Here is a 288,358-nt window from a genome sequence, read left to right on the forward strand (position 1 = left end):
AACTGGGAGCTAATGAGTGCGAGTGTACTAGTGAAAGTATTAGTCATACATGTGTTATACAATTATTTAATGAGTATACACCAAATTCAGTATTATTATGTGAAGCATGTTCTAAACATAATGAGAATGAAAAAGATCACAACTGTTTGCTGCAGTATGATTACGAATTATTACAAAAGGTGTGGACAATCTTGATTAAACGTAAAATGAGAGAGAAAATCTATAAACTTTATATAAAGAAGCATTTTAAAGGTTGTAATATTAAGAATACTTATACTTTGGAGAAAAAATTTAATCTGGTATATGAATACATTACAGAGTGTGATTATTATATCAACAAAATAGTAGAAATGTTTTTAGAGAAAGATAAACAATTATTTAATTCTGTAAATGAACACTGAGCCCACTGTAGCATATGCATTTGATTGTGTAAGAATAGAAGAACATATTAGAGCTAAAATTAACTATATTATTTTATAAATGGATCAATTTGTAGTATTGTAATATTACAAACATTGGACTCTGGCAACTGAATTGTCAGTAAAAGTAGTGTATTGTTTTTTTTCAAAGAAATTAATAAACTGATCTGGATGACACAAACATATACAAAATGTAGCACCACAAGGATAAAAATACCGAGCTTGTTATAATGGACCTTCGTGGTTGGTATAAAACTAAAAGGGGCTTTTTCTGCTTGCTATAAAAGTGAATAGGTCACACAAATTTGTTTTTTCTCTGGTTTGTTCAGAAAGTAGACCTTCCCCGCTTTTTTAATTACAAACAAAATTTATTCATTCTTCAATAGGTCACTCAAATTTAATAGCACAAAAAGGCTAGTTACCATTGACCTTCTTTGCTTAAGCCACTCAAATTTATTCTTTCCTTTTTCTGCTTGTAACAAAAGTGAATAGGTCACACAAATTTATTCCTTCGTTTTTTTTAATAGTACAACATGGCCAAGAAATTGGGTAGACCAAAAACACAAAAAGCTATAACATGCTGAGCTATTTAAAATGGTATTTCCTTGCTTTTTTCGATTTGATACAAATTTTCAAAAAGGTATAAAATTCTAAGTCAGTTAAAAATGGTTCTCGTTGGTAAAAAAGAAATAGGACACCCCAATAAATGGCACAAAAAGTATAGAATGCTGATCCTTCTTCTCATTTTCTGGTTAGTACAAAGTGTTAATTCTTTCCTTTTTTCTGCTTGGCTAGTTAAAATGACCCTTCTTTGATTTTCTTCTGATTAATACAAAAATAAAATTTCGTTTATTTGGGTAGTATAAAATTGTACAGAAATATTGAACTAGTTAAAATGGACCTTCTTCACTTTTTTCTGGTTCATAAAAAGCTAAATACTCCATCCAAATTTGAGTAAAATGGTTCATGTTTGCTTTCTCAAATTTAGCCCTTCGTTTTGTTTAAATAATACAACATGCACTAGAAATTCTAAGTTAATAGCATTTCTCCTTGGTACAAAATGGAATAGATCACTTAAATTTATCCCCTCGTTTTTTTAAATATTTAATATGACATATCTTTGCTTTCTTTCTTGTTACTCCATCCAAATTAATTTTTTGCGTTACAGAAATTCTGCGCTAGTTAAAAAGGTCTTTTTTCGCTTTTTCTTTCGTTTATTTGAGTAGTACAAAATGGTATAAAATACTCAGCAAGTTAAAATGGTTCTTCCTTGTTTGGTATAAAAAAGTAGAACACCTAAATTTGTTCTTTCGTTCATTGAGCTAGTATAAAGGTATATAAATTCTGAGTTAGCTAAATTGGACCTTCTTCGATTTTTCTGGTTAGTACAAAAAACAGGTCACTCAAATTTATCCCATCGTTTGTTTAAATAGTACAAAAAGCTACAGAAATTTTCAGTTAGTTAAAATGGGTCTTCTTCGCTTTTTCTGATTAGTACAATTTTGTTCTTTCGTAAAAACACTCAGCTACAAAATTAAATAGCTCACTCATATTTACGCCTTTAAAATGATATAAAATGATCCTTTTTTTGCTTATTCCTTTGTTGAAATAATACAAAATGGTATAAAATACTCAACTTCAGTTTTTCAAATGCATTACTTCGTTTAATTGATTTTGTGTTGACATAAATTATAAGTCCTTTGTTTATTTGAATACTCCAAAATGGGCAAAACTAAATACGCCATTGTTTATTTGAGTAGTAAAATTATAAAATAGTCCTTCTTCGCCTTTTGCTGAGCCATTTCTCATTGGTACAAAATTGAATAGGTCACTTAAATTTATTCTTTTGTATATTTAAATATTCAGCTAGTTCATTTTTTCTCGCTGGTATAAAAAGTAGAACATCGAAATTATTCTTTCGTTACAGAAATTATGAACTTGTTAAATAGTCAATTTTCGTTTCTTTAAACAGTACATAATGAGCTAGTTAAAGTAGCTCTTCTTCTCTTTTCCAGTTGGTACAAAAGAAAATAGTCCACCTAAATTTTATTCATACTTCACTTCTTTTTTTCTAGTTGGTATTCCTTCGTTTATTTGAATAATGACCCTTCACTTTTTCCAGTTGGTACATAAGGAAATAATCCAATCAAATGTTTCTGGTTCATACAAAGCTAAATACTTCATCCAAATTTGAGTATTACAAAAATGAAATGAAATTCTGAGTTAGTTTTTTAAAAAATGATCCTTCTTGCTACAAAATTGGAAAGCTCACTCAAGAGTACAAAATAGTATTGAACTTCTGAGCCGGTTAAATTTATCCGATTGTTTATTTAAAATACGCAATTATTTCTCGTTGGTGCAAAATTGAATAGGTCACTCAAATTCACCCCTTCGTTTGTTTAAATATTAGAACATGGACTAGAAAAAATGACATTTCTCATTGGTACAATATTCCTTCGTTTATTTAATTAGTACAAGAAGACATATAATTCTCAGCTAGTTAAAATGGCATTTCTCGTTGGTACAAAATTCAATAGACCACTGAAATTTATTCCTCCTTCACTTTTTCTGCTTTGTACAAAATTTATCCGTTGCTCCGTTTACAAGCTCTCGATGGTCATTATTTTGGAACTTGCAGTGATTGATGAACTATTACTAAATGTGGAAACACCACCTCAATATTTGGCTCCGTTTTCGAGTTTGACCTTTGACCTCGATGACCACTAATTTTGGAACTTGTAGTAGTTGGTGGCCGATTACTAAATGTGGAAACAGCACCTCAATATGTGGAATCCATTTTCGAGTTATTAGGTTTTAAGTATTTTAACCTTTGACCTCGATGGTCAGTATTTTGGAACTTGTAGTACCTGATGACCAATTACTAAAAGTGGAAACAGCACCTCAATATTTGTCTCCATTTTTGAATTAGTATTTGGTTTTAAGTATTTTGACCTTTGACCTCGATGACCACTATTTTTGGAACTTGTAGTAGTTGATGACCAATTACTAGATTTGGAAACAGCACCTCAATATATGGCTCAGTTTTCGTGTTATTAGGTTTTAAGTATGTTGACCTTTGACCTCGATAGCCACTATCTTGGAGCTTGTAGTACCTGATGACCAATTACTAAATGTGGAAACAGCATCTCAATATGTGGATCCATTTTCAAGTTATTAGGTTTTAAGTATTTTGACCTTTGACCTCGATGGTCAGTATTTTGGAACTTGTAGTACCTGATGACCAATTACTAAATGTGGAAACACCATCTCAATATGTGGATCCGTTTTCGAGTTATTAGGTTTTAAGTATGTTGACCTTTGACCTCGATGGCCACTATTTTGGAACTTGTAGTAGTTGATGACCAATTACTAGATTTGGAAACACCATCTCAATATGTGGATCCATTTTCGAGTTATTAGGTTTTAAGTATGTTGACCTTTGACCTCGATGATCAGTATTTTGGAACTTGTAGTACCTGATGACCAATTACTAAATCTGGAAACACCATCTCAATATGTGGATCCGTTTTCGAGTTATTGGGTTTTTAAGTGTCACACAAAGGGCGTATCCCACATAAACTATCAGACCTAGATATTTGTAATCAGCATGTCCGAAAACCCTCATATACCGAGTTTCATCCAAATCGGTTAAAATTGTCATACAAAGGGCGTATCCCACATAAACTATAAGACCCAGATAAAAATAAGTATGATATTTGTAATCAGCATGTCCGAAAACCCTCATATACCGAGTTTCATCCAAATCGGTTAAAATTGTCATAAAAAGGGCGTATACCACATAAACTATAGGACCCAGGTAAAAATAGGTATGATATTCGTACTCAGCATGGTCGAAAACCCCCATATGTCGAGTTCCATCCAAATCGGTTCAAAGAGCGTATCCAATCGCTATGTTACATAGGTATTCATTGTCTTAAAATAGGGGTTGAAAAAAATTTTTATGTAATTTCTGCTATGGTAAAATAGGGGTTGGAAAAGTAATTGTAAAAGAGAACGAGTCCACCCCTAAAATGGAGGTTTTTGTGTGTTACGTACTCTCAGTGTAATTTCTGCTATGTTCAATTAGGGGTGGAGAAAATGAATACACCCCCTGTGCTATGTCCGCCATGTTTCGTAGTCTCTGTCATGTTGAAATAGGGGTTGGAAAATATGCTCATAAAAGAGAATGAATACACCCTTGTGTGTTACGTACTCTTATGCTCTGCTGTGTGTTCATAGTCTCAGTGTAATTTCTGCTATGTTAAAATAGGGGTTGGAAAATATGCCATGTTCTTTTATTAGCTGTGCTATGTATTATCTGTTCTGCTGTGTGTTCATAGTCTCAGTGTAATTTCTGCTATGTTAAAATAGGGGTTGGAAAATATGCTCATAAAAGGGAATGAATACACCCCTAAAATGGAGGTGGTTGTGTTTGTTATGTGCTCTGTTGTATGTTCATAGTCTCCATGTATTCTATGCTATGTTCAAATAGGGGTTGGAAAACGAATACACCCTTGTTATGTTACGTACTCTTATGCTCTGCTGTGTGTTCATAGTCTCAGTGTAATTTCTGCTATGTTAAAATAAGGGTTGAAAAATATGCTCATAAAAGGGAACGAGTTCACCCTTGTTATGTTACGTACTCTTATGTGTTATCTGTTCTGCTGTGTGTTACGTAGTGTCAGTGTAATTTCTGCTATGTTAAAATATGCTCATAAAAGAGAACGAGTACACCCTTGTTATGTTATGTACTCTTATGTGTTATCTGTTCTGCTGTGTGTTACGTACTCTTATGTGTTATCTGCTCTTCTATGTGTTCGTAATTAACATAAGGGTTGGAAAAGTGCTCATAAAAGGGAACGAGATCACCCCCTAAAATGTGCTCATAAAAGAGAACGAGTACACCCCCTAAAAAGTGGTCATAAAAGGGAATAAATTCACCCCTAAAATGGAGGTCGTAAAAGACCGTGGGCTCACGGTGCACGGTGGATATTTTCCCAGTGGCTCCTGAGTTGTTCTATTATGAGCCAGGTCTGTTCCAGATCGATCAGGGAACGAGTTCACCCTTGAAATGTTACGTAGTCTTATGTTCTGCTATGTTAAAATAGGGGTTGAAAAAGGGAACGAGTTCACTCACCCCTTAAAATATGCTCATAAAAGGGAACGAGTTCATAAATGGGAACGAATCTGTTCTGTTATATGTTCATATTCTGCTATGTTCGAATAGGGGTTGGAAAATATGCTCATAAAAGGGAACGAGTTCACCCCTAAAAATGTGCTCGTAAAAGAGAACGAATACACCCCCTAAAAAGTGGTCATAAAAGGGAATAAATTCACCCTAAAATGGAGGTCGTAAAAGACCGTGGGCTCACGGTGCACGGTGGTCATTTTCCCAGGGGCTTGTGAGTTGTTCTCTTATGTTCTATGTTGTTCCAGATCGATCCATTTTCTACTACTGACGTTTCAAAGTGTTCAATTTCCCATGGGCTCCTGAGTTGGTCTAGTATGAGCCAGATCGATCATTTTTCTACTACTCAGTTAAGTTATACCATGAACTTGCGTAAGGACAGTGAACATGGGACATCCACAGAGCGTTATAAGGGCGTGTATGCTATACGAGTTCAAACTTGGTTCAAATGCCGCTGCAGCGGGTGGGGGATGAATATGCCAGACCTTTGGTAAGGGTGTCGTGACTATGCGGACAGTGCAGCGATGGTTTAACAAGTTTAAGGACGGTGACGAAACATTCGAAAACGCATCACGTGCAGGAAGAGCAACACATGTACAAAATATTGATCTTCAGGCAGCAATAGAGGCGAACAGTGGCCAGACATGTGATCAACTATGACTACAATTTAATGTGACTGGAGAAACCATTCGGCAACATCTCCAAAAACTTGGGAAGCACTACAAGTTGGATTGATAGATCCCACATGATTTGACTCCGGGCCAGAAGGCAACGCGAGCAGACAACTGTGTTTCTTTGTTGTCTCGCCTGAGGAAGAAGCAATTTCTGGACAGGGTGTTGACATGTGGTGAGAATTGGGTCCTGTGCGAAGCTCCACGGCGCCGTCATCATTGGTTAGCATCTCATGAACCGGTTCCAAAACAGCCGAAACCACCACTGCAACAGGTTCTTCTGTGTGTTTGGTGGACTGCTCGAGGCATCGTGCATCGGGAACTGATACCAGCAGGTCAGAGCATCAATGCAACTGTGTAACGTCAGCAGTTCAGCCGTGTTCAAGAAAAACTCAAAATTCTGGAGCCAGCACTTCTGGACCAAAACGGCGTCCTACTGTTACAGAACAACGCTAAGCTCCACGTGGCTAGGATGACCCGAGACACCGTCCTACGCCTTGGATGCGAAACACTATTGCATCCGCCATACTCCCCAGACATTGCACCGTCCGTTTATCACCTGTTTCATTTCGAGACAATCACCTCAGATGACGCCAGTTCAAATCCCTAGTAAAGGTGAAAAATGTAATTGATATCTTCTTCGCTTCATAGCCCACCAAGTTCTACCATGATGATATCCTTGACCTTCCAGAACGTTGGGAGAAGGACGTCGATGCTGATGGCAACTATTTTTGAAGGAAGGTACGTTTTAGGTGACATATCGATGTTCGAAGGGGGTGGGTGAAAAAGCGATAGAAGTTTTTTAGTTACCTTTATATTTTTACCATATACATAAATGTTTTGTAGAACAACAAAATTAAAAGAGAGAAAAAACAATTTGCTTTCTTAAAAATAAAACAAGGTTACATGATTAAAATACTCTTATAATAATAATAATAATAATAATAATAATAATAATAAGAAGAAGAAGAAGAAGAAGAAGAAGAAGAAGAATTAGCTAACTCTATGTTGTATGAAACCAGATAGTTCAATGCCGCGTTCACAAAAGCTCTTCACTCACTTCTATCCTTAGCCAACTGGATCCACTTTTTACTTTGTATTCCTATTTCTGCGAGATCCATCTTAATATTGTCCTCCAATCTGCGCCTAAGTCTTCCTAATGGTGGTTTTCCGATTGATCTTCCAGTTAGGACTTTCAAAGCGTTCCTACTTTCCTCCATCCTTGCTACATGATTTGCCCACCTGAGCCTCCTAGATTTGATTATTCTAACAATGTTCGGTAAACGGTATAAATTATGTAGTTCCTCGTTATGAAGTTTTCGCGATTCCACATTCCCGTTGCTCTTGGGTCCGAATATTCGTTTAAAAGAACATCGGTTAAAAGAACATCGAAAATGAGCTTTCGTAGTGATAGAAAATATGCATAATTTGTGAAACATAAACAAAACTGACATTTGTGCTTCCACTAGGAGTATTATTTCAAATGCTTTAGATGCGAGGTAGCCCTCTGGTGGAAAAAGAAATGCTGAACCCAGTTTCCAATGGATAAAAATGAAAAGCTGTGCCGAAATAAGTATAACTGTGTAGATTTTATTTTATTAGTGCGCGGTGGATTCTCATAATTTTGAAAAATATATTACAATAAATTGGCGGCCATTTGCAATCTCATAGCTGCAAACTCTATGCAAGTCACCGTTGCCAACTTACCAAGTTATAACTTTACGGTTTGCGCTTAAATTATGGTTTCAGAAAAATCGTATTGGTATTAAAAATTATAATATCTTTGTGTTAGAATTTTATTTATGTTATATAATTTATGTTCATTTTATGTTATTTGTGAGAAACTGCAAAGAGAATTGAATGCAAGACTAGAAGAAATTATATGGAAACAGTTGATAATAGACATATTATCTAATGACATTCTGCAAAATAATAGACAAATCTCTCAAAACGAAAATACAAGTGCATCATGGAGTGAAATTGTAAAATGCAATATTAATGCACACCCCAATTCGCAAGAAAGCAACACCCTTCAACAGGTGAAAAGAAACAATGTCCCTCGTTCAGTACCTAACCGTGTCAACCAACCAATAGGTAAAAACACAGCAAAATTTGTTGAAAATGTTCGGCAGAAGAACAACAATGCAAATGTAAAATACAACAGTAAGTACGAAACGCAGTTATTCGAGGACAAAAAAAAGGTCGAAACAAATAAAAGTAAACGGTGATATAATCTGAAGTCGCAAATTTGTATGCGTAATGTAAATAACACACAATATCAACAGGTAGGTTCACCAGAAAACATTAGAACTCAGAATAGATCTGTAGTGCTTGAAGATGAAATGGTCAAAGAACATTATAAAAGTAGTAGGCTACGTCGCAGGACAGGGAAAGTATTCAAAAATTCTTTCAAGGTGGTAAAACTCATAATAAGGTGAGAACAAAATTAGACGTAAATATGACTTGACAAAACAACAGAAGAAATAGGAGTGCTGAACAGAAAACTAAGAACAATAGACAGGAAACTGACCTGAAGAAGCTAGTTTTATTATCAGATAGCCAAGGTCGTGGGTTAGGTACAACAACAAACTAAAGAAGGTAAGAACAGTTAACTTTGTTAAGCCAGGAGCTCGATCTGAGAAAGTGTTGAAGGACTGCGTACAAGAAACAGAAAAACTCACAAAAGAGGATTATGTGTTAATAATCACTGGAACTAATGATGTATCTAAAAAACGAGGCAAATAGTATAATAGCTGCTTATGAAAGTGTGTTAGGTAAATTAAGTAATACTAATGTTCTGGTTTGTATAGTCTCTCACCGGCACGACTTAATTGATAAATCTTGTGTCAATTTAGAAGTGAGAAAAAACGAATCAGGAAAATATGTAACAAGTATACTAATGTACACTTATGTCCAAAATTATTGTCGCACGTCTATAAATATGTTGTTCTGGGAATATAATTTGATAACGAATTCGCCCGGTATTTCTTATAATGTTAGTATGTGTATAATCGGCAAAGACATATATGTGGCAAATTTCATGTCAAAAGAGCAGTAAATAAGAACAATAAAACTTTCTTGTCCATTTAGCAACATTTTGTTTTACTCATTCTAATTTTCGTATTTATAATTCTTCTCCTATGAAATCTACCACAAATATACATTTCTCGATTCTACACATAGTCAAGGGCGTCCATGTTGTGGTTTCCAAGGGGGGCAAATATAAACGAGGTTTCAAATATAGTTTCAAATATTGCTATAACTAATGTAGAAATTCTATTGGGCTTTCGATATTTCCAAGTAGATTTTCTCTTAGGGGGGCGAGCGCCCCACTTTACCCCCCTGATGGGGGCCCTTGCTCATAGTATCAGTATTAAAAGTACCCTGGAAAATAATTATTAAATTATATTCTTACAAGAAGACAGTTATAGATATGCGACAATAATTTTAGACATAAGTGTACATATTGTTGATCTTGAGTCTCTCGACCGAAGCACCATGCTCAGCATGGTCTACATTTAAACCGCAGAGGTAAGCTTTTCATTGTAAACAAGGTAAATCAATTAATAAGTAATCAATCCAGTGCAAAATCAGATAGTATAGTACAGTACACAAATGGGCAAACAAAATCTTCAGCCTTCAAACAGGTTACTAATGATACAAATGTAACGTCGAAATGCATAGTTGTAAAAGATGCTGCTAGAGGTTTGGACACATTTCAGTTCTCCAACGTAAGTTTTAGTTTAGCTATGGGAAATAGATTGCTTGAAATGCACAGTGAGAATAGCCAAATGTTATTAGTAGCAAAACAGATGCTAGACAATTTGGGGCGTACATCAGTAACACTAGCAAATCTTAATAGTGGAAAGACAGTACCCAACCAAACACGTTACTTTAAAGAAAGTGGTACAGATACATCTACTGTGAGCTCGCAATCCATGGCTGCTTTCTTTAATGGTAACGCAGAAGGCAGTCAAAACGTTTTGGAACACAACAAAAGAAACGCAGATGTTATCCTCCCAATTTTTCAATGCATGACACCACAAAAGAAACATACACATTCAACAGTAGGCACTCCGAGTAGTAGTATGCGTGTGACCAATCGACAAAGGCGATTACCCGAAAAACTCAGGAATAATGATTATCTTTTTATGCGACGAGACTGTAATATCACTTCCAAAGTAGTTAATGGGGATCATGTATCTAAGTTAGATGAAAATCTAAGCATCAAGAAGATAACATCGATATAGATACCTCTTCTAGGTCAGTATGCTATCAATTAAACCAATGTAATACATTTGAACTAAAGGTAGTACATCAGAATATACAGTCCATTAGAAATAAAATACAAACTACATACTACTAATACTAATTAGAAACGACAGTGAGCTGATGAACCCAGATGTAATTTGTATTACCGAACACTGGTTGAGGGAAGGTGAAATAGAGTATACAGTCCTACCAAAATATATATGTGTTGGTGGATTTTGCCGGACTTTCAGTAGGTGCAGTGGTGCTTTCATGTTTTCTGAGGGAAATATTAAAGTATAAAGTAAAAAACAACAGCATGTATCTAAATGAGGACAGACATTTGAGCATGCAGTAATAGAAATCGAAAAATGAGGACATGTGTTCATTATTATAGTATTGTATAGAACACCTGAGCTCCAGTCCCCGATTCATTGAAAAATTAGAACAACTCTTAACTCTAGTTAAGAAAGAAAGTAAACCAATCGTATCATGTGGCGACTTAAACATTGATTTCCTGACACCATCAAATCACCTAACAATATTATCAAACACTTTGCAATCCTTCAGCCTACAACACACTATAAAAACTCCAACCCGCATTACAGAAAAGTCAGAATCTTGTATTGATCAAGTTATATAGATAATGAAATTACTTCCTTTAAAACAAATAATCTTAACACATCACTCTCCGACCATAATGCAGTTCAAATAAACATAACACTTTAACCCCAAAATCGGAAATTGATAGAAAAGAATGTAAGTGGGCAAGAAACTTTCATGAAACGAACGTTAAGTACTTTCAATATCTTCTTAGCAAAGAAGACTGGACGGACAAATTATTAGAAAATAATGTAAACAACAAATACAGGCAGTTCATTAATACCGTTAGGCACTATTTCGAAACAGCCTTTCCACTTAAAAAGATAAAGTCATATTCTATCAAAATAGATGTAATTGGATAACACGAGGCATAATTAATTCCTGCATGAGAAAGAAACAACTACATACAATTGTGAAAAAGACGAACAATGGGAAACTAAAAGAATATTTTAATAAATATCGAGGTATTCTTAAAGGAGTAATAAAAGAAGCAAAGAAAATGCATACATCAAATAGGATATCTAAGTCTGATAACAAGAACAAACCCCTATGGCAAGTAGTAAACGAACAATCAATCGCATCAAAACTGCAGAAAATAGAAATTAAAAAAATAATAAACCATGGCCAAGAAATAACAAATAAACACCATATTGCAAAGCTACTTAATGATTTTTTGCCAACGTTGCGAAAACATACTCCAGTAATTCTGGGTTTGAAAAGACTAACAACATAAAATTATCTAGCAACTCTATATCTATATAGGCCTACTTAATACCTACCACAGAGTTAGAAATAAGGTCGATTATTTAAAAAATGAAGACAAAAAGATCTTCTGGGCTTGATGATATTCCTTATTATCTGATTAAAATGTGTCTCGAATATTTTCTTATATCGTTGATTGATATATGCAATTCCTCTCTTGAAACGGGAACATTTCCAGAAGATCTTAAACTTGGAAAAGTAAGACGTATACACATAAAAAAGGATCTATTACTGACCCAGAAAATTATCGTCCTATCTCTATTCTATCTGTTTTCCCCAAAATTTTAGAAAAAGTTATGTATAACAGATTGGTGCTCTTTTTGGAAAAGAATATAATCTTCACGAAGAGCCAATTCAGTTTTAGGAAATCCAAATCAATTAACAATGCTGTAGTTGCTTTTCTAAGTGATATATATAAAGCGAGAGAGAGCAGAAATAAAATATATGGAATTTTTCTGGATCTTACTAAAGCCTTTGACCTTGTTAATCACAAAATTTTATTGAATAAATTGCGTAGTTATGGTATTAGAGGTCATGCTAATTTATGGTTCCAATTCTATTTAACTAACCGCATGCAATATGTGGAAACAGGTCCAACCAAGTCAGATGTAAGGCACATTAGGCACTAAGTTCACAAGGATCAATATTAGGTCCTATACTTTTCCTTATATACATTAACGATCTTCCCAATTATATAGTTCCAAACAAAAGCTTACTTTTTGCGGATGATACAAACATTTTAGTTGAAATTCCAAATAACATTTCCCCGAGGAATACATATTTAAGAACACGACAGATAAAATTACAAAATGGATAAAAGCAAACCAACTCAACTTAAATACAGCGAAAACAACTATAATGAGTTTGAGTGGAGGGAAACTGAACTCTCTAAATATTCATCAAATACGTATAGACCGGGATCTCATGCAGGTATCTGACACTTGTAATTTTTTAGGGTTAAAAATAGACTCTAAGTTAACATGGGATGAACGTGTGAATGATTTGTTGAGGAAACTAAGCGCAAGAATCTACCTTATACGTAAACTTAGTAAGATTCTAACTACGGAAACATTGAAAACAATTTATTTCGGCTTGATCCAATCAATTCTATCGTATGGAATCATTTTCTGGTATAATACCTGTCATGCGATGAAAGTATTTACAATGCAGAAGAAAGTGTTACGAATAATGTTATCAGTTCCGTTTCGTACACCAAGTAGACCACTGTTTCAGAAACTTAAAATATTACCATTGCCGTGTATATACATTCTCGAAACATCATCATTCATACATATGAATAAAAGAAACTTCCAACTCAATTCGGACCTACACCAATACAACACAAGAACAACCATTCATATTCATATACAAAATTTCCGCCTAACAAGAACTCAAAATTCGTTACACCACCTAGGAATAAAACTTTATAATAAATTGCCAGACTGTCAAACGAATGCCAAACTTGCAGTTTAAAAGACACCACAAGTTGCTGTTACTTAAACATCTTTTCTATGGTTTAGATGAATATCTTCACTGTGATCTTTCTTTGTAATGTAAATATTAAGATTTATTTGAATTGTGAAATATGTAAGACAAGGTACAATTTATATTTTTTTCTAAAAATACACTTTTAGTTTAAGTTTTATTGTTAAGTATATATTTTGTATTATTATAACATATATTGTATTATTATATATTATTTTTCTAATAATTGTATTATTAATTGTAAGAATGTATCTCTTGACGAAGCCATGAACGCAAAGTTCTTACGGTGGAAAATGAAATAAATAAATAAGGTACAGAATATGTGCTCAGTAATAGATCATAATGATTTTTCTCTAACCATATGAGCACAGCAGCATTTACTCAGAGAACATGCAAATGTTCTCTAATCAGTGGTTGCGCTACAAGGGGGCGAGGAGGAAAGACCGCCACTCCAATATTTTTTCTCGCCCTCTTCGCCCCCATTTTTCTATGTACAACCAATAATAATAATATTCAAAGCATACAAGAGTGGTTGCCTTCCCTTTTGCCCCCTACTATTATGAGCCTAGCGCCGCTACTGTCTCTAATATATATGGCTGGGGTAGTCTTTCCCTCCCTACCTACTTATATTCTTATGTTTTATCTGAATTTTATTTATTCACAATATACCCTTCAAACGTACTCTCATCGAAATAAAATGGAATGTTGGCCTTCTATGTATATGAATAAAACCCTTTAAACTTTTTAGGGTTTTCAAAGGAAATTGTAGACTTTCAGTAAAGTAGTTACTTCTTCAATACTATTTGTTGAATTATTAGTTTGCACGTCATTTTCTTCAGAATAAAACAGCTTTCAGATGGTATAATGCCCATAGCCCTGTAACGTACGAGGAAAGGGAAATTAGGTGAAATTTGGGGGAAAACCCTCCACAAAACCCTTTTTGAGGGAATTTTGGGTTCCTTAGAATGGCCACGGGTGAATGTACGTACTTATACCATAAAAATGAACAGGGATATTCTAAATCCATACCATACCATAAAAATGAACAGGGACAGTCCGATGTAGTTTCTAGTTACGAGGGGAAAATATTTCCTAATCCTGTTGAAATATACAAAATCGTAGGAAAAAAGATAGGGGTCTGCAATAAAAGCTTTTGGAAAGTGGAATATTGATTCGATTTTCGGTTAATGTATGATTTGGTTCAGAATGTAACCAAATTTCTGATGGTATAATGCCCATGGCCCCCAAACGTACGTGGAAAGGAAAATTAGAGAAAATCGGGAAAATCCCTCAAAAATCCTTTTTTGGGAAGTTTGGGCCCCCTAAAACTTCAACGATGAATATAGGCCTACGTGCTTATAATATACAGTAGGAAGAATGTACTTGGGTCGGGCGTGGGAAAATTTTCAAACTTTTTCCATGGGAACGTTCCTGGACGCTGTTGCTAAGCTGGTATACGTATGGTCATAGTCTTGGATGCCTACCAGATGTAGAAAAATGATGAAACATGACTTTTTTGTCACCTCATCTTATATTGTTTAGTTATTTGTATCCCCGCCAACCCCTGCTCCTCCTGGAAAGCCAAAGAGCATAAGCGATTTAGCCCCTTGGTCCTATTCCCACGAAATGCCTGTAGGTTATGAACTGAAGGCGTGATATTCAAATGATCGAAGCTTCTCAGCAGATTGTATGAAATTGACCTTAGTTGCTAAGGTAAATATTATATTTCATGATTTTTTTTAAAACGTGGGATTAGAAACAATATATGAGTCTCATAACGAAACACATACCCATACAAAATCGTGTTGCTTAGCCCCTTGGTCCTATTCCCATGAAGTACCTGTAGGTTATAAACTGAAGACGTGACATTCAAATGATCAAAGCTTCTCAGCAGATTGTACGAAATTGGCCTTAGTTGCTAAGGTAAATATTGTATTTCACGATTTTTTAAACGTGGGATAAGAAACAATATATGAGTCTCATAACGAAACACATACCCATACACTCCTCCCCCAGACCTCCTGCTGCAAAAAGCGTGGGGATTTAGCCCTGGTTTTATTCTCGCGAAATGTCTGTAGCTTATGACCCTTGTGAGTGGCCTCAGGAAAATGAGTTGATAAGACGAATAGTACAGTTCATGATTCTTTCAAACGTGTTGAATTCCATTGATTGAGCATGTTCTAAATAGCGGAAGCTTCTCATAGCATATCGTTTTAAAAACGTAGGATTTTGTATTGCATGTGAAAAGTGTTATATGGATATTCACATGATGATGTCTGTTATGACAAGTAATTAAAATCACTTATGTAGAGAAATTAAAGATCAGATTATGCCAAATGAATTTGCTGCTTATGTTAAAGCCGTGCTGAGATATTGCAATATAACATATTCCCATAGCACAAAAAACTACATCATCGAAATTTAGAATTGAAATACAGTCCCATAGAGATACCGGTATAAACAAAATCAAACATGACTTTCCCAATTCTTGATGTGAAAGATATCTTATGTATTGAAATCGTAACGAGATATGTTTTTGATTGTGGTAGGCATGATCGAACTTGTTGTGGCATGTTTCTCTAAGGCAAACACCTGTGTGTGTGTGTGTGTGTGTGTGTGTGTGTGTGTGTGTGTGTGTGTGTGTGTGTGTGTGTGTGTGTGTGTGTGTGTGTGTGTTTGTGTTTGTATACAGAGAACATTTGTGATTCAAAGTTAGAAGAGTAAACGTGTGTGTGGATCCTCTTCCGCGTAAAAACATTGGTGTTCAACGCTAAAACTTGAGTGTAAAGACGTGAACAAAGAGAGAAGTTGTAATTAGTCCGTTGTTTTTCACTTCATATTTATAATAGTAAGTGTGTGTCTTTGTGCGTGCTTGATCCATTGGATGTCTAGAGCTGTGAATAAGTGTTATCATCAGACGATTTTATTGAAATAGGTAAGTAAAAAAAATACATTATTAAAAATATTACGGTCTATGATTATTCCTGAAAGAATAAAACAATATGTTAGGTCTTAATTTAACTATAAATGTACTCCAGACAGTGTATTTACTTTGCGTTTCCGTGTTTGATAATGAGATGAAATTCTAACGTTAAAAACACATACATATAAGCGAGTCTGCATTATGTATGATGATTCTGCTCCTTCCACGTTGAATTCTGAGAAAATGATAAGATGGAATTCTTGAATGTTTTCTGACTCGCATTGCAATTAGGTTACAGCTGACGTACGAAATGTCTGGAAAGCAGATAGTAAATGTACTTGTAAAGCCGTATCACTTATAATTTAACGTTAAAATATAATAAAGAGAAGAGGTATATTATGTGTTTTAATTTTGATAATATCATGCATACCTGTCTGTCTTTCTGTCTGTAAATGAAATCTTTGAACAATAAAATGAAATCTTTGAGTTTTACGTCCTACGGTTATGCCAACAAGGTTAATGGGAAATCTCTGAGTTTTACGTTCCACGATTGGAAATTTTTGAGTTTTACGTCCCACACTTATGTCGGCTATGCTAATAGAGACGGTGATGATGAGAAATGAATGAAATGTTGGAACGGAGAAAGTGGAAGAAAATTCACGTACACGGTGTTTGTCCAACACAAAGTTCATTTGATTGGAACAGGATTTTGAACCTGTGACCTTCCATGTATACGGCATTTGTCCACAATAAAGTTCACTTGGCTGAAACAGGATTTTGAACCTGGGACCCCCATGCACCATAGGTGAACGCATTACCACTGAGCCAGCGAGGCCCACTGCCGAAAAGGTATCAAAATTTGGCCATGGTCTCAGGACAAGACGAAACGAAGATATGTGTGTATTAACCATTGAAAATATCACATGATAGTTTTAAATAAATTGTATATCTGTCTGTGATCTGGGGAGTCAGACAAGGGAGCCAAAAAAAAGTTATACAAATTTGGCCATGGTATTAGACAAAGACGTGGCGTTTTGGGGAGTTCAACCCGGGACCCATGCATCATAGGTGAACGCTCTATCACTGAGCCACCGACACCCCCTGATGAAAAGGTATCAAATTGAGATCCGAAACACCACAACCCCACCCCCACAACAATGAAATAAAATCTGAGTTTTACGTCCCACGTTTATGACGATTAGGCTAATGGGAAATCTTTTAAGTTTTACGTATAACAGTTGTGTCGGCTAGGCTAATGGAGACGGTGATGATGACAAATGAATGAAATGTTGGAACGGAGATGTGTTCAATGATGATACTCTGAACTCGTTAGTACACCATCTAAGGGGGTTGAAGTTGGGGGTCTCCAGGGTTGGTATCAAGACACGTAAAAATAATTTAAAATCATTGATATTAGTATCAAATACATAGTTTTTCGGGGCCTCTGTGTTCAATGATGATACTCTGAACTCGTTAGTACACCATCTAAGGGGTTGAAGTTGGGGGTCTCCAGAGTTGGTATCAAGACACGTAAAAATAATTTAAAATCATTGATATTAGTGTCAAATACATAGTTTTTGGGGCCTCTGTGTTCAATGATGATACTCTGAACTCGTTAGTACACCATCTAAGGGGGTTGAAGTTGGGGGTCTCCAGGGTTGGTATCAAGACACGTAAAAATAATTTAAAATCATTGATATTAGTGTCAAATACATAGTTTTTCGGGGCCTCTGTGTTCAATGATGATACTCTGAACTCGTTAGTACACCATCTAAGGGGTTGAAGTTGGGGGTCTCCAGGGTTGGTATCAAGACACGTAAAAATAATTTAAAATCATTGATATTAGTGTCAAATACATAGTTTTTCGGGGCCTCTGTGTTCAATGATGATACTCTGAACTCGTTAGTACACCATCTAAGGGGTTGAAGTTGGGGGTCTCCAGGGTTGGTATCAAGACACGTAAAAATAATTTAAAATCATTGATAGTGTCAAATACATAGTTTTTGGGGCCTCTGTGTTCAATGATGATACTCTGAACTCATTAGTACACCATCTAAGGGAGTTGAAGTTGGGGGTCTCCAGGGTTGGTATCAAGACACGTAAAAATAATTTAAAATCATTGATATTAGTGTCAAATACATAGTTTTCGAGGCCTCTGTGTTCAATGATGATACTCTGAACTCGTTAGTACACCATCTAAGGGGTTGAAGTTGGGGGTCTCCAGGGTTGGTATCAAGACACGTAAAAATAATTTAAAATCATTGATATTAGTGTCAAATACATAGTTTTCGAGGCCTCTGTGTTCAATGATGATACTCTGAACTCGTTAGTACACCATCTAAGGGGGTTGAACTTGGGGGTCTCCAGGGTTGGTATCAAGACACGTAATAATAATTTAAAATCATTGATATTAGTGTCAAATTCATAGTTTTCGGGGCCTCTGTGTTCAATGATGACACTCTGAACTCAATAACACATCATATAAGGGGGTTGGACGGCCCTTTAAATTGAGTTTCCGTATTTGCTACGGAATAAAAATATCATACTGAGTTAAGTGATAGCTTTCGTAATCATTCAAATCATACCATCGTAAGAGACAGAGAGAGAGAGAGAGAGAGAGAGAAATATTTCAGTTTAACGTCCCACAAAAGTAGTTAGGGGTGGTTACTTCTGGCGCATTTCCCCCCTCTTAATATTTTTGATCAGCGCAGAAGGAACCAACTAATTATACAAAGTTACACGGCGCAAAGTATTCCTATAACTACAATGTTAAAGTGAGATTGAATATGCTTTTATGACATTTAAAATCATAAAAACTTACATCTAAAAACTTATAATCTAAAATCTTACATCTAAAACTACAACTCTTCTAACTTATAATGACCCCATGGTAGGGTATTGATTCCATCCTTTAAAATACATCTCTTATCATCTACACAACTTAAAGCTAACTTATTTACTTCTATACTGTACAAATCGTGCTTATAACTTCTAATCAAATTCATCTTCTTATAATATTCTTTTTGGCTAATCAAACAGTCCTTATATTCGTTAAATGAAAGTTCTTTATACACAACACACTTCTTAACACCTTTAGCTTTCTTACAACACTTTTCTTTATCGAACTTACCTTTAAAGTCTTTATCTGTTAAATCTATTTGAGGTGCTTTTATACTGTACATCTTACTTCTTAAACCCACAAACTCTTCTATGATTGTACCTTTAATTTCATCCTTCATCTTACCAAGTATTTTCTTATTGATTTGTGGTATCCTATATTTGTTATCTTTAGGGTAATCACTCGTATCGAAGTAATCAATGTAATTTTTCATGTCTTTGTACACATCTTCTGTTTGAATATGGTATATATAACTATCGGTATCTGTATAACATACTTCTATTTTGTCTTGATATTTTGGTTTCATCACATTATAATGGAAATCGTACATTAAATATTTTGACAAATCTAGAATTGACATACCAACATAAATCGGTTTGTTAAATTGCACTTTGACCTTGTTCATATGAACTGTTACTAAATTTTCCGTAAAAACTGTAGTACTCTTATAATTCGGTTTTGCTACAAGTTTCTCGTATTTTTTCTCATCACTTACAAGTTTGATATTAACTCTCTTTCTAATATTCTCCATAGTCTTTCCAAAAACTGAATTGTTCATGAGCTTGTAGAAGTCTTTTTCAAAGTCATTTGTTGCTCTAGTTCTCATCTGCGTGTTTAAATCTATATAGTTCTTTAACCAATCTGATTGCTCGAACTCTATTACTCGATGTATCTTCTTAAGTTTTAATCCAAGTGATAGACACTGTTTTAAATTTCGATAGTGAATTACATATTTTTCTTTGTCATATAGGGTTGTTAATAGCTTTGATTGTTTTGAACCAGGCGGGCATATATTTTGAGGAGCTAATGGGTAGTCTTTGTGATAGTCATGCAATTCTTTAGGATATTCAAGATCAACTTCTAATATGTAACCAGTATCAGAATCATCAGGTATATTTGTGAAATCTATTTCTTCAATCTCATCTTCACTTAACCATCTAAATCCCTTATACGGTAAATATTGACTCATTGCCCATCCATACAAGTTATTGGCATCTAGATACATTAAGTAAGAATGTTCTTTGTTCTTATCATAATCTTCCATATACTTATTGTTTGCTTTTACATACCTTTTTGAGCATTGACTAATTCCACCTCTTATACCTTTCTCTACCATTAATACCATATCATAATCCCACAACAATTCTAACTTTATATTCGTCATCTTTAACATTGCATCCCAAGCTAAACCTGGTGCTGTCATATACCAAGCTGGATCAAGATCATAAGCTTTAAGACATGTTTCTCTAAAGTTCTCAAACACATCTGCTAACAATAATACATCTGTTTTCAAATATAAATCATGGTATTGTCCGAGATTCTTAATGTCAAATGTTTTCCATACTTTCTTTGCGTGTTCATAATCTTCATCACTTATATGTGTGTTCATAAGCTTGTTGAAGAATGCTTCCTTTAGTGGTAATTTTCTTTCTCTAAACCTATCCCAATTGTTAACATAATCATATGGGTAAACACCTTTTCTTATTACAAGTTGAAACTGTTCTTGATTAGGATAAAAGTGTTGCGTATGTATCATTTGCTCAGGTTTCAAGTTCGATGACAATTTGTCTAGACTAGAAGCCATAAATCTAAATGAATCTACAAATTTCAATTTAATAGTTCCAACCTTTTTACTGAATGATATGTATCTTTCCTCCTTATTGGGTATTAGATCTATTTCTTCTTTATTACATCCAAGCTCTTTTATAAACAAGTGAGAGTCATATCCTGTCAAGTTATATATGATCACTGGTACAAACTTTGGTACTTTAACTTTTAAATTGCAGTTATTACATAGAGGTGCTACAAACTCTCCTGTTATATGATCGTGATGTTTAACTTTGTGGTTTTCTGGTGTATATTTTACTTTACAGTAAGAACAGGATTCGGATTGGTTGAACTCTTTTATCTGTTTACGTGTTAATGGTAGTTCATTATTTTGACTATATATGTTTGATATTTGTTTGGCTTCTTTCTTTAACATTCTTATGAACTTCTTAGCTGCATCTTTACCTCTATACACAACAGGATTGGTTTTACTTCCATCGCTCTTTACTACATAATAACAAAATCCAGATGGCTTATGTTGTTGATATTTTTTCGTATATGGCTTGTTATCTGGATAACATTCTTTACAACCCATAACTTTATGTAACAAGCATTCAAAATCAGCATAAATCACAAATGGCATTTTCATTATGTATTGGTAGTTTTTAAATTCAACGCATTTACCTTCTTCGGGCATTATTATTTTTACTGGCTCATTTAACGAACAATCTTGCTCATGTTTATTTAAAGCGTTTTGAGAGTAAAAGTATAACAAACATCTGTCACATAAATATTTTCGAGCTCTCTTTTTTGTTATTTGAGTACTAACTAATCTACTTAGGTCTTTAATCCAACAATAGTGCGTTTTAACTTGATCTTCATTTTGTTCTTTTATATATAATAAATTGACATGATTTTCTTGCTTGTTTTTTGTGTGATGTAGTATATAGATTGAATAGTCTTTATCATATGCATAAACATTTATAGAAATATTAAGTAATTTTTCAGCTCTTGGAATATCGCATAGTTTTACAGGAAAATGAATATTTTTTAATTTTTCTTCTAAGTATTTGACAGCTTGCTTGTACTTGGAAGGTCGTTGTGGATCTTTATTAACTGGGTATAGCGCAGAACAAATTGAATATAAGAAACATTTTTCATCTTCATTCTTTACATTAATTACTGCCTTTTTGTTTTGAATTTGTTTAGGTAATTCTATGTATGTTGATCCTCTATATGGTGTATATTTGGCGATTGCTAGTTGTAAAAAGTTAATGTTTATAAGAGCCCAACCAGAACCTCTAGCTTGGAACTCATCCATTCTTGTTCTTAATCTTTGTTTCATCTTAGTTATTTCTTCCTTTAGATTACTTGATCGGTATATTTCTTGGTTTTCAGTGTTAAAATAGAAGTTTTGAGTTTCTTCACCTTTTTTATATGTACAACTTATATAAAGATTAGCTTTCAATGAACTATGTTTACTTAAGCTAATTTGTAATCTATTTGATATAGCTTTAGATGTTGCAGTAATATATTGTTCAAGTGGATCTTGTGGTTTGTAATCTGTTGTAAATCTCCATGTTTCTAATCTTGATTTTAATGCAATGTTCTGGCGTTTTACATCGATTGGTTGGGATTCAACTTTGATTCTTGGTTCTTCAATTACTTCTTGTTTAAAGGGGAATATATCTCTAATCTGCCTTCTGCTTTGTTCATCGTCATATTGTTTAAGAAGGTCTATCAGTTCTGCTTTTCTTAATCGGGAATATCTTCTGATTCCCCTCTCTTTACATTGTCGTCTTAACTCTACTACAGTAAATTTATTATAATTATTCATCCTATTTATTATATAGAAAATCTTCAATTTTTATCTTCACCGGGTTATTTCAGTTCATTTTCATTTGTCCTAGTACAACGCTTAACATTGTATACCCCCTGCCATTGTCTACATATTACGCGTTGTATTAGAACACGGCTTTTATGGGATTAACCCATCAAAGTCACATATACACATTTAAAACTGAATCATTTTTGTAAACTTACTCATCATCATCATCATCATAATCATCACTACCATCACTACTCAAATCAGATGTTTTTTGTTGCATTACTAATAACTCTTTTTCCTTTAACAGTATTTGCTTCTCTAGTGGTGTTGCTAAGAGTTTAAGATCATGATGAATTAGTTCAAGTCTATCATGTAATAAATCAAAATCTTTCTCCATATTTGTTATATAGAAAACCAACAAAAATGAAATAAATTTAAAAATCTAAGAATAAAAACAAACATGACTAGTGCTAAGGAAATATTATCTTACAAACCTATATTTGATTGTGTATGTAAATATTTAGATATTGGTGGTTACAATGATAAAGACAAAATAAATTTTAGCGTGTCCATAGGTATGTTAGATCATTTGTTCAAGAAAGCCACTAAAGAAAAGAACTCATTTCTCATACAAAACATTCTCTATGCAAACGTTATGGACTTATCCGATGAGATATTAGATTCACTAACTAATGAGCAATGGTTATCTATAGGCTATGATGATTATGAGGAGGAATATAACTATGATCACATTACAGAAGACTTCATACGCAAATATCAGGAGAAAGTTAATTTGATTGAAATATGTTTATGGAAAAATTTATCGGAAGAGTTTATAAGAGAATTTGCAGATAAAGTTGATTGGGAGATTATTTCAGGAAGCCAAGACTTATCAGAAGACTTTATAAGAGAATTTGCAGATAGAGTTGATTGGAAAGAAGTATCGTATCACCAAAAGCTATCTGAAGAATTTATTAATGAGTTTATAGATAAAGTTGATTTTGATGCTATATCTTACGAAAACGAACTCTCTGAAGCCTTTATACGAGAACATGCAGATAGAGTTAATTGGTGGTACATATCTGGAACTCGTCAATTATCAGAAAACTTTATAAGAGATTACGCTGACAAAGTAGATTGGGAAATGATTTCAATGTCTCAAAATTTAACAGAAGAATTTATTGCAGAGTTCGAAGGTAGAGTTCATTGGCGTAACATTTCAACTTATCAAGACCTATCTATAGACTTTATATATTCGTTTAGACATTACGTAGATTGGAGAGCTATAATAAGAAAATATCATAATAATCCCAATTTAGGTGATATGTTGAATGTAGCATTCGCTGTTGCAGCAGAGGGTTAATGCATAACTAATTATCTTTTATGGCTATTATACCATAAAAGTTGTATGTTTGAAAGGGAGCCAGTGCTGGTGGCCCCCAGTTGTAACCAAAACTTATTACCTTTACCTCTACAAATCTCTTATACTTAAAAACAAATCAATAACAAACTCATCATCTTCTCCATCTGCATTCTTTAGATCTGCATGACAACGATGCGAAATAACACAATCATACTTTTCTTTTACTTTGTTTAGGAGGTTAATCGAGTTTGGGTCTTTGGTTTTAAACAATATAGTCATGTCTGGATATTTTTCTTGTAAGCATTGTAATCTTGTCTTTACGTTACACTCTTGAATTCTTCCAACCCAATACCTGTAACTCTCATAGCTCTTTACTTGTTCTCTTTTGTCTGTTTCATACTTTTCTAATATCTTTTGTAGTTGAATAGGGGAGAGATTCTTTTTAACAATAACTAGTTTGTGTACTTTCCCTGGATCCTCTGTATGTTCTGCAGCTATCTCTCTAAGTCTTGTGTTTTCTATTCTTAAATCGTTCATTTGTTGTTCTATCTCTTCTACTCTTGATTGTAACTCTTCTTGGTCTTCTTGAATCTGTTTAAAATTAGAAACGAAATAGTCTTCGATGGTTACAGAACATTTTTCGTAAAAGTCATGTGATGTCCAAAAAGCAATAGCTAGGAAAATTCTTTTGTATACATATGTGCCGGAGATTAATAAATCTTTCTCGTTTGTACCTTTTGGTTCTATATAATACGTTAAATTTAGCCTCCTACAATTATAGGAAGCTAATTTTTCATTGTAGTATTCCAATAACTCTTTAGAATCTTTATTTTTCAGCCAGTTGTCAAACCTCTTACCACCACTCTGACACAGCTTAGTAGCATTGAAGTATCCTGTACTCTTATCTATAATCAACTTGAAATCACCGAAGATACCATACCAATAGTTATCTTTGATCTGTTCATAGCAAATATCATTTAAACTAAGAGGACTATCCATAGTACCCATATTTATTATATAGAAAATCTTTATTTTTAACTTCATTTTCGTTACTAGCTAGTTTTACTGTGTAAGATAAGTTTCTGAAGTTCCTAGGATCCGAGGGACTTCGAAGTTTGTTGTAGTAATCTAATAACTCTTTTGATTGTTTATTATCCCCAGTTACTTCGTAGCCGGCACCAGATATCCCGCACCGGCTTTGATTTATGTAAGAGACCAACCCTATGCTATGTTTGCTGCATTTCCAATCTCTAAACCTTTTACCAGCACTCTGACACAACTTAGTAGCGTTGAAGAGCGACCGCCAGAATTCCGGCAGTCGGTTATTTTTTGATAATTTCCACAGCTCGAATACAAGTGCTGGAAATATATGCTATGAGGGGTAGCGTTTCGATACCCTTATCTCATTTAAACATTCATATTTACACTACACTAAGGAATACAGACCAGACTCGTTGATGAAGATTGTATGAGGATGTACACTTGACAATGTCCTGGAAAACGGGACCTTGATTTGTTTGTATGTAACTTTGTCTTGGAGCGACCCCTCGTATATGAGGAGTCGGTTATTTTTTGATAATTTCCACAGCTAGAATTAGATACGTAAAGCAATCACTCATATATGGGGAGTTGCTTATTTTTTGTGTTGTTAATTTTTGATAATTTCATCTCCTATAATACGAGTGCTGGAAATATATGCTGTGAGTTCTTTTGATTCTTTATTTCTTAACCAGTTATCAAGCCTTTCTCCACCTTTGACTGTGTACATGGAGCGGTTGGTAGAATCGTCCCCATCGCTTTTTTTTCTGATAATCTCCACAGTCGAAATACCGACCCCGGAAATATGTTATGGGGGTATCGTTTCGTTACCCTCTTATCTCATTCGAACTATCCTTTTATGGCATAATAACCATAAAAGACAAACATTTATATTTACACTACAACATTACTCTTATTTATCCAACTATTATGTGAATCATCAAACCCTAGCCATTTGACATATACTTTATCACCTTTCTTTCTCAACACTTTCTCCACCAAGTATTCATCTTTGTGTTTCGTCTTTAATAGTTCTGGTTCGTAAAATCTACCTTGCACATCCTCTTCTTCTAAATCTTTAATTCTATATGTAGGCGGATTAGATGGAATAACTTCGCTGATAACAAATACTTCTGTTGACCAATTAGGTGTATATCCTTTCTCAAATAACCCTTTCGACTTACTTATACGAACATGATCACCTAACTTGTATTTGGGCTTAACACGCTTATATTCTTTTTGATACACTTTCTCCAATATTGTTCGCTCATTCTTCTTATTAACTTCTATAGGCTTTAAACCAATTGTTCTATGAATTTGATGATTATACTCTTTAACTAGTGTTGGTAATATCTCTATCCATTTGTAATTCCCTTGTGTCGTGAACCTTTTCCACATGTTCTGCTTAAGTGTTCGATTAAATCTCTCAACAACAGAAGCTTTCTTACCACTATAGGTTGAGTAGTGATTAATCTTATTTTCATCCATTAACTTCTTAAACTCTTTATTGTAAAACTCTTTACCTTGATCTGTTTGTAAGTTGCTAGGTTTTCTCGTTCTTAATATGGATTCGAATGCTTCTGTAACATTCTTCCCACTCTTATCTTTAACAGGAACAGCAAACGCATATTTCGAGAACACATCTATAATCGTTAGCAAATACTTATAACCTTTATTGATTTTGGAAACACCTTTTAATACTCCGCTATCCATTTCTACAAGATCAGCCTGCCAAAGATCATCGATACCTTTTATAACTACGCTTAATCTGTCAAAGTTTTTTCTAGATGGTTTGTGAATTTCTTCTACAATGTCTTCTCTAACACCTTTACCTTCTTCTAGTCAATCAGGCTTTTTAACGAATTGAGTTTTAGTAACACCGCATACAGAACAAATACTTTTCTTTAGATATCTTCCATTCTTTGTTTGTTCAATTCTAATAGTATCTTTCTTCGTATCTGTCACTTTCTTACACTTAACACAATACATCCTGTTTATTATATAGAAAATCAATAACTATCGCTGTTTAATATTATGCTATCAACATTCTCTCCATCATCATCACTATCTTCGTCTTCTCTTTCTACGTGCATAAGAAGCAATAGTAATTTACCATGTTTCAGATCAGAATCTTTAGATGGTCTAATTGCCAAATTATCATTTGTATTAAAGTGCAATGGAAAAGTTTCAACTAGAGAATCATTTAAATATATATCTATATAATACTTACTGTAAGATGACTCTATATGCATTATCCTACCTTTATAAAGAAATTTGTATGTGATAGAGAGATTATGTATTAAAAAGAACGGAGTTTCAACATTTTCTGATATCAATCGACTATGAAGCTCTATAACATAACTCCGTTTGATGAAGTTAAGCTCTTCTTTCAACATAGCAATATCTTTTCTCACAACTGCATTATCTAACTCTGATGTCATTTTAACATTACCAAAGATATCCATATTTATTATATAGCAAACGTCTTTAGGAAAGCTCTCTTTCTATGTACATTACAACAAACAATAATTGTCCTTCTTCCATAGCAGAATTTTTATTTGGTTTAATCGTAATTATATCGTTCTTCTTAAAGTCAAAAGGTATCTCTTTAATCAAAGTATCACCCAAATATATATCTAGAAAGTATTTATCCAAACTTAAGTCCATGTGCATTATTTTCCCATTATAGAGAAATTTGTAACCGTTAGAGAGATTAAATATTCTAAAGATTGGCTCCTTAACGTTTTTAGCTCTTAATCGATATAGTAGAGGCATGGTTTCTTTCTGCATAACCAATTTAGTAGTATCCATCCTAATCTTTTGAAAATCTTCTTTCTTTATGTATGTGTCTTGTAACGTTTCTAATGCATCTTCAAATCGTTTTCTATCGTTCTCTAATTGAGTTTCTATTGACCTAAGTTGACTTACGCTAACAACATCATTTAAATTCTCCAACAATTTTAATTTTTCTTCACTAATATCAACATCACCTTTTCTATCTTTAACATTACCAAATATATCTATACTCATTTATTATACAGAAAATGCCCATCCTAATTTTTCAAAACATTTCTTTAACATCTCTATTTGTTTAGGTGAGTGTTTAAAATCAATATCAACATGAACATCGTGCTTTTTCAACAGATGGTACAATACACATTTCAAGTTAATAAACAATACTCTTTTCGGATACAGCTCCCTAAAGACCTCGTGTAAGTTTTCGAAGTCGTCTATAAGTGTCTCCTCCATATGTTGTAATTTTAATGGTTTTTGATCGGTAAGGTGATAGTGTATTAAATAGACATCATCATACTATTTTGTGTATTTGTTTTTCTTTAGTACTTCTAGAACATCTTTTGTTGATATTAAATGTTTTGGCATATCTCCATTTAACACCTTGAACACCTCTTCGGGAATAATTCTATCCTGTAAAGCTTGCAAACGAGATAGCTGTAACTTAAATCTTTTTATAGTATCGTACCATGGTTTTCTTACGTAAGCAGCTTTCGTTTCTTCACAAGTACTGTAAACCCAACCACTCTCTACAGAACAATCATCGCAAATGTAACTACTCATACCTTTTGTTAATGACTTACTACCACAATTACTGCACTCTAATGGTCTAGAGCTATAATTTGACAACAAGTCCTTTAAGGTAATTATTGGGCGTAACTTTTCCAACTCTTCTTCCGTGTACAAAAATTTAGGCATTAGCATTTTCCATAAATCAATAACTGTATATACGTTGTTTCTATCTTTTAAGTCTATCTTGCTAACATACTCAAAGTACTGATAAAAATTATAACTATTTAGTGCATCTAGTTCATCCTCATGCTTCTCAAAATAATCTAAAAATCTATTGTGTATAGCTTCCATATTTATCTTAAAGAGAAACTTTTATGGATACAAACCATAAAAGCACTTAAACCTACCGAGGGCTACGCTAAAGCCCAAACTCATTGATGAAGATTGTATATGGATGTGTTTTTGGTAAGGGCGGTGAATTGCCGCCCTTAACTTCTGAAATTTTTTTCTTATCTTCTTTTGATGTTTTGTGTCATGATGGTGTATTTTGCAATCGGAAAATCTTCCGTTCGGGAGTTTGTTTGTGTTTGTATAGCTGTATAAATATTGCATTGTCGTAAAGTCGACCGAGGAAAAATTTACCAAACACCTTAATCATTCTCTTCGTTTAATTTCTTACCAATGTTTTAGTTCCTTTCCGCCATCTTTACAAAGTTTAGTTGCGTTCATGAACTCGTTGCGGTAGTCGTCGCTCTTAATCATGATAACGACAAAACTTTTATGGATACAAACCATAAAAGCACTTAATCATTTTTAATCATATACATAACATCGCTAAAAGAATACCTTTGATTTAGAAGATTTAAAACCTTAACACAAAGATGACCACATATAACTGAGTTAAAGTCTTGTATTCGTTCGTCATTGTAAAGTAAGTTTTCGGCACCAAGATATTGTACCAGTTGTTTAGGAGGAACACCACCATAAGAATCGAACACGTACTTTATGTTGTTATCTTTCCAATAGCATATCCAATGAGTACCAATGTTTTCTGATTTATCAAGGTTAACTACGCCACACTCACGTACATAAGGTTTTTGTGGAAGTTCATCACTCATAAATACACCTCTAAATCGTTTTATCTTTAATTCTTTAGCCAACCTCTCTATATCGAAGTTGGTCAATGGTTTTAGTTTTTTGACTTCTTGGGTTTACCTGCCCCCTGCTTTTCTTCCATAGCCATATTGTGTCTTTTTTTGTTCTTCAAGTTCTTGTTTATTCTTCTTAGCATCCAGTACAGTTTTAGTAATCGCTGCTGCACCACCTGCTAATGAGCCAACTGCTCCTAAAGCTGCTAGAATGGCTGGAACTGTAAAGATAAAACCGCCAATATGCTCTTTCTTAATCTTTTTCATTTGTGCAGTAGTTAAAGTTAAATCCATTCCTTTACCTTCTTTAATTTTCTTGGCTTTATCGTTAAGTTGTTTCTTTGTTAATACATGATCAATATTTAAATCCTTTAGTTCGTTATAAGGAACACTAAACATACAGCCTTTAATAGAACACATCTTCCTATTTATCTAAGAGAAAATCTTGGTTTGCAAAAGTACAGTTGTTGTTGCTCCACCAAAATCAATTAAGGAATCATTCTCATCTGTTATCCTTATCTCAAAATTATCAACCTTGTCTTTGGATATAGGGAAAAATAATGGATAAGTAGGTTCGTAAATAATACTATGTTTGAACTCAGTATCCGTTTTGAATGATGCTATAATTCCTGTTTCTCTATGTGTGTATTCTGTATCTTTAACAAACATGCCATCTGCTATATTACAGTGAACATTTATAGTATCAAACGGATGAAACTTTGGCAACTTACTTCCAATATGTGTTTTGTTCTTTTCTAAAACTTCAAAAACATTAAACCCAAGGACAGTGCCTATACTCCCAATTGTAACATCATTACTATCAGTTTCAATTTTAACTCTATTTCTTAAATGATCTTCTGATAATGTTATGTTGATGAATTGAGATTTTAAATATTCATTAAGACTGTTTAAGCTGTATTGCCCTTCTGGTATAAAAACTTGTCTATCACCATATGAGAAACTGTTTTTTTGTGTTGTTATGTTTGGTGTCAGATATGTACTGTAAAACCCAACTAGTCCTATACTTAAATAGTTGCTCTTGTTGTCTAATTCGTAATGGAGTTTCTTCTTTAAAACAGAAGTATCACTCGTTAGCTTAAATACCTTAGCCATTTATTATATAATAAATGAATGAGTTTGATTTACCTAGAGATATTCCAAGAGAGAAAGTAATCAAGCTAATAGAAGATGTCATTCGAAAGTTAGAATGCAGTTTAAAGAAGACAAAGAGAAAACTACGAATTGTTAAATATGCGTACTACACTTTGATCACGTTATCGGTTATACTTTCTGCGACAACTGGGTTTATTAATATTTTTATACCTGTAACAATTTACTCGATATTAACAACGTCTCTTGCAACTGGAAGTGCTATAATAACAGGTTTGTCTTCGAAGTTAAACATAAGCAAAAGAAAAGACGAATATAAAACCATTGTCACTTGTATTAACTCATTTAAAGAACAGTTAGAGATGATTATAACACTGAATGGTGAAATGGATAGCGAATATATAAAAGATACGTTGCTTAAGATCAGAGAACAACTTAAAGATATAAGATAGGCTATGTAAATACAAGTCAAGTCTAATCCTTGGCCCTTCACATGTGAAGGGCCTGAAAGTCTTGGAAACGTTTCAACTGTTTCCTTCGCATTACGTAAGACAGGCGCGAGTTTAAGTCTTTTACAGACGTCGGGAAAATCGACGGCCGTTGTGATGGTAAAGCAATCTTCATCAACGAGTCTGACCTGTACTCTCTAATCATAAAAGAACGATTTTCTCTATAATAAATGAGTAAGAAAACTATTAATTGGGATGTAAAAGAGATTATAAAAGAAACAACAGCTAAGAAAAGAAATGGAGAGCTTATACCTGATGATGTTCGATGCCTTATCGTAGGTTCGTCGGGGTCTGGTAAACGTTTTTGCTATTTAACTTCTTATTACAGCCAGGTTGGTTAAACAATAATTACTTCTACATATATTCTAAAAGCATGAATCAGCCAAAGTATGAGCAGTTAAAAGATCGATTTGAAAAAGCAGAACTAAAGTTTAAGAAGCAAATACCAACGTTCTTAAGCGGTAATGATTCTATTGTACCTATTGATGAATGTGAAGAATACTCTGTTGTTGAGTTTGACGATTACATTTTGGAGAATCAAGATACTGTTAGAAATTACTTTACAAGAGGTAGGCATAGACATTTAGACTGTTTCTATCTTGCACAAACATATTCAAAAGTACCTAAACAGCTTATAAGAGATAACGTCAACTTCCTATGTATATTCAGACAAGATGATACTAATCTTAAACATGTGTATAATGAGTTTGTTGGAGGAGATATGTCTTATGATAAATTTAAAGAGTTGTGTTCAAAATGTTGGCAAGAAGATTATGGTTTCATAGTAATTGATATGACAAGGAAGGTAAACAATGGTAAGTATAGGAACAAGATAAAACACTTCTTGAACGTTTGATGTTTATTGACGTTTGACGTTTTAACGTTTGACGTTCTTTGACGTTTATTGACGTTCTTTGACGTTCATTGACGTTCGTTTGCTATACAATAAATGGATGAGAAAGAAATTGATAAGAATATTAAGCTGAAGGAGTTCTTGATAAAGGGCTTCAAATCTTGGAAGAAAGAAAGAGCAGGTATATACGATAAATTTAAGACACAAGAGCAACCTGTAATTGATGCTATTCAAAACTTGGGAAGTCAGATCAAAGAAGTAGCAGAACAAAATAAAAATCTAATAACTGAACTTGTTCCAGTTGCACATAAGACGGCTTCAATAGATCCCAGTCTACTAGAAACACCTAAAAAGATAACTTATGATAGTTCTCCAAGTAGTAGTGATACGCCTATAACGGGAGAAATAAAACAAATGAGAAAACAAATTAAAGACAAAGTGGAAGGAGTAGAACCTTTAACAACAGCACAGTCATTTGGTAAGATAGCAACGAAATATTATAGTAAAAGAAATGATACTGTGTTTGGAATAAGAACTGTAGAAGAAGATGGAAAAATAATAAACAATATAGGAAATTTGGAAGTTAAAGTGAATGGCGATGATTTGATAATTAATGGTAAAACTTATAAAGGAACAGAAGGTCTATGGGAATTGTTAACGACGAATACTAATAAAACCATTGAAGATTATGATGATGATGATTTTGAACAGTACAAGGAAATAATAATAGACTCAGATGCTGCCTTCCAAAAATATAATCGAGATAAAAAGGTAGCATCTAGTAGAGGTTCAAAGTACATTAATATTATCAAGCCTATTTGGGATAATTATATTAAACCAACTTTACCCCCAACTCCTAAAAAGACCACGACACCTAAAAGGACTGGTGAAGGAATTAAACAATATACAGAGATACCTAAAGAATATGTATGGATGGATGACGTGAGAAAGCTTATAGATAGGCTAATTGTCATAGATGGAGAAGAAAAGGCTGGCAATAATAACTTTTACAATGAGAAAGTAGGTATAGTGAGTATGATTAATAATAAGGTTTCACAGTTTATTCCTAATGATCCAAAAGGTATAGGTTATTTGATTAAGATCTTAAATATATTACCACCACGATTCTGGAATGATGAGAAGCTTGGGAAAGGGTTAGTAAATGATTTGATTAATAAACTCTCATTTGAATTACATATTCCAGGTTTCAGATTTTGCGGGCCTGGGACTAAGCTTCAAGAAAGGTTAGAGAGAGGTGATGAAGGCATTAACCCATTAGACGAGGCTTGTAAAGAACACGATATATACTACAGAGACAATAAAGATACAGAGTCGAGACATATTGCAGATAAGGAACTGGAAACTAAAGCATGGAAAAGAGCATTTAGTAGTGATGCGCCAATTGGTGAACGATTAGCTGCTTTTGGGGTTGATACTGCTATGAATGCTAAGGTTAAGTTGGGATGGGGATTATAAGAGCGGTGAATTGGCGCTCTTAACTTCTGAAAAATTTTTAGCCCCTCTGTATTCGGAGGTCCAAAATGTCAAGTATTTTCATGAGTCTTTTATGGGATATACTCATAAAAGCGCTGTTTCAAGATTTTCTTTATAATAAATGGATAAAGTTGAGAGTTACGAGTTACAGAGTTTTAAAGCTAACACAAGAACATTTAATAATTTGAATGAAGCTAACAAAGATATTGAGTTCGATTTCGACGTGGGTGATGGGTTCGTACATCCACACAAAGCAGATTGTCATATGACTTTTGAAGTTGTTGGTGCATCAGCTGGAGGAACATTTGGTGCAAATGATACTATAAAACTTGCAGATAACTTCTTCCCATTCTTCTTTTCTCAAATTGAGGTTAGAAAGCATGGTGTTGTTATAGACAAAATTGAGCTACCAGGGATAACATCTACAGCTGTCAGAACATTAAAGATTTCCAAACCAGAAGTTGAATATCTAAAACAAGCAGGATTTGAAACAGATGATAAACTTGGTCTAAGAAAGGACTTTAGCGTTTTGTATCCATTAAGATTAATTCCAGGCTTCTTAAGTGATTATAAAGAGGTTATGTGGAAAGGTGGATTGAGAATAACATTTACAAAAGCTAACAACAATAACGATGTTTTGTACAAATGGGTTGGATCAGGAGCAGCTCCTCATGATGGAAAAATAACAATAAAAAGTATGGAGATAAGAATGCCTATTGTTGAATACGAGTCTAATTACGAAAACAAGTTAAAGTTGAATATTCTTAAAGAACCAAAAATCATGTTTTCCTTCCATACTTATCAATGTGTTCAGAAGACTGTTGCAGGTTCTTTCTTAGAGTTTGATGTTACTACTCAATTTAATTCTAGACAATTTGATATGCCTGATTTCGTAGTTGTAATGTTCCAAACTGATAGAAGTGGCAAACAAACAGCAGATGCAAGTAAGTTTGATCATTGTAAGGTAAAGAATATCTATCTTAAGAATGGGAGGAATGAGGTATTTCCAAAAGAATCAAGAAACTTAGATATTGCTAACAAGGATTATTTCAAGATGTATGAAGATTATACTGCATTTAAGAGAATAACATGTGGCAACACCGAAATGTACTATGACCCTAAAGAGTTTATAGACAACAGACCAATGTATGTGATTAATTGTAGTAAGAGAAAGAATGTATCAGTAAACGAGAGAACAAACATAAAGATTGTTGTAGACTTTGCAGAAGCTGTAGCTGCTGATACTATATGCTATGCGATTTTAATTGGACGAAAGAACTTTACATATGATCCCAAGAATGAGAAAGTAGTAGAAGAGTTTTAGATAGTTAACTAAATATCAACGGACATATAGAGATTTTAAGGGTGAGCGTTTTGCTCACCCCTTACGGTTCAAGAATCTAAGAGCCAGTATCACTGGCCCTTTATCAGTTAGCCATAAGCGACTTTAAAGGGTATCGAAAAGATACCCTTGCATCCTCAAACTGTTTTCATTAACGATTGTTTTATGGAAGTTTTTCCATCAAACGAAATTAATAAAAATGATTAAATATTTTTTGGTGAAGATAAAAATTGAAGATTGATTTTCTATATAATAAATACGATGGCAAAACACGTTGATTTTTTAAACAAGCTTGGAAGTCTTGAACAGAAACAAGTTGTTGGATTAAGAGAATTGGAATTAAATACAGAATATAAGATTGTGAAAATGGAAAAGATTAAAACTAAGTTTGGAAAGAGCATTTTGGTCGAGTGTGAGGAGTTCAAGGTTTTTCTTCCACCTAGATTTACAAAACACTTAACAGATAAAATGATTGATGAGATCGTTAAAGATGGGATAAAAATCAAATACACTGGTCTAAAAGAAAACTATCCAACTGTTGAGTTCTGTATGTAAATCCAAAAATGAACGAAAATGAACAAAAATATGTTGTCAGAAGTAAAAAATGGAGTGTTTAGAAATGGATCCCCAAAAGAAGTTCATTCTTACTAATAACTTCAATGTAATTGTGAAAAATGTGCAAACCGAAGTTCAAGTAGTTTTTGATATTAACGGTTGTCTATTCAGCTTGAATTACGATCAGTGGACAGAGTTTAAGAAGTCATTGTTTCCTATAGAGAACGAAGTTAACAGAAGATTCCATTATCAGTATCCGAACTTGTAATTTTAAGTATGTTCTAAGTGTATAAGTGTTTTTATAGTATCAACACTATAAAAGCTAAGGCCTTTGGGCATACAGAATACAATGCCGTTCGAATTTTAAAGATACATGTATAAATAAGAAAGTTATTTGAATTTTTGTAATTATATCCTTAGAGTTATGCAATTTATAAGACATTCGATAGATAGGAAATTTATTTGTCTATTGATTGTCGTTTGAATTTTGAAAATTGGTTAATATTTGACGAAGTTATAGCCAATTCAAAATTTCGGGAAATTTCAGGAATTTTTTACGGGTTTATTTTCGAGTTTTCGGGAAAATGTTATTCTTTAAAAAAGTCTTAGAATTTTGTGTAGATTATGCTAGTAATTTTTATTTTTCAAATATCTGAATTTTTATTTTTGCAGTGTTGCAAACTTAGGACCAAATTTGTTACTAGACTTAGTGATTTTTAATTTTATAGGTTGGCAACACTTATGGGTCGGCCAAACACTAATTGCCAAAAATTAAATATCAGCCCTCTATCTCTTATAGGAACCAAGATATCCACAATTTTCTTATTTTTCGTTTTAAATTTGCCGGGCAGGTGAACATATTCAAGCAGTTACTCTCCTACTCAATAGATGGCGTTACATATCACTTAGTTTATCACTTTGCTAATAGATGGCGTTACTTGTAGAAGTATTTGTTCATATATAAGGACCGATTTTCTCTCCTATATACAGCGTTAACCCGTAGCTCAGTTGGTTAGCGCGCAGTTCCATAAAGCTTGTGGTTCGTAAACTGGTAACGTAGGTTCGAATCCTCGCCATGGAATTGCAAATTTATATCTACGGCCGGGGTATAAATTTGTAATTTCTCAAGGAACTGTAAAGTGAACTGAACTATACGGCTGTCTTTCATCACAAATGGCTACAGTGTCCTCACCTCTGACTCATGTGTGGGATAAGGCTGGGCGTCTCTGTTACTTGGGACAGCACAAAGGGAAGGGGAAGGGAGGGGAACCTGGCGCCAGGAATGGGACGGGATGGATGCAATAAGATTGTGAGCTGTGTGGGTGAATGTTGTGACTCGTATTCAGATAGGTAGCTATACTGAGGCTGGGTGGAAAGCCACAAGTTCGCTTACAGACCTCAAAGGAAGGAAGGAAAGAAAGAAAGAAGAAAGGCACATAGAAATTCAACAAAAAATCCTAGGATCTATCTGGAGGGAAAACAACAACAACAACATCAGCGCTGACCTCTCAGATGGATCCTAGGATTTCTGCGACGGCAGTTTTGCTGAAATAAACTCTGATTTTTTTAAACATAATTCTTATGATCTCGTGTGGTGGTGTTCCAATGTTAGTACTGGAATCGTTCAAAATGAATCAGTGACAGATCACCTGTTCCTAAGCTATATGTATTCCTTCTTATTGAGTTTTAAAAGCTAATTATTAACGGATTTTCATGATTCAAGTGTCAAATGAAAGCTTATAAACTGGGGATTAAGATGCGATAAATACATTTTGTGTAGGATTGTAAGTTTTTATGATTTTAAATGTCATAAAAGCATATTCAATCTCACTTTAACATTGTAGTTATAGGAATACTTTGCGCCGTGTAACTTTGTACAATTAGTTGGTTCCTTCTGCGCTGATCAAAAATATTAAGAGGGGGGAAATGCGCCAGAAGTAACCACCCTAACTACTCACAAATATGCTCCTTACGTTGTAAAACGGACGATATTAATGTCAAATACATATTATTCGTGGTCACTGAAACTCTGAAAGAATAAGTATAAAATTCACGTAGAGAACGTTTATACATTAGACAACACACTTGAAGCAAACTGTGAACATACATTTGTTTCACTCCCAAGGAATACGAAAAAAGTTACAATTCATTTTAACTACTTAAAAGGTATGCTATTTTTTTCCTTGAAACTTCTGCTTTTTCCATATAACGAATTGAAATCTATGTATATATACTGTTTATATTTATTTGGAATATGGTTATAAGTAACCAGATGCATTGCTTTTTTTATTTTAGGTTGAATAGAAATAAAGATACGTGTATTAGACTTTCCTTATCATTCCTGATATTATTATTCCTTTGTTAATTACTTATATATAGCCCTTTTTTATTTATTCATATATTGTTTTAAAGCACTTTTATTTATTTATATTCCATTTCAAATAATACTTATATTCTCTATTCATTATTTACATATACATATTGGAAATTTTTTTGCATTATGTATATACATCTGAGGAGTAAAAATGAAAAACAAGTGAACGCAAGAGTTATTAAAAGAGATTACTTCATTTATTAATGACATAGAAGAAGAAGAGGAGATCGCAATAAATAAAGAGACGCAAGTTCTTCTAGAAGAAATAGATGCCGTGATCGGAATAGAAGAAGAAGAAGATCATCATGAAAGGAAGGAAGAAGATGAAATGAAGAAAGGTACACAAAAGGAGGAAGAACTCATAGAAGAAGAAGAAGAAGCAGAAGAAGAAGAAAAGAAGAAGAGATGATCATCAATACCGAAGAAGAAGAAAGAGATGCAGCTAGTGAAATTCAAATTGCAGAACAAAAAAAGAATATGAAGAAGAACTATTAGAAATATTGGAAAGTGCAGGTAATAGAATGATAACAGAAGAAGAAGAGGAAGCATCTGACCGTATTGCCCAAATTAAAAAATGGTTACAAGAAGGAGCAAAAGAAGAAGAAGACGTCAAAGAAAGAACAAAAGAAGAAGAAGAAGAAGAATTGCTAAATCTAACAATCTCCCAAATAATAGGAGAGACTTACAATGATGAAGAGAAGAAGAAGACAGAAGAAGATGAGTTCTACGAAACTGAGCTAGAAAATGGATTACCAATTTATTTCCTAATCCTAAAAAAGAAGATGATCAGCAAGAAGTAATATATCCATCAATTATGGAAATATTAGCAGAGGCTAATACAGAACATACAGAAATAGAAATCGATTTAGACGAAATAGAAAAAAGAATGGACGAGTTGTTATCCGTATTTGAAGCAGAACGAAACTCAAATGTACAAGTAGGATTTGGAAATAACAGTCGTAATGATGGAAACAATAGATTTCATATAATAGAAGAACGTAGAAGACAATACAGAAGATACAATATGGAGGGTACAATGTTAAGATTCCACCTAGCCCCCGTGCGTGCATTTGAAAACCCTTTTACTGCAATTGAAACAAGTCTACAGGCTTTAATAGATTATTTGCTACGTAATGTGGACCAGCACGATTACGTAGGAATAACAATCACAAATGAAAGAGAAGGACATCGCCCTTTTTGCTTATCGTTCAGAGAAGCAAGAAATCTCTCAGCAGAAGTTCTATGGACAAGTTATGAAAAAGTACTGCAGAGTAATGCGGCTTTTCTTATAAATGAAGATTGCATCGTGAATTTTCATCATGTACGTATGCCGAGAGGACAAGGTCGTTTGAAACAACATATTATGAATACCGAGGAACACGTAAAGGCAAAACGTGGTATTATCACAGTTAAGAATACAGGTACAAAATGTTTAGCACATGCAATCGTCGTTGCCATAGGACTGAAAAAATACAAGGGAAGAAATCAAACTCAATATAATAGATATGTTAAACATCAAAATAAATATTCAGCAAGAAGCAGAAGATCTGTGTGTAGCTGCCGGTGTAGATCTCAGTCATGGTGGTGGAATTCCTGAAATTCGTAAATTTCAGGAATATTTAAAGGATTATAAAATTACAGTGTATAGGGGATTTTAAGGAAGTGATGTTATGTTTAAAGCACCACCAAGTGGTAATGAAAGAACACCTTTAAATTTACTTTACATAGATAACCATTACAATGTCATAGAAAGCTTGACAGCATGTTTTAGCTGTGGATATTATTGCGAAAGCTGTCATAAGATATATATACAACAAAACATGAACATTTGAAACATTGTATAGCTGTATGTCATCGTTGTCATCAGAAGCCACCATGTGACTTTAAAGAAACCCATATTACTTGCAATGATTGTAATCGAGAATTTTATGGCGTCATGCTATGACTATCACAAGTCAGCGCCGTATCAAAATGGAAAGCCTTTATGTTCCATTGTGAAATGTTGTGTCCAGTGTTTGAAAATTTATATAGTAAAAGAAAAAGGTTCTCACGTATGTGGAGAAACTTATTGCAACATTTGCTATGATATACTACCACCCAATCATGATTGTTACATGAAAGTGAATGAAAGAAAAAAATTTTAAAAACCAATGAAAAAATTATCATGGAGAAGAAAGCTATGATTGTATTTTATGATATTGAATGTACACAAGACACGAAAATAGATGAGGACGCAAACATATATGAACATATACCTAATGTCTTGGTTAGTCAACATACATGTTACCGTTGTTATGAAGATAACGACATCAGAAATAATTGTATCGTTTGTGGAAAACGAGAAAATATATTTGAAGGAGAAAATGTAATAGAAGACTTTCTAAAACACCTTCAACAGCGACGTCCAAACACTAAATCAGTAACATGTGTAGCCCATAATTCTAAGGGCTATGATGCACATTTCATAATTAAGACCATAGTTGAGAAGATGAATTGGACTCCAGAAGTAATCATGAATGGGGCAAAAATTCTATCTCTTAAAATAGGGAACGTAACATTCATTGATTTACTAAGCTTTCTTCCTATGCCCTTAAATAAATTAAGTGGTGCATTTGGTCTTCAATCGTGCAAAGGATATTTCCCACACTTTTTCAATCGACGTGAGAACCAAACATATGAAGGTACACTTCCAGACATTAGATATTATGGAGCAGATACCATGAAAGTAGACGAAAGACGCAAGTTTATCCAATGGTATACTGAACATCGAAACGATACCTTTAAAATGAAAGAACTCATCAAATATTGCGTACAGGATGTTGAAGTATTACGCCAAGCATGTATTTCCTTTATGAATACATTTGAATCTGAAACAAATGTAAATCCCTTACTTGAATGCACTACAATCGCCAGTGCATGTAATTTGGTGTATCGTAGAAATTTCTTAAAGGAAAATAAGATCGGTATCATACCAAAGAACGGGTATCGATGGAGAGATGTCCAATCAGTTGAAGCAGTACAATGGATAGCTTGGGAAGAAAAAACAAGAAACATACAAATTATCAATGCTGCACGTAGTAAGGAAAAACGAATTGCATCAATGAAAGTGGATGGTGTATGGACAGATCCCAACACAGGAAGAATACACCTGTGGGAATATGAAGACGATTAGGTCCATGGATGTATCTACTGTTACCCTAATGACAGAGATAAACCCATTTATAACAATGCTACAGATATCATGGAATTTCGATATGAAGCAACAAAGAAGAAAATTCAAAAATTAAAAGATTTTGGCTGTGAAGTGCATGAAATATGGGGCTGTGAATTTAAAAAACAATTGGCAGGAAATGAAGAGATGAAAAAGTATGTTAGTAAGCATCCGTATACAAAGAAATCACCATTAAATCCTCGTGACGCTTTTTATGGAGGACGTGTGAATGCCATACGTTTGTATCATTAAGCACAAGAATCTGAAGGAAAAACAATTCAATACAAAGATGTTATTTCGTTGTACCCATATATCTCTAAGACTAAGAAATTTCCAATTCGTCTTCCTACTATCTATCTGCCTGGAGATTCAAATATTCCCACCATTGAAGAAGTAGAAGGATTAGTTAAACTAAGTATTCTATCTCCAAAAAATCTCTTGCACGCAGTACAGCCTTACAAATCAAATGATAGATTGATGTTTCACTTTGTCGTACATGTTGTGATGAACTAAACCAGTCATCTTGTAATCACAGCGATGAAGACCGAGTTCTACATGGTACATGGGTAGTGGATGAAGTAAGAAAAGCAATAGAAAAAGGATACAAAAGAATAGATATTCATTAAATTTGGGCATATGATGTTGTTCAATATGATGAAGAAACAAAAAGTGGCGGCTTATTTGCAGAGTACATAAACGCCTTCCTGAAAGCAAAAACGGAAACTAGTGGATGGCCAACATGGTGTGAAACAGATGAGCTAAAGGAGAAATACATTCAGCAATTTTATGAAAAGGAAGGAATACGTCTCGATGAAAATAAAATTCAACATAATCCAGCACTTAGGAGATTAGCTAAATTAATGCTAAATTCATTTTGGGGAAAATTTTGACAACGTGAGAACATGGGTCATGTAAGCATTATTAATGATCCAAAGGAATTATATGAGAAATTAACATCTCATGTTATAGACGTTCATCAAATATTTCCAGTAAATGATGATATATGTATATTGGCAATACACAGATGAAGTTCCTGTTTCACTACCAACAGTAAACGTCGTCATAGCCGCGTACACAACAGCTCAAGCAAGATTAGAATTGTACAAGTATTTAGATCAACTGCAAGAAAGAGTACTGTATTTTGATACAGATTCAGTCATTTGTACGCAAAAACCTGATGAAACTACAATTCCAACTGGTGACTTTTTAGGCGATTTAACAAATGAAGTACTCGAGTATGTTACAGAGGCCTATATTTCAGAATACGTCTCGGCTGGACCCAAGAACTATGGATTACGTATTTTTGATCCCAGTACGAAGGAGTTTCAAGTATGCAAGATACGGGGCTTTTCATTAAACTATGAATCTTCAAAACACCTAAATTTTGATGTAATGAAGAAAATGATAGTAGATAGTGAAAAGGATGCGGAAGAAGAAGAAGAATCTCGTTCCACTGAAGTCAAAATTACCAATGAGAAAAAATTAGCCGCAGGAAAGATCATACTATCGTCAGCATACCCGAAACAAAAATTTATAATTTAAATTATATAAAACGACGTAGAATACCAAATTCATATGATACTCTTCCATATGGCTACACTACTCCCAACAAAAGAAGAAGAGAAATGTAATAAGAGAAATGTAATAATTACTACTACATAGAATGAAACATGATGATAATATCACGTGGGATAATAAAGGAACTGTTTACATCAGAGGTGATAAACTAGAAGGATCTCACATTGTAGATTTAATTTCTGATGTGTCGCGACCCCGGAAACACATAAATCCACCGGGATGGGAGAAATTTTGTAATTATTTATCTTCTAATAACACACCTCAAGAACTTATTGGAAATCCAAAACGTTTGTCATATATTTTACGACGAACTGAAGCATCACCACCGGCATCATCGTCAAGGGAAAAAATACCTCTGAAATCGTTTCCAGAAGACGACGACGAAGAAGAAGAAGAAGAAAAGGAAAAGTAGTATCTACTATAAGGAAAAGGAAACGTGCCTGTAAACATCCAGTATGGTCAAGGTGGAAACCGAAAACAAACAGTTAGGCAAGATTTACTACAACCCTTCACATCCTGCCTCGTTTTCAACTGTTAAAAAATTGTGGATAGCTACAAAGAAGAAAATTCCTATACATTGTATAAGAAGATGGTTACTGCAACAAACAACATATACGTTACACAAACCTGTACGTCGTCGTTTTAAAAGAGATTTCTATGTAGTGAATAACATTGACGATGAGTGGGAAAGCTATATTAATGATCTTCAATCTCTTCATAAATTTAATGATGGATATCGTTATATTCTTACAGTGATAGATGTGTTCAGTCGATATGCATGGGCTGTGCCATTAAAATCTAAAAGTACAAATGATGTCTTAAAAGCATTGGAAATTGTGTTCAAAGTCAGAAAACCAATTACATTCCGAACAGATAAAGGAAGTGAGTTTACTAATAAAACAATACAGAAGTACTTAGACGGCAACAAAATAAAACATATTACAACTAAAAATCCTGATATAAAAGCTAGTATTGTAGAACGTTTTAACAGAATTCTAAAAGAAAATATTTGGAAGTATTTTACAAAGTATCAAACGTATAATTATTTAAATGTATTACCTCTTCTTGTGAAATCCTACAATGAAGGTTATCATTCAAGCATAAAGATGTCACCTGCAAATGTTTCTCGAAATAACCTATTACAAGTATGGCATAATCAGTATGGTAATAAAATAAAGAAGAAAAAGAAAAACAATCCAAATTTCTCAAAACATCTTAAGATTGGTGATACAGTACGAATTAGTAAAACTAAACGTACATTTGATAAAGGATATATGCAAAATTGAACTTGGGAAATATTTAAAGTGAAGAAGATAATACCAAGAGATCCACCTGTTTATGAAATTGAAGATTTAAACAAGGAACTACTGGATGGATTATTTTACAAAGAGGAATTACAACCTGTGACGTTATCAAAGACGTTTTTCATAGATAAAATCATACGTACAAGAAGAAAAGGCAGCAGAAAAGAATATCTGGTTCATTGGAAAGGATATCCTTCTTCTTTCGATTCCTGGATACCTGCATCAGCCGTAAAGAAGATCAAGAAGTACAATGGAACCTGATGGAGATTTTTACGTTACGCTTCCCAGTAATAGTTCTATGGAATATTTTCCTGACAACACCTTAACATCATATACCACGAAACTTCATCAAAAAATGGAATTCCGTAAAAAGTGGGAAGTGGCTATTGTTGAAATTCATTATCCTCATTCAATATTAAATATTAATGAAGAAAATAATAGTTTTTTACAAACCTGCAAAAAGTGATGAATGGATATTTATAACTATTCCTGTACATTATTACACTGACATATCAGAACTGATAAAGATAATTAATACGTACAACAGATTCACAAATTTACATATTTCTTATACTCATGAGAGTAATACCTGTTTTATACGACGTCTTCATAAAGACATAGATGTAGACGTTGCATTATCACCAAGTGTTAGTGCGATGTTGGGGTTTGATCCAAACGTTGATTTAAAGGATATGCAACAAGGCCAAAGCATTCCAAATTTACGTTTAGGACTTCCATCTACAATGTATGTGTATTGTGATATAATTCAATCTGTATTTATTGGAGATACAGTAGCACCATTATTACGTATCATAAATATGAATCCTGTGAATCATACATTTGGAAGTAGTGTTATAGAAATTTTTAATCCTCCGCATTATGTGCCTATAGAGAATATGCATTTTGAACACATCAAAATAGATATAAGAGATAGTACAGGCTCTCCACTGGCATTCATTTTCGGAACTGTATGCGTTAAACTACATTTTCGACCAGTGCGTCAACATCAACAAATATGAATAATCCATATTTACAATATTATCAAAAAAAAGCTCTTTCTGGAACTGGAAACGTTTATGTTGGATCCCCTTATCAAGTTGGACATGGTATTGGAAGTTTCCTTGGAGGATTATTTCGTTCTGTCATGCCATTAGTAAAACAAGGAGCTAAAACTGTAGGAAAGGAATTATTAAAATCTGGAGCAAACGTTATTACTGATGTCATCGTCGATAAACAACCTATTAACGAATCCTTTCATCAACGAATGGGTGAAGCGAGATCCGTCTTGCAAGACAAAGCAAAAAATAAACTGAAATCTATGCTAGGATCTGGATATCAACGAAGGAAAAGAAGAATTACACATCATTCCATCTTTAACCCTTCATCATTACACATCATCAAGCGCAAGAAGAAGGGAAAGAGGAAACGTACACAGAAAAAAAGAAAAATCAGTCTTATAAGAAGAGGAAGTTATCACACGATATCTTTGATTAAATCATCACCATCATGGCTTTCTTACATTATCAATCCTCCGAGTGTGTAAAACGTGAACTAGATATTTTTTGTACAAAACCAACGCAAACCAGTATATTGGATAATCATGTTGTTACATACAAACCAATCAGTTCACTAGCTGATAATGCTCCTATAGAACTTGTCATCCCAGGATCAAGTGATGAATACATAGATCTACCACATACTCTTCTTTACATCGTAGCTCAAATCGTTAAGCCTGATGGATCAGCATTTGTTGAAAGTGATAAAGCTGTGGTTCCTATTAATGACTTTTTAAATTCTATGTTTAGTGAAGTGGAAGTGTATTTAAATAACAAACTGATTTCATTTCCATCTCATAATCATCCATATCGATCATACATTGAAAAACTGTTAAATTATGATGATTCTGCTAAAAATACTCATCTTCAATGTGCATTCTGGTTTCAAGATACTGCTGGACATATGGATGCAACATCTAGTGGTAATAGAGAATTTCAACAACGTTATGAATTAACAAAAAAAGTGCAAAATTCGACATGCTTGGACATCTTCATTGTGATATTTTAATCAAGATAAAGTTTTAATCCAAGGAGTAGAATTACGTCTCAAGTTAATTCCTGCAAAGCCAAACTTTTGTCTCATCGCTAGCGATTCGTCTGTTGAGGCTAAAGTGAATATTTTAGACGCTGCTTTACATATTAAAAAGATTAATGTTAGTCCTACAATAAAACTAGCACATAACAAGCTTCTACAATCAACAACAGCCAAATATCCTCTCACAAGAGTGCAAATGAAATCATTCGTCATTACAAAGGGTCTTCAATCAAAAACAATTGATAATTTATTTATGGGAGTATTACCAACTCGAGTGATTGTGGCCTTTACACAAAATGATGCCTATACAGGAACAATAACTTCAAATCCATTTCATTTCAAACATTTTGACATCAATTTCTTCTCTCTATACATTGATGGAAAACCTGTACCTTCAAAACCATTACAACCAAATTTCGAAAACAACCTCTATGTTTCCTCATATCAGACCTTATTCTGTGGATCAGGTATTCACTTTTCCAATCATGGCAACAATATTCCTCGCCTTGCCTTTCCTCAAGGATACACTATCTTTGTTTTCGACAATACTCAAGATGGAGAAGCCAGCGCTGTGCAGCATTGGAACCTTATACGTCACGGATGTGTTCGTCTGGAAGTTCATTTTAAGAATCCTCTACCAGCACCTATCTCATGCATCACGTATGGCGAGTTCCAATCTCTCTTAGAAGTGGATCATCAGAGGAACACCATGGATTTTTAAAGGTACGTTATTTAAATATCATACCATATATGTACATGTATGCATTTTTATACATGATGTCCTCTACACTAGATTTATTGAATGCTTTGCAAACAAATTCTTTATTTCACAATCATTTCGTTGGCGTATATACAGCCCATCAATTACCAACGCATGTTCCACTACCTGCAGCTATCATCATAAATACAGATCCCTCGAACAAACTTGGCACACACTGGATTTCCGTATATATTCATACTGATGGACGTGCCCACTACTTCGATACATTTGGATTTCCTCCATATGTAATGCAACATATTCAATTTCTACGTAGAAATTCCATTTCTTATACATTTAATAATAAACAAATTCAAAGTGTGAAATCGTCCCTATGTGGGCATTATCCATATCTTTTCCTATGCTTCAAAGCTAAAGGAAAGTTCTTAAATGAATTTCATTACACTTTCTCATCAACTCCAGAAAAAAATGATCGTCGATTGCTGTATTTACTTTTACAGGTAATCATTGCTCCTGTATATATATCATCATGTCTTCATTCTTCTTCTTTTGTTTTGATTACTTTTCTTCATTATAGATAAAATTCTAGCCATTATTATTGCAGGTAATCATTTCTTCTTCTTCTTTATTATTATAATGTCTTTGTATATATTATCATTTGTTGTTTTATTTGTTCATGATTATAGATAAAATAAATTTTAAGTTGTGTTTTTCAATTTTTTTCATTTCAGAGAGTAAAAGATCGTCATCGTGTGTATGGACATCATTATTGTACAGTATGACTTCTATCTACGTTTCATCACCATCATCAACAGCAGTAGTATCATCTGTGAAGTTATCATTAATTGAACTGTGTAAAAAAAAGACATAACTACGTACATGTGTATAGACAGCATCAGTGAACAGTATATGGCAACTGTGAAGTTATCATCACCTGAACAATGAAAAAAAATCTAGTGTTCTTTTAAAAATGTACTACACTTACCGTCGTTTTAATTGTGTAAATAGTTTCATCATCAATAAATACTTCGTAATCTTTTTTCTCTTTGAAAACAAATGTTTTATTTCTTATTTTCTCCGTTTCCTAATAAATAAATGTTTCATGATCAATTATGTAATTAAATACACATATCATAAAACATATTTTTAAGTCATTGAATTAAAGAATTTCAAAGTGTTTTTTAAAAAAGATTCTAAAACTGATATTTTTTAATTCAATGATGTAATCACATAACTACATAATATGAATAATAATAATAATAATAGTAATAATAATAATAATAATAATAATAATAATAATAATAATGAATTCAAATAATCAGTTATTCTTTCGTAAATTAAGCCAAGTATGTGAATTCAATAGTATTATGATAGGACTTTTGTTTTTAAAATTTTAATATTAATTTTTAGTTCCTTTTTTTTAAAAAATAAAAAGTCCTATCATACTTAAGACAAAGTTTTTAATAATAATAATAATTTCAAATACTAATTTTTATTTTAACATTCATTTCAAGAATTTGAATTAATTATGATTATTATTATTATTATACATATCACTTATAGTATACGAGGAAAAGTATGTTAGAATTTTTTTCTTATCATAAAAAATTAAAAATCCTATCATATTGAGGTGTATGAAACGAACACAAAACACACACACAAATAAAACATTTCACTTTTACTATATATTTTATTACATTTGATATTACGTTGTTTAGTATACATGAAAAAAACAAATCAATTTTCTTCTTTATGAAGAGACGTTCACTTCATTGATACCCTCCGAAGGTTAAGTATCGGTTTCCCCCCACCATGGCTGTGTCGGTACTATCAAATAAATCAGCCATAATTGAATCTATGAGTTTTTGTTTGCAAAATACTTTCATTTCCAATTTTAATCGTTCACCATCAATGTTCACATCACTGTTCTTATCAAGAGAGACACTTGGAAAACTGATGTTCATACCATTAATAATACTCTGTTCATCTACACAGGTATAGATTCCGGCAAGTCCTCTGCATGTAAGACACTGCGATTGTACATGATTACGAATAGTATCTGTACACAAGTCAAAATATTCACGTAGCACAACATGCAAACTTTACTGTTTTTCACAGCATGTTCAATACACGGTAATATTTCCAAGAAATAAAGCCAATCACTTGAAGTTAAGTACATAGTGTTTCGAGGAGCATGAAGTGTTCCTTTCTTCTCTAACATCACTAATTTTTCACCCATTAGTTTTCGCACCACCAGTTCGTTTTTTCGACCAAGAGATTTTATAAATGTAATTTCCACTTGAGAATTTAAATAGTCCGTAACAACTGGGGTCAAATGTACAAGTTTCTCCCACTCTGCCAAATTTAACTCCACTCCAAACACAAGTCCTTTGCCAACACGAACCACTGGTTCAAATGTATCACTATCCAGTCCAATACAAATTAATTTGGTTTTCATTGAATTAAGTCCATATTCAACATTTAACAAGTACTCTTTCTTGGTATCCATAGTTGATGCACAAGCACTCAAAGACATGTTACTCCAGTCGCTGGCCAACACAGAATAACGACACTATGCATACAGATGACTGCGCATGCATGAAGAGGAAGGGGGGGCGAAGAGGAAAATTCATGTTTCATCTTGTTTGTACATGTTACCATACACTTAGGATGAGTATACCAGTTCAGTAAATTCAAGATCGTGCATGTTACGCCCAGATACATTAATCTTCATTCCTTTATATATTAAACAGACATTCCCACTTTGTAAATACGTTAATAATGCACTATTATCTGCTTTCAATTTTTCAGTACAACGTCCTGGTAAAATCACGTTTTCGCCTCCTTCAAATGTCACACTGCCTTCCTACCATATACCGTTGTAATTATCTCACAGTTTACAATACGAAATGGTACTCCAATCTCCAAATCTCGCATTTTTGTAAAGGGTACTATTGATGGCTTATTAAGCTTATCTAATAAACTCATTGACGATGACATCTTTAAATTTTGACGTTTCTTCCTTTGCAACAGCTGCTAACAGAATGATCTACACAAGCACATACGTTCCGCTTACGCTCTTCGTAGGAGGGATGGGGGTTTGGGGATTCAAATTATTAGCCAATACACGACAAGAACACGAAAAAGGCATGTTTCATCTTGTTTCTACATCTGGTAGGCGTCCAAGAGTATACTTCCTTATACTAGCATAGCAACAGCGTCCAGGGAGCGTTCCCATGGGAAAATTTTGAAAATTTTCCCACGCCCGACCCAAGTACATTCTTCCTACTTATACCATTAAAAATGCAAGGGGGCATTCTAAATATTTTTACTAAGCAGCAGTCTGATATTGTTTCTGGCTACGAGGGAAAATTATTTCCCAATTCTGTTCAAATGTACAAAATTTTAGAGAGAAAAAGGAAATAACTTGTTTCGTGCTGCAGAAGTCCACAAACAAGACACGAAAACTAAAGAATTCTTTGTCACTAGTCCACACAAGCAAACAAGCAACATTCTTTCTACTAGCACACACACACGCACACAAATATTCAGAACAATGAAATATTTCTTATCAGAAGTGCGAAATATGTTCTCTCTCCATGCAAGGTTCGTATAGCCTATTGAAAGGAGGATGTGGGGGAGGAAAAAGGGGGATAAAAAGCAAGGGACTATGCGTCTGTGAACTCAGGCCACGACGAACTGCTACTATCAGCAACAACAAACACCTATTTTTCCCTTTGTCTGCGAAGAAAGTTTTATCCACAAAGCTCTTTTTGAGTAAATAACTTAGTTATTTAGCATCTGGCTTTTAAGTATAACGTTATAGACTCAGAGAGATGAACACGTGTCAAAACTACGTTTATTTTTATTATCTTTTGCACGGTACAATATTTCTTTAGACAGTATAGTAGAAAAAAGTTTGGGTGAAATAGATAGGTAGGACTAATAAAGACTGATAATAGACTCTAGGATCTATTACTTCATTACACAATGGTTACGTTTAAGTAGAGCAACCCACATTATGCTTTATTTTTTGCTTAATTATGCTTTGCTTTTTTTTTTTCAAATTATGCTTTATTATTAGTTTCAATCATTGTTTTACATTAATCGTGTGTAATGTATAATATTTACTATACATTAAATATTCTAAAAATCTTGATCTATTTATTAATATTTTATGCAACCTGGTTCTTTCATATTTAATGAACTTTCTACTTAATGCACTGTAAAGAGATTTCTTACTCGAGTCATTTTTTTTTTTTATATTTATTTTTATCTCTTGTGTGCGCCTTAGAGGTGCATATATACAGAACGGGAAAGTAAAAGATGCCACCAAAAAATACAGAAAGTCTTAAGTTCAAGAGGTACACATAACAATGTAGTGTGGAGTTTTTGTGCACGTTTTGTACATTTCGAATCATCATATAACTGCTCAGTTTCACTTAGAAAAAAAACTATTGTTTATTCATTGTAGGCGGAAAGTTTTCTTTTTTTTTTTCTTTCTTTCTTCTGCTTCAAAGGGTTACACCGAAAAGTTTACAGAAATAAAAATAAGGATTGCATTGTTGCCTTGTCCAGATGTCACGACATAGGAAATTTTTCCATCTTTTTATTTATGATCAAAACGAATCGTTGGTTGCATAAACAGGCAGACAGCAGCACTTGCGTCATTAAACGTGTACACTGAAACTGTTAGTGCTGGTCAAACTGCTCGTACGTATCCTCCGTAATCAAACGTGTGCGTGTCGGAGCAGCAGCAAACATAGTGTTCGACATGGCGTTAAGAGGTTTTTAAACGTCTGCAGGTTCCCTTTGTTACATTTGTGGTGAGTTCATGTTGGCAAGGCAAAAAAAAAAAAAAAAAAGACATAACGTTCGTGCGGCAAGTGTACCTCATATTTCGGTGTACAAGTAGGACATCAAGACAAGACCTGGGCACCCCACTATGTTTGCTATAATAGTACTAAGACGGTGGTCAACAGGGGAACAACAGGCTTTCAGATTTGGCGTTCCGATGGTCTGGCGCGAGCCACAAAATCACAGTGCTGATTGTTTCTATTGTTCAACCAGTGTTTACCGTTTCACAAGACTAAAAAGAACATCGTCTATCCAAATGTGCCATCGGCATCACGTCTTGTCCCTTATGTCCAGACGTGTCCGTGCATACGCAACCAAAATTTATCTTACGTAGATGGTTCCCAAAGCGAAGAACGTGAAGACGGAGAACGACGAGGCTTAAGAACCTGGCACGTCTGTACTACAACCATTTACACACTCGGAACTGAACGATGTGATTCGCGACTTACATCTCAGAAAACAGGTGGCAGAATTGCTTGGTTCCAGGCTGAAAGAAAAGAATTGACTAGCAACTGTCACTTCGTTGTCCTAGTTCAGGTACAGAGAACAACAATTTCTTTCCGACTTGTCGAAGAAGGAGACTTAGTATTCTGCAATGATGTGATGGACTGTATCAGACTTTAACATTCCGTACGAAAGCACTGATTGGAGACTATTCATCGATTCGTCGAAATGAAGCCTGACAGTCAGCCTGCTTCACAATGGAAACAGGTATGCGTCTATAACCATGGGACATTCTGTACACTTGAAAGAACGTTGCGAAAATTTACTATTTGAGTTCCAGAAAATTAAGTATGATGATCATCAGTGGGTCATGTGTGGTGATCTTCAGGTAAAATTGATGATCAGACTATGTCATTAAGTCGCATATTTGTGATACCTTTCGACATATAGTATATTTGGTACATTGCCATTTGCAAACAAGTCTGACATGATAGAAACAAACTAAGATCATTTATGGATTAAGAGCACCAAGATACATAGGAATCCATCAACCAATGTTGAAAAACAGAACCAGCACAGGCTAGTATAATTAGCTCTTCCTTTTATCGAAAATTTGTGCTCTAAAATATGGTATTAGATTGAAATTTACACAAAATCATTATCAAAATATTTATTCTAACAGCACGAAAAGATACATCATATTTTTAAAATATATATTTTAAATAAAATTTCAAATGAAATAATACAAATTAGTGTACAACTACAACAGGCACTGCCTGCAAATACATTTGCTGTGAAGCTTACAATATTTTTTTTCTTAAATACAATTGCATTTAAACATGCTTTCATTCATTTACAAACCAATTGTGGTTTCTTCACATCTTACATTTGCTATAAATTTCATATCTCCTAACTTTTCTTAATATATTCTAAGAAAATAGTGAGTCATATTCAACAATGTACAAAAATAATATCCTTGTATTAGCTTTAATAAAGAAGCTTATAATACCCCTTTCGACATTCCCGTATTTTCTTGTGATGAAATGCAACGAACTTCAACTATATACATACGATTTCAAAGTTCGTTCTTTACAAGTCTTAATGTCATATCACACAGTACAGCACCATTCTTTGGAAAAATATTTACCAATATTGTTAAGTAACAATTACCTTCCCTTTTTTAGTATTTAAAAGATTATAAATTTTATTTACATGAAGAAATACACACTTCTAACGGAAAGAAGGATAATTGCAAACATTCTGTTATTGCCCAAGCATATCAAACTTTACTATAAATTTAACAGTTGTAAAAAACTTTTATCCATTCCAAGAACGGCACAGATCAAGGTATATAAAATAACAGGTAGCTCCAGTTTGTGTTTATCGTTCTTATTTGCTCCCTGACCGTGATGTCATGTGGAGGGACTTTTACCCATCTTGAAACAATATACCAACCAAGGATGATATAAAATAGAGGATCTGCCCTTACAGCAAAATCTTGAAGCCATACGTCACAGTTTCGTCAGCCCCACTTTGCTCACTCTGCCCAATAGCATCGCACTGTTTTAAGCCAGCAATCGTGGCGGAAACAAAAGTACCCAATCAGACGAAGGTGAAAACGAGAGTAGTCAATCCGACATGCCGATGCTCGGTTGCTTTTGGCTTCATCGAGTTAATAGGATGAAGATACATATGGGCAGATCCTCTATTTTATAACATCCTTGATACCAACTAGCGTAATTGTGTATGCAGTATTTCAACTGTTTTCTTGAACGATACCTCGCGATATCAATGGATGTTATAAAATAGAGAATCTGCCCATACTCATCTTCATCCTATTAACTGAATGAAGCCAAAAAAAAACTAGCATTGACATGTCTGATTGGCTACTATCGTTTCCGCCATATATGTTAGCTCGAAGCAATGCGATCTTCAAATGTAGACATATATTGTGTCTATCGTTTATTTTATTTAAGTTGTTCTTTCAGAGTTAAATATACGATGGTTACATGCTGCTTGTGTGGGTGTACAAATAGCATTGAGAAGAAATTACGCGGAATAACCTTTCACAGATAAGAAAATCACCAACCATAGGATAGGATACACATGGCTGTGACGTATGGCTTCACGATTTAGTTATATATGGGCAGATCCTGTATTTTATAACATCCTTAGCGATACCTCCACGTGATGTCAGCGACTGCAAAGTATCCTGGGAAAAATGAGAGCAGAAAGGCTGAATCTAGAGTCCCCTGGACACAGATAAATATGGAAGCTATTTATTATAGGTCTCAGATTGACTCAAATATAAAAACCACACTTTTCTTTCAAAACATTCTCTTGAAAATTGTGTCCATCTTGTATAAGTAGTTTAATCAAATTAGTAATGTAATGTAAAGTTATTTAAAATTCCGTAATTATAAAAATTTATCATCTATCCTATTCCCATCATAATAGAAGAAAACATTTATTTTATATGACTCAGTTGTTTGGCCGACTGCAATCCGTGAAAAGTAACGTTGAGTTAACTTTTATTATCACTCTGGTTCAATACTTTCAACACATTAAGGTCATAAATTATCTGAGAATTTTATGTAAAACTTTTCTTTATAAAGCACCCCAAAAATTTAAGGTACCTTGAATATGAAAGTTTTCTGTTCGGGATAGTACGGTATTTCATCCTCGATTACACACGTATATCTGAATTCAATTTTTATGTAGAAATAATAAAATGTTACCTATATTAAATTTATTATACTTTCTTTTGATTTTCCACGAACTATAGGAACAATTCGGTTACCTTCTCTACAAACTTTTACATAAAAGTGAAGTCCGTGTATTTCCTATTTTAATGTAAATAGTAACTATAGTTGAGGGCTACACACCGCACAACTATAATAGACAAATAATGCCTTATATGATAATATTGGAAAACGTATTATAAGTTTATCCAATACTACGAGGGATAAATCAAAAAGTAAAGGAACCAGCAAATTCTCAGGTTTTGGTAACACTGATAGTATCCAGCGCTGTTTCTGCAACACTTCTATGCAACGTGTCACTCTTATTTCGCCGTTAGTCGTTGATGTGTAGCAGACTGTTAAACATGGCAGCTCCATTGTCGTTCTGCACCAAGGAGGAAATGAAGGCAGTGATTCGCTTTTTGGTTGCGGAAGGTGTTGAACCTGCGGAAATTATTGGTCAAATGCAAGTGCAGTATGGTGACAGCTGTTTATTGCGAAGCAAGATCTACGAATGGATAGAGCGTTTCAAACAGAGAACAACTTCTTTATGTGACGAGGAAAGATCGGGCAGGCCATCGACGTCAACGATTGAGGGCAATTTGAAAGTTGTTGATGGTATGGTGATAGAAAACAGACTAATCACAGTGGACGAAATCATTACCAGAAGTTAAGAAATTTCACTGATGCGGTGCAAAATTGGTTACAGGTGCAACCTAAAAACTTCTTTTCCGAAGGAATAAAAAAAAAAAACATGTGAAACGTTGGAAAAAGTGCGTTGAAGTGCAGGAAGATTGTGTAGGAAAATAATGTATGTTTCAGTTTTCTATCATTAGAATAAATGTACCTTTTCTCAAGTCCCTATACTTTTTGACTTCTTCTCGCATTCAAACACATGCAGTTTTTTTTTTTTTTTTTTTTTTTTTTTTTTTGTATACTATCATTTCTTATTACAACAAACATTTCCAATTCAAAATATGCAATCCGCATAAGCAAAATCTCGTAATAATTAAGAAATATACGAACCAGACAAGGGCGCCGATCCTGGGGGGCGAGGGGGCCCAGGACCCCAAAGCCCCTGTAGGCCCCTATATATTTTATATGTGTTTTTATTGTTATATGTATTCTTATATATATATATATATATATATTTATGAATGCCCCCCCCCCAAAAAAAATCACAGAGAAATCGGCGCCCTTGGAACCAGACATAAGAAAAATATGTATGTTATCCTTCGCGAAATTAATACCAGTAGAAAACAAAATATAGTGAAACCTCTACTAACGGACACCTCTGTAAAGCGGACATCTCCCTTAACGGACATATTTTGTAATCCCCAAACGCTGTAATAGGAAAAAAAAACATATTGGCAAACCTCTCTAAAGCGGACACTCTCTAGTATGGACACGGACATCTTTTCTGTCTTTTATAGGTATTATTTACCTCCGTATTACGGACACTTTCTCTAGAAACAAGCTGAAATGTACAGTGAAAATACATTTTTAGTAATTCATACATGTGTGACCAAGGAAGCATTATTACAGCATTTTGCCTTCTCAAGTGTCTGCTTGCAATCCAGACGAAGCGCCTCTGTTTAACAGCACTCTCATGTCTTTTGCTTGCATCCCACTCCCACCCAAGCTGTTTTAGACACAAAAGTGATTGATAATTGTCCGCCGTTTGGAATGACATGTTATTCTACTGTCCCGCTGGAATCTCTAACCAAGCAAAAGACAAGTTTGGTATTTTTGTCCCGGGCAAGCATATTTTCCTTAAAAAACACTACTGGACTGTAATTAACCACAAATTAAAGCGACATACTGAAAACGTAGTAAAGTGATAAGTGTAAAGTCCAGATAACATCTTATTTCCATGTTATCCCTCGAACATAGAGTATTGGATGGTGGAGGATAATGCGGGTACAGTAGTATTTTGGCAACATTCGTAAATATATGATTCATGCAAAAAATATTTGTTTCGAATTGCATATTATCTTGTTTACTCATTTACGTAAGAAGATATTGATACCTCCCTAAGGCGGACACCTCTCTGTAGCGGACAATTTTTTATTCTCCACAGCTGTCCGCTTTAAAGAAGTTTGACTGTATAAATTAATATGAAAAGTAAATTTGAGAAATACTCGTCATCCAAGAGCCAGTGCAAACACATATTTGATGTTAACAAACATTTTCCCTTAACATGTTGTTAATCGCTGTATATTTCTGTAAAACAATTTAATATTAACAAGTGCCTCCAAACAAAGCAGAATTATTTTCTACTTAAAAATTATTAGAATAACAGAGTTATATTATGCATGTATTTGATTTGGTGGTGGTCAAATGAAGCTGTACAAAAAATAAGGGGAAGCTCAATATATTAGACATTCCATTCGAAAATATCTTAAAACTATCTTGTGCAATAGCCCTCGTTATTTACCAAAACATATAATACATAATTATATTCATAATAAAAAGTAAGCTGAGTAACCATTAGACTAAAGTCAGAAATTATTACATTCAAAATTAAAAATTTGTTGTTTTGATTGCTCATTTTAGCTCAGAATATTCCCAAGTAAATGTTTGTAATAAATTTCACAGATCAGCAAACCGAGAAACGTCATAAAAGTTTCAAGAAATAGAAAATTTATCTTTAGCATCTTTTTCTCTGTTGCTTCTCGTAAGGCACAACTAACTTATAAGAATCAAATTATGGGTCTAAATTGTAACGGATTACATCTATATTGTATGATGCATGGTTTTAATCATCCATACTCATAATGATCATTCTAAGCTATATATGTACATTTTATTTTCATGAAATTTACTTTTTATATATCGCATGCATCGTAGTACAAACTGAAAATAAAATAGGATATACAATACTAATGAATTTGAGTGGTTTTACAGAGTAAGCAGCTATATATCACTAAGATTAGTAAACATTCATATCTAATCGTATTTGATATAATCTAACTCATATTTCATAAAAATCAATAAAGGAAGATTAGTTACCGCCTTGTCCTGAATATAGTATAATAGTTTTAATATAAAAGCAGTTTCATACAAACTATATTCGTATTATAATAACAACGTAGGCCTTCCACTTGTAAAACGAAGTTTATTTCATACCATGCAGAACGCACTTGTATCACACTTCCGCGACTGTGCCATGTCATTGCCTGACCCGTAAGGGTCAGTCACGCTGATCAAGAAAATGATGTGAAGGAATAACGTAGTAATGTGTCATGTCATGGTTTTGACTCAGACCTAAAATTTGTTACTAACTAAACCTAAAATTTGATTGACTGATTGGTGCATTGAATTTGATCGTGGGATCCGAACCACATGAGCTCCCACCAGGAATTGAACTCTGGTGTACCACACCGAAGGCGCATACGCTAACCATATAGTCATAAGGGAGCTCTTACTACTGAAGTATTATTACTACTCTTCCACGGGTTATTCAAATCGATTTGCCTATACTTTCCATATACCAAAAATCGTTGCAAAAACGATTGGCATTTAAATTTTAAAAACAGATTTAAATTGATAAGATTTCCATTCTATAATATTTGGAAAGGTGTCATTTCAATTTTCTATTAAAATCACCTAAAAAATTTGAGATTGTATTATATTTCAGGTCATACTATATTCGAACTAATGCGATACTATAACGTCACTCTTTCAAGATTAAATTACCACCTAAAATGTGATCCGTATTATAAGATAGCAATTTTGCTGTGTACTACCTTATATACAACAGTTATAAAAGTGCAAAAATAACGTCCAGGAAGCTATACTTAAATAGAAAAATCTCACGCTTTACATGTAAAAAGCTATTTAGTTTGGTATTTTGTCAATTGCTTTAAATTTTAATTGGCATTATTTTTACTCTCAACTCTAAAAGTATTTTAGAAAAAAACTATAAATAATAGTATCATTTATCAAACATATCTGTGGGTAATAATAATTTAATCTGAATCTCCTACTTGTATGACTTTTAAGTTCTTCCTTTACAAATACTGATTTCTGTTGAAATATCTACTAGAGAAATCGATTGTAACTAAATAAATCTGAAGCAACATCTTTGATTAGAAGTTACATTCTCATTATTATATGCGTTAAAGTTTATGTTAAAGAGCTCAAGATTATTTACTTTGTAGTTCAGCAAAAATAATTCCCACTTTGAAGAAAGAATTCAACATAGCAATGTTATGAAATTTAAGTCTTTTGCACATTAATTTTCAACACATTTCAAGGATATTTCGGAAATTAAAATCACGGTCTACTGTGTTGCGAGCGGTGATAATATTTAGAAAAATGCAAGCAAAAGGCTAATACTCACCGCAGAAAACAAGCCACTCCTCTAGGAAGTACTTTCAGAGAACGTTATCTCCATCTTCAGTCTAGACACAATTCGAAAAGGATTTAAAACATGTGGTAACTCACATGTACGACAAGAAAAATTACGCTTCGCATATTTAAATCCTTTATCCATCCACATTTCTCTTCATATTTTTTAATCCCTTTCGAATTGAGACTAGGCTGATGATAATGTTCTCCGAAAGTACTTCTTACAGGAGTGGTTTGTTTTCTGTGGTGATTATTAGCCTTTTGCTTACATTTTTCTTCACTCTCTATATTTCAATTTTAGAATACATTTAAGTCACTGGAAGTAAGAAATAGCACAAGTAGTAGTATAAACCTTGTGTAGAAAATATTTTAGCTCCCAACTAATTTGTTTGCAATAAATTATTACTGTTGATCTGCGAAACAGAAATTTCGTCCTTAAATTTGGCTTCATTTCTCTGGGCATTCTTAAATATTCATTTAGTGCTATCATACATTACAGCAGTTTTCTTAATGGGATTATTTTATTTCATACACAATTCTACTTCTCTGAAATGGGTTTAATTTTTTGGTGTAATACAAAAATGTAAAGTTACAAAAAATGCTTTTTGCAGGTGTATCTAAAAAATGTTATTAAATAAATTTAATTGAAGAAAACTACAAATAGGCCTTCCTGGAAAAATCTTTTTGTATCAAGTTTATACATTGAAAAGTAAGTATACAAGAAAAAGTATTACAATTTAAAACAATGTAAAACCAGTAGAGAAGTTCCATCAATCTACTTTCAGATTTATGTAATTCCTGAATATCATTTGCACTTCCAAGTTTTCGACTTTCCTCTGGAGTCTTGGTCACGGAGGATAAAAGCAGGAAGTAAGAATTTTGGGAATGATCCATCAAAATGGATCAAAACATTGTGATCTTCGTCAAGAATTTTAGAAATTATAAAAACAATGCATCAAAAAGTTGTGATCTTCACCAATAATTAGTTTTGAATCAGGGGCCAAAAATTTTTTGAACAGCTCCTAAAACGAGTTTTCATGTTTTCTGCGGAATAAGCACATCATACTGAGTTCAGTGATAGTTTGGGTTTGGCTACACTATATGTAGTCCTCAATATACAAGGCGAACAAGAATATTTTTGATTAAAATATAATGGATCTTTTGATCCAAAAGCATCAAGAAAATAAAATGGAACGGATTTACCAAGGTAAAAGCTGTGCTGGAAAACACGTTGTCAAGTACACCGGTTAAACATCAAATGATGATGTAAGTTGCTGTATCGCGGAGTCGATTTGTGCGCTCTTTCGGTTTTAGGTAAAAGATGGTCAGCTCGTGCTGCTATTCTCGTTGATATGCCAATGCTGTGAGAAATTTGTGATTCCCGCTTCCCATTCATCGCTAAACCATCCCTTGTCCAAATTTATTTAATTATTTTTTAATAAATGAATAAACACATTTTCGAATACAGGTCTTTCTACTTCATTTCTGGCCCCCAATAAAATTTCTGAATCTTCTACCTTGTGTTGTGTTTCTTTTAGATGTTTTGACACACCTGACACTGAGATTTCCGCTTTTGAATCCTTTATATGTTCCTTAACACGAAGCTTTAGATCTCTTTTGGTTTTGCCTAAGTAACTGTCATGGCAACTGAATTTTATTTCATAAATACCCGATTTTTCATTGGGATTCGTGTAATAACTCTCAAATTGGGTAATGCTTTTCTAAGTTTGTGGAGTGTTTCCTTACAGAATTAAAAACCTCCCAAAACCTTAGAAAAAAAAAAAAACATTACCCAATTTAAGAGTTGTTACACGAATCACAGTGAAAAATAGGGTATTTATGAAATAAAATGCAGTTGCCATGACAGTTACTTAGGCAAAACCAAAAAAGATCTAAAACTTCCGTGTTACAGAACATCAATAGATTCAAAAGCGGAAATCCTGGTGTCAGGTGTGTTGAAACATCTAAGAGAAACACAACACAAGGCAGAAGATTCAAAAATTTTATTGGGGGCCAGAAATGAAGTAGAGAGACTCGTTTTGAAAATTTATTTATTCATTAAAAAATATAAATAAATAAATTTTGACAAGGGATATTTAAGAGATGAATGGGAAGCGGTAATTACAAAATTCTCACAACATTGTCATGAACACGAAACTAATAGTGCTAGCTGGCAACCTTTCACCAAAGAACAAAAAGAGCGCACAGGTTGCTATATTGAAGCTTCCATCAACACCGTTTGATGTTTAACCTGTGTACTTGACAATGTGTTTTCCAGCACAGCTGTTCCGTTGGTAAATTAGTTTCATTTTATGTCTCTGACATTTTAATTTTTCTCCGCGTTTTTATCCTACGCGACCAAGACTCCAGCGGAGAGTCGAAAGCTTGGAAGTACAAACAATATTCAGGACTTACAGAAATCTGTAAGTAGAATAATATTAAAACTTGCTGAACACACACACTTCTGTTTAGTATATAAAAAAGACTAATTAAACTTATTTCTTTACATCCTAAATATTGTTACTGCTCAATGTAGTAGGAGTAGTAATATTTATTCATCTAAGCAGACCACTGGTTTCGTGATTTCTGATAAATAATTTACATTCAAAATGTATTAGTTATACTGAACTTATACACCGAAGAAATCGAAACACACACATTTGTGAAACAAAACAAATAATTTATAGTTTACTTATTTAAAACAAAAATAAATGTTGAATATGTATATTATAAGTACTATTTCTTCCCAACACTTAAAGAAGATTTAATTACAACACACGAAATCAAACACATGATTACGAAAAAGAGAAAAATTTTCTACTGCAATCAATAAGTTAATAAGCAGATGATTAGTAACCAGAGGTGATTTCATGTTGAGATAGTATGCAAGTTATTTGATTACACAGAAACACACACACACAAGAAATAAAAGTTCTGTGCACCAGATCCCATGATCCGGATTCGATGTATTTTGTTACACAGAATCCAAATTTCGAAACCCCAGGACGATCGATTTTCTTTTTTAATTTTTTTTATGGGTGAGAAACTTTAGCGATTTTAGATAGGGAGGATACACTTAACACAGCCAATATATTATATATATATATATATATATATATATATATATATATATGTGTGTGTGTGTGTGTGTGTGTGTGTGTGTGTGTGTGTGTGTGTGTGTGTACAGCGTATCTCAGGGTATGGAGTCGATGTATTTTGGTGCACAGAATCAAAATTTCGAAACCTCAGGACAATTTAATGTATCAATTTTGTTTCATGGTGAAAAATACATTCAATCCATTGTGCATCCTGGGATTCGGTGCACAAAACTTGTGTGAGTGTGTGTTATTTTAAAATCTGCAAAGTAGTAAGTTAAAATTTTAAGTTTCATACAGGATATTAGAATAAACTCTTTTAAAAATATTGTATTGTTTCTAGTATTTTTTTTTCTTTTCTTTATTAAAAATATTAATAAAATCAAACTTAATCTAATTCTCACTAATTCAACTCATGTATCACTTTTCCATTAATTTCGATTAAAGAAGGAATACACCTTCCCAGATTAAATTTAACATGTGATACATTTCTTTATCCTTTATGTTCAACTTCGTTAACAAACCAATCTAATAAATATGAAAGTATTTTATGTTAGGAACAATATGTCGTCTCAAATCTTCTTTACTTTATTGTTAAGAGTCCATGTTAGTCTTCAAATACGTAATTTGTATCTCCGTTATTTCTCTCACAATTTTAACACTATAATTTCAAAATCACGCACTCATAGACCAAATTTCTCCCTTTAAAATCCATAACTTAAGTACAACATTTATAATTGATAAAAATATCAAATAAAAAATTTCGATTTTTATTGAAGTCAACTGTTCTCAATTTTGAAAACATTACAAGTATATCTACATATATTTTAGCATTAGACCTCTGTAAGGTACTTTCTTCAAATGTTCAAGTCCTCTCAATTATGTATTAGTTAATGCTAACATAACCCAGAATTATGCCAAAATATTTAACATTATACATATACGAAATTAAAATGACGTATAACGGTCCCATGTACACACACATACAAAATAAAATTCGTATTTTATAATTTTAAGTAGGGATGGGCAAAACCGGTTTTTATAAGAACCGGAAACCGGTTTCCATAAAAACCGAAATCCGAGAAAACCGATTTTCTCCCAAACTGGTTACGGTTTTCTTTAAAACCGGTTCGGTTTCCACCGAAACTGCTTTCGGTAAAACCTTTTGGAAAACACACAAAACTATTTCTGTGGAAACGGATTCGGTTTCCAAAGAGCAACGAAACACTATTCTGGTCAGAAATAGAACAAATTTTGGGGAAAAAACCAGAACCGGTTTTAAAGAAAACCGAAACCGGATTTGGTGAAAAACCGAACCGATTTTGGAGAAAACGGATAGCAGGTTTCGGTGAAAACCGAACCGGTTTTGAAGAAAACCGAAACCGTTTTGAAAATTTTCGAAAACCGGTTTCGGCTTTTCTAAAAACCGAAAAACCTGTTTTTGTGCCCACCACGAATTTTAACCCTCAATGTTTAAGTTACAAAAATAACATTTCGTACACTAAACACGTTCTGAAAACAAATTGGAAATAACTATAATTATATTTCATATAAACACCTAAAAGAATACTAACTTGCTGCCTCTTGAGCTATCAAGCATTTTTATATAAGTATCTACAAAACTATTTTACATATATACAAATTTCTTTCTACATAGTATGTATATAATATTTATATTTTATAATATATAACGAACAGATGATAACAGTTCCCTGAATGAAACAATTGATACATACGCTCTTCCACAAGAAAGTTTGTGCACCTCTAGGATTTTCTTTCTGCTTATCTGGCCAGACTCAGTGCATAGCACTAAAAAGCACCATTTTGTACTCTACAAAAATAGTCATTCTACTTCAGAAATTTTTTATTCGAAAATTCTAAATAGTAAGACCGGTTTAATTTCGCAGAGCTTGTGCCAAAGCTCTCTCTCTAGTCCCTATCTTTATAAGTTACTCGGCCTAACTAAAGCTTAGCTTATCTACCCGAAGAAGTTTTGAAAATAGCTAATCTAACCCTCGCTTATCAGAGTTCCCTTTTTCAAAATGTTTCTGACGACCTACCCACAAAAAAAAAAAAAAAAAAAAAAAAGAAAGAAAGAAAAAAAAGTAACTTAAGTTTCGTGACAATATAACTTAATTTTAGTGGATAGAGTAGAAATTATCGATAACCCAACACAACCTAGTTACCTATTCCCCTAAATTCAAGACTTTGATTCAGAAACTCTACGGAATTAAAACCACAGGTACACTGTAACCACTTCTCTCTTTCCTTACATTAGTATAGTCTTTCTTGTAAATACACAGCGTCTTGCATAAAAACATTTTTTTTAAATGTTTTAATAAATCAACAATTGTAGATTCACATAAAATTATTTTCTTAGCTATTTTCACGAACACTATTACTATAAAATTAAGTAGAATGAATTTACAATCCTCTTTGCCTCTCGCTTCCATGTACGCCTTCAAGCTGAACAAACAGAATAAAACAACCTCACCAATTACGCATTTTACATACCACACAATGTTGTGACGAACCGCTTACACACTTCGCCAAATAAACCGATGAAATACGCACCTAACTATGCGAATAACAGTTTTATTTTCGTCGTTGGTTAAATAAAAGCTGAAGGGATTGTATCAATAGTTTAACCTGACAAAGAACCCAGACATGTAAAACAAAGGGTAACATTCTCCAATATATACACAACAAATATATTTGAGCAGTCTTTATATTACCATATCATCACAGAGAAATTCTGTATGTTTCTCACTTCATATGTAATACGTCACAAATAATTTTGTGATGTTTTTATATGTTTACGCAGTAACGTATGGTCCATTAAAAAAAATAATTACATCTGAGTCCTTTCATATCGATCTTTATCACCATCTTCGTTATCCTCCTCCTCTTGTTTACCTCTAGTCTTGTCCTCGAGTCTCATTTGAATCACCGTGTCATCGGTTTGTTTCCTGCTCCCTGCAGGGGAAGATTCAGGTGTAGGCTCTTCAGGAATTGGACCCACGGAAGCACTAAGCTCAAGCATAGAGCCTCGGCGACCAGTGGAAGTACGCCTCGACACGATGGAGTCTTTAAGACCTTCCTCTATGACCAACACTGCACCTGGCGAGTCTAAGCCACGGAGAGATGATTCTGAATTGGTACGTGGGCGGAATCCTTGCATTGAGCCTGCACTCTCACGTCGGAATAAACCAATAACAGAGGCAGTCTTAGGCTTATCTAAGCCACCTAATTGAAAAAAGAAAAATATATCAGTTTACTTTGTGTAAATGTTACGTAAGACCAGTTGAAATAAGAGTATTCCAAATTTCAAATCTCGTGGATCAATTTTCTTAAAATTACACAATTTTGAGATCTTGCTACTAAAATGCAAATTTACACATTTCAGGGAGTATTTTTTTTTAAACTTAAGTATCTGAAACCCCTTTTTATAAACATTAAAAATTAAGTCTCGATTATAATTTAACGATTTCTTATTCTTATGACGCAATTTAAAAATTTAAATTATTTTCTAAATAAAACTAAGAATAACATTTTTAAAAGCCTAAGCGCTCTTTATCTCGGAAATTTTATATTTAAAAAACAAAACTTAACATTTATTATTAAATATTCAAATTCTTAGGCGTTTTCCTGATAATTTAAATTTTGAATTTTGTTATTAATATTTCACAAAATTTAAAAAATCAAGGTTTTCAGACTAACTTTCCAATATTTCAGACTAACCTTTGTTATAGCTTTGGAAATATTTAACATGGATTAATGAAATAACATTGAACAAAGCACACTATATAGATTCATAATACTCGTTTAAGAGTTCTACCAAATGTAACATCGCCGGAACTGTTACACAAGTGTTATTAATTTACACAGTGTTTCAAAAAGAATGACCTGAATTTGAACGGTAATAATTACGGAACATGAGACGTGCCGGCAAGGAAATTACTATTGTTTGAATGGGCGTGGCCTAGGGCTTTAGAAAACCGCCGTTAGATGTCAGTCAATGCATATTGTCAGTTTGCAGTCAATCAGAAATAAAATGGCATCCGCTCAACAGAAGGCGTTTTGTGTGCTGCAGTTTTCAAACACTGAGTAAGTCATTTCAGTCCAGCGTGCTTTTCGTCGGTGTTTTGGCATTGATCCGCCTGCACCCAAAACCATTTGTCATTGGTATCGCCAATTTGAACAGGCAGGATGCTCGTACAAAGAGAAGAGTCCAGATGGGCCTTGCTGACCTAAGTTTATGACAAATTTTGCTATTGTGTAGATGTTTTTCGTGCTGTTGCTGCTGAACGCGTAAAGCATTTGTAAGAACATAGCTAAAACTTGAAGATTTTATGAGTATTTTGCAATTTATCGCATTTTTGTAGTATTGTAACGTAATTTCAAATCTTCAATGTATATTAAAAACTTCTAAAATTAAAGATAAAAGAAACAAACAGGCTGACGTTCCGTAAACTCACTTTCAAGGAAGTGAAATTTAAAAATTGAAAGTGAAATTGTCAATAAATGAAAACAAAATAAGGGACTGCATACAGGTGAAAAGCCAAAAACAGATTATATAAACGTAAGAAATTGTAAACAATGGGTCAGTTATTGGTCATTCATTGGCAGTCAGTCAGAACAGCACAGAGTCGACCATTAGAACCTTGGCAGTAATGGACCTCAATCTGTTTCATCCAACCTTCTTGTAAGTACCTCGTTAATATGCTAAGAAGCACAACATAAGAAGTTCGTACATGGAGGTTTTCCTCCATGACAGGCATAATATTGTAAAATTTATAATGTCTATATTTATTTTGTAACCTTCTTCACTTACTCAATAATAAAAAATGCATCTGAAATAGTATTGTCCTTCTACCGAGGATAACAATAAGAAATATCCCGTAATCATTATTCAATTGGTAACTAATCACTCTATTTTAAAGTTACGAAACAGTATGTTTTTATCAAAATACATGGACTTTTAAAATAATGTCATTCTTTTTGAAAACACCCTGTATATTTAGTGCTTTGGTCAATTTTGTTTCATTAATTTATAATAATAGGTTTTTTCCTCTTTTTTTCTTTTATGAACTTCAAAACTTGCAATTTATTCATAAATTTCAGACCATACCGCTTATTTAAAAATCTGAAACCTTCGGGCATCGCCACACTAGGTTTATAATTGAAATAACTTTGAAGTTTCTATTTCAAACTATCAGTTGGCTGATAAGTTAGTTGCATTTAAATTTAACATTTTAGTAAGCCACTACAGATAAGTTTGCACAATTAAAAAAAAAATACTGTTTTATGACATAAATTAATAAATATTGTACCAAGGAATGTTGAAGAGGGTGAACTGTATGCAATGTATTCCTTGTTGGAGCACCAAGCTGGGAATTCTTGTTGCTTCACTGGGAATGCAAACATTTCTTCCTCGTCGTCTCGCTTCCACGGAAGAACAGTTTCTGTTGCAGTCGGTGTCACATGGATAGCTTCTGAAACAAAATGTAAACATAATAAAAGCCTTGAAACAAAGTTTCAATTCGCGGATAATACTCACTGTCTGTAGTTTTACTAATAGATATACATGTTATATGGATTGTAGCGCATAAAAATGTCAATGTTTTTATATATAAAAGCGTAACTATGTATGTTCTCAACGAAGGCGCATACTCATCCTATGTATTGTATTTCTTTTCAGTAACTTCGTAACAAGTGGACTAACTTCAGTACATTTGTTTCATTATTATTATTATTATTATTATTAATAATAATAATAATAATTAAAGAAACCGTATTACCTTTTAAAGGTACCATGAACTAAATTCAACTCATTCGTAATGGCCCATAGGATCAGATGACATTGGTGCGTGATTTATGGGTTATAGTGTCATCTGATGCCATAGCCATTATTTCTAACTTTGCAGATCCGATTTCGATACTTTTTCCATACAAGTAGTTCCCCAATTACCTCACAACGTTGGATCAACACCAAAACTGTGTCCACAGATATTGAATTGTAATCGACTTGTAAGGGAATGAGAAGGCTGGGATTTCTCTTCTCCTTCTAAAACTCTTTCGCTTAACTCTTAATTTTGAAGTATAACCATATCCAAGATTTGTTTGCTAAAAATGGTAAAACTTCCCTCTCTTTTTTTGTGTACTTTAGCAATAAAACACAGCTTATATTAATTAATTTGTCTTGAGGTTACTGACAAAGAATATACACATACATGTTGTTTAGAAGCAATTCTTAGGAACTCTTTGATGTGAATCATCCCACTAAAACATTACAAAAGAACTATTCGGCAACATGGAGTACAAATGCGTTATTTCGAAGTTTTAGCCCGCCGAAAGTTGGGAGGAACGATAAAGCTCATAACGGCTTGTAACTGAATAATACAATATCGGGCCACGGTCGACTAAAATAACATAGCAATTACTTTGACCTTAGGATCCCATTAATGCATCAGTGGATATTGAATAGGATTAACCTTGAAGCATATAAGAAAATAAATGAAATCTTCTACGAACGTAATATGATACATCAAACTGTAAAATGACACACATTCCATATCCATTAATGAAACCTAGGCTCAAAACTATTCTTTCATCCCTGTTCTTTCACCAGATCTTGACTTGACAATTCGTTCTAGAGGTATGTCCCTTTTCTATTCGTACCGATCAACTATCGGCAGGCTGTTAACGCATTTGTGAATCCATGCTGCAGTATTTTCATGTTTTCTTGTAAGGACTCATTTCCCAAAGATTTTTGTAGTAGTTTCCGAACATCTTGACTATTGGGTCGGTGCACATTTTTACTGGTAGTTGTAAAAATTGATATTGCTGCACTTCAAAAGTTATTTTTTTTTTAAAAAAAAAAAATGCAGAACTCCTCTGTTATTAATAACGATAAACCAAAAAGGAGAGTTAAACTTAGTAGAACATATCGTTCTAGAACTTAGAGAAAGCACTATTAAACACACAAATAATAATTTTAAAACGCACAAGTCTTGAAAGAAACAAAAATAATTCTCTTACCACATTTCGTGATATTTTGTACATTCGACTTTATATTCACAAAATTTTATGATCCTTTATTTTACAGGTATTTTCAAAAATTAAAAATACATCTTTCGCTTCGAACACCATTGTTAAGTAGAACCCTCCTGTATTCAATACTATTTCATTTGAAATGTATCTGAATCGTGAATGAAATATGATGATAAATCCAATAAGAAAATTTGTTTTTTTCAATTCATTACATAATTCAAATTAAAATTTATTTATATAATAATCGCTCAAGATTGCTGAGCAGCTGATTGTATTTGCACATAAAGAACATAATAATTATTAACAGCCTACACACGAATATATTTTGATTTTGCTTTCTATTACACACTGTTATTTTACAAATATAAATGACTGCTTTTCTATACAGGGTGTTACAAAAAAATGTTTCACAATATTTTGGGTACAGATTCCTCACAGCAAAATAAGAAAAAGTTCATACGGACCTGTGCTCAAAAGTAGATAGTTTGGGTGCCGAAAAAGTGAAATAAGTGAACTTTAAAAGTTTATAGCTCCACTACTATGGAACCTATCGTAGGCGATCAAGACATCACTCATCACTGAGGAACTGATATGTGAAGTATCCAAATATCAAAACCTACGGTACTTGCACAATCATTTTCGGAGAGACTGTTTGGGAGTAATTCATCACTCTCCACCTATCTCTCTAAAAATTGGTGTACAAGTACTGTAGCATTCTTAACCCCTTTCTGCATGATTTGTTTCTTTTATTGAAAAAAAAAAAATAATCAGTATTGGAAATCCTCATATGGGAACTTGAAAAATGAATTAAAATTTGAATTTTAGATTATTCACTTAATTCCGACGAGAAATAAGTAAGTGCCATATATGACACACTTACAACTCACAAAGAACATGACACCAAAATCTCTTATTCATACACGTTAATATCTCACACAGCAGACAAAACAGTCATTTGATGCCTTTGATAAATCACAAAAAAGCTAAAATGAAAAAAGGGTATGTGCCATATATGGCACGGCATGCGGTAAGGGGTTAACCATGGATATTTGGATAATTGACATACCAGTTCCTCAGTGACGTTTTGTTCCAACTATGATATGTCCCATAGTAGTAGAGCTATGCACTTTTAAAGTTCACTTATTTCACGTTTTCGGCAACCTATACTCCAAAACTATCCACTTTCGAACACAGGTCCATATAAACTTTTTTTTTTTTTTTTTTTTACTTTTTTGTTACAAGGAATCTGTTTCCAAAATATTGTAACACAGTAATGTAACAACCTGTCCAAATACTAGATTCTTCTAAGCAAATAACCAGAGATCATTATTTTCTGAAGAACATATTTTTATAATTTAATTCTTACAGTTAGGCTTGCCAATTTTGTGCGTGGCGGTTTATATGTCTAGAAATAAAGGAAACTCTTACGACCTAAAGGTTACTGTCACTGAATAAAAAGTGCTTTCGATTTAAAACATCTTATCACATAAAATAACTATAAAAAGATTGTAGAGTACAGAGGTTCTTATTTAAATCTCGATTTATTTACATCTCTGGCAGCAGCCTGAACTTTGAATTTTTTTCTTATGTAATCTACAATGATTTTAATGCGTTATTGATATTGTACTCGCATTGGAATCAGTAGTGTGGGAACACTAAAATGGACATCTAAGTATGCAAGAATTACGCAAACAATTTCTTCTAAAAATAAGCGGTAGATATAAATAACATTTTGTTATCACTATTTTTAAACATGGGAGAAGTAAACTCCAGAATTAAATCAAATCGGGATAAAGTATAAAATTTTTCCCAAGTACCAAAGCTCCTGTATAATAAGGGGCAGTTGACAACTCTACTTACACAGAGTCCGCCAGAAAAATGTATACACTGTTGAAGAAAATAAACTGATATATCATATTTCTTAATTACATTTCATTATTGTTCAAACATGTGTTACAAACCTTCAAGTAAGCATATGTTTATCTATATATATAAAAGAGAACGTACAAAATTTTGTCCGCTCATCACGCTAATACGGCTGAACCAATTTCTTTCATTTTGGGGGGGTTATTAGGATTTGGACCCTAGATGGTTTTTATCATATCACTTTAATTTTTAATTACCAGTGTCTTGAGATAATTGACCATTCAAGTGTCCATAACGTACAAATCCTTTGTTATTAGTTCATCATAGGTAAAAATAAACGTATTTATATGCAACCCGCATGACCGTGTCACTCGGCGGGTTAACATAAATGACAGGCGATATACAGCGGAAAATAGCTTGAATCTTCTGTTTAAAATTTTTTAATTGATTTGCTTATTTTTACAGACACTTTTACAATATGCCAGCACCGGGATGACCGCAGCGAAGCGGGGCGGGTTAACATAAATGACAGGCGATATAATGTTAAGATTTACTGCAATCTTCTATGGTTTTTATCATATCACTTGAAAGCGAAAAAGTAAAAATTATCTAAGTAACAAAGTTTATTGCGTTCCGGGGTGACCGCAGCGAAGCGGGGTGAACGCTGCTAGTATTAGATGTTCAAAATGTTGGTCGTTGGTGGTCAAATTCTAACAACGATGAGCGGTCGCTCCAGCTACAGCGGTCAATGTATCAATGAAAACCGATGCACATGCCTCTAATCTTCTGGCGAAAGTTCTCGAGCGTGCGTTTGATTGTTAGGCAGGTTGAGTGGAGTTGAGTTGATTTTGGGTTTAACGTCCCGTTCAGCAGCGAGGCTATATGAGACATGGACCTACTGATTAACGTGGAATCCGAACCACATGAGCTCCCGCCGGGAAACAAACCCGGGTCTCCCACGCCAAAGGAGCGTACGCTAACCGCTTAGCCACGGAGGAGCTCATGTTAGGCAGGTTGGTGGTTCAGTACCAAACTCCCCTCTCCAGTGACGCTGCACTTCGATGGCATTCCCAAACCTGATAAAACATTTCAAAACGTACTTACGCTACTCGAACGTCAAGCGTGCTCCTCCCATTTTCTTATCTCACTAACCATGATGACAGTACTGACATCTGTTGAGCGAAAAACCGTACTACAACATAATTTTAATTGAAAATAATTGACAATGCCGACATCTGTTGGACGAAAAACCATTCAACTGTCAATGCCAGTATCCTGATACAAGATAACAAAGAGTGTATACATTTTTCTGGCGAACTCTGTACATGGTTTTCAATGTGCATATATACTAGTTGTACGTAATGTGTCTCAAACTATTATTCCGAAACTAATAATTACTTAAAAGTTGTCATTTCAGTTAGTTGTGCATATAAGGAAGAGCAAAATTGCAAAGCGTAAGACATAGAAACAATAAGTAAAGAGACAATAGAAGCAAACTAAATCTAGTTCTATTGAGTCAATACCAACAATATAGGGTTAGCATAAATCATTTATTCGTCTTGAAAAGGTTAAATTTTCAAAAGTATGACACGGACACATGAAAAGTATATGCAAAGGATCACAAAGTCATCAAGTTTATATTGTGTATTCCAGGTGGCAGCACGAAGGGGAAAGCACAAGACGGCGCACTCCCTCATTGGCACATTTCGCATTGCTGGATTGGGCATATTGATGAGAATGACTTAGTTTTGTTCTCCTGGCCTCCTAGATCTCCTGATTTAACGCTCTATGACTTCTTCCTATGGGGTACGTTAAGGACTTTATTTAGGTACTGCAATTCTTAGTGAGCTCAAAGAATGTATCAGTGCTGCAGTGCAGATAATTGACAACTATGCTACAAAATATATAAAATGAGTTGGAGTATCGTCTGGACGTGTGTCTTGTCACCAAAGAGGCATATACTGAACATTTGTAGAGTATGTCTAAACTTGGTGAGCTTGTGGTTCTTTTCATATATCTTTCATACTACTTCTGTAATACTTCTGAAAATGTAGCCTTTTCAAAACGAATGATACATTTATGCAAACTCTGTATTAACTATGAAAGACAGGGAAAACCTTCAAACATAGCCTATTTTGTAATTTAAGAGGTGCTATTTAGAAAGAAGAAAGCTATAAAAATTGACACAAAAATATTCGACTTTGGAATTAAAAATAGGTTGTGTCATACTACTGACGAAACTAATAGATAATTCAGCGAAACGATGGTCAGCTGATATTTATTAAAGTACACTGTAATGTAAAAACCTGAAAATGTGTTTTATTTTAATGAATGTCCATCGTAAAACCTTAAATGAACGAGCTCAAATAATCTGTTATAAACTCTTTAAATTGTTTCCTTTCTTTCGTACATACACTTAGGAGTTAAAATATTGGTAATATTTTCGAACGAAACTGTACAAGAAAGAAGTGCAGGAGAAAAATCGAAAAGCGTGTAGAATTAAGACATAGCCCATTTGAAACATAAAACATGTTTGGACAAATATATTGTAATGTACCACGTGCTAGTGTTTGTAAACCGTCACGCGTGCTCCTGTTTGTATTTACAGCAACCCACATGTATTTACGTTGGAGTACTACACTTCACATTGGATTACTACAAGAAGCAGACGACAAACCACCAGCACCACATACAAGTCACATGACGACATGGGAGCAGCAGCGCCTATATAATGAAGAGGATTCAATGGACAGTCACCAGTCTTCGATTGGTCTATCCTCCTCTAGCTTGCCTGGAGTTCTAGGAGTAATCCAACCTCATAGCCTGTAATTTGCTGCTGCAGGACTAGACTTCCATTCCACCTGGCTTAGCTTGCTCGGAGCTCTGTTAGGATCCCAACCTCAGTTGCTTAGCCTGTTTCGGGGCTCTGATTTAAGACCCTCGCTGCTAGCTGCGGAGCATTGGAGTTTCATATGCCACTCCACGTAGCTTGCCTGGAGCTCTAGGAGTAATCCAACCTCACAGCCTCTAATCTGCTGCTGCAGGACTAGGCTTCCATTCCACCTGGCTTAGCTTGCTCGGAGCTCTGTTGGGACCCCAACCTCTGTTGCTTAGCCTGCTTCGGGGCTCTGTGATTTAACCCCTTCACTGCTAGCTGCGGAGCATTGGGATTTCCTATGCCACTCCACGTTGCTTGCCCTGAGCTCTGTAGAGATCCTGCCTTAAGGCTGCAAGGTCTTGGGCTACCCTTTGCAACCTCGCATAAGTGAAAATTGTATTGTAGTATTTCTGTGAATACTGTTCTATTATTAGAGGAGTTTTTAAAATAATAAAAACCGGTAGTGGGAGTCGATTCCGGACTCATGATTTACTCAATCTAGTTCTACCTATCCCTTCAAAAGGAAGAACTTTTACAATATCCATTTGTTGTATTGTTATGAAACAAAAATCTAAATGAGATTCAAATTGCCATTGAATTAGGTCTTCATCAACTAAAGTTATCTCATATATCACGGCAGAGGGTATAGAAGATGCTGCGCAGGGTATAGAAGACTGAATTGAAATCGGCGTAGTACACATAACAGGTCTACCATTATATTGTTTTGAAAATTCTAATTGTAAAAACGGATTTTTTTTTTTTTTTTTAAATATTATTTCACTTTATTTGTTTTTGAATTGATAATGAGGAATTAAATTATAGAAAATGTGCAACTTTCAGGCAGTAAACTACTCCTGGATAAATTCCCATCATTAACTTAAGTTGACATGAGTGGATGTCTTCTCAAAAATTTACTTCAATCATTGAAATAGACTAAAAGAGTGCATGATTGAACCGACAATCGAGCTCATGTCTGACTTATTGAGCCAATGCGTTAACCATAATGTTACTCAGTCTCTCCCTGATAATGAATTGTTCAATAACAACAAAACTTGTAGTATAGTCCATGTGATCTGAGTTGTTCAGTACTTATTTCAAAAGCGGTATAATGTATGGGTGTTCAATAAGTGGAGTAGATACTGTATCGGTTTACACATCGGCACAGTAAGCCAGATACTTTTCTTGATCCAGTCGTCAGTTTTTTACTCCATATGAATTTGCACCTATAGGAGAATTGGTGTGGTACGGAATCGGTTATTTCTTTTTGGATTTACCACATAACCCTGAAAGAGAAATTACCAAACACAATGTTATTTATTGTTATTTACAAGCATTAAGGTACCTTTCATTATCAACTGGTTACTGATGTACTTTCTGTGGGAATATTTGCGTCCACAATCCTAGAAAGAGCACTTGCGTTGGACACAAACCAAGTAATGTCTCAAACTTTATTTAAAGAAATAGATCCCGTCTCTTATAGTGTCAGCGGTGACAGCAAGATTAAATTCTAGTTAATCACAAATATAATATTTGGACCTATACCATAAAGAGTTTTTCTTTAGAAAAAAAAACTGCACTATCAATGTAGCAATATTGCAGCACCACTCTACTTGAAGTTTACTCAACAGGGCAAGCAATTTCCCATTGTAGATGCGAAGTTTGAGCCTAAATTCTTTTACTGAGTAATCAGATTAAATGTATAATTAAAGTAGTTCGTTTCAGAGGACTCGAGGAACATTTCTGCGCGGAAGGAGCAGAGCACTTGCCAACGTCCATGTATTGTCATACTTGCACACCGTTTCTAACACCACCAGTTCCAAAAATTACATTTCCGTTCTCTCACTTGATTCAAAGAAATTACTTAAGATTGGTTCAGTACAACACTGACTTGTACTTCCTATTCGTGTAAAGTATGTGACCCAACTTCTTGGAACTCAGTCACAATTGAGTAGGAAGGCAGAACGTCACGACTTGCACTCGTGATTGAGATTCGAACTCTAATCTCTGGCTTACCGTGCCGCATGCCGATGTTAGCCTCAATAATACACAGTACTCTCCCTGAACAACCATACTTTTATCACTGTTGAAATCGGTGCTCAACCACCCAGACCACATGGACTGTACCACATCCCCTTTTGTGTCTGAATAACCCACAATGTACTTACAGAACATCTCTGACTGTTGAGTTTATATTATATTCAAGGAACCGCAATCGCTATATAGATAAGAATTTAATAATTTATTTATTTATTTAACAATCACCAGATACAGCTCAGAGGCCATTTTACACTGGATATCTAACAACAACAACAACAACAACAACAACAACAACAATGGAAAGGATTTGGGAAGGTATCGGCCAGGCCTGTTTAGTAGGTACCATCCCGGTATTTGCCTGGTAGGACTGAGGGAAACCCTGGAAAACCTCAGTCAGGATGGTCGGCAGCGGGATTCGAACCCACGACCTCCCGAATGCGAAGCCAACGCTCTACCACTTGAGCTACTTCGCTCGGTAAGCTACTGCACTATCAATGTAGCAATATTGCAGAGAGTGAGAAAGTTATAGACTGCTTCCTGAACAGCCATACATTGTATCACTATTGAAGTCAGTGCTAAACCGTTCAGACAACATGAACTTTACTACAACTCCTGTTGAGTACAAACAACTCATTACAAAATGGAAGACTGAGTAGTGTGGTGGTTAACGCATCGAGTTCGTATTTCAGTCCAATCGTGTAGCTTTCAATTTATATCATTGGATGCGCATCTATATAGGAATGTATGTGAAATGAAATAGATTATTTCGTGCAATTATATTATGGAACCTTAAAATTCAGGTAACTTTAATATTCAGGTATTCCTTAATATTCAGATTAATATGCAGGAATTGGTGTGTATATCGGCTAAATAAAATGAAGGCAAAAAGAGTGATAATAATATAGATAGTGCTCAGATAATTGGAAGAAACTTACAAGCGTGAATTATTGAAAAAGCAGATGTAAAAGACGAATATTGCTTTTTTTTTTTCATATTAGGTGCAAGGTTAGATTTTCCTTATCAGAAATTAAATAACTCTTACCTTCATCTGATTCTTCTGCACATGTAATTTTAGATATAAAAAAAATATTTGTCAATACCATATTAGTACATTAAAACTCAATAAATAAATAAATAAATAAATAAATAAATAAATAAGCTTCTCCTTGTAAGTGAAATCTGCTATTTAATTATATTACCTTGCCAATCACTGAAACTGATGAGCGTTAAGCTCTTTCATCAGGACATAGAGCAAATTTTAATATACAGTACATTAAATCATTAGAATTATAACTATCGAAGAACGTAATTTACATTTTAATATATTCACATAAAAGTGGTACTGATGAATGACACTTTCATAATCGTTCCTCGACACAAAAAAAAAAAAAAAAAAAAATGTATAAGACACATTAATTGGTGAGTAACTTGAAATATTAAAATATTATAATGTGTTCCATATGCTCGACAAGTAAATATTCCTTCATTAATTTTCTTGTGGTTTCTTTTCACTATATATATATATATATAGTGTGGTATATATATATATATATATATATATATATATATATATGTGTGTGTGTGTGTGTATATATATAGATATATATATATGTATGTATGTGTGTTAGTTTTTTCATGACCTCGGTTTTATTTTTCTTACAGATTTGAAAGGTTTCCTTTGTTAATTCTGATTTTTAGAATCCCTTTCTGAACAGCAGCTAAACCCCAATCAAAATTGATTCAGATGGAATACTTTCACTACGCGTAAAAAATGAAAAGAAATCTTCCAGTTTTACTTCCGATGTTTGTCCTCTAGGCTAATAGAGACGGGTGATCAATTAAAGTGAATGGTAGAATAACAATAACGGAGGAAACAAGAACTGCGAGAAAACATACGGACACAACGTTGTCCAGAATAAATTTACATAATTTGGGACTTCTCGCCCCAGAAATAAGCGATTTGCCACTGCCGTGCCCCCTTGTAAGCGATAGAAGTAACTTTCTGAAGCAAGTATGTTTCGTAAGTCGATGTTCTTATTGTACTTTGTAGAAGAAAAAATCAGCTCACGAAAATGCAAGATTTTACCGGAATATTTCTATTGAAAAGTCATAAAATTTAGATACACTTCTTTCTAATTAATAAAATTAAGCAGAAAATTTTTGGTAATACCTTATTTCCTGCATCCAGATAGTGGTTTATATATTTTTTACATTACTTATCCCTAAATTACAAAATCATCTTTAAGAAACATTATTGTTATTATTAAATAGTAACTCACCATCATGATCAAAAGATCCTTTCTTACTACTGGTACCTCCTCCTTTAGCTCCAGCAGGAATTTCATCTGCAAAAAGGAAAATAGAAAATGAGATATGAAGATTTTACTGCGATTCAACTTGACTTAAATCCTAAACTTAATACAAAACGTTAGGTAAAGTATATTACGATCTTCAAGAACTACTAAAAGTCATAGTCATTGTATTCTCAACTCTCTAAACGCCGGATATGATACACACATCATTACAAAATTAAGAAAACATTAACATCCATGCATAGATCAAAGTAAAGAATAGTTACGTCATATCTTCGAACAAAAACACACTAAAGACAGTGAACATAAATATTTAGCTTTCAAACCCCAAACAACTTGCAAACACACAATGTAAAGAGAAAACAATATTAAGGATAGAGAAAGAGAGGAGATCTGTGTAACTGTCAACAATTAGAATATTTGTGTTCACAGGAATAATGTAAGAACCTTTTACTAAAAATAGAGAAAGAGAAGAGATCTATGTTACTTATTTGTGATCTGCTGTCAACAATTAGAATATTTGTGTTCAAAGGAATGATGTGAGAACCTTTCACCAGAGATACAGAGGAGATTTGTATTACTGCCAACAATTAAAATATCTGTGTTGGAAGGAATGATGTAAGAATCTTTTTCCAGAGATAGAGAGAAAGAGATCTGTGTTACTGCCAACCATCAGAATATTTGTATTCAAAGGAATAATGAAACAGCTTTTCACTTTCATTCGTCACACGCTATACTAAGTTTCTTATTTGTCCCAGTTCTATTTCTTCACTTTCCTTTCTATGATCTGATGAAAACCTTTGTCAACTAAACGTCTTGTTATGCTTTCACTTTTATGAGAAAGTAAGATCCGTGTTTATAAGTCCCCCTAACGTTAGGGTAGACACCTAAAGAACTTTTACGAAAAACTAGGTATTTAATAAACCTCATCTTCAACCTGGCAATACCCTAAGTGCAGTAAAAACCTGGGACATATTAGAGCTCACCCAACATGATAGGGAGAGCATATTGTGCAATCTTTTGCTAATAATTTGTAATAAGAGAAGGAACTTTAAAATATGGAAGACGAAGAATGATTTGAGTGCATAGGTTTTTGTCCAATATGATACGAACAAAGATGAAAAAGGTATAGGTCAATCCCCCGTAAGTCTCGTTCTCTCCGGGGACAACAAGATGGTATACACTCTACCGGACCATGCATACACTCGATAGAAAGAACTGCCGTTCATAATCTACAAAAACGGCTTACGGACTTTAATTGTTTACTGCTATCACTTGGAATTTCGACATAAATTTGCGAATATAAGTAAGTGTTTTTATATGAAGGAAGTCATACAATAATTGATTGTCATAGCTTATGATAGTTCACTCAACTAAACCAAAAATCTTACAACATTTCAAAACTGTTTATGAATTATGTAATATTGAGAAGAAAATATTGTTACATTGTCCAGCTTTCAAACCACAACTGATACGTAGGGATTAATTATGCATTCGGGGAGCCAACACTAGGTAAAAGACAGAATGTTTACAGGAGAAACGAGCTGTTGTTACGGAAGGATAATAAATGTGTGAGTAATCTGTGAGATGACAGAATAGAAATGCAGTGTGTGTAATAGAGGAACATGAAACATTGCAAAAAAAAAAAAAAAAAAAAAAAAACCATTGCCAATCTATACAAACCATGAAGGTAACTATAAACTTAAAATTCCCCTGAAACACCTAACCTAATTTAATCTAACCTAACCAAAGTCAAGCTATATTTAGCAAAAAAATAGCAATTTTTACAAAAGAAAGTCTGCCCCCTTCCTCTTCCAAAAAATCAGAATTCATCCGATATGCAGAAACAACGTTGTCATGTGTCACTTCAATAATCTCCTAGGTGCTTGCCAGGTAGAGGAGTAATATGCATTGTTTATTAATATTGATTTTGAGGAACTACTAGGCATTTCCTGGCTGGGTAGTACTTAAGGGAGGAACTTAAATGCCATTCATAAATATGAGCCTAAAGATAGCACGTGTAAGCACGGATGAAATTGTATCCGTTAAAATGTTTGAGGATAACATTATTATCGAAATTTTAATTCCCGTGAATCATATGTCTAGCAAACTTTCAAATCAAATATGCAACCTGACATTTTAAAACCAGAAATTTGTCACTGTTGTACTCTTTAAGGTAATGGTTACTTAGTAGCTAGGTCTACTGCAAATAGTTACTCCTTAATTGTTCTTCTATTATCTTTATTTCTGTTATCAACTTATTAACACGTATTTTAATTCACCAATTATATTACTACACAATTTTCTACATTTTACTATTAAATTGTATATAGCCAAGAATGGTTAGTCTTATTTTTAACAACATATTCATATACCTGCGTACTGCTGTACAAATGTAATATACACACACACTCCGTCAAGTCGCCAAAATTCAGAACAAAATAGAAGTTGTTCGTTTCTTCTAAGCTTTCAAAAATACTACTGAAGGGTATCATTCAAACAAGCGCGTCTACGCCGTATAACGACGACTTAACCTAGTGTTGCTATTAGTGAAAAATGGTTATATGCTATCCTTTAAAACTAGAATGCATATTATATTATATTATATTATATTATATATATCGCCATATGATTCCATTTCGTCCGTGAACGTATCTGCAAATTTATTTTGTTTCTTTCTACATATGTAATACAAACTTTTATTATTATGAATATAAAAACTTCAATATAGCTGTATATTAACAGAATTAGTTCTGATAGAAAATTAGTGAACACAATTCATAATATATAATAGATAGTAACATAGCCTTAGTTGTGATTAAAACTTACCTTTGGAAAATAAAGTTACCTTTGGTAAAACTAAACATACGAAATATTTCCATTATATTACGTAACATTATCCCAATAGATTGTATGAGATCGCTTGTTATCATAATAACATGTTCTTTATACGTTACCTGCAGCGCATTAGACAAACTTCAAATTTGTAAAGCATTGAACATAAACTTACTGTATATTACGACAAAATATAATAAAAACAGAAAGCGCTGCTTGTTCTCTTCGTATTTATAGTTACTTTTAATAATATAGATACATACTCATGCAAAAGAATATTGGTGAGCACTGATTAAGAATTTATATCAATGTAAAGAAAAATAATGCATATCTATCTACAAGGATATATCCAAATGTTTTCGGCTGACACTGAAATATTGCGCCACAAGTAGTAAGGAGTTCGTGAAATAGTGCCATCTATGGAAGAAATAACGCATCAGTTTTAACTGTTTAGCTTATAACTGATCTGATTTTCACATCAATTTCTTTCGTCCATTAAAGTGGAAATTTTGTGAACCAAACTGATTTTCTATAAAGTTTCTGTATGAGTAACCGTATGATAGTGTTCTGTTTTGTCTATCATACTGTCACCTGGTGACGAAAGTTAACAGGGAGAAGAATAGGAAAAAGAAAGATGAAGTTATACTCCTGGGAACTAGGTGTGTGTGATAGAGAGAGAGTGTGTGTTAACAGAGACGTATATTCAAAAAGTTGCAAATCATTCCCAAAAACATGTCTTGGCGCTGTAAGTTAGCTTAGATTCCAAAAATGAAAGAAATATCTAAATTCATTAAACACAAAGTGATTAAAGTCATATTAGGTGTGTTAAACAAGTCAAGTAAGAGTGATCAAACAGTCGTTTTCATGTAAATAACAAAGACTTGTTTTTGCTTGGTGGCGTAATCTACAAAAACAAACTCGGTAAAAAAAATCTATAGACAGCAAGTGTGCGTCAAGTCACTAAATTTTGTCGCTTCATTCTGTGATAAGCCATGATAGAAACACAGACACATTTGTGAGAGTCTCCTGTGAAACCAAGAACAGCGCTTTCTATTAAGATGAACATTAATGGAGATTTGTTAGGAATTCCACAAACAAGTGATGGACACTTTGAAATATAAAGTTGATCAACGTGTACGTTAATTCGTATCTTCTTCCATGTTAGAAAAATGAGACGTCAACAGTTTTGACGCGAGTAGTGTTAATAGAAATCTTTTAAATAATAAAGTTGTGTGTGAAACAAGTATGTGGCTTGAGAATATCATTAAGTACGTTTTGTAATAATATCTAATAAAGAAGTGAAGAAAGATAGTACTTTTTAAATTTGAATTACATTTAGTAAACAGTCTATTCTGATAATAAAATAAAATGAAATATTTCAGTTTTACGTCCCAGGCTTATGCTGGCTAGGCTAAAGGAAAGGGTGATCATGAGAAATGAATGAAATGGTGGAATGAATAAAGTGAGAGAAAACTGGAGGACCCTGAGAAAACCCACGTACATGGCGTTTCTCCACCAGAAAGTTCATTTGGCGCGAGCTGGAATCGAACCTATTCTGATAATGTATGGTAGTATTAAGTGTTGCAATTACGGCTAAGAATGGGTAATTTTGTTACCTATTCTTTTCTTACCAACCACTAGATCATCTCTCGAGTGTTAAGTCTCATACCTTGACATTATAGTATTGGGTTTATTTTCCCCAGTAGATCACTACTTTGTGAGGACCCGCTTAGACTGACAAGTCTCACAACGCTTTCTTATTAGTCCGGTTCAAGACAAACTACTTGAAACATAAGGTGAAGGGTGAAACTCTGTTGGTGTTCCCTAAGTTGTGACGAATGCTTTATAAAAACTGGGCTGAAGTGTAAGCAATACAGTAATATTTTGAATCAGTTGCAGGCAGTCATTTGAATCACAACTGGATCTACAAAGGCTGCAGTGAAAGATTCAGCACCCACCCTACAACCCAGATTAAGCACTGCAGTGTTGGCAAGAACAGTCATATTGACTTAAGCATTGTCATGCAGGATGTGAACTCCAACGCAAACCAACTGATTCAAATCACTGTCAACAACAAACTGACGCAGCTAGATTGAAAAATTGACACATTTCTTTCATAGATGGCACTATATTCCACATGAACGGCTTGTTACCACTGGCACAATATTTCAGGACCAGCCCGAACACTTTTGGAAATACTTTCGTATCATGTTAACAGAATTACGGTATATAAGGAGCAGTCAAAATTTTTTGGAATGTTGTTTTACTTTTGATATTTATGAGGCAATCACCATTAATCTTATATAGTACAGTCCTTAGGTTGCCTAATTACGAAATTGACAAGTGTGAACAGGTCATAACAGCTAATGTATGAAAAATGTAGCTGAACGGAGAAGTGTGTGATCAGTTGATGCAATGTCGCAATTCGAGCAACGTCCAAACCATTAAGTTCATGTGCGAATTGAAGGAAAGTCTCTTCAGAGACTTTCATAGCCTTAGAAACAGTCAGCACCATCGGATGTTTTGCTCTTCCCAAAGCTGAAAATGAGCCTCAAAGATGGGCTAAAAATGGGATCACAACGGCGGCTGAGATTCGGAAGACACCAAAAAAGGACTTTCGTCGGCGTTTCCATTAATAGCAGGAATGGTGGAGCATGCGTGTGCATGTTCATAAGGTGCCTACTTTGAAGATGATTAATTAAGTTACCGTGTGCTTATAGTTTGGTAATTAAGAGCTTCAACAAAATACCGGGAATATTTTGACTGCTCCTCGTACTTGCAACTTTTCTTTTAATTGTACGAGAATATTCATTTAGTTTGACGTATGACCAGACAAAGACATTAGAGCTGTATGGGATGAAAGCTTGTTAATTAAGGGCAGGATATATCGTTATCATGATTATTATTTTCATCATATCGACCTTACTAATTCTATCAAATATATGCACACATTCAGAAACACCTTATACAGAACCCTCTTCAATCTGACACACAATCATAGTCATACGTCTTGCAAATAAAATCAGAAAAATAAACACACTGCTGAACAAGACTGCACTTATTTAATATAAAAACACATTTACACGTGACGTTTCGATCTTCTAGCCAAGAGCGTACGTCTGATGAGAATCTTGGCTAGAAGATCGAAACGTCACGTGTAAATGTGTTTTTATATTAAATAAGTGCAGTCTTGTTCAGCAGTGTGTTTATTTTTCAGAACCCTCTTATTTATAAATACTTAAGCACTAACAAGATTACTGTAAGACGTAACATACAGAGACACCCACACGTAATATATACAAGCCACTACTGCTAACCGTGAGCTTTAAATGTCTTAAAATTAAAATAGCAGACAAAGCTTCTACATTTTGTATTTTACTACATTTTGCTGTATATCTACTATTAATGGCTAACTATTGCATTAAGATTTCGTTTTACATAAACATTTGGAGCACTAATTTTCAATGTATTTATTTATTCAAGTTTCTAGCAATGCTACTGGGTAAACACAATAAAATTAAGAGCAACTGTTGCAAAAGAAATTAAAACGTTTTTAATTTTTGTTTCAATAAACAAGTAAGTGGTTTGTTGCTAGTGAATTTTGATGTTGTTGGGTGTAAATTGAAATGAAGTAACTTAATATACACTATTCACTACTTCTCTGTTGGTAATGGCTATATAAAATACTAACGTGGAAGACTATTAACCCAGATACCCAGGAGAAGATTCGCAACAGACGACTTGGTAATGGATCAAAAGCAAGTAAGATGGTTCTTTTTAAGTGTATTAGGTCATCATCTTTAGCAAGGATGTATCGCAACAGATTGTTAAGGGCTTTTCTTAAGTGTTTATGTTTGAGGCGGTATCTGTTAAACTTCATAAGAAAAAGTAAGTAATTTTATGCTTTTATGACATTTCCTTATTACAATACCGACATTAAGACCATTCTGCTTTGTAATATTGTGTGAGATTCCCTTTCCAGCAATGGATATTATTAAAACCATTCTTAAATCATTTTAACCGTAAATTACAGAACATTTGATCATGTAGACTTCTCATTCTATTAGCTTAGAACATCCTTCTCTATTAACGATGCACAAAATTAATAAAAATTTTGATAGCACTATCTTAGGAAGAACTTTCTTCATTTTCACTTGTCATATTTCAATTCGTTTATTCCAAATCGCTTAGCTTGGAATAGCTTTCGAAACAAACAAAGTCAAATTCAAAGGGTTAATACAGACTTTTAAAATACGTTGATCCTTCTGCCCTCAAATTCACCCTTTTATTTTGAAAATCTATAATAATAATAATAATAATAATAATAATAATAATAATAATAATAATAATAATAATAATAATAATAATAATAATAATAATAATAATAATAATAAATGACTCACTATAAAGATCTTTCTTATTCTTGGACCCAGCCGTGGGTTTTTATTTAATATCAGTGAGCCTTGGGCTATGATCTCTAATACACTTTATTTGTTATAAGTTATTGTATATATTGAATATTCTTGATCGATTATCTATTTGGATTATTAATTCTGTTTTGTTATGTTCCGTAGAATCTTTGGAATAATTTGGTTAAATAGCTCCTGCATTATTTGATGCCACAAAATGATATTCGTAGAAATAAAATTGTCGAAGTATAGCTGCTTTTGTGTATATCATATTTAGATTAACGGACTGGCCTGAACAAATTATTTTAATGTGAAATTATAGATGGTAAAATTATATAAAATGCTTGTTACTATGAGTCCTTCGCTAGATACTTCATTAAGTTATTCCTAAGAGAAGAAAATGTTTGGCAGTTATACAGAAATTTTGTAACAGATAAATAAAAGTAACTTTATTTAGAATATAATATGTACTTAAAATAAGCGATGATAAAATAAATTTTAATTATTCTAAAAGTATATATTGAATTTCGTTGTGTTGTAAGAATCCTATAATTATGTGAATTAGATTCCAGTTATTTGTCGCCAAAATGTTTTCAAGAGAGTAAGGTCCAAATCCCAAATATCTATAAATTTGGCTAACATATGTCTCGTTTCTTTTTCGGTTTTTTCACAAGCAAACATTATATGATCTACTAGGCCAATATTATATGATCTATTTTGCAACAACATAGGTTAGTTTCAGTTTTATTTATTTGGTATAATGTGCATGGTGTTGGTGTGGTATTGAAGAGTAACCAATAAAGCAAAATTATTTTACGTTTTGTCCATTTGTGTATGGTGTTCCATGCTTTAGGTTTAGTTATATCCACGATATTCCAGTAATATATTCCTAGATCTTATCTATTTCTGTAAACATAATTTTAATCATTTTAGAGCCTATCAATTACTTGTTACTGTTGTCAATTTACTAAAAAGACTGGCGGAATATATTAAAAACTCGAAACAATGAGACCATGGGCGCCCGCAGGGGAGGGCAGGGTGGGGCCCGAGCCCGCTCTGGCTTACGAAAATGTATACGTAATATAGCAAACCACGTATATTAAATACCAGAAATATCAGATGTAATATAGCAACCATAGAGATGGGTTCCGCTCTAGAAAATTTTCTTCGGGCGCCCCTGAATGAGACGTTATACAACAAGTCTGTCTAAAAGAAACCATTTATAAAATAGAGAAGTTAAGAATCATTAGAAATGTAAATAGAAAGGTAGAATAAAAATATACGTATTTTTATTACTACGAAAAAAATTAAAGTTAATTTAAAAATGACCATTCTTGACCAAAATTGGTTCAATATTCTCGATACTTTAACCGTTGTTTTAGAAGAAAAAGAAATAAAATCTTTGCAATAAGTCTACGGATGAAAAATAGTAAAAGGGATTCAAGATAATTGTCTATTTACAGTGAGAAGGATTCCTTGTATTTAACATGCTTTCCTTGTTACCTTTTAAAAATTAAAATGAAATATTTTAATTTAACGTCCCACGATTACGCTATTTAGTCTAAGGGATATGGTGATTAACGCAAATGAATGATGATGGAAGAATTGGTGGAATGAGAAAGTGAGAGAAAATAGGAATATTCCGAGAAAACCCATGAACATGATTATTATCTTTTAAATTTCATTGTCTTCATATTGAATTGCAATTAAAAGTGATATAAGGAAAGCCAACCGATTTTAAAGTTTAGTATTTACTTGTGATTTGTGATTTAGCGTTTATCATTATCTTTTCAAGAGACCCTACTTGGAAATATATCGACCATGCAAGAGTGGTTCAAGAAACTTTTCACACGTTAATGCAAGCTCTATCTATAAATTTATTAATCAAACTCTCACTTTTACACGAACAAGTATGTTGTATGTGAATGTATAGAAGCCGAAAATAATTTTCACTAGTACAAAAATGGAAGGTAATGCTGATATTTAAAGAAGATTGAAACGATTTAGAAAAGTTCATTGTAATATGAAGTTACTATATTTGAAACTGCATTCTCATAAAAACAAACTTTGCTAGGAGATAACAGTTCTGTTTGAAAACGACAATTGACACGTGATAATGACTGCGATAATTAAGCGTCATTGTATTATACCAAATTTCAAATCGAAAATGGTGGACAATATTATTTCCTCTCATTCTATATATTAAAATGCTAGATTTATATGTTTTTGGTCAAGAAAAGTTTATATGTTTGTGGCTGATCCTTTCGACAGTAAGTTCTCGGGAACCATAGGCTCTAGAAAGATGCCTTTTTCACTGATCGATTACAAATTTTGTGTAGAGTGTTTAGTTTTAATTGAACCTTTAAAAAATGGCCGTTATTTCTTTGTTACATTCTTAGGGGTACACTCCAAGTGTTAAAATTTTAAAAAAGTAAAGTATCATATCCTACCAGTTATGCTACATTCTAACCCCACACATTTGTATAAAAGGTTAGTATATCTCTCAGGCGTTTGTTTCATGGCCAAATGATGAAAAACAAAGAATAACCATTTCTCCAATCTAAGATCAATCTTTATTGTTTGGAGTATTTTGTCCAATGAACATATATCACTGACATTATAATTAATTCTGTGTATAATGTATTTGCTTATTACATACTATGCAAGAAGAAAGAAAACACTGATCATACATGAATTAGAAACTCCAACCGGCAGTAGGCTCAAATTTTGCAAACGGCGCGAGATATTCAAAAAATAATCGAAAAAATCTCCCATTTATGGTGCCCCTTGCCGATTTTTATTAAGACTTCTTTCACTTGTGTCTCTAAAGGAACATATACAAATGTTGTGAGGACTGACAAGGAGATTCATGCGGAGATTCATGTGAATGATGCTCTGTGTAGAGAGCGCAGGGTCAGCTAGTTATATTTTTTTTAAAAAAATGTGTAGAGTATACTGTTTTGAGTCGTTCGTGGTTTATGATTCATGCACACGAGTTATAAAGCGAAATCAAGCTATTCACGAGCACGCGGGGGTACTTCACTTACCAAGCAGTAATTGCCGCTCTTCAGCAGTAGAAGCTCCACCACCTAAGGGGGGTCAGGGGTCAGGAATTTCATTAAATACTTCATATTAAAGAGTACTGTACCAGACAAAATTTTAACTCTTCTCTGAACATGAAACACTTAACACTGATAGAATCTGTTACCTCACTATTCTCCTAAGTGAGAATCACATTTAGCAGCATTAATACAGAGTATTTCAAAAAGAATGACCTGAATTTGGATGGTAATAATTACGGAACATGGGACGTGCCACGAAGAAAATGAGTGCTGTGTGATTGGGTGTGGCCTAGGGTTTCAGAAAATCGCCGTTAGATGTCAGTCAATGCGTTTTTTCAGTTTGCAGTCAGACAGAAGTAAGATGGCATCCGCTCAAGAGAAGGAGTTTTGTGTGCTACAGTTTGTGAAGATTTCGGTCCAGTGTGCCTTTTGTCAGCGTTTTGGCATTGATCCGCCTGCACCCAAAACCATTCGTCCTTGGTATCGCCAATTTGAAGAGACAGGACGCTTGTACAAAGATAAGAGTCCAGTTTGAGCTCGCACTTCCAATGAAATTGTGGAATTTAGATGTTTTTCGTGCTGCTGCTAGTAAACACATAGAATATTTGTAATAGCATAGCTAGAACTTGAAGATTTAGTAAGTAGTTTGCAGTTTATCCCATTTTTGTAGTATATTTTTATCAATTCATATGGAGTTTTAAAATCAGGTCATTCTTTTTGAAACACCATGTAGTTTTCAACTAAGAACCAGAAAAAGCAAGGAAACCATTGTAACAAAAATACGGCGCTTACGTATGGTTCTAAAAGTTTTTCATTATTGATAACAAAAAGATCACCAGCAGCTCTTGAGACTAGTCTCACTGGGTTAAAAAAAAAATACTTTTGAGCTAAGGAAAGAAAGGGGATCTAATATACTAATTCTTGCATACACCTTTCTGAAACTGTATGAAATTTTCCTCCATTAGCTTGCTGCGATAAATTGTAAATTTTTATTGATGTGACATTCTCCAAGAATTGCTGCTAAGAAACTTTTCTATAAAATGCTATATTGGCGACATAGAGATTCAAATATCTATCAGATTGTGGCAATTAATGTTCTTAAGATGTTTCGAAACGAGAAAAGAGAATCGAACCGAGACATTTTTTTCACATGGGTAACGGTAATTAAAATATATGCTAATTTAAAGTTTAATATTGTCAATTATACTTTACAATCTTATTCTTAAACAAAAAAAAATATTCTTATTGCTAATAAAATACATTTTTAAAAAGTATACCATAAACATCTGTTATTCTTCACAAAGTCATTCAAAACTACAGCAGATATATATTCTATTTAAGACTGTGCAACTATACTACATAATTACACTAAAGTGCAAATAGATGTAGAAAACTAAGAAAGATCCAACATACCATTACCTCTTCTCCAAGGCAGAGAGAGCTCTGCAACAGTTGGTGTGTTGTCATAGTCAACGGTGGGCTTAGACATGCGTCTGACTAGCCTTACTTGTCTGGGGTTATACACAGGCAGGCAAGGAATTTGACTTATTACAATAGGGCCCTTCTGCACACCACCAACTAACACAGACATAAATGCAAACAAAAACAGGTTTACAAGTTGCAAAATAAATTAAGCAAACGGAACGAAAATAAAGAAAAGAATAAAAGAAAAACAATTATACAAGAGATTGGCTCTAGCTACACCAAACAAACTGAAATCTACTTTACACAAAGAAAACAATGTACTATACAAGTTGATGGAAACAAAGCAAAAAAGAAAAACGAAAATATATTCTGGACTCTTATATATTAATGAACAAATTAACGAATACGGTTTTATTTTTATTTTTTTTTAATAAGTTCCTCCCATTAACTTCTTTGTTAAACTGTGTGACTGGTCTTTGAATTCAACTCAATCCTTAAAAGTAACCCTCTAGGATGGCGCAGATAAAAGAATCCCGTGTAAGAATAAAGGAAATGAAGTAAAATTACAGAAACGAAAAGCGGAAATGGACTTACCATTTATTTACAATGAAAAAAGAGAGAAAAATATAGTGAAATATACATTTATAGAAGATGTTGAAAGTGATCCCCCTGCGATATCAATGCACAACTCTGCACGTGTAAGCACATTCAGATACACTCGGCGTAAAATTCGGATATCGATGGCGGCAACTTCAAGGCTAATGTTATCATTCAGTTCCTGTATTGTATGTGGATTAGTTTCATAGACCCCACAGGAAGAAATCACATGCTGGTAGATCCGGCGAACGTGGTGGCCACAAACCTTTGCTGGCAGTTCGTTTCTCAGAGAAGACACCATAGACTCGTTGCAGGGATATCTTACAATCGATGTCCATTGTTGTAGCTGTTTACTCAATTTCAGAAGTCGAAATATTGCATTCGCATTCGAAAGGGAAAGGGCTACTTTTAACTGCGCCACTCTGTATTATAATTCTAGAAAACCTACCCTTTCCGGTTTTTCTTTAAAGTAATTAATGCTGTGGAGCATAGTTCCCAATCCATTCTACCGTTTATTTGCTTTCTAAACCCCGGAATGAATTTGTGTGGATTTACTTTGTTGGTCTCACAATATAAAATACATACTATTGAAAATATCCTTATTAAACCTCTCAGAACTCAAGCAACAATTGCACTTGCTGAAGGTTTCATTTTTTAGTAGCCTCGGTCCCTTGTCAAACTTTTCACATCCACGACTTAAAACAATTGTTTTCCATGTTAATTCTGAAATTATTACCTAAATAATTAATATTTTTCTGATCAGAGTATGTACTTCTTTATTAAAATTAAAATGGAAATCTTTCCATCACGTAACGCTATCTTCCTCAGATGTTAATAAACATGTGTGTGTTCATATTAATCTGAACATGCATATACAAATTAACGTCTGAGGAAGATGACGTTATGTTGTGAAAAGTGTTATGAATTATTTTAATTTTAACAAAGAAGTACATACTCTAGTCAGAAAAGTAAAAATGGTTTTCTTAGGTAATACGACACAGAATGAATGACGTGTTTTGAAACAGGTTTTTCACGATAAAACTGGGGAAGAAATTTGAGACAAATAGAATTATGGCGCTAGAATTCCATTGAAAAATCTCTCGGCGATTGTCAACCCATTTTGGGACGAAAAACAGATATATTGTTAATAAAACATAATTTCCCAGTGGTTAAACCCAACATTAAAAAAAAAAAAAAATGGAAGGTTCACCCGAACAAGAACAGGTTCAACCCGCGCCGAACAAAATTTATCTACTTATTATTAACGAAAGTAACCACTCTTACTATTAAATATTGTTAATAAATAAATAAATAACCTCATTATGAAAACTAAGTAAATTTGAGTATATTGACATATTTATTCTTGCCTTGTTTCCATTCAGTTGTAAAGTACTCCAGAGTACAGCAAGTGAAGAAATGTGCAAATGGAAAAAAACAGGTGTGAATTATAAAACATACTAAAGTGCACAGATCTACAATATATAAATTAAAAGTAAAACAAGTAAAAAAAAAAAAAAAAAAAAAGTGATGTCTTCTAGCTATTATACATAATGCACATTCACACACAAATTATTATGCTACTATTTACTATAAAGGGTTCTACTATCAAAGTTGCTATTACCAAAATAAGAAAACACAATGACAAAATACTAAGACTAGGCTGCTTTTATGTCAGATTAAAGCAACACTGCAGGTTTGTCCATACACTAAATTCATGCCACAATTTAAGGAAACTACCTTAAGAGTATCATGTAACTTACTGATGATATATCCATCTCGTAATTGAGGAAGTGTGATGACCTAAACATAATTCTTTTATGTGCTGTTAGTATTATTATCTACTATAGTGATAGTACCTTTTAAAAATAATAAAATTTCTATAGATAATACGAAACGTTTGCACATAAATGAATTAATACCAGTTTTTCCTAAAGTAATATTTTAAAAATCAAAATTCTTTCACTTTGAAGTTTACAATAACTATCGGGTTAGTTTACTAATGAATAACTCTATTTTGGTACTACTGTATAAATTACAATGTTAGATTAGAGAACTTTTTAAGAGTAAATGAGGGGCTGATTAGTTGAAGAGTTTTGTTGATCATTCGATTCTCGCTTATTACTTCCGTTTGCTTCTATTACTACGGCAAAATATCTAACAGTAATTAATATTTCCAGTCTAACTATGTACAACAGGATAATGTATCAATATTAACTCATAAAATTTTGTACACATTTTTGGCAAGAACCTAAAGAAACGCTGATGCAATCAAAGCATAGCTTAACAGTGATTGAAGCAAAAAACAAGTGAAATAGCAAACTTCTTGTTTAATCTTTTGATAAAACTTTTTGGATAGAAGAATGTTTCCATGTATTTAAAGATTTATGAATACAAAGATTTAATGATGAAACTTTTTGGATAGAAGGATGTTTCCATGTATTTAAAGATTTATGAATACAAAGATTTAATGATGAAACTTTTTGGATAGAAGAATGTTTCCATGTATTTAAAGATTTATGAATACAAAGATTTAATGATGAAACTTTTTGGATAGAAGAATGTTTCCATGTATTTAAAGATTTATGAATACAAAGATTTAATGATGAAACTTTTTGGATAGAAGAATGTTTCCATGTATTTAAAGATTTATGAATACAAAGATTTAATGATGAAACTTTTTGGATAGAAGAATGTTTCCATGTATTTAAAGATTTATGAATACAAAGATTTAATGATGAAACTTTTTGGATAGAAGAATGTTTCCATGTATTTAAAGATTTATGAATACAAAGATTTAATGATGAAACTTTTTAGATAGAAGAATGTTTCCTTGTATTTAAAGATTTATGAATAGATAGTAGTTGTTTATAATATGGGCGAAAATATGGTTAATCTCTTCAACTCTGTTTCTTTCTCAAAACATATTTTCTTAAAATATAATAGTTTCATCTAGCTGCTTCTGCAAATTTACGAGTTTATATCACTGCGGAATATTTCACATAATTTCCCAACCATTAATTGTAATAAGAATAAACGCAATATTTTTGTTGTGATTATGCTGATTGAAAACATAATTTTAGTAGCTTACTCGCTATCATAATGAAGAATTCTCAACTATGATAGTCTGAAATAACGAGCAGGAAACAATCTACACCGTATGATTAAATAAATAAATAATACTAGTGGTTTCGTTTTCAAGTATAACAGTAATTTTCAGATTTTTAAACTGATAAATAATATTCTTTGCGTAATAGTCTACTGAAAATGAACTTCACGTATTTTAGATTTAGATATTAAACAAATATCTTTTAAAAAGAATTACCGAATGAGTTGTTCTACTGGAACAAGATATCATGCGAAAGATACATATGAGATACAGAAATAATTCTATACAAAGCTAGTAATGGATTTATAATTCTGGCATTATAGGTACCAAGAAAATACTCATGGTCTTTTTCTGTCTTTTTTATTTATTTATTTATTTATTGTTTTATTGTACTTAAACAACGGAGTAAAACATCATTTAAATACGATAATTAGGAAAGATGTCATTCAAACTTTCCACAATTTCGAAAATTTTGGACAATTTTTGTAAGCAATAATTAAAGAGAAAAAAAAACTAATCAAAAACTGTATTTCTGCTAAAATTTGTTGCTCTGGAGCTTGAACTACGCGGTCTCCATTATTATGCATAGCAGCAAACACATTAAACAGTTGGTCTAGAAGGACTGAACTTGAATCAATCAAAAATCTTTCAATCAACATGGACATTAGAGCATGCAATAAGTACCTTGCATACTGAAAGTCAACATTCATATATAAAAAGCTAATTTTTTTTCTGCCAGCAAAAAACAAAAGCATAAGCACAGAAAATCACGAAGTTACTGTTGAATATGGAAGATGCCAATAAAAAAAAATGTTTCTTACAAATTGATACAAGTTAAATATTAGAGTACGAAGAGAAGCTGAAAAAGCAAGTCTACCTGTAGGCTTCACAGAAAACGTTATTCCTCCATCAACGTCTTCTTTGCTTCCAGATTTTACTAAATCCGATTCTTCTTCTAACACTTCATTTATATAATCTGAAATATACATGTGCAAAATATGTCGTATTTTTGCTTAAAGTTACGTGGTAACACATTAATAATGAGAAATTTTATATTGTTTTGATAATGATTTATTTGTTTTTGTTAGTATAAATTGTACATGCTAATATAATTAAAGAACTACTGTCTAAACTGTTCGTATGTTTAATACGTTATTATTTCACTATTAATTAATATTGCAGAACTCTTTAATATCTTTGAGAAATCTTTTTATTGGCCAATATAAAATAATGTGTTTATGTCTACTGTATTGTACGTGTTTATTTAAATAAATTATATTATATCGATTGTGTATTGTATTATACCGTAGATCCAAGATTATCCGAGTTAAACATGAATCTGACTAACCTCGAACAACACAAACTTTCTCCAAAATGAACAGCAGTGCTACATTTACAGTAATACAGGCGTAAGCTATAGTTTAATTACTAAATAGGTCTACATTAATTGCTATACAGCATGTTTAATCGTTCAGGCCCGGCTAATCGGTGCTCTACTTTATTAAATTTATCGTTCTTTGTATATGTCTAGCATAATTTGTTTGTATCGCCGCGTTATACCATATTTACATGACGATACACATTGCAAAACAGGAGGCTGCGATGGCTCAGTGGTAAAACGTTCACCTCTGGTGAGTGAGGTCCCTGGTTCGATCCCAGTTCTTGTCAAGTGGTTTTCGTGGTAGGCGCACCGTGTGCGTGGGTTTTCTCACGGTTTTCTTGTATTGTTCCACTATTTTACGAGAGAGCATCAGAAACTACGGTTACAAGACCGATATTTCGGGAGTTTTGTCTGTCATAGAGGAATGAGGAGTGTGCGGTAATTTTAATGAATGGAGTTGACAACGTTCAAAGTTTCAGGTTGTTGTATATAAACACAAAACTCGTTTGGAAAACTGGTCTCGCGAAGGAGTCTGCTCAGTTATTAAATTTCTGCGGGTGAAACATGTAACCGCAGCTTAAATTCACCGGCAGCTGATAGAGGTTTACGGAGAGACGTTAATGTCTCGTCAGCATGTCGCAGAATGGTGTTGAAAGTTTGAGGTTGGTAAAGAAAGCGCCACTGACGGGCAGCGCAGTGGTCGACCCTGCACAGCATCAACAGATTTAGAACACAGCTTGGGTGGAGGACTTCATTCAGAGCAACAAGAGTATCACAATACAGCATCTGATAGCAGAATTGGGAATGTCGTTCGCAAGCATTCGTCACATTGTGCACGCTATACTGGGAAGTTTGTTCCCGATGTGTTCCACTCAAATACAGGATTTTTACCAGGAGGGAATCTTCAAACTTATTCCACGATGCAATAAGTGCCTCTGCCGATATGGAGACTACGTCGAAAAATAACCTAATGTATGCACTATATGTTTGTTCTACTGTATGTTGGCTCTATTGGTTACGTAAAATAATTTATACACGTTTCACTGTAGGCTTTGTAACCTTACTTTCTGATCACCCCTAGTAATTTTATCATCCATCTCAAGATTACAGTTTTTCTTAGCCTCGGAGCACAATCGTAGGACGTTAAAACTAAAAATAAAATAATACAAAACTACTGTATTATTATAATAAAAAGCATTATAGTTATCTAAAGAATACGAATGTCACGACCTGTAAGAGCAATGGAATCTTTTGAGTTTTACGTCCCACGATTATGCCGGTTAGGCTAAAGGAGACGGTGATTATGAGAAATGAATGAAATGGTGGAATGAAAAAAGTGGGAGGAAACGGGAGAACACCGAGAAAACCCACGCAAATGGTATTTGTCCACCATAAAGTTCACTTGGCGGGAGCAGGGTTTGAACCCGTGACCCCATGCATCAGAGGTGAACGCTCTACCACTGAGCCACCGCGGCCCCAGACTATAAGAGCAATTGAAGCAAGTATTTATAACATGATTTTTGTATATCTTTGCGTTTCATTGCTTTCAAGAGAAGAAATTTGTTATAATGTAGCATATTCGTGTATACGGATCTTTCTCGTGAATACAAAATGTTTATGCAATACATTGTATAATTTGTGAATATTTCTTATTCATATTTCATGTTGTTGTAATGTACGATATAATCTAAGAGTCAGGGCCTGCTCCAGGGTTTCCTGACGGGAAGGGGGGGGGTGCACCAACAATTACAGTACATTTGAATTAAATTTGAATTTTCTAAATGTCTTTAGGAACCTGTGGTGTGATTGAAGAATTGTCCTGAAAATGCTCAGTGTCTGATGTTGGGAAGCGAACTTTCCGAATGGAAGGCCAACGCTTTACCAACTGATCCACAGTCGCTGTGTATTGGTATAATTTTCAGTATATAAGTAGCTTGATGTTCTGGATCAGAAATTTCTTTAATCATGAATACTTGAAATTTGATGGACATTTATATCGTACAGAAATCTTATGAAATTGCTGAAAACTTAAAAACAGAATGAAAATATAGAAGTTTTGTAAACGAATGAAATCACTAAACTTAGGGGGTCACAGTGTGTAAAATGTACAGGAAAAGTTTTTTTAAACATCTTAAGATTTTAGTATAGTGCAGTAAAGTGTTACAACTGGATTTCGATTTTTGTATCTTACATAAATAATATAAAGAGTTTGTTTGTGTGTCCATCTGTGTGCGGTCTGGGGACGAGACGAGTGGACCGAGAGTTATCAAATTTTGGTCACGGGTACCTTGGTCCAGGCCCCAGACCAAAACGGAGCGTTTTTATTATTATTATTATTATTATTATTATTATTATTATTATTATTATTATTATTAATTCGAACCAAGGGGGTCAGGGAGGTGTGTTTACCAGGACATGTAAAAGTAGTAGAAAATGACCGATATTAGTGTCGAATTCATAGTTTTCGCGGTCGCTGGTCAATGGTGAAACTCCGATTCCATTAACTTCCAAATTCACCCCATTCGGATGCGGGCCAGGTATAACCGGTGGGGGGGATACCGAGACATGTAAAAATATTCCAAAATTGCCGATATTAGGGTAAAGGTATGCTTTCGCCGTCGCTGAGATCAATGTAACACTTCCATTAGCGATGACTTTCAAATTCAGATACCATTGTATGCAGGCCGGGAGTTACTTGCTGGGAGGGGGGTTACCGAGACATGTAAAAATAATCCAAAATGGCCGGTATTAGTATCCAATCCAGTTTTCGCGATCGCCGAGATGAATAGTGATACTCCTACAGGCGTTCATTTCCAAATACAGCCCCCATCGGCTGAGCCCAGAGGCTTTTTTTTTTTTAAATTCAAACCAGGGAGTCTCAGGGGGCATTACCAGGATATGTAAAAGTAGTAGAAAATGACCGATATTTTTTTCTTTCGTTGTTCAGTTTGTTTACATAGATATTTTATCTGACCCATGCAAAGAATGGGTATTTCAGCTAGTAATATATATCGTTAACAACAATTGTTGTTCATAAGAAATAAATCTTGACAGTGGTAGCACAGTATATAAACTGCAGAAATTTTCAAAAGTGTTACTATTTTCACTGCTAGCTTCTACTTTTAGATAGTGTATATTTACAACGAATGAAGGGGGGTTTGCATGTGCACCCCCCTTAATCCGTCCTTGTTTAGGATGACAAAATATTATGATTTACAAATTCAAAATACAAATAAACAATCCTTATGTATCTTTTTAATTTTTTTCTGTATTTTGTACTACACTGTTTTTATACTCGATTCCCAATACGATAATTTTGTATTATAAGAAAATTATGGTTTAACTCTTATCCGATCTATGGTGCGTTCTCGTGTCAAAATGCAGTGTTGTCTTTAACCGCTTATTTAGGTCCTATTATAGGCATTTAAGGTGGGTTTTTTTGTTGGTCAAGTAAGGCATAAACCAAAGAACACCCCAGATGCGTTTTAGAACCAGATGGTCAACTTGGTGGTGCCAAATTGGGGCGTGGGGTGTGATATCACATCAGTGGCATAGCACACTTTTGCCCCCCCCCCCCCGCAAAGCATAGAGAAGGGGCCCTAGTTGTAAAGCCGATAGAAGTAAGGTTGAGGTTCTACTTCTTTAAATCTTTATTCATCGCAAGACTTCGGGGCCCCCTATACCTCGGGGACTCCCCACACTGCGGGGGTTGCGGGCGCAGCTGCTACGCCACTGTATCACAGTTTTTCTCGAGACAATTTTCAAAACCTTTTCCCGCCCCTTAGCTTTCAAAATATCAGATTGGAATTTTGTACTTGTATTGTGTACAAAACTATGTATTTTTCTAATGATTTTCAAATCCCTCCGTCAACCCAGGCCCGGGCTAGAGGGATCAATTTTTTAAAAAAGTTATCTCCGAAAAAACTCCTGGTTTTCCCCAATTTTCCCGTTTCAGGTGTATGATAAAGACAAGCAAATGGTACCATTCGAAAAATTGCTCTATTGTGAAAAAAAACGAGGTATGAACCATGATCCTATAAATAGCAATGAATGCTTGACTGAAAGTCTAAAATTTACCTCAAAAAGCCAGGATCGGATAAGGATTAAGATAAAATATCTTATTTTTAATGCTAATTAAACTAGTTTTATTTTCATGGTTTTCAGACAAAAGAAAACACTTATGTTTGCTTCATGTGTGCCCCACCAATCCATACATCTAAAAACTAATGTAAATGTATGGACGAAGTAGTCTTTTTGTTTCCAAATGTGATGTCAGTATATTTATGTATTCATCCCATGATCGGGAAAGTTACTATTAACTTCATCTTGTTCTTTACACTATAAAACACATGAAAATATTTTTAAAATCTGCTTTTGGCTATCAAAAGCAGAAAAATTTTAACGTGAAAATTTCAGAAATTAAAAATATTGACCTTGCAATATATAGCTGTACAAATTAGTTTGGATCATGCAAATGGAACTAGAAAAGTGTACAACTGAACTATTTACAACAAAATACCATAACACACATATCTTGTAGTACTGTGTATGTGCAAAAGCTAATATTTTAACCAGTTAGCAGAAACAAAAGCTATAATAATGTATTTTACACTATATACAGTGGAATAAAATGCAAGCTTAATTACATGAGTAATACATTGCCCCATTATATGAGTATTACAGTACCCAGTCAGTGAATTACCTAGGTACCGTACTTCTCGTATTGACGGTAAAAACTATATTATTATTATTATTATTATTATTATTATTATTATTATTATTAAGTAATATCACAAAACAGATACGCTTAGAATACTATTTCTTCGATTCTCGACACATTTGATATATATACACTACCGCTCAAAAGTTTTCGAATACCCGGGATTTTTGTAAGCATTTACTGTGATCCTTTTTTTTTTTTTTTTTTTTTTTTTTTTTTTTTTTTTGCATGAACGAGGCATACATGCATGAACGAGGCCATACACGATCAACTTGCCTGTGGTTTCTTCATGCATGTAAATGCGATTATGGGCCCTTTAATACTCGTCGTTACTATTACAACGAGCAACAATGGAACATATGAAACCATCGGAAGCACTTTTCAAAGTATGATATTTTTGGTGTTTTAAACGTTAACAGGTTGACTGCCATGAGCATCATATGTGGGGCTCACCTTATTTTTCTGTGGGGTCATGAGCACCATATATGATGCTCATGCACGATATCACAAATTACTAACCTATTCAGGTTCGTGAGCATCGTATATGATGCTCATTATCACAAATTACTGTGAGAACCATGAGCATGACATATGGTGCTCGACTCCCATTGGTACATTTTCGGGAGAAGCAAAATAGCGCGACAAAAATTTGACATGACTATCCATAATTGAGCCAAAGGTAAGAAGAAATCTATGGCCTCCTGGGAGCAGTACCCTGAAATAATCTTGGTAGTCAACCTGTTAGCATATCAACATGCTATAAAGAACTGCAAAATTTGGAAAACTACTTTCTTTTTCAAATTTTTGTCACTACATTGACTCGCTACGTCTACATTTTCCAAATAAAAGTAATATCTTGCCTCTCCTTCCACATTTTTGTTTATGCTATGCAATATGTATATCAAATTGTATTTTGTTGGTTTCAATTTTAAGAATTATAATTTGACATATCATCTGCAGTACGCAGTACCTCTCAGACCTCAATTCAACTGTCGTCAAATTTGATACTATAGGCAGGAGTACCTCTCATGCAAGGCGGTGAAGTTCTCGTGTCAAAATAATAGGATATCAGTAGATGGTTACAAAAATCCGGGGTGTTCGAAAACTTTTGAGAAGTACTGGATAGTGCTAACGGACTACAGAGCACTATTTTACAAGTCAAAATAAAGCGATATATATATATAATTGTATACCTTTCAGGTTCTCATCTGGAGAAGCCAATTGCGCTATGTAACAACATTGCATATAAAGGATTATAAAATAGGTCTGCCAATCCATCGAACAGTTACATCGATTCTTTCCAGACGGCAGTTAAAAAGGATAGAAGTTGACACTAGTACCACCTACTAGTATAACAATCGATGTAACTATTGGATGGATTCGTAGACAATGCTAATTGTTCCAAATTAATCTAAGTTGCCACATAATGAAATTTTTGATTCCCCATAACGACTAAGGGAGGACCCGGAGGGTATACCGTTATATAGCATTTTCGTTTTATTTTTACCTGCAGAATAACGCTCTGTCGTCCATGGGAGCCATTTTTAAAACATCTGTTTGAAATAAACCGAAAATTCTTGTTGTGAGAGTTTACGTATACACGACATTTTGTAATTAACTAAAATATTTTTATGTAATTTGTAGAATAATTAGTAGTTTATTTCGATGTTTAATTCTGTCAAAGATGAAAAGATATTTCCCTTGTCGTTTAGATATCTTTCTAAATTAATAATATTATTTCCTGTTCTTCAAAACTGGTACAGATATCGTTAGTTTGGATTTTTACTCCAAATTGTGTTTAACACATGACGGTTACTATATAGCATATGCAGTACAATCTGTTAGTTGGTCACCAACTGTTCCACAAAAAATGTCTATTTATAAAGTGCCTAACTTATGAAGCAATAGTAGCACACATTCATTCTAATCATTTCACAGATAGGTCATATTCAGTGACAAAATTCTGCCACTGGTTTAACTGTATTAGGAAATCATAAACGAAGCCAAGTTTAGCTACAGGCTTTACATATTAGAAAAGTATTATCGTAGCCAAGTTTGGCAACAGGCTTTACTATATTAGAAAAGCATTAACGTAGCCAAGTTTGAAAACAGGCCTTACTATATTAGAAAAGCATTACCGTATCCAAGTTTGGTAACAGGCTTTACATATTAGAAAAGCATTAACGTGGTCTAGTCCAAGTTCGACAGCAGATTTTACTATATTAGATAAACCATTAGCGTTGATTAATAACCGAACCATAATAAGACCTTGTATCTGTGGAAACATGCAGATACAGATTTGCTACTATGGCTTGGAAGTTGGCTATTTCCATAGGCTAAGCGTTCTATGAAACCAAGGTGGCGTCTGTGAAATCAAGGTGGTCTAACGTAGGCAGATATTAATAAACTACCACGACCTATTAAGTTGAGTTTTTAAACTTCTATGTTTACTGAAAATGTAGATTTAGTTGAATTATTTAAAAATCAAGACGGTGTTCAGTATTTAAGAAATAGTAATATACAAAAGAGGAAACCAATTAATCGTAGTTACTTAAAATCAACTAGAATCGTAAAGTAAGATGTTCCATCTCCAATAATATAAATATATTCTAAAAGCTACTTACCGTGAGAGAATTGTTTAACAGACCCATTTTGAGTGATCCCAGGAAAACTAACGTGATTTACTTTTCCATCCTGTGAAAGATTAAATAACGTTTTGTACCAAATGGAAAAGAAAACTAGATAAAAATAAGATTAAAATACAAAAACGTAATTTCAAATGTTACGTTGCAGTAAAGGAGAATAGTGATTTTTAGTACGAAATTTGAAGTAAAAGCCGACCGAAAATTTTTCGAAAAACGAAAAATTGAAAAAATGAATTTTCCGAATTTGAAAAACAGATTTTTCGAAAAAGGTCATTCCTAATTCAGTGGAACCTTGCTTAGCATTAGAAAATTTAAACCTTTTGCCCCTCCTTCTCGTAAAGCAATTAAATTATGTTATCTTACTGAAAATGTCTGACTTGTTTGGTTTGAAGTTAGATTATTTATATAGTACTTGAGTTCGTCGGTCCAATGCCAAAACCGCGAATGTGCAAATTTTGCTATTTTCACCTAAGTACTGTTTCATGTTATTTGGGGCACAGAGATTCAGGCCCGGACTGGCCCAGGTGGCTAGGCGGCGATTGCCGCCCAGACAGGGGCCAAATCAAAATTTTAATAAATAGAGGAAGTCAGGAGAAAGATTTTAAAAAATGTGGAAAACGTGTGCGACAATTAATATTCTTGTGAACAGTCTTGGCGGTAATCTGCATACATCAAGCTCTTACAGAGTTTCATTAAACTTTTGTTGCGACCCACGTTCCATTGAAGTAAGAATGAGCCATGCCAGCCTCAGAGTGACATGGGGGCAAGCAAAGACAATAGTAAAATCTAACACGCTTTCTATTGCGGAATATAAAAGGGAGCCGAAAGTATAGTGACTCGACAACACAATTCTTGAAAGTTTAGTTTTTTTTACCTAGAAAAAATAACAATTTGAAACCCAACAGAAAGAGATCTGAGATCACTTTTATGATTTATGATATTACGGTGTCGCGCTGTCGCCTCTCTAACACGGTCCCTTGGTTTTGGCATTGTTGAGTCACTCATGATTGTTTGCTTTCATCTTTCAGTAGTTGTCAATTTTATCAGCGGTCAAAAGTCGAGTACCAATTTTATCAGAAGTCAAGCCGCGGTTACTTATTCAGTAACGCTCTGAGGTAGCGTATGTCCTTACCCTGTCGTTTCGAAAATTACCATGAGAACTGAGATTAGTGTTATTGTAACGAGTGGGTTATAAATTCAGATTTCTTGAATCTACAGCATTGATAAGTGAAAAGTTAGTAAATTCTTTGTACGTAGGTGTTTCTTTTAAATAAAACTGTGGGTGCTGTTGAATCCAGCTTCATGGTTGTCGTTGTGTATTCATATATTCCAATTGCCATTACAGAAAGAACTGGATATACACATAAATTTGGCATAAAATTACGTAAACCGAAATGAAAATTCATTACATCACTTTCTAGTAGCAAATTTAAGATTTAGTGTTGATAATCTCTTTCCTGATTTTTTATCAAGTCGCAATCATGGTATGTAATTCCATTACGACCACCCTGTAGTTCTATGTGTGCACACGATTTGCATAAATACACCTAATCTGGGTACTTTACATATTTCGAGGACCACAAGTACTTAGTGACATTCATGTCATTACGTGAAGGTTTTACCGTGCTTGTTCCGGAGGGTATATTCCTCTGAAAAATATTTCGGCTACGTGGGGAGGGGGAGGGGGCTGTTTTGCAACTTATCGTATCTTTTGTTCACAAATACTGAAAACGCCAGTTATGACTTGAAATTAATTTGTCTGTAGTTCTTTACTACCGTCAAATGGGGTGAATAGAAACATGGGGGTGAATAGAAACAAAACTTCAAAATTAGTTTTGGATTTATCTGGACGATAAATTAATCAAGAAAACTGAAATTTCTTAACATAGTCTTATACGGCTAAAGTGTCCAGGGCAGAGACAAAATGTTTTACTGAGTTGGGAACACTGAGGTAGACGGCAGTAGCATTAATGTGTTACTGAAATCTTACACGGTATTTTAGCGCTCCTTAAACTTTCTTGGTAAGTATGACATTTTCATATTTGTTGCATTTGAGCATATGCCTATTTTGTAGTTTGTTGTTTCATTTACTGACGTTCATAGTAAAAGTTTTCCTTTTGTAAATTATTTTTAATCAAAATTTAACTTTACTGGGTTATTGTTATGATTTTTAATTAGTGGGGTGAATAGAAACACTTCTTGGGAAATTCTTGAAATTCCTCAAGGAGTGGAAAATTCTTGAGGAGCAGAAAAAAGGACCTGATAGGAATGTATCAACCATCTCTAAGAACAAATTTCCATGTCTTCTGAAAAAAAAAGTGTGAAACTGAAGGAGGAAAATATCAGGGCTGGATTTGAAAAGTGTGGAATTTTTCCCCTTTGTCGAGACCAAAAACTGAGGATGTTGCCAAAAAAAGACAATGAACGAGAAGAAACAGAACAGCAAAAGTCATCTCAGACTGTAAACCGTTCCCTTATGGATCTTCTCAGGAGCATGAGAGAAGATGAAAAGAATTAAATAAGGGAAGAAGAGAGTACGAATAGATGTTTCTGGTAAGAGTTTTGGTTTGTTTTCTGAAAATGATACATTTTCATCAAATCACAACGAAACTCAACCTACCTTTGTATTGTCGGAAGAGGAGAAAGACAACACTCCAGAAGACAACATTCCAGACGATCACGAACTAGATGATGGTTTTCTAAAGCTGGTGATTTTGCTGTGGTAAAATGAGAAGCTAAAACTCGATGAGACTATTCAGCACCCAAGTGCAAAAATGGGAACATGATGCATATGTGGGAGTGTTTTATAAGAGAGCACATAAACAATGAAATTTTCAGAACGAAACTGTTGGGTTTTATTAGGAGTTCGTCAGCACACTTTAAGTATATGATAACTTTCGGGCCCCTTCGTGGCTAAGCGGTTAGCGTACGCGCCTTTGGCGTGGGAGACCCGGGTTCGATTCCCGGCGGGAGCTCATGTAGTTCTGATTCTACGTTAATCAGTAGGTCCACGTCTCATATAGCCTCGCTGCTGAACGGGACGTAAACCTCAAAATCAACTCAACTCATGATAAGTTTCCCTGATGATTTCAGTGGTTTAAATCTTATTCAAATATCATCAAAACTATATAGTCGTTATACCTATATTGTGCATTGTATTGTTTTATAAGTTTGTAACTTATGTAATACTGGTCTTATTGAACTAATATCTTGCAGGTATCAAATAAATCGTTCGTTTCAACAAATACGCTGTTTCTTTTTTACCTTTCCAATAGTATAAAAGAAACAACAATGAAAATAAAGTAATTGTTTCTATTCACCCCATGGGTAGGGGTGAATAGAAACATTAAGAAAAATCAAGGTGAAGAAAAGTGGAGTTGATAAATTAATATGACGTTTACTGAAATTTATTAGCATATTAAGACCTTTCTTTTGGAATAATCTGATACGCGAAATCTTTAACATTACCAGACTTATATTCGCATATAGCCAAAAATGTGTTTCTATTCACCCCATTTGACGGTAACAAATTACAAATCAGCCATCCCAAGGCGAGATAAAAAAAAAATGCTTATGATTACTGATTGTGTTGTTCCCATAAATATTGTTACATAACATATACTCTGATTCTATATTATGATCTTCATGGTATAATGTATGGTGTGGTTCTAAAGAAATGTGTGCTTTTTTCTAAAATAACAGTGTGCTTTAATCGTGGGAAAACAGTGGGCAATTGGAGTAGTGGTGGTTGGAGGAGATTGAGAATTTGGGGCCAACACAATATATCAGCCGCTGGGGCCAACTAGTAGCCAGTCCGGCCCTGCACAGATTCCAATACCAAATTCCCGTTTGTGAAATATGAGTATATTAGAAGTTATCGTCAATTCCTAAAACGTGTACTATACTGATAAGTCTATATACTGATTTTCGGGGTAACTTGAATATTAAAATGCTTATAACTCAAAGTCAAATTTAGCACATTCGCGGTTTTGGCATTGTATCAACGTAATGTGTTACGAGTTCAGTGGATTTAACTGAAATTTATTAAATGCTTGATATTAGTTCAGTTGCTTATAGTTTGTCATCAAACTGAAAGAAAAAAGTTCTTTTTTGTTTAAAGTTCTTAAGATGAGAGTCTTGTAATGTACCACGTGCACCTGTGTACACTGTCATATGCTCCTGTTTGTAAACATCATCACATGAATTTATGTCGGAGTGCTAAACACCACGTGGAATTACTTCAAGTAACAGACAACGGACCTCGAGGACCTCCTAGAAAATCACATGACGACAGGACAGCAGCAGTGCCACCGCCGCTCTGGGACAGCAACCAGCGGACCGGTACCAATTTTGTGGCCTCCCTCCTCTTGCTTGCCTGGAGCACTAGGAGTAACTACCCTCAAAAGCGTCTAGTCTGCTTCGGGACTTTTGGCTATTCTTTTCCTCTTGGCTTAGCCTCTTTTGTGGTTCTGAGACTTTTATTCCTCTCACTGCTTGCTTCGGAGCATTGGGGTTTCCCGCGCCACTTTGCTTAGCCCGCTTCGAGGCTTTGTAGAGATCCTGTCCGCGACGGCACGGCCAAGGACTACCTGATTTCCACCTTACAAATTAGAGAAAGTATGTAAATATTTTTCTGTAAATACTGTTGTTATAGAGGATTTTATAAATAAACAGCTAGTCGGAGTCGATTCCGGACTCTGATTTTATTAAGCTAGCTCTACCTAAAAAGAAGTTTTACAATATAAGCATAACTTTTTTTTTCAGTTTGAAGGCAAACTATAGACAACAGAAAACTCATAACAGGTTATTTTGTAAGGACATATTAATTTAGAAACTAAACTGGTATTAAATTACTAATGTTGACCCATTCGAGTTTAAATGAAATACATTGAAAGCCAACTTACCTTTCCAGACTTTTTAATTTTCTTTTGTTGGTGCTTTCTTACATTTTCGCTAACCATACGTCGAATATTCATATGCATCTTGTAATTCACTTGGGTAGATAAGTCTCTATCATCCACTGCATGTCTGCTGTAACTTAAGCGACGATGCTGAAATTAAGTCAAATTAATTACAAAACATGTAAATATTCAACTGAATGAAAGACGTCATGTTTTCTAAGGTGTTGCCGCAAAGCATACAAGCTTCCAGTGTTCTCACGAAAAAGAGTATACAATACTTGGAAAGCAAATTATCAAAAACTAGGCTATAACTACACTACTACAGCAAGGTTTTTACCCAGAGCTTTTTAACACTAAAATGATTCAGCAACACTTCTCTAAATATGTTCGAGAACTCTAAGCAAAGGCGTCCATCCTTTAAGTGGTAAGGAAACCCACAAATATTTGACAATCAGCAGTGAGAAAATTGAATAATATCCTCAATACAGACTGCTATATAAATAACAAGAGAAGTTAGGAAGTAGAACTTCATGCTGCTTTTCTTCATATGTGGGTACCACAGGATTGCGATATGCAAAAATCCATAAAATTTTTACTCTGTTTTAGTTGGTAATGCTTCACGATTCCAGGAATCAATCTAGAGGGAAAAAACTCTAGTAAAAGAGTAAATAATTTAAAATAGACGGGAACAGTAGTGAAAGCTGAAATTTGTAGGATTTAGTGTTACATAGGCTGGATCTAAATGACGAGAATAAACTTTTGTCAATGACAGTTCGTTAGATTAAATGGAACAGAAAAGTTCTAATAAACATGACTGAAAAATGTGTTCTTTAAAAAAATATGAAGGTGAAGCAAAATTACTGTTTGAAAACTGACTTCAACTATTGGAACTGGAAAAGCGATTTGATATTTTACGTAAACACTAGACTCTCACACACAATCATAGTCATACGTCTTGCAAAGAAAATCAGAAAAATAAACACACTGCTGAACAAGACTGCACTTATTTAATATAAAAATACATTTACACGTAAGAAATGTGTTTTTATATTAAATAAGTGCACTCTTGTTCAGCAGTGTGTTTATTTTTCTACTAGACTCTGAATTAAAATATTAATGTTCCAGTGTTTCAGAATGATGCGTAATAAATTTCGTAAGAACTAAGGTGAGTACAAGAAATCTTCTCGATAACCAAACTTACCTTGTAAAATTCGATGTGCAGACACCGAATATTTCCCAAAAGTGCGTATTTAGATAACAGTAGTTTTTATGTAATATTCGAACTGCATTTAGTTTCATATTACTTGTTGTAGAAGGAAGTGTGAAGATTCAGAAGACTTGAAAAGGGTAGGACAATACGAAAAATGTGAGAAAAAGTCAAATCTATGGAAATACTAGTAGAAGAAAAACATAAATATGCCAATAGAACAAAAATTTTGGGAAAACTAAAAGTGGATCAAAAGATTGCGATCTTGGCCAATAATTAGTTTTTGGATCAGGAGCCACAAATATTTGAACGGATCCTAAATAGAGCTTCCGTATTTTCTACGGAACAAGCACATCATACTGAGTTAAGTGGTAGTTCGAGTTTGGCTACACTATATGTAGCTCTCCAGATATAAAGCCTATAAGAAAATTTTTGTTGAAATATATTGGATCTTTTGAGTCAATTGGATCAGGAGCCGCAACATTTTTGAACAGCCCTTAAATCGAGTTTTCGTATTTTCTACGGAATAAGCACATTATACTGAGTTAACTGATAGTTTGGGTTTGGTTTTCTCCAGATATAAGGCCTACAGGAAAATTTTTGAATGAAATATATTGGATCTTTTTATCCAAAAAATATGATAGAAAGATGTTGTGGAAACTGAACATCAGAAATATTATATTCAAAAATTAACCGATCTCATAGCTTACTTGTTGGGGATGGAGAAATAAGAGAACAGCTAAGAAGACTATATACCTACTGAGTTAACTAAAACCTTTAGTAAAGGAAAGAAGTGCTATGAAACATACGAAACTGTCAAATAAATAGTAAAAATTAAGATTGGAGGGAAGGAACTTTTAGGCTACTGTAGAAGTAGAAGAAATAAATCAACTGAGCAGTTTTCAGAAACGTAAACGGGAAATAAAAGAAAAGATAGCAATGGCGCGAAAAGTATTCGGAAAGAAAAAAAAAAAGTATCTTACGTATCGTTGTAGACTGGTGTACTGTACAGAGAAGAAACATGCGTGTTACGAAAAAGCGATGATTAACTGAAAACGTTCCATGTGATGCTACAGAGAAGACTGAAGAAAATGAACACACAGAATGAAAAATAACGAGGCAATTACACCGGAGGTTGAATGATAGTTAAAAAAAGAAACAACCGATTACGATATTATTTGAGATGGTTCCGGTCGTAATGTATTATTAGAATATAAGATAGGAGTAAAAAGGAAGAAAGTATATGTAGTTGATAGAGAATAAACTGTAAAAATGTATGCTTGGCTACAAATACTTGTGATTAATGCAAGTAAAGATTTGAAGAAAACATATAGAAGAAAACACGAATTTTAGGAATGATTCAAAAAATGGATCAAAAGATTGCGATCTTAGCCAAGAATATTAGCAACGATGAAAAGATGCATCAAAAGATTGCGATCTTGGTCAATAGGTAGTTTTTGAATTAGGGGCCACAAAATTTTTGAACGACCCCTAAATCGACTTTTCGTATTTTCTACGGATTAAGGACACCATACTGAGCTAAGTGACAGTTTGGGTTTGGCTACACTATATGTAGTTCTCCAGATATAATACCTACAAGAAAAAAAAAAAAGTTTTTCCTGATATATATTGGATCTTTTGATCCAAAAATAGAATTTGTAAATTATAAATTTAATTTAATACTTGATTATTAATATTTATTGTGCATAACAATAGCTGATTTCAATTTTAGGAACTATCAGAAGACCTTATTATGATTATTTAAAATGAAGAAAATGGACAAGTATTCTTGTACTCGAAATCTTTCAAATGTGTGACAAGCCACTTGCTTGTGATTTTTCAAGTCATATTGTCTATTTAAAAAGATACTTTTCATCATATCACAATATTGCGAGCGGTGATGGTATTTAATGAGAAAGAAGCAAAAAGGCTAATACTCAACGCAAAAAATAGCAGAGTTTTCTTCTACGTGTAACAAGTAGCAGTTTCGGAAGAACCTTATTCCTTCTTCAGCTTGCTTAAAATTGAAAAAGGATTTAAACATGAAGGAGAATATGAAAAGGTAAAAGAAAAAAAAAAAAAGAAAAAAAAGTAAAACAAAAATCTCTCAAAAATTAAACACATGGGAATAGGCCCTTACTCTCATTGTACACTGCTGTTTACTGTTTTCTTTTCTTGCTTGCCAGATGGCGAAAGTATGTAGTGAAAAGATTGCTCCAAACCATATTTATTTCCCTCCTATCCAAATTAAGTATGGGTTTCTGTTTATGGATATAATATGATTCTTTGAATTTTCATTCTATTGCTGTTTTCTGATTTTTCAATTAAACATGACCCTGCGATGTTATGGTTCTAGTCTCTAACAGCAACGGAACGAAAAATCAAAGAATCCATATTACTTCCATAAAGAGAAACCCCTACTTATTTGGATAGAAGGAAAACAAGTATGATTTGGAGCAATCTTTTCACTACATGCTTTCGCCATCTGGAAAGCAAGAAAAGAAAATAGAAAACAGCAGTGTACAATGACAGTGAGTGCCTATTCCCATGTGTTTTAATTTTTGAGAGAAGATTTTCTTTCTTAATCCTTTTAATTTTCTTCCTTTTTATATTCTCCTTCATGTTTAAATCCTTTTTGAATTTTAAGCAAGCTGAAGAAGGAAGAAGATTCTTCCGAAACCGCTACTTGTTACATGCAGAAGAATTTTTTTTAAGTATTAGCCTTTTTGCTTGTTACTCATTACTTGTGAACAGTTTATAGACCTGAATGAATGAAATTTTCAGCCAATGTTTATTAGAAATTCTTGTTCTATTATATAACTTATCTTCAAACATTTTTGTCCTAATCATTTGGACCCAAACTGTATACATGAACAAGCCATTAATTTTTTAACCAATACATAGAAGGAAAACAAAGCAAAGAGAAACAAAAAAAAAAAAAAAAAAAAATCATGCAAACGATAACGAAGATGAAAATGAGAGATTTAGTTTCTTGCTAAAAATCAAAAGTAGACTTAGACTCTCGAAAACATAACTACTACGGTCAAACCTTAAGGAACATCGAAGTACGAAAACAAATTATTAAAATCAAAACAGAAGGCAGCAGTAATTAAAATAGGAGGGGGGAGTCCGAAAATAAGTTTCCCCAGGCGACTGTGGACAGAGGTAGGGATGCATGACCAAAAATAGCATGGGACATAAAAATCAGACGTACGTTTATTTTTCCACGTAAGTGCCACGTACATTAAGACATTTGTCATACCGGTCTATAAGGTTCAAAAACCCTTCCAGGAAAATTCAGGGCTCTGCATACGGAAGAAGCGTCGAACAGCTTCTGTGACTTCAGCATTGCTTCCAAAGCGCCTGCTGCCGAGAGTCTTCTTCAAAGCCGGAAACAGATGGAAGTCATTAGGTGCGAAATCAGGGATGAATAGCGGATGGGCAAGGCGTTCCCATCCAAGAGTTGTAATATGCCCCTCATTTAATTGGCGACACCCTCTCCGCACCGTATGTTTTGATATCACATCAGGCCCATAGATTCCACGCGACAGTTATGGATTTCTGTTTCCGATACGCCACGTGCCCATTCACAGCGGGCAACCGCTCGCACTTCCTCCTTTGATCACGACGTCTAAACGCGCCTTCTCCCCATACCTACCAGGCTCAGACGAGAGACTCATCTCCGCTTTGCGCAGGCGCTGCGACGGCGCGATCTGCAGGATTGCTGGCGAACGATACTCACTTGTGTCTGAGTGTGTTCGCGTGTAACCGCTGTCTAGTTTCTCCCATTGTTGTTCGCTTTCCTGGCTAAAACAACAAAGGAAACTTATTTTCGGACTCCTCCTCGTATTAACTATTGCTACTTCTTGTTATCTTCATTAACAACAATTCCTGAACGTACAAACATAGTCTTTCTTTCTTCATATTCAGCAATATATATATGCTCTCATTTTTATCTTTATTATGCAAAGAATATGAAAGTACCGGGTGAAGGAAAGTACAAAAAAACGGAAACTACACACTTAGAAAACTGTAAATTTGAAATGCCTATTTAAAATATTTCCTCAACTAATTCTACAGTTTATACAACAAACAATATAACTTTCTATCAATTTGATGGGAAGATTCAATTTTCTGTTGTAACTCGAGTCGAAACTATTTATGCTGCATTGACTTTTTTTAAAAGTATTCTGTATTTCGGACATGACTATAATGAATACATTGATTTTATTGTGAGTACACCCTACGAATAAGAGTTATAACGTGATTAATCTATATAAATCGAGTTCCTTACATTAACATTTTATTATTCCCTACAAATCGAGGCTTCTCATGTTTATACTTTACTAATTCCCACGAAACAAAGTTATTGATATTTAAGTTCTTTAATTCTACGAATCTCATATTCTTTATATTACAATATTATTTATTCTTGTGAATTCAAATTTTTGGTGTTTATGTTTTATTAATTTTTGTCAATTGAACTTCCTGGCATTAGAATTTTACTCGTAAGCCAAAGCACTCGCAAAAATACGTAATGAATCTCTAATGAATAGAAGTACTTTGTATTTCTTTAATCCCTAACAACTAAAGTTCCTGGTTTTAAACTTTATTAATCACTAGCAAACTAAGTTTGTACTATTTAAAAATTTTATTAAGATTTGAACTGATGTTCTTAGAATTTAAAAATTTTATTAAGCTCTGAACTGACGTATCAAATTAAATATCCTGTGAATTGATCGGAATGAGACGAGACATCCAATACATTATTTTTCTATTTTGCAAGTTTGTTTCAAACCCTTCAGCATCAAAATTTCTGATCAGAATATACCCATATTCCTCATATGCCAAATAGTGAATATGTGTTATACACGAAACAGGTCGATTGTTCTACCGTTTCCAACACCCAGTATGAAGAAGAGAAAAGTGCTGAAGTGCTTTGCGAGTTGCATATTAGTGATTGCCTTAAATTAAGTACCGTAGGATTCGTAGTATGCCATTCTCTAGGCTCGCATGAAAGATATGCAGCTTCCTAAGAACAGCAAAGACAAAAAACGCATTATTACAGTTTACTCAATTATCATACTTACGTCAAGCTGCTTTAATTTAAGAGCCTGACATGCAAAGAAAAAAAAAAAACATAAAATTTACCATTTTTCTCTTGCTTGTTTATTTATAAGCGAAAGGAGATAACGAAATGCAACTTACCACAATCATAGGTAATGTTCTTGAACAACAGAAAATATGAATCTGAAGAATTTTTTGTGTTGCCAGAATAACATTTCCCCCTAAATCTAAGTTAAGGCAGCGACTAGAGGAACGCACTCAACTTCATTTGACTACGTATCATTTTGTTTTGGTATCCTGTGAACTAATTTTTAAATAACATTATTATTTAATTTTAATAACTATATGTTAAAACCATTTTGTATATTACAAACTAAATACAACTATTATTTAAAAAGAAATTCACAGGGTACCAAAATAACATGTTACGTAATCAAATGAAGTTGACTTCGTTTCTCTAATCGCTGCTTTAACTTAGATTTTAGGGGAATTGTTGCTCTGGCAACACTGTAATTTCTATGTATGGCAACACTGAAAATTCTTCAGGTTTATATTTTCTGTTGTAGAATAACGTTATCTATGATTGTGGTAAGTTGCATTTCATTATCTCCTTTCATTTATGAATAAACAAGCAAAAGAAAAATGGTAAATTTTGTACAACGTCAGGCTCTTAACAAATCTCATTGCAACTTAAAGATTTCAGTGCGATGCAACGAATCTATTAAAATCTATGTTTTGTCAATAACATTACGGAAGTACAAGTAACTATGGTTGGCTAGGAATTACATTTAGGCTGAGTGAAACAGGAGTTGTACAAAAAAGGTGTTAAATTAATTTCAAAACGCACAATAATTCAGTTTGTTGAATCTAAATTTTGACCTCAATTCTTAGTTTGAGTGTAAACTTTTGTTGATGCGTAACCCTCAATACAGGTACAGTTATGAAAACTTAACAGTAACATATTGTAATTTTTCAACTTACAAAGATCTCTACAAAAATATTTACGTAACAATGCGTATGTATACAATATACATATATAAAGAATATTTTGTGCAGGGTGCAGGTAAAGTTACGAAGCTTATTTGTACCAGTAACATAATATATTAAACATAAGGTGTCACACTTTGTTAAACGAAGTGAAATCACTGAATTGAGGCATGTGGAAAAAAAAAAAGACAATACCTTAAAGTAGTAATTCACTGGATAACTTGATAATTTCTATATAACAAATTTCGTGGAATCTACAACTTCACAGAATAGCACATGAAATGTATTGTCATATTATTTTTACTTCAATAAGTCCTATATATTTTCGTTCACGGATAGGGCATAGTGCATCAGTGACATAGCGCTAATTTCTGGTGCGAACAGATTCTAGTTCGACCCCAGCTTACATAAGTGTTGTTCATGGACAAAATCGTATCCATGGGTTTTGCTCGGTATTTTCTCGTTTCCTCTCACTTTACTTGTTCTATCACTTCAATCACTATTATCATCATCTTGCCTCGGAGCATAATCGTGGGTTAAGCTACAAAAAAAGAAAAGAAAACAAAAGGTTCTCCCAAATTATCATTCCACCTATCCTTTCGCTATTGCACTTTCACTAATCATCCGTCTCCTCCAGCCTAAAAAGCATAAACGCGGATTTTCTTTCTTTTTTTTTTTTTTTTTTTTATCATTTTACAGCATCTAAATCCAGTGAATTACCAACCGAGAAAACTATAACTGTATAAGAGAATACATATTCTCGATTTGAAGATTTACATCACCATCAGAATTGTAGGTTCTACTACTTTCATTAAAAGCAAATATTTTTCGGTTTCTTCCAGATTGTAACAATGCACACAGGACTGAATGCTTCATGGGACAATAAATCATTTTGGCACGCTAATTATTTCCATAAAGGTTTATTTCTACCTTACTAAATAGTACCTTTTAACACTTAAATTCTTGTGCATTCCACGTGGCTTTTTACGCCGTCTTGCTGTAAGGCACAGTTTCTTGCTTGCTCCATGTGAAATCAGACTAATGCAAATGCATTTAAGTCTGTTTCTCACTCTATATGAGCTAACATTAATATCAAATGTGTACTACTACTATTATGTAGAAACTGTGACAATGAACGTAAGATTACCATATGACATACTTAAAAAAAAAAAAAAAAAAAAAAAACCTCTTAAAGAGCTTATCCGTTTGCCATAAACACCAGACTGTGTCATGTGATCAGGTCAAAAGACACGTTGGGTGCTGAATCGAGTCTGGATAGTCCAAATCAAGGTGTAAGATATTTCAAGCATGTAACCTTCCGGTGGGGCGCCCTGGGTAATTAGAAGATACATACACTTCATTGTTATTATTGACTTTACTCAAACAATTTGACTTTTAAAAATGTTCTAATGCCTTTGCAATTAGTCATCTCCTTATTATAGTTTTTGAGGTATGTGAACAACTTCATCTGATTTTCCATTGACATTAATGTTAATTTCATGCTCTTTTTGATTATGTTCCATCCATTTTAGGACAATTTACTTTTGTAATATAGAATCTACGTAGTCTGTTCTACATTTAAGTTGAATTTCAGCCATGTCCTTGTTATGGTTTTTGAAATGGAAAAATTATTTGTTTTCATTCATTTTCCATTGACAGTGTTAATGTTTCGTGCTTTTTAACTAGGTTTTATCCATTTTAGGACAATTTGTTTTTGGAATATAGAATCTGCATAGTCTCTTCTACATTTAAGCTGAATTTCAACCATCTGCTTCTTTTGGTTTTTGAGATAAATGGAGGAATTATTTGTTTTTCATTGATTTTCCATTAACAGTAATGCTATTTAAAAAAAAAAAAAATACCATGTTTCATTCATCTATTTTAGGACAATTTGCGTTTCGAATATAGAAACTACATAGTCTCTTCTACATTTGAGCTGAATTTCAGCCATCTCCCCCAGTCAGTTCACATCATTGCAACTCTATAGGCTCTTTCACAAAACATTTATATTGTTCGACAAATCTCTCAATAGTATAACAAGAAAATATTATATATATATATATATATATATATATATATATATATATATATATATATATATATATATACAACTACACTTTTACATTATCGATTACGGAAATATTTTGTTTCTTTCCGTTTTCTATTCTATTCAACCTTTGCGAGTTTTACCATTAGAGTCGCGGTCTTGAAGACCTGTCGACTTTATCACTGGAATTGTTCTTCTATTATAATGTACTCAATAGTTATAGTACGAGCTGTAATCAAAATGGTTCGGCTATTAAGCCGAATAGCCCGCTCTAAGCTGCGCTGTTTACCCTACAAAAAAATTTAATAAATACTATTTGTTAATGGTGCCAGATATATTTAACTTATTTCACATCGCTTACCGGTCATATCAAATACTAAATTGTCTAAAAGTAAGGTTGTTAACAAAGTAAAAGTTGGAAAGAGCGAGTTTGAAACTCATACACATCAGGTAGCCATTTTATCTGAACCTTTCTTTCCGTTGGATGTTTTGTATTTCCTTGGAAATTGAACATTATGACAACATTAACATTAATGGTTATTTACAAAATATCTGAATTACCCTTACGGGGAAAGAATACTAAAAATGATACAAAAGCTAACCATTTTTCTTTTGCCGGTTTTTCGTAAGTGAAAAGAGATAATGAAATGTAACTTACAACAATAATAGATAATGTTATTCTACACCCAAAAATACGAATCTGAAAAATTTTCAATGTTGCCTTCCATAGAAACTATAGTGTGGCCAGAATATGAATTACCCAAAATTCAAGTTAAAGCAGTGACTAGAAAAATGAACTCAACGGTAATTGATGACTTATCATGTTGTCTTGGCCCCTTGTTAGCTATATTTTAAATAATATATGTATTTAATTTGTTATAAAGAGGAAGTTATTAAAATTAAACTTTCTGTTTATTACAAAATACAAATATTATTTAAAAGGTAGTTAACAGGGAGCCAAGACAACATGGTAAATCATCAATTACCGTTGAGTTCATTTTTCTAGTCGCTGCCTCAACCTAGATCTGGCCACACTGATTCGTATTTTTGGGTGTAGAATAACATTATCTATTATTGTGGTAAGTTACATTTCATTATCTCTTTTCACTTACGAAAAACGGGCGAAAAATAATGATTAGCTTTTTATCATTTTTAATATTCTGCTCCCTTAAAAATTCCTCATTTTCTTAAAAACTCGCCTGGATCATGTTTAGGGCTCGAGGAAAAGGATATGGCCGAGGAAAAAAGACGTCTGGCAAACTTACTGAAATATATCTGCATGATATACTCTGTACAATGCATTATGCTGTCTAGCAGAGAGTTCCACTGTTTGATCATATCTATCAACTCTTATACGAACCCTACTTTCTGAATCTGTTTACTAACTAAATCTTTATTTCAAACCGATGTCTTAAAGTTTTCTTCATACAGTCCCTGGAATTTGAACCTACTAGAACGAAGCAAGCGATAAGATTTTCTCCTACTTTTTCTACTTTCTTTTAAATCCTCAGACTGACTTGTATTTTTCTTCATATTATATATATATATATATATATATATATATATATATATATATATGTCAATTTTTTAAGATATAAACTACATAACTTAACCTGCATGTTGCACAATAGTAGCTTTAAATTATTGCGTATATATACAGTGGTGCTATTTTGCCGGTTCACACCGGTTCGCTAGAACCGGTTGTCAAAATATTTTCAGTTCGCAGAACCGTTTGTTAAACCCAGACAACAGTGAATGTTACCCAGTTATACCCAGAAACAGTAAATTTTTGTTTAACTATCTTTGTTTTTAGAACCTTTTACAGCTACACGGTTAAACATATGATCTCTCAGAACAAGCTATAAGCGTTTATTTCTTAATCTCAAATGCTTGTCAGATATCAAGAATGAGAGCTGCGATTACATTGGTATAGTTATGAGGGTTATTTATATTCGAAACTCATACATACCATTATCAAAAAATTTTTAATCCATTGATGGATTAAGGTCTTTCCTATAATGTTTTACAACCATCCTATCTAGGATAATTCGTTTCTAAGACATACATATATATAGAACCGCTTGTTAACAAATTAGAATAACACCGCTGTATACATATATACATATATGTGTATATGCATCTTCTTTACTTATACATTTCTGCAAATGATAATGTAAGTGTATACAACAACACTGAATTGCTATTAATATTTCTTTTACTGAATATTGTGCAGCTTAAAGAAAATACAATCCCTGAAGTGTAACTCTTATAGCTGGTTACTACGATAGAAGAAGATGAAACTCAAAATATGTTATCTTCTCGTTATGACAGTCTTACAATAAAAGGGAAATTTCTTGTTTATTGTACAACATCGATGATTGAATATGTGCAGTAGCAGCAAATTGAAGCAAGGAAGTTTCACTGATTCAAATGATTAATTTGACTCTAAAGCAACAGAAGCAAGCAACATTAAAGGCACAGTCAAAATATCTTGCTCTAAATCTAGTGTTAAGTTTGCAAGTAAGGCTGCAAATTTCCTGTACAAAAGAAACAATCTTTTTCTTTTTTCTTCTGTTCTTTAATATATCATTCTTACACACATCATCAAAACATGAGTATATTAGAATAAGTACATTTGGAAAGTTTTCTTCCCTTACTATGTAGCGATAAAACTTCAATTTTTACCAATCTGATTTTCTTCAAGATCTGATATTCATTTATACCAAGAGATGTGTATCCTTCAGTCACTATTTTTCTTTCTAAATCTCGTACATAACTAATTATTCTACATTCCATCCCTACTGAAATGTTAACTTAAATATGTCTTGACTGTGTTGAGAGTTGTTAGCGAAAATTCGACATGTAATGTATTTGTTTGAATTTAACTACAAAATACAGAAGAGCAAGCTAAGTATCTTTCTAATATTATTGATAAAGTTGTCTCTTCAAGAAGCTTACATTATAAAACTTAATCAGTTTATCTGTGTGAGAAACATCAGAATTTTCATATGGATCTATTCAATTCGTGCGTACGACTGCATAAGAGAAACCAGGGGAAAGAATTTTACCAGAATTATTTTACTCGCAAAAGCTGGTGTTCTGATACGTCTACAGAATAATCCTTAAATAAAATTTATAATTAATCTCCAACGACAGATTATTAGCTCATTCACTTACCCTTCTATATGGTTGACACAACTCCTCGGCCAGAAGATGGTGAATCTTGGCATCTGTCATATCCTTGCGGGAAGGATTATACTCTAATTCTTGTAAATCGAGATTCCAACAACTGGTATCCAATTGAGTAAAACTTGTGCTGAAAAAATAGACATGTCTCATTAATTTAGTAAATGTATACATGAAGTATTTGAAAATAAGGGTTTCGCATTGGCCACGTTCTGTACTTTAAGCAAGCCTTTGTGTAGAACATAATAAGATAATAATTAAGAAAATTTGGGTGTTATGGTTTTCGAGGTAAAAATCTGAACTTTAATTAAACATACCTAAAAGGTTGCACTCAGATTGTTAATGTCAATGGAATGAAATCGGATAGCATTCCAATAAAACACAGGGTTTCTCAAAGTTCTGTACTGGGACCGGTATTGTTTATATTGATGATAAATGACTTTTCATTGAATATCACAGCTAAATCCTTTCTTTATGCTAATGACACAACCCTGCTAAACACCAGCAATAATCTTACAGAGCTAATGGTATTAAATGAAGATACCTTTATGGAAACTAAGAAATGGTTCAAGGCAAACGGATTTCTTCTTAATGAAAATAAAACTACAAGATATATTTTAATTAAACGAGTGTTCGGTAGTGTCAAAAAGTGTAAAATTTCTTGGTATCACTCTGGATAGGCAATTAACGTGGAAAGTACATGCACTGTAGAATATGTTTGTGTAAAACTTTTGAGAATAATAAGTTTAATACAAAATTTAAGAGATATAGCCCCGAACAATTACATAAGGTCAGCATATTATGCTTTTTTTTCAAAGCACTACAGAATATGAACTAATATTTTGGAGTAAAATTAACTACATAAGTGAAGTTCTACTATTACAAAAAAGTTATTATAATAATCAGTGGTGCATCATAGAAAGAACATTGTAAACCTTTGTTCTGTAAGTTGAAAATTATGACTGTTTTCAATTTGTATATATAAGGTTTGAGTATATGTAAAACAAAATATGTCAGATACGCAGGGTAGACAAGATCTTCACCCATATAATACGAGATCTACTAAACAAGTTGATATATCGTACAGCAGACTATCAAAAATAAAAAAAATAGCTATACAATACAAGGTATAAAATTCATAGACAAGTTACCAATACACACGCAAAATTTACCGACTATTTAATTTAAAGATAAAGTGTATGATTGGTTAGTTGCTGTACCTTATTATGATGCTAAGAAGTCTGAGGAAAATAAACGTAGGTGTAGGCAAAGAGGAATTTGCTTGTATATTTTCATTTGATGTTGTGTATTGTCTGTACTGAGACTCAATGACGATAAAATATTCTATTCTATTCTATTCTAATAAATTGTGGGACTTTTCATGCTTTAGTATAGCTACACACACCGTATATGTTAAAACTAGATTTCCCAGGAAAAATTGCATATTTTCCTTCCACTTGTTCTTTTCTTAGTAGCTTCTAAACGGACTTGTCAACATTAGTAAAATTTTCGGAACCGTACTCAGAATTACATTTCCTTTCATCGGAAAGTAAATAATTTAGGTAAGAGAGTTCTTTGCTTTTCACAATATTACCAACAACCAGAAAAAGCAGGGATAGGGTAATGAGAATTCATAAAACTAATGGTAGTTTAGGAAAAAGGTAGATTTCCGAAGTAAGGAAAATTCGAAATATACAAATTAACTTGATGTCATGAAGCCAAAAGCATCTTGTCTTTATTTAAAAAAAAAAAAAAAAATCAAGAATCAAACATAAGTGCTTCTTTACATTAAAGTAATCTACACACATTCTGAACTTTTCTTATCTTGAGTGTATACCTTGCCGTTTGTCTTCCCCTCTTGAAGACGAGAGCAATGAATGAAAGCTTTGTCATTCTCTACAGAATTCCGGATATTAAGTTAAAACTGTAAAAGGGCTTATCCAGTTGCAATTATGTGAACAGATTTTGGAGGAGATGGTTGAAATTCAGCTCAAATGTAGAACAGACTATGTAGATTCTACATTCACAAAAGAAATTGTCCTAAAGTGGATAGAACATATTTAAAAAATCACGGAACATGAATTAAAATCAACGGAAAACCAATGAAAAAATGAAGTTGTCCACATAAGAGATGGTTAATTGAAAGCTGATTGCAAAGACGTAATGAAGAGCTTAAAAACGATGTATAGCACGTAATGTAAATATGAATAGAACATTGTCAAAAGTCAAAGTTGCTTGAGTAAAATCAATAATAATGATAAAGTAAATGCATCTTCTGCGAATTACCCAGGGCGCCTCATGCGAAGATTACGTGCTTGAAATTTCTCACATCTAGATTTGGAATTTCCAGACTCGATTTAGCACGCAACGTGACTTTTGACTTGATCACGTGACACAATCTGGTCCTTTTGGCAAACCGGAAAGCCCCTTTACGTTGGTTTAGTTTTTTCTAATTTCTAACTTGTTCAGGAACTTAAAAACAAAGAAAACGAAAGTATGAAATGAATTACGACTCAATTCAACTCTTTATTAAATGTAAGAATAAGTTGATTTACCTTCCATTAAGATTTCCTGAAGTGTAATTACGGAAGAGAGCAGACATGGATTCTGTTCCGGTCATGTTACCAAGATTGGAAGCGTTCCTTCTCATGATGTCAAGAGCATCTTTCATGGCGAGTTTTGAATACGTCTCTAAAATCTTTGGTTCTGCCCCCTTGTAATCTCGGATTAGCCAAGGACGAATAAATTTGTTGTTGAAGCGTTTAAACCTGAAAATTGCAAACAAAATATTATCATTGTCACCACTTATTAACACCAATAAAGCAAAATTAATTTTTTAAAAAAAGTATTATTTTTACCAACATACGTAATATGATTTGTGATTATCTTTCATCTTGCTACTTATGTGGTTATACCCTGCCACGGTTTCCCTCATTAATTATTTTCTTGGTTCTGCAGAATACTGGGCTAAAGTGCTTTTAAATCTGGAAATATTTTATTAAAAATGATGTTGGTTTAGCTTAAACTTGGTCTAACTTCTGCTCCCACAGCGTTCATTACAGTTTTTACCTATAATAAACTCTAAAATAAACTGGATTCTTACTGTTTATTTGAAATAACAGAGTAACAAAATTCCAAAATTAAATTTCGTAACTTTTTCGAGATCTTTTCTTTACCAAACCATGAAATTTCATAACATTCGAAAACTAATAACTGTACCTAATATTCTTAAGCACTTATCTTTATTTTATCGTTACTTTTAAAGACTGTTCCCTGGAGGAAAAAACTTCTCATATCACTTTCAGTATATTCACTGTATATAGTTCGTCTTGTTCGGTAACCATTTGCAAACACTCATAAATTCACTAATCTTAAAATTACATATCTAAATACACATAAATTGACAAATTCTTAGCGATCCTTTGAAAACTCACACTGACTGTAAACGGTTGTACTGATGAATTCTGACTCTCTTTTAAGTTAGCTTTTCTTTTTTTTTTTTTTTCTTTTTTTTTCCGTCGATCTTCTGAAATGTTTCAACTACCTTTTCAGTCTGTTGTAACAATCTCTTTTTCTTTTCCTTCAACTCCTTAAAGTATTCTGTTTCTATCTTTGTTTTGTTTTGTTTTTCGTGTTTCTCACTGAATTTTTCATGCATACGATAGATGCGTGCTTTGCGTGCGATTTGGTAGCGTCTAAAGCCGATTATAGACATCTTTGGCGGTGAATTTTCACGCCTTATGAACAAAATTTTCCAATCACTACTTATATTTGTACTGATTTAAAAAATAATAATAATAATCGTGACCCAAAAGCTAAATTTCGTGACTTTTTCTTGACTTTCATGACCGTTTTCTGATTTCGTGACTTGTGACCGATACACATCCTGAATAAGAAGGAAAGAAATCTCTTCAATTCAATTTACATTAAAAAGAAGCTTTGGCATGCTCTTTTTACTTATCTATTTATTCACAAGATCCAAATAAAAGATTGTATCAACTCTGAACAAAATTCTTCTGATTGTTTTTGGACTCCGCTCCTTCAACCACTCTTTTAAATAGAGTAAGCTTTGTTCAACATCTCTATTCCCGAAGAAGTTAGCTAAAACTAACGAATGTACGGATCAGATTGTTCTGGATGAAACAAGAAGAATGCATTAACAGGTATTTTGCAATGGTTTATCAGTAGAGACCGAATGTTAGGCAAAATGCCTATTCCTTAATATTAAGGATATGATCAAAAATAACGTTTTAAAGTTTATATGAGGGGTTATAGTTACGATTTAAGCCAATTTTATTTTGCCTATTTTGCCTATTTCACCCCTTACTGCCTAAATAATTGTTTTAGTGCCTAATGTTGCTTATTCTATGCATTTTCTTTAAAATAAACCTTCATTAGGAAGATATATAACTTATACAATATCAATAACACACACGCACACAAACACACATATATATATATATATATATATATATATATATATAAGGTGTTTGTAAACACAAAAACGTGGTACGTTAGAATATATATACCGTAAAGTAAAAGAAGACATTAGCAAATAGATATGTTTCTATATTCTTTGAACATTATCTGTGACTTTAATCTATTTTTTAATCGTATTGACTATTTATCTCAGTTATTTCCTATTACTTTTTGTGCCTATTTTACTGCCTATTTTGTACATTTTAAGTGCCTATTTGCCTGCCTATTTCCCAGGTTTTTAGTGCCTAAACATCCGGTCTCTATTTATCAGTATAATAAAAATATCTTCATAACAAGAAAATTAGGAAAACAAAAATGGATCAAAAGATTGCGATCCTGGCCAATAATTAGTTATTGGATCAGGGATCACAAAATTTTTGAACGGCCCTTAAATCGAGTTTTCGTATTTTTTACGGAATAAGCACATCATCCTGAGTTAAGTGATAGTTTGGGTTTGGCTACACTGCATATAGTTCTCCAGATATAAGGCGTACAAGAAACTTTTGATTGAAATATATTGGATCTTTTTGATTCAAAAAAAAAAAAAAAAAAATACATTCAAAGTAAATGCAACTCAATCTTATCATCTAATCCTTGCAACAATAATCAAATATTTATTGAAGCAAATCATAATCTAGCATTAGATCACCAAGCAATGCGTGACTAATTTTTATTTGTCCTAAAATTTTAATTTTAAATTTTCAGATTTTTTTAAAAAATCGCTTTTACATATTAAATAAACAAACTTACCTATCTCTCACATGGTAGTTTCCATGGCGTCCGAGAATATCTTCAAGTCCAGCCATCAAGTGGTCCATAAACTGAAAAAGAATTAGGAGAATTAATTACTTTTTACGAAATATGCAGTTGACTGTGACAAAGTAGTTTTCGGCTCAATACTCATTAGGAGTTTTATAAGTGTAAACCCATGGTTATTTATTCCATTCATAAGATAGAGCTAAATTAATATTTTATTGGACTAGTTGGACTGCCTGTTCTTCGCACGAGAAAAATAAATTTATGGAAAACATTTTTAGTAACAAAGTTCGAAAATTCATTTCAAGCGCTGTAGTCCTCATTCTTTGTTAAAAGTATCAACGCTCTTTTCCTCCTTAGGATGCTATGTCAATCAAACTGCAATAATATAGAACCCATGTCTACCCAACTGCTAGCTATTTTCGAAAATTGATTTTTTACAAGGTTGAACCTTTCGTTAACTTTGTCATTATAACTAACTAACTAACTAACTCAATGGCCTACGGAACCAAGAGGTTCAACGCTACGTTTACAAAACCTCTCCACTGACTTCTATCCTTAACAAACTGGATCCAGTTTCTACTTTTTCTTCTTATTTCTGCGAGATCCATTTTAATATTGTCCTTCAATCTGTGCCTAGGTTTTCCGAATGATCGTTTTCTGATTGGACTTCTAGTTAAGACTTTGAAAGCGTTTCTACTTTCTTTCATGCTGGCTACATGATCCGCCCTCCTGAGCCTCCTAGATTTGATGACTCTAATAATGTTTGGTAAACCCTATAAATCATGTAGTTCCTCGTTATAAAGTTTCCGCCATTCCTCATTGCAGTTTCTCTTGGGTCCGAATATTCATATAATTTTGTGATTATATGAATACAAAATGAGAAATTTAAAGTATTGCAGAAACTGCTCCCTTCCTGAAAGTGTGCCAATATATTTTTAATAGAAGTTTATATACCAAATTTCACCTGCCTAATTTGACAGGTTCTTGATATACACCACTTTTGTCATAAATTTTGAATGCCTCTCTCTCTTTCTTTCTCTCTCTCAGGGAACGCACTTCATAAATATTTAATAGTTTACTTTCTCTTTCCTACAGTTTCCTACATATATACCAAGCCAATGTAGTTGGTTTTTGTACAGGACAACATATAAACGAGCAAATATTCAATTTTATACAAGATTGTAATTAACTGACCCCTACTAGCTTTGCTATCCTAAGTAACTTGAAATAGAAATGCATTTCACTGAACAAACAACGCTTATTTTAAACAAGAATTTTATGTATAATTCAATAAATTGATCAAAAGATTGTGATCTTGGCCAATAATTAGTTTTCGGATAAGGAAAATTTTTGAATGGCCCCTAAATCGTGTTTTCGTATTTTCTATGGAATAAGCACATCATACTGAATTAAGTGATAGTTTGGGTTTGGCTACATTATATGTAATTCTTCGGATATAAGGCCTGCAAGAAAATTTTTGATTGAAGTATATGGGATCTTTTGATCCGAAAATAATAATGTGTAACAGTTTCTCCAACTAACTGAACATATTGGCTTCATCGGAAACTATTTCTGAGTGTCTGATAAAACCAATATGTTCAGTTATTTGGCGAAACTCTTACACAGTTTTTACTTTTTAAATAAACGTTGCTTCGTTCGGTGATTCATATATCTAGTTTAAGATTATAATGTAAAGATAATAACAATAGCGTACACAGAATGTCATCAAACGGGGCTCAAGCACCCAAGTTCAAATCATATCACTTCAAGACATGAGTAATTTTTTTTATATCTACCTTGATATGGTAAGTTGTATATCTTGCAGAAAGGTGAAGGAAGGGTTAAAATTCTATAAACTCCCTTTGTGTACTCCACTAAATAATAAGAATAATTGATGATCATTATTAAAATTGTTTGATCTAAATTTAGCTTGTTTCCTTTTCTGTTGTTATCATATAGGTATAGCACTTGCATTGAAACAAAAACTGAACGCTCACTCTGGTGCGTGTAGCTTTTGGTAGGATCGCAGCTCTCGCCAAGTGAGCAAATACCGTATTCATGAGTTTTCTGGGAGTTCTCCCGTTTCCTGCCCATTTCTTTATTCCACCATTACCATAATCTATCTTATTATCACAGTATTCTTTAGCTTTTGAGCATAATCGTAAAATGTTAAAATAAAAATAAATAAATAATTCATAAAATTAAATAGAGTTTCCAGATTTTTAAACCTTATGCTTAAAGTTATTCTATGGATGAAACTTCTGCGAAACGCAGTACAACACAATTGTTAAATGATGATATATTTAGTCAGTATATTATATTCGTACTTAATATTGAACGAATAACAAGAATACACATTCATTTGCAGATTTTCAGTGCATGCACTTTTCAGCGAAAGTTTTGCCCAGATATAAAATACAAAAATCCCCTCTTTCAAATAACTCTCTACAGATATATTAGCTTTAACTTCCTTGACTTTAATAGAAATATTGCCTATTTTTGTTATTATCCTCCTTCCCTTATACCCGATCATACCTCGTATTTATATTCTATCTTTTCAGGTTATTGTTAACATTACGATTTATTCTTTAGTTACAAAATAATAAATATATAAGCTTTCCTACAAATGTTTATATCATATTTTAATACTCTTGTTTCAGTTTCTTGTTGTGTTCACTCCACCTACTTCGTGGACTATAAAAGTATACATAGTTTACATATACTGCTTACACGGAATTAGAACTGAATGTTCAATTACATATTAACAACTTCACTCATACAAACTATTTGAGAAATAATAGGTTTTCAATGATACTTCTGTTCTCTCTCTCTCTCTCTCTCTCTCTCTCTCTCTCTCTCTCTCTCTCCGCTCTTTCTTTCTTTCTTTCTTTCTTTTTTTCTTTTTCTTCTTTATTTCTTTTTAATTTTTCTTTCTCTTCCTTTCTTCTTTATTTCTTTCTTTTTATTTTTACTTTCTTTCTTTTCATTTCTTTTTCTTTCCTTTCCTTTTATTTCTTTTTCTTTTTTTCTTTCTTTACGAAACTGATATATAAACAGAAATTTTATTTATGCAGAGTTTTCTTTCGCAGTTTACGTACTTGTGGTTTCACCCCAGGGATGTCCCTGGTATTTGCTTTCTGAGACTAAACCAACCTCCTGCCTAGGTGAAAAAAATCTTTCTACATTCACCGGGGATTGAACATGGATCGCTGAACTGGCAGTTGGACACTATTGACTAAGCTACATGCTAAGCCATCTAAACTTATATAATAACTTAAAAGTAATATTTTTTAAATACGTATTCGATATGTACAATCAGCGACAAAAGTTCTTTCTGTTTGATATAATCAGTTTCGTAAATAATTTCAGAATGGACGGGTAATTTGAGTACAGTTTTCAGTAAATTAAAAACAATGTAATTTTCTGTACATTCCAGCCATACCACCGTTGTACATTCCAGCGATATCACCGTTATTCCCAAAATAAATTTGACCAAACGAAAAGAACTTTTATCGCTGACTACTAGCAAACTGTTGTAGCCTTTTTTCAGTTTCTTTATTCGTAAGATATATACTTGGTAAATTTCCCTGATTTTCCCCTGAGTATTTACTGTATAAGTATCCCTGACTTTACTGAACAAATGTGATTTCCCTGACTTTCTAGGTCTGTAGAAATCCTGACTTATTTTTGTTATTAGTATTTATATTTTGTTAAATAATAAATGTATTCCTATACTTCCAAACTATTGCTCAGCTTATCATATAATGTTATTTTAGTTGGTTCAATGGCACTTACTCTTTCGTGAATTCTTTCGTTCATGGTGGGCTTTCGTTTCTCCGCTCTTTTTACATTTAGAATCTTTACTAAAGGTTTGATTGTTATACCCTGAAAGAAATAAAAAATCGAATCAAAATTAATTATTTGCATTGACAATTTAAAGCATTAATTAATTATATCGTGTAACTAATTTATTACTGACACTCTTATTGCAGGAGAATTCTTATTTAAGAACATTGTGAATATTTCTCTTACACATAATATATTTTTATGACCTAAGATATGCTTTGTCCGTTTTGAGTATATTGTAATGTACCACGTGCTTGTGTTTACAAACATTCTACACGTGCTCCTGTTTATAAACAACAACCAGTACACTTTACTATGGAACACTACGATTGCAGGCGACGGAGACAACAGCGACAGCATCAGTCACATGACGACCAGAGAACAGCAGCGCCATCATCTCACCTGGAGCGCCTATATAAACAAGAGGATTCCATGGACAGCTATCAGTCTTGTCTAATCAATCCTTCCTTTAGCTTGCTTGGAGCTTTAGGAAATACCGAACCCAAGCCTCTCTTTTGGTTCGGAACTCTAGGCTCTCCTTCCTCTCCCTTAGCTTGCTTCGGAGCTCTGTCGGTACTCCTAACCCCAGTCACTTAACTTGCTTCGGAGTTCTATAACTTTCAACCGCCATCTCTGCTTGCATCGGAGCATTGACAATTCCTAATCCACTCCTCTTAGCTTGCTGCGGAGTCTGTGCAGATCACTGCCTTAAGCTGCTGGGGCTTTGGATCACCTTTCTCTACCTTGTTTTTGAGAAATTACATTATTGTCTATTCTTGTAGAATATTGTTTATAGAAGATTTTTATGATAAAACCGGTAGTGGGAGTCGATTCCGGACTATAATTCACTCTACCAAAGCTCATCTACCCCTATGCAAGGAAAGCTTTACAATATACAAGTGAGTCTAGTTTCACAGGTGAAACTACAGTAGGCTTTCAAACTATTTGAATTCATTACTGAAGCTGGAAGTACTACATCTATAACTTCTATTAGAATAGAGGGATAAGAGCAGGTAAATATGTTCCTTCATATCATAGAATATGTTCCTCCATATCATAGAATATGTTCCTCCATATCATAGAATATGTTCCTCCATATCATAGAATATGTTCCTTCATATCATAGAATACGTTCCTCCATATCATAGAATATGTTCCTCCATATCATAGAATATGTTCCTCCATATCATAGAATATGTTCCTTCATATCATAGAATACGTTCCTCCATATCATAGAATACGTTCCTTCATATCATAGAATATGTTCCTCCATATCATACGTTAAATCCATATCAAAAAAGCCAGTATTCCATATCTCTCGTTGCTTTCGTTCTATGGAGATTCAATATTGAAACCGAGTACCATACAATTTCAGCCACTTCCGATTTTAGCTGAAGGATGCCGATCAAAGGTAGTTGCTTGTCTTTTAAACGCTAAATTGATTCCAAAATGCTGCTTGCCGCCACCTATTAATGTATTTGTTGTTGGGTTATCATCATTCAAACCAGAATTGGTTAATTTCTACCATATTCGGTTTGAATAGAAGGTGAACGGAGGAAATGAAACCTTTTCTTCGGACGCTGAATCGATTTTAAAGGACCACTTATCACTAGGTTTTACCGTTTTTGCTCAATGGTGATCAGTCTTAAAACCAGAAATAGTTAATTTCTATTACTTGTAGTTTGAATAAAGAATTAACGGAGTAGAAGGGATGTTTTGATGGGAAGCTGAAAAGATAACAGGAAATCGTTTATCGCTACGTCTTACCACTTTTGAGCTATGAAGATCAACATTAAAACCGGAAGTAGTAGTTACATTCTACGAGTTGAGTAAGGATAGAATAGTTTTTCTTCTGTATTTTTTGTAAAAAAAAATATTAAATTAATAAATAAATTACAAAAATAATGATAAAAGAGAGAGCTTTAAAATATTACGGGGCCATGTCAAAAACTACTGTCTCAGCATTCCTGCAAAGAGGTTGAAAGGTTAGAAAAAAGCAGAAATAACAAGAAGAAGGTGAAATAAGTAGGAAAAGAACATAGACAAAAGAAAATTTAATTTGCCCTTTAATAAGCACATAACAATTGGCCAGAACAAGGGAAAGTAGAGGCTGAAAACAAGTGAATTTCTATCACTTCCGATTTTAATAGAAGGTGAAGATGGAACCTTTTTTGGAAATGTGAATCGATTCCAAAAACCCACTCTTCGCCACTGTTACACATTCGTCATATTTTCTGTACGGCGAACAGCGCTGAATCCGGATATAATAAATTTATACTACTTCCGATTTGAATAGAGGTCAAGGAATGAGACGCAACCTATTTTTTGGGACGCTGAATCGTTTGATATCTCTTACAGTTTTGCTGTGATACCTGTAGACCGACGAACGTAGCCGCTTTATAAGACTTCCGATATTGATGCATAGCATAGTTAGGCAGACTAAACATTTTGACGTTTTCGAGTATATAAAATACAAGCACGTATGGATTTCAGAAAACCAGGTCGAACTGGATGAAATATTGTGTCATCAAAGAAGTGTTAGTTTATGAGACCAATATTCATAGCGGTCTTAAAATTAAGAATAATCATTGGTAACACGTGGTGTTAATCTATGAATCCTATAAGTCAGTATTCTGTAATAACTGTTAAACTCCCATCATTGGTTTACACATAATAATCCCTTGTGTATTGTAACTCTACCATGTGTGTTAATTTTGTTATTACTGCTTACCTCTCCTATATTTGTATACAAACACAATCGGATCCAGTGTGGTACATAAGGAAAGGTATTGAAGATACGTTCCCCTTTCTTAACCTCTATTCAGCACTTTTATACTAAAAGTCAGTTTATCAAAATTTCAGAAAAGAGAAATACTAAAACATACATACATATAACAAAATATATCATGTTTATAAAATTTTACAACTAAAAAGATTTAAAATTCAATTTTAGATTGAGATTTTTAAAAAATATACTAGGTTCAAAGATTATGTATTTTATTCTAATACATAATTTTGCAATGTGTTAGTGTTTATGGTTAGATAAGATTAATTCTGGTGAAACCAAGGATGTTAAAAAATAGAGGATATGCCGAGACATAAGTAACTGAAGGAAGCCAAAAACAACCGAGCATCGGCACGTCTGATTGGCTAGTATCGTTTCCGTCATCGTCTCGTTGGCTACTTCCATTTCCGCCGTGAATGTTGGCGAAAACATTGCGATCTTATTGGGCAGAGTAATGGTGGGCGAAACTGTGATGTATGGCTTCAAGATTTTGTTGTATAGGCAGATTCTCTATTTTGTAACATCTTTAGACGGAACAGATAACCTTATATATAGGTATATATATTGATGGGCTTCAAATTATGCCAGTATTTTATTTTACTTTTATAGTATTTTATTAATTGTAGAATACCATATCTATTGACAGCATCTTACAAAATGAAGTTACGTAGTAGTTAACATTGCTTGAACTTTCCTACTTTGGAAAATAAACAGGATGTTGAAACTGAAAACTTTAGTAATAGCCACTGATAAGAAAAGCTATCTAAATACGAATATTATTTCCTGCAAAGCTTCAAGCTAATCGCCTATGAATGCATGTAACAGGTAACTTTAATCTAAAGGATGAATAGATGCAGCTCCCTGCCTTACCGAACTTGTACTACGCCACTGACTACATACAGTATTACTTCTAAATAAAGTGTAATTTCAAGTACATGCTTAGCTACCATATCAGATATACAGGGTGTTCCAAAACAACACCGACAACGTTCGGGAGGTGATTCCTGACACTAAGATAATGCGAAATGTATAGACCAACTTGCGTGCACAAATGCTTCCTTTCGGAGTTATAGGCTGCCGAAAACATGAAAAAATGAAGTTTAAAGGTCCTGCAAAGCTATGGGATCTACTGTAATCAGGTTAAGACTTCACTTAGGAACTAATATGTGCTCTATCCAAAAATACATGTTTCAGAATCCTAAGGCACTCACGCAACAATTTTTATAGAGGGAGTTTGGCTACGGGCATAGAATATAATTTGAAGTACTCGCCAACTATCTCTATAAAAATTGTTGCGGAAGTACCGCAAGACTCTGAAACATAGATATTTAGATAGGACACATACTAGTTCCTAAATAAAGTCTTGAACCGACTACGGTAGGTCCCATAATACTGGAGCTATGGACCTTTAAAGTTCATATTTTCATGTTTTCGGCAGCCTATAACTCCGAAAGGAAGTATTTCTGCACCCAGGTTGGTCTATACTTTTCGTTTTATCTTGGTGTCAGGAATCATCTTCCAAATGTTGTCGGTGTTTTGAAACACCCTGTATACAGGAAAACCAAACAAAATAAATTATTTTAATGTTCAATCTGAGCACAGTTGAATTCTGAATCCTACGCCAACTGTAATATGGTTCTTACCTGAAAGAATACTGTGAAATAAATAACTGCAATAGTTGTTGTAGTGAACATAGGCTTTAGGCTAACGTAATGGCACTCAATTAGACGAACCAATGCAAACGCTACAGCGCCTCGCAATCCACCGTAAGACATCACAAATTTGTCCACTTTGTTTAACTTATGAAGCCTGAAGCGATTAGCGATTGCTGTGAGAATAATAATGCCTGCAAAATAATAATAGAAGTGAGTAGAATATTTTTTATTGTCATTGCTGAAATACAAAAAGGTCAACATTTACATAAATATACTGTATGTACAGAAATCAGAGTACTCTGTTACTAAGCCACTGAGTCTTCTGAACTGATTTATAAAGTTCAGTTACGTGTTACAATAACAGATACATTTGAACTTAACTCACAAAGAATGAATCTTATTAGAAATAAAAATAAATATTGGAACAGTTCTATATCTTTATTACATCTATTAATCACAAATTAGGGGAAAACTCTTAGAAAAGTAAGATTTGTTTTTAAGTTTAGACGCAAATTGTAAGAATTCAGTAGGAGCGGCTCTATCGTATGTATAACACGTGCATTTGTACGGGAGTACAAAGTATTCAAAATTGTAATATATGAAACTCATATTATTTAAAATAAATATTTCTTGTTGAAACCAGTCTCCATGACGATGTTAGTCAAATGTATTTATCTTTCCCTGTATTTGTATATTACATCCATAAATCATGTTTACGTTGCATTTGTTTAAGGTCGCGTGAGCAGTGTTAAAGCAAATGGTTGATGGTTATCAAGTACGTGATTTAAAAAAAAGTACTCAATTCTCTGATAGTAACAAACACTTGTTTCATTTACCTATTTATCGCAGTTTGGATATGAAAACTAGTCTTGTCTTTATCTTAAGAAAGTTTCTTATTGCTTAAATTGAAAACAAACCCCTCTTTTAGTATTGACGACAAAAACAACAAATAAAAAAAGGGTTGTTCCATTGATCACAACTTGATATTGTAACATATAATAACCATTATCATCTTCCCTTTGCAAGTGTGTAAGCTTTATCCAGAGGCACATCCCACGGGGTAAAGCTCACACGGGGAAGATTCATCATGTCTGCACCTTAAAAAAAAAAAAAAAAAAAAAAAAAAAAAAAAAAAACAACTTCTTACCATACTTTTGTACACTTTTTCAATAAAACTATACTTGTTTAACAGAGAAATGATTGATGTAGCATGAAAATTTGATCTTAAACTTCATCTGTACTCTTTCTCTTATAAAAACAATCTAGTTCTATATTTTTTTTTCTGAAAATATAGGAGGAAGTATTCTACAATTATTTATCCTCTGTATCCGCTCAGCCATACACAGACGGGGTGCCAGGTAACCCCAAAATAAATATAAGGCGTGAAAAAGCTACTAAAAATTAAATTCAACAAAATGTCGCTAACACAATATGTAGTAGATTATGATTTCAACGTAGAATACAGAAAAGCAGAGCACACAAAAGCGTTCAATACGATATGACTTCTGTAGGTAAATAAATACCGGGTCGCGTGTCATAGCACCCCTTTCTGTGTTTCGAAGGTTAAGATTAATCCTTTCTGGAAAGAGTAACAGATAATAATGATATTGCAGGGGGCAGCAAATGATGCTATTGTATTGGGCAGTAGAGGAAAGTGGGTGAATACCGCGCATCAAAGTTTCTCTTTTATATCGCAGAGAATGATATTTGTAATCAGTGGCGGCGATTGGACGTTAAAAGTGGGGGGGGGGGGGCAATGCATGATCTGAATATTTGTATATCATTGTTAGTTTCCCTGGTTATTTCTAACACTTTGTTTGACGAAAGGTTGTATAACTAATAGGATACTATCTTTTTCGGTTAAAATACCGTATATCGCATTTCATATTTTATTAAGTAAATAGACAAGAGCAACGCAAGTAGGTACTACCCCTTTGTACTCTTAAACAACGAAGTTGTCAGAAGAGATTTGATTCCATGCTCATGAACATCTTAAAATTTTGTCTGGAAAATTGTGTAATCAGATTATTTAATAACAAATTTACAAAACAAATAAATAGAAAAAATAATATTAAACATAGTAATGAATAACGAGTCCTGTTTTGTAGAAGTTATATTGAAACTGGGGATTAATGAACAACTTAATTTTTAATTCCACACATGCAATTAAATGTATGTTATTACTCTTAGAAAATGAAAGACAGTACATACTACAAGCATATGCTACGACATTTAAAGCAATATTTGCTTTTGTAGCTTCCCGAAATATGTTCGTTGCCATTAGGTGCATTTTTCACTTTCTTGGAACACATTAAAACACAATAATACTTAGAATCACTCCATCACTCCACTAGAAAATAACCCTAAAACCTAGAATTGTGTTGAATTCACTAAATTTCATTGTATATACACTCGTGCACCCCTAAACACACCACTCACTCGTATATTACACTACAAAACAATGAAAAAGGTAGAAGTTGTTTCTTATTACGCTCTTTTTAATCAATATTCCCGACTTTACAAAGAAGAGAAGACATTTTAGGAACTGTCAGTTTATGTGCAATTAAAGAATACCTTTTTTTTTTTTTCAAAACGTTCTCTCAGTTAGTTTTAAAACGGCTGACTAACATATCGAGCCCTTGTAAGAAAGGGGTATAGAAGCAAACCTGCTAAATCCAATTTCGAATTTTATCTGGTAACGAAGAAAAAATGACGCCCTCATGTTTTCAGATTTTTTTTTATTTTATTTTATTTTATTTTTTATTTATTTTTTTTTTTTTTTTGTTTAGTGGTTGATTTCACTCATTTGTATTAAGTAGTGACCACTAAACAAAAAACTGTTCAACAATTCTGAAACAAAAGGGCGTCACTTCTTCGTTTCCTGAAAAAAATTGAAAAATGGATTTAACAAGTTTTGCTTCTATATCCCTGAATGCTGGAATTGTTGTGCTCCAATAGGTCATTTTTGGGTTATTTTCCGTGGCAATTAAAACGCAATTCTTGTAGCTTTCTTAACTTCACAGGAAGAAAACCAATACGTACTCACGCAACGGCAAATATTACATGGCACCATTTTTTTTTCTATGAAACAGTAATACATACGAAAACTTTAACTTCCAAATGAAATTATATACATTAACGGGTTACTTCAAAAAAGTGGGGGGCAACTGTCCCCCTTTGCCCCCCCCTAATCGCCGCCCATGTTTGTAATGGCAAGTGACAGGTAGCGAACAAGGAGTGAAACAACACAGTTGGATATGCGCGCCACAACTGCGCACTACATGTCGAAAGACAAAGCGTGAATGTGTTTATAATTTGAGCAGAGACATTAAAACGTGGTGTGTTAGATGTGTTTTGAAGAAGAAGGAAATTATGTTGCTAAAGTAGGATAGTATGTTCTTTTAAAATATAAAACACCTACGCGACAATAGTAGCATATTCTATTTTCAATTATTTTTGTTTATGTGTGAAGGTGCGTATGGGGTAATGGCGCGCAATGTATTACATTAGCGCGCGGTTTTTCACCTCATTGTTTTTTTTTTTTTTAAGTGACAAAATATACTCAAAATTTTCTTCCCCTCTTATTTACGCAGATGCTGAGAAAGTACGTAAAGAAAACTAAGTGCAAAAGCTGGACAGAAGAAGCATTGTGCAAGTAGATTTGACAATAGTTTGTCTTAATGCTTACAGTAGAACCTATTTCAAGTTTTACTTCAAGTATAGTATTTCACGTTTATCGTCTCTTTTTTCAGTATTTCGTTTATAGTACGTAAGATTATTAAATACATAAATACATAAACATTATATGATTACCCTACGGGGGTGGTGAATACCGCGCATTTGCCTCACTCACTTTTTCACTTGTTTTTTCATAATGTAATGCAGTTGACAAAAGAACTTATTCATACGTTTAAAGTTAGAGAATGTGATTATATTTTCCTGATTTCTTAGTCCTTTTCATCCCAAAACGTCTGTGTAACTCGCGATTAAACCTTAAGTGCGAGGCATTCACCCACTTTCCTCTAAATTGCCTAGGGCTGGCCCTGCAAATGAATTGTAAGTCTACAATGTTAATTGACACAGTAATTTGACTATTTATACAGAAGAGAAAGCTAATCCCCCTTATTTATCCAGAATAAAGGACAAAGAAATAATTTTAAAGAAAAAAACATGAAAAGTGAAATGTTAACACTGATATAAAAAGGCACTTACCAATAGCTCTGTAAACCGAACAGAAGACAATCGTGAGTATAACAAACCAGGTATTCCAGTCGTGATCCTTGGTGACGGTAGCAACGCCAAGGAACATGAAAATAATCGTTTCAGAAGAGCTACTCATCATCTTCATGGCGTATTTAATCGTTGTGTGAGATTTATGGGATATGTTCGCTTCTACATAATTTTTCATTGTGATGCCACAAAATGTTATGCTGAAAGAAAATAAGAAAAACTCTAAAATACTTACACTAAAAATAATCTTATTACAAAATAATTACATTAAAGGTACTAAATAATTAATTACCAGTAAATATTTGGTGTAGTAAAAGCATTATTTTGCCAATAGATGTCTTCAGTGATCTGTATCTCGGGTTGTATAAGTCCGATCGGGTTCAACGAGATGGCGTTCGAACGATGAGATTGCGCACTACAAACACTGTTCAGATAGTTGTTATGAGTTGACTCAGTGTTGTGTGAGCGTGAGTGAAAATGGACACTAGCAAACAGAAAATACGCTATATTTTACAGTTTTTCTTCGATAAAGGTGAAAACGCAAGCCAGGCGGTTGCAAATGTGAATAGTGTCTATTGTCCTGATACTGTAACAGCCAATCACGCGCAATTTTGGTTTCCTCGATTCCGTTCCGGTAATTTTGACGTCAAAGATGCACCACGAACTGGAAGGCCAAGTGTCGAAAATGTCGATAAAATCATGGACACTGTCGCGTCCGACCGTCATGTAAGCACTGTGTCGATTGCCCAAAAGCTAAACATTGCACAAAAAGCCGTGTGGATCCATTTGCATAAGGCTGGATACAAAAAGAAGCTTGACGTATGGGTGGCACACGAGTTAACGCAAAAAAAAAAAAAAAACTCATGGACCGAATTTCCATCTGCGAATAGCTGCTGAATCGCAAAAAAAAAAAATCGACCCATTTCTGAAGCGGTTGGTGACTGGAGAAAAAGTGAATCACTTACGACAACGTCACATGAAAACGGTCGTGGTCGAAGCGCGGTGAGCCGGCACAAACGGTGCCCAAGCCAGGATTGACGGCCAGGAAGGTTTTGCTGTGTGTTTGGTGGGATTGGCAGGAAATTATCTACTATGAGTTGCTCCCCTACGGCCTAATCCTTTAGTCGGAACTGTACTGTCAACAATTGGACCGTCTGGAGGCAGCAATCGCCCAGAAGCCGCCAGCTTTGGCCAATAGGACAGGCATGTGTTAAACCAAGAGAACGCCAGGCCACACAGATCAATAGGGACTCGCCAGAAGCTCCGGGAGCTTGGTTGGGAGGTTCTTATGCATCCACCTTATAGTCCGAACCTGGCACCGAGTGATTACCATCTGTTCCTGTCCATGGCGAACACGTTTGCTGGTGAAAAAGTCGCTTCAAGAGAGGCTTGTGAAAATCGACTGTCTCAATTTTTTGTCACTAAGGACAAGGGCTTCTATGAGAGAGGCATCATGATATTACCTTCCAAATGGCAACACGTTATCGAACAAAACGGCGCATATGTGACCTAAAACGGATCATTCTAACTATGGTAAATCAAGCCTTCAATGTCATGCCAAAATAATGGATTACTTTTTACTACACCAGATATAACAGTTATTAGTAATCTTTAACATTTCGATCGCTGTATGGTTTTCGACATTTCACTAATGAGGAAGGTAATGTTGCTGTTTGTAATGAACTTGTCACAATTTGTATTTCGGAACGTATTTATAATGAACAACACTAAAGTCAAAGAAAACAATAAGCAAATGGATGGTTCGATTCGAAAAATACTACCATTTTAGATTTAAAAGCACCGGTTTCCAAGAACTTTCGTCTCTTTCCTTCTTTTCTCTTATCTGTACTCATAAAGAAGTTGCCGTATTGCCCCAGAACTTTAATACACCCTGTATACTAGGCCTAATAATAAATATCTATTAAGTGATATTATATTCCTTTATTTTGTTTGGATGAAGTACTACAATAAAATAAAATATTTCAGTTTTACGTCGTACTGTTATATATTTTAGGCTAGTGGAGAAGGATGAATAATGAAAGTGTACGAATATGAAGGATTTAGCGGAATGACAATATGAGACAATGGGAGAATCCTGATAAAACCTACAGATACGATGTTGTGCATGACAAACTCACTTGGTGGGGAATCGAACCATGGACTCATAGCATCGAAGGTGAGCGATCTATCATTGAACCATCTTGACCACCCAAAGCAGTACAACATAAATTAGTTAGCTTCATATATATAATGAATAAAATAACAAGTTATAGTGTCACAGTGTGCACTTTATTGTGACAGAGTACACAACATGAAAAAAGCAATTTGAATTTTTGCATGACTAGAAGAAAATAGAAAATGTTCAAGTGTTTTTTGTCGGGTAGAAAGTCATTACTTTCATTTTAGCGTTCTGTTCTACGAAGATTAGTATCTTGCATCCTTACCGTTATACTAACACGCTGATTTAGCAACACTGCGGGTAGTCTATCACCTAAGGATAATATGGATGACTATCTCATAGGAATAAATGGGGAACCGATCTTGGGATCACCTCTTTCAAGGAATTCAATTCCAAACTTCTGACCCTCTACATCCCATCGTTGCCATCGTTGAAAGCGATCCAAGAAGTATTTCTTGAGATTCTGTCTCCCGGACGGACACACAGACAGAAAGAGTAAATAAGACAAAATTCGAATGTAGGTACTGCATAAACCAAAGAAGTTTCGTATTTAATGATTCATTTGTTACTGTTGTACTTAATAATTACAGTTAATTGACGTCACAGCATGTATCTGAAGAATTGCTAAATAAATTCACATTAAACCGCGGTAAATATATTTTTCCACTTCTCTTTTAAAAGTATCAAATCTTCATAAATCAAGAATTTATAAAATGAGAAACTTGTAAATATGAATATTTCTGGTGGCATTCACTTTAAAAGGACTGGTCTTACGCACGAATTTTCATAGAATTTTAACTGAAGTGTGTGATACTTAGCCTACAATTTTAATAACTTTTTTTTGTGTATTTTAACAGTTAATAAAATATTCCACCGTCTCTTACAAAATAGCCTATGTAACTACTAGGCATAACAGATGCAGGTGCAAGTAGTCTTTGGTATGTGATCTAAACAGGCTTGACTCATGCAAAGTTTCAAGATGTAAATACTATAAACATGTGTTATTATATATATATATATATATATATATATATATATATATATATATATATATATATTCGTTATTAAACCTGCACTAAAGTATCTAGGGTTTTAACCTTTACAAAGTTTGTAAACGACTTATTTTTCTTTTATGGTTTGAAATTCGTAAATGCAATTTATTACAAAAGCAGGTTGTCCTCGAACCGCAACAAAATTTCATTCCAGAAACATAGACTAGTTCCATAAGTCTGCGAGAAAAATATAATTTCCATTTGCTTTCACGTGCATAAACTTGTATGGAATGTGCCAAATAACTTTGATATATTCTCCTGGACCACCTACTTAATATGACGTAACAACATGTAACAAAAATCTCCGATTTGATGAATAGACAAAACTAACAAGTGTTTAGTGTCACTACATGTTAGTAAACCGAGGTCACTTCTCAGTTTTATAATGGAGCTTTTTTCATCTAATTAACTGCAAAGGTTTTTATGTTACCGTTATTTCATGTTGTACCTTTGACCCGTTCAGGTGACTCAAGAAAGCGATTGGTCGCAAGTAAATCATTTGAAGAAAAGAAAGAAAAAGTTGTGTATACTTGGTTTAATGAAATTACAATAAAAACACCAACTTGTTTTTCTACTCGATCTGCTAACACTGTTGAACTTTGCGACAGTCATTTGTTTCGAAACAAGACTTGGTTATTATCAAATTCATTGTTAAATTGCGGTTGCACCCAGCATACTGGAGCTGACAGATAGCTATTTTTAATATTATAGTTACGCCGTAGAACATGCGGGAAAATAACAATAATAATAAAGAAAGCAGCTAATGCTTGACAGGTCTTGCTAACGATGTGTCTGTCGTCCTTATCGACTGCTGGAAGAAATATTTTACTCATATGCTGAAGGACACAGTGACAGCTAGTAGAAAAGAGCTTAGAACGACAGTGAAAGGTAGTTGCTTATATGTTGTGTATTAGTTTCCTTATCACTCAAATTAATCTCCTTTTGAAAGGTGAAACCAGTTTTTTTTTTTTTTTTTTTTTTTTTCTATATAAGGTTTTAAAATATAGATGAGAAGTTTTGTTAGAGGGGCCTGACCTTTTGAGTAACACTGAAAGCTATGAAAAATCTTGCTTGCAAGTAAGTACTAGCCAGACCATTTTGCAGTCACAATGTTTATACCACTAAACAAAAAGATCACTTTGCGACACAGTAAACATATAAATATTATTTTGTTTATTTGCACGTCCTTTAGAAATACTAATAAAGTGATATCTACTATTTATTCTTGAATTCACGTTTCTGACTGATCCAACTTCATTCGCCAAATTTAAACAAGTACTCGCCACTGGCGAGCAGGCGAGTGGATATTTCAAGCAAGCTATGAATAATCTACTGTACAATGAAGTCAAAAGAAGGAATAATGTTCGAGATGCCCATCATCTTTCATTATTAGGTTTTACTTTTCTTTCTGAGTCAGAATCAGTGGCATAGGATATGGAGTCCAATAATATCCTCTTTTCCAGGCACTGCCGCATTTAGGTTTGATAAGGCCTTAAGAGTCTTCATCCCAGCGAAATTAAAATACCGCTAATTTTACAGTAATTATGTGATATCTTCAAATAGATAAAAGATAATTGAAATATGGAACAAGAGCCCCCTACACAATATTATTTTGTATGAAGTACCGTTACCACAAGTCACCTAGTGGCTTTCCGTTTTCAGCCGTTTAGAAACGCGAAAGTAAATTTTCAAAATAGCTCGAAATTGAAGGCAGATAAGTGAATCGTGATAACGGTATCTCATGTAAAATAATATTGTCTAGGGCGCTCTTGTTCCACATTTCGATTATATTTTATCTATTTGAAGATATCACATAATTGCTGTAAAATTAGCGGTATTTTAATTTCGCCAGGATGAGGCCTCTTAAGCTATTGAAAGTACTAGTTCACCCAAATCTTGATGTAAAGCATTTATACACCAAGTTTTCTCTTTCAGCGACAAAATGTCACCGTTCTTTATTAGTAGGTTTGAATATATGCTATATGCTAATTTATGGACTTAATGAATATCTAAATGCAAAGAAGGGCCCATTACAAGCAAGGCTGGGAAACGGGGACTCCATTATAATCAGAGCTGGATAACAACCTCATTACAAGTGGGGCGTGTGAAATAGAGCCCTATTGCTTTGTTATATGTGCGTTTTATCTTCTTTGTTTTTTTTTTCTTGTTATTTGGAAATTACATTACAATCAACTTTTTCTTTAAATTTCTTTGGGCCCCCAAGCGAGTGGGGTCCTAAGCTATAGCTAGTTTAGCTATAGGGAATGGCCTTTATTGTGGAGACTAGTGTTGCTCACAAGAGGAGAAATTTTCTCGTCTCGTCTGCAAACCGAGACGAGAAGTATCTTTTTAAATACAAGACTACACGAGAAACATGAGAATTCTTGTCTAGTTTCTGAGTGGAAACGAGAAATTTCTCGAGTTTAGTAAGTAAGACTAGTTCACCCAAGTCTTAAAATTCAAACACTATTTTAGTGTTACATGATTCCTCGTACAAAAACTATAAATTGATAAAGTGATTGCACCTCGTCTAGTTTCTGAGTGGAAACGAGAAATTTCTCGAGTTTAGTAAGTAAGACTAGTTCACCCAAGTCTTAAAATTCAAACACTATTTTAGTGTTACATGATTCCTCGTACAAAAACTATAAATTGATAAAGTGATTGCACCTCGTCTAGTTTCTGAGTGGAAACGAGAAATTTCTCGAGTTTAGTAAGTAAGACTAGTTCACCCAAGTCTTAAAATTCAAACACTATTTTAGTGTTACATGATTCCTCGTACAAAAACTATAAATTGATAAAGTGATTGCACCTCGTCTAGTTTCTGAGTGGAAACGAGAAATTTCTCGAGTTTAGTAAGTAAGACTAGTTCACCCAAGTCTTAAAATTCAAACACTATTTTAGTGTTACATGATTCCTCGTACAAAAACTATAAATTGATAAAGTGATTGCACCTCGTCTAGTTTCTGAGTGGAAACGAGAAATTTCTCGAGTTTAGTAAGTAAGACTAGTTCACCCAAGTCTTAAAATTCAAACACTATTTTAGTGTTACATGATTCCTCGTACAAAAACGATAAATTGATAAAGTGATTGCACCTCGTCTAGTTTCTGAGTGGAAACGAGAAATTTCTCGAGTTTAGTAAGTAAGACTAGTTCACCCAAGTCTTAAAATTCAAACACTATTTTAGTGTTACATGATTCCTCGTACAAAAACTATAAATTGATAAAGTGATTGCACCTCGTCTAGTTTCTGAGTGGAAACGAGAAATTTCTCGAGTTTAGTAAGTAAGACTAGTTCACCCAAGTCTTAAAATTCAAACACTATTTTAGTGTTACATGATTCCTCGTACAAAAACTATAAATTGATAAAGTGATTGCACCTCGTCTAGTTTCTGAGTGGAAACGAGAAATTTCTCGAGTTTAGTAAGTAAGACTAGTTCACCCAAGTCTTAAAATTCAAACACTATTTTAGTGTTACATGATTCCTCGTACAAAAACGATAAATTGATAAAGTGATTGCACCTCGTCTAGTTTCTGAGTGGAAACGAGAAATTTCTCGAGTTTAGTAAGTAAGACTAGTTCACCCAAGTCTTAAAATTCAAACACTATTTTAGTGTTACATGATTCCTCGTACAAAAACTATAAATTGATAAAGTGATTGCACCTCGTCTAGTTTCTGAGTGGAAACGAGAAATTTCTCGAGTTTAGTAAGTAAGACTAGTTCACCCAAGTCTTAAAATTCAAACACTATTTTAGTGTTACATGATTCCTCGTACAAAAACGATAAATTGATAAAGTGATTGCACCTCGTCTAGTTTCTGAGTGGAAACGAGAAATTTCTCGAGTTTAGTAAGTAAGACTAGTTCACCCAAGTCTTAAAATTCAAACACTATTTTAGTGTTACATGATTCCTCGTACAAAAACTATAAATTGATAAAGTGATTGCACCTCGTCTAGTTTCTGAGTGGAAACGAGAAATTTCTCGAGTTTAGTAAGTAAGACTAGTTCACCCAAGTCTTAAAATTCAAACACTATTTTAGTGTTACATGATTCCTCGTACAAAAACTATAAATTGATAAAGTGATTGCACCTCGTCTAGTTTCTGAGTGGAAACGAGAAATTTCTCGAGTTTAGTAAGTAAGACTAGTTCACCCAAGTCTTAAAATTCAAACACTATTTTAGTGTTACATGATTCCTCGTACAAAAACTATAAATTGATAAAGTGATTGCACCTCGTCTAGTTTCTGAGTGGAAACGAGAAATTTCTCGAGTTTAGTAAGTAAGACTAGTTCACCCAAGTCTTAAAATTCAAACACTATTTTAGTGTTACATGATTCCTCGTACAAAAACGATAAATTGATAAAGTGATTGCACCTCGTCTAGTTTCTGAGTGGAAACGAGAAATTTCTCGAGTTTAGTAAGTAAGACTAGTTCACAAAAGTCTTAAAATTCAAACACTATTTTAGTGTTACATGATTCCTCGTACAAAAACTATAAATTGATAAAGTGATTGCACCTCGTCTAGTTTCTGAGTGGAAACGAGAAATTTCTCGAGTTTAGTAAGTAAGACTAGTTCACCCAAGTCTTAAAATTCAAACACTATTTTAGTGTTACATGATTCCTCGTACAAAAACTATAAATTGATAAAGTGATTGCACCTCGTCTAGTTTCTGAGTGGAAACAAGAAATTTCTCGAGTTTAGTAAGTAAGACTAGTTCACCCAAGTCTTAAAATTCAAACACTATTTTAGTGTTACATGATTCCTCGTACAAAAACTATAAATTGATAAAGTGATTGCACCTCGTCTAGTTTCTGAGTGGAAACGAGAAATTTCTCGAGTTTAGTAAGTAAGACTAGTTCACCCAAGTCTTAAAATTCAAACACTATTTTAGTGTTACATGATTCCTCGTACAAAAACTATAAATTGATAAAGTGATTGCACCTCGTCTAGTTTCTGAGTGGAAACGAGAAATTTCTCGAGTTTAGTAAGTAAGACTAGTTCACCCAAGTCTTAAAATTCAAACACTATTTTAGTGTTACATGATTCCTCGTACAAAAACTATAAATTGATAAAGTGATTGCACCTCGTCTAGTTTCTGAGTGGAAACGAGAAATTTCTCGAGTTTAGTAAGTAAGACTAGTTCACCCAAGTCTTAAAATTCAAACACTATTTTAGTGTTACATGATTCCTCGTACAAAAACTATAAATTGATAAAGTGATTGCACCTCGTCTAGTTTCTGAGTGGAAACGAGAAATTTCTCGAGTTTAGTAAGTAAGACTAGTTCACCCAAGTCTTAAAATTCAAACACTATTTTAGTGTTACATGATTCCTCGTACAAAAACTATAAATTGATAAAGTGATTGCACCTCGTCTAGTTTCTGAGTGGAAACGAGAAATTTCTCGAGTTTAGTAAGTAAGACTAGTTCACCCAAGTCTTAAAATTCAAACACTATTTTAGTGTTACATGATTCCTCGTACAAAAACTATAAATTGATAAAGTGATTGCACCTCGTCTAGTTTCTGAGTGGAAACGAGAAATTTCTCGAGTTTAGTAAGTAAGACTAGTTCACCCAAGTCTTAAAATTCAAACACTATTTTAGTGTTACATGATTCCTCGTACAAAAACTATAAATTGATAAAGTGATTGCACCTCGTCTAGTTTCTGAGTGGAAACGAGAAATTTCTCGAGTTTAGTAAGTAAGACTAGTTCACCCAAGTCTTAAAATTCAAACACTATTTTAGTGTTACATGATTCCTCGTACAAAAACGATAAATTGATAAAGTGATTGCACCTCGTCTAGTTTCTGAGTGGAAACGAGAAATTTCTCGAGTTTAGTAAGTAAGACTAGTTCACCCAAGTCTTAAAATTCAAACACTATTTTAGTGTTACATGATTCCTCGTACAAAAACTATAAATTGATAAAGTGATTGCACCTCGTCTAGTTCCTGAGTGGAAACGAGAAATTTCTCGAGTTTAGTAAGTAAGACTAGTTCACCCAAGTCTTAAAATTCAAACACTATTTTAGTGTTACATGATTCCTCGTACAAAAACTATAAATTGATAAAGTGATTGCACCTCGTCTAGTTTCTGAGTGGAAACGAGAAATTTCTCGAGTTTAGTAAGTAAGACTAGTTCACCCAAGTCTTAAAATTCAAACACTATTTTAGTGTTACATGATTCCTCGTACAAAAACTATAAATTGATAAAGTGATTGCACCTCGTCTAGTTTCTGAGTGGAAACGAGAAATTTCTCGAGTTTAGTAAGTAAGACTAGTTCACCCAAGTCTTAAAATTCAAACACTATTTTAGTGTTACATGATTCCTCGTACAAAAACGATAAATTGATAAAGTGATTGCACCTCGTCTAGTTTCTGAGTGGAAACGAGAAATTTCTCGAGTTTAGTAAGTAAGACTAGTTCACCCAAGTCTTAAAATTCAAACACTATTTTAGTGTTACATGATTCCTCGTACAAAAACTATAAATTGATAAAGTGATTGCACCTCGTCTAGTTTCTGAGTGGAAACGAGAAATTTCTCGAGTTTAGTAAGTAAGACTAGTTCACCCAAGTCTTAAAATTCAAACACTATTTTAGTGTTACATGATTCCTCGTACAAAAACTATAAATTGATAAAGTGATTGCACCTCGTCTAGTTTCTGAGTGGAAACGAGAAATTTCTCGAGTTTAGTAAGTAAGACTAGTTCACCCAAGTCTTAAAATTCAAACACTATTTTAGTGTTACATGATTCCTCGTACAAAAACTATAAATTGATAAAGTGATTGCACCTCGTCTAGTTTCTGAGTGGAAACGAGAAATTTCTCGAGTTTAGTAAGTAAGACTAGTTCACCCAAGTCTAAAAATTCAAACACTATTTTAGTGTTACATGATTCCTCGTACAAAAACGATAAATTGATAAAGTGATTGCACCTCGTCTAGTTTCTGAGTGGAAACGAGAAATTTCTCGAGTTTAGTAAGTAAGACTAGTTCACCCAAGTCTTAAAATTCAAACACTATTTTAGTGTTACATGATTCCTCGTACAAAAACTATAAATTGATAAAGTGATTGCACCTCGTCTAGTTTCTGAGTGGAAACGAGAAATTTCTCGAGTTTAGTAAGTAAGACTAGTTCACCCAAGTCTTAAAATTCAAACACTATTTTAGTGTTACATGATTCCTCGTACAAAAACGATAAATTGATAAAGTGATTGCACCTCGTCTAGTTTCTGAGTGGAAACGAGAAATTTCTCGAGTTTAGTAAGTAAGACTAGTTCACCCAAGTCTTAAAATTCAAACACTATTTTAGTGTTACATGATTCCTCGTACAAAAACTATAAATTGATAAAGTGATTGCACCTCGTCTAGTTTCTGAGTGGAAACGAGAAATTTCTCGAGTTTAGTAAGTAAGACTAGTTCACCCAAGTCTTAAAATTCAAACACTATTTTAGTGTTACATGATTCCTCGTACAAAAACTATAAATTGATAGTGATTGCACCTCGTCTAGTTTCTGAGTGGAAACGAGAAATTTCTCGAGTTTAGTAAGTAAGACTAGTTCACCCAAGTCTTAAAATTCAAACACTATTTTAGTGTTACATGATTCCTCGTACAAAAACTATAAATTGATAAAGTGATTGCACCTCGTCTAGTTTCTGAGTGGAAACGAGAAATTTCTCGAGTTTAGTAAGTAAGACTAGTTCACCCAAGTCTTAAAATTCAAACACTATTTTAGTGTTACATGATTCCTCGTACAAAAACGATAAATTGATAAAGTGATTGCACCTCGTCTAGTTTCTGAGTGGAAACGAGAAATTTCTCGAGTTTAGTAAGTAAGACTAGTTCACCCAAGTCTTAAAATTCAAACACTATTTTAGTGTTACATGATTCCTCGTACAAAAACGATAAATTGATAAAGTGATTGCACCTCGTCTAGTTTCTGAGTGGAAACGAGAAATTTCTCGAGTTTAGTAAGTAAGACTAGTTCACCCAAGTCTTAAAATTCAAACACTATTTTAGTGTTACATGATTCCTCGTACAAAAACTATAAATTGATAAAGTGATTGCACCTCGTCTAGTTTCTGAGTGGAAACGAGAAATTTCTCGAGTTTAGTAAGTAAGACTAGTTCACCCAAGTCTTAAAATTCAAACACTATTTTAGTGTTACATGATTCCTCGTACAAAAACGATAAATTGATAAAGTGATTGCACCTCGTCTAGTTTCTGAGTGGAAACGAGAAATTTCTCGAGTTTAGTAAGTAAGACTAGTTCACCCAAGTCTTAAAATTCAAACACTATTTTAGTGTTACATGATTCCTCGTACAAAAACTATAAATTGATAAAGTGATTGCACCTCGTCTAGTTTCTGAGTGGAAACGAGAAATTTCTCGAGTTTAGTAAGTAAGACTAGTTCACCCAAGTCTTAAAATTCAAACACTATTTTAGTGTTACATGATTCCTCGTACAAAAACTATAAATTGATAAAGTGATTGCACCTCGTCTAGTTTCTGAGTGGAAACGAGAAATTTCTCGAGTTTAGTAAGTAAGACTAGTTCACCCAAGTCTTAAAATTCAAACACTATTTTAGTGTTACATGATTCCTCGTACAAAAACTATAAATTGATAGTGATTGCACCTCGTCTAGTTTCTGAGTGGAAACGAGAAATTTCTCGAGTTTAGTAAGTAAGACTAGTTCACCCAAGTCTTAAAATTCAAACACTATTTTAGTGTTACATGATTCCTCGTACAAAAACTATAAATTGATAAAGTGATTGCACCTCGTCTAGTTTCTGAGTGGAAACGAGAAATTTCTCGAGTTTAGTAAGTAAGACTAGTTCACCCAAGTCTTAAAATTCAAACACTATTTTAGTGTTACATGATTCCTCGTACAAAAACTATAAATTGATAAAGTGATTGCACCTCGTCTAGTTTCTGAGTGGAAACGAGAAATTTCTCGAGTTTAGTAAGTAAGACTAGTTCACCCAAGTCTTAAAATTCAAACACTATTTTAGTGTTACATGATTCCTCGTACAAAAACTATAAATTGATAAAGTGATTGCACCTCGTCTAGTTTCTGAGTGGAAACGAGAAATTTCTCGAGTTTAGTAAGTAAGACTAGTTCACCCAAGTCTTAAAATTCAAACACTATTTTAGTGTTACATGATTCCTCGTACAAAAACGATAAATTGATAAAGTGATTGCACCTCGTCTAGTTTCTGAGTGGAAACGAGAAATTTCTCGAGTTTAGTAAGTAAGACTAGTTCACCCAAGTCTTAAAATTCAAACACTATTTTAGTGTTACATGATTCCTCGTACAAAAACTATAAATTGATAAAGTGATTGCACCTCGTCTAGTTTCTGAGTGGAAACGAGAAATTTCTCGAGTTTAGTAAGTAAGACTAGTTCACCCAAGTCTTAAAATTCAAACACTATTTTAGTGTTACATGATTCCTCGTACAAAAACTATAAATTGATAAAGTGATTGCACCTCGTCTAGTTTCTGAGTGGAAACGAGAAATTTCTCGAGTTTAGTAAGTAAGACTAGTTCACCCAAGTCTTAAAATTCAAACACTATTTTAGTGTTACATGATTCCTCGTACAAAAACTATAAATTGATAAAGTGATTGCACCTCGTCTAGTTTCTGAGTGGAAACGAGAAATTTCTCGAGTTTAGTAAGTAAGACTAGTTCACCCAAGTCTTAAAATTCAAACACTATTTTAGTGTTACATGATTCCTCGTACAAAAACTATAAATTGATAAAGTGATTGCACCTCGTCTAGTTTCTGAGTGGAAACGAGAAATTTCTCGAGTTTAGTAAGTAAGACTAGTTCACCCAAGTCTTAAAATTCAAACACTATTTTAGTGTTACATGATTCCTCGTACAAAAACTATAAATTGATAAAGTGATTGCACCTCGTCTAGTTTCTGAGTGGAAACGAGAAATTTCTCGAGTTTAGTAAGTAAGACTAGTTCACCCAAGTCTTAAAATTCAAACACTATTTTAGTGTTACATGATTCCTCGTACAAAAACTATAAATTGATAAAGTGATTGCACCTCGTCTAGTTTCTGAGTGGAAACGAGAAATTTCTCGAGTTTAGTAAGTAAGACTAGTTCACCCAAGTCTTAAAATTCAAACACTATTTTAGTGTTACATGATTCCTCGTACAAAAACTATAAATTGATAAAGTGATTGCGCATACACAATGAAGACGATTTGTCAACGTGCTCTAATAGTTTAAAAGTTGTGATGCCTCACTTTTCGTGGACCTCTGGTGACGGGAAACGATTCTAGTATAATTTCCAGATGAAATTAACAGCAAAATACACTTTGTAACTAAATTTTGTATTTGCTTATTTTGTAAGTATTTTATATATTTTGTAAGTAAAGTATATTTTGTAAGTATTTTATATGTTTTGTAAGTAAAGTATATTTTGTATATTTTGTAAGTAAAGTACATTTTGTATATTTTGTAAGTATTTTATATATTTTGTAAGTAAAGTATATTTTGCATATTTTGTAAGTAAAGTACATTTTGTATATTTTGTAAGTATTTTATATATTTTGTAAGTAAAGTATATTTTGTAAGTAAAGTATATTTTGTATATTTTGTAAGTTTTTATATATTTTGTAAGTAAAGTATATTTTGTATAGTTTGTATTTCATATATTTTGTAAGTAAAGTATATTTTGTATATTGTATTTCATATATTTTGTAAGTAAAGTATATTTTGTATATTTTGTAAGTATTTTATATATTTTGTAAGTAAAGTATATTTTTTATATTTTGTAAGTATTTTATATATTTTGTAAGTAAAGTATATTTTGTAAGTAAATTTTTGTATATTTTGCAAGTGCATATTTATATATTTTGTAAGTAAATTTACTAAAAGAGACCAGAAAGTGTGTGAGACAAGGCGAGAAAAGCTTTTCCAGTCTCGAGATGAGACAACAAAGAAGCCTTCGATTAGGATTAGAAATTAGGGCCGTGTCCAAAAGATACAAGTGCACATTTGAAGTACGCTTATTTCCGGAAGTGACGTCACCTAGTGTGCGCCAAAAGGTCCAAGTTCACAAGTCTGCGAGTGCATAGTGCGTAGTGTGCGAGGATGTACACTACGTTAGTATACTTGTGTGCTTAATATGGCGATTTCTCGTAGAATGACCTAATAAAATTTTAATAGGCATATTCTTAATATTTTTGTTTAAGTAAATATATTTGTGGACTGATTTTATAATAATTTACTTGATAAACATACAAGTTAGTGATTTTACAAGTCGAATATAAAAATATTACGCAAATAACAAATGTATTTACGTTATTTTCTTTGAGTATGCAATAGGATTTAAAATAGTATAGGGAAAACAAACAAATAGTTTCTTTGATAATGCTATAAAGACATTTGTGCTTAAATATTACATGGTTTATGCAGTGGTGCCCACCCCCCCTTATGTCCATGACGCACCCCCCCCAATTGTCTATCCGTAGGTGTTCTTCCATGAAAAAATCTTCTTTTCGATTAATTTTACCCCCCCCATCAAACATATTTATATAGATTTTTAACCCCCCCCTAATATTTCAATGACGCAGTTTGCGTCATAGCCCCCCCTTGTGGGCACCCCTGGTTTATGTAGCTTAATTGAAATAGTTGCACTATCGGTAATGCGGTTATTTGCACGTAAATGACAAATTTTAATGGTGTATGAATTAAAATATTAAGTTCTAGCATAGTATACATAGATTATTCATTTCTGTATAGCTACAGCTACAGCCGCAGCCGCAAATGTTAATTCATAGACACATAAGCCTAATTTTATAGTTTTGACTCTAAACGAATTCCTTTCAACGCTACCATATTTCCTTGCATTTGAGAGAGACTGTAATATACCAATTACCGTACATTGTGTATTTTTGACAGGTACCGAAAAGTGAAATACAGATCAAAAATTCCTTTCTCCACATTTATCAAAGATTTCACAAATTACTCCTGGTAAGTCTTTACTATGGCCATTTCATTTTTTTTATTCTTCGATTTAGCGATTTGATCTCTCGGTTCCGGTTTTAAGAACTTGCCTCTTCACCCATATACTGTATATAAGGTAGTAGCTAGGTTGGTTCCTTTTTGTACCAAAGTATAATATTTAATTCACATAATATTGACGAGCGAGTGTTAGCGAGTGAAGGCTGGTTGGAACCCCGCAGAGCACTTTCTTTTCCGTCTTCGTTACGAATCGGTTCATTGAACGATTCATTGAAAGAAATGTCCAAAGTAAAGACTTGCCTTCCTCTTAATTCATATAATCCCATTACTGTACCCAGTATTAAAAGATTATGAACAAATAATTTATTCCGTATAGTTGAACAATGAGAGCCATTACATTACATACTGTATTTTTTCATAAAACCGTCTCTTAATTTTCATAAAATTCTTATTATATTTTTAGTAGTTTATTTTACGTTTATATTTGGACGAGGGGATTTGTTTCGTTACTGAATAACCATTTTCGCAGTGGGAAGCATGTAGGAGAGTATATTTCAAGAGAGATGTAGGGCGCCGAAAGCGTAGTAAAATGCACGTAAATGTTGAAGTGTATACAATATACAGAACTTCATTCAAGCAGGCTTATAAGATAGTAATCTCACTTTTTTTTTTTGTTATTTTTACCATACTACTTTAATTAGGGTTATCCGCCTTGAGTATGCATTATCCTTATAAATTGGTATTTCATAGCGGCATAATAGCTTTTTCCTGTAATTTTGGTTCTCATGTTGTTCAACGTTACCATTTCTTTCCTTGTCATCCTTCTATGTGTTAACTTTTGCTGTAGATTAAGAATACGGAGACACTATTTAGATGATTTCCAGGTAAAATCAATAAATTCACAGTGAAAGAATAACATCTAAGGAACTTCAATATTAGCGCAATATGGTAGAAACAGTTCAATCAGTATGCCTGAGCTGAAAGAATACAGTAGAACTACAACAATTATACTGTCATTCTTGTGTAATCTACCGTACAGGAAGCAATTATACTCAGTATCAACCCTCTCCCAAAGTAGTTTTGTGCCACATTATTGTAAATACCGCTCCCCTCGGTGTCCTAACGCTCTTGTTCGTTGCCTACTTTCAGTTGCAATAAAATTCCTAAACTAATTCGCAAAAGTGTCTTCAGCGCCCTAATCACCAGTGCTACTCTTCTTTCGGGAGATTATTAAATATTCCCTCCGCAAGCATGCCTAATAAAGTAGAATATCGCCAATAGTTGTGTTTTTTATGCTGTTACGAGTTTATTGTGCACATAAGACAACGCACACATATATTATATATGTATTGCATTTATGCTCCGCTCTTGTTAATCTGCGCGTGAAATACCCAAAATGACAAATATTTGCAGGCACGGCAAAGCTGAAGCTGTTGGCATACATGAAAAAACTCTTAAATCATTTTATGGTTACCCCATATAGTCAACCTGTACGGTTTATTTATCTTTAATATAACTGGAAAGTCATTCATCTAAAGAAAAAAAAAAGGCATGCTAATTTTTTCTAGTACGCGAAATTCTCCCTTCTTTTGTCATCAATGTTCCATATTCCACCACAACGAGGCGCTGTAACCAAGTGCTGATCAAAAGCTAATTTTACGAAGTGTACACTATTTAGTGTGCACTCCATTTGTAGACTTCGAGTGTGCATCCTCGAAGTGTGCACTATGCACTTTTGGACACGGCCTAGATTTCTGGGCTTTCGGTATCTATGGCCATGTTAACCCGTCACGTATGATAAATAACGTCCGTTGGTGATTACGCTGGCCGAGGAATTGGGGAAGAAGAGAGGAAGCGGCCTGGGACCATTATGTAAGCTACCATCCCGACATTTGCCTAGCGTGAATGAGGAAGAAGTAGTGTACAAATTTTGTAAAGGTTAAAATCCTGGATATGTTAGCAGAGCTGGCTCTACCATATGTACAACACGTGCATTTGCACGAGACAACAAAATCTATCATAACTATATTATTTAAAATAAATATTTCTTGTTGGAAACAGACTTCGTGATGATGCTAGTTAAATTTACTAAGATAATTCTATATTTGAATACTACACTATGTATCATATTTAGGTCGCATTAGCTTAAGGCCATATATAGACAGTGCTAAACCAAATGGTCAAACAAATCCCAGCATGAACTGTTTGATTGTTGTCAAATACAAGAACTCAAATTCTCGAACACCTGTTCCATTTAGTTACTTATCATAGAGTTGATATAAAAACTAGTCTTGTCTTTGTTAGAAACAAGTAACTTATCACTGAAGGTGAAAAAAAGTTTTTTTTAAGAAAATTTTTACCAATGTAGAAGAAAAATCAAGAAATAAAGATAAAAGAGCTAGTTGCGCTGAAATTGCAAACTGATATATTGAGGCTGAAGATTGGTATTGGATTCTATAAAAAGGATTATCATCTTTCCTCTGCAGGTGTGTTTGCTTTATCTCTCACTAACATAATAGATTATTACTTAAAGAAAAAGAAGACGCAACGAAATTGTATTTGTAGTATATAGGCCTTTCTGACAAGTAAACCTTACGTTTGGGTGAATCGAGTTGCTGACTGAGACACATATGACAAAGCAGTACTAAATGTGGTCAGTATTTCAGTGAAGTTGTAGGTGCGAAGCTCCAGGGGTTTAGGAGATACAGCTACCAGAACATCACATCACAGTCTTCATACAGTTGGAGGTAAAAGCTCTGTAAGGCCTCTTGTAACGACAAAAGATGAATAACAAATATATGGGTACATATTAGGACTAAGGGGAAGTCATATAGTAAGGGTATATCTGACGGCGGCCATCTTGAAATCCGCCATTTTGAATTAAGGTTAAGTTTTTAAAATAGGAATAGGGTCATGTGATACATGATTTAAGGCGCAAATTTAATCAGAAGAACAATGGTGACGTTAATTTTGATTTACGCGCAATTGGTAAAAAGTTACAGGGAAATTAAATATTGTTGCAGCATATGTATTAGTCCTTTACCCCACCTTGTAAATTTTGTGTTAATGATAACAATTAAATAAAAAGCAGGTGGATAAATATTAGGTCTATGGTAAGAATTGCCTTGATGGCGGCCATGTTCAAATCCGCCATTTTGATTCAGACAAAAGTTTTAAACAAAACGCATAACATTGACACCTTATTAATAGCAAATTTTACCATAAATCCAACGGTGTAACCATTTTTGCTTTATCATTAACCAGCACAACATTAAACGGGAATAGAGTAATGCAATAGATTACTTCGGGCTAGAAGTTAATCAGAAATACAATGGTGGCGTTACAATGTTAGTTGTTTGATGCTGTACTTGCACGCCATTATGGTAAATTTGCTATTAATAAGGTGTCAATGTTATGAGTTTTGTTTAAAACTTTTGTCTGATTCAAAATGGCGGATTTGAACATGGCCGCCATCAAGGCAATTCTTACCATAGACCTAATATTTATCCACCTGCTTTTTATTTAATTGTTATCATTAACACAAAATTTACAAGGTGGGGTAAAGGACTAATACATATGCTACAACAATATTTAATTTCCTTGTAACTTTTTACCAATTGCGCGTAAATCAAAATTAACGTCACCATTGTTTTTCTGATTAAATTTGCGCCTTAAATCATGTATCACATGACCCTATTCCTATTTTAAAAACTTAACCTTAATTCAAAATGGCGGATTTCAAGATGGCCGCCGTCAGATATACCCTTACTATATGACTTCCTCTTAGTCCTAATATGTACCCATATATTTGCTATTCATCTTTTGTCGTTACAAGAGGTCTTACAGAGCTTTTACCTCCAACTGTATGAAGACTATTCTGTACTTCCATGTGATGTTCTGGTAGCTGTATCTCCTAAACCCCTGGAGCTTCGCACCTACAACTTCACTGAAATTCTGACCAAATTTAGTTCTGCTTTGTCATATGTGTCTCAGTCAGCAACTCGATTCACCCAAACGTAAGGTTTACTTGTGAGTGCGAGTGTTTTTCTCTCCCTTTCGTTGTTCGTGATGGGGTAATATAATTAAAATCATATTTTTTTAAGATTTATTATTTCTGGAAAAGGGGTGAGGGGGCAAATAATATCATTGCACGCGACGGCAAATTGCCTAGGGCCGGGCTTGTAGGTTAGTGCCACTTTTATAACGAATACAAACGTTTATATCATTTATATCTTAAGTTGACCTTTGTAAGAGTCAACTCTGTTCAGTCTACATACCAAAGACCACCTGTTCGTGTTGTATTAGGTAGTTATACATTTTCGAAGAAACGGACATAAAAGTTAATAAAATTGTAGCCTAAGTATTACACACTTCAGTTAAAATTCTATGAAAATTCGTGCGTAAGACCAGTCCTTTTAAAGTGAATGCCATCAGAGATATTCATAGTTTCTTATTTTATAAATAGTTGATTTATGGAAATTTGGTACTGTTAAAAGAGAGGTGCAATATTATATTTACAGCCGTTTAATGTCAATTTATTTCACTATCTTGCAGATGCATCCTGCTACGTTACTTCACTGGAATCATTAAGTACAACAATAACAAGTGAATCATTAAATATAAAACTTTTATAGCAGCACATTAGAATTTTGTCTTATTTACTCTTTCTGTCCGTGTGTCCGTCCGAGAGACAGGATCTCAAGAAGTATTTCATGGATCACGATGAATGATGGCCAGAATGTAGAGGGTTAAAGGTTAGGAATCGAATTCCTTGAAAGCGGTTATCCCAAGATCGATTCCCCATGTATTTATATGAGCAGGGTTGGGTAATTACGCGCAAAAAAGGTTTTCTACGTGACGTGTAAAATACGCGTAAAAAACGCGTAATTTACGTAAAATACGTAAAGTACGTAAAAAATTAGAAACAGGTCTACAAATTAAAAGAAAACGTTCTACGCGTTGAGTTTTAAAAAAATTCTTCCTAAAATTGTATGGAATCTAGCTGGATTTTGCAAAACTTAATCCCTAAGCATAAACTCGGAATTTTGTATTGGCTTTGTAAAGTAGCATTGTATAATACGGTTTGCACGCGTGACTGTTTAAAACCCATTTCATCATGTTTCATGTTTTCTCAAAACCCTCTGTAATCGAGAAAAGTTTTATGCCAGAGAAGCGATGGAAGAAACTATTGTGCAATATAACAACAATGGTAAGCCTTCGTGGTCTCCTTGTGACGACTTTCTGCAATGTCTGAGAAAAGCATCACGAACAAGTAGAGGAGTTTCTGTTGGAGTAAAATACGTAAAGTACGTAAAAAATTAGAAACAGGTCTACAAATTAAAAGAAAACGTTCTACGTGTTGAGTTTTAAAAAAAATTCTTCCTAAAATTGTATGGAATCTAGCTGGATTTTGCAAAACTTAATCCCTAAGCATAAACTCGGAATTTTGTATTGGCTTTGTAAAGTAGCATTGTATAATACGGTTTGCACGCGTGACTGTTTAAAACCCATTTCATCATGTTTCATGTTTTCTCAAAACCCTCTGTAATCGAGAAAAGTTTTATGCCAGAGAAGCGATGGAAGAAACTATTGTGCAATATAACAACAATGGCAAGCCTTCGTGGTCTCCTTGTGACGACTTTCTGCAATGTCTGAGAAAAGCATCACGAACAAGTAGAGGAGTTTCTGTTGGAGTAAAATACGTAAAGTACGTAAAAAATTAGAAACAGGTCTACAAATTAAAAGAAAACGTTCTACGTGTTGAGTTTTAAAAAAAATTCTTCCTAAAATTGTATGGAATCTAGCTGGATTTTGCAAAACTTAATCCGTAAGCATAAACTCGGAATTTTGTATTGGCTTTGTAAAGTAGCAGTGTATAATACGGTTTGCACGCGTGGCTGTTCAAAACCCATTTAATCATGTTTCATGTTTTCTCGAAACCCTCTGTAATCGAGAAAAGTTTTATGCCAGAGAAGCCATGGAAGAAACTATTGTGCAATATAACAACAATGGCAAGCCTTCGTGGTCTCCTTGTGACGACTTTCTGCAATGTCTGAGAAAAGCATCACGAACAAGTAGAGGAGTTTCTGTTGGAAAACCTCGGCTCTTCAGGAACAACTAGCTACCAGCAATATCGGGGAAAATGTGGAAATTTTGAAGAATCTATGAAGAAGGGAATTACAACACCACGCACATTCTGGTATTTCGCTACTCGGTAACATAAGGAGTTGTCGGAATTTGCTATATTGTTACTGAGCATCCTAGCATCTTCAGCGCAAATTGAAAGACTTTTCCTCAAATTGGTCCTTTGTCCATAACGTCAGAAGAAACCGGCTCAGCTTCGAACGTTCGAAGAAACTACTTCACACATACTACACCCTCAAATTACAAGACCACTCAAGTTATGAATATTAGTGTGATTAAGAGTATTGTGTTCGAATTGTACTAAACTATAATGGAAATGGCATGTAACATTTTTTTTAGAATTAAAATAATGGCTAAGTTTTAAATGAAATGATATACGCAGTTTTATTGGAACCAAGTGAAATATATTCAGTATTCGAACTAGGAAAGACAAATTGTTTCTTTCAAAAAAAAAAACGGAGGAACAAGTAGTTCAATATTCTGTATTCTGTTGAGTATTTTCTTCAGTTTTGTCTATTTATTATGAGCATGAAAAATGTCTACATTAAATGTTCAAATGATAGTCAAGTGCTAAGGGAAGTAATATATTTAGTGTTGTTGTTGGACTTGGAAGAAAAGAGCAAAATAAATGAGTTCATTCCCAAAAATTTAGTATAATGTTCTGTTGGGTGCTTTTATATTTTTTCAGTTGTGTGTGTTTAAAATGAGAATCAAATAACTTTTACATCGAAAATTCAATATGTCCCAGTGCTAAGTGAAGTGGTATATATAGTATCGTTCAGACATGGAAGAAAAACAAATCAGTTTATTCTAAAATTTCATTATTTCAATATTCTGTTCAGTATTTTTCGTATCAGTTATGTGTGTGTGTTAGTGTGTAATATGAAGGTGAAATGAGCCTAACAGTCAATCTCTTTTTCTTTTCTAATAGAAGTTTCAAAGTATACTGAAATGTTTCGAGTTTTATATTAAAAGCTGCAAAGGTATAACAATAAATTGTTATAATCAAAAGGTTACTTGATACTTTCAAACATATCCGAACCAACACATATTTTTAATGTGTGTGCTTATATGTTCGGTGGTTGTGCTTGGGTGTGCGCTAATAGGTGGAAAGTAATAGTGGGCCGGCGAGGGGCTATCCAAAATTATCTTTCATTACTATGATTTGGCATGAAATCATTACTTTTAAATATAATGTTTAGAAGATAATAATGTTTTAATGCTTAAATAAGAAAACTAAGCTTACAATATAACCGACTATTCAAAATTATCTTAGTTTTAATGAAAGAAATATATTTTCTACGTCTGCGTAAAAAAAAAAAAAAAAAAAACTGGTTTTCTACATGACGTATATTACTAGTAAATTACGCGTAATTTACGTAAAATACGCAACAAGTAAATTACGTTGCCAACCCTGCATATGAGATAGTGATATATATTAGTCTATATATTAGCTGATAGACAACCAGCAGTGTTGTTGAGATAAGCGGGTTAGTACAATGCTCAGGATGCAAGATACTAGTCTCCGTGGAACAGAACGCCAAAATGAAACTAATGACTTTTTATTCGAGGAACCTTATGACTTAAACATTTTCTATTTTCAAATAGTCATCCAAAAATTCAAATTGTGTACTCTGTGACAAGCGGACACTATGACACAACAATTTTATTATTATTATTATTATTATTATTATTATTATTATTATTATTATTATTATTATTATTATTATTATTATTATTATTATTATTATATATTGGAAGCTTTATATTGTCATACCCATAGCCTAAAAGGTATAACCGTAGAACGTTAACAAAATAAAATATACAATAGGAAAGGAGAAGGAATAACTATCACTCAATTGAAATTGTTAAATCGAGATTTCCTTTATTTACATTTTGTTCTTCCTCCTTGTCTAAAGGAAATCGGAGTTCCAGATTTCCTATACTAAGGCTTGTTTAACATAACAGGTATTTCAAACATGATAGAGCTTAGCGATTCTAGAAGTTTCATCATCCGGTCCCGAGCAGTATAACTCACAATGCATTAATTCGAGTATTCCGAATGAGATAGGATGCATTCGCATAGGTAGATGTAGAAACAAACGTTTAATATTCGGCTAAGAAGGACGAAAGTAAGTTTCGTATGCTGTGTTACTTTCAAGTGGCGTAGATTGATGAAAAGTACGCATATGAAGTAGTGCTACAGTATGATACAGGAAACATAAAAGAAACATGTAATTAATATGATAAAAATGGCACTTTTCACACATACAATAATTTAACGCTGAAAGCACTGCGACCAAGATGCCTTCCCTTTTCCCCTGACGTTACAGAAGGAGTAAAATAGTCCTTAGAAAACATGTGATCATCGCAAATAGCGATGGATGCTCTGCAACGTGCTCTCGTGCTGTTCACAAAGTTGTTAATGGACTATTGTGGCGTGGAGTCCCATTACTTCACCAGCACTGTTGACTATTGCTGGATGGTTCTTGATGTATCTGGACGTGATTCAAGCCGAGAGAATAGGCAGGCCAGTCCATTCGCCGAATATCTTCTCGTTCGAAGAGCTCGGCTACCTTCTGTGTTTGATTACACACGCATTAACATTCGTAAAGAAGAAATTGAGCCAGACTGCACCTCTGAAAAGGCGCACGTGAAGAAGTACAGTTTCACAACAAGGTTAGCCGGTGAGTCTACCACGTTCAAAAATTTGGAGGTCGATTTGCCCATGGAACATTGCGCCTCTCCACATAGCTTAAAAATCACCAAAGTGATCATGTTCAACGACGTTCCTGGGTTCATTGCGAGTTCCAAAATTTCGCCAGATGAGTGTGTGTCCAGAATCACTATTCAGACCAAATATCATCCTAACGGAGAAGAGAACGCAACCCCGTTCCTCCTTGCTTCAGCCCTGATGTTTTTGATACTGCCATAAACCGCCGCCGACATGCGGGAATACAACGTAATGACCGTCAAACAAGGGGACCATCCCATGTAATTGACATGCCACTGTAGATTGAGAGACTTAGAGTCCTCTTAGATGAGTTTCCAATTACACCTCTGTTTGACGTTGGTTCCTTCTGGCCTATTTCACAACGTAGTGGTCGTCCTCTGCTGTAGTTGACTGTCGTTGACAACCACCTCTTCTTCACACAGCTATGCATATGGTTTGGAATGTTCTTCCGCATGCACGTCAAACAATGTTGTGAGCAATACGAAACTCCTTGACCATAATCATCACAGTTTCTCCTTCTTGCAATTTTCCCACGGTTTTCCGTCTGCTGAAGTGACCCAAATGTTGTCTCCGTGCCATGTTGTTGTGAGTAACACCACCACAATGTACTGACACCCACTGTCTTGTCCTTTTCATTAAGCTGTTTCGTTTCGGAGAAGCAAACGTATTCGCTGCCACAATTAAACTTTGCAACGTCTTGCTCCGTGTTTGTGAAGGAGACCTATGATAACATGCTGCCGGGTTTTCACTAATTTCTATCCAGTACACAATATTTTAACCTTAAGGTTTGCACACCAGTGTGCAAAAGAAAGGGAAAAGTTCATTTAAGAGTAACAAATAAGTTAGTTTTGTTTCACATAGTGTAACTATATGATTTTTTCCAAACCATGTGAATTCAATGTTGAAATCGGAAGAAGTATATGTATAATTTTCAGTTGCAATAGAGGGATAAGATACCGGTACGTAAAACCTGTTCTTCGGACACTTTGTCCAGATGAAAAAAAAAGTTTTCTCATTCTCTCTTACTGCATAAAAGTCGTTACTGTAAGCGGAAGTTGTAACTGTTTTTACTACTCTTGGTTTCAATAAAAGAATTACAACTTAGGTAAAATATATTGTAATATCTCGCATGATTGTGTTCGATGAGTTGATTTTAACGTCCCGTTCAGCAGCGACGCTATATAAGGCATGGACCTACTTATTAACGTGGAATCCGTACCACATGAGCTCCCGCCGGGAACAGAACTCGGGTCTACCATGTCAAAGGCGCGTACGCTAACCACTTAGCCACGAAGGAGCTCTGGTTGTGTTTACAAACACCCCACATGTGTTTATATTTACAAACATCAACCATGTGCGTCTTACTATGGATTACTATAGCTGCAGACGACAGGGACACCACTGGCCACGGAGAAACACTGCCTCACCTGGAGTGAAGAATCTACATGAACGAGAGGATTGCAACGACAGATATCAGTTTCGACTGGTCAAATCATCTTTCTCGTCTTGCAGTGCAGCCTTGGAAGTATCTCACCTAAATCCAAATCCTATAGCTTGCAGTGGAGCTCTTGGCTTCCTTTTATTCCTGGCTTGAAGTGGAGCCTTATGGGGACCTTCACCTCTCTGTCTCTGCTTGCAGTGGAGCATTGGAAGATTCCTTATCACAACACTCGCCAAGCTTGCAGTGGAGCATTGAGTGTCCTACTTCTCACGTAGCTTCCTTAGCAAAAATTCCTTCCCGAGACCATCAGGTCGAAGAAACACCTACTTTTATTCAAACACTACTGTAATTTGCTCTACAAACACCTGCACAGGCAGAACTTTATAATATCCTTCGAATCTTGAATTCATATTATATATATATATATATATAAGAAAACTTTTTGTCGCCTTCTATTACCGTCCTCGTTCTCTAGGATTCAATATTGGAACTGGGATAGAAGTAAATTTCTACAGTTTTCGATTTTAGCAAAGAGATAAGGATGTTGGTGGATGGAAACTATTGTTGAGAAGCTGACTCGTTCTGTAAGAAAAATGAGATGAAATGAAATCTTTCAGTTTTACGCACTACGGTTATGCCGGCTAGGCTAAAGGAGGTGGTGATGATGAGAAATGAATGCAATGGCGGAATGAATAAGATGGGAGGAAACGGGAAAACCGCCAGAAAACCCACGAGCACAATGTTTGTGCACCACAAAGTCCATACGGCGCAAGCTGGGATCGAACCAGGGACCCCAAGCACCGGAGGTGAACGCTGTACCACTGAGTCACCGCGGTCCCCTCGTTCTGTAAGACTTTCATATCTATGCATAGAATAATTTGGAAGTTTGAAAGTAATAAATAACGAAGTAGAAAAATTATATTATTCAAACTTGTTTCAATTTACTAGATGAAAAATAAAGAATATAGAACTGAGCTTTACGTTTATATTAAAAAAAATAATAAAAAACTCCAACTCCCTGCCTTATCTGCTTCGGAATGAACAGACAAGTTAATGTAGTTGAAATCTTCGTTAATGCAATGTTTTTGAAAGCTTAAGTCAGAGTAGGAAAGTTTCCAAAAGTTTATGATGGATTTTGAAGAAGCAAATTTAAAGCGTTTTCCTGATTAAATCTTAAAGTTTCCAAACTAAGATAACAAGGATAGAAGAAAGAAATCGAGTCAAGTTGAAAAAAAAAAAAAAAAAAGTCCATTACGAAAACAAAAATGTATTTTTAAAATCGTTCTATTGCGCTCTTTGCTGTTCACAATTTCTTGTAACTTTCTTTTAATTAACATGGATAGAAATATTCTGAACTCTATGAAAAATTAAGTAACTACAGTCCGAGGGAGTTACACTGAGTGCCCAATTACTAGCATTACTGTGATAATTCTCTTACGAGAAAATTTTTAGTCTCACATTTGTAGCAATGGAATACTGGTGACAATTGCTAAGCTTCAAAGCGAAATTAAAGATAAAGCAGCTGCTTCTTTCTCTGTTCTTTATATTTTTAAAGAAATGCTTTAATTCTCGTAGAAGTGGCCTGATAAGTATGCAAAGATTGTCTGATGCACACATACATAATGTAAGTTTAGAGTGCCACGGTTATGCGCCGAGCCTAAAGAAGACGCTGATGAGATGGATTACATACAGGATTAGGATTGAGATTTCTGGGCTTTCGGCATCTATGGCCATGTTAGTCCCTTACGTATGAGGCATGACGTCCCTCTGTGATCACTATCCGAGGAAGGAAAAGTGAGGAAGCGTCCTAGGACGTGTGTGTTAGGTATCATTGTGGCATTTGCCTGGTGTGAATGAGAAAAACCCAGGAAAACCTCACTCATGATGGCTGGCCTGAAAAGGCTTTTACACTCTTTTGACCGAGTGTCCCCACCGGGTATTGAACCCGGGACCGCTCGCACCAGAGATGGATTATAATGGTGGAATGACGAAAGTGAGAGAAACAGGAACAGCCAGAGAAAAACCACGTACACGAAGTTTGCCTAACACCGACTCGGCGGGATTTACGATCGGATCAATAATCCCAGGCGAACGCTGTACCGCTGGATTTCCACGAATCCTAGTACACAGATTCTGTTCATGTTCTTATTCACGAAGTTTCGATTAAGTAAAAGCATAAGATGCCAGCTAAGGATCTCATCGAATTTATTTTGTATTTTAGCTCTCCCACCTTGAATGATTCGCTTAATTTCTCCACAAGACTTGGATGTACGTCAGTTACAATTGACACATTCTCTGTTTCCTCTATGAATTCCTTTATATATGACATATAGAGCTATTGTACACTCGTTACTTGGTATAATTGTCAAATATTCCGTTTGAAACTTTTCTCATAGCTGAAAATCAAAACTAATGCAAATTATCTTTGTCAGTTACTTAGATATTCATGATATCCGTACATGGCGACGTTCACGTTAAAAATTACAGTACGGGTACCGGTATAGATGTATCTATTTGATAAGGGGATTTTGAGGCGATTGTAATACTTTTGTTAAGCCATTATTGTCAGTAAATCAAACGTTACGCTGATCAATGACGAATAAAAGATTTCAATATTAGTAATTTAATGGGTTGCATTCACCATGTGGGCTGGAGTCATAGGCGGAGCTATGGGGGGCATAGGGGCATTGCGCCCCCAACTTTTTAACAAAAATACAACATGACACCTATGAAATCCTTCAATTCTCATTTCTATTTACTGAGCCCCCAGCAGACAAAAGGTCTGCTCCCCAGGAGACAATTCCTAACTCCGCCCATGGCTGAAATATTAACTACTAAAAGCACAGGGTAAACATTGAAAGAACACAGTAACGCTGTTTCTCAGTTCTGTGCAGTGTTCGTAGGCTTCCTTAAGAAAATTTCCTTAGATTGACACAATTTTTTTCCTTTACCTATCAAAGTGTCCAATTCCTATGACAGAAATTCCAAGAAAAGATTAATTTAGCTATATTAAAAGAAATGCCAACCATATTTATCTTATTTATTTGCTTTTTGCTTGTAGTTTTTACTGTCTCCCTTCACTTTTTTTTATAAAAAATACACCCAACTAGCAGTAATTTGCATAACTAGCGCAAATTATGATACTTTGAACATACACACAAATTATATACAAACTATTGCTATTATATTGGTTTATTTCTGAATAACAAACAAAAATTTAAGCATTTGTAATGGTCAATCTGTCAGCGCTAGAATTTCCCTGGATTTTTCACGTTTTAGCGAAAAAATCCCATATTCCCTTTATGCTAAATTTACCTATGAAATTTCCCGAGATCAGGAAAACTTCCTTCAAACTACGAACTGTGTCAAACCGGTAACAGCGTTAACCGCACAACAAAATCTTTGGTGTTGAAATTACAGCAAAGTTTTAGTCATGCTGTGACCACTGACCTAGGTTAAAATTGTGTTGTGTTAATACCTTTATATTATTGTATTATTGTTCGACTCTCGAAAAGATTTGAAAATTATTATTATTATTATTATTATTATTATTATTATTATTATTATTATTATTATTATTATTATTATTATTATTATTATTATTATTAAATTGCACTCAGTGCTTTTAGTGTGTCAAATTTCTTTATATTACCTTACCCTTAAAGAATTTTATTCTTTCCCCTCCATCTTATAAAGGTATTGTTTTTAAACATTTCTCTCACAAATATTGTTTACCTTTTAGTCTTCATTCAATATTTTGGAATAAATTACTTACAGGGCCATAACTTGTAGGAGGCAGGTAGGCCATCTACCCCCCTCCCAAGAGACCTCTCCACCGTTACAAGGGGCCCATTTTAAGACAAAATTTTCTTACACCATATGTGATATGAACACGAAATTATAAAAGAAGCATCAAACAGGTTTACTACATTACATAAACAAAACAGCACACAAAAGGTAAATAAACAAAAATGAGTCGTGGCCCATTTCAGTAAAAAAAAAAAAAATGTCTACTATTAAGGGCCCTAGAATTAATATAATATATGGCTTTGAGGTTTGTCAATATTGTCTCCTTAATTAGTCATGTACGGGAGGGCCCAAATACGCATATTAATGCTTGCCCGCCCCCAGAAAAAACCTAAGCTACGGCGCTGATTTCTTACTATTAATTAAATGTGTGAACTACATAATCGTGCGAATTTTTTTAAAAAAATATGTGAACTTACATATTTATTTTCTAAGAATATTTTAAAACACTTACAAAGGTTCACTGAAACAATTTGCAAAAGGATATATGAATGCTACTCGTACAATTGATGGTAGATTTGTCAGTTAATAATTGTTTGACTTGGCACAAGCTTCAAAGTATTTTATTGATAATCAGTGGCGTATTTAGGGGGGTGGCTTCCGGGCTTAAGCCCCCCCCCCCCCGAAATTTTACTTAGTATAGTAAAGTAAATGAAATATCTTGCAGAATTTTCACATTTCCAGGCAAATCCCCCCCTCGAAAGTTAGCAAAGCCCCTCCCGAAACAAAATCGTAAATACGCCACTGTTGATAATAGTAACGTTTTAACCAAGGATGTTATAAATAGAGGATCTGCCCATATGTATCTTCATCCTATTAAATCGGTGAAGCCAAAAGGCAACCGAGCATCGGCACATCTGATTGGCTACTCTCGTTTCTACCATCGTCTGATTGGCTACTTTCGTTTTCGCCATGATTGTTGGCTCAAAACATTGCGATCCTATTGGGCAGAGTGGGCAGAGTAGGGGTGGCGAAACTGTGGCGTATGGCTTCAAGATTTTGTTGTAAGGGCAGATCCTCTATTTTATAAGATCCTTGGTTTTAACGCGATTAAAAACTATATTCTCCCGTTTAGCTCTTTTTTAAAAATTATTTTATCTTCTTTAGCAATTTCTTGAAGTCTGTTAGTGTTTTTCAAATAAAAACATTTTGTTTTCTGCTTTGGTGCTTTTTAAAGTGGATTAATACTTTTTTTAAACTTTATTTTAAGTTTAAAAATTTTCATCTTTTTGTTACTTCAGTAGTTTAGGTAGGTATGTAAACTAAAGGTATGGCAACAGCTATCTATAAAATAGGTTGGCCTACGAAACATGCGTGAACAATGTATTTTCTTCAAATCGGTCTACACCAGGGACATATGTCCATTAAGGCTATAATGCTAAGACTACCCAAATACTTTGGCATCAGTCTCAAATGACGATTTTACACATTCACACAATGAATTTTATTAATATTGATTAATTTTATAATGCGTTGTTTAAATATCAATCAAGTGGTAATAGATTTTGAAGTAGAGTTCCTGAAATAATGCATTGAAGGCTATTTTCTCCGTAGCCTTTAGTTCTTATGGAATCAAATAAACTGTCTGGCGACAGGCACTCCCATATTGCTCTCAGCAGATGAAAACTATTTAAGAAATACAAAAATTCAACACGATGCAAAGAAAGTGGACGAATACGAAACAGTGTTTCTTTCAGAAAATATGTTCTGGGGACCACACTTAGGATTTCGGAGGAACGTTGCTGGTACTATTCTATTTATTATTATATTATAGACGTATTATTTTGGTCTCCTTCGGGGGGCAATGTCAGAGCTCTGGGGGGGGGGAGGGAAAGAAACACTGATACGAACGCTGACCAAGCTGATTAACGATGTTCGGGAAGATAAGCAACAGACGTGGTCTTGTAAACCCATAGAAACAGAACATAGAACGAAAAGACTATGAAAAAAGTAGCATGTCGGATTTAGTAAAAAATCCTGACGAAAAAAGAACAATAAAAATGTGTTATTATGAATAGTATTAACACATTAAAGGACTTTATTCCGTATTGGTTTGCGTCATCGCAACGCAAAATTTGCATTTCAGTTTGTGACAATCGACATAGCAATTATAATTGAATGTTGAATTTTATGTGATGCATTGCGTTGCGATCTATAAATTTGGCAAACACGGATACAGAATGAGGCCCCAGGAGAGGTATATTCTGTTTTTATTACTTCCGATGTAAAAATAGCTATTTCCGTAAAAGCATATATAGTAAAATTTATTGTGTGCTGATATACTACCGGTACTGTTTTGTGTTAGTTGAGTTTGTTCCTCTAGACAAACTTATATTCTGGTGCCTTAACTTATATTCTGGTGAGAGTTTTATTCTGGTAACACTGTGATTTCTATGGATGGCAATACTGGAAATTCTTCAGGTTCATATTTTCTGTTGTAGAATAGCATTATCTATGATTGTGGTAACTTGCATTTCATTATCTCCTTTCACTTATGCAAAACAAGCAAAAGAAAAATGGTAAATGTTGTGGTGTCCGAAGATTCGCATTATATGGGACCATGTGTAAAGAATGTTCTTTTAAAGAAAAGAGAATGACCAAAATTCGTGTAAGTATGCCTTTTCGTGTAATTATATATATATATATATATATATATATATATATATATACTGGTCGAATTGAGAATCTCGTTTTTCCAAAGTCAGTTAAAAAAGTTAGAAAAAATGTCGAGAAAGACAGTGAAAACAGTTCTAGAATAAACTGTCACTAGTAATCGAATTGAACACTACGTCATTAGACGGACGCCCTACTTTCTAATAAAATTTAGTTCCGCATCTGATGAGAACAGCTACCCTTAAGAAAAGCATACGATGACTTCTTCTCTTAAGTTAATTTTCGAGGACCATTCAGTCCTGAAGCTGGAATTGAACCAAATCTAACGACTTCGCCTACACACACATTACATCAATTGAGTTTCTGCTGAACACGACTGCAGTTATCTCTTTCTCGTTCACGTAACGTAATTTAAGCTGAAATTTAGATTGTCCAATTAAGATAACTTCTTTAGAGCTATAAATAAAAGATGGGTATTTTTTAAAAGATACTTAAATTTATCCATACATTTTCCATTTTTAAAGAGTAGATTAAAATATTTTCTGTTGGCTAAGAACAGAAGTTGTCAATGGGCAGCTTTCAGTGAAGGCGGATTGGATCTTCGGGTTCCATACAGCACAGAGTTAGTTAGCTAGCTGAATTTTTTTTAATTTCATTAACTTGCTCTCTATCAGTTATAGAATACCAGAAAATATTCTGTACAGTCAAATGGAAGAAGTGTTGTTAGCACATCCGTCATTACTAATGCCTTCGTAGATTTCGGTTACAGCATTCAATTCTTAACTTAAGTAGCTATACCCAATTCTCTCACATGTTTTTGTAATGTTATATGCATATGTGTTTTCGAGTTCGATGTCTCATGTTGAAAAGAAAAAGCAAATTGTCATAGTAACTCTGCCTTAATATGACACACACACACATACATTCATATATATTGTAAAATTATCCCTGGGGCAGGGGGTAGGCAGAGCCGGTAGTGGGAAAAGATTCCAGACACATAATTTTACTCTACCACTCTGCCTGTGAAGGGGTAGGCAGAGCTTGGTAGAGTAAAGTTATGTGTTTGGAATCTTTTCCCCACTACCGGTGTTATTATAAAATCTACTATAAACAGTGTTGTACAAGAATAGTACAATAACGTAATTTCACTAATACAAGGTAAAGAGAGATGAACCAAGCTCTAAGTAGGATTATCACAGAGCTCCGCAGCAAGCTAGGTAGAGTGGATTAGGAACCCCCAACACTCCGAAGCAAGCAGAGGGAGGGTTAAGAGCCATAGAGTTCCGTTTAAGCTAACTAACTGAGGCTGGGAATCCCGACAGAGATTCGAAGCAAGCTAAGCGGGAGGAAAGGCCTAGAGTTCCGAAGCAAACTAGAGCCTTTGGGTTAGGTATCTCCTTCACTGTAAGAAATGTGTTGAAACAACACAAAATGACTACCACTTTAGCGGGTTACTTGTGTGTTAATTTAGCACCAAGCGCATCGCCTTCTGAGCATTTCAGAAATAAGTCGTTACTACCTGAGAAAATTTGCATTGGCAGCTTTGCGAAATATATTTAACACTTGTGCCAGGTAACGAATAATGTTCTATGTTTCCTATTATCGATCACAATAATATTGTTGTAAACCTGTGAAACGTCTGGTAACAGTTACATAAGCAACGATTCTGCCATCTTCTGTTCATACGTGCTAACACACAAGAATAACAAATAAAGATGGGAGCACTGCTATTTGTGTAACTGTTGTCAGATGATTCACATGTTTACAACAATATTATTGTGACCGATTACAGAAGACATAGAATGTTATTAGTCACTTACCAAAAATGCGAAATATATTTCGCAAAGCTTTACTCATACCAAACAGTAAAAAACAATGCAGATACTCACAGCGAGTAACTAGGTATTTTTGATATGCTCTGAAGGCGATGTCTTGGTGTCGCTAAAGTGGTAGTCATTTTGTGTTATTTCAACACCTCATTTTTTGCTGTGTAGAGCTCAAGGCAAGCTAAAGGTAAGGTGGCCAATCGCATACTAGTGACTGTCCATAGAATCCTCTCCTTTATATAGGCGCTCAGGGAGCGGTGGCGCTGCTGTTTCCTCGTTATTATGCGATTGTAGTTGCAGGTGACGTCTCAGTCGTCTGCAACTTGCAGTATTCGAGCGTAAGGCGTAGTACTTTATCGTAAAATGCATGTAATTGTTGTTTATAAATAGGAACCAGGGGCGGATCCAGGACCGACTTCTGGGGGGGCGGTGGGTTGTCATACTGCTACTTTTAAGGGCTGCAAACTTTGGGATTTATATATATATAAAATAAGAAAGTATCGTCTTCTGGGGGGTGATCGCCCCCCCTGGATCCGCCCCTGGTAGGAACACATATAGAATGGCTTGTAAACACAAGCACATGGCACATTACAATATTATATATATATATAATGGTTAGTAGCCGTGTAACGGCATGCCATGCCCTCAAATTGTGGATCAAACAGAAGACCTCTAGATGTAGAGGTTAGCTGCGAATATATTGAATAAACAGTTGCGAACAGGCAAGAAATGTTCTTCCAGCTTGGAGGTTTGACGTGAGGCAAACAACCTCATTCTACAAAAAGCTATTTGTTCAGAAACATTCACAGAGGTCTCGAACCAGAATTAACAAATTGGCACGACCTCAGCAAAGTAAAATGGACTTGAGATTTGAAACGTGGAATATTAAATGTCTCTAAGGTAGACGCGTTAAAATTTGTAACAAGTGAGTTAGAGAAATATAGGATGGACCTAGTAGAAGCTCAGGAAGTTACCTGGTAAATAATGGAAGCAGTGCAGTCCGGAAATTTTACGTTCTTTTACGGTGAAGGAAATAAAAATCACGAACTACGTACACGGCTTTTCCTTTACAAACGAATAATATCAGCAATTAAATGGTTTGTATTAGTTAATGATAGATTTTCTTTTATTATTCTTAAGGGTTGGTGGTGTGACATTGTTTTAAATGTAGCTACATGCCCCAACAGAACATTTACGATATAAAGAACATTTTTTAAGGAGAATTGACCAACTCCCGCAATACCATACGAAAATTCTATTAGGGGATTTCAATGCAAAGATAAGAGGAGAGGATATTTCCAAACTTATTATTAGGAGATTATAGGGAATGACACTCTGCATAAGGAAAGTAATGACAAAAGCGTTAGACTCGTGAACTTGGAAACCACCAAAAACCTTTTTGTGAAGAGTACAAAATTCTCCACATCGCGACGTTCATAAATATACACTCACCGGACAAAAAATTAGTCACCCCTCAAGAATTCGTGAACAGCGGCAATTCATTGCGTGTAACATCACCTCTGGCTTTGATAACCGCCTGAATTTGGTTTGGAAGCGAGTCCACAAGGGTTTGCAGGTATGTCACATCCAGTTGAAGCCACTCGTTCAGGATTTGCTTGCGCAAATCCGCCAAACTGCGTGGATGCCTATTTCGGCGTTTTACCCGCTGTTCCAACATGTCCCACAGATTCTCGATGGGGTTTAAGTCTGGTGACTTTGCAGGCCAATCTAGATGGAAGAGGGTTCAGGAGTTTTCATCATACCACGCACAAATTGTTCCAACCCTAAGAACTTTGCTGTTGTTGTCTTGAAAAATAGGAGTATCCACAGCATACTAATCATGATGATGTTGACTGAAAGGCAACACTTGCTCATCCAGAATGTTCAAATACACATGCTGGTTCATTGTAGTGGTGACCTCAGCAAGTGGGCTCAATTCATGATAAGAAAAACACCCCCAAAACATCACAGACCCACCTCCGGCTTGAACATGCACTTGCACACATTCAGGATGAAAGGCTTCATGTGGCCTTCGGTGCACTCGACGACGTGCGTCATTCGAATACAAGCAAAAACGTGATTCGTCAGACCACATTACCTTCCGCCAGTCAGCTACTGTCCACGTTTGGTGATTTCTGGCCCATTGAAGACGCGCAGCTTTATATGCCTGTGTGAACAATGGCCCCTTGCGAGGTGCCCGACTCTAAATGTTCAATGCATGCAGTTCCCGTCGTAATGTTCTTTCGCTAACAGGTTGGGATGGACCTGCTTTCACTGTCTGCAGCAATTCCTGTCGGGTTTGGAACCGATTTTCATTCACAAGCCGAGAAACGCGTCTCCGGTCTCTTTCAGTCATTATCTTCTTCCGACCACAATTCTGACGCTGTTTCGTGGCCACGTGTATGACACCACTGCTTGTACACGCGTTGAACAGTACGTTGCGAAACACCAACAAATCCAGCAACTTCCCTCACCGTATGGCCATGGGCACGGCCAAACACAATTGCCCCTTTTTGCCACTCTATTACATCGTTACCTTTACCCATTTTGACGGACACTGTCCACTTGCAACACACTTGTCTCACTGACTGAAGCTGCCTTATGGTTCCGTAGAGGCAGTGCGCGCACAGTTGTGCACGTGACTAGACTGCTGCGCCATCTGTACAGGCTTTACGATTCATCTCTCCTTCTGCACAAGGGTGACTAATTTTTTGTCCAGTGAGTATTTGGATCTCATTAGATAGAAGAGAGTTTAGTGTCTCTTCCTATTTTGAAGTCGATTTATTAGAAAATTTGCTTTAAACACTCATGTTTATGTGCAATTAGAGTTAACTACCCTAATCCACGCCATCTAAAACTTCACAACTTCATTGTGTTTTAGCAAAAAAAAAAAAATACTATTATTATACTTACGCAAGAATTCCTGACATGTGGAAAATCTCCGCATTGAGGTACGATAGATAGGCCATGACAAAGACGAAGATAGGCTCGATGACCCTCACTTGGTGCGTGAATCTTGTAACAAAGCCAGTGAGGAATCCCCATAAGACGCCGATAATAACGCCTCCTAACGCCACCACAAAGAACGATGCAACACCTGATAGAACGTCCGTGTACAGGATATTCGAAGGTCCCATTTTTGTGTACGCCTCAAACATGTGGTACAGCACCTGAAAAAGAAAGCAAAAAGCAATTAGAAGAGCGATTTCTAATTTAATGTTACGTGAAGTCAGAGTTACTGCTTCCCTTCTCTGTAAACCACATGGGAAGGAGAAGGAGCAGTAGGAAAGTTGGTGTTACGAGAAAGAAATGGTTACTGCGAATACGAACGTTTTCCGATGGTTTTGCAACCATTCTACACGTACCCTGCCAACACTTGTTTATTACATTCTCCTACCTTCCTTTGCTATAGTGTTTCTCTCTGTTATTTCACTTTTTCTACAATACTTCTACGTCACACATCGGATAGTTGAGAATAACTGAATTACAATAGCTAACTGTTCCATGAATGTTTTCATGGAAGATTATACATCACCTTAAGTATTGAGAGCTCCCTCGTGGCTAAGCGGTTAAGTTACGCGCCTTTGGCGTGAGAGATCCCAGTTCGATTTAAGGCGGAAGCTCATATAAAAAAAAGTTCGGATTATACGATAAAACTGTAGGTCCACATCCCATGCTGAAAAGGACGCTAATCTGAAAATTAAATCATCGATAAGTGAAGCATGAATTTCAGGCATCATTTGTTTCCAGTGAGTTCCAAGATATGTTTTGTGTTGCTGTCCTTTAAGTATAACAATGCACGGAAGATATGTGATTTTCGTTTAAATTTCCTAAACGAACAACAACTTTAAAGAATAAATGCTGGGTGGGCCAGCAGTAGCCTCAGAGTTGATTTACTATATTCGTTTCCTGATGCCGTGACGAAATTACCTTGGAAGCAGAATTTCAGACTAAGAAAGTATAGTCAAATGGAGTTTGTCTTAGACTGTCAGATGACGTGAACAGGCATAACTGCGTGTACTGGGCTGAGACAATCTTCATGATGCCATCATTTCTCAACTGAACGAACCTGGAATCACAGTGTGGGATGCCTTGTCCAACAAATATGTTGTCGGACCAGTTTTCTTTGATGGAAACGTGGATAGGGAGAATTGCGTAGAAATCCTTCGTGACGTTAAAGTGCCACAACACAGCGTCAGAGCTAACTTCGTCGAACTGTTCTTTTAGCAAGATGAGGTGATTCTCCATTATGCATTGATACTAAAGAACTACATTAACCAAAGCTTTCTACAGCGTTTGTACGGAAGAAGGCATAACATCGAATGGCCACTACGTTCACCTGACCTAATCTTGATTGGATTTCTTTTATGCGGGAGAGTTGTAGTAAAGATCTAGGTTTACGAGAAAAATCCCTATAGAGTGCATTCCAGAGTCATTTGGAAGCAGAATACTAGACCAAACCATTTGGCGGAACGGCCCATTTCTGAGTCTAAGCCTGCTCCAGCGCCATCTGCTAGCGACTACCTGAACTACGTTCATCCTAGCGGCGGGCACGTAGTCAGTGCTCTGCAACGCCCTGCCCTAACAGGCGCATCAGGAGCTTTCTAGTAGCGATGGCCAGAACCGGTTCCTGGTGGATTCCGCTCTAGAAAATCCGGTTCCTGAACCGGTTTTTCTCGGATTCAGGTCTGAAACCGGTTCTGAAAACCGGATCTCCAAAAAACCGTTTGTCGCGGAACGGGAACTTTGTGGCCATCCCTACGCTATTCCCGAGCTGCTGGCAGGCTGCGAACAGTGTGCTAGATGAAATGGTGGAAGCGACAGGCAGACACCCACGCGGCGCCCGCTTGTGTCATTTGGCCTCAAAAAAACTCATTGGCTAAACAGGCAAACTGGCAAACTCATCTGGCTAAACACCCACTGGAGGACCAAAATTTTTTTTCTGGGGAGGCACAAGCGCGTGGTCCTCTTTGCAGTGTTTTGAAGGTGAACTTTGTGGCTCCTTTACGGGTCTTTGGGGGCTTTCGGATCCATAACTGGAACCGTTTCCTAAGATCCGGTTTTGGAACCAGGTTTTCGGATTCAGATCTTGAACCGGTTCCTAAGATTCGGTCTTGGAACCGAGTTTTCGCGACCGGTTCTAAAACCGGGTTTTCGAATCCAGGTCTGGAACCGGTTCCGGAACCGGAACTATGTGGCCATCCCTCTTTTCTAGACCTGCTGGCCGTCATGTCTTTCATTCACGTGACTTTCCAGTTTGCATCACGACGCTGCGTGGACGCCGAACATTGGGAAACACCGGCCGGGAAACGAACACGGGACCACGCGGACATGAATCCAACATTCTAACCACTAGATTACGGTGTTCCCGAGTTGATTTAACCACTAATTAATTTTAGAGGACTTTATCGTGGTTTCGAAACTAACTTGTTTTCTTTTTTTTTAATAATAATAATTAATCAATGTTTCCAAATTCATGATATATAAGTGGTCACTGATGACAGATATAAATAGATACCCTTCATAAAAATTTATTACAAGTGGCATTTCATTAATTATTTTTTAAAGTAAAATTAATATAATATTTTAATATAATTTTAATTTAATAGTATGACAGGCAGACACACACTATAGCTTAGTTGATTTTTTTTTTTTTTTTTTTTTTTTGTAAAGCTTCTAGCAATGTCAGAAATTAAAGTTCTGAAAACCCACAGCGCATTGCAATAAAGAATTCCACAGACGTTATATGATAACCGGAGGAATTCTGCTTTCCTTGATTCTTGTGACATAAGAAATAAAAGAAGAAATGGGCCATAAAACATCTATGGTTCACTGATCACATCAAGATCCCGTCTCAGAAACGAAATGGCCAGTCATAATACAAAGAATGTTACCAGAATATATATATATATATATACCAGGGCTTGAAAAAATGAACAAACTGGCTTAGTCTGCGATTAGTTACGCAGTAAAGTAACCAAAAAGCCACCCAGTTCGTTGGTATTAGATGCGAGAAAAGCAAGATTAAAAACGAAAGATATGTTACAAATTATAGTATCCTGTATCTACACGAAGTAAACGCACACAGAATACCGTCCATTCCGGTTTTGCTAAATTTTTTGTTCTCTACGCAATTTCACATAATTACAGCTATTATTATCAGCTTCTTTATGTGTATTTTTGGGCTGTTGTAATTTATATCGTTAATTTCACAACCTAATTTATTCTGTTCATTACAGGTAACACACTAATTTATTACACAATTGAGGTCTTTGATCGACTTTTCTAACTTGAATAACTCAACTAAACTAGAGCCATGCCATAGATAACCACCCAAATGGCGCATTGCTAACTAAATGACATTATTTCAGGCTTTTCTTTCTTAATTCAAATAGTTCCCCAGTTGTTTCATGATGTAGGATGAATTTTTAAAATCCCTAATCAACACTGAAAATCGTACTAGGAACCAGGGGTGTAACAGGATACCGACAGGGCTGCAAGGCTTAAGGGGCGTTTACTCCTAGTCGATTTATAATTGGTTCAGTTAAATTGAAGTTACTTTTGGCTCAGTGCAGAGATGGAGTGGGCCAATGGGTCGTGGGTCAATAGGACGTGACCCACAACCCACCACACACCGTGACCCACTCTGACCCATCGATCCACTACGATCTACCGACTCACTCTGCTCAGTGGATTGTAGACAGTATCTTCTGAACACTGGTGAATCAGTGTTTCTTCCAGACCTCTTTTTGGGGGGAACTGCCCTCCCGGAGCTCTAAAGTACCCCCCAGAGCAGATCAAAATAATGCGTTTATAATATAATAATAAACAGAATAGTATCAGCAGTGCCCCCCGGAATTTCTGAAAGAAACACTGCTGATGAATTTGTCTACGTTTTACTTTCAAGGCTTCCATTTTTATTCCTTTTCATTTGTTTCTATTTACTTACATGAGACCTCACATAGCCTCGCTGCTGAACGGGACGTTAAGCTCACTTACATGAGACGAGTATATCTAGGCGAAAAATGAACTTGAAGTACTTTTGGATATTGCAAGACAATTTAACAATATATGGGTAGAAATATAGACTATGAGAACAATAATATTGGAAATTGACAACACCTACGGAACAATTGTTGCGATATATAAAAGAATAAGGAAATGAACATAATTACAAGAAAAACATATATAGGTTAATTTAAAATGTTTAACAATTGTCGAGAAACTTTTGGATATTGATATTTGTACTTGAAATAATATCAATATTACTTACAATTGGCTTTGAAGACACAGTTGAATTGTACACATTTTTTTTTTTCCTTTACGTTTGCCTACTTTACCTTGATTTAAGACTTTCAAATTTCATCCTATTTTCCAGTCAAAAGTATCTGTAATAATTCATAAGAAAATAATTATCCGTATATGATAATTAAATTGAAAGTCATCGTAGTATGGCCCATAACAAACACTTTACCATTTTATATCGTAAAAGTCAGGTCCATCGGTATTGTAACAGAGCGGTTCTTGAGCGATTAACCGTAGAAATTTAAACTTCGATTAGTGATAATTTCACAGCCTTGTTTTATGACAAGTGTAAACTCTTTAGTCAATGGAGAGGAGGACGTGGATCATGGGTCAGAGTTCATGGCGATGGGGTTTAGTGCGTCGTGGGTCAGAGTAGATCACTGTGTGTGGTGGGTCAGTGGGTTAAGTTTTCGTTGACCCTCGCCATCTCTGTCTCTGTGAACTCTGCGAACAGAGCTTCGACTTAATTGCTCAACGATCGAACGCGACGAAACAACTATAAATTGAATTGAGACATTTGGTTCGGATCCCACGTTAAACTGTAGGTTCACCTCTCATATAGCCGTGATGGTAAACGGAATGCTGAACTCAAAACCAAATTCTAAATGCCTGTTCCGATGTCGTCTCGATTTATAAACGTCTGATTTGATCTCGCTCGGTACCACGCATACATTAATCATTCGGTGTTATTGTCAATCTATGTGCGAGTTAATGTCTGGTCTAGTAGCTAGTGCATAGTCCAGAGTAACATGGGTTCGATTTCCAGGAAAGCCTTAAAATTTGAATACATTACGCTTTAAACTCTAGATCCGCGTCTCATACAGCTTTCAAACTGACAACAAACACTAAACTCTAAACAACAAAATCCTCGTGATATTCATTCAGTAAGCATTATCAGTACGATGGCCCCGCATAACGTAGTCGCTAATACTCTCAGCTTCGGTGCGAGCGGACCCGAGTTCGATTCCCGGTGGGGGCACTCGGTCGAAAAAGTGGAAAACGGTGTTTCAGGGCAACCATCCTGAATAAAGTTTTCCCTCATTTACACCAGGCAAATGCCGGGATGGTACCTAACATATAGCTTCCAGGCCGCTTCCTTCCTTCCCCAATCCTTTCTTCCTTTCCTTTCCTCGGATAGTGTGATCGCTGAGGGACGTCATTCCTCGAATCGTGAAGGGCTACACGGCCTTAGATGACGAAAGCCCAGAAATCTAAATAAAAAAAAATCTTAAATCCATTTTCAATACGCTATTTTTAATGCCTCCCAAGTCATAAAAAGTTAAACTGTTGACCCAGTAGAGCAAGGGTCGTGAACGCATGACCGAACTTTCCACGGTTATGCTGTTTAGCTTAAGAAGCCTCATCCCGACGAAATTAAAATACCGCTAGTTTTACAGTAATTATGTGATATCTTTAAATAGATAAAAGATAATTGAAATTTGGAACAAGAGCGCCCTAGACAATATTATTTTACATGATAAACCGTTATCACGACTCGCTTATCTGCTTTCGATTTCGAGCCATTTTTAAAATCGGCATTTATTTTCGCGTTTCTAAACGGTGAAAACGGAAAGCCAGTAGGTGACTTGCAATAACGGTACCTCACGCAAAATAATATTGTCTAGGGCGCTCTTGTTCCATATTTCGATTATCTAAATGGAAGATATCACATAATTACTGTAAAATTACCGGTATTTTAATTTCGCCGAAAGACTGAGGCCTCTTAAAGGAGACGGACGATTAATGAAACTGAATGATTGTGGAACAATTAGTGGATTAAGAATATGAGAGAAAAGGCAGAGTGGAGACAATACGCGGACGCGATGCTGTCTTATCACAAAATTCACATGACTTGAGATCTAACCGAGCACTCCTTGCATTAAAGCTGAGCGCTCTGCCCACTATTTCAGTTAATTGAGCCATGTCCCGCTTACTGACTCGCAAATGCCATTAAAATTGTTAATATAGCATACAGTTAACATTAGGAATTACATTTCTGAACTTTCGGCAGCTATGTTAGCCCGTCACGTATGACGGAGTTGTCCTTCAGCGATCACACCGCCCAGGAAACGGAGAAGGGAGGAAGCGGCCTGGGGATATAATTAATATGAAATCTTTAAGTTTTGCGTCCCACAGTTATACCGGTTAGGCTAAAGGAGACGGTGATGATGAGAAATTAATGAAATGAAGAAAATGGGAGGAAACGGCAGAATATCGAGAAAATCCACGCATACGCTGTTTGTCCACCACAAAGCTTACTTGGCGCGAGCTGGGATCGAACCAAGGACCCCATGCACAAGAGGTGAACGCTCTAGCACTGCTGGGGATATAATGTGAGGTACCGATCCGGCATTTGCCTGGTGTGAATGAAGAAACCCACAGGAAAAGCCTCACAAGATGGCTGCCTCGAAAAAAAAACTATTTACACTTTTTAGATCAAATGTTCCTAACGAGAATCGAGCCCGGGACTGATCACACCACAAGCGTATAGCGCACAGTGTTTTGACAGGTTACACACTCCTACTGTAGAAGATATTACGACTTCCAGTCACATTCCCCTATCCCATTCCCTTACCTAATCTATACTACTACACCTCAACAGAAACTGTCTTTGCTTATTCCACCTCACTTAACTTCAAAATAGCTATTATTCAGAGGCGCACTCACAGAAGGGTCCATCGGGTCCGGACCCCCCCCCCCCCCAAAAAAAAAAATCTAACATACATTTGTATACTTTCTCAATAAAACCATACTTCTTTACAGGGAAATAATTGATGTAGCACGAAAGTTTGATCTTACAGTTCATCTGTACTCTTTCTCTTATACAACAATTTTTTTTTTCTGAAAACATATGTGAAAGTGTTTTACAATTACTTATCGTCTTTCGGGGTGCAGAATAATATCCCTTCAATACTAGATAGACCTAGTGGCTTGTGATACTGAAAACTCCGCCCCCAAAGCCTGGATTCCTTCCAATAAAAAATTCTGGGTGTGTGCCTGCTACTATTGGCCTCTCATCAACTCAGGGTAAAACATTAAAATAAAAACTGGATAGCAGACAGGAGTTTACTTAAAAATCTAATAGTTTTGATTAAATTCTCATAGTTGACAGACCACTCCAAAAGTCATATCATATGTTTGTACTTACGACAGTGACTGCATCGTTGAGTAAAGATTCTCCGAAGACGACGATGTAGAGAATTTCATTGACGTGGATTTCCTCAAACACTGCCAACACTGCCACAGGATCCACAGCAGAGATCAAAGAGGAGAACAGCAACATTTCAAGCAACGGACATTCCACGGAGAAGAGACCACTCTGCCCAACGGCCCACAAAGAGATTCCTACAAACAAAAATAACACATCAACATCAAAGAGTTTTCTAAACTACGTGCAAAGAACACATCTTTTTTTTATTTCAGTAACATGTTAAACTAAAAAAGAAACAAAGAAAATCAAGAATTTACAGTCTGAATACGTATGAGACAGGCCTAAGTGCGAATGCGTTAAAAAGCAGAAGAACTTAAAAGTGTTATCGTACACTTTTTAAAATTGCGATCACTTAATTGCCCAATGGTTAATGCACATGGTTTATGTGTGTGCTCCAGAGTTCGACTTCCGATGAAGGGTATTTTTATCAGATAAAAACACGAATAGCTTTGAGTTCTACCTCAAAAGGAACAAGGCACGTAGCCAAGGGGACGGAATATCCCCAGATTCGAAACCAGAAATGAGAAAAAATTAAGGAAGGATAAAACAAAAAGAAGAATCAGAGTGTTTTACCAGTGGTGCCCATCCCCCCTTATGTCTATGACGCACCCCCCCAATTGTCTATCCGTAGGTGTTCTTCCATGAAAAAATCTTCTTTTCGATTAATTTTACCCCCCCTCATGAAACATATTTATATAGATTTTAACCCCCCCCCAAATATTTCAATGACGCAGTTTGCGTCATAGCCCCCCCTTGTGGGCACCCCTGGTTTTACTGTGTGTTCCAAATGACAAGTTATATAAGCAGTAGCCAATGATACGCAAACTTCAGCACAGCGTTGTTGGCATGTACCCTTCTCATTGTTTCCTCTCGACTCCAGCCTTACGAGGAACGCATTAGCCGAATTACTTGAAATACATAGTGGCGAATGAGCGGAATATCCTGAACAAGTCAGAGAATTTGAAATTTCTAGAGAAGATACGGAATTCTCAGAATTTCTGCTACTAGTGAGGGAAATTTCAAACTTTCGAAAACATAGTGCTGTTCTGTAATAGTGCGATCATAATTTTTCGTCGTCGCTTCTCTGCAGTATCAAATATGTTATTTTAGAAACAGTTTTCTACTGCTCCTTTAACTTGTCATTTGGAACAGACAGTAGTTGACGGAATAATAAAAACAAAGAGTTATGTGGAAAGAAAGTTCTGTTAACATTTGATTCAACAGAGAAAGGAACGCAGATATACCTATTATAAAATATTTTACAATACATGTACTTTTTATAACAGTTGCGGTTATAATGAAAGGATAATTAGTATATTTGAAAGAACAGAGGAAGGAACGTAGATATTGTAAAATCTTTTTCAGTATGTTTTAATATTTTTTAAATCGAGATTTCTTCATAGTCTGTAACTAAAGTACTTGCATATCCTCATTTTATTATCCTAACAAACAAATATAAGTTGGCTGTAAAACATTTAGATTGATCGAGACCCTGGTGTAATAACCACAGTATTTCATGTCCTTCCTTCCCCTCATTACGAAATCCTGGCTAGACCAACCAATATATGTTACCAGTAAAATGGTTTAGAATGACCGAGCCCACTGTATTATAACCATAGTATTTTATGTCACGGACCCCCATTACGAAATCCTGGCTACGTGCCTAAGGGGAGGCAGGAGTGCAGTTGTCGATTACTATTATAATAAATAAGTTGAAATGCCCGGTCTTCGCATGGGGAGAACGAATTTATGGGAAATATTAGAATCCCCTCGTGGGAGACCCGGGTTCGATTTCCGGCGGGAGTTCATGTGGTTCGGATTCCACGTTAAACAGTAGGTCCACGTCTCATATAGCCTCGCTGCTGAACGGGACGTTAAGCCCCAAATCAACAACATTCTCCTCCTTAGAACATTTATTTCAATGAAATTGTAATAATCACACTACAGAAGATAATCTGCTTTTGGCATAAATATTAAAAACATTTTATCCTCACAGAATACGTCTTTAATCAAATTGATACGATTAAAAAATCCAGCTTAAAAGTGGATACTATTTATCTTCCAAAAAGTCAATTCAAACGGGTCACATGTATTTCCGACCTAGAGAACTATGAATTCGATACAAATTTCGTCATTTATGACATTTTATTTTCACCTCCCCACCCTACCTTTTGAAAATGGGAATGAGCTTGAAATGAAACGGCATTGAGAGGGCCACTGTCCATTTCAATGACACCAATAACTCTGGATTCGACCACTAGTATTGGTCATTTTCAATTATTTATACATGTCATAAATTTACCCTTCCCAGATGTTAATGGGGGCTGAACTTCAACTTAAATGGCATCTGGAGTACTATTTCTTATCTAAGCGACCCCGAAAACTATGGATTCGACACTGATATCGGTAATTCCTTATCATTTTATGTCTCCCCTTCCCACTTCCCCCTAGGAATGTTCAAGGAATCTTGCCACCACTGGAGGCTAAACTGCTATTTAAACGGCATCAGAACTGTCACCAATTATCTTAGCAATTGAGGAGTTTGATGCAATAAGGGCGTAAGTCTGAAACATGCAGTTGGAGGAAAACGGTGTTGAAAATTTAAGTAGTTTTTTTTTTTTTTTTTTTTTTACATAAAACAAAGTAATATGCAGTATTTTATTCTGATATTGAATTGAAATGGAATCAGGAGGCTAAACAAGCACGGCAAAAGCCACAAATGCGTTTGATCCAAAAAGGGCGTAAACTCGTTTAAGCCCTTATTACGTCAAGCCCCTCAATTCTGGAAACTAATGATTCGACACTAATATTGGTCCTTTTGGATATTTTTACATGTCAGTATTTAACCGTCTCCCCTTCGGTGCTAATCAGACCTTAAATCGATCTTATCACGGCATCGGTAGTATCACTATTTATCAGAGCGATCTCGAAACTATGGATTCAACACTAATATCGGTCGTTTCCGATGATTTTATGTCTCCTCCTCCACTCCCCATAGGAGTGCTGAAAGGTCTTACCGCAACTGGGAACTGAACTTGAAACTAAAGGGCACCAAAACTATAACCAATCAACTTAAATACCCCGAAATCTATAGATTCTACATTAATATCGATCATTTTCAATTATCTTTACATGTCACCATCCCCTCTTAGGAGTACAAATGGGGGCTGAACTTGGATTTAAACGGTATCAGAGGTGTCACTGTTAATCTCAGTGACTCCGGACACTACGCATTCGACACTCATGTTGGGAGTTTTCGATCATTTTCATGTATCATCCCTCCTATTCTTCCTACGTGTGCTAGGAAATTTCACCCTCACTGAAATTTGAAAGGGTATTTAAACTGTCACTAATTAGCTCATCGGCCCCAAAAGCTATGGACTCGACACTAATATCGGTTAATTTCGATCATTTTATATCTCCCCCTCCCCGTGGAGGTGCTACAGGGGGTCTTACAGGGGGTTTTGCAGACTGTAAATAATATGTGTACCAAATTTGGTCAAAATATCTCCTGGCTTTCCAGGGTTAAGCTGAAACACATACATTTTTATATACAGTATTTAAAGATTACAGCTTTTTAAATGTTTACCTTTTTAACTTCCTTCATGACCCACCTCTGAGCAAGTCTTAACGTGGGATCTGAGCCACACGCACTACTAGTACAGATTAAAGCAGGCTTTCAGTATCAAACACAAAAATGAAAGATTTCCATCGTGGTCAAGTGGCCGTGTCTGATGTGCACTGTACTGTTTATTCTACCTATATATTAGAAACAGTTAAATTATGAGTAAACCAAATATACAGTGGGACTAGCTACTTGCCTCAAATATAGAACCGAGTACTGATTCGGATCCCATTTAAAATAGTAGCTTCCGCTTCGTATAGTCTCGGTGGTAAAAAGGATTGTTAAACATCAAACCACCTATGAAAATGCCAAACAGCTTTGCTTTAGCAGCAACATTGTAGAAGGAACCTCATCTGCCACTGAACTTAAAAATATCTGTTTTACAATATGCAGCCTAAATTTCGCATAAAAATATTCTGTGTTTTATTATTATTATTATTATTATTATTATTATTATTATTATTATTATTATTATTATTATTATTATTATTATTATTATTATTATTATTAATGTTCGTGGCGAGATGTGCGTAACGTGTGCTCAATGGGGTATGTATATTCATGAAAAGTGCTCTGGCGATGAGAAAGAAGCTTTTTCCCGGCCACATGTATTCCTGAATATGGAAGTTTTCATTGAGGAATTAAGGGTACCGCTGGTTGCATGGTAGCCTAACATGATACCCTGTGGTGCCCCCCCCCCCCTCATGTCCATGACGCACCCCCCTCAATTGTCTATCCGTAGGTGTTCTTCCATGACAAAAATCTTTTCGATTAATTTTTACACCCCCTCAAACATATTTATATAGATTTTTACTCCCCTCAAATATTTCAATGACGCAGTTTGCGTCATGGCCTCCCTTTGTAGGCACCCCTGTGATACTCATCAAACATGTGTAGAATGAGCCTTCAGCAGACAGCACCGATCGCTCGTCGACTCGCCTACAAGTAAGGTGTCGCGCAACTCCTTGGGAACACACATGACGACATGGAGAAGCTCTAATTGCTGCACATGCAAGCAAAGGGACATGGAATAATTGTAAGAGACCGCAGGAAACTGATTTTGATGTGGACTCAATGTCCGAAGAACAAGTTCTAACCCTTATCTTATGCCCCTGTTGCAACCGAAAGATATAGGTATCTACTTCCGGTTTCAGTAATTCGTAGTTGGGAAAACTAAACTAGTTCCAGAATGCTAAACGAAACTCACTTGCCGTACTCTGAAAAAATTTGGAACGTGAGTTTATTCTACCTAGAAACATTAAATTATGTGTAAACCAAATATACAGTACATATAAATATTCATGAATTTAATGAAACAGTTAAAACAAGTGACTTTCCTCTCACAATGTGAAATTACGGTGGAACACAATACCATGGAAATTCAATATACAAACTTGACGTAGCATATCTATAACTACTGGTTGCAATAGGTTAATAAGATCAAAGATAGAACTTGGTCCTCTAACGCTGAATCCCATTAAAAGCTATTACTCGCTATGTCCTACTATTTTCGTCCTACGGTGATAAAGGTTGAAATCGTAAATCATTGATTTGAAAGAACCACTTTCAGATTTAATAAATGGTTAAGGGAGAAAATAGAACCTACTCTTGACAAGCTGAATCGACTACAAAAACTACATCTTGATATTTCTTACCGTTTTTGTTCTACGGAAATCAGTATTGAAACCGGACGTAGTAGTAAATTTCTACCACTTTCGGTTTTGATAGCAGGTGGGACCTGTTACTGAGAGTTTTCTTCCGGTCACTGTTCCTCTTCACCGATGTGGTTTTACCGTAAGTTTTGTAGGCCTTTTAACTTGCATATTGTCCCTCGAAACACACTCAATATGCTTAACACTTTAGTCACGCTTGCACATGTAACAGGGCACTCTCAATTTGCTCTCTTTTAAAATCAGAAAGTTCGTTCATTTTGCACTATCACCGTCTCCTCAGTTCATTGCATAAGGCCGTTCTGGCGCTTTTTACGTAATGCGGAGTTTCCGTTACACACGACTCGATTAGTGCTGCGGTTGTCACCTGACAATTACCAACATATATATCTGTCGCTCCTCCAACTACACATGTTCCTACTAATTTCATGAGGATATGCATATGTATATCTTTGCCTTAGGAGCCGTTTCATATATATAAAAACAGTGGAATAGAGGCATATAAACAATGAATTGTTTCCAGTATTACAGTAAGTCTACATATGTTTGATGTACGTGTAAAACATACTTTGAGCATATAATTTACCATGTGTAATAAAGAACCATGAATGGTAAGCATGTGTGTGTATACAGCTTTATACGTATCAACAGACGAACGTCTGTTGTAATGAATATTCAATAAATAAATAAATAAATAAATAAATAAATAAATAAATCAGTTCAATGAATTCAAACTTCTGTCAAAATGTTTTCTATTTTGGAACTCACTCAGAGAGTTGCACATCAAGCCCACTGCTCTTATGTTTGTCATTAATCTTTATCTCTTTTTAGGACGCAAAATAAGATCATATTTTTCTTATTGTCCCATACACTTTCCACACCAAGGCAACTAGAATGAACGAATCTAAAAATAAGTAAGTAAGGACATCACCCGCTCTGTTAATAGCAGAATGTCATAGGCTCAGTTGTTACATAAATCTGTCTATTTTTTCTTGACTCTTGTCTTCGCAGATTTTGGCCTTAGCTCAAGGGATATAGGAGCCAAAATTTCCAACTTTACATATACCGTACATAGAAATCAACCATAATAAAAAAAATACAGAAGCAATTCTTAATTTTTCTTGTTTTAACACATCTGAAGAATATATCTGTACATGATGGTGGCCTGACCTATACATGCTTTCATCTATCATCTTAAGTAGAGCGTCGTTATAAATGTCGCTAAGATGCCAAAATATATACACGTAAAATATCACAGGAAATAAGAATTGGCATGATTTCCTTAGGATTTTAGCCTAACCAAAGATTCATCAAATGCTCATGAGCACTTTTCGAGAAAATCGAAGAAAAAGATTATTTTGTAGACCTAACAAGTAGCAGTATTAGATTCTCCCATTTGCTACCCAAACAATTGAGTAGGATCAATGAATATGTGAAGATAGAAAATACTTAAGTTTATAGTCTTGTCGAATACAAAATCATTTAGTTCTTCGGATAGACTACTATTATGTATCCTGATTATTATACTATTCCGTTAAACTCAACAGCACTGCAGGTAGTCCATCAAGCAAGAATGAAATCCTTAATTACTCTTATAGAAACACATAGGGAACGCATTTTTTATTGTTCATATTCTGGGATGAACTGGATGGGTCAAGTCCACCTACGAAATCTAATCCCAGATTTTGACCCCTCTACATCCAGGTCAAAATAAATGGTGATCCTGATCCATTAAGTCGTTTTCAGATTTTGTATCCCGCACGGACACGCGGACATACAGTAAATTTATAAAGCAGTCCTTAAGAATTGATGCTCTACGAGAACCAAACCAGATATTGTAAAGTTCTGCTTTATGCACATATAAGGTAGAGCAACTATACTCGGGAAAATCCCTTTCTCCCATTAACAGTTTTATTACAAAATTTCGTTCCAAAAAGTATGATACAAAATAAGTACAAATCCTCTAATATTTAGGTTAAAATAGGTTTCCCGAGGAACTGATGGCCTCGGTAAGGAGCCCTCACAAAGCAAGCTAAGTGAGGAATGATAGGACCCGACAACGCTCCACTGCAAGCTAAGCGGGGTAGGGGTAACCACGAAGCTCCATTGCAAGCAGAGAGAGGAAAGGAGACCTTAGAGCTCCACTGCAAGCTAAGGGGAATGACTTGACTGGCGAGAGACTGATACTAGTTGTTGTGATTTTCCTGGTTTTATAGCTGTTCCATTGTAGTAGCACTGTTGGTGTTCCTGTCGTCTGCCTCTGTAGTAGTTCATTGTAGGAACGTACATGGTAGTTACTTGTAAATATGAGCACGTGTTGGCTGTTTGTAAACAGAACCATGCTCGGGATTTTACAATACAAAACAGACGCTGAAGTATACTACAAAGACCACAGTGCATAGTATGGTTAATTACAAGGCTTAGTCATAAGTCTTGCAATACTCTGGTATAGAACATATCTGCATTTATTGCACTACAATGAAAGCAGGGTAACATTCAGAATATAGCCCCTCTTGTTGTACTATCTAGAGTCGCTTTCCTGCCTGTTGCTCTATTCCATGTCGATATCACGTCTTATCGTTAGAAGCAAAGAAGTCAGTTACTGTTGCAGGGCCGTGCCGTGGAAAGGGGGCTAGCGGGGCGACGGCCCCGGGCGCCGAAGTAATGGGGGCGAAAAAATCGGGAGAAAAAGGGGCAGAAGAAAGGAAAAATTACTTGGAATATATGTATGGGGGCGCCGTCGTATACTCTCGCCTCGGGCGCTGATTTTCCACGGCACGGCTCTTCACTATTGTTTCTACATCTTGTTGATTGGTGAGGTATTGTAATTTCAGGGCACTGATGATTTCAGAAAATTTTCTCTTGAGGGGAAGGGGGTTTCAATATACTGGGAGTGAAAAGCAGAATTACGAAAATACTGGGAATTTACATTGAGCACGATAGGACATATATGGTCCAAGGGAAAATTTCCCCCCGGCCATCCCCTGAAATCATCAATGTTTTGAAAATTCTCATTTTAAGAACAGAAATTTATAGTGTTTTGTGACATTGAAACCGACTTTATCTGTTATTTGTGATCTCAACACGGGAAAAAGGCTCATCAGTTGAAACGGATTTTGGAACGTACTTAGTACTTCTGTCAAACTGGCTTTTATAATGGCAGATTGATTAAAGGGTGAGTCGTAAATGGGTAGGAGAGCTGAAAAACTTGTGTCTAAAACAAATTATCTTACAGGTTTTTATCATTACATTTTCACTGACAAGTGTATTTTACGAGAAGAAGGTGTTCAAATAAACCTATTGTCCGCGTGTGAAGAACAGGTATTTCACCTAGTATGTCATAAATTAATGCTAGTATTTCATAAGCTGCTTTCATCTTATAAAACTAGGACTGCAAACACTGTGTTCTTGCCAACTGCTGTGGCTGTTATGTGCAGCATTTCGCGGCACTTTCTATGTATAATATCCCAACAACTCCTTACCTCATTAAGTTACTGCACATTGCTAAAGTAACAGATCCTCTTGATGAGGAAACAGTTTCTAGTTAATTAGCGATGACTTTTCTCTACATAACCCTCAACTATGGTTCTTAACTATTCCCTGTTTGTCACATGTCTTCCCAACTACAGAGGATAGAAGCTGGACATCCTACCCCAGGGTGTCTACCGGTCACGAAAGTCACGAAATCAGAAAACGGCCAATGAAAAAGTAACAAAATTTAGCTTTTGGCTCAGTTTTTTTTAATCTGTACAAATACAAGTAGAGGCTGGAATTTTTTTTCTATAAAACGTCAAAATTCACCATCAGAAATGTCTGTAGTCATCTTAATGCTACCAAATTGCAAGCAAAGCACGCTTCTATTGCATGCATGAAAATTCGGCTTAATTGGCACTCAAATTCGTTATTCAGATTGTTCTTCAGCTGGCATCATTAAGCAGTGGCGATGCAAATCGTACCGCATCGCATCGCCAAAACCACATACGCTTCTAACCAGTTTATTCAACTGTAAGAAGGCACCAAGTTTTTATCGCTCCAGGGAACAATCTTTGAAAGTAAAGATACGATAAAGATAAGTGCTGAAAAATATAGATACTGTTGTTAGGTTTCGAATGTTACGAAATTTAACGGTTTGGTAAAGAGAAAGTCACGAAATTTCATTTTGAAATTTTAGTAGACACCCTGTGCCCATGTTCAACTACCTTACTAACCACTACTAATTATCTTTGAGCAGAAAACAAGATACCAGACACGGGACCCTCGTATTTATTGAGATGATTATATGCGCAATATCCATCTCTCTTTGTTTATATAAAGTGTCAAAGTTTTAAGTTCGAGATAATTGGTTTCTGCGTGTAATAGGCATTATCCGTAACAAACTAATTGCACTTGAAGTATATTTATGTTATCTTCTGCTTCTCACACCATACGATAAATTTTTGTCCCTGGACGAGTTTTTCCGGTTGGAATACATGCATCTACCTCATTCGACATCATTAACTCATTAGTATGATTACGTAATTTGCAAAACATATAATTTCACTAATATTTATTGACTGGCTAAAGTTATATAGAAGCTATATTTAAAAATCTGAAACACAAGGATAGATTTTTTAAAAAAATATCTGGACATTTACTGATACACGAAGGATAAAGTAAGGAAGATGATTTTATTGTTTTTGCATCCTAAGTATATAGAACCCTACAACAAAGATGCAGTTTATTTGATTTGTAATATTGTGTCCATGAGCCTTGTAATATTTGCACAAAGTATTTGTAAGTAAGTATAATCATCCAGTAGCCGAGTTAGAGAGATATGAGTCGGCATGGAAGGGATATGGTGGCTCCATATTACAGCCACTCTCCTCTGGTGTCAGGGATTTCTGGTTCGGTCCTTGGCAACGTAAGTTTCTAGTACACAGTGTAAGACAATCTTCCAATTCAATATAAAATTGAAACTGACAAGGTTTGTGACTTTTTAAACCTTGAACCAACCGACCGATTTCGATCAAATTTTCCACATAGATGAGGTTCGCATAGCATAGTTTTTTGTTTTTTCGCTTTGACGATAGAACTTAGGGGAGGGGGGAGATATATAAAAATAAATAAAACTTAATTCTTGAACCACCAGACGGATCTCGATCAAATTTGCCACATAGATGAGGTTCCGGTCTGGGATGTTATCATTTAACTTTGACAGTGCAACTTTGGGGAGGGGAGGAGGAGGGGAAGGTATATAAAAATGATCGAAAATGATTTATATTAGGGCCGAATCCATAGTTTTCGGGATCGCTGAAACGAACAGTGACACTTCCAATGCTGTTTTTAAATCCAGATTCACCCCTTTATGTCCAAAATGGAACCTATTCTCCCCATGCGAGGAACAGGTATTCTACTAGTATATATACAGGGTTGTTATAAATTCCTTGCTATAAAACAAATCTTATAACTATTTTTTTTTCAAATAATGATATTGCAGTGAAATAAATGTTATGATCTTTATTGAGACTTACATTTTGTATTATCATTCATAGATACACCCCAATATCATCGCTATACCTCCAGCTGGGCTTCGTTTACATCCATACATTTCTGCAATCTCCGGCGAAATCCATGAATGCTATTCCGTCTGGCGTCGTCACAAATGTCATGCATCATTTCACTAATCTTAGCTTTCTGGTCCTGCAAGTCCTTTGGTTTTCCCGCTTACACCTGTCTTAAAGTGACATCATAACCAAAAAATTACAGGGTGACAAATCGGGAGACCTGGCGGGCCAAGAGGTGGGGCCTCTGCGCCCAATTCACGTGCCAGGGAGCTCACGGTCAAGGGGTCCCTTCAGGACGACTTGTGCAAAATGTTGGGGGGAGGGGATTGCGTCTTACTGGCAGTGGATGCGATCCTTGATTCCCAACCTAACCAATTCGGGCATTAGGAAATTTGTAAGGATTTGAAGGTATGCCTCCTCAGTCACAGTGTTTTCGCCGAAGAAAAACGGGCCTACGAGGTGATACATTGATACAGCACACCACATATTCACTTTCGGGTTGTCTCCTTCGTGCGTTTTATAGTCATGAGAGTTTTCAGTTTCCACATAAGACAGTTGTGGCTATTTACTCTCCCTGAAACATGGAAAGTTGCCTCATTTGAGAATAAGTAACTGCAGTTCTCTGTCATCTTCTAGTCGTTTCAGCATCAGTTCACAGAACTCCAGTCTCATGTCTTGATCATCATCTGTCAATTCATGCACAAATTTAATCTTGTACAGTTTGGCTTTCAAATGTTCACGCATTATCTTGCGCGTTGTTGACTGAGGGATTCCCAACTCCAGCGACAGCCGTGGAATTGATTTTCTTAGGCTAGTTTTAGACAAGAGCATTTATCGTAGCATTTCTCGTAGCAAAAATCGTATCATCGATATCCTACCGTGTAAAGCAGCAAATGCTATAGCATTTTCCATGCCATGGCATATCCTATGGCATTTCTTGTCGATAGAATCTGCTCTATTTCGTAGCATTTTCCCCAGCATTTCTGCTCCGATTGCAGCGCCGTGGTGTATTAAAAGGAAGCAAAAGATTTTGTCAGATATCCATGCTTTTTGTTTTGTGTGGGAAATTGAATTGTAGTAAAGAAAAATGAGTTGGAGTAGGGATACTATTATTATGTTGATTAAAAAATATGAGGAACATCCTTGTTTGTACAAAGTTAAAAGTGCAGTTTCACTATACGGATCCACACAGAAATTCATTTTTAAAAAATACTTTTCGTTTCATTTTTTGTGCCTTCAGCAATCATTTCTGAGGTGTGCTCTTGCATTCTCCGGTGCAGGTTCACTTTAACAGGTGGCAACGTGTAGTTTTACTATACGGATCCATAGTATAAGTAGTAGTAGTAGTAGTAGTAGTAAGTAGTAGTTGTAGGAGAAGGAGTAGGAGGAGTAAGTAGTAGTAAGAGTAAAAGTAGGAGTACTTAGTAATAGTAACAGTAGCAGTAGGTGTAGTAATAGTAAGAGTAGTAGTAGTAGCAGTAGTTGGAATAGAAGTAGGAGTAGGAACGGGTAGTAGTAGTAGTCGTTGGAATAGGAGTAGTAGTAGTCGTTGGAATAGGAGTAGTAGTAGTAGTAGTAGTAGTAGTAGTAGTAGTAGTGGGAACGGGTTAGAAGCCCCGAAGGGGTTGATTGGGTTCTGTTCTCGATACAAAATGGGGAAATTACAGACTTTCCAAAATTTTATGGCAGCTTATTGAATATTACGTGCATTTCAGATTCGACTTTAATTTCTATATTTCCACGTAAATACGCATCTCAGATGTAAGTGCACATCATATTTCCATTACTTACGCACTACTCTATTAAAATATTAGAAATTTCTTCTGTAAATTTTAAAATCTATGGATCTGTATAGTATAACTACACCGTTAAAAGTCCTTTGTATCATAATAAGCATATGCGGAAAAGGGCTTTAGAAGAAATAGTGACTGAAATATCTGTTTTTAGTTTTGGAGCCATAATTGCGCTCTTCTCCAGTGATTTGTTTGCTACGTCACGACAAAATGCTTATCAAAATGCTATCGTGTAAAAGCACAATATACTTTTGATGCCATAGAATATTATACGAGATTTTTGGCAGCACATCTGTTACGAGAAATGGTACGATAAATGCTTTCGTCTAAAACTAACCTTAGACTTCTCTCCAGGCTGTCGGCAACCCTTCTCACAGTCGTTGGGCTCACTATGGCCAACCACTTCTTTGCATATCACAAACACTCCCGGTAGCCAGAAACCTGCTCTGCCAACTCTTTATACTCCTGGCATCAGAAGGTACATTTTTGTACACTCGTCTAAAATTTCGCTGCATCAACACACTTTATTTCAGTTCTGTATACCAATACACACACACACACACACACACACACACACACACACACACACACACACTGTGCTTTCTCTTGTACCGTCGCCATTTTCATGACCTTTGTTGTCACCAGCGTTGCGTTATTGTGATAGTGTAGCCAACCCAAAATTTTCGTTCATCGCACAATTTAAAATGCATTGCATTGCAACATAATTATTTCCAAAAAGTTATAAGTGTTTGTTTATAGCAATGACTTATAACAGTCCTGTACATAGTTTTACGTACAACGGTCCCGTTCATAGTTTTATGTAGTTTCCTGTACAAGCTTAAGTTTTCCTACTTTCTATGCGTGGTTAAGGTTTGTGTAAAGGGACAAGTTTTGCCGATAGATGTCACTACAGTCTTCATCTCTCTCTCGTGTATTTTTTACCTTCCACGAAAATTCACGATTTCTCTTACAAATTTCAACGTAGAGACTTCAAATTTTTAGAGAAGGAACTTCATAACCTATGGAAGGCAACAATCCGTGTCGATTTTTTTATTTAGAATTTTTTTCATTGTTGAAATGGCTTGATTGCTGAAATGAATATCCAAAACTTTAACAATATAACTGTTTCAAAGGTGGGGGGGACAGTAGGTACGGCATGACGCCACGCCATTCCCCCTGCCTGTCTCTGCCCATTGTAATTTTTTAGAAACTGGGGGGGGGACGCCGTACATATTTTTTCGAGGTGGGAGGACGACATCTCCCCGCGTTCCCTCTCACTTTTACCCCTGCTTTCACTGCATTTTATAGAAGCACTAGTTTTAAAACTTTATTTACAGTTATTACTTCGAAACCTTTATAGTAAATCCTTATTTCCGTATGTGCTATATGAATCTCGATCCCTTGTGCGATCTCTTAGAAAGAAGGCGACTGAGTTTTACCCTAATATTTTATCAAATGACTATGACATAGTAGCATTAATACAAACCTGGTTAAATAACAGTTTTTTTATCATGAGTTTTTTTATATTCGGTATTCGGTTTATCGGAAAGATAGAGATATTGCATGCAATAAAACACGTGACGGGATGCGTGCTACTGGCATTTAAGAACATTGAAGTGATTCAGGTTATCTATACCGATCTGAACATGGATGGTATTGTTGTGAAAGTAAAAATTAATTTAAAGGCTGTTTACATTTGCGTTGTGTATATTAAACCGGACTCCAGTATCTCTAAATATGATTACTTCTTTCAATTTATTGAAGGCAATTGTGAAGTAGGCAGCACTATTTTCATAGTGGGGGATATGAACTATTCTCAAATTAATGGAACGCAATTTTTCTTTTCTTAACTTGACAGGCAAATATCAACATTTATATAATTTTCTATTGTACTATGACCTAACACCCCTTAATAATAGGAAGACCGTTGGACTTCGTACTCTCTAACCTTGACAATGTTACTGTAGAAAGAGAGCCGCATCCTCTTGTAAAAGAGGAATGCACCATTCGTGTCTTCTCATAAATATATTGTGTAAATTGTCAACAAAATCGAAATCCCATAAAAAATATTTTAGGTTTCAACTTTCGAAAGGGAATTTTTTTGCAACTTTACAATGATCTACATGAAATTAACTGGCTAAGCCTGGGAACTTACAGAGATGCAAATAGAACGGTGGACCAATTTTACGAAATAATTTATGACACTTTTCGCAGAAGTACAGAGGTTGTTCAGCCCACGTTTGGCCGATTTCGTTCCTTTCCCCTCCCGGGCAGAATGGATCCATCCGACCTGGCTCGTGGCGTCCTGCCGTGTTGTGCAGTGGTTTCCTGGGAACGGAGTTGTTTTTCCGCGCGGACGACAATAACGCACAAAACAGGACCATTGTTATGAGTGTTGTGTTAAATTTGTTTCCAAGTGTGTGGGTTTCGGCTCTGTGACCAAAATGCCGCCCAAACTAAGCCGGTTTTGGGAAGGCTATGTTGCGGCTCTTTATGACGCCCACTTTAGTGTTTCTGTCATTAGAAAACAGTGCAAGAAGAATGGTTGCAACATCAGTTTAAGTGGAATAAAAAATGTTATTAAAAAGTACAAGGCAACGAAGCTCCACCATTTGGATCGCCAACGAAGTTGCCTAGGAAGCAGGAATGCACTAAGGCCACCTCCACCATGCAGAGGAAACTTCGCAAAATGGCAATGCAAGAAAATCCGCCAACACAAAGGTGTATGGCTAATCGTCTTGACGTGTCTTTGGGGACTGTGAGCCGGACGTTACACCATCAACTCAAGCTGGAAAAAGTCATGAAAGCTCGCAGCCATCTTCTCACGGATGCCCACCAAAAGGAACGAAAGTGTAACGCCCGGAAGCTGTACGAACGGCATTTGGCAAAAAATAAATAAATAAATAAATAAAAAATTGATGTACATCGTAACGCTCGATGAAGCATGGATTTACCTTTCCGACTGCGGCAAACCGAGAGCCATCATGTACCGAGAGAAAGGCGCTAAGAACTTCAGAAGGTGGGTCCGTGTCTGTAAAGAATCCTTCCCAAAAGGGTTCATGGTCGTTACTGGCTATTGTTACGGAAGTAAACTAAAGATTCGTAGGGTGGCAAAGAACTGCAAAATAAATTCGCAGTATTTTCAGGAGCAGATCATGCGGCCGATCTACGAGCATGAGATTCCAACAATGTACGGAAATGACGCCAATCTGGTGCGCATTCACATGGACAAGGTCTCATCACATACCTCACAATCGTCCCTCGCATTGTACAAGGAGATGGAGGAGGCAAGTGGTATACAGGTGACACCTTTCAATGAGGTACCTGCTAATCTCCATATGTAAGTCCTATGGACTATTATGGATTTGGATTGCTGAAGCGGACTTTGGGAAAATGGCGTGTGACAACTGTGGAAGGAGTTTGGAAAGCTGTGCAAAGGGAATGGGACAAGATTCCATTCTCAGTTCTTCAGAGAAGCCTATTACGTTGGAAATTACGCTGTCGGGCTATTGTTAGGAACCAAGGGAAACACATCGAGCCCTTACGGACCTGGCGCTTCTAAATTTTCTTCTAAATTTTTAGGTAAGTCGAAATTGGCCAAACGTAGACTGAACAACCTCTGTATTCCCTTGAAGAAAAGGTCCACAAATATTTTTCCATGTTGGTTTACAAGTAGTGTAATAGAAAAGATAAAAAAGAAATCGTACCATCGTGCTTTTTGGCTGAGGGGAAAGGGAAATTGTCAATACCATTACAATGAATTTTGTAAATTCTGGAAGGAAGTGAAACAGGAAATAGCAAGAGAGTATAAATTATTTATTTTAGAAACGGAAATTAGCATACAGAAAGATCCAAAACAATTTTGGAATTATATTAAGAGTAAAACGCGACATCTCTCTTCTGGACCATTGTTGTACCAGGGACGTAGCCTGAGCAAAAATGATGAGATTGCAAATGCTTTCGCACATCATTTTCAGTATGTATATCGACTAGCGTCGTTAACTGATGATACCGGTAGTGGTCGTTCATTTGGTGATAATATTGAAAATAACACTATGTTAGATTCTTTTTTTATATTGGAAATAACCCTAAAAGAAATTGAAGGGGCAATCAAAAAATTAAAATCTAATAAATCAATTGGAAATGACATTCCTCCATATATTGTTAAAGCATGTATTGATATTTTAAAATACCCTTTAAGTACCATATAATATTTAATTTTGGAATAAAAACTAATGTTCTTCCTGACAAATGGAAGCACACAATAGTTTGCCCAATTCCTAAATCGGGAAAGAGAAACAATATTGAAAACTTTCGTAATGTTGCAATTTTACTCGTGTTTGCTAAGATATTTGAAAGTGTCCTATATGTTCGAATACTAAATCACGTGCGCCCTGCAATCTCGGCATACCAACATGGGTTCTTACAGAGTAGATCGACAGTTACAAATTTAGGTATTATTACAGACTTCATAGCTTCTTCTTTGCACAACAATGGTCTAGTAGACGTTATATACACTGATTTCAGTAAGGCTTTTGACACTGTACGCCATCTTGTTTTACTACATAAATTAGCTTTATTTAACTTTAGTCCTGCCATGGTCAGTTTCTTTTCCTCTTATTTGCATAACCGTAAACAGTCCGTTCTCTATAAGGAATTTCTTTCTAAAGAAATAGACATGATTTCAGGAGTTCCGCAGGGATCAAACTTAGAGCCTCTTCACTTTTTACTTTTTATTAATGATCTCCCGTGTTGTATTACAAATTCAAAAAAAAACTATTGTTTGCAGATGATCTCAAAATATATGCAAAAATCAAAACACAAGAAGACTTATTTATTACAACAAGACCTAAATAATGTAATGAATTGGTGCAAAGTAAATAAACTTCAGATGAATGTAGATAAATGTGTGTCGGTGACGTTCAGTAGGAAAAGGTTTTCTTGCGAATATTCGTATTCCATTCGTGGGGCAAATTTAAACAAAACAAACTTAGTAAAAGATTTGGTAGTAATATTTGATCATAGGTTAACATTCAACCAACATGTAGATAAAATAACTAATGAAGCCTACAGGAACCTCGGATTCGTAATTCGAATGAGTAATGAACTTAGAAATGATATGACATTAAAGACTCTTTTCTTTTATTTTTTATTTTATTTATTTAACAATCACCAGATACAGCTCTGAGGCCATTTTATACTGGATGTCTAACAATAACAACAACAATGGAAAGGATTTGGGAAGGTATCGGCCAGGGCCTGTTTATTAGGTACCATCCCGGCATTTGCCTGGTAGGACTGAGGGAAACCTTAGAAAACCTCAGTCAGGATGGTCGGCAGCGGGATTCGAACCCACGACCTCCCGAATGCGAAGCCAACGCTCTACCACTTGAGATGTTAGGGCTAAATTAGAATATGCGTCAGTTATCTGGAATTCATACTTAAAACCTGAATGCGAGCAAGTTGAGCAATTACAAAATAAATTCTTGAGATATTTTATCTACAAAAAGACCGGTCTGTATCCAAAATTTGAGTACTATACCAATCTTATTGATAATTTTAAATTCAGGACGTTAGAACAAAGAAGACTAACTGACTTATTTTTTCTCTTTCGCCTTATTCAATATTTTTTAACTGTATTTTGCAAGCCAATAATATCTTTCTTATTACGAAAATATAAAAAAATCTCAGTTGTTGATATAGACGGGTTAAATTGAAAGTGGTATGAGCCACTTTTTCATGAAAATAAAATTCTTAGAACGAGACTCAAATATGTCAATCTGTTAAAAGAAAACGCATCTAAGAGCTTCATTCAATTGCCAGCAAATGCTAATGCAAGTTCTAGTGATAAATGAAAGGAGACAGAGGTTTTGTTACCGAATTTATCACAGATTCTGGAAAATAAAGAAAATGTGATTTCACCAATGGAACTTTCAGAGCCTGACATACTAAAAATAATACAAAACTTACCATTTTCCTTTTGCTTGTTTTTCGTAAGAGAAAGGAGATAATGAAATGCAACTTACCACAATCACACATGTTTTTCTACAACAGTAAATATGAACCTCAAGAATTTTCAATGTTCCCATCACAGAAATTACAGTGTTGCCAGAGTATCATTTACCACAAACAGCAACTAGAGGAACACACTCAACTGCATTTGATTACGTATCATGTTCTGTGAATTACTTTTTAAATAAAATTATTATTTAATTTTAATAACGGTTTGTTAAAAATCTTTGTTTATTACAAACTAAATACAACGATTATTGAAAAAGTAATTCACAGGATTCAAAGGCAACGTGATATGTAATCAAATGCAGTTGAATTCGGTCCTCTAGTCGATGCCTTAACTTAGTTTTTGGGAGAAATGTTATTGTGGTAACACTAATTTCTATCGTATTGTAACATGGAATATAGGAATAGTTTTATGTTGTTTTAAGACAGTCGAGAACTCCAGTAAATGGTGTAAAATAAGGTAAATTTTAAGCGATAAAGAATTGTGCATTTTTCATCTGGTCTGTAATCCAACTTTTTTTTAACAGAAGATACATTGGTAACTTGTGCGGTGGCGGCAAATACAGTGTCCCCGTACTAAAACTTCCATTTAACACAATGCTTCAACACGAGTGGCGGATACTGAGAGCTGCTCAGAAACAGAATGTAACCTCATAAAAACACTGTGCAAATAAAGAATAACTTAGACATTACTCACCAATGGTAAGCGTATTGAAAATGGTTCCAACTACGGCGAAAAGCAAGATGGTTCCTAAGTGGTCGAAGAACAGCCGATTAGGCATGAAATAACCAGCGTCTAAGATGATAGGAGGCAACATATAAAGGAAGAAGGTATTTGGCGTCAGAGGAGAGATATGGAAACTGGTCGTCTGGGATAAAAGAACGCCGATTACCACTCCAACCACGATGAGAAGACATGACTCTGGAAAGATATGGCTCAGCTTTGGTGTCATATGAAAACCTGTAATGAAAAAGGGGGAGAGAAAACGTTAACAATGTGGTGCAGTAAGATATTGCAATCAATACAAACTTTGCTAAATTTAATAATAATAATAAAAGAATATGTAATAGCGTTATTATTATTTATTATAGACAACCAACATTTCACTGCTAGTGTGCAAGTTGCATAGAAATTAGGATCAAATAAGTTACTGATTTCAAACGGGTATGGGTAGCCACGTAAATATCATCGTTACTCGTGAATATTGTAATGTCCTCTGCATATGACAACGGTCCACGTGCTCAACAACAAAGCAGACGACGGATGCAATCAATAAGCATGTGATCCGGAAAAGGACGAACGTCATCACCACCCCGAGGTTTTACGAGGATATATATATAAGAAGCCGCAACAACTTCGAGGGCATCAGACTGCTGTGGAACTGGAAACCTTACCTAACTTTTCTTGGCTCACTGGACCTTGGGAATTACCTGTACCTTACCCTCTCCTAGCTGCGTATGAGCCCTGAGAACTTAGCAGAATCTATTGACTTCGTCTGGGCTCTGCGAATTCCTACTTCTCTCTTAGCTGCGATTGGGCCATGAGAATTCCTACCATTGTCCTGAGTGCGTCTGGGCCCTAAGAGTACCGTAAGACGGGGTTACTTTGCACATCAGGGCTTACTTTGCACAAAATATGAAGAGTTTCACAGCCCTCTGAGGGCAAAACCATGAACAGTAAAGAGGAAGTTTCAACTGCCACCGTAAGATAGAACATCTAACTGTATTTTGGCTATAATGTTGGTGGTTAACATCAGTTTTAATTCCCGGGGGGGTCGTTGTTGTAGAGGCAATGGAAAGCAGTCACTGTAAAGGGCGACAAAATTTGAAAGATATCACCTACAAGAATTTCCGTCAAAGTTAAGTCAGTTTCGTAGAATACTACTGTGTATAATGGGACTTTGATGCAATTGTTGAAATTGAAATGTGAAACGTTTTAAAGTTCTAAAAAAAAGTAAAACTTGAAGAAGGCGGTTTCAGTCTCTAATCGGGGTTACATTGCACAGGTCAAAAGTACCTCTTAGACAGGAAATTATTACTACTATAACCTTCTGCATTCTAAATTTAGTTAAATTTCCTATTTAGGCACATGTCGGAATGAATTTCTTGTTGGAAAATAAATTATAAACAGTGGCGGATCCAGAAGAGCAGTTTGAGACGGGACGGGCTTCACTCACAAAGGCTTAGGTTTTTTTTTTTTTTTTTTTTTTTTTTTTTTTTTTTTTTTTTTTTTTTACAAATAACCCGATTTTTGGGGGGCTTGCAGCTTATACGCATAGGAATGACTAGCATTAGATTTTTTGAAAAAGAAATCATGCAATTTGAGTGGACTTTAGCCTGAAAGCCCCAAACCTCGTAAATCTTCCACTAATTACGGTTGGGATGATATTCTTGAACATAAGAAACAACCAAGGCAAATCAGTTCACGCGGATTTTTTTTTCTGTTCCTGAGTTGGCATTTGCTGGGACATATGCTAAACTATTAGAATGTGGTTCCTGTGCCGGTACCAGAAAATACATAATTGTCTTTACAAATATTGGTAATTCATACTAAGTATTGATATCAGTACCCTCATTCTAATATCAATATTTGAAAACTGTATGCAGTTTTGTGTATAAAGTAAAATGTATAAATACTGAAGGGAAAAGATTGCACAGAAACGTTATATTCCTATGTTACCATACTTTTTTGTATGTTGTGCAAAGTAACCCCAACTAGGGGGTTACTTTGCACCAAACTTTATATTTCAATAACTATGGTCATACTGAATGATTACTAACTTGCACGAATGTTTTCCACATATATCTAGCTCTTATATGTTTAAAATACAGTGTTCTAAATCATTACGTCTGTAAGTTACATGTGCCTTTCTTTAAAATTCCTTAAATCTTGTGCAAAGTAACCCCGTCTTACGGTACGTACTTTTCTCTTGGCTGCGTCTGGGCCTTGAGAGAAGATTATTTTTTTCTTAGCTGCATCTGGACCCTGTTGTTCTCCCGAACCTGTCCGCTGACTCAAAGATAATCGCTCTAGCTGTATATTTGGAAAAATTCTCTTTCGTTCAAGAGTTATCGAGTACAGTAACGGATTGATGGATGAACTAACAGTACAATCTTACATGCCTCATAGCGTGATCATGATAATTATGAATAAGCGCAGCTAAACTTTCTCACTTTATTTACTATCAAAAAGAACGGTAGCAGAGGGGTGCCCATATATTCATGCTTCACGATGCCTCCAAATTTTTTCATTCCCGCAAGGTTACTAGTGTTTTGATGAAACAAACAAAAATAAATAAGAAAAGTTATCTATATTTTAAAAATATGATTTAGTGATGGAAGTAGTTAGACCTGTAACCCAGCAGATCTTGGGGAACCTGAAGACAACGAAACACCATCATACTTATGGAGTATACTAGTATATACTGTACGAGACTCTAATGCAATTCTAACAGCCATGATTCTCTCCTGTCCTTTCTCTTTACTCACGAAATCTATCATTTTCTTCCTTTCTTGTTGTGTGCGCGTCGAAGCACTACACTGAAAGATAACAGCAAGATCCATTAAAATATAGAGATGTAAGAATATTTGTAGACCTAGTATAATATACAGATTCACTACATTTGTGTTGATTTTAACATCCCGTTCAGCAGCAAGGCTATATAAGACGTTGATCTACTGATTAACGTGGAATCCGGACCACATAAGCTCCCACCGGGCATTGAACCGGGTCTCCCACGCCAAAGGCACGTATGCTAACTGCTTAGCCACGAAGGAGCTCATTCACTACATTTATAATATGTAAACCGACAAATTTTCAATGTGTACAATTTGGAGTGGATAAAAGTGTATGTACCATCAGAACATGAACTTTTAAACATTGGGAGCCAAGTTTTCAAAATAAGGAATAGCTATTTTTGAAGCTATAATGTGGTGGTTTGGATATTCTCAATCTGCGCGTGATTTTATTTTTAATTTGAGTAGATGTAGGCTCCTAGGCCTTATTCAGAGTCATTATTACTTGTGATTAGCGTCATACTAAGGGGTCGACTTATGATTGAATCATGCGGTAGTCAAATTCTTAGTATGACGCTGATCATGAGTAAGAACGACTCGGAAAAAGACCATTAATGTTTTTGGTCTAATAACATAATAAAAAAGTCATGCTGATATACATATAAATTATTTCTAATGATAGATAGTATATTTTAAACTAGGAGAAAAGGTATTTTTAACACTTTTTTTTTTATACACAGTAAGTATTTTACTTATTTTGTCAGTTTCCTTTCACTATTCCATTAAATTCATTTGTAATTTACAGTAAGAAATTGTAATATGAAAATAGTCAGAGAGAGGACCCGATATGTGACATCACGCCGAAACAACTTGATTCTGTTGCCATGACGTAAGCAGCACATTATTGTATTGTTTGAAGCTTTGTATCTCCGTAACTAAGAAATATTTTTCTGAGATTTTTGGTATGTACTGTATTGAAGATTAGTTCTTGCACCCCTAAATTTAAAAATTAGGTCAGAAAGGAAATATCCATGGTGATATTGACTGCAATTTATATTTTTATATCTTACAAAAAATTGATTTTGAAAGACCATGTATGTCAAAAGATAAAAGCTATATATAAACTGGAGTTCTAAATTACCACCGTCTTTTGTACTTTTGCATAGCATAATTTAGAAGTTTAGCCTTTAAACGCTCATTGACGCAAGTGCTGTGTCGGGGCTTTAAACCTCAATAGCTCAGCCGATAATTAAGGTAGAAAGATGAGTTTCATACCAATGTATTCTTGAAGGATGCATCTTTCCGCCGGTGTGCATTTTATGTATGTGGGGGTACCACGGCGTGAGGAGGAGGATAAAGGTCGTGCTTTTTTTCAACAATCTTTGCGGGGAGCCATTCCCCCCTTGGGGATACACTCATAAAAATTGGTATGTGAAGCAAGGAAATGCGCCACTACATGGTAATATCTTGTATTTGTACTTCTTACTTATATGGGGGGAGTAGGAAGGGGTGAAACTTGGTCAATTTTTGAAGTTTCAGCTTTTTGACGTAAATTACGTTTATTCTTACGACAAACACCAATAGCTCAGCACCTAATTATGCTAGAAAGATGATTTGATACCAGAGTATTTCTGAGAGCTGAAGCTTTCCGCAGTACTGTTTTATGTATGTGGAGGGTACTACTGCCGAGGGGAAATTAAGTTCGTATTTTTTTCATCTTTTTCTCATCAAATTTTAGGGTGGGTTTCTCGGGATTCTCCCGTTTCCTCCCATTTTCATCATTCTACCATTTCATTTATTTCTCATAATCACCGTCTCCTCTAGCCTAGCCGGCATAAGCGTAGAACGTAAAACTAAAAAAAATTCATTTCATTTCATTTTTTTCAAATTTCAGGAGGGCATTCCTTTCCCCCTTTGTGGTACACCCATAAATATTGGTATTGTGTTGGAGCAATGGCTACCATTTTTATATATATATATATATATATATATATATATATATATATATATATATTATTGTCACCAGTATCTGGTCTACCCATTAGCAATATTTTCTCAGCGTAGGGTGACTGCAAGGGTTGCCAAGGTCCCGCAAAGTCATTTTTTTTTTTCATATTTTGAACTGATTTTTGTTTGTTCTTCTTTTTCTTCTTCTACGAATATGGCGGGAATCGCATGAATGTTACCTGGCTGGAATTTGTGACCTATAAGCTTTTCAACCGTGTATAAATCATGACTTTGTGATAATTATGAGATCACCAGAATCCCCAACTTGAGAGTCTACAATTTTGTTAAAATCCTTGGCGGGTGTCTAAATGTTAACAAACTGCTTTAAAACATAATCTTTAACTTGCACAATAACTCATTCTTGGGCAGTCTTGATCGTCGGCGCAAATCTGTTTTCAACATTGGGGGGGGGGGGTAAGACCGTTCCGCCCATACTCTTTTTTAACCGATGTTCAAAATATTTATGAAGCTAAAGAAAAAAAAACAATGCTGTGAAGGATCAGGGGAACAGAGTTGTCTTCAACATTGGGAGGCGGGCAGATTTGAGGCTTATTCTGGGGAAGAGGAGATGAGACTGATATCTCGGTAGATGAATCTGATTTCTGAGGTGAACCTGTTGTATATTATACAGCAATAGATATCAATTTCGTCTTACTTTCCTTTGTGGTAGTTGGACGCAAATCACATTTCTCCCCCACCCCCAAAAAACACGTTTCAAATCGGATTATTTGGGGGACATTCAACCCAGTTCCAAGATTGAGGGGAGCATGTCCCCCTTACCCTTCCGGGATTTGTACCAGTGGTATTGATTCGTATTCTATAAATTATATTATACATATGTTATAGTAATTTTGAATTGCTTTAAACGTTTCAGTTAACTGTTTTCCTTGACCCTCCTAAAATTTCAATGTCTTTCTGCCATTACCTCTATTCCTTTATGGCTTTTAACATTCTATTACATGGGAGTATCAACACAAATTGCAAAATCATTTAAGGAAGAAATTAGAAGATAAAATGAAAGTTGTTTTAAAAATATCTGCAAACTCCACCATTTTCTTTTTTCAATTTGTCGCTACGTCACAGATAATGTAGTTTCAAAACCTTAGACAATCTTTTTCCTTTCTCATATATAGCCTGCAGTGTGCATATATTTCAAATCCGGTGCACTGTACAATCTGATAACAGGAATTTTTTTGCATATGAAAATGAGTTTAGTCTTTTAGAATACGAAAATTAAAAAAGAAAAAAAACTTAACTAACCTCTAGGTCAAGCGTTGTACTTATTTCTTTTTAGGACTATATATATTTATTCCCGTGCCATTCCAATTTTCCTACTGGACAATGCTTGTTTTCTTGTACTTGTCACAGTTCCCTCGTTGGATTCCCTCAAGAAATGAATAGATTCTTTTGGTACATCGTTCTCAAGTGACATGTTCTCTCTCTCTCTCTCTCTCCCTCTTTCTTTTTTTTTTCAACCATGAGTCGATTGTATGAATTGTGAATGTACAGTGTGGTCAATATAGCGGATCAATTATTACTTTCGCGGCAAAAAATACACGCTAATGACAATCTAACGGACGTTCCTTGTAGTATTTAGGCTACGAAGATGTTCACGTTACGATCTGAATTTAGTGTCAATTTGCTATTGTCAAATATTGGTGCAATGAAAACTTCCGATGAAAGACAAGCAGGAAAAATGGATGAATTTTGAGGTACATGTCTGGGTACTCTGACCAAAAAAAGACTGACCCAGTAATGTCTCAACTCTTTACTTTCTTATTCGGGAGTGGAGTGCAAGTGAAGGGACATGGACAGTTTGTATACCGGAAATTGGTATACCAGAATGGACAATATGTATACCGGAATTTCATAGGCCTATTACTCAACCTACCTTATATGTCTGCGGAGACAGTCGACGGGGAACAATACCTTTTGCCTTCCTCTAGCTCGTCACTGTTCTGGACCATTCACCTCGCCTAGCTAAGCAGGGGCCTCGATTGTATAAATCTTCACACAATTTGCAGATTGGAACGCAACGTAAAATATCCGTTAGGAAATTTTGGAAGTGATTTTGTATATTTTTTTTAAAAAAAATACAAAGGACAAATTTTGAGTTACGTTGACGCAAAGCGATACGGGATGTGGTGCCGTCAGCATCAAAAAGAGTACAAGAGCAACACAATAGACAGTGTGTTTCCTGAGGTTTCCAACTGACCGGTACTTTTGCCAGGATCAAGTATACCTAGGTATATTTCAAGGTTTAAAATACAATTATTCTTCATCTCTTTTTGAAGATTATGAGTTGGTATGAATAATTTTATTTTTCAGAGTTAGCCACCCTAGTGCTTCCCAAGAGTTCAGAAAATTGAGAATGGCTATTTTCACTAAAATGAGTAGATTTAAGGTTTAAATCCAAAAACAAATGTAACGCTGATACGGAACGTCCCTTAAACTAATCGTTCAAACTTTCAATATTTAGAGACATCAGGTACAATCAGCTATCAGTACAGTTAGAATTTTACAGGTTGAAAATGTAACTTATCAGTTTACATCAGAAGTGTCAAGTGCGGATGGCACCCACCTTTGCGTAGTATGTGCCATAGATACTGTGCAACACTGCAAAGAATTGTTATCTTTAATAATTATAAAAATAGATTTGTAAAAATTTGTCAGCTGTGGACAGGGCTGAATTTAATATATTGCAGCCCCTAGACAGAAAAGTGTCGCATTCGCAGAGACGTTCAAAATTTGTTAGAAATTGACGTTTCTTAAAATAATGTACAGAGAATGGCATTTTATTTTATTTTTACAATATGCACAAATGCTGTCAATAATAAAAGATATTCGTGTTGAATTTTCGTCCGTAACTGTGTGAGTATAAAGGGTAAAGTGGGGACAACTGGGGCGGCAGGTCAACTGGAACACTGATTGCTGCTACCACCTAGTGGCAGTAACAAGTACTGTGGATGCAGTGTCAGTTGTTGTTTATGACGTGTGACTCGTACAATCTAACAAGCGAAAAGAAGAGCATTTTAACTGGTAAAAGTAAATTCTTTGTATCGTATTATGAATGCAATTTCCCCCTTAGAACATTTATGTATTCTTAAGGCGAATATCTATGTTCAACACGTGCTTTTAGGGCTCCAACACAGAAAGAAGATTCCATGCGCTAGATCAAGCGGGTTTGAGTAAGAAGATGGAATATGAAAAATAGCCGTGTGTGTTCAACTGGGACAGTGTCCCAGTTGTTCCCACTTGATATATTTTTGTATGTAGTGCTTCTAATAGTGTAAATAGCTTAATATATTTTGTTTTTATAAACCTAAAAGCAGTTAATCGTAAGAACTGTATTACAGGCATTGTTTTCCATTAATAATCTACTTCATATTACCATGCTTTATTATTGCCTCGTGACTAGTTTCATCAACCTAATTACTACTTATTGGATGCTTCATGTTCTCAAAGTTTTCAAATTAGAACTAATAACAATGAAAGTTAGAAGCATTCTCAATATTTTGGTCTAAATGTCTAAAGGTTATACAATTTTGATCACCAAAAGTAGCAATTAAAAATAGGTTTTAAGTATGATGTTGCTTGTTTAATAGTCATTATATTTAAAACTGATACTGGTTTGCCTCTATTCCGGAGAAATCGTAATGTTTATCATTTAATGTAAACTCTCCATTATTTACACATATATTACTTTGTCCCAGTTGCCTCTAATAGGTGTTCCAGTTGAACTGCCAATGCGGACAAATGGGACAAAATGCAATGTCGAAGTAACTTCAAGAAATTTTTAATGAAATATTAAAATTAACGATATTTAACGAAAAATTGTCACAGTTGTCTCCACTCTACCCTAAACAGTAAAACTATAATTAAAGCCAAAATAATAGCTAATTGTTTTGATTATTGGAACCTATGTTTCTATTCTCTACTGTAATCAGTGACGATTCCAGACGATTTCTCCGGAATAGAAGCTTGCAACTATGAGGAGATTCCTCCCGAGACATCCTTTGAAATAATCACTGATTGTAATATAAAATGATTATATTTATTACAAGAAATAAAACAGCCGTTTTCAATATTACCGTTTCTTTTTATTCACACTAAAACCATAAAAGCAAATGATACAGCAGAAAAAGATATTACGAAATAATATAAGAAAATTTGAAAAGAAAATGTCCAAAAGCAGATTTATGTAAGTATTTATCTTTAAAGTATGTGAAATTTTAAATTTTGTGTCGATGTGTGTTTCTACACACAGGCCTAACGGAAAATACAGAGTTGGCTGTGGATAATTTTACGTTATTGCAGAGTTTAAATTAAAAGAGAAAAGCCGAAGACAGGCTACTGTAAGCGAAGTAGAATATATTCAAAGGGTATGTGTTACTTATTTACAATCTTTGTTCAATTCGAATCTGAGTGGAATTAAGTTTACAAAACCAAAGGTGAGATTTTCGTACAGACTAAGAATATGGGATCACGTTATACACCACTTTTCTTCGTGAAAGTAGTAATTTAATGCATTTTATTTCCTTGGTGCGTATATACTGATTTCCAATATGCCTACAGACTTATATGACATGAAAAATATTTTTGGCAGTGTTAATGAAGGTGGGAACATGCGTAAAAGAAGACAAGTGCGAACAAACAAGCACCATCCTCTGCTCGGTAGTCACTGTGCCCTAGGTTTGCATTACAGATGCATAGTAAGAGCCAATGGGATTTCATGTGGTTCGGATCCCACGTTAAGCTGTAAGTCCACGTTTCATATAGCCTTCGTGCTGACAGGGATGCTAAAATCCAAGTCAGCAAATCAACCAGTGTAAGAGCATCAGCTCCCAACTCATTTTTTTCCTGACTTTACAGTTCATTAAGACAGCTTAATCCCGTACTAGAATACTGTTCGCTTATTTGATCTATGGCCTTTCCCATACATCTTTCCAAGCTAGATACTGTTCAAGTTCTTTTCAGTTATTGTTCGTCACAGAGTTCCACAGCTACGTAGGTTCAAGAACGGAACTATCACGATAACATTTAACATCCTACATTAATCGTTGAAGGAAGAAGCTAAATTGCTGCATAAAATAGTAAATAGAAAATTGAACTCTTACACTCTATTGCCCACACTTAATTTCAGAATATCCAATCGTGCAACACAGAATACGATGTTTTCTATATTCTAAAACCTAAAAACTTGGAATAGTCCAAAAGTCGCTCATGTACTGATTTCGCATGGTGGTAGAGCAGCCATGGCTGAACCTCGCCCGCTTCAATAAAGACATTTTCATTTCATTTCATTTCATTCGCAGTGAATTCAGTAGACTTCCACCTGCCATAGATATCTGTACACCTGAAAGAATTTTCCGATCCGCATTTTGGAAAATTAAGTTGTAAATATTGTTATGTTAATATTTCTTAATGTATTAGTGATTATCTTTCTACACTATTGTAGTTACATTTTTCTCATGAGCTCTTTTCAATTAGTACAAGATAGCCAAGATGCTGTATTCTGGACTATTTTTATAAATAAATAAATAAATAATTGGTCTTGAAGATATTTGTGGATTCAGTTTTGTGGAGAGAGGGATTTGGATATCTGGGCTTTCGGCAACTATGGCCATATTAGCCCGTCACGTTTGGTCACATCATCCAAGGAAAGTGAAGGAAGAAAGAACTGGAAAAGGAAGGAAGCGTCCTGGAACCTGTAAGTTAGGTACCACCCCGGCATTTGCCTGATGTGAATTAGGAAAACCTCATTCAGGATGGTTAGCACGAAAAAGCTCTTTACACTTTTTCGACCGAGTGCCCCCACCGGGAATCGAACCCGGGGACCGCTCATATCGAAGGCGAGAGCGTTAGGGACTACGCTACGCGCGGCCACGGATTCAGGTTTGTCAGAATTCGCAAAATAACATGAATATTTAAAGAAAAGGGAAAAAACATGTATTGAACAAGTGAACCTTATGAATATCTATAGAAAGTATTAGAACTGCTGGCCATCAAATTAGGTAGAAATTGAATGAAATTGATAAAGCAGAAGTACTCTGGAAGTTAAGCCAGGTGGGAGAAGAGTGCTTACATGTCAGACAACTCACAAATTAAGCTAGCAGAGAGAGAAACGATTCACATGAGAAAATCGACTCATTGTAGATGAACTGATTCAATAAAACAAATCCGTTCTTCTATCACTAGTTACTATGAACTAAGTGATTCCTTTCACTCCAATACAGGAGAGTTCTTAGAATTAAGGTATGAAGACCGACTTGAATGGGTGAACTTTGATGCTGGAAAGAATAAAGAAAGAGAAACTTTTGAACCGGTTCCTTAACTGATAACCTTTCGTGACTCTTTGGTTAATCTTGAGCACGCCTCCCGAAAAGTACACCCTGTGAAGTAACGATGATTATCGCATTATTCTCAGCCACCATTACATGGTCCCTTGGCGATGATCCATCTGATGGGAGCTTGATTGCCGCATCCATCATAACAGCCGTCAGCGCTGGCACTGGTGAAGGAACAACCATTTACCAAATCAAAATCATGGGCGTCGACAGAATCTCTTCCTTTTTTTTTTTTTTTTTTTTACCTACCACATACCTCCCCAGCCTGCAGAAAAAGATACATATAAAAAGTTGCTAAAAAAAAAAAGTCCACCATATTGTTCAACGATCGTTATTCCTTGCGGGAGATTAATTAAGATTCATTCAGATTTGGTGACTTAATAAGAACAGTACATAGCATCCTACGTAACGATACTCGCCGAAACAAAATATATACTTTTCTCATTGTAGGTGGTTCTAACCTTTTAACTCTTTGTTCGTGTTCAACCTAGAAGCAAACAGTGAAAGAGGAAAATTAGTTTGCAATCAACACTCTCCTCCTACGTTTGGTTAAAAGTCAAAGTACTAGTTATTCACCAGTAACAATAAGAAACCTTAAAAGTTATCCTGCAACTGTTCTTGTTTCTAAATCCGGTTATAACAAACTATTTGGTTATAACAGTTGTTCATAAGTTACGCAACAAAAGGTAAACAGAATCCGCTAATAATTATATGTTCGTGGTTTTTGTTTGGCAAAAGGGAGGAAAGGAGCAACAACAATGTTTTTGTTTTTATTTCTAGAATCTGGTATCCTTTTGTCGTCCCTTGGTTTAAAACAGGCGGTTCGTTCCATGGTGTGAAACTATGGTAGCAGGGGTATCCACAGGCGGATTTTTAGGACGCAGGTTGCATCCACGAGAATATTCGGGGGGACATAACTTCTCATTGAAAATGGTATAATCTAACAGAAGTAAAGATAGAGGGTAAGGGTGGATATAGAGTCTACTCTTGAAATGCTGAATCGATTCAGAGATAAGGGTGGATATGAAATCTACTCTTAAAATGCTGAATCGATTCAGAGATAAAGGTGGATATGAAATCTACTCTTAAAATGCTGAATCGATTCAGAGGTAAGGGTGGATATGAAATCTACTCTTAAAATGCTGAAACGATTTAGAGGTAAGGGCGGATATGAAATCTACTCTTAAAATGGTGAAACGATTCAGAGGTAAGGGTGGATATGAAATCTACTCTTAAAATGCTGAATCGATTCAGGGTTAAAGGTGGACACGAAATGTACTTTTGGAACGGTGAATCGATTTCATAAGACCGCTCATATTATTTATTATCTTTTTTTTTCTCTCTCTCTCTATGACTATCAACGATGAAACCATTCTACCACTTACGGTTTGAATAGAGGGTTAATGGGGAAGATACAAGTTGCAACCTACTGTCGGAACACTGAATCGATTCCGAGGAACCGCTTCTCCATATCTCTTACTGTTGTGCCCTAATAGCTGTCCACAGATGGAATAGCCGTTTTAGGCAAGACTTCCGATAGTTATTCATAGCATTAATTTGTAAGTCTAAAAGCTGGGACAAATGTCAAATGAAAACTGTTAAAAGCGACAAACGCAAGGAGATCAGAACGAAGGTAACTTCAGAAATAATAGTGTAGAAAGTATTTAGTAGATATACTAGCGTAGAGAATAGATACTTTTAGTCAAGATAGTCCTTCCTGGATGGAATCCATTCTTGGGACGTTGAATCCATTGTAAAATATCACTTCTTGCTATCTATTACCGATTCCGCTCTACAGTGATCAACATTCACAAGGGTTTGAACATTTCTATCATTTTCCGTTTCAATCGAGCGTTATGGAAGGAAATGGAATCTATTGCTGGGACAATGAATCGACTCAAAAGAAGAAGTAAAAAGGTTTCTTGCTACTATTCTCACCGTTTTTGCTCCGATACCTGTTGCTAGACGAATCGACCTAGTCGTACTGGAATACTTCCCATACTTACGCATAGCACACTTTCGAAGTCTAAAACAAGTTGCGAAATTATTTCAACTATCTTATTATACATGACAGAAGATGAAATACTAGTTAGATTGTGGTTTAGCGTCTCTCTCAGAAATAAGGCTATATGAGATGTGAACCTACAGCTGAACGTGGGATCCAAACCATAAGCTTCTGCCAGGAATCGAAGCCGGGCCTCCTGCGCAGAAAACGCGTATGCTAACCATATAGTCACGAGGTAGCCTAGAGAAGATTAAACATGGATAGAAGAAGACTGTATCTGATGGACAATGCTGAAGAAGGTAATTCTTACGTGATAGTAGAACGAAGAAAGCACAAAAAAAAAAAAAAAAAAAAAAATGTAGCGCAGAATGAAGCTTTTCACTTTATAGCAACTAATCTGACTCTCAAGACAGAATACTAATGATCACTGGTGCAAATCCCGGGAGGATGAGGGGGACATGTCTCTTCCAATCTTGGAACTGGGAGGACTGTCTCCCCAATAATTCGATTTGAAATATGTTTTTTTTTGGGAGAAATGTGATGATTTGTGTCCGACTGCAACAAAGGAAAGTGAGATGAAATTGATTATCCGTTCGTAACAGGTTCACCTCAGAAATCAAATTCATTTACCGTAATATGAGTCTTATCTCCCCTCCCCCTCAAGAATAAGCCTCAAATCTGCCTGCCTCCCAATGTTGAAGACAATTCTGCTTTCCTGATCCTCCATAGCATTGGTCTTCAACTTCATAAATATTTTGAACATTGCTTTATAAAAAGAAAGAAAAAGAAAATTATGGGAATGATCTTACCCGTCCCCCAATGTTGAAGACAGATTTGCGCCGATGCTACTGATTATGATTATGAAACATAATATTTATGAAGACCAGTGGCGATTCTTCTGGGAAGTAAAATTGATAGACAATTTAAATTTTACATTTACAAGAAAAGGGAAGAAAACTGCATACAGTTTCAAAAAGAGCTCCCTCGTGACTAAGCGATTAGCGTATGCGCCTTTGGCGTGGGAGACTGGGAGACCCGGGTTCGATTTCATAGAGGGGCTCATGTGGTTCGGATTCCACATTAAGCTGTAGGTCTACGTCTCATATAGCCTTGCTGCTGAAAGGGACGCTAAACTAAAAAAAAAAAAAATCAATCAAATCAGCTTCAGAAAGTTTTACACAAGAGTTAATACATTAAGTAACCTTTCTTCCCTTCGCTTGAAGCGCTAAAATTAAACATTTTATGCAAGTGAGTTCCCTCGAGAATTGCCACTGCTTAAAACGTAAGTCTTCTGTCCAATTGTATTACTGTTCTTTAACTCAAAGGAAGGGAAACAAACAATTTGATTACGTTATCAAACATCTTCAACAAAGCAGTTTCTATAGAATACAAATGTATTGTGTTGAAATTACCTCTACAATGTTCGTTTTCAGTATTGACAACCAGCTCTGCTGATGGACAGTAATTAGCACTTCTTTGCCTCATGTGGGACATCATCGTGACCGGGTCAAGAGCGTTGTTTATTTCGCAACAAATCACGTAACAAATGAGCAACATGAAGAGAGATGAGAATTTGTATTATTGTTGCTTCGTGCGCTGAATCAGTGATAGCCTGAACTTTTTACTTGCAAGCTGGTCGATAAGTATTTCGGTGAAAATAGCAACAAATAAATTTACACTCATTGTAGTATACACAGTTGGCCTATTGGTAAATCATCGACCTTACTTTTCTGTGAATGGTTTTTATATAATGAAGCGCCCCGATTTCTTTTCGGCATGCAGAAAGACACTAAATCATTACTGTGTTGTCAGATTTTTGTCTGTTAGACATGTCTGTTGTTAACCTTTTGTTCATTCCTGCTATATATGGAAAAGCATTATATTGGCAAAGAATAAAATTATTATTATTATGGTAGAGACCAAACAAGGTTCACTTCTATTATAATTATTGAGTGAGTCAGCATTTACAGAAGTCTTTATTCTTCACTAACGACAACTGGCTTGGATATTATGTCCAACAATACACCGATAAAATGCAGAAAATATTTACCAAGCAGATTTATCTCAGTTCACCCACCAGAAATACATACAGTATTTTCTTACACATTGCCTAACTAACTGTATCCCTGTTCAGGCCCGTATCCAGGGGGGTCTAGGGGGCCGGGCCCCTAAATTTTTGCTGGCCCCCTAAAATTTTCACGGTAGGCTTCCAAATTAACTATAATATAGTGATGAACTATAATATGGTTGGATCGGATCCCCCAACATTTTTGGGCTGACTACGGGCCTGTCCCTATTCAACACGTAGGTTCAATGACGCATTCACGAAAGCTCTCCACTGACTTCTGTCCTTCGGAACTGGATCCAGTTTTCGGGCCGCGGTGGCTCAAATGGTAGAATGTTCATCTCTGGTGCATGGGGTCCGTGGTTCGATCCCAGGTCGCGCCTGGTGAACTTTGTGGTGGACAAACACCGTGTGTGGGAGTTTTCTTGGGATTCTACCGTTTCCTCCCACTTCATTCATTCCACCACTCCATTCATTTCTCATCATGCACGTCTCCTTTTGCCTACACGGCATAACATTGGGACACAAAACTGAGATACTTTTTGTATTCCTATTTCTGCAAGATCCATCTTAATATTACCCTTCCATCTCGCCTAGATCTTCATAATGGACATTTTCTGATTGGATTCCTGTCCAAATTTTTAAAATGTTTTCACTTTGTTCCATTTTGGCTATATAACTACACATCTGATCCTCCCAGACTTGGTGACCTAACAATCTATCTATTAAAATGCTACAATACCAATGCAAATTCCTTACTTCCAACTTCTAACTTAGATTTCAGTTTTGATTTACGGTTATTTGTGATTTCACGTTTAATAAAGACAAGTATTTTAAAGTATGTGTACTTTAAATAATTTAAACAGATCTTTTTCATAAAGTTTACTTTTTAAAATTAATGTTCAAAGCCTTTGTATTTTATTAAGCCTTCTCCAAAATTAATGCAGAAGAATTGTGCTGCCATCTTTGGAGTTCTTTTAAACTATACGTTTGTAGACGTTTATATGTTTGTGGCCAATCCTTTCGACAATGAGATTTCGGAAACTACAGGCTCTAGAACAGCGTTTCCCAACCTTTTTCAACTTGCGACACACTACGGGTGTAACTTGAATTCTCGCGGCACACTCATAAATATTATTATTTGTAAATATAAAATACCGTGGTATTTTTTTCTGATTAATGATCTCACAGAGAAGAAAGCTCGATCACTGGTTTTCCCCCGTGGTTAATAATTACGCTTACTTTTCATTCTAATTTAAAAATAGAAAACAATTCAATGAAATATTGGACTCTAGTTTTAAAAACTACGCTTTGTTTTTCGAAAACTGCATCCAACCTTTCACTAAGAAGATAGATCACTAAATAACACACGGAAAAACAAATCTCTTTTACTTTTAAAACAAATGCAGGTAATTTGTATGCATGTTTGCTTTGTCGAAAGTATTGAATGATATTTTAAAATTTCAAGTTACGAAATAATCTGCAACAATAAAGGAGCAACAATAGTCACAACAATGATAACTAATACTTTTTTCAACATTAAAATTGTACACAAGAATAACACTGTATGAAACTTAAAATTGTAGAATCATAGTAGAGGTTCATACTAATGTGAAATACAAATATACATTTTCCCTTATGTCTTGCAATTTGATTTTTATAGAATTAATAATTTTGTTTCGATTTCCCCGCGGCACACCAGCGCCCCATTCACGGCACACCGGTTGGGAAACGCTGCTCTAGAAAGATGACGTTTTCACTGATCAATTGCAAATTTTGCGTAGATAAACCAGTTCTAACTTAATATTTAAAAAAAAAACATGGTGGCCATTATTTCTTTATTACATTTTTACGGGTACACTGGAAGTGTTGATTTTTAAAAATATATATATCCTACGAGTTACACATTCCAACACTACATAGTTGTATATTGGAATTGTATATCTCTCAGGTGTTTGTTTCATGGCCACATGATAATGAAAAACGAAGGGTAACCACTTCTCCAGTCTAAGATGAATCTTTATTGTTTGGTGTGTTTTGCTCAATAAACATCGTATATCACTGACATAATTAATTGTGTACGTAATGTATTTGCTTATTACATACTGCATGCAAGTAGAAAGTAAACACTGATCAAACATGAATTAGAAACTTCAACCCGAAGTAGGCTTAAATCTTGCAAACGGTGCAAGATATTGAAAAATATAATAGAAAAAGTCTCTCCTTTATGATACCCCTTGCCGATTTTTATCAAGACCTCCTTCACTTGTGGCTGTAAAGGGATATGTACAGATGTTGAAAGGAATGACAAGGAGATTCATACTCATATGTGAATGGTGTGTTGTGTAGAGAGCGCAGGTTCAGCTAGTGTTTGGTAAAACTGTATAAATTACGCACTTCCTCGTTCTGAAGTTTCCGCCATTCCCCATTCTTGTCTCTCCTCGGTTCGAATATTCTCAGAATTTTATTTTCAAATACTTTCAGTTCGTGTTCTTTCTTCAAAGTAAACGACCATGTTTTGCAACCATAGTACAGCACAACAGACATACTTATTGTTTTATATATTTTAAGCTTCAAATTCTTCGATAGAATTCACGAAGACAAAATATTTTGGATTGAATAATAAAATGAATTCCGTCGACATTTAAGTTCTTCCTTGGATATGGTTTTGGTCTGTTAGTATTGCTCCTAGATATTTGAAGATGTTAACTTTATCGACAGTATTATTTGATATTTTGACGTATTCACAATTCACAGTATTACGGTTACAACGAATTTCCATGTATCTAGTTTCCTCTGCATTTACTTCTAAATCCATGTCCCTAAAACTTCTACATTTCTTTCTATAGTTCTCACATTACTAAGACGTTATTAATGATCGACAATATTCTAAACGGCACATTCGTCGGCTTAAATTTGTATTAGCATGAGGAGTTGGTGTCATTCCACTGCAGAAAGTAGCACTGCTGTACAGTTGTGTAACAACAGTACAAAACGAACACATCTGCATGTGCCAGGTGATCACTACAAGCTATTAGTATTGCATCTAAAGGCTCATTCCGTGCCAGTGTTAGCAAACTGCGTATTTTGTGTTGCGTTGCGTTTAGCAGCTAACATACATCACTAGGTGTCGTTGTAACGATGCATCACCATCAAAGTGAATGACGTTAGTTATCTATTTACTGCCAAGCAGCTTTCCTCAATAAATTTGCTCCATGACAACAAGTCAATGAATTTATGTATTCTTATATGAACAACGTTGTTTATTAAAAAAAAAATCCAATAAACGTGGTTTTCTATGGACACGGTGTCTTTTACTTGGAAATTTATGAAAAATCAGTAGTTTTGCTCAGACGTAGTCCTCCATATCGAAATTACGTACTGCTTTGCTTTCGTTCAAACCTAATAAAGGTAGATTAATATAAATATACATGAATCAAGTTAAGACTTTAAAGTTTAACTGTACAAAATTTCGAGATTCGACAAGCGTTAGTTTTGAATAGATTAACCTGTGCAAGAGAGCCTTTTTTTATATATTGATCTCAAATTACAGCTTTCACTGTGCAGAGGAGTAAAGTGCAGTAACAAAGGTTTTATCTGCACGTGGTAAAAAGAAAGAAAAAACTGTCGATATTCATAGCTAGTTGAAGGACGTATGTGATGATACTACGCTTGCTCACTGTAATGTGTGGAAATGAGTGCGTGAATTTAGGGCTGGGTCAATGAAAGACCTGACAAGATGTGTATATCCTCCGCACAAAACATCGCTCCTTTTGAAGCTCTGATCATGGAGGACAGAGGGCAAACTGTTGAGGATATCTGTAGCATTACAGGTTTTCTCATTGTGTTGTAGAAAGAACTCACTGGATCGTGGAAAGAACTTACTGGGTCATGGAAATAACTTACAGGACCGTGGAAAGAAACTTATTGGATCGTGAAAAGAAACCTATTGGATCGTGGAAAGAAACTTATAGAATCGTGGAAAGAAACTTATAGAATCGTGGAAAGAAACTTATAGAATCGTGGAAAGAAACTTATAGAATCGTGGAAAGAAACTTATAGAATCGTGGAAAGAAACTTATGGAATCGTGGAAATAACTTACTGGATCGTAGAAAGAAATTTATTGGATCGTGGAAATAACTTAGGGAATCGTGGAAATTACTTACTGGATCGTAGAAAGAAACTTACTGAATCGTGGAAAGAAACTTATTGAATCGTGAAAATAACTTATGGGATCGTGGAAATAACATGGAATTGTGGGAATAACTTATGGGATCGTGGAAAGAACTTACTGGATCGTAGAAAGACACTTATTGGGTCGTAGAAGGAATTTATTGGATCGCGGAAAGAACTTATTGGATCGTAGAAAGAACTTATTGGATCGTAGAAAGAACTTATTGGATCGTAGAAAGAACTTATTGGATCGTAGAAAGAACTTATTGGATCGTAGAAAGAACTTTGACCACTTGGAGTTGTCCAAACTCAGTTCACGTTAAGTCTCTCGACAGCTAGTAGATGAACAGAAAAAGGTCTTCCGGATAAGAAGAAGGCTTTTCACAGGATAAGAACATCCAAATGATACCTTATTCACCCTGCCAGCGACCTCTAGCTATTGTCAAAACTGAAAGATTCATTGCAAAGCAGATGTTCAGAAGTGACCTCGGAAATACAATTTTCAGTATCTAATCTCCAAAAATTTCCCCTTGTTAGACGCTTTTGATAGTAGGATTCCAAGATTGTAATGTTGTGAAGAAATGGATGGGAATTGTGTTGAGAACTGACAGAAGTATATAACTCGGAAATTGAAAACTGCGGGAGTTGTAGGAAAACGGTGCGTAATGTTGGTATGCACATCGTATTTCGAAAAAAGCTTGAAAAAGATCTTTATTCCCAGATTTGCTCACCCTCCGATAAAATTCTGGATCCGCCACTGATTTCAGTTTATACTATAGTTGCTTTTTACATTCCTTATATCAAAAAGAAAAAAACCTGCATCGATATTTGAATCACTAGGAAAAACTTATTAGTCTGTATCTACAATATTTAGCTTTGCATTTACCGTTGAAAGTGGTTTTGTACACCTTACGGAACCTTCGCTCCTATACACACAAGCTACAGGTCGTATATGACTGTAATGGCTGCTGGCTTTAGTGAATAAAATAGTAACCTACGCTTCATTGGCAAATTTCTTTATATGGGTATACAGTTTGTTAAAACTTATCGCTCATACAATTTGTTCTTTCATTGACGAGTTGCAAACTTCTCTCTTCAATTTAACAAATCAGAATAATTTACAAGTAATTTTAATATTAATGTTTTACTACAACAGTTTTAAAACGTATCAAATATAATTTGCATTATAGCATATTTGTTCCAAAATAAACATCGGACAACTTGACAACAATATCTTTCGGGTCTTTAACGATTTTGAGCAACAAAGTAAAATCTGTAGATTTAACAAATTGTCGCTGTGCTCAAGTGAACTTTGTATTATGTTATATATACTAAGAGAGTACAATATAACAATGGTTATTTGACTATATTATTATCTATAATCCTTAAATGTACTAAGTTTCTCTAACAGAGAGTATGAGAGGGTGAGAGATATTTGAAGCACACAGATGTTTCAGAAGTTTGTTGGCCCAGAGGTTGAGTTGTCAACTTTCAACAAGTCGGTTTCCAATATGAGAACACTAACAAGGGAAGTACAATATCCGTTCTGTGTAAAGTTTTCTTTCCTCAAGGAAGTTTCTGAAAGTTCAAGCACAGCAATAACCAAGTATCTATAGCCTACTTTAAAGAACTCATGTAAAATAACAGGTACAATTCCCTCTCATCGTGGTAAATGACAAATAATCTAGGACGCTAGGAAGTGAGATAAACAACGTCGAAGTTCTACATCAGTCACCATCAGAGTTGTGTGTGTGTGTGTGTAGAGTTACGTTAGTGCTCATGAGATGACGTTAGGTTGAATAAGCAGGAGGTGTGTGTGGTCGAGGAAAAGTTAATCCAGGTTCATGAGGTATTTTGAGATCCACTAAAATGAGGTACCGCGACGTTGAAGGGACCACCCAATGAGGTGAATTAGGTGGGGGAAACAATTGGTGTAAGTTACAAGTCAGGAGAACTTCAGGGGCCAATAAGTGGATTTAGATTGAATAAAATGTAAACGAAGTACCTAGCCGTGATCGAGGTCTTTGTACTCGCACCAAAAAACGAATTCTAGGAACTTCAGTATAAAAATTAAATTTTACATTGAGAGAATTGTTCGCTTGCTGAGAAGGGTTAAATGAATACTCGGGTTACTAGTATGCGAGCAGCACTCGGTTAAGCCACACTTTGTTTTATTAACCTATCTCTGGGCTACTAGTTACCAAGTAGTTAGTAGAAATATTTTTAACCGGTTTACTTGGTTAAAGTCCTTAAAAAGGATAAGTTATTATATTATATTATATATATAGGGTGTTAATGAACTATACCGACAAACTGTAAGAGGTGATTCCTCACATCAAAATAAGAGAAAAGGTTCATATGGACCTATGGCGAAAAGTGTATAGTTTCAGAGCCAGGGCTGTCCAAAATCGCGAGAAAACTAAATTTCAATAGGCCCTATTTCGAGTTCCAGAAACTGTGGATGGTAGTTCTTATCAGTGTAAAGGAAGCCACGCATACACAATCCAAAATGCATATTTCATCAATTGTCGACAGATCTAGAGGGTATTCTCTACAGGGTGTAATTCTCAGATATGCTTTCAATAGAGTTTTCAGATATACATTGATTTCAAGGAGGGTCCAAAATAGGCAGGAGGTAAGCCTTGACAACAATGGATATCCAATGCTTCGGAAGGAAGGCGGAAATGTTAGGAACCGGCAGCTCCATGATTTTTTGTGTTCGGAACAATGTGTGATGACATATATTTCGTCACGGTATATTTCACGTTTTCTTCACTTATAAGCGTGAAAGTAAACCTCGCTGCATACGTTTTCTCGAGTACAAGACACCGTGCTCCTGATGATCCTTAACACTTCGGACATCCCGCCAAAGGATTCCGTGTTCACTGCTATCAAGGCTTATCGTTTGCCTACTTTCGACCAATCATAAAGTCAGAGCATATCTCAAAATTCGGTTGATGGTATCTCTGAGAATTTCACCCTGCACGGAATACTCTGTACACCCATTGGACATTAATGAAATATGCATTTTTGGATTGTGTATGCGTGACTTCCTTTACGCTGATAAGGATCACCATCCACAGTCTCTCGAATTCAACACAGGGCCTCTCGAAATTTGTTTTTTTTTTCGCGATTTTGAACCGCCCTAACTCTGAAACTATGCACTTTTCGCCATAGTCCATATGAACTTTTTATCTTATTTCGATGCGACAAATCACCTCTTACAGTTTGTGGTATAGTTTATTAACACCATATATATATATATATATATATATATATATATATATATATATATATATATATATATATATATATATAAATGAAAATACTATGTTTGTAACTTAATAACTCATAACTCTTGAACCACTCGGCCGATCTCGATCAAATTTGCCACATAGATTAGGTTCAAACCTGGGATGCTTTTTGTCATTTCAATTTGACGGTGCAACTTAAGGGAGGGGGAACGGGGAGACATAAAAATGATCAAAACTGACTAATGTTAATACAAAATCCATATTTTTCAGGGTCGCTGGATGAACAGTGGCATTTCTAATACCGTTTAAATCCAAATTCAGCCCCGCAACGTGAAGGAGGGGGTGTATATATTGTGTATAGGTAGCAAAGCCGACAACAGGAGATAACACTTTGAAGCTATGAGTATGTAGCTATTCAATGCTTATTTTCTACTAGCGTCAATCACCCGTTTCGTTGGATTAAAATAAGAAAAAAATAGTTATGTGTTCTGTTAGTCAATCACTTTTTACTGTTACTGAATCACTCTCTGATACCAGTCATTCTCGATCATTATATATATCATTATATAATGATCATCATATATCATTATATAACAGAACATCACTATTTTTTTTCTTATTTTAATCCAGCGAAACGAATAATTGACGCTAGTAGAAAATAAGCATTGAATAGCTACAACCTCATAGCTCCAAAGTGTGGTCTCCTATTGTCGGCTTTGCTAAATATACACAAATTAGTAACTGTTTCGTCAATAATAAAGACGCATTTTAAAAGTGTGAAATGAACTTTGCCAGAACCACTAATAATGAAAAAAGAATGAAAAAGACCTGGAACTAGAAAAAAACAAAATCAAATTTCAAAAGTGATTTAAATACAGATCCCTAGGCTGATCAATGTATTCTCAAACTGCTTTGTGTATGAAGAGAAAGGAGAGGGATTCGTGTTTCAAACGGGTAAGGTGAGGTAACAAGCTCCCTAAGGTTATAGAGGAACCTGTAAAAGTGATAATTACATAGGGGATCTCCATGCATCACTTGAACATTGTTATTAACGTGAAGAAATAGCAAATGATCGTGTTCACGCCTTAGCAAAAAACTTGCAAACAGGGTTCTTGTGTTTATCTTCAGCAACATTTAAATGCGCCTGTAAAAGAGCAATGTATTTCACATCACGCATATTAGTTATACGAGTGACGAGTGCAGTTTTTCCAGTTTCAAATTATGCAATAACGTAAGTTTCTTAGGAGAACGTAAATTTCAATGTTGTGAGAGACACATATATCTAGTTAAGCATCTTAAACGCCTCAGTTATAACATTTACAGGCGGATAAACCTTGGCCACATCTGCGATAATTGCCACGGGCGTCAATTCCATTTGCAAAATGGTTTTCATCCCCTCAATATCTCACGTCAACTCAGGGCCGTAACTTGCGGGGGGCAAAGAGCAACTCCCCAGAGAAGCTTTCGAGGAAGGCCCACTTTAAGACAAAAATTTCTTACTTCATATACGATACGAACATGAAATTATAAAAGAAGCATCAAACAGGTTCACTACATTACATAAACAAACCAGCATACAAAAGATAAATAAAACAGAAATGAGTCGTGGGTCCACTTTGGTTTTAAAAAAAAAAAGTCTACTATTAGGAGGCCCAGAATTTATTCGTATAGCTTTGAGATTTGTCAATATTGTCCCTTTAATTAATTTGTCATGTATGGAACAGGCCCAGGGACGTAACTAACGGCCCCACAGATCTTGCCTACGGGAGGGCCCGCGGGCTCCGGGGAACCTATAAAGAGTAAGAGAAAGATAGAAAGAAGGGGCCTATTTTCGAATTTTGCAGCAGGGCCCAAAACAACGTTTTCCAGGGACTCAAATATTAATGCTTGCCTCCCCCAGAATAAAACTTAAGTTAGGGCGCTGGGTCAACTATGACCCCAAAGAGGCTGAACCATGTAGCAGTTCCCTACGTTCACTAAACAATGTTAGACAAAGTGGATATGAAAAAGAGTAGCACAAAGCTGTTTCCAATTGGTAAAAAAGGCAATTAGTTTTTGAGCCTATTAAAGTTGAGTATAAACTGTAAAGTGACAAACTATTTTTGCTTAAATAGCGAGCAGCAAAATGAGTTTAGTTTACCTATTTTTAAAAAATCAACTACAGTAGATCGTCGATTATCCGAACGTCGGTCAACCGAACGACCGCTTAACCGAACTGTGTACTCGCTCGCACCTGTTACTCTCCCACCCTACCATCCATCATCCCCCTCACTCCCAAACCAAGTTTCCCACAGTAGTCGCCGCACTGAGCCACCGCTGGCGGAACATTGCTTCTAATGGGGCCTTCATAAGGCGCTGCTGACCGGCCAAGCCGCCAGTCGCTGTGTTTCAACAATCAGCACACTTCTTTTTATGAATAAATTTACTGTACAGTACTTCTTTTTGGCAAATAAACATGTACAGTTCGATTATCCGAACAAACCAGTTTTCCGAACACCAATGTCCCCCAATTACTTCGGATAATCGACGCTCTACTTTTTTAAAAATATAAATTGTTGAGCTTCATTTAAATTAATTCTAGCCCTAAAACATGTTTTCAAATGCATTTTTTCTAAGTACTCACTTCACACTACCTTCCATCATTATTTTGTTTTTGGCATACACTTCGAAAGAATTTAACTAAAATTTAACGAAGTTGAATTTTATTGTTTAATGAACAAAGTGTTAAATGTGTATGCTTTCTAGTACTATATTTTAAAAAACAACTAAGCTATCAAAGGTTAAAAAAATAAATCACAAAAAAGTTTCTGTTTGCTTTTTAAGTCAAAAATGCTTTAAAAAATGCAACGTACAAAGATTTTTTTTTCTTTATTTCCATTCCTTGGGGTATTCTATAAACCCATTCTCCCTGGTAGCCTGTCACCTCCAAAGTTTATGTGCTGCTGACGCTAATGATGTTCGCAACCAGAATGGATAAGTTTTTAACACGAAGGTTAACCATTTTCAATTCACACTATTTTATCATGTTCTACAAAATGCTACCTTGAGATATATGCAAGATATTTGAAGAGAAACATCAGTTTCTTACTGACAATTTGATATACAACAGAAGGAAAAGGAGATGAAAGATGTGCAGTGTGGTGTTGTACGGACGTGAGGTATGAACTCTAATTCTTAAGAGAAGGGGAAAAACAGAGAACAGAAACCTTCGAAATGTGATGCTACAGAAGAGAGTTGAAAAATTAGATAAATAGACAAGATATGAAATAAAATAGCACTGGAGGGAGAAGAAGAGAATAGGAGTCTATTGAAAACTATTACGGGGAGAATAAACATGACTGGACATGTTACGAGAGGATTCAAACTATTAGCTATGCAGGGAACGGTAGAAGGAAAAATATACAGAGGAAGACCGCGATTGAAATGCAATAGCCACAAGATGCAGAATGTAAAGAAGAAAACTACCTGGCTTAGGATAGGAAAGAATGTAAATTTACACTAAAGCAACCGGAGGATAGATTACCGAAGAAATTAAAAAAAAAAAAAAAAAAAAAAGTATACAATATACTTAACTCATCTATTATAAATACTATTTCGTTTTCTTCAAATATTCTAGGAAAGCGTGTTACAATCGAATAAGAACTTATTATTCTGCCTTTTGGCAGTTCCTGGAACTAAAGAGATTTTTGTTTGTTTGTTTGTTTATTTATTTGTTTCGGCCTAGAAATGTTTCTTCCACTTTTCTCGATCTTCAGCTTCCTCTTTTAACTCCAAATATTTTTTCCTTCTATTCTTGGAATCATATATCAGCTGTCATCTTCTTCCAACTCCTCGCTTTCCTTCCATCTTTCTTTCTATGGCGGCATGAAGATGACAATCTCTTCGCAAGATGTGTTTAACACAATTGGCCTTTCTACGAAGGATGGTGGGTAAAAGTGTCCTCTTCTCTTCTATCAGTTTTCAAACGTCTTCGTTTGTCACTCTTTCTGTCCATTTTATCTTCTCCATCTTCTTCCAACACCACATCTCGAAGCTCTCTAAATATTTCTTCTCTAATTTCCGTAATGTCCAAGTCTCTGAACTATACAGTCCAATGCTCCATATATATATAGCACTTACTTCTTCCTAACTTCTTCCTAAGATCAATTTGATCCTGCTCGTTAAAAGTGATCTTTACTTGTTGAATGCTTCTTTGGGTATGGCAATTCTTGATCTGATCTCTTTGCTGCAGTATCTTTCGTCAAAATACTTCCTGAAAAGATTTCAAAGACATTAACCTCGTTCTACCTCTGCCGCAGACATAACAAAACGATATGAGGTTTCATTTAGACTTAATTCATTGGCATCTTTTAGGTTTTGCTTGGGGGGAAGAAGACTCTTCAATACAAGTAATTTTCGCGATTTTCAATAGTATAGAATTGTACAGAGTGGCCCAAAAGGATGTATACAGACCAGCATCGATCAAGTATGACATTTTAATTTATTAATATAATGAATTTATTTGCTTTGGTTTGTTCCGAGCTTAAGGTATAATGAAAATAAATTAAGAATAGATAAGGAAGAAGCTAAGTCAATACTAATACAAATAACACACTGTTATTTGTATTAGTCAATACTATACTAATACTAATACTAATACAAATACAATACAAAGTCAATACTAATACAAATAACGTAACTGTTACGTGGTACTGTTTTTTTTTTTTTTTTTTTTTTTTTTTTTTTACATATTATCACATAGCCTTGCTCAGTGTGTTATTGTGTATTAGTACAAAATGGAAACAAGGCCTGATAGAATAGCTAAGTCAATACCTGTATGGATACAATAAATAAATTATAAAAAATATCATGACCGATCAGCAAGGGACTCTATACCTATTTTTGGGCCACTCTGTACTATTGATTAAATTTTACATAATCTCAAATTTAGGGGGCCGCCATTTTCCCCTTGCCCTCCCCAAATGACCTTCCTCCTTTACTTACTATTTATAAGGGCACTAATTTTTACTTAGTAAATCAATTTTATGTTATTTTGTACCATAGTGAAAAAGCATCATTTATGTTGAAGATCTCTGGTATATTCCGTTCATCTGGAGACTGCGAAGTTTTGTCATTCATTTACATAGCGACATCTACAGTAAAACCTGCCTTCAACGAACCCTTTATTAAACGGAAAATTGAATTAAATTGAAATATTTCATGGTCCCTTGAATATGGGGTTGAAGGTCGTGCTAAATTCCTCCATTAAGGTTGGTTTAAAGGGACGAGTTTTGCCGATAGATGTCACTACAGTCTTCGTATCTCTCTCCAGGCCTGTAGCCTGTCAACATGAAGCGTGGGCCTACAGTTTAAGATGAAATCCGAGCTAGATTTCAAGGCTCTCCCAACGGGAATTAAACTCAGGATCTCGTGCATCACAGGCGCACACACAAGCCACTAGATCAATGAGGATGATTAAAAGGTGCTGAGTTCGCCATGTTCCCCAAATGACATAGCAATGTTATGGCACCATAACCACTCGATTTCTTGCTACTTTCTTTGCTACATAGCGCCATGTTCTCCCATTTTAATATTGCTAATAATTTTACAGTTACATTATAAAGGGAAAAAAATTATCGAATTTTGTGAGAGATGACTAGTCAGCGGAACACTAATAGGCATTCTTATCCAAACTAGGATTCTCAGCGAAGATTTTCTAAAGAATTTATTTAATTTCGTCATATTTCTTTTCAGAAGTGTTGATCTATTTATAAATACCTTTGAGCGAGTTTACTTGAACAAAATAATTACCTTGAGTTATGAGCACCAATCTTTCAAACGTTGAAAGATAAGTTGTGTGTTCAGTGGAAAATGAGCAGCCACTGAATTCTTTGCTATTCATCACCAAAAGCCAAAGATGAACTTCTCTTATATATTCCAACGTAAGAACGCACTTAGAATTCTGAAAGGTTTGGTAGAGATCCAATCCGTAACGCTCATTGACTAAGTCCGGAACTTTTCTATCGATATTTCCTACAGAACTCTTTGACATTTTCGTCACGTCTTAGGCTTTGAAGGCAGATATTACCAGAAGAAAACCAGTTATACAGTGTGGAGTAGTGGTCAACAGCATAGATTGTTGCCCAGTAGGAAATTCCCCCAAGACACCCTTCACTAGCACAATACTACATATGTTAAAGGCCTCGTAAAGCGTTAAGGAAAACAAAATCTTACTGAAAATGTTGAAATGTTTACGTATTACCAGCATCATTATAAGGCTTTGATTTTTTTTTTTTACTTGGATTTCTTTACGCAACTGAGAAGCAAAGAAAATGTAGGAGGTTTTGATAGACCACCAAACTATCTTCGTACTTTTGACGCTTATTTGACATAGAAGCAACACACGGATAATATTAAAGAGTTTAATAGCACTTAAACCTGCTAAATAAAGGGCTCCAATCTCTTAATTCTTTTGTTTTGGTGGATATTTGTCTTTTGACTGCGTTGTTTATTGTTTTAATTATATCAATTTGTATTGTATTGACATAATTAAGCTCTTAAATTAAACTATATTTTGCTGCAGATATTACTGAAGCATTCACAAGTAATATGTGCGTAACGAGTATGGCTATTACCGTGAGAAAAAGTCAAAGAACATTGTGCTAATCAACAGCGTGCTTTCTTATATATACATATATAGTAGAGATGGCCTAAATTTTGCAGAATCCGGCTTCCGGAAATTTCATTTTGCGGATTTTGTACAAATTCCGGTATTTTTTCGAAATCCGGAATTTCTGAAATTTTCTTAATTTCGAAATTTTCCGAAATCCCGGATTTTTCTGAATTCCGGAAGATTCTAAATTCCGGAAGATTCTAAATTCCGGAAGATTCTAAATTCCGGAACTTCTCCATAATCAGGAATTTTCTAAATTCTGGATTTTTCCCGAAATCCGGAATTTTCCGATTTTACATTCCTGATTCCGGAATTGGCCCTCCCTAATATAGAGTATATAAATACATATAAATTTCTTCCAGCAAAATGAAACTGCCACTTGTTAAAATTGCAAAGATTTACACTCTTTACCCTAGAAAAGTTTATTTCTTTCGATTTTCTCAAAAATTACACATGAGAATTTACCCTCGTTCAGCTCTATATGATCTATCAGCTGATCATGCGATTTATCTTTCAACAATATTTTAATTCAACAGTTATTCTTTTCTTGATCTATTGAGAGAAGGGAAGAATGGGAACATCGGCAGCGTTACAATTTGTCCCACCCCGTTGGGAACACGTTCGAAAAGACGTAACAGCTTTTTCAATCCAGTCATCCTAAGTGGACTGTTTTCTGAATTTTCCTCATTCACACCAAGCATATGCCGGGATGATACTTCACATACCGATCCCAGGCCGCTTCCTTCCTCTCCCTCCCTTCCCCAGATAGCGTGTTCGACGAAGGGCGTCATTCCTCATATATGACGCGCTTAAGACTACAGATGCTGATCATGTCCAGAAATATGTATAAATACACTTGCCCTCGTCACGATATACAGGGTCTGTTCAGAAAATAAGGACACTGGCCGTCGCACGGCGCTCCAGTCGCCAGCAGTGCGCTCCCAGACAAGGGAATTTGTACTGGGGGATCTAAGCTAAGCAACGCACTGAATATCAGGCGCGTACGAGCTCTGATGCAGTAAGAATCACGTGTGGCGTAAAAGTTGTTTGAGTTTTTGTCATGGCAGATTTTTAGAAATACTTTTGTGAATCGTTGCTTTGCACATGTTGAGGTCTTTGACGATTAACCTTACACTCAAACAACGGTCGGAGTTCAGGACATTTTCACTTTGGCCACATTTTTGTCCAAACCACTCGTTGGAGGGTGTCCAGATCGCCATGTTTTTAATGGTATCCCGTCCGTTCTCGAACTTATTGGAGTACTGGAAAACCTGAGTCCTTGACGGCGTGTCTTTGTAAGTCTTCTTGACAAAGACAAGTGTCTCGGAAGCATTTTTCCCCAACTGAAAGCAAACTTGAACCATTTTAAGATGTAAACTATTCATTGTAGCTTTGGAAAATTCAAGATTATTAGGCTAATAAAACTCCAACTGACCAAATCAGTAAATATATAATCTTAAAATATATACATATATATATATACTGCTTTGATCAGTTGGAGTTTTATTAATGCGAATGCTCCATTTGTAACGTTTCCTGTCGTGACCAAAACTCAAAAGCGGCTTTTGCGCCACGCGTGATCCTTACTACATCAGAGCTCGGACGCGACTGATGTCCGGTGTTGCTTAGTTTAGACCCCTCCCCCCACTACAAATTCCCTTGTCTGGGAGCGCACTGCTGGCGACTGGAGCGCCGCGCGACGGCCAGTCTCATTACTTTTTGGACAGACCTTGTAAACTACTGACCAATTAATTAAACAGAAAGGTTAGTGATAATTTTAGCCTATAACTAATTAATCACGGGGAAAGAGAAAAGGCTAATTTTAAGTCTAGAAAATCCAGAGAGGCGGGATTTTGCAGGATATAATTATCACACACAAGCTCTTCTCTACCAGACTATACACAGGTTTGTTGCTTACAAGCAACGTACAGAACAAGGCAGGATCAAATCTGGCTCAAACTTCGCTCAGAGGACACATAATACGAAAGAAGACAAAATGCCAAATTTGAGCTGCCCCCATTCCAGAAACACCGGAGATATACTCCGCAATATAACGCACTACGTGACAATATGATATAAGGTAAACGTCGCGAGATACCCGTTTATGTCGAAAACGAAAGGGATGGACAGCACGAGGATGACATCAAGATATTTGATATCCTATAACACTGACTTGGCGGTCATCTTGAAAGCCGTGATCTTGGAAATAGCGTAAGGTATTGAAACGAGAAGCGGGTTGTGTGATATATCAATCTTCCGTTTGGGATAGTGAAAACCACAGTTGCAACCCGCGATACGAGCATTCGCTTGGATACTACATAAACTACAAAGGACTATTTATTATGGGACAGCAATTCGGCAGCTCGCTCCGTAGCGTAGGAGATATCATCTTGGATTGATGAGCAAAAGCACGACCTACCTGGGATTGAAGCCCATTCCTGGACAACGTTTTGCTGTTTCGTGTGAACAAGTGACATTTCGGGCCACGTTTGTTTAAACAACACTATCTGAAACAAAGTGTGTACGGATGAGAAATCCCAGCCATGTTCTAGCTTACATTTTTTACGAATGTTTCTTTTCCTTTGCGCGGTTTGATACACTGTTTCGCGAAGGTCCCAAACAGTCACAATATCAGGGAAAGGTAGCGTTCTACATTGACTCGATGAGTTCCGTGAGTTGTTGCAGTCTCCCACTAGAAGGCTAGTTTACCGCAAATGAGACTACTCGAATTGTGTGGCTACTGGTTTCACTGGCACATATGGAACGAAGTGAAAGTGACAGCAGGGGGCGGCCAGTGAGAATCTATAGTGTGTTTGTGGCATTCGCAAGCCAAAACGCGCAATATTTTGTGTAGTGAACGTATCCGCAGTATCGTTCATCTAGAAACACCAAAGTAGAGCTGCAATGGCGAACCCTCTCAATCTGGTGTTACTGATGCAAAGTGTACTTCCAAAACAATTGAACATCCAATCGACAGAACCAACAGTGGACGAACGACAAACAACTGAACACATGCTGGAGATTTTGAAAAACCTCGATGTAACAGAAGTGAATGTGGATGATACTCTGGAAAACAAATGGACACAATTCGAGTAGTCTCATTGTGTGGTAAACTAGCCTTGGCATGGAAGACTTCAACAACTCATGGAACTCATCGAGTCAATGCAGAACGCTGCCTTTCCCTGATATTGTGACTGTTAGGGACCTTCGCAAAACAGTGTAGCAAACCATTCGTAAAAAAATGTAATTTCCAAACGCAAAGGAAAAGAAACATTCGTAAAAAATGTAAGCTAGAACATGGCTGGGGTTTCTCATCCGTACACGCTTTGTTTCAGAGTGTTATTTAAACAACATCCGTACACAGTGTTATTTAAACAAACGTGGACCGAAATGTCACTTGTTCACACAAAACAGCAAGAAAATTGAACAAAAAAAAAATACAAAACGTTGTCCAGGAGTGGGTTCAATCCCAGGTAGGTCGTGCTTTTGCTCACGAATCCAGGATGATATCTCCTACACTCCGGAGCGAGCTGGAATTGCTGTTCCATAAGAAACAGTCCTTTGTAGTTTATGTAGTCTCCAAACCAGTGCTCGTATCGCGGGTTGCAACTGTGGTTTTCACTGTCCCAAACGGAATCCCAATATCCTCGAAAGGCATAATGTGTCAAGGCGGATGCACTACCATGCACAGACACTGTTGCAGTTACTTGTCGCGTACCATTGTCGTGGGGTCTTGAACTATTATTCTGTCCTTCAAATACACGTTTTGCCCGAATCTTCTACACTTCGTCCCGTCCATACCATTACACATATGTTTTAAGCAGTTACATCACTGGTTTTCTTTTTGCATTATGCCTTACATTGATATATCACACATCCCGCTTCTCATTTCAATTGCTTACGCTATATCCAAGATCGTGGCTTTCAATATGGCCGCCAAGTCAGTGTTATAGCATATCAAATATCTTGATGTCATCCTCGTGCTGCCCATCCCTTCAGTTTTCGACATAAACGGGAATCTTGCGACGTTTACTTTATATCATATTGTCGTGTAGTGCGTTATATTGCGGAGCATATCTCCGGTGTTTCAGGACGGGGGCAGCTCTAATTCGGCATTTTGTCTTCTTTCGTATTATGTGTCCTCTGGGCGAAGTTTGAGTCGGATCTGACCTTGCCTTCTTCTGTACGTTGCTTATTAGCCAGAATCAATCTGTAAAGTTATAAATGAAGGAAATTACAGGGTCCATCCTTAAAGTAGTAGGACTGAGTCAATTAAAAATAAGATATTGACAGAAATAACAGTTACGGTTAATATTCTTCGAAATATGATCATCCTACATCCACACACCGCTGCCAGCGGGATTTCCAGTTTCCATACGCTTCCTGGAAGGCGGAAACTGGAATTCTGTTCAGCTGCCTCGTCACGGCCGGTTGTAATGCTTCCACCGAGCCGTGATAATGCCCTTTCAGAGTGGTTTTGAGGCAGGGGAAGAGGAAAACGTCTGGTGGGGCAAGGTCGGGACTGTAGGGTGGCTGAGGCAAGTTTGCAATGTTATGTTGGGCCAGATACGCCACCACTCGGAAGTCCTTTTGCGAACGTCCTTTTGCTTGCCTGTCAGCACTCGCGGCACGAACTTTGCACAAATTTTCCTCATTTGCAATTGTTCGTGCACAATTTCGTGAACTTGGGTTTTAGCAATGCCAAGTTCATCGGCAATCATGCAAACAGTTAATCTTCGGTCACTGTCCAGCAAATTCTTCACTCTTGCAACATTTTCCTCCGTTTTGGAGCTCGAAGGTCGTCCTGGCGTGCAGCGTCTTCAACTTCTTCTCTCCTCTCCCTAAACAGCTTGTGCCACTCAAACACACTCGATCTTCCAATGGCGTTATCACCGTACGCCGTCTTGATCATTTCATGAGTCTCTTTCCCAGTTTTACCGAGCTTCACGCAAAATTTGATGGCGTAACGCTGTTCCAAAAGATTGGCCATGACGCAGCGTGACAAGGGTCACTCGCAGAGGTTACGATGACGAGCGATCTTTACCCTGCTATGGCTGGCAACCGACTGGCGCTTCTTCCTGTCTTTCCTTAGACCCACCTCAACCAACAACAGGTGGAGTAACCGCCGTCAGTCTGTAAAATGAAAAGAAAAAAATCAGTCCTACTACTTTAAGGATGGACCTTGTATTGTCTGTCAGTACGTACAGAATACAGAGAATCATCGTTATGTACTTGATATACATTATTTGGTTATGTACAGACAATACACCGTCCCATTCTTGTGCACGATGTAGGTTCGCCTTCTCGCCGCAAATCAACATACGGGGAAAATAATTGAGTACGAAAGAGCAACTAAAGTATCTGTATGAAACATACGTACAAAGACCCAATCTGAACTGGCTCCAACGCAGTTCAGAAAAGGTGCACAGATTGTAGTTCTGACGTCGCAGGAGCAGCGTCAAGAAACCCACCTGTATCCGTAATCCATGGATTTCCCTTCTAAATGTACTAGATTTTTCTCTCCATGTACACTATGCACTGTTGTATTGCTAGTGTCATAATATAGAGCGTAGTTATTTTAGTATCATTTCCATCTCTATAAATGGCATGGCTCTCGTACAGCGTCAACTTTTAAGTTTACAGATTAGCTAGTTAGTTTCTGGTTTTTTTTTTTTTTTTTTTTTTTTGAAAGCTACGCAAGGGCTTTTATACTCACTTTCGCATATTATTTATTTATTTCATAAGAATAACACAACAGCCAATGCCCAGTTCATCTTAATGAGGACTCTCAATTTGTATACGTCTCATCTTCAAATACTTTTTTTTCGTTAAATATTACTATAGAATTTACGGAATTTGTTTGTCTTTACACACTAGATGAAGGATAAAGGAAGCATAGGTCTGTATATAATTCATAGTTATTTTCATGCATTATATTTTCTTATCTCCTGTACCTTTGATCTATTTATTCTTGGTACTTGATTCAGAAATTTAGACAAAAGTTAAGGATAGAGTAAAACCACAAAAAGTTTGCTTCTGTGGTAAGAGATGGCGTTGCTATCGCCCTATCTTTTCAATGTAACTTAATACGCACAAGAAGTAACTAATAACTTCTACAAGTACTGAATTATGTTCTTCGCTTGTTCTAGGACTCTGAAATTCTGGCATTTAGTACAGCGTGATGTAATGTATGAGTCACAAGATGACAACTTTCTCTCCATAATGTTTATAGATCAACGCAAAACAATAATCGTAAGTTCCGTATGTAGCGTAAATGTACATTTATACACCAGAAACAAATCGTACTGTAAGTTCGTGGAAATAACTCATGCTTGACCTATACATTGAATGGATAAGTTCAGACATAGCTAAATCTGGCCCTAAAACCTAGAACTATCATAATTCCCATGACAGCCAACGTGATGACAACACACTATATACTAAAAGCTCTGCCCCCGCGTAGCGAAGTCGCTAACGCTATCGTATTTGGTGCGAGTGGCTCCGGGTTCGAATCTCGGTGAGTACAAATAAAATGAAATCTTTGACTTTTACGTCGAACGGTTATACTAGCTAGACTAAAAGAGACGGTGATGATAAGAAATGAATGAAATAGTGGAATTAAGAAAGTGGGAGGAACGGGAGAACCCCGAGAAAACCCACGCACACGGTGTTTGTCCACCACAAAGTTCACTTGGTGCGAGGAGGGATCGAACCAAGGACCCCATGCACCAGAGGTGAATGCTCTACAACTGAGCCCCCGTGGTGGGTACACTCGGTCGAAAAACTAAAAGCTTTTTTCAGGCCAGTCATCTTGAGTGAGGTTTTATTGGGTTTTCTCATTCATACCAGGCAAATGCCGAGATGATACCTAGCATATAGGTCTTAGACTGTTTCCTTCCTTCCTCAACGATTTTTTCCTTTTCGCTTTCTCGGATAGTGTGATCGCCGAGGGACATCATCACTCATACCTGACGGGTTAACATCGTCATGGATGCCGAAAGCCCAGAAATCTAATTCCTAAAAGCTCTCCCTTTGGTTGGTGTAATGCCAGGCAGTAATAAATAGGAACGAAAAAATTACTTATAATGTGACAATGTTCGTAATTGTAATTGCACAATTCCATCAATTTCTTGATTATGCTGATGTTGGGCGTTCCTCACAAAACGGGAATCCACCTACAACTACGAAAAAGATTGCAGGTGGCTGTTGTCTGCGTATATATCAAAGCGTATAGCGTGTATACGAATATATCAACATATTAACCTCCACTAAAATGACATGTGCAACCATAAATTAGAGAAAATATTGCACGCTGTGAATCATGTTGTTGTGTCAAAGCCACCGCCATGATTTATCTTCAAGTACACTTCAACAAATTATACAACTGAGTAGCCGGTGATTTTCTCCAGCGGAATTCAGACTCCAGATGCACATCTGTCAGGATCATTCAGGAGGATCTCACGTGGAAACATCAGCAATCGTTGCTTTCCAATTTAAGTACAGAGAAGCGCTCTTAAAAAAAATAAATAAATAAATAAATAAATAAATCCAGAACTACAGCATGTCAAGAATAATATACAGACACGTTCGCAATTAGACTTCTTTAGGTGAGTTTAATTTTAACAATAAGTTGCGTGATTGTAGGGTACGACGTCCATGGAATTTTCTCTACTTTAAGCAGAAACAGATTTAAGACACAGTAACTCAGTGGTACAAATAGAGCGCTTATCTCGGATACGAGGAGTTCCTGGTTCAATTCCAGCCCATGTCAGTTTGTGGAGAACAAAATCGTATCCGTGGGTTTTCCTCAGATTCTTCCCTTTCCTTCCACATTCTGATTCTAGCAACGGTTTCATAATTATCCACTTGTATTAATCATCGGTCTCTTTTCGTTTACAACACATAATCAAGGCAAGCTAAATTAAAATATTTGTATTTCATTCCATTTCAACTGGAGCCATAGGTATCTCAATAACGTACATATTATAATACAAGGTTCTTCTAAACCAGCGTTTCCCAACCGGTGTGCCGCGGCACAGTGGTGTGCCGCGAATGGATCGCTGGTGTGCCGCGAGGAAATCGGAACAAAATTATTAATTCTATAGCAATCAAATTGCAAAACATGCAGAAAAGGTATATTTGTATTTCAAATTACTACTATGAATCTAAAATTTAAAGTTTCATACTGTGTTACTTTTCTGTAAAACATTTTTCTGTACATTTCTAATTTTGAAAAAAAAAAAGTATTTGTTATCATTGTTATGACCATTATTGCTTCTTTATTGTTGCAGACTATTTCGTAACTTGAAATTTTAAAATATTATTCAATCCTTCCGGCAAATTAAACATGCATACGAATTACCTATATTTGTGTTTTAAAAATAAAAGAGATTCGTTTGTTCGTTCGTTATTTAGTGATCCTCCTTCTTAATGAAAGGTTGGATACAGTTTTCGAAAAAAAAGTGTATTTTTAACAACTTGAGCCCTATATCTGATTGTAATTGTTTTCTATTTTTAAATTAAAATGAAAAATAAGCATAATGATTTACCACGGAGAAAAACAGTGGTCTAGCTTTCTTCTCTGTGAGAAGGATGTCAGTAATCAGAAAAAAATACTACAGTATTTTATATTTTCAAATAATAATAATAATAATAATAATAATAATAATAATAATAATAATAATAATAATAATAATAATAATAATAATATGTGTGCCGCGAGAATTCAAGTTACCCTGAAGTGTGCCGCAAGTTGAAAAAGGTTGGGAAACGCTGTTCTAAACATTACCAAAGGAAGACACATTTAATATTTGTAACATTTCGGCCCAAAATCTACATTAACGTTTTCCTTTTTTAACAGTAACAAACTTGTTAAATTTAATAATACGACTGTACAAAGTTCTTTTCCATGTCCTGTAAGCAACTATCGCTCATGCAGGAGTAAAAATGCCCAAATTGGGATAAATATCTAATTACGATTTACACCACATAGTTTGAGGCGCTTTTTAGACTACGTAATAAACTGAATCCAATGCAATTGCTGAAAACATATTCGTCCACCAACTCAAGAGAAAAATGACCTCCAAGTTGGGATATCCATTTGTTTATGTCTGAGATACTTTATTATTGACAATAGGTTTTTTTTTTTTTAATACAGAAATTATAGATAGGCCTAATAATTTAAAAAGCAATTCAAAAATAATGACAAGAAAGAGTTGACGACATACCATACTTAGAGTATATTTAACACTATTATTTTTAATAAATGATATTAGTAAGGTTTCGGAATCTTAATAAAAAGAAGTGTTTTACATTATTAAATAATGTTTATAGTATGGTATATTCAAGGAGCTTCTTCCATGATTGATACATCTCTAGCTGAAATACAATATTCGAAGATTTAGATCCCAAAATTTAGGTCATTTTTTCGTGACCCCATAGACGGATATGCTTTACAATACTTCCATTGGATTATGCGTTTTCAAGTTAATATAAAAGAGTAATTTCAAATTTGTCCGAATCATTGCCATGAGTGGTATACTGCTCTATAAACATCGATTTTGACAGTTTACATAGGCTGAAGGCCCCAAATAATATGTTTTCGTCGGAGTTCAATTTAAAACAATATCTCACAGGCTAGACATAAACAATGTTCCTTCGAGTACGTTTCCTCACTCACGGAGTCTGTCGATTACCTCCCGGAGCCATAGGCGTAACTAGAGGGGTCAGGCTCCTAGAACTCTGTCCCCACCCCGCCCAGAATGCCGTTGGATTATAGGTAAATTTCTTTCCACTCTCAGAAGAAAGGAGCAACAGCCACCTTGGAAAATAAACTAAACGGCGTGACAAACATCTTGGCATTTGAAGGCGGCGGTCCAAATTCCCTTTAAATGCAGCTAGCAAATGAGAGTCCAGCGGTATTGCCACGTTTATTTTGTACACGTCCAAGTCTATCCTCTGCCACCTGATCGCGCTGTAGTTCGTCTGCTTAGCCATAGCCACACCCCTTAGCACTCTGCAACGTCGCGTCAGAGCTTGCGTTTAGCTGAAATGCTAAGATGTTTGTCACAGGCTTTAGTCAGCCAAGTAGAGAGCTAAGATAAATCAAATTGCGATTATATGTCACTTTCGAGCAGAGCAGGGAACCCTGATGGCTCAGTGTTAAAGTGTCCATTTCTGGTGCGTGGGGTGCCTAACTCGATCCACAGCTCCGCAAAGTGAGCTTTGTGGTAGACACCAGGGGTCAAAGTGAATCTGAAAAAGTACGGAGACGCGTGACGTCATAGATATCTTTTGGAAGTGAAGGGATGACGTTCCCCACGTTCCCCCTCACTTTTACCTCTAGTAGACACATATCATGTGCGTGGGTTTTCTAAGGCTTCTCATCAACTGTCTCCGTTCGGCTTCATATGATAATCGTGGAATGTAAAATTGAAAGATTCCATTTGTCTTGCGCAGGATACGTCGTTTAGCAAGTGTCTCAGTGCAGTCTCATAACGTTTGATTTTACCTCAGCCCCTTCCTCCGGATATTTTTTTTTTTTTTGGAAGCCTGCCTACACGTGAGTACATTGGAGCCACGATGGTTCAGTGGTAGAGTGATCACGTTTGATTATATAGGGTTCCTGGTTCGATCTCAGCTCGAGCGAAGTGGACTTCCTAGTGGACGAAAACCGTGTACATGGGGTTTCTCAGTGCTCTTTCACTTCCTCTCACTTTGTTCATTCCACCATTTCTTCATCATCGTCTCCTTTTGCCTCCAAGTAAACGTGGGACGTTAAACTTTAAAAAACACCTGTGCACTAAGAATTGCACACCGCAAGGAGATGAATTCCACCTTTGAAGCCAAGAGTCAGTTCCTCATTTAAGAAAGAACGAACGTAGAACATAATGAAAGGGAATTTCTGTTGCCATCAATTACATGAGCAACCAGTCTTATTTGAAGATCATCTCGCGTTATCAAGCTTCGCGATCTTCACTAGACAAAGAAGCAACGATAAATTGTCTTGATAGCAGTTTCTTATACCAGAAGCTATGCAGCTGGTGACCAGTTAATACGCATGGAGTATAAAAGTGGCCAACACATTGCTCCAAGAGGCAATCGTTTCCACTTTTAACAGAGAAAAAATGAATTACGAATTTATCATCATTAGGAAACAGTGTTGCCAGATGGATGGTAATTATATAAAACAATATATTTACTGAACTGCTCTTCTGTTCTCAAGAGGCCCCATCACGTCGAAATTAAAATATCGCTAATTTTACAGTAATTATGTGATATCTTAAAATGCATAAAAGATAATCGAAAACTGGAACAAGAGCTTGCTAGAAAATAGTATTTTGTATGATGCACACTGAGAAAAATCCGTTCTCCAGACAGTGGTATATTGTATAAATATACGGAATTCTCTTGTTTACTACAGAAATCAATACGGAGCATACGTTATCCGTATGCTAAATAGGCACTGTCCTTAGATGTTACAACATCAGACATGCCGTTTGAAAAGACTGTTCTATTCTGAAGAGAATGAGGTACCAAGAACCATGATCCTAGGATAAATAAGGATTCTTAGGAAAATTTTACGTGAGATCCTATTTTATACGAGAATCTGAGGTATTGTGGGGATATTATTTTTTGGTAGGCTTACTTTTGCATCTAGAAGATTGAAATTTTGCACAAATATTCATTGCACCGATTAGTATTTTTCAGATTTGTTTCAGATCTTTTCCTTAACACACAGGGGTCCACAGGGGAAGTAAGGCTAAAAAAGGGATATTTTAAACAAAAATAACTTTTTTGGCGAATTTCCCGCCTCGGATAGACGATGGAGACATGCGAATGGTGTCGTTTGAAAGGTTGTTTAATTCTGAAGAAAATGAGGTACAAACCACGATCCTAGAATAAATAGCGATGACGCTGTAGCTGCTTGACTGAAAATGTATAATTTACCTTTAAAACAAAGCCACAAATTAGACCTAAAAGGGTTAATAAGAAAGAAAGAATTTAGGACGTACCTTATGAACACTGACCATCAAGTAACATACTTCACTCTAAATTCACGGTAGAATTCGAATCCCTGTGGAATCTCAAGTGGTTGGGATTCCTTTTCAAGCTGTACGTCAACGTCTTACATTTGACATCAGTGATTAAATGCAGGGTGCAAAAATCTTAGGAAAATGAAGGAAAATTCCCTCAATGTTTTTGGAATAAAATCCCCCCTCCTCACTATTAAATTACTTAATACGAAGTAAGAGAATAAAGTAATATGTTGTTAAAAGGTTGATAATTAATCACAATAATTCATATGTATTTTCCAAGGATGTTATAAAATGGATCTGCCCATATGAATCTTCATCCTATTAACTCAATGAAGCAAAAAAAAAAAAAAAAAAAAAAAAAAAAAGAGCATCGGCACCTCTGGTTGGCTCCTCTCGTTTCTGCTATCGTCTGATTAGGTACTTTCGTTTCCGCCATGATTGTTGGCTTAAAACATTGCGATCTTATTGGGCGGAGTGGGCAGAGTAGGGGTGGCGAAAATGGGACGTATGACTTCAACAATTTGTTGTAAGGACAGATCCTCTATTTTATAACATCCTTGGTATTTTCATAGTTGAAAAAATTAATAATCATTGGTATTCTGCCATTATTGGTAGGTCACTTGCTGCAACTGAGAAGCTCCCATGCTCCACGGTCTTCCGCTAACCTCTTCGTCCTCACGTACGATTTCTCTGTTTTGATGTCGTCCATTAATTGTAGTCTCCTTCGCCCTATCTCTCTCTTTCCTGCTACCATACCCTCTAAAACGTTCCTCGTGATATAGCTCCTCCTTAGACAATGTCTCAACCAGTTTTTGTTTCTCTTCTTAATAACTCCTAAAATTGTTCTTTTCTTTCCCACCATTTGTAACACCCTGTCGTTCGTTTTCCGCTTGACCCAGCTAATTCTTCTCCACATCTACATTTCGAAAGCTTCGAGTCGCTTTTCGTCATTTTTACGTAATGTCCATGTTTCTGACCCATATAGTACAATTCTCCACATCAAGTATTTTATAAGTCTTTTTCTCAACTCTTCAATTAAGGTCTAACAAAATAGTATTTTCTTCTTCCTAAAGGCTTCTTTAACCTTTCCTATCCTTTCTTTTATTTCATGTTTGCGTTTTATATCATTATTAATAATTTTCTACTACCTAGGTATCAAAAACTAGTCACCTGTTCTATTTTCTTCCCTCCTACTTGCGCAAAAGTGAACTTTGTGGTGGACAAACGCCGTGTGTCTGGGTTTTCTCAGGGTCCTCCCGTTTCCTCCCACTTTCTTCATTCCACTATTTTATTCATTTCTCATCATCACCTTCTCCTTTAGCCTAGACGGCATAAGCGTGGGACGTAAAACGAAGAATTCATTTCATTTTATATTTGACACCGGCTCTTTCACTCCAATCACCATTGGCGTTTGTGTTTCTAACATTTATTTTTATCTCATATTCTTCACAGCCTTTCCTCTAGTTTTCTAATATCTTACTGATTTTCTCTTCAGATTCTGCAACACGCATCGTATAATCTCCAAATCGTAGGAAAAAAGTGACGGTTAAAATTAATTTCAAACTTAAACAATTAAAATTACAAATCGCAATTTCCATTATTATGAAATTATAATTTTCTTGAGTTGTAAATGAGGTTAAGGGAATAGGAAATTAATATGTTCTTATGAAAACGTACTGTTCTGAAACAAAACTAGCAATTAATAGAAACAGACTCAAAATTTCATAAAATTGAGAAGGAAATAGCCATGAAATTCTGCATTTTTTTTAAATGTGCAAATACGTATATAATATTTTAACTGCTGGTTATACGAGGAACAGAAGTTTCAGATTAGTTAAGCGCCACTTCCAGTGAAACTGAGTTATTAAATGGAATGGGTTGTGATCGAACCACAGAAAAGTATGTAGATAGTTTTACTTCTGGTAGGGGGTTTTCATTTCATTGAATTGCATGCGAAAGTCAAGCTTCTTTTCCAGCTTAGTCGAAAGTTATAAAAATGTGATGTATCATTATGTTCATCCGAGCCGGTCATATATATTTCAAGGTAACAATATGAAAATGAAATGAAATATTTAAGTTTTACGTACCATAGTTATGCCGGCTAGGCTAAAGGAAATGGTGATGACAAAAAATGAATGAAATGGTTGGCGCTAGCTGGGATCGAACCAAGAAAACCATGCACCAGAGACGAACGCTCTACCACTGAGCCACGCGGTCCGAGGTAACCATATGTTTGTAGTAATATGGTAACTGTGTATCATGTCTATCATACCGAATACCTGGTACAAATAATAATCTTGAATACTGGTGATTTCAGCATTCAGTCATACCGAATACCAGGTACAAATAATAATCTTGAATACTGGTGATTTCAGCATTCAGTCATACCGAATACCAACACAAATAATAATCTTGAATACTTGTGATTTCAGCGTTCAATCACACCGAATACCAGATACAAATAATAATCTTGAATACTGGTGATTTCAGCATTCAGTCATACCGAATACCAGGTACAAATAATAATCTTGAATACTGGTGATTTCAGCATTCAGTCATACCGAATACCAGGTACAAATAATGATCTTGAATACTCGTGATTTCAGCGTTCGATCACACCGAATACCAGATACAAATAATAATCTTGAATACTGGTGATTTCAGCATTCAGTCATACAAAATACCAGGTACAAATAATAATCTTGAATACTGGTGATTTCAGCATTCAGTCATACCGAATACCAGGTACAAATAATGATCTTGAATACTCGTGATTTCAGCGTTCGATCACATCGAATACCAGATACAAATAATCTTGAATACTGGTGATTTCAGCGTTCAAAAATGCCGAATACGAACAATAATCTTGAATACTGGTGATTTCAGCGTTACGAAACGTATGAGACCATGACGCAAAGTGCAATACAAGTCGGGGAAATTTCGGAGAGAAGATCGAACCACCAGAAAAGGTTTGAAATAAGCCACAAAAAAAGTTATTGCATTTTACATTGTTTTTGAAAGTCACAGAATCGTATGTGAATCAGAGAAAAGTCGTGTGTGAAGACGAAAAGGTTAGCGGGAGACCGTGGAACATGGAAGCTTCTCAGTTGCGGCAAGTGACCTGCCGATAATGGCAGAATACCTGTGATGATGATGATGATGATGATGATAATGATGATCTCTTTACACACGGAAAAGGAAATTAGAATTGCCGGTAGAGTGCAGGAACACTATGTGGCAAAAGTTAATCAGTTAAAATGATAAAGTAAGGAAAATGTGACTTAAGAGAGATTGTTCTCCCTAGATTTTGGCAACACTGACCAATATGTAAAGGTTAATTTCTTCCTTTGTTTTACAAACTGACTTCGCTTGCTTCATTACACCTTGGAGAGTTATGAAAGTGAGAAAAATCGTGAAGATTCATATCCGTCTTTTGACGTGTGCTTAACAGTAATTACATGTTAAAAATGTTTCAACAAATGATCTGCAAACTCATCGTCTACACCAAACAGCATCCGAGACCATGACCTTTCACATTCAGTGCATGTCCTTCACATTTCTGTTTGAAGTTCTTTAAAGAAATGCGAAAATTCTTGATCTTAAAGGAAAATATAAAAAACATTTAACTATTTATTGTTTTGAGTGATTCAATAGTTTGATCACTCGGCATTTCGTAAATGGAAAGTACGAAATCAAAGTATTATACATTATTTCCCCACACCTCAGCTCAAAAGGGGAATTTTCGTAAAGGTTGCGATGTGTGTCTTGTTATTTCTAACGATCCAGGGGCGGATTCAGGACCGACTTCTCAGGGGGGGGCGGTGGGTTGTCATACTGCTACTTAGAACTACTTTTAACAGTTTCAAATTCTGGGAGGGTTTTATTTATATATATAAAAAGTTTCCTCTTCTGGGGAGAGGCGAAGTAGTAGTGGTCCCCGTATGCGCGAATGACTCATCCTCACTCTCTTTTACGACCGGGGTGAAAGGTCAATGACCTGGCCCGGGGTCAATGACCTAGGGGTACTTAGGACCACCCCCTCTAAATTTTGGCAGGGGTACCTTGGCCCACCCCCTAAATTTTGGCAGGGGTACATAGGACCACCCCCCTTAAATTTTGGTAATTGCCAAATCTAAAAATTTGGTGTGGTAGCCTAGGACCATAGTATGTACCTCTATTAGTATTGGGGGTCTATGTCGTTCCCTTTCATGGGTAAAAAATTGCCAAAAATTCAATTTTCGGAGGTTTTTGACCTAATTTATCCCCTTGGATGAGGTGTTATTACCCTATATAGTTATATGGGCGTATACAGGGGTCCATTCCCTTTCATAACATATGGGTACATTAATGCACCCCTTGAAAAATTTGGGAGGGGTACCTTGGCCCACCCCTTAAATTTTGGAAATTGTCCAATTTAAACATTGGGTATTATAGTACAGGACCCTAGTATGTATCATGATAAATTTGGATGGTCCACCTCGTTTCCTTTTAGGGGTACAAAATTGCCAAAATATAAACGTAAGCAATACGTTATACCACGTGTTTGGTTTTCGACCTAATTTATCTCCTTGGATGAGGTGTTATTACCTTATATAGTTATATGGGCGTATACAGGGGTCCATTACCTATCATAAGACATAGGTATATTAATGCACCCCTTGAAAAATTTGGGAGGGGTACCTTGGCCCACCCCTTAAATTTTGGAAATTGACCAATTTAAACATTGGGTATTATAGTACAGGACCCTAATATGTATCGTCATAAATTTGGGTGGTCCACCTCATTCCCTTCTAGGGGTACAAAATTGCCAAAAATTCAAATTTCGGGGGTTTTTGACCTAATTTATCCCCTTGGATGAGGTGTTATTACCCTATATAGTTATATGGGCGTATACAGGGGTCCATTACCTTTCATAAGACATGTGTATATTAATGCACCCCTTGAAAAATTTGGGAGGGGTACCATGGCCCACCCCTTAAATTTTGGAAATTGACCAATTTAAACATTTGGTATTATAGCACAGGACCCTAATATGTATCGTGATAAATTTGGGCGGTCCACCTCGTTTCCTTCTAGGGGTACAAAATTGCCAAAATATAAACGTAAGCAATACGTTATACCACGTGTTTGGTTTTTGATCGATTTTATCCCCTTTGATGAGGTGTTATTATCCTATATAGTTATATGGTCATGTATAGGGGTCCATTACCTTTCATAAGATATGGGTATATTTGTGCACTCCTTTAAAAATTTGGGAGGGGTACTTTGGCCCACCCCTTAAATTTTGGAAATTGCCCAATTTAAACATTTGGTATTATAGTACCGGATCCTAACATGTATTATGATAAATTTGGATGGTCCACCTCGTTTCCTTCTAGGGGTACAAAATTGTCAAAATATAAACGTAAGCAATACGTTGTACCACGTGTTTGGTCTTTTGGCCCAATTTAACCTCTTGGATGAGGTTCTATTACCTTATATGGTTATATGGTTATGTATAGGGGTCTATTCCCTATCATAAGACATAGGTACATTTGTGCACTCCTTTAAAAATTTGGGAGGGGTACTTTGGCCCACCCCTTAAATTTTAGAAATTGCTCATTTTATATATTTGGTATTATAGTACTGGACCCTAACATGTATTATGATAAATTTGGGTGGTCCACCTCGTTCCCTTTTAGGGGTACAAATTGCCAAAATATAAACGTAAGCAATACGTTGTACCACGTGTTTGGTATTTTGGCCCAATTTATTTCCTTGGATGAAGTCCCATTACCTTATATGGTTATGTATAGGGGTCTATTCCCTATCATAAGACAAAAGCACATTTGTGCACCCCTTTAAAAATTTGGGAGGGGTACTTTGGCCCACCCTTAAATTTTGGAAATTGCCCAATTTAAACATTTGGTATTATAGTACCGGATCCTAACATGTAGTATGATAAATTTGGATGGTCCACCTCGTTTCCTTCTAGGGGTACAAAATTGTCAAAATATAAACGTAAGCAATACGTTGTACCACGTGTTTGGTCTTTTGGCCCAATTTATCCTCTTGGATGAGGTTCTATTACCTTATATGGTTATATGGTTATGTATAGGGGTCTATTCCCTATCATAAGACATAGGTACATTTGTGCACTCCTTTAAAAATTTGGGAGGGGTACTTTGGCCCACCCCTTAAATTTTAGAAATTGCTCATTTTATATATTTGGTATTATAGTACTGGACCCTAACATGTATTATGATAAATTTGGGTGGTCCACCTCGTTCCCTTTTAGGGGTACAAATTGCCAAATTTTAGTACAACCACGTGTTTGGTTTGACCTAAGTTATCCCCTTGGATGAGGTTCTATTACCTTATATGGTTATATGGTTATGTATAGGGGTCTATTCCCTATCATAAGACCCTTTACATTTGTGCACCCCGGGAGGGGTACTTTGGCTCACCCCTTTAATTTTGGAAATTGACCCTTTTTACATGTTTGGTATTATAGTATAGAACCCTAATATATATTACTATAAATTTGGGTGGTTTACCACGTTTCCTTTGATGGGTACGAAATTGCCAAATTTTAGTACAACCACGTGTTTGGTTTTGGCTCAATTTATCCCCTTGGATGAGGTCCTATTACCTTATATGGTTATATGATCATGTATAGGGGTCCATTCCATATCCCCTTAAATTTTGGAAATTTTCCAATTTAAGCATTCGGTATCATAGTACATGACCTCAACATGTATCATGATAAATTTGGGTGGTCCATCTTGTTCCCTTTCATGAGTAAAAATTACTAAAATATAAACATAAGCAATATGTTGTACCATGCGTTTGGTTTTTGGCCCAATTTCTTCCCTTTGATGGGGTTCTATTACCTTATATGGTTATATGGTCATGTATAAGGGTTCATTTTCTATCATAAGACATGGGTACATTGACGCACCCCTTGAAAAATTTGGGAGGGGTATCTTGGCTCATCCACTCGGTTTTAGAAATTGTTTTAATATAAGCATTTGGTATCATAGTACAGGACTTCAATATGTACCACTATAAATTTGGATGGTCCACATCGTTCCCTTTCATGGGTAAAGAACTACCAAAAATCGAATTTCGGAGGTTATTGACACCTATTTAGCACGTTATATGGTTTATTACCTTTATATGTTTATGTTCCCTTTTAAATTTGGGAATTATCAAATAACAAAATTCGGTAAACGTTTTCTAGGACCCATTGGTGTTCCTCTTATGGCCAAATAATCAAAATTTAAATGTTATTGACCTGCTTTATTATTGAATAAGTACAGGATTTATTACTTTTTTTTCATAAGACACAGGTGTATTTGTGTACCAATCTTAAATTTTGGGAGGGGGTACATTTCTTATTGTCATATCAATAATTGGTAAATGTTCTTTGGGTAAATCATTGTGATCACGTGATCAGTTATTGACCTATGATGGGATTAGGAGTCCAGGACATTGGTACATTGAAACTTTGTAGGATAATTTGAGAATGCGTCATTGGTATTGATTATTACAGCCAAATATAAACGTAAGCAAGACGTTGTACCACGTGATTGACCTTGAGTTTTAGAAATCTGATAGCTAACCTTATTGAATCTTATGACTCATAGTCTTAAGGGAATACATGCTACAACACTGGCAAAGTTATTGTTGATGCAATTTGATTGGCTGATCACTATCTTTCCTGCAATCTGATTGGCTGATCACTATCTTTCGTGCAATCTGATTGGTTGATGAGTTTTAAATCTTTGCTGTATTCAGTTTTTAAGTTTTGTTTTACATTTAAAAATCTTGTTTTCGTTCAACATTTTGCACTCAATGATAAATATGATCAAAACCGTTTATTTGTTAATCGAATAGTTAAAAACCGGATAAAGTTTGACGGTTAACCGTGAAACGTAAAAATTTTTTAGTTTGAAAATTTTTTTTTGCTTGAAACATTTTTTGTTTGAATTTTTTGTTTCAGAATTTTGTTTGAAATTTTTTTGACAACTTTTGTTTCAAAATTTTTTGTTTAAAATTTTTTTGTTTGAAATTTTTTCGTTTCCAAATTTTTTTGTTTGAAATTTTTTGTTTCAAAATTTTTGAAATTTTTTTCGCTTCAAAATTTTGTTTGAATTTTTTTCGTTTGAAATTTTTTGTTTGAATGTTTTTCGTTTCAAAATTTTGTTTCAAAGATTTTTGTTCTAAATTTTTGTTTCAAAGTTTGGTTTGACATTTTTAAAAGTTTGTGCACTTATTAGTAAAGAACTGGAACTGTTTAGAACAAAAACCTTTGACAACATTGTGGTGCAATAGTACACGTCAGAACCTGGGGTTGTACTTGAAATGAAAAAACACAATTCATTGAAATGGATCATTTTATTACACTCCACATACATCCATACCAGATAGTGGTTCTGGATATTGTCGATACAATGTATTTTGAACTTCTTGCACTAGTTTGTCTTTAGCATATAATTTTAATTCCAATTGAAGTCTTTTAAGGTCTATTGCGATATCAATTGGTGGAAACTCAATGTCCATTTGATCACAAATAAACTGTTTATCAATACAGGTATGCACCCACGAACGATGTTGACAACCATCACAATATCTAGATAGATGTTGTACAATATGCATAACACATTTTTCAAAATAGTACTTTTTCAGGAATATACTAGTTTTGTTGCACACTTCCACTGCATGTTTCACACACTGAAATACGTTGATGAATTTGTTCCATTCTGTTTGTGTTAGATACACCATGTTGCGAGGGACATGGAATGTACTCTTTTTACGTAACAGCACCATCTTCTCTTCGAGGACCACTTCATGATTTGAGCCTAATGATTTGACTATGGTCACATTTAGCTCATCGTTCATTTGGTTGATTCGTGCCATTCTTCACAGGTCAGTTGTACACCAAATTGTTCTGCTTTGCCCAATCGAATCACTGGTTCAAATGTTCTAGCACTGATACCAATCATCACATGTTTTGTTTGAAATATATTTATTGGATAATAGCTTGCGAAGATGAACTCTTTATCGTTAGAAGTACACATCTTTCCTCCTGAAAAGCACTTGCTCAAATGATTTCATGTGCTGACACTGTATTGGTTGATTTATAGAACTACGGCTGACGTCATGTGCTGACGTTTGAATTCATGGTTTCATCACAGTTGCTGACGTCATGCTGACCAACCAAATTCATACAACTACAGCTGACGTTTGAATTCATGATTTCATCACAATTGCTGACGAATCCAGCTGTGTACTAAATTCAAACTGATGACTTCGACCCAAGAGTCTTTTATAGCATAAAGATACAGATCCAGTATTTAAGAAACGTAACAGTTCTTCTTGTTTTAATGCTTCCATGGGTAAATATCTTGCTGGTAAAATTATATTCTTATCATTTTCAAGCTTCACTACGATTCTTAATCCAAACTCTGTAGGGATCATTTGGCTAGCTAAGATTCTATAAGGTACATTCTGTTGTAAATTAGTAATCTTGGTAAATGATTTCATCACATCACGCGTGTTTAGAAACTGCAGACAAGTAGCCATGATGATGTTATCATGAATACTAACTCGAACGATGATGCAAAACTGATGACGTTTCATTATCATGTTCTGACGTGTACTATTGCACCACAATGTTGCCAGAGGTTTTAGTTCTAAACAGTTCCGGTTCTTTACTAATGAGTGCACAAACTTTTAAAAATGTCAACTCAAACTTTGAAACAAAAATTTAGAACAAAAATCTTTGAAACAAAATTTTGAAACGAAAAACATTCAAACAAAAAATTTCAAACGAAAAAAATTCAAACAAAATTTTGAAACAAAAAATTTCAAACAAAAAATTTGGAAACGAAAAATTTCAAACAAAAATTTTAAACAAAAATTTGAAACGAAAAAAATTTCAAACAAAAAAATTTTAAACAAAAAATTTTGAAACAAAAGTTGTCAAAAAAATTTCAAACAAAATTCTGAAACAAAAAATTCAAACAAAAAATGTTTCAAGCAAAAAAAAATTTTCAAACTAAAAAATTTTTACGTTTCACGGTTAACCGTCAAACTTTATCCGGTTTTTAACTATTCGATTAACAAATAAACGGTTTTGATCATATTTATCATTGAGTGCAAAATGTTGAACGAAAACAAGATTTTTAAATGTAAAACAAAACTTAAAAACTGAATACAGCAAAGATTTAAAACTCATCAACCAATCAGATTGCACGAAAGATAGTGATCAGCCAATCAGATTGCAGGAAAGATAGTGATCAGCCAATCAAATTGCATCAACAATAACTTTGCCAGTGTTGTAGCATGTATTCCCTTAAGACTATGAGTCATAAGATTCAATAAGGTTAGCTATCAGATTTCTAAAACTCAAGGTCAATCACGTGGTACAACGTCTTGCTTACGTTTATATTTGGCTGTAATAATCAATACCAATGACGCATTCTCAAATTATCCTACAAAGTTTCAATGTACCAATGTCCTGGACTCCTAATCCCATCATAGGTCAATAACTGATCACGTGATCACAATGATTTACCCAAAGAACATTTACCAATTATTGATATGACAATAAGAAATGTACCCCCTCCCAAAATTTAAGATTGGTACACAAATACACCTGTGTCTTATGAAAAAAAAGTAATAAATCCTGTACTTATTCAATAATAAAGCAGGTCAATAACATTTAAATTTTGATTATTTGGCCATAAGAGGAACACCAATGGGTCCTAGAAAACGTTTACCGAATTTTGTTATTTGATAATTCCCAAATTTAAAAGGGAACATAAACATATAAAGGTAATAAACCATATAACGTGCTAAATAGGTGTCAATAACCTCCGAAATTCGATTTTTGGTAGTTCTTTACCCATGAAAGGGAACGATGTGGACCATCCAAATTTATAGTGGTACATATTGAAGTCCTGTACTATGATACCAAATGCTTATATTAAAACAATTTCTAAAACCGAGTGGATGAGCCAAGATACCCCTCCCAAATTTTTCAAGGGGTGCGTCAATGTACCCATGTCTTATGATAGAAAATGAACCCTTATACATGACCATATAACCATATAAGGTAATAGAACCCCATCAAAGGGAAGAAATTGGGCCAAAAACCAAACGCATGGTACAACATATTGCTTATGTTTATATTTTAGTAATTTTTACTCATGAAAGGGAACAAGATGGACCACCCAAATTTATCATGATACATGTTGAGGTCATGTACTATGATACCGAATGCTTAAATTGGAAAATTTCCAAAATTTAAGGGGATATGGAATGGACCCCTATACATGATCATATAACCATATAAGGTAATAGGACCTCATCCAAGGGGATAAATTGAGCCAAAACCAAACACGTGGTTGTACTAAAATTTGGCAATTTCGTACCCATCAAAGGAAACGTGGTGAACCACCCAAATTTATAGTAATATATATTAGGGTTCTATACTATAATACCAAACATGTAAAAAGGGTCAATTTCCAAAATTAAAGGGGTGGGCCAAAGTACCCCTCCCGGGGTGCACAAATGTAAAGGGTCTTATGATAGGGAATAGACCCCTATACATAACCATATAACCATATAAGGTAATAGAACCTCATCCAAGGGGATAACTTAGGTCAAACCAAACACGTGGTTGTACTAAAATTTGGCAATTTGTACCCCTAAAAGGGAACGAGGTGGACCACCCAAATTTATCATAATACATGTTAGGGTCCAGTACTATAATACCAAATATATAAAATGAGCAATTTCTAAAATTTAAGGGGTGGGCCAAAGTACCCCTCCCAAATTTTTAAAGGAGTGCACAAATGTACCTATGTCTTATGATAGGGAATAGACCCCTATACATAACCATATAACCATATAAGGTAATAGAACCTCATCCAAGAGGATAAATTGGGCCAAAAGACCAAACACGTGGTACAACGTATTGCTTACGTTTATATTTTGACAATTTTGTACCCCTAGAAGGAAACGAGGTGGACCATCCAAATTTATCATACTACATGTTAGGATCCGGTACTATAATACCAAATGTTTAAATTGGGCAATTTCCAAAATTTAAGGGTGGGCCAAAGTACCCCTCCCAAATTTTTAAAGGGGTGCACAAATGTGCTTTTGTCTTATGATAGGGAATAGACCCCTATACATAACCATATAAGGTAATGGGACTTCATCCAAGGAAATAAATTGGGCCAAAATACCAAACACGTGGTACAACGTATTGCTTACGTTTATATTTTGGCAATTTGTACCCCTAAAAGGGAACGAGGTGGACCACCCAAATTTATCATAATACATGTTAGGGTCCAGTACTATAATACCAAATATATAAAATGAGCAATTTCTAAAATTTAAGGGGTGGGCCAAAGTACCCCTCCCAAATTTTTAAAGGAGTGCACAAATGTACCTATGTCTTATGATAGGGAATAGACCCCTATACATAACCATATAACCATATAAGGTAATAGAACCTCATCCAAGAGGTTAAATTGGGCCAAAAGACCAAACACGTGGTACAACGTATTGCTTACGTTTATATTTTGACAATTTTGTACCCCTAGAAGGAAACGAGGTGGACCATCCAAATTTATCATAATACATGTTAGGATCCGGTACTATAATACCAAATGTTTAAATTGGGCAATTTCCAAAATTTAAGGGGTGGGCCAAAGTACCCCTCCCAAATTTTTAAAGGAGTGCACAAATATACCCATATCTTATGAAAGGTAATGGACCCCTATACATGACCATATAACTATATAGGATAATAACACCTCATCAAAGGGGATAAAATCGATCAAAAACCAATCACGTGGTATAACGTATTGCTTACGTTTATATTTTGGCAATTTTGTACCCCTAGAAGGAAACGAGGTGGACCGCCCAAATTTATCACGATACATATTAGGGTCCTGTGCTATAATACCAAATGTTTAAATTGGTCAATTTCCAAAATTTAAGGGGTGGGCCATGGTACCCCTCCCAAATTTTTCAAGGGGTGCATTAATATACACATGTCTTATGAAAGGTAATGGACCCCTGTATACGCCCATATAACTATATAGGGTAATAACACCTCATCCAAGGGGATAAATTAGGTCAAAAACCCCCGAAATTTGAATTTTTGGCAATTTTGTACCCCTAGAAGGGAATGAGGTGGACCACCCAAATTTATGACGATACATATTAGGGTCCTGTACTATAATACCCAATGTTTAAATTGGTCAATTTCCAAAATTTAAGGGGTGGGCCAAGGTACCCCTCCCAAATTTTTCAAGGGGTGCATTAATGTACCCATATGTTATGAAAGGGAATGGACCCCTGTATACGCCCATATAACTATATAGGGTAATAACACCTCATCCAAGGGGATAAATTAGGTCAAAAACCCCCGAAATTTGAATTTTTGGCAATTTTGTACCCCTAGAAGGGAATGAGGTGGACCACCCAAATTTATGACGATACATATTAGGGTCCTGTACTATAATACCCAATGTTTAAATTGGTCAATTTCCAAAATTTAAGGGGTGGGCCAAGGTACCCCTCCCAAATTTTTCAAGGGGTGCATTAATGTACCCATATGTTATGAAAGGGAATGGACCCCTGTATACGCCCATATAACTATATAGGGTAATAACACCTCATGCAAGGGGATAAATTAGGTCAAAAACCTCCGAAAATTGAATTTTTGGCAATTTTTTACCCATGAAAGGGAACGACATAGACCCCCAATACTAATAGAGGTACATACTATGGTCCTAGGCTACCACACCAAATTTTTAGATTTGGCAATTACCAAAATTTAAGGGGGGTGGTCCTATGTACCCCTGCCAAAATTTAGGGGGTGGGCCAAGGTACCCCTGCCAAAATTTAGAGGGGGTGGTCCTAAGTACCCCTAGGTCATTGCCCCCGGGCCAGGTCATTGACCTTTCACCCCGGTCGTAAAAGAGAGTGAGGATGAGTCATTCGCGCATACGGGGACCACTACTACTGGCGATTGCCCCCCTGGATCCGCCACTGTAACGATCAGTTTATACCAAGAGCGTCATTTCAGATTTCGCTTGGGGGGTAAAACCCCTTGATATAAGTAAAATTTCGCGTATTTCACTGATTTACTACTATTTTATTGATAAAATCTATAGAAATCTCAAACTCAGGGAGGACAATTGCCCCTCCCTGCCCCCCCTAAATGACGCCCCTGGTTTATACACTGAATTTAGTGTTCCTAACTTGTGAGGCTTGTAAGATGCCCTGTTTCTGAAATAAAATGTTAATCACCTCCTTAGCCTCACGATATCCATTTCAGTTAGAGTGGCATAATAATAAAAAAAAATCCACTTCAATATAGGTGACAACTAGGATTTAGATTTCTATAACCTAAATACTTTGAAACTATGGATGCATTTGTGCTCTGAAAATTGCAATAGGGTGTTACAGAAATGAGTCACAATACTTTATGAATAGATTTTATACATCAAAATAAGAAAACAGTTCATATGGACCTGTGGTTGGAAGTACATATTTTCATAGTTATAAAGTGCTGAAAACGTGAAAAAAAATGAACTTTAAAGGTCCATAGTTCCACTACTATAGGACCGATCGTAGTCGGGTCAAGACATCACTGAGGAACTAGTATGTGACCTATTCAAATATTGATCTTTCAGAACATCCGGTACTTGCAATATTATTTTTAGAGCGGTTATTTGGAAGTACTTCATCACTTTCCACTTACGTCTCTAAAAATTGGTGTGCAAATACTGGAGCATTCTTAAACATGAATATTTGAGTAGTTCACTTACCAGTTCCTCAGTGATGTCTTGACCCAACAACGATAGGTCCCATAGTAATGGAGCTATGAACATTTAAAGGTCACTGATTTCGCGTTTCGGCACCCTATAACTCCGAAACTATCAACTTCTGAGCACAGGTCCTTATGAACTTCTTTCTTATTTTGGTATGAGGAATCTGTTCTCAAAATATTGAGACACATTCATCTAACACTTTGCATGTGACATAAAATATGACAGAATGACCAACAAAAGATAAAATCTACAATATGATTAGATTTTAACAATAATAATTTTAAAAAAAAAATCCGAGGATGATACATATATAGCAAATGATAGGTCTTACTGACTAAACAAAATTATTTGGGTAAAAGGAAAAGGTCATACGTAGTGCGACAAAATGGAGAGAAACCAATTAACTTATTATATATATGTATGTATGTATGTAAACAACTATGATGTAGGAGAACTATGGCAAATATTCAGGTAAAACTGACATTGAAATACGCCCTTATTAAGATCTCTATTACGACGCTAGGAAAGGGACAGAGTGCAATGTATGGCTAATGAGCAGGGACACACCATGGCGGAAGAATGCACCGGATCCCCAAAACTTGTATTTGCAACTCGACTTACATTTGTACACTTTCTAAATCAGTGGTTGCCACCCTTATAAAACATCTGAGCTACAGTACTATTTTTAAATTCTACTGTAAGCTACCAACCAAAAGAACTACTTTTTTTAAAAAAAAAAACTTACATTAGTTTATTGCCTATAAACTTACATTTCTAGTAAACGTGAAATCAAACTATCCAAGTTAGCAAATGTCTAATATACACACGAAAAACATAGCAAATGTCTAATATACACACGAAAAACATAGCAAATGTCTAATATACACACGAAAAACATAGCAAATGTCTAATATACACACGAAAAACATAACGTGCACAACCCCACGCGTATACAGTCAACTCTGAGATGAGGCCGACAATGGCAGTTGCGCGGGAGAAACAAGCAGTTGTTGTTGTCAGCGTCCCTTGTCGTTAGCGTCAGCTCAGTGGAGGAATCAAGGTTAGCCAACCGAAAATATCCTCGCGACTTACTAGTAGTTCGTTATTGTCGGTTTGGTGATCACTGTTCTAAACAAAACTACACTAATTTAGGTGATTTACAAAATCCAATTTCATCATTTTTCGTGACAATGTAGGTGTCAATACTTAAAAATTACTTATCTTTTTCTTCGGTTGTAGAATAACACCAAATCGATACTACATAATCTCTTGTATTATTGCCCCCGTGCTCCAAACCTTAGACCAAAACCCAACCAAAATTTCTGGGTGCACACCTGCTAATGAGACATAACCTAAAATTGCCATTAACTCTTGAATCTTAATTTGCTTAACTAAAACTAGCTGAATCTGCGCTGTCTACTCAGAGCATCATTCTGTTATGACGATGAATCTCTTTCCCACTGAGCGTGTCTCCTTAGTCACACATGTAAAGGATAGGAGACTCACAAAGGAATTGAATTGCTTTGTATAGATGTTAGAGTGAGTTTGTAGGAAATTTGTAGAGGTAATACGATGTCAAATGAAAATACTTTTTTTCTAATAAATCCATATCCATCCGAGTATGCCTCATTGCGTCTCTTGAGGCCTTTGAAGTTGCCAGCATGCAATAGGTTTTGCCATTCAGATTTAAGCAAAGCGCCTGCTATGTCCATCAACCCGCCATACGTAACTTCTCTATTGGTTGTCTAACACCGTAGTTTCGGTCTGCAACAATGTTAATCTTATGGGCTCAAAACGGTTCCTAAAATGTTGAATAGAACAGTAACGACACATTTTTGAAAATTTGAATGAGAACTGGACAATCTATACGAAATTTGGAATCGACCAGTAAAAACGACAAGTTTCTAGCACTTGTCGAGTTTTCGAGATCTAATTGTCGAAAGGATTGCAGACAAACATATAAACCTAGCATTTTAATATATAGATAGTGCCCAAATATAGGACTTATATAAGTCAATAGAACACATTGAGCCGAATAAGACGATATAGTGGACAGTAAATCCTCATGTGTAGTTTGTTTGAAAATGTTTGAAAAAGAACTTTTGTGGCGGTAAAAACTATATCACCCGTTGCCAATAACTAACTATTACTAATTTAGTGGGTTAATGAACTGCATGTGCAGAAAAATACTTGTATACGTAATTTGCTGTTTGTACTTTTCCAACGTCAATGCATATGCTACTGATAAACATTCAATAAGGTAAAGGTACAGTCAGGAGAGATCGCGCGCAAGGAGAGTTCGCGCGGGGAGGCACGTAGATGAAGAAGGAAAGAGAGTGGCGTGTTGTAACGAACGGAGAATTGGTAACTTTACAAATGCCCATACTGTTAATTAAATTTATGTGAGAGCAGAAGCTGTTCGCTGAGAAATATATTTCACGTTTTGGGTTAATGGTGCGAAGTAAGTAAATAGATTTTTTCCAAACGTTCGGCAGAAATTCATACGGAGCTATTGGTGTCAAATAATTAAAAAGTAATGTCTATTTGAGTTAGTTTATTATCGAAGCTAACGTTCTACGTAGTTTACCACCAGTCTGGAATATTCCATCCAAGCTATGTGGATTTTTTATCCCCTACTGAAATAGGATAGTTCGTGCAATCACGAAGTAGGAATATCGCACAGACATTCTTTGAACACAATAACAGGACAGATCGCGCATGCGGGATAAGTAACATGTTCCTGAACGTCATACTAACGAGAGTAATCAAACGATTAACTAGAGTTGTTTTCTGTAGGTACATCAAGCCCTGTAGGTAGCAAGGGAATGGCCACAGGAGCTGAGCCTTTCCTGTGATCACATTCAGCCCCCTAGAATTTATAATTGTTTGTTGGAATGTAGTCCCAATAGATGAGTGGTCAACTTAAGTCATCCTCCTATTAAAAAAAAAAAAAAAAAAAACTCAGCTCCCCTTAGTGCTCTGGCTACGGGCTTCAGGTAAATGTTCGTTTAAATGTGGTTTTAACTGTTCAGAAACTGCCAATTCCAAAGTTAATTATTATTTTGATAGCACATTTAATGTTTTTATATCAATGGTATTATGTAATGTATCGTACAGTAACATACAAATGTCCGCTGTCAGTTATGTCATACTTCTAAACCTTGCAGTCGCGTCCAAGTTCCTTTTCGTCTCGAAATGTGTATCCTTCTCTATTTGAAAACCTCTTTCTCGACTCTTATCACATCAAAAGAAATTCTGTCTCGTGGATAACACTATTGCTAAGGCTCTTATCTTTGGTGTGGTGAGGTCCTCGTTTCGATCCCAGAACGCAACAAATACAGTTCATGGTGGAAATACCAAAGACGGATTTTCTTTCGGTTCTCCCTATTTCCTCCTACTTTTTTTCACTTGACCACTTCATTACAATTATGAGCTCGCTCGTGACTAAGTGGCTAGCATACGCGCCTTTGGTGTAGGAGACCCGGGTTCGATTCCTGGCGAGAGGTCATGAGGTTCGGATCCCACATTAAGCAGTAAATCTACGTCTAATCTGCTGAAAGAGATGCACAAGTCGAACTCAGATCAGTTCATTATGGCCGTCTATCTTATGTGCCGGTGCTGTGCCATCAGTTGTAGCTCAGAATACTCATTAAATGAACGCAACAAAATGGGGATGAAACATGCACAACACGGTACTTAACAGTAAAATTATGGTTGAATTTAAATGAAATTAAAATGTTTCTGTTTTGAAAAATGACTAGTTGTGGGAAAGGTAAGAGAAAGAGACAGGTTTTGACCAAGATAAAGGAATGAGCACTATAGCCTGATATTGCAACGAGGCTGGCGTCGTTCTGGTCATCTGGAACGATGAATGTCTTTCTCTGGAGGAGCCTGGGTAAACTGGAGTCAGTCAACATCTGGATCACTATCCTGTTGATCTGCAAGGGGCGTCGAGTTCTCTCTTGACAATGCGTCTTTACGATGATGTTCTCCTACACCTTCATTCCACTAGTCTCAATTTACGCTCGATGTATCTGCGGTGATAAACCAACAGAATGGTATTCTTGAGTTATGGAGCTGGCTGTTCTCCAATGGTGTGATACGCTTCTCTCGTCGATCCAGCACCTATTCTAACCGTGTGTCGAATACCCTTTGTCCATGTGTCCTTTGTGGTTTTGTGTGGCTCTAAAGTGATGACTTTGACGTTTAATGAACGGGCAAGTATCAGGCTATGCGTAAGGTATGCGGAAAATGAAGAAGGAAACTAGTCCTGTTTATTGACAATTTCGAAAGTGACAATTAACAAATACATGCTTATTCACACTGTCTGGCAAGGTACAACATTAATAAAAGTTTTTTTCCAATAAATTTTAAAGAGTTCATAGTTCTGTCGTTGATAACTATAATTTAATAAAACAATTGAATTTAGCGAATTAAGTTAAGAGTTTGTACAATTATCACATGGTCACTTCACATCTAATACACAGCTACTTCACACTTAGCCTCGGTGCACGGTCCTGGGACGTTAAACTCGAAAACCAAGAAAAGAAGGATTGCCTTAATTTTCATAATCAGCACGTCACTTAAAGTAAGACTGAAGGATTAAGACTGAAGGGTACCAGATAGAAGTTCTTCTGTTTCATTTCTATGAATTACGAAAGGTCCTGATAGACAACTACTATCTGTATATTAATATTCTAACTTAACTTGTCTATTTTGACCAAATCACCGGATTTCTTATTCTAGTACTTTTCTTGTATTTCGTGAAAATGGGGAGCAACCATTCGTTCCTAACAAGATTTCGTTGATACAACAGAGGATTTGTGTGTATCCTGTTGTTTCGATCTCAGCAGTAAACTTCTTTTCTTCATTAGAATTTCCAAAGCGAGAGAACTGTGGTTGAAGCCTGGGGAATGTTGAGAGCACGTGGTAAACCCAAGAGCTTTAAAGCAACTCTTCCATTGCCTTCCTTCCCGAGAGTAACACCACAGGGAATCATTTCCTGTTGTTACAGTGCATCTCTACCCTCTAGCCTCTCAGTACAAATTAGTGTTGTGCAAAATAAATGGGAAAACTCTCTCCAAACACCTCTTCGGTTTTACTGGGTCTCCAAATGGAAGTTGTAGGTTAAGCCGTAATTAGAGGATGCAATGTAGTTGGAAAAGTTTCACATGGTCATACTTTCTTGACATGATGCTTGGTGTTAAAGAATATTATTTAAAATATGATCTGCTCTGAAATTACTTGGCATATTGTGTTACAATCTCACTTCCTAAAATCAGAAATCTGCATTAAAGGGGGCCTTAAAAGAAGTAAATACCATGTTTACAATTAATTTCTTATTTTGTGTCTGCACGAATTATATTCCATTTAATTTAAAGTTGTGTGTGTGTATGAATTTGCAAAGGAAGAGATTAAATTACATTATCATAGGATTTAGAAATTTTAAAGAAAGTATTTAAAGTTCTTACATTAGAAACTATTTTTGAAATTTTAACTGTTGTACAAAACACGTCTGTCTACACTTGTTGTCTGAGAATGTAGGTAGAGATGTTGCGAGTGCGGATGAAGAGACTGTGGATGCTGATGCGTTATTTCATATCGCGCAGATGTCTATCATGCAATAATAACAAGGCAAATCGTTTTAATCTAATGCTCTTAACTTTCCAAATTCTGGATAAAATCTAAATTTTCAAAACTGAATAAAATCCTTTTTTTTTTTTTTTTTTTGCAAATCCTCGATAAAATCCTCTTGTTTTCCCAAATTCCGAATAAAATAATTTTTCCAAAATCTGGATAAAATCCTCTTATTTTTCCGAATTCTCAATAAAATCCTCTATCTTTTTCAAATTCCGGAAAAGATCCTCTTCATTTTCTAAATTTTGAAAAAGTCCTTTTAATTTTCCAAATTTTGAATAAAATCCTCTCGTTTCTCCAAATTCCAAATAAAATATTTTTTTTTTTACATTCTCCATAAAATCCTCTTTTCTTTTTTCAAATCTAAACTAATATACATAAAATAAAGAGTTTGTTTGCCTGTTTGTGTGCGGCCTGGGGTCCAGACGACTGAACCGAGAATTATCAAATTTTGATCACGGGTACCTTGGTCCAGGCCCAAGACTAAGACTAAGACTAAGCGTTTCTTGTTTTTTAAAATTTCGAACCAGGGATTCTCAGGGGGAGGGGCGTTTACCTGGATATGAAAAAGTAGTAGAAAATGACTGATATTAGTGTTGAATTCATACTTTTCTCAGTCGCTGATTTTAATACTGAAACTCCGATCGCATTAACTTTTAAATCCACCCCATTTGGCTGCGGGCCGGGAATCACCGAAATGGGGTGGATGCCGAGACATGTAAAAAATAATCCAAAATTACTGATATTAGTATCAAATCCATAGTTTTCGCGGTCGCTGAGATGAATGGCCCGTGATACTTCCTCAGGCGCTGACTTCCAAATACAGTCCCCATCCGAAGAATGGATATTTCAACTAGTTCTTAATAAAATCTAATTTTTTAAGTCCTGAAAAAAATATTTTCCAAATTTTTAATACAGCCTTGCTATTGTATTTTTCGAAGTCTAAAAAAATCCTTTCAATTTTCCAAATGCTGGATAAAATCCTATTGATATTACAAATTCTGGATAAAATCCTATTGATGTTGCAAATTCTAGATAAAATTATCTTAATTTGCAAATTTTGGATAAAATTATCTTAATTCTCTAAATTCTGGGTAAAATCCTCTTAATTTTCCAAATTTTGAATAAAATCATTTTTCTAGATTCTCGATAAAATCCTCTTTTCTTCAAATTCTTAATAAAATCCTCTTAATTTTTAAAGTTCTGAAGAAATCATTTTTAAATTTTGAATAAAGCCTTGCTATTTTTTTCAAATTCTGCAAAAAATCTTTAAATTTTCCAAATCCTGGATAAAATTTTATTTATGTTGCAAATTCTGGATAGAATTCTATTAATATTACAACATTCTGAATAAAATTATTTTAATTCTCTATATTCTTAATAAAATCCTCTTAATTTTCTAAATACTGGATAAAATCCAGTATATCCTTTCAAATTCTGAATAAAATTCTCATTTCTCCAGATTTCGGATAAAATCCTCTTAATTTTCCAAATTCCGGATAAAATAATTTTTCTAAATTCTCGATAAAATCGTCTTTTTTTTCAAATTCTGAATAAAATCCTCCCAATTTTTCAAATTTTGAAAAATCATTTCCAAATTTTGAATGAAGTTCTCTTATTTTTGCAAATTTTGGAAAAAAATATTTTTAATTTTCCGCATTCTGGATAAAATCCTCTTAATTTTGTAAATTCTGGGCAAAATCATCTTAATTTCCTAAATTCTGCATATTCTGTAAATTTTCCAAACTTTAGATAAAATTCTTTTAGTTTACTGAATTCTGTATAAAACTCTCATATTTTTTTTTACCAAATTCTGACAAAAATCCTTTTAATTTTGTAAATTCTGGATAAAAATCCTCTTAATTTTCCAAATTCAACAGGACCTGCAGCTCCCAATTCAAAGAAAAGGGTAATTCCACATGTATCGTAGAGCTTGTGCGCATACGTAGCTCTCCCATGATCACAGGTGGAGCTGAAGAAAAGTGAAAGTGGCGACAAAAAGAGAGAAAGAAAGAGACAGAAAGGGCAATATCCTAGATTTGAGGAAGAAGGGGAGGGAAAAATCAGGTTAGTAGGACAACGCTACAACTTGCACTGCAGTAGTCAGCGCAGGAGCAATGATTTTAATACCCGCTATTAATAAACCGCTGATAACAGTTGCTTATACAAATTATACGGTCCACTTGACAGCACGTAAGCATGTAATCGACACCCACTCAACATGGCCAGGCCAACAGGGGGAAAAACAACATCATTAATAGTCTCCGTACTTCAAGGTAATGATGACACCGTACATGATGATACATGATTTCAGTACTTTTTTAAAAAGTAAAATAAATGTAATGACGGGCTAAAACAAATTAGCAGAAATCACGTTTATCTTCACGATTTTTTTCTTTACACGTGAGTTTGTTTCAACCTTATGCAAAAAGAACTGCTGTCTTTAAAGCATACAAAATCCTATGATGGGCAGATGAAGCATGCTCAACGGAGTGATGTATGGTCGATACTGGCATCCACCAGGCAAGTACCAGAAATATTTTCTGGGAGGGCTCCAAAGTATTTGGTTGGGAGAATCCAATGCGCGTAAGTAATCTTGAACTTGGCTTATTGTGCACCCTAAAAGACGATAAGTAATGGTTAGTCAGTGTCACCTATATTTTAGAAAAGATTTTTTTTTTTTTTTAAATGAAATGAAATCTTTAAGTTTTATGTTCCACGGTTATGCCGGTTAGGCTTAAGGAGATGGTGATTATGAGAAATGAAGGAAATGGTGGAATGAAGAAAGTGGGAGGAAACAGGAGAGCCCTAAGGAAACTCATACACACGGTGTTTGTCCACCATAAAGCTAACTTGGCGCGAGCTGGGATCGAACAAGGACCCCATGCATCAGAGGTGAACACTCCACCACTGAACCATCGCGGCCCCACGGAGATTCGAGTTCCACTTTAAACTGTACTGTAACTCCATGTCTCATATAGCCTCCGTGCTGAAAAGGAGCACTAAACTTTAACATAGAAACAAACCATCTCTTAGTTCAGGTGACCCGTACACAATGTTCCTTCTAAAGGGAGGCTTAACACTGGGAGTTATCAAATCGCCTTCCCAGAGCTAAGATATATAAAAATGATATATAATCGCCCTTTAAGTCATGTCTTTTAGCAAATAGATCCCCTCCCCTGGATAAAATTTTCTAAAAGAAAGTCCGCCTCAGAAATTGTTTCATGATGCAAGTTTAACCAACATTTATATGAATGGACATTTCCTTTCTGAAGAAAACTTGTAATTTAGTGATACTATTCTGTAGAACTAATCTTTAATATAACAAATACCAAAAATTTCAGAAAAAAGTAAGGAGATACAAAGCTTGAAACAATGCAAAAATGCACTGCTTAAGTCACGGCAACAGAAATGTCATATATCAGTTTCCCCTCTCTGAGCTCGAGCTGTATTGAAAGCTTCAGGGAATTATTTCATATTGCAGTTTATTACCGTAAACTACAAATAAATTTAGTGGAATAGAGACAGGAAAAGTGACAAAATTAGTAAAATACTTACTGTATATAAAAATACCATGTTAATAAGGCCTATTATCAACCTTAAAATACACTAGAAATAATCTATAATGTTCTGGTGGTGAAGATGGATTTAAAACAACCTTTCTTGGAAAACTAGTACCACACCACAATGATGTGCGTAACCTTCTTTCCAAGTGTCGAGAAACAGGAAGTATGTTAGGAATCGCTCAAAGCTGTCAGACTTTTGTCAAAACAGACCGGTACGCCAAAATCCAAATCACACAGCATTTTCTAGAAGCAACCGCTCATGTATCCACACAAAGGTGTCAATTGTTCAAGAGCTGCACAAGAAAGAAATTATGAATCGCGTGCATAATATTATGAATGGATACAACATTTTGTTATAGAAGGTGACGGTGTGACTGCTGATGCACAGTTCCAACTCTTTGGTAAATGAACAGCCAGTACACAAGGTTATGAAGTACACACAATTTGCAAACACATCATGAACAATCTCTTCATGATAAGAAGGTTCGAGTATGGTGCAACATGACATGTTGACGAATAGTAATGACAATTCTTCCGCACGTAATTATAGGCCTATATACGATTCATATATGCTGCCGTAACATATTGCAATCGTTCATTGGATATCTCATCGAGTTCGAAATAACTTGTGTTTGGTTCCAGCAGAATAGTGCCACGCCGCACACAACCTAAGTATCCATGATATTACTATAAGACGTTTCCGGGGAATCGCATTATCTCCCGTGGTATTTGGTTTACATAATCAACTGACTTCATTCCATTAGACCAGTGTTTTACAATTATTTCAGAGTTGCGGACTTTCTTTTTATTTTTAAGGCAAAGTACGAACTCATATCTTAATTCTTTTATCCGCGTAGTAATACCAGTTCAGATGTCGGTAGTAATATTATTAACAATTAAATTACAAACCTTTATTTATGCTATAAATATACAGGGTGGTAGGTAATTCCACCGAAAAAAATGGGAGGTAATTCCTTGTATGAAATGAAAGAAAAAAGTTCTGATAAACATAGGTCGAAAAACGTTTCCTTTCAGAGTTATGAACCGCCAAAAATTCGAAAATTCACGTTTCGAAACGCTCTGCCTTAGAAACTACAGGACCGATCCCAAGCGGTTTAAGGAATTACAAAGGAACTAGTATGCGCTCTATCTAAATATCTATGTCCTACCGTATGAAGATGTTAAAACATGGATATTTAGATAGATCGCATACTAGTTCCTGTGTAATTCCTTAAACCACTTGGGGTAGGTCCTATAGTTTCTAAGGCAGATCGTTTCGAAACGTGAATTTTCGAATTTTCGGCGGTTCATAACTCTGAAAGGAGACGTTTTTTGTTCCATGTTTATTAGAATTTTTTTCTTTCATTTCATATAAGGAATCACCTCCCAAAGGTTTTTGGTGGAGTTACCTACCACCCTCTATAGCATATATTACATACATGAACTAGTGATGAGCAAATGCAAGACCAAGACCAAGACCGGGCTGGTCTTGATCTTGGTCTTGGTCTTGCACATCCAGTCTTGGTCTTGGTCTTGCATGCAAGAGTCTTGCAAGTTTTGCATTTAAGAAATCTCAAGCTTTTCATAGGTGAATTTTACTATGGATATAAGGGATAATAAACTCTACAATGCGCCAAAAGTAACGGAAATACAATGTATGCTTCTAAATGTAATATAGTTTAACTTCGTGTAAGTATGATGATAGTGTACAACATAGGTGACGACCTTTATTTTTTTAATGGGTGCACACTCTTCGTTACTTATAAGATATGCCTAAATCACAACGTTTAGTAATCTGTTTATATTTTTTAGCAGATCCAACACTCCACTGGTTCCCAAACTGGGAAGGCTACGCCTGAGACTCATGAAAGAAAATCAAGACGGCACAGATTATTGAAATAACATGAATTGCAAAATTATTTTTACACTCTAAGGGCGTCAGATTTTTATTTTCAACCACGATTAGCTAATCATTGTACTACACAAGCTTCCAGTTAAATATTGAGATTTTGTTTTACTGATTCCAATATGTACTCTATGGGGCATAAACATGGACATTACGCAAAAGCGATTAAAAAAATTGCAGGCTTTCGAAATGTGGGCATCTAGAAAAGAAAAGGACAACTGTGTTGAACGTAAAACGAATGAGAAAGTGTTAGAAATATTAGCAGTACGGGAAAAAGAAGGATTTTAGATATTTTTAAGAGGAGGAAGAGGAACTGGTTGGGATATTGGCTAAGGAGGAATTGTATTGTGAGGGTAGGTGGAAGGAAAGAGAGGGGGGAGCGAAGGAGACTGTAGTTGAAGGTAGGTATTAAAACAGAAAATTACTACCTCAAGACGAAGAGACTATCTGAGGACCACCGTACATAGAAGCTTCTCAGTTGCAGCAAGTAACCTGCCAATAATGGCAGAATAGCTATGATGATGATGATGATGATATGTTTAACAATATTGACCAAAAAAGAGAGAGAAAATTAAAATAATAATTATTACAATTAAACCTCTTAATATTTTGGAATAATTTGAGTGAAAACTCAAAATGACTCAACTGTCTATGTCTAGTATAAGCTCAATTTATATGAATAATTTCGGCCTGTATTAGAAATACAAAGTAACGGCATCAAACTCCGTTATTTGAAGTCTAACTTGTGAATATGGATTACTAGCATCAATTACACACTTCGTTGGGTTAAACTAAAAAAAATAATAATATATTTCGTTAGTCAGTCACTTTTTACTATTAGTAAAGCGCTCTCTGATATCGAACATTTTCGAATATTTTTATATTCCTCTCCCCTCCACCCCAAGTTGCGGGGCTGAATTTGGATTTAAACGGCATCAGAAGTGTCACTGCTCATCTCAGAGACCCCGAAAACTATGGATTCGGCACTAATATCGGTCATTTTCAACTAATATCTCATCCTCTCCCATTTTGCGAGGCATGGCATCGGAAGTGCCATTGTTCATCCCAATGACCTCCAAAACCATGAGTTCGACATTGATAATAGTCATTTTCGATCATTTTTACATATCTCCTTCTTCCCCAAGTTGAGGTGCTGAACTTGTATTTAAACATAATAGCAAGTATCACTGTTCACTTTAGCGGCGCCGAAAACTATGGATTCGACACTAGTATTCGTCATTTTCGATCATTTCTATATCTCTTCCCTTCCCTCCGCCAAGCAACGGGGCTGAATTTGAATTCATACATTATCGGAAGTGTCACTATTTAGCTCAGCGACCCCAAACCTGTAGATTCCATTTTAATATCGGTCATTTTCGATTATTTTTAAATATCTTTCCCCTCCTCCTCCCTAAATTGCACCGTCAAAATGATATGACAGAACCCATCTCAGGTCCGATCCTATGTTGAAAATGAGATTGAGTTCGGTCGGGTGGTTCAAGATTTATTAAATTTTATTTATTTTTGTTCATTTTCCATCACCTTCCCCTCCCCTAAGTTCTACCGTCAAAGTGATTTGATAAAAACCACCACAAGACCGAACCTCATCTATGTTGAAAATTTGATTGAGATAGATTCAAGAGTTATTAAGTCACAAACTTAGTCACTTTTATTTTTATTTATAGTAATTTTTGTACATCTCCCCCTCCTCCTCCACCCCTACGTTGCTCCATCAAAGTGAACTGACAGATAACATTCCAGGTTTGAACCTCATCTATGTTAAAAATTGATCGAGATTCGTCGTTTGGTCCAAGAGTTACTAAGTTTTATTTTATTATTTTATAACTTCCCCTTCTCCCTTCCCCTAAGTTTTACCGTCAAAGTAAAATGACGTAAACACTCCCAGGCCTAAACCTCATCTATGTTGAAAATTTGATCGAGATCGGTCGGCTGGCTCAAGAGATTAGGAGTCACAAAGATAGTCACTTTCAATTTTACAATATTGATTTATTGTTTTTTAACAATGAATAAGGAATAGGATTTATTGATATTTAAAGATAATCAAGTTATTACATAATGAAAATTTAAAATGAAACAGTAAATATCTATTCTTCGGTACTTTGTTCCCATAATGTTTGGCAGGTAGTACTAAATCTTCTGCTTTCAAAGGCTCCAACCTGTCATGTTATGTCACAGTCTTTTATTATTTATTGTTGTATTATAATATTATATCTCTCAATCCTAGATATACCTAAGGAGGCTAAAAGTTATATTAATAAACAATTATTCAACGTACAAGCATCCGTCCATAAAATCAAACTTGCGGTCACATGCACTAAGTTTTTGTCAATGTAATGAAAATGTTATTTCGATATTAATTTTATGAGCACACATTAAAAATTTCCAACAGATGCTTGAGTCTCGGAGCCAAGGCCATACCCATATAGTCGATACCTATGGTTTACGCTATTACCGATGTTCAATAATACATGTCTCTTTAGTTTTGAAAAAAAAAAAAAAAAAACACCACTAATATGCTTTGAAATGAAATGAAGTATCTAGTTTAACGTCCCACGATTATGCATGAAGGCTAAGGGAGACGGTAATGATGAGAAACGACTGAAATGGTGGAATGAAGAAAGTAGGAGGAAACAGAAAAACACCGAGAAAATCCACGCACACAGTGTTTGTACACCAAAAAAGCTCACATGGCGCAAGATGACACCTGTGTGGCTTGGAAACGAGCAATATATACAGAAAACGCAAACAACCAATTCAGAAAACTACATACTGTAGCTATATGCCACAGGGGCAGATCGACTCACACGGATTGCATAAACTACTGGGAACACATTCACTCCAGCAGCATTTTTACTGAAGCCAAGAAATCCATCCCCTTCTTTTTTACATTCTATACAAAAAAAATTAAGTAGTGTCGGTACTTGTGCAAGACTCTTGCGCAAGAGTCTTGGTCTTGGTCTTGCATCGGGATTGCTGGTCTTGGTCTTGGTCTTGGTCTTGCATGCAAGACTCTTGCAAAAACTGCAAGACCAAGACTCTTGCGCTCATCACTAACATAAACTATGTCCATGGAACTATTTATTTATTTTTATAAATTGTCAAATACCCGCTTCGCTGGGTGAAAATAAGAAAAAATAGTAATATCTTCAGTTGGTCAGTCACTTTATACTATTACTGAAGTGCTCTCTGATATCGGTCATTTTCGATCATTTATATGTCTCCTACCTTCCCCTCCCGCAAGCTGCGGGGCTGAATTTGGATTTAAACGCCATCGGAAGTGTCAATGTTCATCTCAGCAACCCCGAAAACTATGGATTCGACACATTTTCCATCATTTTTACATAGGAATCCCCTACACTATCTCCCCCTCCCCTAAGCTGCATCGTCAGAGTGAAGTAATAAAAGCCATCCCAGGTCTGAACCTCATCTACTGTATGTTGAAAATTTGATCGAGATCGGTCGGGTGATGCAAGAGTTAGTAAGTCACAAACATAGTCCATTTCATTTTTATTTATATAGATGAGATTTAAATAATACTACAGACCCCTAAAATTTGTTCCATGGACTCTTAGGTGTCCGCGGACCACTAATTGGAAAAGACTGCACTAATCTATTTGTGGGGTTTATCTTGAAGGACGTGTTTATGAGCACAGCCCAAAGGTACTTGAGTAGCAATTGCTATTGTCACCGAAATGTAGCACATTACCCCAGGTACTTTCAACAATCTCCAGGAATATGTAGCATTGTGCCCAGACCTGCTTGCGGATAGATAGGCATCCGCTTAAGTGCCTGCCCGACCCTGATGTCGACATTTACTGTATTCTAGTTTCCATAAACTCTGTTTACAGGGAGATATGAGTACACTGTGATTTTTGGGACACCTTGTAGTAAATTTATGATTCTCTAATTTTTTTTAATGAAAATATTATGCAATCAGAAGAAAAGTTATGAATATCGAACTGTATCAAATCTGAAACAAACATTTTTCTCTGTCCTCGAGAGTTGGTGCAAAGCAGGGATTTGCCTCGTAGAGAAAAAATATCTGCTTTTATTTTCTTTCTTTGTACACATCACCGGATAACTCCAACATAGGCGGACGGAAAGCGACTAACAGATGTAAAAACTTCTCGTGAAACAGTTTTCTTCTTTCTCTTTTGATTAATGTCGTCCTATACAAACATTAGAACACGGCTACAAGCAAATGGGTTTATTATGGTTAAATTCATTCTGTAGAAAACCAACAAACGGAACATAGTTAAATACTGTACGCAGCGAATTTGTTTAACATTTACATAACATTGAGAAAAAAATCATGTAGGCGGAAGCTGGAAGCCAATACGAATCAAATATAACCTTTAAAACACCACAAAAGATGATGGTCACTAATGCTGTCTATTATTTCTGGAATAGGAATGCATCAGTGGTTATCAAGGATATTATTCAAGCAGAGTTTCAATGCTGGACAGTAAGGCTAAAGATGAGATTAATTTTCATAGATTATTTGTATGTGGATGGTTACACCGTATTTACTCGAATATAAGCAAGGATGTTATAAATAGCGGATCTGCCCATATGTATCTTCATCCTATTAAATCGATGAAACCAAAAAAAAACAACCCAGCATCGGCACGTCTGATTGGCTACTCTCGTTTCTGCCACTGTCTGATTGGCTATTTTCGTTTCCGCCATGATTGTTGCCTCAAAACATTACGATCCTATTGGGCGAAGTGGGCAGAGTAGGGGTTGCGAAACTGTGACGTATGGCTTCAAGATTTTGTTGTAAGAGCAGATCCTCTATTTTATAAGATCCTTGAATATAAGTGATTTCTTTTTTTCAAATATAGGACTAAAATTCTCCAGTAGAGCTAATAATCACATTTTAATTATTGTTTTTCTTCTTAAGATAGTTTTATTGTTCCTAAGTTCTAGAGATTAGGATTAGGATTTAGATTTCTGGGTTTTCGGCATCTATTGTCATGTTATCTTGTCATGAGGGATGACGTCCCACGGCTATCACACTGCCTGGGGAGTTTGAGAGGAAGAAAGGAACGGGGAAGGAAGGAAGCGGACTAGGATTATTAATGTTAGTAGGGATGCGCACGAGACGAGACGAGACAGAATTTTCCTGTCAAAATTCGAGTCGAGACAGAGCTCTTCCAATAGAGAAATATACATTTTTCGAATCGAGACATCACTTTTACAGCACAATTTCGAGATGAGACAGCCTCAAATCTTGTCTCGTGCGCATCCTTAAATGTTAGGTACCATCCCGGTATTTGCCTGGTGTAAATGAGGAAAACCCAGGAAAAACCTCACTCAGGATGTCTGGCCTGAAAAAGCTGATACACTTTTCGACTGACTGTCTCCATTTTTATTTTCTATATTAGTATTTTATTTTTACGATAAATGAAAAGCCATAGCAGGGACACTTTTAGCAGGGGTCTACTGGATCTAGACATTCTTCCCCTCAAAAAGAAAACTTGACATAAATTTGTATATTTTCTTAATAAAATATACTTGTTTAATGAAGAAATGATTCATGTAGACGTAAGATAAAGATCTGATCTTACACTTGAACTGAACTCTTCTTATAAAGCCTATCTAATTCTATCATTTTCTTCAGAAACCATAGACAGCACTCGTTACAAATTACTTTTTGGTTTGCAGAATAAGAGCGGTTCAATACTGCATAGACATTTTTTCATAACCTCTTATTTAAGTGAAGGGTGAAAACTCGGACTTCTTCCTCTTTGCGTAGGCCAGTGACGTCACTTGTGTAATTAAGAATAACATTGCTTACCTCTTAGGGTCCGAATATGCTGAAGAGATCTCGCGATCGAGGTCGAGGTTTAAGTCGCGGTCGCACCCTCGATACTGGCACAAACCCATTCAAATGAGTAAGCGCATGCCGAAGATGTACGCTACATTGCGACCTAGAGTTCGACCGCGAGGGTGAATTAGTGGTAGCGATGATAAACAACCGAGTTTGTTTTTACATCGATGTTCAGCGGAAGCATCGCTGTGGCTCGTGTCCTCATTGGCTCTCCCTGAAACGCTGCACGGAATAAAGTCTTCATTTATTTAGAATTTCGTCTGCAGAGAATTGTGTGTGTCTATGCTCGAGAGTTTTTGCTGCACTATTATATACTAATTATGAAAGACATATTAATAGAACTAATGAGAAGTATTCCAGCAATATGGAATAAGAAACACAAACAACATTATAATAGGCACGTTTTAAACAGAGAATGGAAGAAAATAGCAACTTAAATGGGAATGTCAGATAAGTTATTTATTTGAGAATTATGCTGTAGTTTATTATTATATAAGGCAGTGGCGGTCACAGGGAGGGGGCTTTCGGGCTGAAGTCCGTAAATTGTAGAATTTTTAAAGAAAAAAAAAAAGAAGCTACTGTTAATCATATCTATCCTTAAGAACTCCACCACCACCCAATTCCGAGATTAATAGAAAGGGTTTCTTCTAAATCGTTATTGATATAAGGTAAAGAAATACCTGTAAAGACAGGCATATCCATAGGGAGGAAACGTCGAATAATGGAATTGCAGTAACGAAATTTCATTTGCTGCAGTTAATACCCCCTTCACCTCGAAACCTGAAGACATACCTGATTTATTTATTTATTTATTAAATTTTACTGGGAAACGATTTCTCGCCTGAGTGCTGAAAGAGGGAATTTTTTCACAGAAAAACGAGTAAAAGGTAGAAGTCTTTGATTTAGAATATTGATAAAGATGAACAAGAGATGAGACTCAAATATTTTTGCGAAACAAGAGACGAGACTTTGGCATTTTTCATATCTCGTCTCGCGTCCATCCCTATTTATAAACTGTTTGGTCTTTTTAATTTCAAAATCTGGTTTCGCAGTGATTTTTATGCACTGAGGGAATAATTTCACATGTGTCACAGCAATGTTTCTCTTTAAACTGAGAACTCCTCGCTATGTGCGCCCTTCTTCCATCGCGACCTAGACATCGAAGTAGCGACCGCGACTTAAACCTCGACCTCGATCGCGAGGTATCTTCGGCACGTCCCTACCCTTAGTTAGTAGAATGAATGCGCGCCATAGAGTAACGTGTTAACGCTAATACACAATGGATTTCAGTTTCACTCCGCCTTGAGAATGATTATTTCTAATTCCACCATTTTATTCGTTATTATCACTTACATATTTCTGAGTTTCTCTTGTAATCTATAGAACACAATCATGAAAAATGTAATTGAACAAAATAAAAAATAATGTTGTTAGGGTATAAGATTAGTTTTCATTCTGGCAATTCCGATATAAGTTAACAAGTTTAGCTATCAATATTACACCTTCTTTCTGCTTGATAAGATGCAGTATGACCTTAAAAGTTACTATCTACTTTGGGAGTCCCAGTAAAATACCCTTGGTATAGCATAAAAAAAAGTCTGTTAACTCAATAGGAATGCAGTTGGCAAATGTCTTCGAAGTTCCCATGTTGAATTTTACAACAGTATTCTTTCTTTCCTCCATCCCTCTTTTGACCTCATTTGCGGGGTTGTTATGTCTTTAGCATCAACTGTGTCTTTCTTCCCATTCCTAATACTATGGTTTCCCAGGGCCTCCACATTTTGTTACAATCAAGCAGTGCCGTCCCATCGGGGGCAAGCAGGGCGACGGCCACGGGTGCAGATGTAAGAGGGTGCAAAATTCGGAAGGAAAAAGAAACAATAATATAGGAGGAGAAAGTAATAACAACAAGTGCTCAAAATCAAGGCAAAGCAGGGTTTATTTTTGAAAATTTCCCTACATTTCGCACCAAGGATGGTGGCGCTTCGCGGCTCATCTGTCGACCTCACACATATGTTCGGGTGCGCCTTTGTACAATCTGGCCCGGGCGCTGATTTTTCACGGAATGGCACTGCAGTTTATATATAAACAGCAAACTTCTAATCACTAACTGAAATGACAGCGTTTGGAACTGTGGCAAGTAAGACCGCGTGGACTTGAGAAGCGACTGTCAATTGTTTGAAATTAGAGTTCTGGTTGGTCATTTAGTTATCGGGGATGTTTTCCACAAGTTCCCACGGACGATGGGTTATTTATGGCACGAGCCATCATACGTAGAAGGCGCCATCCTTTATATACGGACTGCACTTTGGCTGAAGAAACGAACTATACAATAAGTAACTATAGATTTCAAATTTGAGGAAAGGATTTAGTTTCTGTTGCGAAGGCGTAAGCCTCGTTAGAATGATTTTGGCAACGCCACTAATCAAAACTCTTCTTATCATTTTCAGTTCCATCATTTCTCGTGATTAAAGTTTAAAATCGATTTCGCTGAAATGGAGATTGTAAAACAAAAGAGTACAAAAGTGGAAAATAACAATAAATGACAGCAAATCCACTTAAGAAAGAACTGGAACATTAATCTGATGACTTCCCTCGACAATTTTGGGTCACCCTGCCCTCTGTTCTCCGACGCCGCCATGGTTCCCATCGATCCTCGTAAACTAACTTCCAAGTGGGGAAGCGAAGGAGAGGAATGGAGACCTCCAGGGTAACACTTTGTTAGAGGAGTAGAAAAGAAATTTAAACGAAGTCACAAAACAAACTAACTCCGAACTTTTGTTCAAGGACACTGGAGACCAGAGAAGAAAAGTTATCGAGGGTTTGTTGCAGGTATTCTGTAAGTTTTCTTTTTCTGTACTAAATCTTAAAATTGTAGAAATTATTCAAATTTACAGGATAAACGACCGTAACAAAAGTATTCCATAAAATACACCGTAAACATCCTTTATGACAGGAGATGAATTTTAATGTTTGGGAGACGAATAAGAACAGAAAAAGTATTTTCAAATGTTACAAAGTTTGTGACAGGTGCTTGATTTATGAAATATTCAGGAACGAAAAATGTTTTATGTAGTGAATTGTCATATGAAATCGGCGCAGACTGTTATGTTATGCCATTCTTTGCTTATTGTAAAGCTATTCATAAAAAATGGACACCCCTCCCTCTTTTTTTTTCTCTAGCTTGAAAGAAATATAAGACTGTAAAGCCTGTAAGAATAAAGATGGGCGTATGATAGGGTGATACCGTTACTCCCAAGCTCACCTGAATGTGTGTGTTGATCAATGAACTGGGAGAACAAAAGGGGCAGGGACATCTCATTCATATTCGTCTCGCTATGACATTGTTGTGTTTCTCAAATAGTAACACGGACCTGCAAGATATGATAGATATTCATTTCAAACGCTAGGAATGAGTATGGGAAACGTCAGGTTGAAATGAATATGGGAAAGATGAAGACAATATCCAACAGCTTAGGGAGATAGTCAAGGAATGAAGTTAAAAATACGGAATTAGAAGAAATAAGTACCTACCTACGTCTGTCTGGGACAGAAGATATTAATGATGGCAACATTCAAGAAGAAATTTGCAGTCAGCCTGAACTGCACACGAAAGCAACAGCTTCATATTGGAAAGTAAAATGTCAATATGGCATGTGGCTTGGCACTGTCGTGCAGGAACAGCATAACCTTGCGATTCATCAGTGCCGGCTCCTTCTACTCCAATGCACGGTGCACCATTTGCAATTACTAAGAGTAGAGGTCAGCAGTGAAAGGAGCTCCTAATGCACACCTTACCGACAATTCCACCGTACAGAGAACAGAAACTTTCGTGGGTGCAGAGGAGGACTTACAGGGGAACAGGGTTACGTGGCGACAATCAATGTCTAGTATGTTTGGGAGTGTTATAGAGAACACACTTTTCGTCACCAGTGAGCAAGCGATCAAAGATGGGTGTATTCTAGTGCCGATTGAGCATGGACGAACAGGCTGTCACTCGCTGCTGATCATGTGTGGGATACTCACTTGCTTAACTCGTATGAATTCCCTGTCCCATGCAGGTACAATCTGACTATTTCAACGGAAACATGGAACTTTTCTGCAAGCTCAACACACGTTAGATCACTGTCCTCCCCGATGGTTACTTTCAGGGTCTCGTCATCCAACACATGTGGTCGTGCGGTGCGAGATTCATCCGAAAGGCTCATATCTCCCGAACGAAATATCTGGAACCAATACCTGGCAGTGCGTTCGATCACGGCATTTTACCCAAATGCCTGGCATATGCGGCAACTTGATGTGGTAGCTGACGGACCCATTTTATAGTCATACAACAAATACACGTGAACAAGCTGCTTCGATATATCCAATTCTCTTCGACACTGGACGAACTGTGATTGCTGTGTGTGCGCAATATGCCTCTAGTCTATTACTGAAGGGCGGTGGTCAGACTAACTTCTAGTCGCTCGGCAGGCATATGTGTCATTTCGTTTCCTCTCTGTAAGCGCATGATTAATGGAACGTAAAAATGGCAAGAACGTTTTTGGTTACCTTGTAGAATATTCAATATCCTGTTATTAATATCGTTTTGATTTCATTTATTAAATATATATTTTTTTAAACATTTTCAATTGTTACACATATACATCATTTCTATGTCATCTCAACAAACATTTTGTCATACCGAACAGTCTTCCCCTCCTTCCCCCACACACTTCAGCAAAACCTAAAATGATGCTTTCGTTTCATTTCACAGAAACTTTGTAAATATTAAATTGGTTGTATTACATTGTAAAATCTCAGTTAAGAAATGCGGGCGTTTTTTTTGGGGGGGGGGTAAATTCGTTATGGCGCTGAAGAGCAATGTTTTACTTTTATTCAACTTCTACTCTAACATTTCACGACTTATATTTTTAATTAAAAAAAGAAAATAAGCAGTTAAATAATCATGCACACTACCCAACAGCCGCGCCTGTTTGAAAGTCACGATAAAAGTCAACAGGAAGGTGAGTCAAAGACAGTTAGAGCGGCAACAGCTTTCTTAAAAGTTTATTATGATTATTATTTTAATATTAGTATACGAAAGAGCCTGAAATTTAAAATAATACAAAATTTATAATTTTTCTTTTGCTTGTTTTCCATAAGTGAAAGAAGATAATCAAATGCAACTTACCACAATCATAGATAATGTTACTCTTCAACAGAAAATATTAACCTAAAGAATTTTCAGTGTTTCCAGAATAACATTTCCTCCAAAATCTAAGTTGAGACAGCGACTAGAACAACGAACTCAATTGCATTTGATTACGTATTATGTTGAAATAATAGTTTAACATACAGTTATTGAAATTAAGTAATAAGGTTATTTAAAAAGTAGTTCAATGTAAGGGCGCCCATGTTGAGGTCTCCAAGGGGGGCAAGTATAAGCAACATTTCAAATATAGTTTCAAATTCTATTGGGTTTTCGATATTCCCAAGTAAAATTTCCTCTTGGGGGTAGGGGAAAGGGCCCTACTTTGCTCCCCCCCCCCCTGATGGGCGCTCCTGGTTCAATGGATACCAAGACTACATGATACGTAATCAAATGCAGTTGAATTCGTTCATCTAGTCGCTGTCTTAACTTAGATTTTGGGGGAAATGTTATTCTGGCAACACTGTAATTTCTATGGATGGCAACACAGAAAATTCCTTAGGTTCATGTTTTCTGTCGTAGAATAAAATTAACTATGATTGTAGTAAGTTGTATTTCATTATCTCCTTTCGAAAAATGGTAAGTTTTGTATTATTTTTAGTATGTCAGGCTCTTTATTTAGTGGTATCCATTGTTTCGAAGAAGGAATGATTTATGGAACAAAAATAAAATGTTCAGGAACAAAAATAAAATCAAAAAGTTTTTACCATAGACCTATTTTTCTGTTTTTAATATTATATGCACGCGCTGGGTTTTCCGAGATTTCTACTGACGAGGTCAAATATAATTGCAATGTACTTACTTTTTACTTAAACATACTTATTGAAACCAACTTTTTTTTTTTTTTTTTTTTTTTTTTAAGGCATTCAAGTTTTAAGTTGAAGATTTCTTCCTTAAGTACACAAATTATTGAAGGTTGGTTAGCTCAACTATTTTAAAGTGAATAGTCTAGGTAAGTGTCATGTTAAGATGTTGGATAGAATCTCACAAGAAATAGAAATCAGAACTATACAAATTTAGAGAAGGCTTAAGAAAAACTGTGACATTTACTGTGCTCTGATTAAAATAATGAAATATTTGACAGTCAGCGCAGTGATGCCAAGCTGAAACTTTATAAAATCCCTTCTCGAGAGTTAGAAATTCCCATTTTATTCCTGAATTTCCTACGCTATACTAACAATATTTTCTAAACTTAAAAAACGGGGACCAACAAACCTTACAAGAAGTTAAAATTTCACCGTTGTCGGCCAAGGCAGCTAACAGCAGGAATACGCTTCCTTGTTACTCGCTCAAAACGTAGATAAAACACATGGAAGAAAACACAGACTACAATACACACTATATCCTTTGTCTGTGCTACTTGCCGAGTATAGCCGCTTCGTAGGATCGCCGACTGGACAGCAGTGTTGCTAACCTTTGGGATGGCGTCACCTGCAGAGTTCTGTTCGAGGGCACTACCACAATGAACAGTGAAATTAGTGTGTATGAGTTATTTTCTTAAATATATGAGTTCATGATTCAAAAATGCCGATTGTCTACGTTTATCAAGTAGCTTAAGAGCAAGTATTTTTCTTAATTAAAAGAGACAATTAAAAGTGCTTATAAAAATAAGTATACATTTTGTTGTGAGTTTTAGTATTTTCGTCACGCTTTCGTCCTATAATCTTCCATTGAACGCAATAAAACTAGATAAACTTCATTTTTCAGTCATTTCGTATGAAATGCTTTCGAAAATTAAGGTTGCTCGTTTTACATTTGTGTTTTAATTCTGTTCTTTCTTTCATTCTTTTTAAATACGTATAAGAGTACAATCAGTAGAGTAGCACACTTTTGCGCCCCCCCTGCAAAGTATAGAGAAGGGGCGCTAGTTGTAAAGCCGATAGATGTAAGGTTGAAGTCCTACTTCTTTAAATCTTTATTCATCGCAAGACTTCGGGGCCCCGTATACCTTTGGGACCCCCGCACTGCGGGGATTGCGGGGGCATCTGATACGCCACTGAGTACAATCAATGTTCCTTTTCGCTTGTTTTCTGAGATTCAAAAATCACTGTATAAATCACTTCAATACTAACATGTATTTTACAGTAACAACATCTGGCAATTACCATTAATTTCACTTTATTGAAGACCCGTCTGTCTACTCGCCCATAGACAATGGCATCAATGGAATAGACATATGAAAAGTCCCATAAATCCTGCCAATTTTTTAACGTAAAAATTCCCTTTATCCCATTTCGAGAAATCATCGTCAAAAAAATCCCACAACATGGGATTTTCCCACGAGTTGGCATCACTGAGTCAGCGTAGGAAACTAAAAAGTCACCATTTGCCAATAATTCAGTCTTAAATCAACTATAAATAACATACTTCACATACTGAAAACAAAACAAAATTCTCTAGAACAAAATTTCCCAACAACTAACCACAAACATTAAATAAAATACAAATTACTATGTTCTAATCATAAATCGAGAATTATATACATGTCTTCACACGTGCAAGTGAGAATGTTGCTATTGCACGACACAGTTGCCAAGTTCAGAAAACAAAATTATCGACTTTGGTCTTTAAAATTATCATACATTAATATATTATCTATCTATCTATCTATCTATCTATCTATCTATCTATCTATCTATATATATATATATATATATATATATATATATATATATATATATATATATATATATATACAGGGTGTTTCAAAACAACGCCGGCAACGTTTCTGAGATGATTCCTGACACCAAAATAAGACAAAAAGTATAGACCAACCTGGGTGCACAAATGCTTCCTTTCGGAGTTATAGGCTGCCGAAAGCGGAAAAATGAACTTTGAAGGTCCATAGCTCCAAAACTACAGGACCTACCGTAGTCGGATCAAGACTTCACTTAGGAACTAGCATGTGCCCTATCCAAATATGCATGTTTCAGAATCTTGTGGTACTTCCGCAACAACTTTTATAGAGGTAGGTGGTGAGTACTTCAGATTATATGACCGCAGCCAAACTCCCTCTATAAAAATTGCTGCGAAAGTACCACAGGATTCTGAAACATGGATATTTGGATAGGGCACATTCTAGTTCCTAAGTGAAGTCTTGATCCGACTACGGTAGCCCCTACAATTTTGGAGCTATGGACCTTTAAAGTTATTTCTTTTTTCATGTTTTCGATGGCTTATATATATCCGAAAGGAAGCATTTGTGCACCCAGGATGGTGTATACTTTTTGTCTCATCTTGTTGTCAGGAATCACCTCCCAAACGTTGTCGGTGTTGTTTTGAAACACCCTGTATTTGTTATACACGTAATAATTGCAGACACAATTATAATACAACTAATAATCGCAATAATCAATATATATAATAAAAGTAAGTGTGGTTTGTACGTGCGTGCCACAAAGGCCCCGAAACCAAGACCCGCAGCCCCATGGGAGTTATATGGTATTGTAGCCCTGTATCTCCCATCCATGAAGATGATTTTGATTTGGACCAGCAGGAGTCCTAGAAGGAGAAAACGCCCTAGCAACGGTGTTACTGTGCTTTTTTTTTTTTAAGGTTAAATTTGACGACAATTCGTGCATTTCTTTATTTTCAATTTCAATGTTGCTTTTCTTTCTACACAAATCATTGATCTCGAATATTTCAGAATGTTCTAGAATTATCAACAATCTTAGAAAATGTTACAGACTGTTATAGAAGTTTCCCAAAGGTTCGAGAATGCTCTAGAACCTTCTAAAATGATCCAGGAATGTTCGAAATTGTTGTAGAATGTGCCAGTATGTTATATTATTTTCCTATAGGTTCGAAAATGTTCTAGAATGTGCACCACTAGGAAGGTACAAATTAAGAATACGAGGGCATTTTTTATTAAAATTTACAGGTATCATTATCATTATGCTCAGGCTCTTCTCAACCTATTTAATGTTTTGAAAGGAAAATGGTGGGGTTATGTCTAGATGATGGGAGCCAGAACAGAACGTACCTTAACCTAACCTAACCGAATCCGAGCTACTACTACTATTTGTACTACTACTAGCACTACTTACTATTACTACCAACTACCACTACTACTGCTTGTATTTAATAAACTCATCTAGTAATTTTCAGTTTCGAAATCCAAATAGAGGTTACTGTCCTTCCATTTTAAAAATCGTTATTAACAACAAGAATATTTCTCTCTCTTCGTAAACTTAATTGAATTTAAAGAATGCATGCAGGATTGCCATTTGTCGATTCTCAAATCGTTATTCATTTATTTTCGCGGGAATGACTTAAAAATCTCAGTGTATGTCTTTTATAATTATTTAATGCACATCTACAATTTATTTGCACATTCAAAACCTGCAAAAAAAAAAAAAAAAACTGTATTTAAAATTATCGTTATATGTATTTATCTATCATCACAAGGACATTATCGTATATAGCATTAAAGCGTATCTTATATCACTATAAATTTTCGTATGGTTGGCAAGCCTGTTGCTGTTGCATGGAGTATTCGTCTACTTCTATTGAGTTGACTCGTTTAGAAATTGTGAGGAAGGAACTATTTTATGTCAAGTGTTGACACAGAATACGTGTGCCATTGTCATAGCAACCTGAAACCACTGGACTCAAATCTTTCTCTCAGGCAGAGTTATTTTAATCCGAGTATTCAAGGAGTTCACTTACCTTATGGTTATTATATATATATAATATATTATGGTTATTATATATATATTATGGTTATTATATATATATTATTAATGAGTTTAGTTTAGCAAAACTACTTTTCATATTTACCCTACTTGTTCGTGTGTGTGTGTTTCCAGCGGTCATTTAGAGCACCAGGAGGGCTATTTTCCTCTCGGAGTTTCAGACAGTGACGTAACTGAGGGGACCGCAGGGCCTGCAGTGCGGGAAAGCCCGCAGGGTTGCGGGGCCCACTGTGAAGCAAATGCCAAGAACTATAGGCTACAAAAGGTGAGCTGAATACGGAATATCCAGTTCCCTGATATTATTTACTTTAGCATGAGAATATCCCTTGGAAACACGCCCTTACTGATCAGAGTAGAACAAAGAGAACTTGAAGAGGTTGATAATTTCAAATATCTGGGAAGTATTTTGACGAGAGACGCTTACTGCACCAAAGAGATCAGGTCAAGAGCTGCCATAGCTAAAGAAGCATTCAACAAGAAAAGATCACTCTTAACTAGCAGGCTCAATATTGGACTTAAGAAGAAATTGGTCAAGTGCTACTTACAAAGGATTGGACTGTATGGTTCAGAGACTTGGACATTACGGAAGTGAGAGAGGAAATATTTGGAGAGCTTCGAAATACGGTGTTGGAGTAAGATGAAGATAAAATGGACAGAGAGAGCAACAAACGAAGATGTTTTAAAACGGATAGAAGAAAAGAGGACACTTGTAGCCACGATCCTTCGTAGAAAGGCAAATTGGATTGGACACATCTTGAGAAGAAATTGTCTTCTTCGTACAACCATAGAAGGAAAGCTGGAAGAAAAGCGAGGAATAGGAAGAAGAAGAACACAGCTGATCGATGATTTGAAAGATCGGAGATAATATTGGGAGTTAAAAGAGGAAGCTGAAGATCGACAAAAGTGGAAGAAACATTTCCAAGCCCAAATCTAAGATTGAAAAAAAATCCTCATTACTCCCAGGACCTGCAAAAGGCAGAATACTTAATAATAATAATAATAATAATAATAATAATAATAATAATAATAATAATAATAATAATAATAATATACTTTAGAAAAGAAAAATATTCTCTGGGTGAAAATTCACCCACTCTAGTAACATCAGTTTAAAAAATCATCTCAGCACTCGAAGGTTAAGGGAAAATATTTTTTGCCTTTTTTGGTGAGTATTAATTTTAATTATAATTTCATTATATTCCAGGGGTTTTATCAAACCATTGTCTTCTACAGGGACATAATATAGTAGGAAGTTAATGGGCATGGGAAGGGCAGGGCCCAAAATAATCCTACGTGGGGGGGCGACATTTTTGCGTTACGCTACTGGTTTCAGAGTTAATAGGATTATTAATATAACAAACGAAAAACCTGAAAAATCTCACGTCAGAGAGTCTTGCTCCGCCCAAGCAAAATCTGAAAGGCTGCTGCTGGTCCGTCTGTCCGAGAAAAAAAAATCCATAACTATTTGATCGATCATCAATTTGGCATGAGCTAAAGGGTCAAAACTTACAAAAAGAGTTCGTTGATACAGGTAAATGATAGGGATGCGCACGACACGAGTCGAGACAGGAATTTCCTGACAAAATTCGAGTCGAGACACGGCTCTTCCAATAGAAAAATATACGTTTTTCGAGTCGAGACATCACTTTTACAGAACATTTTCGAGACGAGACAGCCACAAATCTTGTCTCGTGCGCATCCCTAGTAAATGAAACCCTTCAGTTAAATGTCCCACGATTATACCCATTATGCTAAGGGAGACGGATCATTAAGGCAAGTGAAAGAAGGTGGAGGAATTGGTGGAATGAGAGTATGGGAGAAAAGAATACCCCGAGAAAAACTCACGAACACCATGTGACCCACTACGAGCTTACTTAGCTGGGGATCGATTCAAGGACCCTACACACCAGAGCTAAGCGCTCTACCACTGCGCCACCGTGTTTTCCGGGTTAATAGACGCGACCCATTCACTGCAAGTCTTAAGAGGCCTCATCACTACAAAATTAAAATACCGCTAATTTTACAGTAATTATGTAATATCTTGAAATAGATAAAAGATAATCGAAAAGTGGAACAAGACCTCCCTAGACAGTATTATTTTGCGTGAGATACCGTTATCATGACTCATTTATCTGCTTTCGATTTCCAGAAATTTAGAAAATCGGCATTTATTTTCGCGTTTCTAAATAACAGCAAACGAAAAGCTACTAGGTGACTCCTGATAACGGTACCTCATGGAAAATAACATCTTCTAGGGAGGTCTTGATCCACTTTTCGATTATCTTTTATCTATTTGAAGATATCACATAATTACTGTAAAATTAGCGGTATTTTAATTTCGCAGTGATACAGACTTAAAAATGAGCTATTTCCAGTGATAATGTTGCACTGTTAAGTAATAAGTGCAAGAAAGCACATTATTTCTTCAGCGTTAAGGTTGTCCCTGTTAGACTAAGCTAAATGGCCTCTTAATGTCTGGTTTCGATTTATTTTAATCTTAGATCGGGTTCAACATTTAATTTATTTCTGTAATTGGTATTCACCTATACATGAGAGAAGCGAGTGAATATTTCCCACAACTTTACGTAAGTCGTGCGTACCACGTGGCAGTGGCTCACGTATCATCAGCAATACGCGTACCACATGTTGAGAAACCATGGTATAGCCTATATAAATGATGGGGCCATGTAATACTTGAGATTAATATAGGTTCTATTAAACACAGGTTTGACTGTATATTGTTTAGCATACAGGCCATCAGTCCCTTTACCAAGGAATGAACGAACTATGCAGGTGTCCCACTTGGCTGGAATTTCTACTGCAATACGGAAAGTTCTAGTAAACAGCATGCAATGCGGTTGACTTATCATTAACTCAAAGTAGCTTTGAGTTCAAGAAACAATATTTTTCTCTCTCTTTGTTCCTTTCTTTAACTGAAAGATCCTGATATATATTCCTACGAAAACCAAACGTTTCTTTCTTTGTAAAAAAAAAAAAAAAAAAAAGTTCCGGAGTATTATTTCAAACGCAAATCGGTAAAGGTAAATTACTACAGTGTTACAGTAACCTATATTGACCATATTGTAAGACTTAATTTTAAATAAATGCATCTGGTGTGCTGTTGTACTGCTCAAACTAAATTCTTAACGTAGTAACTCTTTGCATCCAAAATATTTAGCGCACATCTCATTAGGTGAAGAGGTGGATTTACGGCATTGAACTGCAGCACAAAAATGTATATCTGATCAAAGATTGGCTGTCTTGTTATTTTGAGTTAACTTCGATTCGAATACCTTATGATTCAGAGAAGGAATACTAATAAAACAGTATACAGGGTGTTTCAAAACAACACCTACAACGTTTGAGAGGTGATTGATTCCTGACACCAAATGCAGAAATCCGTCATTACAGAGTTACAGGCTGCTGAAAACATGAAAAAAAAAAAAAAAAAAAAACTTTCGACATCCATAGTTTCAATACTATGGGATCTACCGCAGGCGGGTGAAGACTTCACTGAGGAGCTAATGTGTGTGCCATCTAAAAATACATGTTTCAGAGTCCTAAGGTACTCAAGCAACAATTTTTATAGAGGGAGTTTGGGCACGGGCATACAATTTGAAGTACTCACCAACTACTTCTATAAAAACTGTTGCGGAAGTACCACAGGATTCTGAAACATGGATATTTGGATAGGACCAGTTTCTGAGT

At 35.3% G+C, this 288,358-nt stretch overlaps 1 protein-coding gene across 6 annotated transcripts; it reads right to left on the reverse strand.

The window, feature by feature from the left end:
* Positions 1–52,968: 52,968 nt before the first annotated feature.
* LOC145674980 (putative Na(+)/H(+) antiporter nhx-9) lies at positions 52,969–201,861 on the reverse strand. 6 transcript variants are annotated; one of them, XM_081745304.1, is made up of 16 exons: positions 201,602–201,861; positions 182,193–182,389; positions 174,653–174,909; positions 137,954–138,171; positions 133,730–133,932; positions 129,251–129,340; positions 125,447–125,517; positions 122,773–122,985; positions 120,209–120,347; positions 107,727–107,873; positions 102,802–102,871; positions 94,954–95,052; positions 90,362–90,526; positions 78,610–78,675; positions 67,830–67,988; positions 52,969–65,742 (listed from the first exon to the last, which is right to left on the reverse strand). In XM_081745304.1, exons 1-16 carry the CDS (start codon positions 201,855–201,857, stop codon positions 65,348–65,350), a joined length of 2,745 nt encoding a protein of 914 aa, XP_081601430.1. In that variant the 5' UTR covers positions 201,858–201,861; the 3' UTR covers positions 52,969–65,347. The 6 variants fall into 6 exon arrangements, with proteins under 6 accessions (XP_081601430.1, XP_081601429.1, XP_081601432.1 ...); XM_081745303.1 differs by having other exon boundaries at positions 67,830–67,991; XM_081745306.1 differs by lacking the exon at positions 90,362–90,526.
* Between the last annotated feature and the right edge of the window lie 86,497 nt (positions 201,862–288,358).

Source organism: Thermobia domestica, chromosome 18, assembly GCF_964235325.1.
Source record: "Thermobia domestica chromosome 18, izTheDome1.hap1.1, whole genome shotgun sequence".
NCBI lineage: Eukaryota > Metazoa > Arthropoda > Insecta > Zygentoma > Lepismatidae > Thermobia > Thermobia domestica.

Bases quoted from the DNA above. Each gene is read 5' to 3' on its own strand.
- LOC145674980 (XM_081745303.1), bottom strand. From the start codon at position 201,857: ATGACACCAAAGCTGAGCCATATCTTTCCAGAGTCATGTCTTCTCATC. The intron at 182,390-201,601 runs GTGAGTAATGTC...TTTTGTTTGTAG, and splicing joins TTTCAATACGCTTACCATTG to GAATCTCTTTGTGGGCCGTT. The intron at 125,518-129,250 runs GTAAGTGCCATT...ATTCTTTTTCAG, and splicing joins ACGAAAGAATTCACGAAAGA to TTTATGGACCACTTGATGGC.